This window comes from Lytechinus pictus, chromosome 11 (assembly GCF_037042905.1).
Source record: "Lytechinus pictus isolate F3 Inbred chromosome 11, Lp3.0, whole genome shotgun sequence".
In the NCBI taxonomy this organism is placed as follows: domain Eukaryota; kingdom Metazoa; phylum Echinodermata; class Echinoidea; order Temnopleuroida; family Toxopneustidae; genus Lytechinus; species Lytechinus pictus.
In genome coordinates, this window is record NC_087255.1 from 14,244,564 (window position 1) to 14,469,700 (window position 225,137).

The 225,137-nt window shown below is 36.4% G+C and overlaps 4 protein-coding genes and 3 long non-coding RNA genes across 7 annotated transcripts; 1 reads left to right on the forward strand and 6 right to left on the reverse strand.

The window, feature by feature from the left end:
• Positions 1 to 32,809: 32,809 nt before the first annotated feature.
• Positions 32,810 to 42,179, reverse strand: LOC129271824 (ATP synthase subunit delta, mitochondrial-like). The gene is made up of 4 exons (XM_064106832.1): positions 40,424 to 42,179; positions 36,800 to 36,888; positions 34,922 to 35,078; positions 32,810 to 33,306 (listed from the first exon to the last, which is right to left on the reverse strand). Exons 1-3 carry the CDS (start codon positions 40,575 to 40,577, stop codon positions 34,953 to 34,955), a joined length of 369 nt encoding a protein of 122 aa, XP_063962902.1. The 5' UTR covers positions 40,578 to 42,179; the 3' UTR covers positions 32,810 to 33,306; positions 34,922 to 34,952.
• Positions 42,180 to 62,418: 20,239 nt separating this feature from the next.
• LOC129270853 (uncharacterized) lies at positions 62,419 to 157,637 on the reverse strand. The gene is made up of 40 exons (XM_064107025.1): positions 157,628 to 157,637; positions 155,187 to 155,357; positions 154,463 to 154,561; positions 152,632 to 152,967; positions 152,180 to 152,278; positions 149,826 to 150,167; positions 149,373 to 149,471; positions 147,498 to 147,839; positions 146,382 to 146,480; positions 144,546 to 144,884; positions 144,098 to 144,196; positions 137,509 to 137,850; positions 136,667 to 136,765; positions 132,005 to 132,379; positions 131,405 to 131,503; positions 122,346 to 122,744; positions 120,833 to 120,931; positions 119,571 to 119,915; positions 107,838 to 107,939; positions 104,777 to 105,169; positions 100,778 to 100,879; positions 97,716 to 98,108; positions 96,624 to 96,722; positions 93,265 to 93,621; positions 91,374 to 91,484; positions 90,255 to 90,380; positions 89,560 to 89,832; positions 89,057 to 89,169; positions 87,681 to 87,900; positions 86,848 to 86,964; positions 85,461 to 85,582; positions 84,107 to 84,253; positions 77,389 to 77,565; positions 76,117 to 76,548; positions 73,496 to 73,693; positions 72,954 to 73,066; positions 71,577 to 71,860; positions 68,360 to 68,426; positions 67,110 to 67,368; positions 62,419 to 65,407 (listed from the first exon to the last, which is right to left on the reverse strand). Exons 1-40 carry the CDS (start codon positions 157,635 to 157,637, stop codon positions 64,955 to 64,957), a joined length of 8,451 nt encoding a protein of 2,816 aa, XP_063963095.1. The 3' UTR covers positions 62,419 to 64,954.
• A 3,757-nt stretch (positions 157,638 to 161,394) lies between these two features.
• LOC129267738 (uncharacterized) lies at positions 161,395 to 166,665 on the reverse strand. Its single transcript, XM_064107026.1, has one exon. It carries the CDS (start codon positions 166,663 to 166,665, stop codon positions 161,395 to 161,397), a length of 5,271 nt encoding a protein of 1,756 aa, XP_063963096.1.
• A 5,772-nt stretch (positions 166,666 to 172,437) lies between these two features.
• On the reverse strand, positions 172,438 to 176,112 carry LOC135156029 (IgGFc-binding protein-like). The gene is made up of 3 exons (XM_064107027.1): positions 175,111 to 176,112; positions 173,548 to 173,758; positions 172,438 to 172,454 (listed from the first exon to the last, which is right to left on the reverse strand). Exons 1-3 carry the CDS (start codon positions 176,110 to 176,112, stop codon positions 172,438 to 172,440), a joined length of 1,230 nt encoding a protein of 409 aa, XP_063963097.1.
• A 4,109-nt stretch (positions 176,113 to 180,221) lies between these two features.
• Positions 180,222 to 188,013, forward strand: LOC135155989 (uncharacterized). The gene is made up of 3 exons (XR_010295114.1): positions 180,222 to 180,509; positions 185,673 to 185,882; positions 187,667 to 188,013. It is a non-coding gene; the product is annotated as an uncharacterized LOC135155989 (long non-coding RNA).
• Positions 188,014 to 195,694: 7,681 nt separating this feature from the next.
• LOC135155982 (uncharacterized) lies at positions 195,695 to 207,660 on the reverse strand. Its single transcript, XR_010295106.1, has 3 exons — positions 207,533 to 207,660; positions 197,648 to 197,853; positions 195,695 to 195,881 (listed from the first exon to the last, which is right to left on the reverse strand). It is a non-coding gene; the product is annotated as an uncharacterized LOC135155982 (long non-coding RNA).
• A 1,577-nt stretch (positions 207,661 to 209,237) lies between these two features.
• On the reverse strand, positions 209,238 to 213,122 carry LOC135155940 (uncharacterized). The gene is made up of 3 exons (XR_010295082.1): positions 213,081 to 213,122; positions 209,868 to 209,951; positions 209,238 to 209,319 (listed from the first exon to the last, which is right to left on the reverse strand). It is a non-coding gene; the product is annotated as an uncharacterized LOC135155940 (long non-coding RNA).
• Between the last annotated feature and the right edge of the window lie 12,015 nt (positions 213,123 to 225,137).

The window sequence follows — 225,137 nt, forward strand, 5'->3', positions numbered from 1 at the left end:
ACTTTGGTTTACATCAAGTTAATTATAAATTTTGATGAAATTTCACTTTCCCCATTCGTTTTACACATGGACAAATGTCCCGTACGTCACAACGCGGATGTTTATATTTTGAGCTATTACATAATAACATCAATGAGTTACCGGTATATCATTTCATTCATGGCTAATGAAACTTGATAAGATACAAGATGAAAACATGAAAATGAGAGATTTCCAGCTTATTCCAATTCACAGAGTTTTAATGACACTTTTTTTCAAAAAAAATCAGCTTTGTCTGGTCCCGTACGTCACAGTGCATATTAATTAAAATATTATATCGTTAATGGAATTGTAGATCACTAATTTTTTTAATGAATAAAGAGGGCACAACTGGCCTTCCAAAATCCATAAAACTAGATTCTCTGTTATGCATTCATTTTTTATGTTACACAACAACAACTTTAAAGCCTCTAATTAATGTCCCGTACGTCACAAGTCAAATAGCTTGGACCTGCCCTCTAATGCTAGCTCCAACAAGATTTATTGTGACCTCACGAAGGAACTTTACCATCACAACAAAACAATCGAGGGGCAAAGCACTTTTTGCGCGTCTAGTCGTCTACACTTGCACACGCCCATCTAACTAAGTTAGATCTTGTGCGATCATCACAGTCAGACCGCAGGTCCCTATGCTAATGAGCAAAAAGGCCAGATTCATCCAAATCATCTCGTGGCTGAATCCTTCTCCTTGCAAAATCTCGTGATCCGTGAGATTTTCATTCTGTAAGAATTTTCCTGTTTTAACCTTAAGTTAAATGAAATATTATTGCACCATCAGATAAATTAAAAGTTACTCTTTCATATTGGTCATTTATTTTGTATACAATATTTTGTTAAATAAGTAAATTTCTGGCCTGAAAATGTGCCTCAAAACTGAATTTTCTTTCTCTGTTTTCTTTTGCAAATTGTGCAAAACTTTTTATTTTGAGCCTCAATGATATCTATATCACCATAAAGCTGAACTTCTGTACTTTCTCACAATGCCACTCTTGATATACAGCACCTTTTAATCGGGTCAAGATCACACTTTTCCCACCAAGGTACAAGACGAGATTTCTGAAATTTTGTACTTGCATGAAATCCAGAGTTCTGATTGGCTGGATAAGGTTCACAGAACAACAGGCGCGGGGTATTTGAGGAGATTACCACATGGGAAGTGTGACCTTCCCACGAACCCAGGCACTGGAACCGTTGGAATTTGCCATTGTGTGGTCTTTTTGACCAATCAAAGTGCAGTATTCTTGTTTTCAAGCTGCTTTATGTACTTGGCAAATGAAAAGTGTGATCTTGACCCGATTAAACCAATTCTAATTTTGAAACCTATATTATTTCAAAGCATACATATTCAGCTTTATCATAATATAAAAATCATTTGGGCTCAAACAAAAATAAAGTGTGAAAATAGCAGCTTTTGTCAGGTAAAAATATTTATTTTGTAGCATATTTTAGATCAAAATTTTAACCTATATCACAAAATCTTTGAATAAATCCAAACACATGACCTGAAAGAATAATTCTTCTTCTTTACAATGGTACCAAATTCATGAAATTCGATGCACAATTAGAGCAGCAATGACCGAATGAAAAAAGGTGTTTTGGTCCGCATCAAGCTCATTAAATATGCAAAACATCTCAAGTCATGAATATCACTTGGATGAAAGAAGCCACTTTCTTGGGACCTGCAGTCTGACTGATCACTGCAAGTGATGGAGAATGATGGACCAAAAAATTTGAGTGGTAAAATTCTTGCGTACTCAAACTAATTCATAATGCGTAAGGCGTTATGACCCTATGTACTGAAAAAGATCGGCAAAACAAAAAAGGTTCATCACTGTAAGTGATTGACATGATTGATGGGGTAACTACACTTTAATTTTATCATGTGACCGACTTCTGACCAGGCTAGGGCCAGGCTAGCCTATAGCAAGATTCTTAGTATGCGGAATATAAAGCAAATACTGGGTTTGAGTCAACCGGGAAGAGTTGTGTCTTAAAATGCACCTCTAGCACTTCATGGGATACAGATATTACAGTTGAAGACATCCAATCCTGTGTCACAGGCTGTGAACACATCGAGTGGCCAGGCATAGCCGCCTAGCCCTAGGGCTAGGCTAGGGCAATGTCGTTTAGAGGGGTATGACTATGAGTAGACCAAAAGCTTCAGTCTCTGTATTTTGGTTGTTCCGCTGAACTACGTTGGCTCCACTCACCATACATAGACTGAAGGGGATGGGGCCCCGTACCTACAGCCAACGTATAGTGAACTAGCGTTTTATAGATCGCGATTTAAAACTGTTTTTTAAGCAAAATTGGGAGTACCTTTAGAATCCAATGTCATGAATCGATTACAAAAGAGCAATTACCTACTAATTGCTGCTGCCGGTGTGGTGCGATATCAGTTTTGTCGCCCTCTACGTTCGTGAGTGAATTAAGAGTCCCCGGCGCGACAAGCAGGAATCGGATCGGGAGATGGATAAAGGATGGGGGGAGGGGGCAGATGGGGGAGGGGGGATGGCCCCGTAGAGGGAGTACACGACTTGTCCAATGTGGTGGATGTAGTAGGAGAGAGTGAAGTAATGGCAGGTGATATAATAATCAGAGGACTTAAAAAGGGATGATATATATGAAGGGATCAAAGAGGGGGCGCGTGATCGAGGACACGTGCAATGGTATATAATTATGTTGATGATGTTGTTTAAGGAATGATATACGTTGATATCAACGAACGTAGAGGGCAGCAACACACAAGCGTGTTGCTCTAAGGAAGGTCAACTCCGCTCGAATTTTGTGACCACTTTAAAAAATAAGGTGGGGGTTTTGGGAAATTTGTCGAGTTGATTTTTTTTCATTTGTTAATTTCAAATATTTTTTAATGAACAATTATTAGATCGGTTATTCTGGGTATAAATATTAAAAATATTAATTTTATTTTTAAAGAAAATATTTAGCTTAAATAATCATGATTTTGACATTTTCCCCCATTTTGGAATATTAAGCCTGTGACGAGGATACCTCATATCTCTTATTTTCTTCTGCTGAATTTCGCTGCACCACTAATAAATGCATAGACAACCACCGTAATAATCGAGGTCATTTTTCTGGCCTGGGTGCGCCGAGTCTGGGCCGGTCGCGCAGCTAGCTAGTGACGTTGATGATGCGCTGGGGCTTCAGGCGACTCGTCATAGATCTAGCAACTTAGACAATGACGTCTAATTTGCCTGGCCTGATTTGAAGTGTAATGGCTTCAGGGCTGATGTTTATCAACGATGATTGTTCAAGGTTAGATTTCAAATTTTAAATATCATTTGACTTTTAAGTCTATAAATCTGAAATAAAGGCGCTGTATCCCCGAAATCCGGGTCTAAATTTCAACTCTGAGTCCGAGACCATGGCATGGACGGCTAAAAAACAACCCATGCATCGGATGCATTGCATTGGCTGCGCGCTGCGCTGCAGCTGCACTGTGATGATGGGTTCAGCGAAGAGCTCATAGAAAATAAGGTGGTTATATTCAATCCCGAAATGCTTTGCGAGTGGTCACAAAATCGTCTCGACGCAAATCACCTAATACAGCCGTCTGGTGAAATCGCTGATAACAACAATCACCGATTTGGTAATGATTTTAGTTTCCTGAAACTTATATTTGTAAAGTTTTAAATATCAAAGTATGTTTTTATATGTATGTATATTCCTCAACATATTTTTTAAGTTATCTTTGATATTGTTGTAGTCATATTCTTTCATATTCGTTTTTTGATCGCTACTAATTTGTTGTTGTATTTGATCGGCATTTGATTTCGTTGGCATGAACAATAAAATACGCGCGCAGCTCAGCTGCATGCGCGTATCGAGTTGACCTTCCTTAATAGCAACACGCTTGTGTGTTGCTGCCCTCTACGTTCGTTGGTTGATATCTATATATGGATACAGAATACTTGGATACTATTATATTAAAACATGTATGGATATGAATACATGGATACGTGGATACTTGGATACTATTGGATACTTGGATACTTGGATACGTGGATACGTGGATACGTGGATACTTGGATACTGTTGGATACTTGGATACTTGGATACTTGGATACTTGGATACGTGGATACGCGGATACGTGGATACGCGGATACTATTGGATACTTGGATACTTGGATACGTGGATACGTGGATACGTGGATACTTGGATACTATTGGAGACTTGGATACTTGGATACTTGGATACGTGGATACGTGGATACGTGGATACGCGGATACGTGGATACGTGGATACTTGGATACTGTTGGATACTTGGATACGTGGATACGCGGATACGTGGATACTTGGATACTATTGGATACTTGGATACTTGGATACGTGGATACGTGGATACGCGGATACGTGGATACGTGGATACTTTGATACTATTGGATACTTGGATACTTGGATACGTGGATACGTGGATACGTGGATACGTGGATACTTGGATACTATTGGAGACTTGGATATTTGGATACGTGGATACGCGGATACGTGGATACGGGGATCTTAGATACCTTTGGTTACATGGATACTTGGATACGCGGCTACGGGCACATGCCTACATGAAAACTTAGATACATAGATACTTGGATAAGAACATCAAGGAGTTTTTGATACTCTGGAACATGGAAAACACATGAAGAAGTGCATGATACTAAGTGTACTTTTAGAACAAAGCATCACAGACCCTAATTACCTTATTTTCAGATAATTGACATCGTCACTTTTAATCTGTATTTTTCTTGAGAGAAAAGATAGAAAAGGCTACTTTCATCAGTGAATCGTTAAAAATTGGCTGCTCTCTTTATAATTATAACGAGACATATATCAATTCCCTAAGCCCATATGGTTACAATTTGACCAATTAATCTTAATCCTTTTTAGGATTGATTTTATTTAATTAAGTTGATTTCAGTAAACAAAATATAAATAAACTATTTGGATTATTATAGATTTTTCAGTCAACATAAAAGAAGGCTAATATAATAACATGTACGAATATGCAGCTTAAAGGTCAAGTCTACCCAAAAAGTTATTGATTTGAATCAATAGAGAAATAAGAAACAAGCCAATTTCATCAAAAAACGTATGTAAAATAAGAAAGTTATGACATTTGGAAGTTTTTCGCTTATATTTCGCAAAACAATTACAATCATGTACAACTCAGTGATAAGTAATAAGACACGAGCAACAGAGAACAACAAAATAGTTAAGTAAGGGGATAATAAGAACGATATACGTTTTGGTTATATTAAAATGACCAATCAATTTCAAAACATTGGTTACAATTCGACAATTAATTTCACTCACTCCTGTTGGTAATTGCAACGAGACACATCATAGGGCCAATATCACAATCCTTTTTTTAAACAAATTAATTTCATTCCTATGTCTTGTTATGTGAATGTCTCGTTCTGATTATAAATTATCTCATATGACTCGTTCTATTTATAATTATTGGCATATAATTTACTTTTTTTCAAAAATTATAGAAAGAGTGAACTTGATGAAGAGAAATAGAAGAGGAATTACAGAAGGGGGAAAATAGGATAAAAGGAGAAGACGGAGGAGGAGAATGAAGAAAAATAGGAATATGAAGTAAGGGAGTGCAATACAAAGTTTTGTGAATGATATATTGCATTATTGGCATATAATTTACTTCTTTTCAAAAATTATCTTCCTACTTTATACATCCAGAAGACTATCAAGAGAGCATGGAGAACTGCAATTGTAACAGAACATCGGCATGCAATGACGCCTATGATATAATATCTCGTTTTAAGCATAAATTGGATTAAACTTTAATTGGTGGGTTGTAATGTGAATGTCTCGTTCTGATTATAAATACGGATAAGTATTAGTCCTATATGATTCGTTCTATATCTTAATTTTTATCAAAAATGATTTTTTTTTTAAATAAATATTTTATGAATTTAGACCTAGTTAAAAATTGAATAAGTTGACCGGTTTATGAAAAGACATGACTTTCTTAGCGTTTTTTGAAATGGTGAACAGGAATGTTATATCTGACTAAACAATATTACTGATTCGAGTGCGAAGCGCGATTTAAAATATGTTATAGGGCCTATTGCGATCGGAAACACGGGTCGTGTGGTCCAGTGGTTAGAGCATTGGACTCATAATCGCAAGGTTGTGAGTTCGAATCCCAACTCTGCCATTGCCTCCACTTTGATAAAAAGGCCCAAGAGTGAAATCTGTCGTCTATTACGTCAGCCACTATGACTGATTAACCTAGACGTAAAATGTTTCCAAGGTAATTGGTTATATACCAGCTTGGCGTTTACCAGCAAAAAATGCTGTCCTGCCGAGTTCCTACGGGAGTTACCACAAACAGAAAACAGAAACAGAAACTTCATATTTTAAGTACGTTTTGTACATAAATTTAGACCTAAAAACGGACATTCCTTGCTTTTTTTTGGGGGGGGGTCTTGTTGTATGCATTAAAAATTCTTTAGTAATTTACGTTAAATAATGTGTTTAATTGCCAATATTTATTATCATCTACGATTATGCTGTAACGAAAAATGCATACACGACATACCTACAGTTACAACATCACCTTATTAATAAACTGGTAATTAGATACTGTCTTGCTCGAATGCAGTATACTGAAAATTTATCAAAATCGAATATAAAATAAGAAAGTTATGACATTTAAAGATACGCTTATTTTCAACAATTGGAAATTTTGAAATATGACGTGCTTGCACAACACATGTAATTCGATTTAATTATATTAAAAAATGTCACTTCAGAATTCCTTCAGTTCATTGATAAAGAACCACCTGTGAATGCCTTTGAGACTATAGGGATACCGTGTAAGATTAATACCCCAAATTCTTGAAAGGAGGGATTAAGATTTAATAGTGATTACGTAATCTATTGAAGTTAATGACCGGCATGAACGTGAGACCGGCATGAGACGAGGAAAGAAAGATGAAATAAAAAAAGAGAAAAAAATGTGAAAAAGGAATATAAGAAAAAACAGAAATTCAAGTTTATATTCCTAATGCATTTTAAGCACTTTGTTTGATCGTGAATGATATTTTATTAATAAGAAATAATAATAAATGATAGCATGTTTATAAACATCGCTTTTCTCAGAACGGCTCAAAACGATTTACAGCATATTATTGTCCCATGATTCATTTCAATCCCGCATGAAAAGTGCACAATTTCCACATCTTGGGAAGCATTCCTTGCATTCATCGCAGCCTCGAAATGGCGCTTGCAAATTCAAGCATACAATAACTTTCGCATCCAACCGGGTACCCATTTAGCACCTGGGTCGAGAGTGGCAAGGTGTGCCGGCAATACGTCTTACCAAAGGACGGTATATAGACCGCGGTGAGAATCGAACACACGACTCTCCGTTTACAAGGCGGGAGTCAGAACCACTATACGCCACGACTCTTAAAAAAAAGGCCTTCCTGAAAAAGTCGTGCACAGAACATGTTTCTCATAAACATAAAATATGAGCGCGAACTTCTTTCAAACATCAAGGCCGAAAAGACCTAAGTATTTTTCGTAAAAATGAATAGCGTGCACAATCTTCTTAATTAAAGTATTAAAAGCATGAAGAGCGAAATGAACCAATAATTTCAACAAATTGACCTAGCTGAAACACTGATATCTTCCCGTCTGTAAATTTCTTCACTCTTTTTCTTCTTTTCCACTCTTCTTTGCATTTATTCCATTTTTCCTTTTTACGCAGCCAATAGGGCGTAGAGATCGCATTCGGCCTCCTGGAATTGCCCATTTACATTTTCTTTTTTAGTCTATATTTTAATTGGTACAAGAGGAGGCAAAGGCGATTAGACACTGGATTCACAAGTTCGTCCAAAAATTAAAACTTATATTTCTAATCTTACACATTCACAATCTTGGCCAATTATTTTCTGTTCATCATCGCGATTTTTTTTCCTACTTGATTCTATTTCACCTCATTTCATTCATCTCCTTTGTTTATCCAGGGGCCGCGGAACGGTTTTCAAAGTGGGGGGGGGGCTGAGCCAAAAGTGGGGGGGGGGGGCTGAAGCCCCCCAGCCCCCCCCCCGGTTCCGCGGCCCCTGTAATTCCTATTTGTTTTGTGCTGTTTGTATATCTCTTTAATACTGGGAGGGATAAGCCAGCAGCAGGGAGAGGAGGGCCGTATTAGCACGACATTCCCCCTTTGTTTTTCTTTTCCACCATATCATTTTTTAAGTTTCCCTTTCCATTTTACTTATATTTCTTCTGTTTGTACTTTTTTTAAAGGGGTAAGCAAGACCACCTCGCCCCTTGGTCTGCATGTGCCTGTCGAATGCAATTTGCATCCTAACTTCCCGTTTTCTTCCTCTTTTGTAATATATGTATTAATTTGTGGAAAAAACTATTAGAAAGTAATGTTATAAAGGGAGCCTCGACTTTGCTATTAACATATGCAGTCTTTTTAAAGTTACCTTAGATCTGAGATAATTTATTGTCATGTCTAAAATGCACAAAATCTGCTTTCAAAAAGTGAATACTATTACACCGACAAACACAATTGTTTTTAGCCTACATATTTCAACAATCAAATAATGTGAGCGCAAAGCGCGAGCTGAATATTTCTTACATTCCCAGCTATATACAGGGCATTCTAAGCACCTTTTAAAATCACGAACAGGATAGGGGTATGACTATACACTTGATGTGATCGCGAAGCGCGAGCCGAAACGAAATTCGACATCTCACGTTTTGTAAATCATGAAAAGGATGGATAAGTGGATAAATGAATAACATTCCTACATTAATAATTTGATAATCTGATCTGAAACTGGAACAAGATTCGTATCTAAATAAATATGCGTGCGTGTGTTTAGATTCAAACCTAGAATCTGGACATTCTAATTACATTCTTTATCATAATATCAATAATAAGAGCGCGATCCGCGAGCTAAAGATATTTGATTTTCCGATCCCAAAAAAAAAGTTAATTTAAGTGCAATTACGAATTGGATATGGATCCTGCTTAATAAATGATGCGAGTCAAAGCGCAAGTTGATATTTTTATCAATACATATATTTCCAGTTGCGACCGGGAAATTTTAAGGACATTTTTGTTTTTGTCGAGAGATGAAACTTGTCGATATTCCGTTCTGAAAAAAAAACCGGACAATGATTATTAGGAAATAATGAAAATATTATTATCTTACTTATTAATCTAATAAGCCCAATGAGGTCGCGAAATTAATATCAAGGTAAAAAAACTGGATATTTTGTAATCATGAAAAGGATGCATGGGTTAATATACTTTAAAGAAAATTTTGATAAACTGTCAAGAAAGTGGAATTTAAAATAATTTGTTACAATTGATATAGGTATACATTACTCCCCAATGAAAATGCAAGTGCGCAGCTTTAGCTGATACTATTCAGAATCAGATAAGCCTAAAAAGGGATATTTTTCAAAAAAATATGGAATACACGAAGAGAATAGTTACTTGACGAATTAAATAATGCTAGTGCGCAGGGCGAGCGGAAAATGTCGATATTTAGACCATAAAATATAGTCATTTTACAGAAAACTATAAAATATATTTGTAAATCAAACAAATTGAAAACTCAGTGTCCGAGAAATATTTCATATATTTACTTCAAAACTTGATATTTTAAGCTCAATATAAGCCTATTGAGCAAGTTATGTATATCATAGATTAGGCAATGTGAGCACAAAGCGAGCGAAAATTTAAAATAGTGACATGAAATCCCCCCCCCCCTCATCTTATTTTATTCACTCGTCTTACTCCTCTTATTTTCCCTCTTCATTTTCTATTCTCTTTTCTCTTCTTTTTCCTCTCTTTCCATTTTTTCTTGTTTGCTCGTTCCAAAAAGTGGGGGGGGGGGGGCATTTGATATCAAATTCCAAAAAGTGAGGGGAAGCGTCTCCCTGTCCCCCAGGGATTTCCACCAATGTATGCAATTTGATTTGAAATAAAAGAAAACCCTACATCGTCTTTGTAGTCGATTTTTTTTTTTAATAGCGTACTTTCATGACGAATTACTTCATTCTCGCCTGCTCCTAAATCGGATTTAATAAGAAAATCAATGTTTCTTTAAAAAAAACCGCACCCCAAACCCCAAATAACACCCCTAAATTCATTTTAAAAAAATATATGAACGATAATTTTCTTGGAGTATTCGCAATTTGTCCGAAAATTATTCTTATTGTCCTCGTCCTTAAATTTACCACTCGTGACGTTGTCCTAAATGTCTCCGGTTCTGTCCTAATACGATCTGCATGCTGTCCGCGCCGAACGCCGACAAATTGATTTAGATAATCTTGTCCCAGGACAGTTCCAGGAATGTCCTACGACAATACGCAGACAGTCCTGGTCGTGTCCTAGGACAAGATCATTTGCATAATCTTTTACGGAATTTGGTTGCGGACAGCATGCCGAAATGACAAAAGTAGCTTCCGCAACCCTTCCTGGTCTTGTCCGCGCCCTAGTGGAAAACCGCCTTAAAAAAACAAGCTGTGTGTCTCGAACAATTAAATGTGAGCGCGAAGCACGAGCTTAATTTTTTGTATATTGACATGATAAAGGAGCATTTTGACAAATTTTGGAAAGAATTTCCAAAGAGGATAGGTATCTCACAAATCAAACAATGCGAGTGCGCAGCGCGAGCTGGAAACTTTTATATAACAATTTGTGTAAATCAAACAAAATAATGAAAGCTTGAGGTGCGAGCTAAAACATTGTGCGCAAATTGATTTCAGAACTGGATATATGAAATGTCATCTAATTCTCTTGAATGGGAATCATTACAAAGGCAATGCGAGCGCAAAGCGCGAGCCACTTCCATTCACGAGTGGATACCATGTGCGACCATGGGGTCTCGAAAAGCACCCTAAACACGTAATTTCCATATTCTGAAAATGCGCCCCTTAACAAGTATTGGCGCGTGAAACCCTACCCTTAACAAGAATTGGTAACAAAACGATACTCTTGGCAAATGTTCCCTGAAATGAACCCCTAAACAAGTACAGGAATGTTTTATTGTTACGGGTCCTTCGGTCGTCGGCTTTACCTTATTTGGTTTAGTACGACCCCACCTTCTACACCTCGCGCAAATCGTGACTCTAAATACGAAGTGTTGGGGCAAAAAGGACATCCTTTATAAAACATTTTAATTTTGTTTTATCATCCCCGCGAATTCGACCCTAAACACGTAATTTTCCTAGCGAAATAGATACCCTTTTTTCATTATTTTTGTGTTTTTGACACCCTTATCACGTTACGTACATAACGTGCCCTATCGTGAAAAAGACATCCTTTTTACGTGTTTTTTTTTTGGTCGCGCATGGTATCCACTCGTCAATGTAAGTGCCCCCCCCCCCCCCCGCGGGGTTCAAACAAGGACAGAAAATGAGCTATGCCTATATTATACGAATCGCTTCATATTTATCCTCCTAAACATTCAGAATCCATGTCATATTCATCATAATCTCTAGATTTATAGAGAAAAAACAGCAAAAATATTGCTCTACAATTCTAAAAAGAAGGGTATATACATGTATATATTATTTTAATTATACGAACCAAAAGTCCAGTTTTCTGTCTTATAATTTACTGTGAAAATCACAAGAATTTGATTGAAAAAAAAATAGGTAGGCCTGTACAATTTTATTTTTAATTAAAAAAGAAACAAAAATAGAATGGACAAGAAAGGAAGAATATAAAAGAGAAAAGAAAAATATATTTAAAAAAAAAAGAAGAAAAGAAAGGAGAAAAACAACGTAAAGGAAAACAAGTACAGGAATGTTTTATTGTTACGGGTCCTTCGGTCGTCGGCTTTACCTTATTTGGTTTAGTACGACCCCACCTTCTACACCTCGCGCAAATCGTGACTCTAAATACGAAGTGTTGGGGCAAAAAGGACATCCTTTATAAAACATTTTAATTTTGTTTTATCATCCCCGCGAATTCGACCCTAAACACGTAATTTTCCTAGCGAAATAGATACCCTTTTTTCATTATTTTTGTGTTTTTGACACCCTTATCACGTTACGTACATAACGTGCCCTATCGTGAAAAAGACATCCTTTTTACGTGTTTTTTTTTTGGTCGCGCATGGTATCCACTCGTCAATGTAAGTGCCCCCCCCCCCCCCCCCCCCCCCGCGGGGTTCAAACAAGGACAGAAAATGAGCTATTCCTATATTATACGAATCGCTTCATATTTATCCTCCTAAACATTCAGAATCCATGTCATATTCATCATAATCTCTAGATTTATAGAGAAAAAAACAGCAAAAATATTGCTCTACAATTCTAAAAAGAAGGGTATATACATGTATATATTATTTTAATTATACGAACCAAAAGTCCAGTTTTCTGTCTTATAATTTACTGTGAAAATCACAAGAATTTGATTTTAAAAAAAATAGGTAGGCCTGTACAATTTTTCTTTTAATTAAAAAAGAAACAAAAATAGAATGGACAAGAAAGGAAGAATATAAAAGAGAAAAGAAAAATATATTTAAAAAAAAAGAAGAAAAGAAAGGAGAAAAACAACGTAAAGGAAAAGGAAAAGTGTTTAAACAAGGACAAAAAAATGAGCTATATGCCTGTATTGTCTTGAAAATGATTTTTTTTAAATAAGATGACTGAGACACGTACTGCACTGGGCCATGTTAAACCAAGAAAAGAATATAAACCAACAAAATTCTACTTTTAGTTAACGACAGATCGACCGACTGAAATGTGGATGAAAATATTTTCTGATTCTCCCTTCTTTTCCCCCTTTTCGCGAAAGGTGCATGGATCCTCCCCTGTATAACATACCCCCACGACTCTCCCTCCTTCCACCCCCCCCCCTTTGGCGAAAGCTGGATACTCCCCTGTACCCCCTCCCCCGTATCCACAAACATTATCCCAGCTGCCCGTATCCTCGTATCCACGTATCCGCGTATCTTCGTATCCATGTATCCAGTTATCAGTACGGTAGTAGTATCCACGTATCCGCGTATCCACGTATCCTCGTATCCATGTATCCAGTTATCAGTACGGTAGTAGTATCCACGTATCCGCGTATCCACGTATCTTCGTATCCATGTATCCATTTATCAGTACGGTAGTAGTATCCACGTATCCCAGTATCCATGTATCCTCGTATCCATGTGTATCCACGTATCTTAGTATCCATGTATCCGCTTTTATCTCAAAAACGTAATTTCTAAAAAAGTTAACAAGTACCGGTACGTCGTATCCGTTGTTTTCTCGTTTTAAAATCTAGAGATTTTTGTAATAGATTCATGACATTGGATTCTAAAGGTAAGCCCAAAATTGAAAGTTTCATGGTTTCCATTATCAGGGAAATATATAGGCCTATAACTTAAGTAATTGCATACCTTGGGCCGGAGTTATTGAAAAAAATCCGCTGGATGATTGAGAAATCTGTCATCTAAGACATTTTCACCTGACCTGACGGTTTTTCTTGCAAGTTGCCATCTTGAATGACGTCATTGTCGTTATTAACTTAATGTCTCGAATCGATATATCTCGATTATAACTAGTACTCGTACTAGTAGTATAACTAGTATCGTTTATCTTCGGTTTCGTTCGCATATGGAGCAGATCGTATAATATCGAAACTCGAAAGCAATATCGATATCACATTCGTGATTGTTGACGTTCGTTTGTAAATATTTTATAGTTTGGCTGCCATTTTGACCATTTTGATCGTGTTCAACCCAATTAAACATCGGTAAAGTATATTTTTCATGCCTTTTTCATCTATAGACTAATGACTATATCGTCTAAAGTATTTAAATGTTGTATAAAATTACATCAAACTTTGGACTGTGAATTGACAAAAGGGAGGGAATGAGAACACATGCGAGCCCACACGTACACCCTACCGTCGGTAAATGGGGATTACAGTAAAATGTCAGAAATTGTTGAATAAATCCCCAGAAACGACGGTTATTCCTGTCTAGACTATGAGGAGCGGGTAACTGGAACTTGGAAGCAATTATCACATGTACGATCATAATCAAGATTTGTCCATAAAAGTTTGATTAACAGGCATGCCGATTAACAAATGCACCTACCTTCATGAAACACATGTTAATGTTTGGACCTCATTGGTACTAGGAGTGCATGAAACTAATTTCAGCAAAGTTCCCTGGAAAAGTTCAAACAGACGCCAAGCATTATTCAGTAATATTTTGTCACAGCCGAGCGAGAGTGAGTGCAGTGGGCCTAGGAGCTTGCGTTGTGGTTATGGGTTTTATAAAATAGCTGTATTATTTCAAGCATCGCGATTGGTCAATACGCGTCACATGACATCCAACTTTTTTTGTGCACTGCACGGTAGTGCAAAAGGTGTGCAACGAAAATTGACATTGCACGCTCGAGCAAACCAGTGCGGTAGAAGTCCAACAAAACTGTACTGTAACTTTTTAAAAAATTGTTTCTGTGTTGCTATTTTATAAAACAAATAATGCACTTGCTCTGTCGTGCGTAAAAGTAAATGCAGAGAAAGCTCGGTTTCTTCAGATGGAGCACACTGGGCACTCGCCGCAAGCGGCTCGTGCACAGTGCGACTCCTATCTAAAGAAACCTCGCGTGCTCTGCATTTCCACTAACGCACTCGGCTGCATGCATTATTTGTATAATATACGGTAGTGCAACTTATAAAAATGCTAGCTGGCGGTATTTATTTTATCCCCACGCACCCCGAAGTGCCGTATGAAATTATTTCCACTAAACATTTGCAAGAGATTCAGATTCAGTTGATTTATATTTTTTATTAGAATCTCAACAAAGACTAACAATGTGAGCTTGCAAGCATAAACACAATATAAGTGCATTTAAGAATAAAATAGTGGTAGGAGTAGAAGGGAGAGGTGGCAAGTTGATAACATAAACATGACCTTGACCTCAATTTTCTCCAATGACTTGATTGAAATGAAATTTATTCTTACAACCATATAAGGGTATATAAAAAATAATATTCGGAGACTATTAACCCTTATTTTATTTTACATTATATATATTTTTTTTTTTTTAAGCCTGTGATTGCAATCTCGCGTCGATCAAAAGGCTCAATCTTGAAGAGATATATCATACATGTACATGTATGTGAACACTCTACTATTATCAAGTTAGTTGTTTTTATTCTTCTGATTTCAGATTGTTCAATTAGAGTCAAGACTGTTGAAGACGTGACGTCATGGACCTGGTTGCACATGGCAAGGGAACTATCTGGCTGTACCCTTAAGTATTCTCTTTAAGATTTGAAAATTAACAAAAGTACTAATTTTCATTTTTTCAGAGATAATAATTTTTATATTGACATTGTGGTTATCTTTTTATGATTGTTATCATAAAATTATTATAATGTTAATGATGAAAGGTCATAATACATGTAATACAAATGAACAATAAGTAGAAAAGGAGACAACCAAAAAGGAGGAAAAGAAGAAGATGAAGAAGAAAAAGAGGAGGGGTGGAAGAGGAGAAAAGGAGAAGAATAAATAACATATCACTGTGAGTTCCTCTTCATGATATTACATAAATCTTTGTCTCTTTTAAATGGAGATAATTATGAAGCATAAAAGTAGGATTTAGTTATTCTTGTTTTTGAGATGTATTATTATGTATCATGTTTGTAGTTGTACACTTGATTGAGGTACATGTATTGTATTCATTTAGGATATAAATGTGTTTTATTTGAATCCATTTACCTCTTTAAATCATATTTATACAGTCATGATTAAACGACATGGGACAGCTAACAAGATTACATTGTTGTACAAATTTTAGTGTGTATTTTGAAATTAATAAATTTACATAAAAGTCATTCTTTTTGCTTCATCTCTTTTTTTTATTGAATCGGGAGGGGGTGGGATGTGGTTAAAATATGATTTGCCCCTCAGAACACATTTGTTTTCCTACTAAAAATAGTAATTGATATTTGTAGAAAATTGTATGATTGTTTTTCCCGTAAATTGTCAAATTAGGAAAATAATTGATTGCGATGAAGATTTGAAGTAGCAAGGACGAGAAATTAAAAGGAAATTTCATATAAAAGTGAGAAAGATCCAGAGATGAAAAGATTACACTGTATAGGGAATAATGAGAGAGGGAGAGGGGGGGGGGGCGCGAGGTGAATAAGAATGGGAAAAGGGAAATAAAAAGTACTATAAATATGAAGGAGTCATTAACAGAGATAGGTGTATTGAGAATTGGAGAGATAAGTTCCGAGAATGATAGTGGGCCAAGTTGGAGGGAGGACGATATTGAAAGGGGAAAAGAGGATAAAGCATTTTTTCTTGGGGGGGGGGATTACAATTGATGAGAGAGAGATATAAATAAAATGGCCAGGTGCTCAAAGATGAAAAATATAAATGATGGGTGACAGAAGTATGGGTCTAGGAATAAAGGTGGCATGAACATGCCCAAATTTAGGAACAAAGCTTTGATGAGTAGTGGCCCCTCATGTTAACTCATCTTGGAATTTGGAATGGGCATTTGTAAGTGCCCCCCCCCCCCTCCCCTAACTCGCTCCATCTCCAATTGCCAGTTTTGGGCAAGAAAAAAACCCATCTCTTTCATTTTATCTTGGCAAAAAAACCAAACCATCTGATTAGACCTTTGGTCGGAAATGAGGAACATTTTGATTTAGGCCTATTTATTTTTTTTCAGTCAAATATTTTCTTGACGAAATTGCCCCATTGTGCTTCAAAATTTGTAACCCTCGCCCCAACTGCACTAGCAACAGGGCTCCATGACACGTTTATAAAATAGACAATTGACAAATAATGAATAAATTATTACAGGGATATATGCATGATTGTCAATCGGTGTTCATGGTTTGGGGATGACTGACATATATTGTTCTCTGTGTAGGAGTTTTTCTTTTAGTTTATTTGATGGCTTTAGAAATTTAAATTTCTATGGGGCAGACATGGCGTAAAGGGCAAAATTTCTAAAAACTGCGAGCAAATTTGGGTAACTTAAACTAGATGAATGATCAATGAAGATCAATGAAGGTGATTAATACCCTTGCCCTACGCTGTAACCATGGCAACAGTTTCCAACACATGGGATAAATATGTCTTGTCCATATCTTTACCCAAGTCCTACATGTATGTGTGAGCAAATCATGAGAATTACTGATGAAGTAGTTTGAAACAACATTTTTGCCTAATTTTTGACATATTTTATGTCATATGTCATATTTTATGTCATATTATGACATATTTTATGATATATTATGACATATTTTGACATATAATGTTACCACGGCAACACAATTTTCGACATGCAAAAAATGTCCTGTTTATATCTTTACCTCGAGACCAATGTGTGAGCCAAATTTCATGAGAATCGGTTAAAAACTAATCAAGTAGTTGGAACCAATATATTTTTACCCAATTTGGGGCTTTTAATATGTTGTAACCATGGTAACACAACTTCCGACACACTCAAAATATGTGTCTCTCACCTTACCTCTTACTCAATGTGTGAACCAAATTTCAAGAGAATAGGTTGAAAACCCGGGGGGGGGGCCACTTACATTGACGAGTGGATATATACCATGCGGGACCAAAAAAACACGTAAAAAGGATGTCCTTTTCACGATAGGGCACGTTACGTACGTAACGTGAAGGGTGTCAAAAAACAAAAATAATGAAAAAAGGGTGTCTATTTCGCTAGGAAAATTACGTGTTTAGGGTCGAATTTGCGGGAATGATAAAACAAAATTAAAATGTTTTATAAAGGATGTCCACTTTGCCCCAACACTTCGTGGGTCGTACTAAACCAAATAAGGTAAAGCCGACGACCGAATGACCCGTAACAATAAAACATTCCTGTACTTGTTTAGAGGTTCATTTCAGGGAATATTTGCCAAGAGTATCGTTTTGTTTCCAATACTTGTTAAGGGTAGGGTTTCACACACCAATACTTGTTAAGGGGTGCATTTTCAGAATATGGAAATTACGTGTTTAGGGTGCTTTTTGAGACCCCATGGTCGCGCATGGTATCCACTCGTGAATGGAAGTGCCCCCCCCCCCCCCCCCGGGGTTGAAAATCAAATTGAAACTGAAAGTATTTTACCAATTTTTTTCTCATATAATATGCCGTTAATTACCATGGCAATATGATTTCTAACACACGAAATAGGTTTTGGATCTAGGTGAAGCAATCGCAATTCGAACATCAACGCCAACACCGGACTTGAAGTCATCCAATGTGTGTACCAAATTTCTTGTTTAATCACATCTGAATTAAGCACAAAAGGGGCGATTCTAGACTGAAAGTCAAAGTTATCATTATTTCGGGGGGAGGGGTGGTGCTTGAAAAACATGTGACGTTGATAGGCCTATATCAAATTATAATATTATTGTAAGGAAAATGTCCTATCCTCAAAAATTAAGCATAACTTTTATGCTTAGGCCTAGCTTTGCTTATAAAAATAAAGGAAATATTTACTATTATTATTTTTTTAATATTGCTAGAATACATCTTAGGCTATCCAATGACACAAAAAATTATTTCGAAACTCCAAGTAAAACTCAAAATATCATCAAATTACAAAGGGCAGAAAATAATCGTAAAATTACCATTAAGTCACTTATTGCGGCCCTGGTCACACGTTAAATGATTACATCGTTTGATATCATTTTACTATTTTACTATGTAAATATATTGAACGTTTTTCTAGTTTTTTTTATTTTTATTTCACTGCAATTTTCCTGCTACCATCTCTAAGTGATAGGATATGGTGTGTACATGTCAAGATGTGATGAACGTGATCTGGTCTGTTTTTTTTTTCTCCCCTTGTTCTCCTTCTGGTTTCTCCTCCCTTCCTCCCCTCTCTTTTCCATTCTCTTCATGTATTCCCTTACTAGTATCCCGTAATTAGTAACCAACTGGAATAAAATTATTGGAAATGGTTTTTTGACTGATTTGAGTAGGTATGGGTGTCAACATTTACCCCAAAAAAGTTAGGAGGAATACGGGTTGGGGAAAGTGATTTTTTTCAAGGTCAAAGGTCAATGACCTTTTTAAATATACTGTATCATGGTATCTCCCAGATAAAATATTACAGGTTGGTGATCATGGTGTCAAAATGCACAGATTCTTACAAGAAGATCAAATAAAATAAAATCAAGTACCTACAATGCTCATTCACCCATGAAATTCAAGGTCAAAGCCTTTCAAAGTTCAATGACCTTTTTTACATTATATACCACCCAGGTAACAATACAGCGTTGGACCAACGTTGGATCAACGTTGGGAATTTTTTTCCCAACGTTGCCTCAACGTTGGCAGGCAAACGTTGCATCATCGATAGAAGTGCACGCGCATACATCGTCAGACCAACAACATTTCCAACGTCAGTTCAACGTTGTCCAGCAACAATGTTCCAACGTTGTCTGGCAACGTTGATCCAATGTTGGCTAAATAGTCAAATACAACATTGCTACAACGTTGGTAAGCAACGTTGCATCATCGATAGAAGTGCACGTCCATACATCGTCAGACCAACAACATTTCCAACGTCAGTTCAACGTTGTCCACCATCAATGCTCCAACGTTGGTATAATGTCGGCTGAGTCATCAATAACAGCGTTGCTGCAACGTTGATGGGCAACGTTGAATCAGCGATGGACGTGCACGTGCATACATCGTCAGTCCAACTATGTTTACAACGTTGGTTCAACGCTGTCCAGCAACAATGCTCCAACGTTGTCTGGCAACATTGCTCCAACATTGTTACAACGTTGTCACAACGTTGCTCCAACATTGCTCCAACGTTATTCCAATGTATGGCAGTAATTAACAAAACATTAATTGGTTTCAAGGTGAAGTCCACCATTACAACTCTACACTCTAATCTTTAACATCATGTCTTATCCTATCCTAAAATCCTACATCCTAATCCTATTCCTATCATCCTACACCTATCCACTGAATCCTGTCATTGACTCCTATATATAGAGCAACTTTGCTATACTTGGCAGAATACAGTTAATATCATTTTCCACACTTAACCTTGAAAATTTCACTTAGAATAATATGTTTTGATTATAAATGATATGGTAATGGAGCCACATACTTTTCTAAAACTTTTCATGGTGGAAATATTGAATAAACATAAATACTTTAATTATTATAGCAATATTACCTAAAATTTTTGTCATTTACTGATGTAATGAATATTCATGAGTGCATAATCATTATGTCCAGATGAGGCAGGTATGGAGCGTTGGTCCAATGTTGGTCCAACGTTGGGTGACGTTGATCCAACGTTGGTCTAATGTTGGTCCAATGTTGGCGTAAACGTTGATTCAATGTTTGTCTAATATCGGTTAAATGTTATTGTAACGTTGATTCTTTGTTGGTCTAATTTTAAACAAATCCAACGATGCGCCATCTCCATCAAACAGTTTTCAACACTGTGCCATCATCATCTGTAACCTGTTCATGATTCTGTCAAAAAACATTACAACTATTATTACAGCTATTCATTTCTTTTCATTCTTTCTTTTACAAGTCTCTTCACATAATTAAGAGGAATCAAGAGAATTACGTGTGATATTTATTGAGGCCTTTGTAGCATTCAAACTTTTTTGACATCCTCTTTTTCTCAAACAAGACTAATACCAAAAAAACATATGCATATGTAATAAGAATTAAGATGTATTACATTTTCTTGCGAGTTGCAATCTATGCTTCTGTCTACAACTGTTTAATGACCTGGTATGCAATGCCAATTGCAACGTCAGTAATCATCACAAAAAACTCACATGTGTAATTGCAGTCTCTCAGGAGGTCGCGTAACTTGGCCTCACTCAGAGTAACGTAGCTACTGCCTACTGTAACTAAAGAGCGCCTCTTTTTGATTAAGATAGAAGTCAACTGATATCTCAATATGCATGGCCATGGCCTAGTCTCGCTCATGCCATAACTCTTAAATGATATTTCAGCGTCAAGTGTAAGCATGCCTCACGTAGCAACTACAGGTTTGACTGCAGTTGGAAAACACTCGGTCCAGGCAGGACCGACCAGGTCAATTCAAGGCAGCGTACAATAACTAAGGCAGGAATGCCAGGTAGCAAGTCATTGGGTTATTTCAAGTACGGTGCACGGTGTTGAGAACGCGAAAGGGCTGCTGAACTGAGCTCCAACACCAAGCGTAATATTATTTTTCATTGAAATGTATTAAAACTCTAATGATTTGCTCTCATCTTAAATGTAAAAGATAATTTTATGGAGATGGTTTGTCGTGTTCGCCCCCTGTTCGTGAGCTACAGTTCATCAACACCAACACTGAACTTTAAATCACGATTCTCCCAATCGATCCCTGGGGGTCGGTGTCGCTGAATGGGGAAATTGCACGTAGATCATCAACACCATGCAGCCGCAGTGCAGTGTTGGGTTCAGCAGATGACAATCAACACCAGCCTTCAACACAAACTGCCGGAAATACACAATATTTTCCGAGGTCAATCTCAACACCAGCCTGATTCAAGTACGGTGTTGTCACAACACCAACACCAGATTTCAACACTGTACTTGAAATTATTGAAATCACCCAATGACTGTTGTCTTGCCCTTGGTATCGCATACTCGTTTCCACTCACACGTATTGCGAGGTTAGTATTCGTCACTCACACAAGTACGAGGTAATATGTTATAATATATATACTGAGCAGTGACTGTTAAGTACTTACACGAAAATCCTAGCGTCGGACAGTACGCGCACAGAAGCTGACTCCGGGATCTTTCGGAGGGGATCAACGGTTGCAGTTACCGATTATCTGCAAGTGCAAAGAAAATTCCACTGTAGATTGTAGGTCCTAAATATGCAGCTTATAAGTACTGTTCCAGATCACTAGATATTCAGGAATTTAATTGTCTATATCCAACCAGATTCTGCCAGATTCTTCAAGTTCAAAATTGAAGGAAGCAGACTACATAGAAGGAGTCCGACGTTGCGACTAATTCTGCGCTGCGCATCTTCTTCTTCTTCTTATGTTGGTTTGAGTGGCAATTAGTCAAATAGTATGGTATTTTTAAATAGGCACATTTTGATGCTTGTATTTCCTTCTTCAATTTCTTCTAGTTTCGTGATGGTAGGCCTATATATATCTCGTACTTACTGTGAGAGGCCTAGCCAGCTGCAAAGGACGAGGGCGTTTCTGGAAATTCTGGTCTTGAACTACATTTATTTTCTTGTTTTTCTCCTTTATTTTCTATATTAAAGGACAAGTCCACCCCAACAAAAAATTGATTTGAATAAGCAGAGAAAAATCAAACTAGCATAACACTGGAAATGTCACCAAAATCGGATGTGAAATAAGAAAGTTATGGCATTTTAAAGTTTCGCTTATTTTTCACAAAACAGTGATATGCACAACTCAGTGACATGTAAATGAGTCAGTCGATGATGTCTATCAACACTCACTATTTCTTTTGTATTTTATTGTTTGAATTATAAAATATTTAATTTTTTACAGACTTGCATATAGGGACTGACTTGACTGAACCATAAAGTATTAAACAATGCTAATTCCACATGTTCAGGGAGGAATTAATCACTGTTTCACTTGACAATGAGGAGAAAATTAGAATATTTCATATCTCATATAATACAAAAGAAATAGTGAGTGGATGACATCATCAGTCTCCTCATTTGCATACCGACCAGGATGTGCATATAACTGTTTTGTGAAATTAAGCGAAACTTTAAAATGTCATAACTTCATTATTTTACATCCGATTTTGATGAAATTTTCAATGTTGTGCCTGTTGGATTATTCTCTTTTTATTCAAATCAATTTTTGTTGGGGTGGACTTGTCCTTTAATCGACACATTTGCATCCCCCGGTGCATGCAGCCTCTCTATTCTACCCCATCTTTATTTTTGTTTTCCCCTTAGTTTTAGTTCCTCTTTCCCTTCCCATTATTTTCCTTCTCTCTCGATTTATTTTCCCCTTATTGCTAGGGGATACCAAGGGTGACAAGGATAGACAAGCAAACTTACTTGATCGACCCCCCCCCCCCCTTGGCCCCATTGGAAATTATGCGAGTAGTCGTCTGTATATCAATTCTCCAATGAACCAGTTTCTCATGTTCTCAACACTGTGTATAATATGCCAGGATATCATGTTGACTGTCAAACAAATATCCAACAAACTATAGTTTCAAACATTGTGTCAATGTTAACTGTCAACAATTCTCCAATAAACTATTCCAATTACGCTGTCCACGTTGTGCCATTGTCCGTTGTTCAACAACTCTCCATCAAACTAGTTTCCAACTTTGTCAACGTTGTGCCATTGTCGACTGTCTAACAAATCTCTAAGAAAATAGTTTCCAACGTTGTTCCGTTGTCGGTTGTTCAGCAACTCTCCATCGCACTAGTTTCCGACGTAGTCAACGCTGTGCCTTTGTTGGCTGATGTTCAACAACTATCCAATCAAACACGTTTCCAACGTTGTGACGTTGTTGGCTGTCCAACAAATCTCCATCGAACTAGTTTCTAGCTTTGACAACGTTGTGCCATAGTTGGTTGTTCAACAACTTTCCATCGAACTAGTTTCCAACGTTGCCAACCTTGTGTCATCGTCGACTATCCAACTAATCTCCAACCTACTAGTTTCCAACGTTTTGCCATTGTCGACCGTCCAACAAATCTCCAACAAACTAGTTTCCAACTTTGTCAACGTTGTCTCATTGTCGGTTGATCAACAACTTTCCATCGAACTGGTTTCCAACGTTGCCAACGTTGTGTAATTGTTGGCTGTTCAGCAACTATCAAATTAAACATGTTTCCATCGTTGTGCCATTGTCGACTGTCCAACAACTCTCCAACTAACAAGTTTTCAACGTTGCCAACGTCGTGTCATTGTTGATTGTTCAACAACTTTCCAGCGAACTAGTTTCCAACGTTGCCAACGTTGTGCCTTTGCTGGCTGTTCAACAACTATCCAATCAAACGGGTCTCCAACGTTGTGACATTGTCGACTGTCCAACAACTCTCCAACTTACTAGTTTCCAACGTTGTGCCATTGTCGACCGTCCAACAAATCTCCAACAAACTAGTTTCCAACTTTGTCAGCATTGTGCCATTGTCGGTTGTTCAACAACTTTCCAGCGAACTAGTTTCCAACGTTGCCAACGTTGTGCCTTTGCTGGCTGTTCAACAACTATCCAATCAAACGTGTTTCCAACGTTGTCACATTGTCGACCGTCCAACAACTCTCCAACTAACAAGTTTCCAACGTTGCCAACGTCGTGTCATTGTTGATTGTTCATCATCTTTCCATCAAACTAGTTTCCAACATCGATTCAACGTTAATCCATCAAGTTTTTCCAACGTCCAACGACTTTCAAGTTTCCAACGTGGAGCCAACGTTGGCTTGTTACCTGGGCATATACGGTATAATGGTATCTCTGAGATGAAAAGGTGCAGGTTGGTGATCTTGGTGTCAAAATGCAGAGGTTCTTACAGGAAGATCAAATTAAATAGAATTAAGTACCCAGAATGCACATTAAACAATAAAATTCAAGGTCAAAGCCTTTCAAAGGTCAATGACCTTTTTTTACATTATGTATCGTACTGTATAATAGTATCTCTGAGATGAAACGGCACAGGTTGGTGATCGTTGTATCAAAATGCCCAGATTCTTACAGGAAGGTCAAATAAGATAAAGTTAATCACCTAGAATGCATATTAATCCATAAAGTTCAAGGTCAAAGGTCAATGACCTTTTTACATAGGCTATATATCATATAAAGGTATCTCTGAGATAAAACGCTGCATGTTGGTGATTTTGATGTCAAAAAGCAATTTTTGCAAGAAGATAAAAAAGACTCAAAATAATCATACAGAATAATCCAATATCCAAAGTCAAAGGTCAGAAGTTGATAGATATTTATATATCCATGCATGATTCCCCCCAAAAAAGAAATTAATCCATTATATTCACATTTTATTTGTAAATAATAGAAAGAAAGATAACTTTTTGTAATGAAAACATTGGAAGTCTATTAAATAATTTCATTCTGAAATAAGGATAAAAAATGGCCATGGAAAATATATTTAGGAGTTAAAGGTCAATCAACTATGTCAATAACGTCAGGGAATTTAAGTAAATAGGTCGATATAACGTGATTGTGGCATGTAGGTATAGTGATTCTGATGGAAAAAAGACTGACCCGCGTGGAAAAAGAACACAAATTTAATAGTTGAATCCTTGACCAATTTTGATGTCAAAATACAAGTCCGAGGCAAAATTGGATCAAATAGCACTTTTTCTTATAATATACTGTAATGGATTGACAAAAGTGTAAAAAAATCATGTGTGATATAATTTGAAATGGTGACAATGGTGAAGTTACCTAAAGTAGTAGCATTTAGATATGCATTTTATAAATCTAAATCAAGGTACTAATTTCTCTGTAGCAATAGGTCACTAACCTCAAATGCTACAATCAATACTATAAAACTATAACTTAATCTGTAAATGGAAAGGATAGGCCTAACTCTTAGGGCAAGCATCATCCGATAACATTTTCATATAGCCAGGGACAATGACGAAGAATTAAAATAAGGCAATCATTAGAGCTGCAGCTAATTTGTCATAGATGAAGTTAAGTGTCTCAACTTCAGCAAAGAGTAATTGAACTCTTGAAAACCTTCTGACATTTTCAAGACTTTTATCTGGCCCATTCAATGAAAGCCTTACGTTCTGTCAAGGGATATCAGACCAGGGGAGCGTTTCATGAAAGGACTTGTCGGACGTTTTATCCGACAAGTCCCATTTTATCCGACAGTTACCATAGTAACAGTACCTCTTAGCCAATCAACATCAGAGAAAGATGTCAGATCTGACAACTTGTCGGATGAAAATGTTGATGAAACACTCCCCAGGATCTATATTATGACTGATATGTTGCACAGCTTGATTCTCAAGAACTGGAAGTGGTGCTGTAGGACTTTTGTTAGGTCGATGGATGTGTACTTGTAAGCTATTATCTCCTTTTGAATTTCATTGTTATATGCCTAATTTGTGCATGATACCAATCAGTTGTTCTGGACCAAAAACATGATCCTTGTACAAACTAATATCTAGTAGAAATAGCATCATGGGTGACGTACGGCAGAGAGCAGATATGAAGTTTTCTCCTGCAACATTAGCATCACAAGAGATTCTGGCAGTTCGCAATGAACTGATGAAAGGTAATGAATAATAATACGGGAATTCACCTTTGTTGAAGTTGATATATATGTAATTTACTACATGTATGACAGAAGCTGCAGCTCTAATGATGGCCTTCATTTCATCATCATCATCATCCCTCTGCTGTTTGGAAATGCTCTCAGATGATGCTAGCTGTGACATGAGAGTTAGACCTATCCTATCCATTTTCAAAAGATTAAGCTAATAGTTTATAGTATTTATTATAGAATTGAGGTGAGTGGCCTATCGCTGGAGAGAAAAGACATGACAACCTTGATTTAGATATAATGATGCATTAAATGCTGCTACTTAAAATAAAAATCATTTCAAATTATATACTTGATTTTATTTATTTTTTCAGTGCTTTTGGCAATGCATCGCAGTATATGAAAAAGTGTTATTTGGTTATCAACATTTTTTTAATTTCCACTGATATTTTGGAAAGGGCTCATTGACATCTGACCCCTAAATACATTCTCCATGGCCTTCATTATTTCAGACCGAAATTATGAAACCTCCATGTTTTCATTACAAATTAGCCATGGTTATTTACGTTATTCAGAAATAAAATATGAACACAAACATTTTTTTGTTGTTATTTTTATGTCATATAGATTATATATTTCCTCTGATGTAGGATTTCAAGGGTGAAAGTTTATTCTTTATACTTATTTTAGTGTTGTTTAATTGTCTTGTACAAGTCTTTGCATTTTGGCACCAAGATCACCAACCTGCGGTGTTTTATCTCAGAGATACCATTATTATTATCTAATGTTAAAAAGGACATTGACCCTTGTCCTTGAATTTTATGGGTGAATGTGCATTCTCGATGCTTAATTTTATGTTATCTTCCTGTAAGAATATGTGTGTTTTGACACCAAGAACACCAACCTGCGCCGTTTTATCTTAGAGATACAATTATATAATGTGGTATATATGTAGTATAAAAGGTCATTGACTTTTGGCCTTAGATTTTACGCGTGAATGTGAATTCTAGGTACTTAATTTTATTATATTTGATCTTCTGGTAAGAATCTGTGCATTTTGACACCATGATCACCAACCTGTGCTTTTTCAGCTCAGAGATACCATTATACAGTATGGTATATAATGTAAATAGGTCATTGACCTTTGAAAGCTTTGACCTTGAATTTTATTGGTGAATGTGCATTCTAGGTACTTAAGTTTATTCTATTTGATCTTCTTGTAAGAATCTGTACATTTTGACACCATGATCACCATCACGTACCTTATCATCTCAGAGATACCATTATACGGTATGGTATATAATGTAAAAAGGTAATTGACCTTTTGAAAGGCTTTGACCTTGAATTTTATAGGTAAATGTGCATTCTAGGTAATTAATTTTATTCTATTTGATATTCTGGTAAGAATTTGTGCATTTTGACACCATTATCACCAACCTGTGCCTTTCCATCTCAGAGATACCATAATACAGTATATACAAAAAGGTCATTGACCTTTGACCTTGAAAAAAAGCACTTTCCCCAACCCGTATTCCTCCTAACTTTTTTTTTGTAAATGTTGACACCCATACCTACTCAAATCAGTCAAAAAAGCATTTCCAATAATTTTATTCCAGATTGGCTCTTTTGTGGTCTAATTTAGGGATACTATACACCTTCACAACTTCAATTTACTTTTGTCTAGTTTTCTTCTTTCTTTTCGCTCACCTACCACTGCATTCTTCTTTTTCTCCACTGACATTTTTTTTCCCTAAGATCACATAGTTTACATTATAGGTTGTGTATCATTTAAGAAAATGTTACGATACTTTGTACGAGAACTTTATATGTAACTTGCATGTTTGTAAAATTGATCATAATTCGGCCTATGGCTGCGATGATCTTTTAATAAACCATTTTATTTATCTATCTATCTATCTTAATGATAAAACTAACAGTGAAAGAATGCTTGCGATGTCTGAAACAAACTGTTGTTTAATGTGTCTTCAGATCCAGACGGCATAAAAAGTGTAAAGGTTTTGCTTACCTAGAGTTAAAATGTTAATTTGGGTGACAAAGTTGTTATGAAATATTCAAATGGATCTGTTTTTATTTCAATTAGCTAAAAATGCAAAAGAAATGTATGAAAAATGTACAACACGGTCACTTTGTTTTCGCCATTTTTCCTTGACAAAGCGTGAAAATGAGCATAAAATATGTACGCGCCGACCGATCCCATGTCTATGGGACCTTCAAGAAATTTTCTGTCTCTGATTTCTGGTTCTTTTGACAGTCTGTACATAATGCTTTCAAGTGATCTTGACTTGGTCAGTTTATAAAGTAAAGAAAAGCTTGGGGAAAATGGGGGTCGGATCTATGAGGGGCCGATTGTACCAATATTATATAGAACAATTATTTGTTATATAATCATTATTATTAAATAATAAATATTATTTATATATAATTTACATTTTATTTGTAAATAATTACTATTATATAAAATAACATTTCTAATTATTTATATATAATTCCAAGTAATACTTCATTATTTGTAAATAATAATAGTTCGACATTCCATTATTTATAAATAATGATTATTTGTTTTTCATTTTTTATAAATAATGATTATTTGATTTTCATTATTTATAAATAATGATTATTTGTTTTTCATTATTTATAAATAATGATTATTTGTTTTATAAATAATGAAAAACAAATAATCATTATTTATAAATAATGAAAAATCGACTAGATCCGACTAGAACCTATGGTCGGATGTACAAAAAGGGTGATTATTTTACGGAATTGCCCCAGATTTCAATAGATCCATATTTCGGATTTGCGGGGGAGTGGGGCAAATATCTCCCATTTTTTAGGGTTCCATGCACCAAATGGAAACATATTTACAATTTTGTATGTTTTGTATATTTATTCAATAAAAGATTAGCGCCTCTGCCAGCTAATGTCTAGCTTTAGCGCATTTCGGCATCAATGGGTAAAAATCGTTTCTTCATGTGGCTTCTGCCAGTTTACAGGTACTATGTATGGCTAAAGTACCTGACAATTGAAAACGAAATCCCCCAAAATACTTGTTTCGATGTTGCATACGGCCTATGGTACATTTATCACCGCTTGTAAATAAAGGTGTTAAATCTGTGTGGAAGCTGGAGCGAGAAATTCGTTAAAATCTCATGGCAAGTAATTGTATTCAAATGAAAAGATACAGAATCACTAGCGTACCTACGGGGGGGGGGGCACTCTGCCCCCCTGACGAGCCACAACCCAGACAAAAGACATATACCTGCCCCCCCTGACGAGCTTAAAATACCTTTTTTGCCCCCCCCCCCCTGACGAGCTTGAAGACCTTTATTGCCCCCCCCCCCCCCCTGATGAGCTTGAAGACCTTTTTTTTTTTTTTTTGGCTTGTCAAATTTGTTGGCGGCCGATTTTTTTGCCCCCCCCCCTGTGGAAAATCCTAGGTCCGCCACTGTACAGAATCATATATATCAGTGGGGGAGGAACCTGGCCCCCGAACCCTCCCCCCCCCCCCTTAAGAGCCATTAAATTTTTTTTTGAAAAACCTCGTGCATACGCACATAAACACCCTCTCTTTTATTTTTGCTTGTCAAATTGTTTGTGGAATAAATGACCATATTCTGGACCAAAATGCTTTCTTTCCAACAAGCCCTACACTCTTTTCAGTTTCATTGGTGTCCTTTTTTTTTGGGGGGGGGGGTCATGAAGAATATATATTATAAAAACACTGTACTTCAAATAAAGACCCTTAAAAACCAACCCTTCCTATTTTTTCTTATTTAAATAAATTTATTTGCTTGATAATGAAATGATTTACAATCTTTTTATAAGAAATGAGAGGAAGAGGGGCACCCTCACTTAAAATGTGGGTACTCTCATACAATTTTCTTCGGATTAGTTATTGTCTATAATCCTCTGGATTTCATGTTACCAGATGTGAACCTTTAGTCCACTTAATGGGCAACGATCCCCCACTCTCACTTTTCGAAGCACTGAAAAGTGCCCTTTTTATGCAAGAAAAATGCCCCACTCACGGACGTGTACCAGCATTGCCCTTTCACCTGAGGACCCGTTTTGGCTGTTACCAAGTGCCCTTTCTCGTATAAGTGCCAATTTTTACCAAAAATGCTCCTTCTTGAATGTGTTCTGTGCCCCTTTCACCCGAGGACCTGTTTAATGTGGAAGTGCTCCATTGTACATGCCCTTTCTCGAATCAGTGCCCCTTTTTACCCAAGAAAAGTGCCCCTCATGAATGTTTTCTAAGCCCCTTTAACCCGAGAACCGATTTTATGCGTTAACGAGTGCCCCGTTGCCTTCTTGTTATCGCCCTTTCTACTGCAAATTTCATGCGCATATTGACTATTAATTGATAAATATAAACAATTTTTTTTTTATTCAACTATACAGTTTTGTAGTTTACATCCAGCTCTACACATGGAAGGCAGGGGGGGGGGGAAGTCAATTTGACCCCCCCCCCCCCCCGTATATTGTGGTCTCAAATAGTTTCATGAGTCGGGTGAGTGGGATAGATAAGCCATGTGTTTTTTTAGTTTTAAGATAGTGCCCTTTTCGAATGAAAAGGTGCCCTCTTTTCCGTGTCCCCCCAACTATCGATTTCGCTCAACCACCCCTGGTCCACTTGCATCGCCTCAGTGTATCATTTGTCTCCTTACTCCATCTATATCTTTCTAAATGCCATTTGGCTAACGATATTTTTTCTAACCATTTCCATCTCTTTGTGTTTTCTTATCTCTCTCTTTCTCCTCTTTTCTACATCTTACCTTGATGAATCGACCTCCAGCTTGGAAATTAGTGGGAAATATTGAAGTGACAATGACCTGACTCATGAAACTTAACCCTAATTTAATTGGGCTATTTGTCATTTCTGACCTTCTTACAATTTTTCTCATGCAAAGTGAAATGTCCAAAGATACTTCCTGATTATCAAAATATTTAAGTACAAGTACATGTAACGTTAAAGTATTTTGATACCAAAAATAGAACATACCATTAGTAAATTAATTGCTTTAGTTCAATGAGATGGATGTCATAACTTCCTAATTTACCATGAAAAGTACCAATTTGCATGTACATTATCAGTGAGTTTAAAGGAGAATGAAACTCTTGGAGCAAGTTAGCTTTTGTGAAAGCAGAAAAATCAAAGAATAAGATCAACAAAACTTTGAGAAAAATAGGACTAGCAATAAAAGAGTTATGAGCATTTGAATGTCGAGATCACTAATGCTATGGAGATCCTCCCATTGGCAATGCGACCAAGATCTGTGATGTCACACACGTACAACTCTCCCATTTGGACACTGAAAATATACCCCAAAACATCTCTTTTTGCTCATTCTAATCATATGACAAACGATTCATCAATGATATAATGTTGTGAAACCTCTGTACTTGTCATCTCATAAAGAGAACACCTCACCTTGTGATAGACTCCATAAAAGTGAGAATATAAGTGAAATAAGTACTAATTTAGTAATGAGGGAGTTGTACGTGTGTGATATCACAGATCTTGGTCGCATTGCCGTTGGGAGGATCTACATGGCACTAGTGATCTCAATATTCGAATGCTCACAACTTTCTTATTATTCATTCAATCTTCCTCAAACTTTCAACAATATGTTTCTTTGATTTTTCTCTTTGATATGGATTCAGCTGGTTTCAAGGGTTTCATTCTCCTTTAAACCTTATGACCTTATAACAAAACAAGAATGTTACCATATTATTGTAAATCCTCTATATTTGTCAAACATTTCTTCAGTTTATAATAGCAAGGAAAAAAAATCACCACTGACCTGTTTTTAAAACCTAAATAAATCATCACCCCCATGCAAGTTTGCCATTTTTATAGTTTAGCTTTACTGAAAGAATTGAGCCATTTTCAGGTATGTTATTTCTGACATTTGACCCCATAAATCCAATCAGATAATTTTCAGGTATGTTATTTCTGACATTTGACCCCATAAATCCAATCAGATAATTTTCACTCCAATATATACCAATAAATACCAAGCTTGAGGTTGAATCATCATTTGAGGATTTCTCATGTATTAAGAAATAAGTATGTGACCTTGGTTTCTCCCAAAGTAATCAGATCCTTCTCGTACATGAGTGAAGTTTGGAGATGATTTTTCAAGATTTTCAATTGATATGATAGTGAGGATGAAAACAGGAAGGATGGACAAGCAATCCCCCCTAAAACTTTACACTTCTGACACCAATGTTTAGCGGGCAAAGACACGAAAACCATTTCGTTTTTAAATTTGTAGCCTGGCTAGCAGTAGAGCATTAGCTCTTGCGCAATGAAATGTGTAAAATGTGCGCAAGCGGGTCAACGCCCTCCTGCCGGATCATCTGGTATTGGCACTGATGTATATGTAAGTCCTAACGCGATTGTGCCACCAAGGCAACGAATCAAGGTTGAATGCACTCCCTGCACATTTAGCACCAACACACAATGGATAAAGGGGATACTTTTACTCAATCAATATATCATTTTCATTTATTTCATATACATAACAAATAACACTGTAGTCATTACAGGGATTAATCACATACTCGTTTGGAACAAACAGTTCATAAAGCAAGAAGCAGAGATAAGTTAGGAGGTCATTCTGGCCAATGTAACAATGTTCATCACGGTTGAACAGTTACTCAAGATTTATGCAAATAGATTTACATAACTCGTGAATACTTTGAAAGTGCTTGTAAGCATTTTAACACAGACTGAAGCAGTACCCATGGACGCTCACTCCATACTAAAAAGATTAAGTAAGAAAGAGATATCACAGCAACCAATAATAAGTATTCGATCTTCTATATCCAAGGTTTCAGTGCTTAGAGTTTTATTACTTGGTGTGGTGATTTCGGTAAATAAAGTAATATGAATCTTTGTTCAGATGAGTAATTAGATCACAATCATCATTCCAGATTCCATCTGTGTGTGAAGGGTGGGGTCTTGGGAACTCTGCTTCATGAATTCTGTGTGAAAAATGAGAAAAAAAAGAAAACGGGGCACAATAATGAGATCAAGCTTCAATCAATACAGACATGATGCTAGAGAAAGAGTGAAACACGTGATCAAAGGTAAAGACAAAAGAGAAAAAGGATACATGAATACATTCCATCATTCAATACAATTTAGTCTCTTTCTTCGTGAATTATAGACTCAATTAGGCAAGAGCAGACAATTCCAGAACACCATCAATAGTCTACTAAAATTCACAATTTTTCCAGAGTTCCAGCAAAACGGGTGATCACGCAATTAATGCTGATTTACTCTTTGCTTGCTTTGATCAACTAGAGTCACAAACAGGCGGCTGTCAACTTCGACTCAAGTCACATTCTATTCACAATACACACAGTGTATCAAGTCTGTTGTTCATACACAATAGGGATGTTGCATCGCATTGTACTGTATACACACAAAGCTTTTCTTTACATTAAATTACAATAAACCAATCAAAAGCTATTGTGAGCTGAATTAGCATAGTCCATGCAAAGCCCCTCTTCAGGTTGCACCTTGAATTCATTCTGGCACAGGAGTGATTCTGTACATGGAATTCGATTTTTTTTTTTAAAGCCTTTTTGACACTATCAAGTTTTGAAGTCAAACTTGAAATCAAGAAAATACATGTAAGTCTATAGAAGTGGAATATGTAAGTCATATTTTTTTATATCCTTATGAGGATTGAATGTAATTGTCTTATGTGCCTCTCGTAAAGCTCGCCAATTGATGCATGGTGCCGGGGGGGGGGGGGGGGAGGGGGGGGGGGCAGAAGTTGCACTTCCATTGACGAGTGGATACCATGCGCTACCATTGGGTCTCGAAAAGCACCCTGAACAAGCATTTTCCATATTCTGAAAATGCACCCCTTATTACATTTGTAAGTATTGGCATGTGAAACCCTACCCTTCACAAGTATTGGAAACAAAACGATAATCTTGGCAAGTATTCCCTTAACTGAACCCCTAAACAAGTACAGCGATATTTTAATTGTATGTCACGGACATTTTACCTTGACCTACATCATCAGGTTTAGTACGGCCCCACCTCCCACAACTCGCGCAAATCGTACTCTAAACTCGTAGTGTTGACTGTTGCGGCAAAAAGTACATCCTTTATAAAACATTTTTGACTTAATTTTTTATACCCTTGAAACTTTGACACTAAACACATAGCCATTCAAGCAAAATAGATACCCTTTTTTCATTATTTTAATGTTTTTGACACCCTTATAATGTTACGTAGGTAACATGCCCTATCTTGAAAAGGACATCCTTTTACGTGTTCTTTGGGTCGCGCATGGTATCCACCCGTCAATCTCTTATCATTGTTTGCATAACTTTATTGGCCAAAAAGCAATAAAGGTACAGAATAAACATATGAGACGAAATACAGGTGATGACAAATCACAAAAGAGACCCAAGTACATGGCCATAATACTGTCTCAAGCAGGGCAAAGGAACATAAAATAAAAATAACATAATCCTGCTATTACTCGGTTCAAACTCAAGTTTGCTAACAAATTTCTGCAGTGTACAAGGCTTTCAACTCGGGCAAAGTTATTGTATGGCAGAAACCATTCAAACATACCTCTAAAAACAGGCAGGTGATGTAAAGGTATCTACTTGTTGACGGCAGCGTCCATCGCTTCGTGAACTTCCACAGCAATTTGAGCCTCAGCACGGGCAAGATCTGTGGCTGCTGCAGCCAGCTCCTGTTGGGCCTTGGTCATTCCTTCTTTGATTGCCTGGACATAAAAAAAAAAAAAACACCATAGATTTATGAAATACATGCTCCTGTTCTGCTCTGGGGCAACATAAAGTGCACATCTCAACTGCCTGGATTCTATTTGTTAATCCCTTTTTTATGCTATTTATCTATATAATAATAATAATAATAATATGAACATTTGTAAAGCGCCGGTATCCATCATAAAAAGGTGCTCATCATGGCGCTATAAAGAAAAGAAAAGAAAAGGAGAAAGAAAGGAAGGAAGATAGAAAACCTACTAAAAAGAGGGGGCGAATAACAATTATCTAAAAGCTTGTGTGAATAACCAGGTTATATACAATGTAGCTTTTCATTATACCAGTCATTCATTCATTAATTTCCCATTCATTCATCTATCTACCTCTCCTCTTCTCACACTTTGTGGAGATTCAAATAATGATTTGTATGTGGAAGACTTGCAAATGACACAATACATGTGAACATCAATTAAAAAAGATACATACAGGCGTATGAAAAAAAAAAATTATTACATACATGTACACACTAGTATGTACAGAAATAAAAACTTTTTTGCACCAATAATTACAGGTACTATAAACAGTGATGTTTTAAACCCTGATAAGACTTGGGGGGCTGATTCAGCCCCCCCCCCTCGACATTGTCTGCAGTGCAAATTTCTTTACGCGTCGCTCACTGACTTTTTACTCTCAAGTCTCGCGCAACTTTTGAGACCAAATCGTGACACCCGGTTCCGAAATTACACATTTTGTGAGTGCATACAGACCCAAAATGACAAATCCAATGCAAAAAGTGTTTTTAGCAAAAATCTAAAAAAATGTATCATTATTTTTCCTTTAACTGAATTATATTAATTGATTTCATGGTCAAAATAAAGTCCCTGGCAATTTCCATTGAAAAAACACAAAAAAATTAACAGGTATAAAAGAAATTTAGAGAAAATAAAACATATACATGTCAGAAAATAAATGTGATGTTGAATTTTTTTGTCAAGTACATTTGTCTAGATTCCTATGAAAGGGATTGTTTCACTTTGTGAGAAGCTGATTTAAAAAATTCTCAAACTGATATGAAACACATCTATGAGTGCCTGTATTTGTCCTAAAAAACCCTGAAACAGACCAAAATATATGTACGTAGGATGAAAAACTACAAAAAAGTACAAGTACCTGGAGCAATTTAATTATTAGAACCAACTGCAACTAATAATAATAATAATAATAATAATAATAATAATAATAATAATAATAATAATAATAATAATAATAAAAATAATAATAATAGTGAAGGTATATTTACCCAGGGTAGCCACTTCAGTTCCAAAAACTGTTCTCCCAGCGGGCCCTGCTATTATTAATCAGCTAAGCTACATGTAGGCTACCTATTCTGTGCACACAGCTTTTTGAGGAATTACATCCTGTTGGTATCCATTTACCTCACCTGGGTTGAGCGCAGCACACTGTGGATGAATTCCTTGTTGAAGGAAATTACGCCATGGCTGGGATTTAAACCCACAAACCTATGTTTCAAAGTCAGGAGACTAAGCCACGACGCTCCATTGGTTACAGTGACTGGTTACGTGCATTATGCCATATTTACATATTTTTCGTATAAAACAAATTATAAGTGACACAATGAAGTTCCAGAAAAATATGTGGGGAAAAAGATACCTTTATTAAAACTTCCACCTCCCCCCTTTCCTCGTGGTCAAGGAATTACCTGTGAATCAAGATCCTCCACCGGAGCAGCCATCTCAGCTAGAATCTGGACAGATGAGTCATCATTGACTGTGATCATACCACTGCTCACTAAAGAATAACGGCAATTGGAAAAGGTTTGCAGTTAGATTTGACATGGCTTACAAAGCTCTTATGTTATCATTCTCTCTGCTCCGCTATTCTGCTTGGCATACATGCTATGTCTATAAATAACCTATGATCCCCTCCACACTCTGCCAGCAATCTTTTAGCATAGATTACACTTGGTTAGAGTTTGCACGGGCCTAATCACAACTGGCAGGCCATAGATATTCATTCGAGCCAACCCATTGCTCAATTTTTAAATTTGATATTGCTGATTGACAAAAATGAATGAATATGACTGACAATCTAACACTGATTCTAGGGAGGGTACCTACTGAACTTACTTTTTCCAAATTGGAAAGACATATGGGCTATTCCACGGTTACTCACGTTACATTTGGAGACACCTTGACTCATACTTGGAGCTGTAACTCCATTATTATTGATAGGAACTAAACATTTCCTTATCACAACAAAGTACACAGTCTGACTATCCTTTGTATAAAAACAAAACTTGGGAAATTTTATTATGCTCCTGGCAAATCTTTGGAATGTGTCGGTTACTCACGTTACATGATTTGGACATGCATAAAATGAAAAGTCGACATAAGTGAAAAGTCTCCTCATACAAGGCTTTTATGAAAGTTGATTATATCCATTTCAAAGAAGTATATTAGGGAGACAAACTTTGTACATAATTAAAAAAATAAAGAACACATGGTTTTTACTTGGGGTGCAGATGATATGGTTACTCACGTTACGGTTACTCACATTACATTTTGTCCATGTATGGTTAACAACACAAATGTCATTAAAAATTCAATAATTTGTGTAAAATTCATTGCTAGGAACATCAAAAAGAGATTTTATACAAAAAATTGGAACAATTGGAGCTTTATTAGGGAATAAGAGGGAAAAGTATGATTTTGCTTACTAATTATGCATAAATTAGCATAATTGCTTCATACCAATTTGCATGAAATAAATTACTGTATAGTATTGTAGATTATGTCTAAGACAACCTGCATGCAAATTTTTGGCGTGATCGTGCGGCCAATGGCTGAGATCTCAAGGGGGGCCTGGGAGGCCCCACCCACCCCCCCCCCCCCCCCGGGCCATATTAACTCCCAAAATACCCCAGCCTAGATAGGGTAACTACAGGTAAGGATATTCAATGTGTTGTTCAAACACTCTTTAAAGTTTGGTTAATCGAAACCAAGTCTTACTAATGCACTCTCGCATTGTGAATACTTCTACTTATATTCAATTTTTTGTGTGATTGTATGACCACTGATATTTTGATGAACAAAGAGTCACATCAAAGTTGTGTACCCTCATTTTGCTTTTAATTAATCGAAAATAACTTCACAACTCACCATGAGACTTAAAACTTGACATCCCACAAAAAATGTTACCTATCTGCATAATTTTTACTGGTTACTCACATTACATGATGGTTACTCACGTTACAAAGTTACTCACGTTACAGTTTTTCTTCATCATTTTTATAAAAAATTGTACTTTTTAATGATTTTGATAGTCATCACTGTGTCAAAGATTGTTTGAAGGAAGAGAATTTAAAATCCCACCAATTAACTGTGAAGAATTTTTCTCTCAAAAAACAAAGTCAGTTTTTTTGGTTACTCACGTTACATCACCTGAGCAGGTTGCAATTATCTATTTTTGAATGAGTGCTACAAATTTACTTGAAAAGCTGTTGTGTATTTTAGGTAATTTGACTCTTCTAAACTTCAGAAATATATAAAGTGGTATGTTGTTGCAATAACAAAATGGTAATAAGGCATATTTCATTTTTCACTATTTTTCTTGTAGTTTGGTACAGAATGGAAGACACAACTTTTGACCATTTTTTTCCAAAGTATACATATGAAAATAAACTTTTTATTTCTTGTTCCTGAAACTATCAAGCATGAAGGACTTAAAGTATTAAAAAATTCAAGAAAATATTGAATTTGAATTTTTAAGCTCATGTCCACCAACCTGTGGAATTGCCCATATCACCACTATGGAACTATATTTTTACTGGCGGAAGAAATAGGGTCATTTTACTCTCTTTAGTGATGAATTTGGTCCCGTCAGGTGTAGTCTTCATAAATGCTGATTTATTTTTAAAATGAGCCGTTCGAGGTACCCTTTTCCGGTCAGATATGGAATGTCAGACATTTATCTTATCCACAGTTAGTAAACATTCAACACTCGAATTTCCTCCTTATATTTTATGAATTCTTTTTAAGTGCCACTTTAACACACGAGTCTATGGGAAATGAATTAGGCCTGTGAGCCCTATACACTCGAGCCAGGACAAAGGAAATGGTCCAGTTGTTCTGGCTAGTTCACACTGTTCTTCTGGGCCTGAATGTAGATGGCTGATGGCTCTCACATATTTACACATCATATTGTCCCATTCAAATATATTCCATTTCATTTGAATGCACAGTGATGAAATACATTTTCCAATCATTTGCTTTACATTGACTTTACATACTCTACATAACTTACATTATAAGTTACAATACAAGGCATTATAAGGCTTTATTGTGCCTTCAATACCAATGAATAGAACCTGTCTGAAATTCAACAAACTAATTGCACTTTAGTGTTATGGGGAGCGTTTCATGAAAAGTTTAGCCAATAATTTTCACAGACTAATGTGCTTTCAGCCAATCAGATGCAAGAATTTGCAGCAGCTTATAACAATATCAATGAAAAAAAAATCCCTTTTTGTTTTATGGAATGCTCCCCAATGTTAGATAAGCATAAAGAGCAGGCATGAGTCACCCGATCTTTTTTTCTTTGACCGGTGACCGCCCAGGATTTTTTGGCGGAGAGCGGTGGACCACCAAAATAAATAAATACATCAGAAATTCAGTGCCACCTATAAAGACTACAGTGTATATCAACCACTTTTGGGGCCTTTATTTCCTTACCTTGATCTGTTTTAAAACTTTCATATGATACTCACGGCAATTCTGCAGTGCAGTAACATAAGTGCAAACAATGCAAACGGAACAAAATGGGTGTGCCCATGCAACTGGGATTATAAGGTTTCTGGCAGGTTAATTCAAGCAAAAAAATTTGGTATTATGTCAAAGTTTTGACATATACATCTAGATAAGAAAATAAAGAAATGAAAGTGTTTAAAGTGTTTGATTTTCTCAGTCTTTGGTGACGCTAAATTTCTTAAGTTCTTTCTTTATTTTAGACATCCATTGGTCCTGAAGATATTGCACGAGTGATCCAAGGCCTCAGCCGGTTCAACTCGGCCAAATAAAATGCTCTACAATAATTATAAAAATTGCAACAAAATAATATCACACTGGCATAATCCTGTGGAAGAAATCAGAAGAAACAAATAAATAAATAAATATGAATAAATTACATAAATAAATAAATGAATAAATAAATATAAGTACGCTGCCCCACCTCCCTTCATTCTTGATCGACAACCAATCAAATATCGGTCTATAACTTCTGGATGAGAAGAACATATTTTCTATGGATTTTGAGGCCTTTGACTTACCAAAGAATTTGCTAATAGAACCGTCATCCTCCGTGACTAGGATCGTGCCAGGTTTCAAAACAGCTAATGATGGTACATGTTGAGCAAGAATACCAAAACTTCCGGTGCCTGAAGGAACATCAACTTGCTTCACACTGGCATTTGAGTAGAACATCTATGAAAGAAAGAACAAGGCAGGAATACCCTGTAATTTACGTCCTTCCTATATCTGGATTTTATACAATCTGTTGGTAAAACCAAGTCAAAAACATTTTTATGAATACTGAGATATTCCCAATACCTATTAAATCAAGGCTCCTATTGTGTTCAACAGACTTTGAGAAAAGACACTAATTGATGATTACAAAATATTTAAAGAGGTTTCAACACATACATGTATTTCCAAACTACATGGATTTTCAAATCCCGCAAGAAAAAAATCATGCTAATAGGGTGATCGCAATTGGCTTGCTAAGGGATCGGCCTGCCACCAGAATGATATTGCACAACATGACTATCAGGATCACCTTTGGGGCACCATTGATATTTTTTCACTTATGAAAATGACAGGTTATGGTTTTTTGTAAGAAATTTATATGGGGTTTTTTAAGAATGAGTCAAGAATAATTATAAGCGTAAAAGTTTACCCGTTTTGATAACCGTTTGATGGCATGAAAAAAAAACACTTCCCCCAAAGTTGCTGAAATTTCACAAATCTTTACATCCATGAAATACATGTAGCCATCTATTTTTCAAGTTTCCCTGATATTGTATTATTAAGTTGGAAACTATCATGAAAATTAACAATATTAATTTCTTTCCTGACTCATCTTGGGACTACAAGATATTACACTCGGTCCATACCATGAGAGTCTACATGTGGGACTACAATTAAACATCTCACTTACATTTACAGTACATGTATTCACTGCAACAACCCTGCCTATGGTGAATCTACATGTAGATCTATGCAGTACACAACACACTCTCAAAAAAATCTTTAAACATTAAAATATTCCTTTTGTAACCAAAAATACTTATTTCCGTGCAGTTGTAACTTGGGTATCATTTTTTTTCATTCAACAGAGCACTAAAAAAAAAAAAAAAAATTTGAGCATATTTTTGTATAGACCCTCTATTGGTGGAAAGTAAAATCGCAAAAAAAATTGTCATTCAACAATCCCTAATTTAAATTTCGAAAAAAAAAAAAAAGAATTCAATTTACTTAAGAGCCAAGTTATAAATAGTTGCAATGGAAACTGACAGTGTCAAAAAATTAAGCAGTTGTCCCCAAGAGCACGATAAACTTACATGTATTTTTACCACACATGGAGTCCTAACAGAGAACAAGGTTATATCATAACCTTGTTTATGAGTGCGCTAGCTGTTTGAAATAAAAAATTTGATGGCCGATAAATACCTCGATGCTAAAATATCCCGCGTGTCAGACCACGTGAAGCGGGATTTAGCATTGAAGTGAGATTCATATTTATCGGCCAATGCATGCATTTTTTATCTAGCACTGCTCACAAAGTTTCCGCCCTCTATTAGACCAATAAATAGGGCTATTTCTGTCAGGGATATGCTCCGCTGAGACGTCGTCTGGCTCCACATCATCCCTTCTGTCAATAGACCGATGATGGCCATTGGGTTCGTCATGGTGGAACAGACAACCACCGCGTACAGCGCATACGTCAGCGCAGCTACAGCTGAGCGTACCAATGTGCCAGCCAATCCGCTGGCACGTCCACTTGCTCAGCTGTAGCTGACGGCGATCGAAGAAGAACCTAGCTGATCCTGATCTGTTTGTCATCAAAGTTTTCTAGTATACCCTTGTACATGTATTTTTCAGAAAGGTGGTAAGCTGATTTTATTTGATGTAAATTTATCTTTATTATTTCTTCCTTTTTCCCCCCATCAAAAAGCAAAATTTAGGAGTAATCGAGGAGGCTGCAAAAGCGGGCACTTTCTCCATGTAGAGGCTGTAGTTAAGCAGGGATTGATCCACCATTACGAGCCCAATGGCCGTCATCTGTCTGTGTAGGACAAAAAAAGTTTTGTGAGTAACTGCTCATGAATCGTAAAATACTTGCAACAGCCGATAAATATCAGGAATGGTATTCATAAATGATTCATGACATTTATTGGCCACTGCAAGTATTTTACGATTCATATATATGTTGGCCGATGCAATTAAAAAATAATCTAAATTGGCACTGCTCATGATATTGTCGCCCTCTACACGCATCATGTAGCTACATGTAGGCGCTATGATAACAAAGACGGCAAGATGGCGACAATAACAGACTGTAAGTAAACGCCCCTGCTCCGAATTATTTTTCGTTACTTTTACAATAAATTTGAATAAAGCACCATTAGTGCTTGTGCAGGGTAAATACATGTATACAAGTATTGTAGCCCATTTACATACAAGTTTGGGCTCAAAACCCTAAAGAAAGCAAGTATTTTGGAGCAACATTAATGCTGCAAAAATACTCTGTGTAGAGCAATGGCACCCGTCCCTGGCTCCATGGAGAGTAAGCATATGTTAGTAGAATGAATTTTACTCTCTAGGAGCCCCCCTGGCTAAACTCGCTCCCCCCGCGGGAGTAGCCCCCCTATAGGTGATTTCTAGTACGGTGTTGAAAACTGGTATTGTGACAACACCAACACCAGCCACAACACCGTACTTGAAATCAGGCTGGTGTTGGGATTGACCTCGGAAAATTTAACGTATTTCCGGCAGTTTGTGTTGAAGGCTGGTGTTGAATGTAGTCTGCAGAACCCAGCACTGCAGCTGGTGTTGACGATCTACGCGCGATTTCCCCATTCAGTGACAGCAAACCCCAGGGATTGGGAAAATCGTGATTTCAAGTTCGGTGTTGGTGTTGATGAACTGTAGCTCACAAACAGGTGGTGAACACGATAAAACATCACCTTAAAAATTATCTTTTGCAGCTAAGATAACACCAGGCTCAACATTAGCAGTGGCCAGGTGGCCCAGGGCAACCAAAAATGAGAGTGGGGCCACCAAAATTCTGTAAAAGCCCACATTTAGTGGCCCGATTGGGCTACCAAAGACATTATAAATCGTAATGTTTTCTATTATTTAAGGGCCACCAAATTTGCTTGGCGGGCCACCAAGAATTTGAAATTGATGATTTTGGTGGACCGATCGGGCCACCAAGAAGAAAAGTTAGTGTGGAGCCTCGGATAACATATTATTAGAGTTTTATACATTTTAATGAAAATATATGCTTTCTTATTCTTGCAGTGATTTTAACTTTTGCATTTTGTATGATACGATTATGTTGCTATTTCTCCCCGATTTCACTTTTGTCAAGAATTTCTCGCGTTAAGATGACCAGCAGCGCAGTGCAGCAGAGGCGTGACGTCATAGCACCGAGAATGCAATCGGTATCGTTCCTCTGAACCCAGCTCGGTGTTGGAGCTTGGTTCAGCAGCCTTTTCAGTTTTCACGCTCTCATTCTCAACACCTACATACAGCAACACCATACTTTTGAAATCACCCAGCCATTGCTGAAACATCACCTTAAAAATGATCTTTTGCAGCCAAGATAACATATTAGAGTTTTATACATTTTAATGAAAAATTGTATTTATGCTTTCTTATTCTTGCAGTGATTTTAACTTTTGCATTTTGTATGATACGATTATGTTGGTATTTCTCCCCGATTTCACTTTCGTCAAGAATTTCTCGCGTTAAGAATAAGATGACCAGCAGCGCAGTGCAGCAGAGGCGTGACGTCACTCATAGCATCGAGAATGCAATCGATATCGTTTCTCTGAACCCAGCTCGGTGTTGGAGCTTGGTTCAGCAGCCTTTTCAGTTTTCACACTCTCATTCTAAACACCTACATACAGCAACACCATACTTTTGAAATCACCCAGCCATTGCTATGGCATGCCATGCCATTGCATATTATTGCCTTGGGTTTGGCATTGTCATCTAGCAACTGAGCATATTATAACCTTGTTCATAGAGTGAGTGGCAACTGAGAGAAGCCAATTTATTTATGAATGAAATTGGAAATATAGATTAGTAGGTCTAATCTGATCATGCACCGTGCCACTCACACTAGTACGAGGTTAGTATATATATATACTAACCTCGTACACCGAACCGTGTTTGACCCTTGATTTCGAAGTAGTCGGCAAACATCGCTTCATTGCTGAAGTAATATTTGCCGAAACTCCATTGTCATCTAGCAACTGAGCATATTATAACCTTGTTCATAGAGTGAGTGGCAACTGAGAGAAGCCAATTTATTTATGAATGAAATTGGAAATATAGATTAGTAGGTCTAATCTGATCATGCACCGTGCCACTCACACTAGTACGAGGTTAGTATATATATATACTAACCTCGTACACCAAACCGTGTTTGACCCTTGATTTCGAAGTAGTCGGCAAACATCGCTTCATTGCTAATGTAATATTTGCCGAAACTCCTTCTCGCTACTCACGGGGCTCTTTCCGGTAAGTAGCAATGCATTAAAAAATTAAAAATGTAATTTGAATATAATAATCGGTCAAAAAGAGCAAATTTCGCTTACCTCGGCCTGGAAAGTAACTTTGCTTGTCTCTTCTACGGAAATACAAGGAGGCCCGTTGGTGGCGCTAATAAATTTCACAACCTTGATTCAGCTCCTCGGTAATTTTATAACTGTGTCTAAATTCTTTGAATGCGCAATTCTTATGATTAATTTACTAATTATGGGCACCAATAAATGAAATACCTTCAAACATGTCAAAAACATAATTCAAGATTATTATTGGCGATGATAACACTTTTCTGCAATTAATTCAAAACGATGACTAATAAAGAAAAATTGAAAAAAATATACGTGCCTGGAACGAAACCAGCAGTACAGGCTTTAACGAACATCAATAATACGGTATACCAAAGTCTTTACAATGAAAAGATTGGACACTTCACAGACTTTGCGTAATGACCTGCGTCAATTTGCGTGTAAAATAGTGTAGGTGCCTAGCTAGTCTTTCCCTTGTCGTGTCTTTGATATGAATATAAATCGTGCGCCCTCTTTAGACGAAAATTGATATCGGCGCTGACCAAATTTTATCTCCGTGAAATCTTCACTAAAGATCAAGAAAATATACATTATTTACATATTTTTTAGAAGAAACTTCAAGGAGAAGTCACGGAAGGATCCAAATGATTGGGTAAGTGTCATAGCAGAATGTGAAATCCCTAATTATGTGTGATGTTTTATGTGGGCGAAAGCCCAGTAGTATATGGATGTGTCGTGTGTGTCGCGTTATTATGAATGATATTCCTTCGCACGCGAGATGATATGAGCCCATGGGTGGCACCGTGCAAGCCTCCCAGTGCACAGCATCCCAATCAAACAAAGACAGGTTGCTATTCTCAGACTATGAAACACCTCTCGCGATCTCGCATGGCAGTGAGTCCAAATTTCGCGCATGTCCATACTTCGCGGACGGTCATTATCTAAAAAAATAGCCAATATCCTTAAAATCTGACATCATCAACGTGAAAAGCGACCTAAAATTATCCTTTGGTGTAAGTTTCTTTCGGATGAGTTCAGTATTCATGAAAATATTTACAAAAGATCGGCAAATTTGTCACCGTTAGCGCCCGTTTTGAAGAAATCTGATATTCTCAACAAGCATCACGATATCACCATTTTGCAAGCAGAAATCATCAAAAATGTGAGTTAAATGTGGTACTAACCGATTCTATAGCATTTTGCCGTCAATCTGATATAAATATTTCACTTTTTGAGCTTGAGATTTTGTTTACATCTCCACAAAAACTTTGGTTCGCGAAGTTAGGTCACACTTTTTCAGAACAGTTTTCCAGCACAGCGCGCATTCGCCAATCGGAATAGAATTTTTAGATCGCGATACCGGCGAAACCCCTGGCATTGCCTGGCCCTGGGCCTGGCCTTGACTAGACCAAAAGCTTCGGTCTCTGTTATGTTGGTTGTTCAGCTGAACTCCGTTGGCTTCACTCACCAAATACAGAGACCGAAGATCTAGCGCGATCTGTACAGGGGACTCAATGGCCATATGTTTATGTGTTAAGTTCGGATAAAACAGGGCAGTGAAGTTGCGCGACAGCCGAGGTAAGTCACTGTTTTTGTTCCTTTTAACTTGATTTTCCCCGTTTTTTGGCAATTTATGCCAAGAGGGAATATTAATTTGCATTTCGGTCGCGTTAATTTTCAAAAGTTTGATTCATTAAACTTAAGACAAAAATTGAAGAGCCCCGACGGGGGGATTTTGCATTAATGTAAGTCCCCTAATGGTGGCTGCACGATAGCGAGCCGTCTGTGTATGAGGAGAAATTTATTTTTAAAAATAAAAAAATGTTAAAAAACTCCTCGAAACAGACGGCTGCCAGCTGTCTAGGCCTTGACCTACTTTAGTCTTTACATTTTCGTCCATGATTTTATACTATAGTTTACGTCGATATTGACGTGAACGTGGTAGGCCCTAGGCCCACTCACACAACATGCGAGGTTAGTATACTAACCTCGCACAACACATGTGATTTCATAGTGCATTTTGACGTTTTCATTCATCACACGAATGTGAGGGACTAAACTACGCCAAACCTTTCAATATTTGTCCACTATGTTAATCTTGATCGTATGATCAAGTTTATTTGAAAAAGCAATTATAAATTATTTATTAAAGTGTTTTTATCGCTTACCTCCAAATCTCAACCAGGATACTTCGCTCGGTCCGTCCTTAGTCATCCTTCGTACTGCGGTGGAAATTACGCAAACAACAATCGAAATGCGAAATTTTCCTATCGAACATTCTCGATTCAAGTCGTCGGCGCATAATAGGAAATTGTACCAAAAATCAACATAGTTCTCTATTTATTCAAAAAAAAATTTCTGGGGTGCACTTGACCTTTAAGAGATTTTCCAATGAAAATATTACATGGAACTTGGAAATACAAATCATAATTTGGTTGAACAAAATGTTTTCTGTTAAAGTATAAAACAGAAGAGGAACATATCCTTCACGTATTTTTATATCCAAAATATGTTGCCTTAGTATGGAATAATCACAATGACATAAAATGAAAATGGGTAAAGTACCTTTCTAATGATCATTGAGATTTCGCCTGTGGAATCATTGTTTGATAATTTTCAAAGCTTTAAATAGATGAAAATGTTCATTGAGAAAATATACATATATATGTATGAACAAAATGATAATGTCCCGATTGTTTCGCATTACGTGTGTTAGATTGCGGGCGTTTGTGTGTGTGTGTAGGAAGCAAGATGTTCGTGTTAATGTTTGCACAAAAAAGGAGAGGGAAAGGGAAAGGAAAAGGGAGGGGGAAAGGTAGAGGAGAGAGAGGGAAAAGGAGACCATAAAATAGAAAGAAAACAAAGGAAAGGAAGAGGGGAAGGGAGAGGGAAAGAAAAATGGAAAGAGCGAGAAAAGAGTATATAGGGGAGGGAGAAAGGAAAGAAAAGAAGGGAAAGGAAAAAGCGAGAAAGGGAATGGAGGGGGCGGGAAAGGAAAGGAGAGACAATAAAAGACAGATCAGGGGAGGGGGAAAGGTAGAGGAGAGAGAGGGAAAAGGAGACCATAAAATAGAAAGAAAACAAAAGAAAGGAAGAGGGGAAGGGAGAGGGAAAGAAAAATGGAAAGAGCGAGAAAAGAGTAGGGGAGGGAGAAAGGAAAGAAAAGAAGGGAAAGGAAAAGCGAAAAAGGGAAGGGAAAGGGAGAGAAGAAAAGAAGGGAGACCGAAAATGGGGAAAGGGAGAAGGAGAGGGGATAATGAAGGGGATAGGAAAATGTCAAGTTTGAAGATCTGAATATTAACACTAAAACAAAATTAGACTCCCATGTTTTATTTATAAAAATACCATCTTTTTCATGATTATAAAGGTTCAACGTCCCTGTTCTAGGTCTAAACTTCAACATAAATCTACTGGCGCTTTGCGCTTGAATTCTGGAGGTCATTCCTCTTTTAAAAGTATAGGTAATCTGTCGGACTTTTCAAATCCCAAATTTAAATCTTAAGCGCAAATGCCCTCGCATTATTTTTCATTTAGATACAGTCCTGTCATCAATATCAAAAACTCTAAGCGCGAGCTTCGCGCTGGCATCATTTTTGTAAGTGACATTTATGACGTTGTTCATATTTTAAAAATGTCCATTTGTTGAGGTTTAAATGTCCAAAAGTTCAGCGCTCGCATAATTTGTAAGGTATATAGACCTACCCTTTTAATTGTTATACAAAGGCGCTTATACAACGTCCAGAATGCAGTTCGGAATATTGAAAATAACTATTGGTCCCGCTATTTCTGCCCGTGTGACAAGCATTTATCACTTTGAATCATGAGATTCACCTTTAAAATATGATGAAAAAGTATCGTTAAGACTGAATTAAGAAAAAAAGAAGCTCACGTTTCACGCTCGCATTTTAATTGATCCGTTAGCTTGTGATAATAATGGTGACTTCGTTAATATATCTTAGCGGACATGTCCACCTTTTGGTGCTTCAAGAAAAATAAACACAACACACAAATAATAATAGAAAACGAACAAGAATAGAATAGATAGTTACCTATCCCACTCATGAATTCTTATTTAACAGTCCCCAAAACGTATTTTTTTCGTGTTAGCTTATTTCATATACATATATATATATATAAATATATATATATATATATATATATATAGGCGTAAATAAATCAAGCATTTTATCTATATATATATATATATATATATATATATAGGTCTCCTCATCATGGTTATAAAAAGTGCTCAGAATGTTTTATTTTCAAGTCCTTGTATCAGAATTTTCAGCTCGGGCAGCTCTATCGCATTTTGATTACTATCCTGTTGATTTATTTACTTGAACAAAATATTTAAAATGTCCAGCTTTTAGAACAGATATCAAAAAAAGGTATTCACCTTTGATCATAGATGAGGAAGAAGAAAAAAGTGAACAAAAATAGGAAACAAACTAACGAATTAATGTGACATAATTTTTCTTCATTTCAAGGCGACTCTTTACATTTTATCATCGCTGATGGCGCTACAATAGAAAATACCGCTTGACAGCAAAAAAAAAAACAGAAAGAGGAAAATAATGCTGAGCGTCTAAAATGCAGCTAGCAGTACAAGCTGCAGAACCGTAAACAAACATCTTGTGAATAATATCGCGCGCCCTCTTTAACAAAAAGTTTACAACCACAATGACCCACTCCTAGTACCAATGAGGTCCAACATTACATGTATGGACCTCATAGGCGACATCAGTAGTATTTTTGGTTAGAAATCTCTGAGAACAGGATATTTATATATTATATCACAAGTACAAGCTATATTCCTTTCTCTTATTTAAATTATAATTTTATAGTGTAAATACATCGTTAGCAACAACAAAAAATGAAAGAAATGAAGGGGAACTTACATTTTCACGGCTTTTTCCTGATTTTCTGGGCAGCTGCTCTTCTCTTCTGACTCGCGATCGAAGCTGATATGAAGATCACGTGATTCGCGTTCTCGTCAGCTGATCGGTTGGTTATTCTTTTCGTCAGACGTTAATAATATATATTTTATAATGCTAGCATTCATCGCTAATTTAGGTGAAAGAGATTGAAGTTAAACAGCGCCAGGTCGGAATCATAATTTTGAAAGAGTGTATTTATACACTCGATCTCATACCTGACGTAGACGGCGCTATTCAACAAATGCACAATCTTCAATATAAAAAATAAAACAGAAAGAACGCCTTGAACACAGGCCAAAATGCCTAACGATTTCTCCGCGGCATTAACAACTATCGTAAAGGGCGCTCCATTTATCAATAAAGATGGATGCTAAGCTGTCTATGGCGACAAAATTTGCCGCAAATATTTACAAAGAATTGTGAGAAATGGTCTGAAAATGCAACAAAAGAACCGGTGAGTACCGATTAAACATTATCAATTTATTTAATAGAACATATTTAATGACTACAATGTAACAATTTCTAGATAATATTGCTTAGTTCTAAGCTAGGGCGGCCCAAATGCGCGTGAGTGGAGTCCCAGTTTATTAGCACGGGTAAGTATTGGGGTGTCGCCTAGAGTGCAATGACCCTGCGGTATCTACGTGAAGATCACGAGAAAATGCATTTTTTTTCTTAAAAACACACCAAAGGCAAAGAGAAGACAAGAAACGATCCATATGGTTCGGTAAGTGTCATAGCACAATTAGAAACATTATTTTAAAAGGAATGGCTTAGTTATTTTAGTAAAAAGAGTGTGAAAAATGCGTGTGCACCGTGCATATGAATCCTTCGCACGCGAGATGCATTGATCCCATGAGTGGCCCTAGGGCTAGGCCTAACTATATTTCTTGAATTGGTTTTGTATAGCCTAAATTATGAATATTTTGTGAAAAAATTTAAGCCTGATGAATATTTTTGAAGTCCGCGAAGTTTGGACACCCCATTCATAATCATACACCAGCATGAACATGATGAACATAATCAACACACATTGACACATATTTTTAACACAGATTCAGTAATACATGGGACTAAACAACAAAATGTGATTTTCGAACCTTTCCTGGGTAGCCAAAGGAAAATGACATTTGCGTCGGCGCTGATGCCTTAGTATCATCAGCATAGTTTCTACATGGTTGACATATCCTTACAAGTTGCCTTTGTGATCGCAACGCCCCCGAAAGTCTAGTGACACTTCTCATGAGCGACATTTTTCTGGCAGAATAGGGCCCTCAAAAGTGAAAATGGCGATTTCGTTAAAGTGCACCCAGGATGCATCGCGCGCACTGCGCCACTGATCCATCCAATGAAATCTATATAATTCGTGGAATGGGAACACCACTAAATTTATGTTTCAACGTTAACAGAGGAGTTCCGTCCGCCATGATGATCACCCCAAAGGAAAGATTTGGGAGACCTATGGGGGGGGGGGCTACGGGTGAATTATGGCGCAGTCACACTTTCCCGTATGATCATGGCCGTACGCCGAGTCGAGAACAGCCGTTTAAACATTTTTCTTATAAAGTAAAAAAGGGGCCTAAGCTTTCGATCCTAGCAGAATCTTCGTCGGAGGCAAAACATTTTTCTATATACCATAATATATATACAATATAATAATCTAATTGCTATATATTTATAGTTATACCTGATAAATTTTTTTTTTTTTAATTATTAAAAAAAATAGCAGAAAAAATTATATATATACATACATCGACATAATGCATTTTGAAATGTGGGAGACCTTCATCTGAAGCTTAGAGCTTGAAATTGATAAAGGCCTCCTGAAAAGGAAAGCGTAAGGAAAATAAGACAAACAGCTTCACACATAATATACGAGGTACACCCGACCAATTTGGCTATATAACATCAAATGGTCCAGGCCCGTTGGTCCAAAGTTGAAAGTAGTAAAATATTTGAAGTTCATGAACATGTGATACATTTTATTTAACTAAGAAAATAATAAGAGCACAAGAGGGCGGATTTTTTTGGATATTCACCTGAAATGACGGGACCTTGCGAAAAATGGCAACAAATGATTCCAGCGCAAAGTGGCGGCAAAATGTAATTTTGTATTTCTTGGCCTGAAAATGGGACATTTTGTATAAGCACAATTTGTAATTAACTTTGTAATTAACTTGTATTGAGTAAAGAAATGAAGAGCTCAATTGCAAAATGGTGTTGGGTCCATTTTCATCAAATTTGATTTTTTTTTAAATATAGTATGTATTTTTCATAGCTCTATAATATGATCCAAAAGAAAAGTTCGAATTCTCATTAAACATGTTAAAAGAGAACAAAATAATGACAAAGAAAAAAAAAATCATTTTTTTTTCAAAAGGTGTTAGAGCCATTTCAGTTTGCAAAAGGAAATTTATAAAACAAATATTTTTAAAAAAATATGAAGACAGGCAGATTTCTTTTATAGCAAATTTTGTTATGTTCACATGGTAGGGTATCGTGCCAATTTAGTTTCGCACTAAAAAATATTGCATTGTCATAAATGGGAGAATAAAGCAAGCAAGCAAACAAACAAACAAACAAACAAAAAACCCATGATTTTCATGGAATGGTCTTAAATGGCTCTAACCCCGTTTGCAAAACAATTCTTCTCAAAATCTCAATTGCGAAAGGGATTAGATCCTTCCTCAGCATAAAATTTGATTTTTTTGGTCTCAATCTATAGATTTTTTAGTCTTTCTGATGATAGAAAAGAAAAATTAAAACGTGATGCATGGCAAAGAAAATCATTTTTTTATTCATAAGGAGGTTGGATCCATTTCAGTTTGTTTGCAAAGGGGGCTAAATCCACAAAGGTATTTTTTTAAAGAAAAAATATTCAAAAAATATGAAGAGAGGTAGATTTCTTTTATACCCAATTTTATGTTTACATGGCAGGGTAGTAGATTATGACAATTAATTTTTTTTTGTATTTAAATGATGTTTTATTTTATTGGTCACTTCAAGGTACATTCATTCAATACAGTTGAACAAATACGAATGATACATTATAACAAATTACATAACAGTTACATAACATAATTGGATAACCACTGTACCATGTCTCGCCACCTGCGTTCGTGGACACTCCTTTTGTTATTTCGAATTGCTATATTCTTTTCCATTTTATACGATCTAGTTAACAAATCAACACAATCAGAAACTGTTGGTTTACATTATTTACATTTACTAAGATAAATTGATTTTTTTGCAATAACTAAAACATGATAAAAAAGAAGACATTTTCTTGATAAAATACCGAGTATTACACTTTTTTCCGTTCATAATGAAAAATCAAACATGGTGAATTCTTTTCCTAGCTGATTCCAAAATAACTGTGTAAATGGGCAATTCCAAAATAAATTTTCGATTTTTTCAATTTCTGCATTACAGAAAGAACATAAAGGTGAAGTAATGACTTTCATTTTATACATCTTATAGTTCAAGTTTAAAATATCGTTCAATACTTTGAACTGAAATTCTCTGTAATTTACATCAATAGTGTTCAATAGAATAGATGAACGAGCCAATGCCAATTCTTTATCTAAAACATCATATCTGTTTTGAAGTCTAAACGTACTTACTGGACGCTCATATTTTTCTTTTTCTGCTACTAATAGATCATAAAAATGTTTACTTTTTATTTTGTTTAGCTGTACCAATTACAATTAAGTTTCGCATACGAATATTGCAATATGGGAAAATTTAAAAAAAATCCATGAATTTCTCGGAATGGTCTAAAGTGGATCTAACTCCTTTTGCAAACAAACACTTCGAATAAAGCGGGCGCTAAACAGTGTTATAATATACTGAACTGAAAGGCGCTTTAAAGAGTATTTTGTAGGAACTTTAGAACAGGATGAGTATCTCACTAAATCAATAGAAGGAGCGCGAAGCACAAGCTGAAATCTTTTGATTTACTTTAAAATGTATTTTTGAAGAACTATTTGTAGAAGTCTATGAACACGATGCGTACCTCAATATAATGCAAGCGCGAAGAGCGGAACTAAATATTTGTATGAAACAGATGAAACATATATTTTGCATAATTATGTGTCTTAAACAAATATGATGCGAGCTGAAATATATGATATACCTAAAAACGGTATATCAATTGTAGTGCATTTTATCAGTATTTATCAGTATTTTTTTTAGTATAATTGTCTGCATTACACCATATTTCAATTTTTACACAATTCATTTGGCACTTAATTAGGACCAAATTAACTAAACCTTAAATACGTTAAAAAAATGGTAATGCCAAATGTTCAGGCGGGAAGAATAAAGCGTTGTTCACGGTTCCAAAGGACAGTCGGGGGAAATCAGATTATTTCACATCCCATGATACAAAAAATAGTAAGTGCATGGGAAAATACGAAATAAATAGTGAGTGGGAAAATGCGAAATAAATAGTGAGTGGGGATGCCATCTGCCCCCTAATTTCCGTACCGATCAAGATATGCATGTAACTGTTTTGTGAAATAAAGTGAAAAGTAAACATCTCATTACTCGTTTTCCATCCAATTTTAATAAAAGTTTTAGTGTTATGCTTGTTGGATTATTCTCTTTTTAAATATTGTTTGGGCGGACAAGCGCTTTAAATGGGCCACTTTCAGGACTCTGGACGGTTTTCATGATTCTGTCCGCTTCATACCTTCTTTGGGGGTTTCAGTTCTCATTTCTCTAAACCTGAATATAGAAAACTAATAAAAATGAAGTGACATTCAAAAGGGAGATAAAATAAACTAAGCATTCTCCAGTATGGTTTGTTGCGGCAATGACCTCGTTGATATGGCGTACAGATGTCAAAATCTACAAAATATTTTTTTTTGTATAAATAAAAACGTCCAAAACTTTTTAGAAATTTCGCCCCATATGCCATATATATATCTGGCCCCCTCAAAACTGTCATTATCATGATTATCATCAACTTCTACTCTTGCATAATCATCATACTTGTCAAAATAATGTTTCATTGTATTCATCAAAATTTTCTACCATATTATTGGCGGTGATAATACGAGGCTTACGAGCCATCCCCCACCTGAAATATTGGGGAAAAGATCCACCCCCCCTTCCCATCGACACCTATGGTGCCATGACCATTAAAATTGATGTCTTCAGCACTTTAGGATGACACAAACTGAATTATTGCTGGCACTGAATAGCCTCAGGCAAGATTATGCCTTTTGGCTATAGGCGTTTGAAAAAAGACGCATCTGCCACAATGGCGTCTTCAAGATAGTTGAACATTTTCACCCGATACTTCAACGATTTCATGAAATAGGTCCATATACAGGTAATTTCAAAGATATGATGCAGTGACGCAATAAGCCAAAAGTTTTGAGGGGGCTAGATATGAAGTATCGCGAAAAATCTATAAAAAGTTGCGAGCGAGCAAAAATGTCAACATTCTCATTCCAAAAATCCTATTTTGTGATAGATTTTGAAATAATATTTGGAAAATAAATATTATTCACCCTTCTCTCTTTCCTTTATTTTTTTTTGTCTCGGTATTAGATTTACTTTATTTTATTTTTTTTAAATTTCATTTTCATTTATATTATATATACATCACAACAAGTTACAGTATATTCTTCCATAGAGCGTTTGATGATCTTTAATCTGGAAAACGAAAAATCTATCATGTTAATAACTGGAAACAGATTCCTGTCATTTCAGGGGCCACGGAACGGTTTTCAAGGGGGGGGGGCTGACCATGCAAAAAATGACAGTCATATGGGAATTTTTACGTTTTTGTACACGGTTTCGGAAAAAAAGTTGGGGGGGGGGGACTGAAGCCCCCCCCCCACGTTTCCGCGGCCCCTGCACGTCATAGTCAGTATATGATACAGGCTGAATGTGAATTTTCTCTGCATTAGTTTACTCTTTCCTGATGTCCGTTTAACCATATTTTGACATTGTTACATTCATAACGGATTTCGAACGGTTTACTTGCACTTGTTTTTTAATCGTCTAGCCAGAAATATATTGGAAGTTAATACCCATATTTGAAACTGATGTGAAACACTTTTTTTGGAAGGTCACCATGTTTATAGTTAACTATAGTTTAGTGTTAAGAATGGCGATGTTTCTTATTAATATAGGTTTATTTCGGATTTGTATGTTTATCGACATTGAGTATGAAATAACCTCCAATTAATAATCGACGATTTTGATTCGGCTTTATACACTCTTCATCATGATTGTGAAGCTGACGTCATCCGAGGTCGACTTACGCTCTAAAAAATATTGGGCAAAAGTGTTCCATATGAGGGTAATCGTGCGTCCAACCAACATTGGGCATTTCTTTTGGGCATTTTTATTTATCCAATGCCTGAAAATTTTGCCAATTCCGAAGTAATTGCTGCTTATTCTTTAACCTTACTGGAAAATATGCTTCCCGCGTTGGGTAAAATACTGCCCCAAATTGGTTGGACACATAATTACACTCGTGGTGGTAAAACTTTTACACAATATTTTTTTTACAGTGTACACGTCATCCGAGATCGCGGCTTCAGATACCAACGAACCCCGAAGCGTAACGAGGCACATCGGCTTCGACATTGATTTCGCAAAGATACTTAATTCCCAGCATCTAATTTATTTCAAGTATAGGCCGATAGGCCAAACTTTGAATTTAATGATATTTATTAATGATACTTAATGCGTCTTCATACACTTTGTTCATTGACAAAACTGAAATTTCATGAAAGCTCATACTGCATTTTGTTTTAAATTACCGGTTGATTATTATTTTCATACAATATAATAACCATTTAAAATTTAGAAAGTATTGTTCCATATCTTGTACATACACAAGGATATTCAAACATCTCACAAGCATGACAATGTGTGGCAGGGGTCTAGATTTGTTAATCACTGAACAATAAGAACTTGTTTTCATTTGTACTGATTCATCCTGACATATTCATGTTTCTCTTAGAAAAGTTTGGGATGCTGAGTCGCTGTAATAGTTTTTCATTGTGGATTCATTTGATTGATCGATTCTCTTTAATTATTTCCTTGCTATTACACATATCCATCCTTGATGAATTTAGCAATATCAGATCAGTGCCAACATTTCCATAAAACAAAAGATTATCTTTAAACTAAGTACGTTCCAACCTCTCGGATGTATCAATGCCAGCTTCCGTTTGTTTCCGTCCTCGAATTTGTTTTCTTCCCCTTTCTGTTTTCTCTTTCCTTTCTTTATATTTTTCAATTTTTCTTCAAAATCTTTCTTTCCTCTTTTTCGTCTGATTTCCCCTTTCTTTTCTCCTTTGGCCTTCTTTTTATATTTTTCTCTCTTCTTTCTTTCCTCCTCTCTTTTCGTTTTCTCTGTTCTTTTTGCCCTTTTCTCCTTCTTTCTTTCTTTCTTTCTTTCTTTCTTTCTTTCTCTCTTTCTTTCTTTCTCTCTTTCTTTCTTTCTTTCTTTCTTTATTCCTTTATTTCTTTCTTTCTTTCTTTCTTTCTTTCTTTCTTTCTTTCCCATCCCTTCACTTTCTTTTTCATTTGTGCTTGTCAACAAACCTAGACAAACAGAAACAATGATTCCACCTGCCGCTCATTTTGTAAAAGTAATTTTATTTCTCAATACATTGTTGCATTGTCAGGTACATTCTTCTTTCTCACAACAGCCCTGTCTGCTCAACACACAATTATTTTATTAAGTTAAGTAATTAATTTAGTAATATTTACGCGGCCACTGGCGCAAGTTTATAATACATTGCCTATATCAATAAATGGTTTGCACTTAGAAAAATTCATTGAAACTGAAAATAATTACAGCATGGGGATATATTTTTTTATTCACATACATGTTTGGGGCTTTGGTCTCATCTATTAGATGAAATCATTATTTTGGCCAGAAATAGTATTACGTTTGAGTGATTACTATTCATTTTTCTAAAGCTCGCCCAATTTTATCCACGCTGTGTCATAGAAAAGGGGGTAAAACAAACCCATCGCGCAGTAAATTTTTTCAAAAATGTACGTTTTTGCATTTTTAGTTAAAACAATATAATTCCGTTATTTATCATGTTTGTATTAGTATGGTAGCGTATAGCGACCAAGGAAGACAAGTAGTAAGTTTCAAGAATTATGGCGCACTAAACAGTGTTTCTCATATGAAATACTAGTACCTTAATTATGGTAAATCCATCTCTAGGACTCTTTATTTTGGTAGAATTACTAAAATAAATTCTCGAGATAAAAGAAAGCAATATAAAGGTTTAATTCAAATAGGTGGAACGTCTCTGGCGCTCTCGTCTGCATAAGAATATAGCAGCAGTGATGACTTGGACAACAAAACTTAATAGGATGTGTAATTATTCACAAAATACAACTCATTGACCCCAAATGACATTTGCCCTTAATAATGGGAGCAGAAACTCACGCAATACCATGAATGATACTTAATTTAATACCATTATTGTCCAAATTTCTCAACACAATTCATATACCTCTGCATGGGCGGAAATCGCAGGGAGGACAAATAATAAATGTCCCTTAACTATTTTTTGTCTTTTCTGATGGAAAGAAATACATCATTCAAAATCGAGATAAAAGATGTATTCTTTTGTTTTTGCTTGTCAAATTTATTTTGGTCGAAATGACTTTACATTTGTGGTGATAACCCCTTTTTTTTGCTTGTCAAATTTTCTAGCCCCTGGTCCCCCCTATACATCTGGGGGAGAGATTTCCGCCCTTGTACTCCAGAAGTTATGGAATTAAAAACAAAACTTCACCTTGGTTAAGAGTTAAATGTTGATAAACAAAACATTGTCACATTGTACAGAATAATCAATGAAATCTTATTACCCTGTTAAAATATGTACAAGTTTGATAGGCCCGTTTATATTATCTTTAGGGTCATTCTCAGTAAAATGCTACAATTGATGGGGGGAAAAATCTTAAAAATTAAGTCTACAAAATGGGTTGAAAGATACATATTGTAAAAGTACCATGTATGAGAATGTGGCAACAGAAAAGGGGCATGTCGCTGTTGCGTCAATTTGAAGTAATGACCGGATTAACTCAAACACTGTATATATCAACGTTACGGAGGTTAATCGTATAGCATTGCTCACTTATGTTACTCAATTAAATCACGTTTGTAATGATTGAAATAGAAATACACACCATTTAGTTTCACTGAGGTATCAACAATTTTATTTACTGAAGCCAAAGTGTTTGCAAGATAGAAAAATATTCAATATTCTTTTTCATAAGCAGGATTTTACCAAATAACATTTAACAAAAATTACTATAAAAAAATCATTGCACATCTTTCGTTCAGTTTAATGTTCATAATTTGAATGAGGCAACCTTAAAATAACTTTCATCCATAACCCGAGTTCCTTAGCAATGCATGACCAATGCTGGGAATCCAAAGATAGTTTACCATTAAATCCTCTCAATGGCATTTAACATTGTCAACCATTGTTACGGAAGTTAAAATCAAGTTGCAAATTGCACTACTTATTCTGTTAGCTTAGGAACATCCATATTAAGGTATTGGTATAATTTTTTTTTTTAAGTTATTGAAGATGAATGTGGAACGCATTGCTTAATCCCCCCCCCCCCCAAATAAAAAATGTTAAAAACAGAACAGGAAACGGGCAACTTTAATTTTTGTTGTCGTTCTTGTTCACAGTTGGAATGAGAAAACCGAATAACCGGGCCACAGAATTGTAGTTCATCTTAAAAGTTTCTGGCCCTAACTAATCCTAAGCAAGATCTTAAGCAATGCATGACCAATTCTGGGAATCCCAAGATACTTTACCATCAAATCCTCGAGTGGCATTTACCCTTGTCAGTCTTCGTTACGGAAGTTAAATCAAGTCACAAATTGCAGTATTTATTTGTTAGCTTAGGAAAATCCATATTTAGGTACTCGTGTAACTTTTTTTTAAAATAAATAAAGTTAAATGTGGAACACATAGCTTAGTTTGCCAACCCCCCCCCCCTAAACAATGTGAAAAACCTAACAGGAAACGGAAACTGTCATTTTATTCTCGTTCTTGTTCAAAGTTGGAATGAGAAAACCGAATAACCGGGCCACAGAATTACAGTTCATCTTTAAAGTTTCTGGCAATAAACAAAATATAACAATCCCAGTCCCGTAACCAGGATGAGTTCTCTGGGTTACGAGGAATCATGCCGCTTGCCAATAGCCCAAAAAGATAGAAAAAGAGGGAAAAACATTTAAAAAAGGACATGGGGAAATGAATAATAAAAAAGTAAGGTGAATGAAACAAGAGGCTAAAAATTCACAAATACATAAATTATTAATGGAATCTATATGATCTAATCGCGATTTTTTTTTAATTATTTTGTTTCATCGAGATACGCAATTACGCATCCTGTTCGTGATTTTAAAAATGATGAATAGCCAAAATGTTTGATTATCGAAATACGTATTTCATTTATAAATTCCAACAAACCGTGAGTATTTGAAATACCCCCCTTTCCATGTTTTCATGTCAGTAGGCCTATATCGATTATTTCAGTACTTTTTATGCGAATTGAAGAGGTCATCCAGGCTGAAAAATATGATCTGAACAGATAGTATGCAGACAAACAAAATGCTGCAAATATGATCAAAATCGAACAAGGAATAACGAAGTTATGCCATTTTAAATATTAATTGCATTATTTTAGTGAAACAATTTAGTCTAAGCATATCTTCATGAATATTAAGAGTTGATTGATGGTGTACAAACATGTAATCCCCACTTGTTCTTTTGTATTCTATTGCATGAAATTATTTTTTATTCAATTTATATCCTCTTTATTTGAAAGCGTGCTTAAAATGTCTGGTTTTCATATTGGAATGACACATATTTTCAGCTCGCGCTTCGCACCCGCTGCGCATCATTTCCTTAGCAAGACACCCATCCTTTTTATGATTACAAAAAGTTAGTAGAATGTCCCGTTTGGGGGAATAAATCTCAAAAAGCGCGCGTTTTACCTTTGCAATAATTGGTTACTGGATATATATCTTGTTCTCTAATTACAACGTCCAAAAATTATTGTTTTCAGATCAAAATATAAAAAAATTACAGTCGCATCAATTAAGATACCCATCCTTGTAATTGGTACAAAGAGTGTTTAAAATGTCAAGCTTTCAGTCAGAATACGAAAAAAAATCAGCTAGCACTTTGAACTCGAATTAAAGTTTATTAAAATAACATCCTGGTCATTTTTACAAAAAAAATGCTAGAATTTAAATTTTTCAGGTTAGACTATACACAAGTTTTAGCTCGCGCTTTGCGCTCACCTTTTTGATCGGTGATACATTAACCCTCCTCATGAGTCATTGCAAACAGTTTTTCTGTCTTCCTTGTCCATGAAAGCTTAATTGTTTCTCCTTCTTCCCTTTCTCTACACCATTTCTGCCGACTACAGCATTAGACAAAGCCATGTCACCTGTTCTGGAACTAGAATCGTGCTATCAATCTCAGCAAAGTACAGCAAAGAAGTGTATTAACTTCCGTAACAGTAATTGTCACGGAAGTTAATGCACTTTATATAGCAAAGGAAATTAGAAATTTTAAATTCTAAAGAAGATGCCAATATTTTAAAATTTGTAGAATGAATTATTTAAAATTCTAAAAGCATTAAATGTCATATATAATTCTCGGGAAATTGTTTTCGCTGGCAATTTTCCCTCTTTTCAAATTGATGTTGAAAATAAGGTGTGTAATAATAATTTGACAAGGATTAATAGCTATCATTTTTATGGGTAAGTAGGTGGACGGTACCTTTTATGATTTATATCTGTATGATCCGGAGTGATTCAGTATAGCACAAATTTGTAGCATATTCAAGAAAAAATGTTACGGAAGTTAATGCGTTACGGAAGTTAATGTCTTTATGCTTTATGGTCCAACGTGGTCCTTATTTAGCAGCCATACCTTTGAAAATTGTATTTATTATGAAAGGTGTGTCTTATCCTATATAATACTGAATCCTTAACATAACTGCCAAAGTGCATATTTTCTTAAGGTGCGTTACGGATGTTAAAGCTGTTTAGTCAAACATTTAAATTCTTAAGAATAGTCCTTTATTTCTGTGTAATACAGGAAACACATAGGATAATTCCCTATTAATTATTTATTAATGAATATCACTCTACTTGCAGACACATTATCACATAATATCATTCACTTTGAATGGGAGAAAAAACTTGTGGCAGTATTCGTTACGGAGGTTAAAATGAATTTGGGACAAAGTTAAAAGTGAAATTAATCACAAAGGGATCATCAAATACTAGGAAAAGCGCAGTATGTCAGACGTTTACACCAAGCTGCCCTCACCAGACATTAATGTAGGTAAGAAATACAGACTACTTAGGAAAGAGAATGATAGAAAAATCTAAAATTCACCCGAGACAGCGTCGATTTTAACAAAAAGCAGAAATAAAAGGCTTTTGTAATAACATTAGAGCTTTACTAGTCACTGGTCGCATATGCTTTGTGGAGCTAGTCTATTATTGTCATTTTCTTGATAATATTTTTGTAGAAAATGTTAAGGTTGTGAAGCTAGCGGCCATAAGATAGTCAAGACACGTTTTTTGTGAATTGTAACATTTTTTTGAGAATGACCCTATAGTGGCGTGTCAACAACGTAACCTAGGTCAAGATTCCACTGCCGTCGCCGGCTTGTTTTCCGGACCTTGATGTCTTTATTTTTTTCCCTCCTAATTTCTTACTTTGTTTTCTCCATGCCTCTTCCCCACATTTAGCTTTTCTTTATTCAGAGTGGCTCCAACGGGTATGATTTAAGGAAAGGATACTAACTATTAATTTGACTTTAAATGGGAAATTAAGATACAAGTACTTTCCGCCAAAGGTCTGTTTGTACCATTTATCAAAATTGTTTTATTCACTCATGCATGCAGTATATATTTGCAGTGATATCCACTAAAACTTGTAATTAATTATTAATAAAACATCGATCATACTCGGCATCGCATGGGCAGCCAATCCAACATTAGAAAAACTGAAATCAGGTACAAAAATAAACAAATAAACAAACCTGTTCACCTCTCCCCTTTTTGTTTTGTTTTAGGAAGAATAGCTTTATGGTTAGGTACATTATAAATTGCTATTTGTTTAAAAATATATTGTTTTCAAATAATTTTTATTGTCTGAAACACCTGGAACGAATACTATGATAGAATGATTAATTCTCATGATCTTATTGTCAAATTCTTAACGTATGCGATGAACATATCATGGTCATGTCTTGGGCTGCTTTACTTTATTGATGACTGGCTGACACATAAACTGCAAGCAATGCATGAAAATTCTGAGTATTTTAGCAATCAAATCAGGAGTGATTGGTTAGTAGGCTTAATACAACGAGCTTAACAGTCATATAATCTTGCATACAATTTTTCTGCGTACAATGTATGAAAAACAAAAGTATGGAGTAGAAAACAATATGAATGTAGCAACAATATCTATGGGGCTGATCATAATGATTCACCATGTAATACAATAAAAAGAAGTGTATTCATGTATTACAGCAGCACATTCAAGAACAATAATTTTGCATACTTTAAAACAAATTATTCTTTCGAGAAACAACCTGATTAGCTGAATTCCTGATTCATAAACTTGAATAAATGCGTGGAAATTCTGAGTATTTTAGTGATGGAATAAGGAGTTATTGGCCATACTTAATGCAATTATAACTGAACAATCATATAATGTAATGTACAAATTTATCCGCGTACACTGTATGACAACAAATAAGTCTGGAGTAGAAAACAACATGAATTTAGTCACAATATGTATGCGGACGATTACAATGATTAAAAAGTTTATTTCAGCAGCATTACCAGAAATTTTTTTTTGCATACTTAAAAACAAATAATTATTTCGAGAAACAACCTGATAAGCTGAATTTATGCACCTCTCATAGCTAAGTAATTTACCTCAAATATGAACAACACACTGTATACATGAAATAGAAATCCGTTAAGACATAATTATTAAGAACTGAAGAACGTTGTATTGTGTTTACATCCTGCATCGCAGCAGTCAATATTTGGAAAGCTGTGATACGAATCATAATACTAATTAATGCATTTCCCAAAGAAAAATGAAGAAAAATATATATCTCCTCTCCGAGTAATACACCTCAATATGTCATCTAGCAGGCATGACAATAACTGTATTTCATTTTGAAATCACAAATGATTTTCATCCCTACACCAAACATACAAACATGCATGTACGCCATTTAACACGCAATCACACACACACATACCTCACATAAATTGTACTTATCTACTGGATTATTGGTATCTGTAAAAGGCCACAGAGCAATTTGGAGGGGGGGGGGGCTGCAGCATCATAATCAAATTTGATTTGACCGTAATTTTTACGTTTTTGCGCGCATGGTACTGAACAAAAAAGTGTAAAAGGAGGTTAGGACAGCCCCCCCCCCCCTCCGATCCCATGGCCTCTGTAATATGAGAAACCATTCTTGTTTATGAAAATAACTTATGAAAGTATTAAAGCCAAAGCTGTCTTATAAGTCGGCAGTGTTATATATATATGCAATTCAAGAATCTCTGATTAGTCAATTTGATAGTTGTAGAGGAAGAATGTCGAATGGCGACGGTGCAATTTCAACATTCATTTGTACAAAGAGTTACGATTGATCCGATCAATCGTAACTAACTCTAATCATAATGTCATAATTTTCTCTACAGGAAATTTGCAAAATGTCCTTTGTAATCAAAGGAGAACACTCCAAATTGTCAAGAAATCAATGAATTTATGGATATGGATTCATATCTAGAATTTTTTTTGAACAAACATGCATGTCATATGTTGACTTTGCTGGCTTTCCATAGTTGCGATTGATTGGATCAATCGTAACTCTTTGTACAACGGGGCACGTACTGGTTATTACCAGACTGAACAGTAGAACCAACTCGTTGCTGACATCGTTGAAGCGGTAGCCGATCTAACTAGGTCTTACTTATCATGTCTAAGAACTATTTAGTGCCCTCCTCCCGGGCCTCTTGGGCCGGGTCACCAACGCGGACACTAACCATCCCAGTATCAGTTTCATCGCTTTCTTTGTTCTTCTGCCCCTCTTTAGAATTTTGGACATCATTGTCAAGTGGTGGGGCAACGTCTTCCGCAATCTGCCATACGTCATATGTTGGGTTGTGCAGACATACAGGGTCCGCTTTATTTGTAGGCAATGTGAAATTACCAGATGAACCCGGAGACAACAATCCAATCGCGCCGCTCACGACACCAGCTGATGTGCTGGATGGGTTTAGTGAACTTTGTACACCACCAGAAGTAGTGCTGACCTCTTTCTTCTTGTCAAAGCAAGTTAGCCCCCATTTCTTGCGGATGTGAGGTTTCCTGACGCAGTAGAGTAGGAAGATGAACAGTCCTTGGAAGGAGTTCAGGACGATAAAGATTGGCTGAGCCACCTGTTAAACAAAAGATATAAAATCAATATCATCATAATTGGTCATAGAATCCTTTCATGCTTTTCCATCCATAATTTTACTAATGCTGCCGTAAATATAATGTAAATAGGAGAGAGGAAGGGGAGAAGATAAGTTCCTAACATCGAATACCGTTGTTTACGTACATGTATATTTTTTAGGGTACTTAATTCTGCCTACTTTGTATAAAATCGAATCTCTTTGGACCACAGAAAATCCGTTCGACGTACAAAAGATAAATGACTGTCTTGCATACACTGGCCGCAAAAGTAACTTGGACATAGTCGATTATTCGCCTTATTGAAGGTCGACTTATACAGAGTTGATTGTATGTCATATTAGTGAGAGCAAAGGGGAAATATCATATAAATCTACCGGGTTTGAGAAAGTATAGTGGAAATATTTTATCCGAGGTTGGTTCGGCAATAACCATTTTTCCAATGAGCGAAATCCCGAGGGAAAATATTAAGTAACATTGTCGGACCAATCGAGTATGAATACTTCCACAATACTTTCGAAAGAAACGTCCGGTATATTTGTTTTATATCCCTTCTATACAATAATATCCATAACACATGAAATTTGTATAGCGCACTTCCTTCTTGATTAGATGTTAAGGTGCTTCAGAGCAGAAAAACATAAGCTACTGCATATAATACATTTCTGAACAACAATAAGTCAATGTCCATCAAAACACACTCTTAATCAAGTATGTTTTCAGGTTGCCCTCGAAGGTGGTCGCTGAAGTCTGGATTTTCAAACTCTGTGGAAGAGAATTCTACAAGTTAGGCCCTGCATGGACAAAGCCCCGTTCCCCGCATGATCTCTTAGCAACTGGAATTTGTAAGAGATTAGATGATGATGATCTTGCCATGCCAAGTCATTCATGCCATTCATTTTGGGGATGCATGCATGGGTATGTGGTTATGATATTATGAAACAAGTGCATACATGTATCATACCCGAAATTGTTCAAAAAAGTGACTTTATTTATAAATCCAATGTAAATTTTCGCCTGTACCTGTATCATTATTTGTACTTTTCGATAATATTTGCTAATTATTTCCATTAAAATACATAAAAAACATAGAGTAAGAAAACTACATAAGAAAAAAAAGCATTTTAAAAACATTCAAATCACTTTTATATTGATTTCTTTTCATTATGCATCTGATCAGAATTCCTCAATTAAAACAATAAGCGTTTCGGGGGCTTTATAGATTTAAAACCAGATTTTGATTTCATGCACTAAAATTAGCAAAATTGATTCAGATGAATAACGCATATGTCTATTAAATCAATCTTTAAAACCCATCATGTTTGTCATTTTCTACCATTGTGTGCCATGTTATTCTCTGACATTATGTACCATTGTCGTTTTAAAACAATTTACAACCGTGAAAAGTAAGCAATAACAAACGTTTTATTTTCATTTTTTTTATAATTTTTTTTTATTACAATCCTCAGCGCCACCCCCGCATTACTCGACTTGCCCGGTGGAGACAGTCTGTCGTGCGCTGTGCCCGAGTGATTGAGTGGTTTTCATCTCCGATGAATTTCATGTTTCTGGTGAAACTATGATCAGTCACGTGAAGGTTTCTCGACCAATTAAATAGCAACACATTTTCATTGAGGGACATAAAGACCGATATATAAGTTATAATTTTTGTAGCTCTATATTTACCGGACTAAATGATGGAATCAGCAGAAAATAACCTGTGATCCAAGTCAGACCAAGAAGGAGCAGGATACAAATCGCATTCTGGACTCGTTCGATGGTCTCTCGACGTTCAACCTCAGCTTCCCTCTTCACCCGACCAGCGATTTTTGCGGATTTGAACAACTGACGAATGACCAGGACGAAGATGACGATGTTGATGACGATGATGATTGACATGGGAATCAGGAGACCACCAATTTGAGCCCAGAATTGTAGAAAACACCTGTTTTTGGTAATATGTAACATTTTATCATTTTAAGGACCAAAACACTTTTGTACGTTACTGAAAATCCACTATTTGTCTGTATAATGCCAACAATTATTTATAGTAATTGTTCATGCATCAAATGGGAAATAAAGATAAATGCCATCTTTACACATAATAAAAAATAACACATCGTTTAAACCTGTCACTCTAACAACAATTTGTTTCATCTTTGTTTTATTGTTTAAACTTTTTAAACAACTTGTTAAAAAGTTTTAACAGTTGTTTAAAACATTTAAACAATAGTTGTTAGAGGACGGGCTTTATAAACATCGTGCTTAAATTTTCAAACAACGTTATTACAGTGTAAAGAGCTTATCAATCTTTGTGAACTTGCAAATCGCAGCATCTAAATGTAAACAAATAATGAAAATACCGACATGCTCATGTAGCGCATATCACTGCCAAATGCGTGCCTATACGCTCAATTTGATATCATTACCATGGCTTTAGCCCCGCGGCCCTTTACAGTGAGGTGGCATTTCAAGGAATGAATTCCTGCCAGGTACCCATTTACCTCACCTGGGTTGAGTGCAGCACAATAATGAATTTCTTGCCGAAGAAAGAAATTACGCAATGGCTGGGATTTGAACCCACGACCCTCTGTTTCAAAGTAAGAAGACTAATCCATTGGGTCACAAAATTCCCTTTTTTAATTTTCTAAACATTACTAGTGAAGTACGTTTCACGGTACACCATATAACTTTCTTGGGAAAGTAATGGTCCTGAAAACGACCATCCAATCCCGACGTTTCGACAAATGTGTTCTTGTCGTCTTCAATTCATTCTCATGAAGACGACAAGAACACACTTGTCAAAACGTCGAGATTGGGTGGTCCTTTTCAGGACCAACACTTGCCCAAGGAAGATACATGGTGTACCGTGAAACCTACTACACTATTATTCTTCGCCACTGAAACCTTCAAAAGTTCTAAAAATTACTACTTACAGATCATCATGGGCATATGAGCCTCTGGCAATAACTCCTGTGAGAAGCACAATGAGTGCAGGAACTCCTAGAAGCAAAGATATACCCAATAAGACGTTTTATATAAAAAAAAAAAATGTATTTTTGTATATCGATGAGCAATTACTTGCAACATTTGATTTTTCGTTCCGTGCTACAGTCTAAACTTATGTGCTTTGGTACAATGTAATATGAATATTCGCTGGTTATAAATGTTGGTATAAATGTTGGTATAAAATGTGATGTATATGTTCCCTATTCCAGATTGCAAATCAACATTTTAGACCCTATTTGGAGATTTTAAGTGATTTCCTTTCTCGTTTAAAAATGCATAGTTTTGAAAAACAAAAATGTCCCTTAATTCTTAAGTTGTCTTGTGTGGAGCATGAGGACTTGAAGTTCATGGAATGTTTTAATTTGTCATTGTCCCAGTATTTGTTGGTCCCATTTTTATTTGGATATTTGCAGCATGACTCAGTAAACAATCTGCAGATGACTGCAGGATCTCAGTGGATGATTAAATCAGATGCACTAATTATATGTGTACAAACATACCCTCAAAGTATTTTAACGCACACACACCCACCATCAGCACATTTCAATTATCCCTCAAACACATTATCATCCCTTGCGCAAGAACAAAAAGCAAAGAAAAAACCTTTCACGGTTGTCCTTATTCATGATCAATGTTTATATTTTTACCAACTGTCTGTGAGTGTGTGTGTCGTGTGTGTAGGTGTGTGTAGGTGGGTGGAAGCTTAGTTTTGTTGAGGAGTGTAAATGTGTACTCGTGCGTGCACTGGTGTGGATGTGATAGGGTGTGTGAGTGTGCATGTGTGTGACAGTGTATGTGGGTTTGGGGCTGTGGGTGGTGAGGGTGTGTATATGGTTTGTGTATGTGTAAATGAGGGTTTGTGTGGGTATGGGCCTTTGAGCATGTACAAAGTAATACACTCTCATTTTCTAATTCTTACCGACCCACTTGGCGCGACTGAGATTTTGCTGTCTTCTATAGATTGTCTGTTATTCATCCATGCGTGTAATGATCCAAATAATTCTAGGAGGTTCATTCCGTCAATTATATATCATGAAACACAGGACTACCTTGCTCCTAATCTTCACAAGACAACTTCGAAATTTTTCATTGACATTATATTAAAAATGTATACAAAAACACGCAATTTCCTGGCAAACGTTCTGAGTGTGCTATCACACAGTCATGATTGGGTGGAAATCTGCACACTGACGTGACCACCATCTTATGCTGCATGCACATTGTCGGTCAAAGAAAAAAAATAGAACAATTATAATGGGGAATTTGGCAACAATTGGTAGCTCACGTAGGCTTTGATTTGTGGGTATAACCTTATCATAGTATAGCCTATGGGATGGGCAAGAAAAATGTCTCTAGTTTTTCATTCCTGTTGGGCAGCAAATGCAACCACGGTTCTTGGACATGATAATATGTAAAATATTATATGTGAATTCATGCAACATGTTACCATCGCTGAATTCTACTCCTGAACTCAAAATTAAGATAATATGCAAAATCGTACCATTGATTCAACTGGAAATTCCGCCATTCACCCGTGTGTTAAAGACTTCCGCGAACGCGCGCAAGCGTGTACAATGCATGTGTCCTCGTTCGCGTTTATTTTTTTATTCGCTGTATATGCTATACGTTATATATAAAATCGACGATGGCGGACAAGATGTCGTCGTCCTCGTCGTGTTTTGACAGCGAAAATGACGTTTTACCACCAGCAAATATATGATACATGCACGTCTTACCCAAGGAGAGAGGGCCAGTAAATTTCTTTCAAGTAAAGACCTGAAAGACCTGGAACAAATTTAAACCTTTGCTGCATTCGCAGGTGTACTACCTGAGACATCGGAATAAAAATAGCTATTCGTGCAGCAAAAACTGATCAGCCAGAGAAGTTTGCGATTGACTTGCAGCCATGGGCGGAAATCCGAGGGGGGACATGTCCCCCCTACTCAAATGTCCCCCCTACTATTTGAAGTCTTTTATGATGGTAAGAAATACAAGATCATTCATAATCGAAATAAAACATGTATTTTAGGACGAGATGGGATAACAACCTTTTTATTTTTTTTTGCTTGTCAACTTATTTTCGTCGAAATGACCTTAAATTTGGGATGATATTTTTTTTTGCTTGCTTGTCAAATTTTCCAGCCCTCTGTACCCCCTACCTTTTGGGAGAGATTCTCGTCCCTGTCTGCAGCCCAGCAAGATTCGAATGGATCAAACTAACGTTACATCTTGCCCAGAGCCAGGTCAAACATCGTTCGTATCAACCAGCAATCAAGCGATCGAAGGTGAAAAAGATACAGAGGATGATTTTGAAGATGATGGTCTTTGTGACAGCGATCTTTGTCCATGCCAAAATATTTTCACTTTGTGCTCTTGCATTTCATTCTCTGCAAAAGTGAAGCAGTGCGAACATTGATGATTTTTGTATTGGTCTAGATCTAGATTTTTTAATTGAGTCGATAAATGATGTGACTCATGTCATGACTTAATAGCGCTATGCTTCATCTTATATTCATACGCCTTGTAAATGTGGTGGTTTCTATTTACATAACTAAAAAATGACAGATTAACTGATTTGATAGGACTTTGTTATATAATTTTAGATGTTACTATGAGCTTTAAGATGCTAGTCTTAGGAAACAATATTTACTTTTATGATTTTTGAAATAAAAGATGTTCCTAGATGTTCCTATGAGCTTTAAGATGCTAGTCTTAGGAAACAATATTTACTTTTATGATTTTTGAAATTGAGCATAAAGATAGATTCGTAAATATTGTTTCCTGAGACTAGCATTTTAAAGCTCATAATAGGAACATCTAAAATTATATATATTATCAAATTAGCAGAATTCAGCGATGGCAACATGTTGCATATATTCACACATAATTATTTTACATATTATCATGTCCAGGAACCGTGGTTGCATTTGCTGCCCCACGGAAAGTCACAATTTTAACGACCATCCCATAGTCTAGTATAATTACCAGTAATTACGCTATATGCAACAGACAATGGGAATAATGTAAGTGGTGGCCACCGTACAATACATATCCAACTGTAGTATGGACAGATGGAAGGCTTCTTAAAGGTATAGTAAATCTGCCTCACGCTGGTCTTAGAAAATAAAGAAGTACTAAACCTACCCCATGCAGCCAGACATGCCTTGATCATGAAGTTTGGGATGTAGGTGTTGAATATCTTCACAATGATAAGATATGTATTGTATCCTTCCACTCCCATCCATGCAATAGAGGAGAGCACGAAGTAGTGTACAAGGGCTGAAAGGAACCCACAAGGTCCTGCTTGAACCTCACGGTAATCTCTGATCGAATCCAGAGAGATCATGATGACGAACGTTATGTAGAGACACAGTAAAGTTGCGCATAAACAGATGAAGATCTGGCTGGTCTGTTTCGTCCTCAAATTCCTATCAAGATTGTAGCATTGAAACAATGTTAACAATGACTAGTATTGGACTTTGAATCGACATAAAATAAAAATCGATATAAATAATTTTATATTCAAGGATCTGGTCAAGGAGGATTATTGTTATGATACTCGGGTGCTGAGCATTGTCACAGCACCCAGTATCAAAAGATAATCCTCCGTGACCAGGTCCATGTTCATATCGCATATCACTTGCTACAACCAACTATTATGGCGTAGAATTTTGGAGAAACTATTTGTGAGGTGTAAAATACAGATTATAATTCAGTTATTCAGATAGACATCGATGTTGAAGTTCTATATCTTTGAGATAACATACCATGTATGGTGTGCAGGTATTTCATTTTTGACGGCACAGAATGGCAGTGGCATATATTTCCATTTTGATGAACATTGTGTTTTAAAGTGTCAACAAGCGTTCATTAGATGTTGTTTGAAGGTTTGCATGGTGGTATGTACAATCGCTGATGTGGTTTACGGTACACCATGTGAAGTGTTATAGAAACAGTGGATAGAAGAAGAGAAGAAATGGATAGGCGAGAAAGTGGAGATTTGAGAGTAGAGTATTCTTTCTTGAAAGTAGTCCTGAAAAGGACTGTAAACCAAGAAAGATTGATGAGTTGAGAACGGCTTGAGTAGTAAAGCTAGTGAGGAGATGCTGGCTTGAGTCGGCGAGTAGAGATGATGAGTAGTAGAGAGATGAGTAGTAGAGAGACGGACAGTCAACCTGCCCGAAACGTCGAGTCTCTACTACTCATCATCTCTACTCGCCGACTCAAGCCAGCATCTCCTCACTAGCTCTACTACTCAAGCCGTTCTCAACTCATCAATCTTTCCTGGTTTACAGTCCTTTTCAGGACTACTTTCAAGAAAGAATACTCTACTCTCAAATCTCCACTTTCTCGCCTATCCATTTCTTCTCTTCTTCTATCCACTGTTTCTATAACACTTCACATGGTGTACCGTAAACCACATCAGCAAGCGTTCATTAGAAAGAGTCAAAATGCAAAAGCGGGCGCTAACAATGCAGTGCTCATCGCGCGCACTCTTAAAACAAGAAATCTGAAACTCACTTGGTCCAGAGATAGGTTGCCAATGTGACGAGGAGACTAAGGATCGAGAGACAGCATCCGATGTAGGTTAGAATGTTGTAAACCACCTCTGGGGAGTTCTGTATTCGGATATCCTTTATAATGAAACAAATAACAAAACAATCCAACTACTGCACAAATGTGATTGCCACGTTCTACAACACTTGGTGCGTATATAGCGACCCCCCCCCAAGAAAAAAACAAAAATAAATTAAAATATACTGCAAAAGAATTTGTCATCTCCCAGAGTCTGGGAAATACATCTTGTACTACATTTATGAAACAATAAAAAGGTTATCTTCATTATTAGATCAAACCATGGAAGAAATATTGTATAAGATCGAAGGGAAGGATCGTTGGGCCGAAGCTTATAATGATCGATGGTTCCTTTCTCATTTATGTAATCATCAGAATTGTTGCTATCTCTCCGAAAAATTGCATGTCAGTAAGGTTGCTATACCATATCGAAGGACTCTCCATGGGATAGACCCTGTTATAGATCACGTAGCATTTTTGACACTCACCATTAATACGGCGAAGTTGGTGAGATGGTCACACGCACAGCGCACTCTCTCATCCAAGGATCCATCCTGCGTTGATTCAGAGTTGGCGTAATTATCATCATCGGTTGATCCGACTCTTGAAATGAGGGAACATCCATCTTGGGCCCAATCTGCTTCTTCATCATCCCAGAATGAACACATAGGATTAACATATCCAGACTATAAACAAACAGAAGGAATCGACAACAATTATTTGTGTACAGTCCATGAAGACGATAGGTGCATTCATATGGACAATATATACACAACAAAAAAAGTAAGTCCCCCCTAAATCAAATTGCTGTAACTTTTGATCGGAATTATTTTGAGATATGATATTCCGTAGGTGGTTTTCTACACTCATTGAGCAACTTCTGGGGAAAAATAAGATTGATCGGTTGAGTCATGCATGAGTAATTAAAGATTGAATTAAAAATGACCATTTTTTAAAGTCACAAGAGTCGTTTTTCAGATTGTGCAAATACAAAGTTGGGCAAATGTTGTCTTTAGGTGAATTTTATGGTGTTATGCTGTTTTACTATCCATCATTTAGCCACTCCACACACAATTTTGATATCATACGTTCATGGTTGAGTGAGCACAGTGTATTGCAGGGGCCGCGGAAGTGGGGGTGGGGCTGGGCGGGGAGCTTCAGTCCCCCCCCCCCACTTTTTTCCAAAAGCATGTACAAAAATGTAAAAATTACCATACGATTGTGATTTCTTGCATGGTCAGCCCCCCCCCCCATTTGAAAACCCTTCCCCGGCCCCTGTATTGTGACGTATCATCATATAGGGGTCACTGGTATTATCCTCTACAACTTGTTAGATCATGTTACAATTTGAAAATGTTGGTGGCTCCCCCGATTATAGGCCCCTGCCCCATTTTAAAATTCTGGACCCACCACTGATTTGTCCATAAATTAAACTGATCATGAGAAATTGTTAGGAAAAGAATACATTTATGCAGTATAAAGAGTATTCATTCCTAAGTTTTCAAATGTGCTCGCTCAACCATGAAAATGTTTAAAGTTCGGAAAGTGTGTGGTGATAGAAATGATGGATGATAAAAACAATAGCCATTAAAGTCTTATTTGAAACCGAATTTGCCCCCAATATTCACTTTATTACCCTTTAAAATGAGTCTGTGACATTGAAAATACAAATTTTCCCACTTTGATGCGTGCTCACTCATCCATAAATAAACAAATCGATTTCATTTTTGCACAGAATTCTGCCCATAGGTTGATAAACATTACTGCCAAATGACATTGCTAACGACAGCCGTGAAAAAAAGTTCCACCATATTGAATAAGGGGTTACTTAATCTTAAACATGTGCACCCAAAATGTACACAAGTCTATGAGAGACGAAGTCAAAATTTTAACAAATATGAAATGAGGGTTTGTTTCATGGACGGTTTTTGTTACTTCTGCCAACAGTTATTTCATGAAACTTCGTACATGGCTTCAGAGTAACACTATCCAAAAGGCGCGCACACCAAAATAACCATTCGATACGACACAGAGTGGGGCCAAGGCCTTGAACTTTTTTCTCATTTGCATAATTTTCGAATATTGTGTGCTCACTGATGCATTAAACATCGGGATTTTCATAAAAATCTAATCAAATGAAATATGCAAGGAGGTTTGTGACAGATATCCATAGTAACAAATTGCATTTTTCCCAATAACGTAAAATAGAGCTAATCGCATTCCACATGTTCATTCAAGCGTGGATATTTAATTAAACGCCTTTGAATCATTGAAACATGTTAATTGGTCATGAACATAACGAAAAAGTTGAGAAAATATCATTTTCAGTTCCCAAAATGAACCAATACTTGCCTATGATATTTGAAAATCGTATTTTTTGTTTTCAATAAATGTTCATTGAACCGTGAAACGATGAATATTGTTGAAGAAACTCTTCCAAAAATAACTGTCATCATATTTTATCATATTTATTGATATCAATGTGTAAAAAAGTCCAATTATAGCAAATTTGGACTTGTGTTTATTCAACCGTGAAATTTAGCCAAAAAAGTTGTATCGTCTTTTAGAGAGTACCTTTTACAAGCCTTCTGACTATTTTTTATGATGAGAATGTGGAATTAGTTCCAATAAAAGGGAATCAAAGTCATGATATTTGGCTTGTGACTTTTGAAAAGTGACATTTTTGCCTTCTGACGGTGCTCACTGAAGCATGAAGTAAAATACGTCTATAACGTTTACTCAGAGGGTAGCTTATAAAATTACCTACACGCTCATGTAAAAATATATTAAAAACTCGCATTGGTTCGGAAATTATTGATGTTTGTTTAAGGGGGGACTTACTTTTTTTGTTGTGTATAGTTTGAAATATTATGATGGCACATTTGTCAGTTTGTAGTCATTAGCAGAAGTACCAAAAATCTGATTTCATGGGAGCAATCAACCACATGGTGGAAATAAGAGATTCTGAATTACGCATACTTCTATGATTGCAAAAGTAGTAAAAATTGTGTGGACAAAATGACATCCTCAACCTCAATGGTACTCATGGACAGACGGCGATTATAAATTTGGTAGCTGGAATATTTTGCATTTATTTCAAGTCTCTTACCATTAATGTCGAAAATGTAAAGCTTATGGGTTCAGCCAAGGATTCAACTTTTCTCCCACCGATGCTGACGGATATGACAGGAGTGTTAGCTGACCGATTGACGGCTTCATCATCTGCACTGAATTCACGCAGTGATTTGGAAATGAATAAGGCTGGAGTTGAAAACACGTTGAAGTTTACACGGATGTATTCACCGCTGCCATTCGACGACGATCCCGTAAGAGGATCCCTGGATGATATGGCTGATGAAACTGAAGATGGGATATTGACCTGTGCGATGGTGTCTGGTTTGGAAGCAATGTCATCGTCCTGGTGTTCACCTTGGGTAGGAGTGCTGATGGTAAAATTGGCCTTGGTGAGATCAGAAAGACTAGATCCGGCCAGAGAAAGAACAAGTCCATCCATTCCCTCATCAGCAGATACACTCTGGATCTAGTTTATAGATTACAATTCGACAATGTAATCTTCTATTAACTTTGCTGTTCAAAATTGTAGTTTGCATGCGGGCAATTTCAAACTGCAGTACACAGGTACGCGGCATGCGTCTTTTTAACTTCCCTCCCTCAATGTAAGTTTGATTTATTTATAATGATAACACTACATTAAAGTTGATGTATGCAAAAAAGGGAAACGTAAACAAAATATGATGAAACTTGAATAACAAATAGAAATATGACAAAAACATCAAATTTATGAAATGTATATTGGTAGCCTATACTGTATTTGTAAGCAATCCCCACACCACCACCCCCGAAAAAGTGCAACTTTGATTTGGATGGGAATTAATGTCATGGCATTCTTAAACTAATCTGCAATCAAGAATTGTTGAAGATTGGTCAATATGTTTGTTGCGTGACTTTGGAAAAGCCGAAACCACTTAGCCGTCCCCGTGATCTAGTGGTTAAGGCAATGACGCTCAAAGTCAAAGATTCGAGTTCTGGTAGAGACATTTTTCTTCAACCTCTACAAAATATCTAACATGGTACGACAGCTCTGGGGAAGTTCGATTTAAGGTAACTTGACAATATATTAATCTATTGGTTGATTTTGCATGAAGACCAAGTCGTGAACCTAATATGGGGGGGGGGGGGAATGAGGATTTATTTTAATTTTCCCTCATCCGATATGAAATCCTATACAAGACATTGTATTTTCTCAGTTTCATGATAGTGTTATTCAAAGTTACACAGTCTAGACATCTCGTTTTCTAAACTTTTGCTTTCTACATTTTCCCTTCGTTTTGACAATTTCAGTATAACCCATCATAGTCACCTGCACAGCAACATTTGGCTGCTGAATATTGAGCATCTCACCATCGGCAACCTCAACTTGACTGATTAGCTCCTCAAAAGCTTCTCTTAATATAGAAACTGCTTCCCCCGCAGCTTCGAGTACACCTGTTTGCACCTCTGCTACGTTGCTTAGAGTACCAGTTATATCCTTGGTTACCTGTGGTATACATTAAAACAATAAAAGTAAATTCATTTGTTCAGAACTTAAAAACGAAAAGTTCCCATAAACAGGTAGCTTTATAACGCAGTTCATAATTCTCGGTGTTAACGAGTTTCCTATCTCTGCACTGACAGAACCATCAATGGGACTAATCAATTATAAATGCTCCATTCATATATTTCTTTTATCCAGTGGATGACATTGGTCTATTGATGAATTATAAAACTATCTATCAAGCCAATTATACAACTTAGAAAAACGACCAATCAACGACATAACAACCGCATATACTATCGTACGGAAAGAAATTTATTCCAATATGGTTAATAACATTTTTCTAAAACGCGAAATTTATGGCTCCAATAATGCCATTATATTTCTAAATAAAAAAATACAATATAATATCATTCATGTATGCATTCATGAACCATGTGAAATTGTAATTAACTGTATCTACAGGCTATTGTGATATTTATCGGACCACAACTTCTATGACCTTAATACTTGTATGTCTAATGACGTTAAATTCAGTTCAAATCACTGCAACTTCCATAAGCACACATATGCCATTGAAGTTTAAATTTGATCCATGAGACGGTTTATTAGAAATTGTAATGTTATGCACTGACCTAGGTGAGCTTTGTCCTTAGTACCCAAAAAGCCCCTCTCATATGCTTTTCACACGGCACACACATTCCTTAACCCCGGGAAATTGGTGGGGCTACGGAGGCTGGGTGGTCTGTTACACCCACAAATGTAATAATTGCCCACAAATGTAATAACGCCCACAAATGTGATAACACTTTCCCCACAAATGTAATAACACTTTACCCACAAATGTCATAATTTCACCCACAAATGTAATAATTTTTGATCGCCCACAAATGTGATAATGACTTTACCCACAAATGTTATAAATTTGAAGGGATTTTTGGCGAAATTGTTCTAAACTAAACCCCTATATTAATGCGTTCATATAGCGCAAGGTCACAGTCATATCATATCATAACCTTTACAAAAGAAACAATTAATTAATGCAGACATTCTGGGCTTGCGCTCGTTGCGATTAATCTCATGTGTTATTATTCAATGTTATATGTTTTACATGGTTATTTGGAATGTTCTATCGATTCATAGATGGGTGACCCCTGTGTACATAGACTAAGGGGAACTTCAAAATGTAGAAGCCACATTACAAGTAAATTTCGAGAGAGGAAAACAAAGCAGAACAAAAAAGTTACAAAAATAACGAAAACAAAATAAAACATATATTATATACATATATACACATTATATACATTTATTTACAGCCTGCTATATCTTGTAATAATTATGTTATGAAGAGAGAACTTAAAAATAAGAGAGTCTATGTGTCTTTCTTACGAAAGACACAAGTGCTCTCTGGTGTGAAGCCTCTGGTGAAGATAATAATCCTTCGAGATCTGCTGCCTCTTGGCAGTCTGTATCGACTAACAGCATTGATCTTTCTATTATATATTTAATGCATTCAGTTATAAAATGTCTTGTTTCTGGCACTCCACAAACACCGCATAATCCACATAGGTGTATTTTTAATAGAAATAGGTTTTGGTTTAATCCTATTATCCATTCTTAGACAGTGCAAAATGGATTCACTATTCTTGTGGTTCAAAGAATATTTAAAAGTTCCTGCTACATTTTTTTAAAATTCTTTTTAAGGAGGATACAGTTTCATCCCATCTATTTTGCCATTTTTGCATATAAAGAAATGTGATCATACTATTTGATTCTCTTTTATTTAGTTCATTATGGATGTCGATTGTAGGATGTATTCCGGATGTATTAAAGCACTTTTGGCGGCCTTATCTACCACTTCATTGCCAGTGATGTTACAATGCCCAGGTATCCATTCATAACAAATATGTATTCCTTTATGATGAAGTTGTGTCTGGAGCATCAACAACTCATAAATGAACTGTTCTTCATGGAAATATGGTGTAATCTTTGCTCCAGACCAGGCTTAATTTGGGGTGCTGATTTCAAATATTGCCGGCCCCAAGTGATTTGACCAAAGGGTCGGCCGCCATTTTGAAATCCAAGATGGCCGCCATGAGAAAACATTAATGTCATTTTCTTGAGTTTTACATGACGTGTGACACTAAAATTTGGCATATAGGGGTATTTTTAGGCACTGATTTCAAATATTGCCGGCCCCTAGCAATTTGACCATTTGATCAGCGGCTAAATGGCCGCCATTTTGAAATCCAAGATGGCCGCCATGAAAAATTATTAATATCATTTTCTTGAGTTTTACATGATATGTGACACTGAAATTTGGCATATAGGGGTATTTTGAGGCACTGATTTTAAATATTGCCGGCCCCCAGCAATTTTACCTCCAGGTCAGCGGCAAAACGGCCGCCATCTTAAAATCCAAGATGGCCGCCATGAAATATTGTTGCAATAATTTTCTCTAGTTTTGTATGAGCTATGGTATTGAAATTTAGCATATACAGTGTAGGTGTAGTTTAGGGCACTTATTTCAAATAGTCTTACCACCAGGTCAGCCGCCATCTTGAAATCTAAGATGGCCGCCATGAAAATCACTAAAAATCATTTTCTTGAATTTTACATGTGCTCTGAACTTCGGCAAATAGAGTACGTATTTTTGGGTGCTGATTTCAAATATTGCCAGCCACAAGTGATCTGATTATCAGTTCAGCGGCAAGATGGCTGTCATGAAAAACCATATCAAAATAATTTTCTTGGATTTTACATTATATATGACACAAAAATTTGGCATACAAAAGTACGTGGCACTGATATTTGCCGGCCACCAGTAATGTCACCACCGGGTTTCGGCAAAATGACCGCCAAGAATTAAAAGCAATGATAATTGTATTGAGTTTTATATGAGCTCTGGCCCTTAAAGTTGTCATATAGGCATATATTTAGGCACTGATTATTGTCAGACCCCTGTTTGGTTGCCATTTTGAAATACAAGATGGCCACCATGAAAGATAATTTGCTCAAGTCTTACGTATGGCCTGTAACACTTTGAATTTGGAGAAAAAATTGATCTTTGCATCCTTGATCAATGAAAAAACATAATAAATAGATGCTATTTTGAATTCCAATATGGTTACCAAGTTTGAATGATGTACAACATTATAATGGTGAGTAAAACCCATTGTATTGGCACTGAAAACAAATCCAACACAACCACATCTTTGTCCGTTGCAAGGATTATAATACTTTGGCACCCTTGATTGCTGATATAGATGTTACGTGAGTATGAAGCACCATAAATGCACAAACCAGCTAGCTTCTTCTGCAGTTACACATTTGAAGTGGCTTTGGTTGAATAATAACCATCAGGAATAATCATTTTCTGTTGAGAGGCTGTAAATTATTTCTTTGAGTTTTATATGATCTGCAGTATTGCACTTTGACATATCGACGGAGTGCTGGGTGCTTATTTCAAATATTGCTGGCCCTCAGCGATCTGATCCTCTGAGTCAGAAGCAAAATGTCAGCCATCTTGAAATCCAAGATGGCTGCCATGAAAAAAGATCATTGAAAAAAAATCACTTTATCTAGTATCACGTAATGTATTATTTTAAAATTTGGCATCTAGGGATATTGAAATTGCCCCCAGTAATCTGTCCAATAGATATGCTGCAAAATGGCCAATATCTTGAAATCTAAAGAGGATCGACTGTCATGAAAATTTATTAAAATAATTTTCTTGGTTTTAAATAATTTGAGGCACTGCATTTTAGACATACAGGCAGGTTTTTGGCTTGCTGGTTTCAGAATATTTTTCCAATAATTGTGATATTCTATTACAAATCGACATGAAGAAAACTGCTCCAGACTTGAAGTTCTGATGGTTTTATAGTGGTATGATGATGATGATGATGAAAATAATATTAATGATGGATGATAATAATACATATTTTATTGTTCAAAATAGAATTCAGTAACAGAAATGCTCCGAAGATTCATTTTGCCCATACCCTGTAGATCGTGAGCCCGGCAGCAACTTAGCAGCGCCACATCGGACGTCGCTCTATCCCTTAAAAAGGGAAGTTCACCCCGGAGAAAAGTTTGTTGTAAAAACACAAGAAAATATGATATAAAAAGGATATTGGTAAATCCATCTAAGATATCAGAATTTTAAGTTTTTGATTTGTGACGTCATATACTGTACGAGCAGCTGCTCCATTATGTTGTGTAATATAAAATGCATCACTGGTTCATCATGGGTATTTTTTTTCTTTCTGGAGCGGGTGTGAAATTATTTGTTTGTTGATATACTGAGGGTTCAATAACAAACATTTTCTTTTTTTTTTAGGAGGCTACATTTCATTGATTTTGTACTATAAGAAACATGGGGGAACTGCTTGCATCTGACGTCACAAATACACCAAATGAAATTCCAATAGCTTTTTAAATATTTTATGGAATTTCCTCAAACCTTCAATATTTTTTTTTCATTATTTATTCTGTTATTGTTTCAAATTAACTTTTTGTCAGGGTGAACTTCCCCTTTAATTCGTTGACCGCCAAACAGGGTAGAAGCAACTCCTCTCTTTTAACATCTTTTGGTCTGATGCTGTCGGACCTTGATCTCCCGATTTTGAAGCGAACATGCTCCCATTCCCGACCTTTCGTTGGAAGAACGCGAACGCTTATTTACGACGTTAGTTGATTTTAGAAGAGACTTTTGGGCCCGTCGTTATGGTCTTAAAACTCTGTCCTGCAATGCAAATTGTGTGACATGAGATTTATTTTTCGTTTTGCATCTGGAACGGAAACATTCAATTAGCGTTTCGTGTGCAAAATTCTGGTTGCTACTATGGTAACAGCGATATATCCGATTTAGGACGACTTTCCAAATCCACATTTGGTTCCTCCCAGAGCTCGAGAGGCCGCCCGGAGGGCCCACTTTCATTGAAGAGTGGATACCAGGCGCATCAACGCTTAAAAAGGGAAAGAGTGGGTAAGTACGTTACGTATAGGCCTATGTAACGTTATAAAGGTGTCAAAAACGATGATTAAAATACTGAAAAAAGGGATATATTTCCCATAGACTCGTGTGTTAAAGAGGCGCTCTAAAAAAAATAAGGATGAAATTCGGGAATTGAATGTTTACTACCTGTCCAGTGGATAGGATATATGTCTGACATTCCATATCTGTCCAGAAAGGGGTACCTCGACCAGCTCATTTTAAAAATAAATCGGCATTTATGAAGACTACACCTGACAGGATCAAATTCATCACTTGAGACAGTAAAATGTCAATACTTTTCCCGCCAGTATAAAAGTAGTTCCAAAATGTGATATATCTTCCCAATTTGATAAAAGGAAGTTCAGTAAAGTTACCCTCCCTAGAATCAGTGTTAGATTATCAATCATATTCATTCATTTTTGTCAATCAGCAATAGGCCTATCAAAATAAAAAATTAGAGTTAAATGGGTTGGCTCGAATGAATATCTTTGGCCCGTATAACCCTGACTCAGGGGATGAGATCGCTGAGGGCCAGCAATATTTGAAATAAGCTCCAAACACTACTTCTATATGTCAAAGTGCAATACCGCAGATCATATAAAACTCAACGAAATAATTGCAATATTTCTATGGCAGCCAGCTTCGAATTCAAGATGATGGCCATTTTTCCGCTGACCAATTGTTAGATTGCTTGGAGCCAGCAACTTTTTAAATGAACTTACCCAGATACCAATATACTACAAATTTCAGTAGCACATATTATGTAAAATTCAAGAAAATGAGTTCAATGATTTTTCATGGCGGCCATCTTCGATTTCAAATGGCGGCTGACCCGATGGTCGAATCGCTTGAGGCCGGCAATATTTTCAATCAGCGCCCAAAATTCAGCCTATATGCCAAATTTCAGTGTCACATATCATGTAAAACTCGAGAAAATGATTGCAATAATATATGATGGCGGCCATCTTGGATTTCAAGATGGCGGCCATTTTGCCGCAGACCAAATGGTGAAATAGCTGGGGGCTGGCAATATTTGAAATCAGTGCTTAAAAATACCCCAACTTACCAAATTTCAGTGTCACATGTCATGTAAAACTCAAGAAAATGACATTAATGATTTCTCATGGCGGCCATCTTGGATTTCAAAATGGCGGCCGACCCGATGGTCAAATTGCTTGGGGCCGGCAATTTTTGAAATCAGCGCCTAAAAATACCCCTGTATGCCAAATTTCACACTTTTTGCCTGATCCGAGCATCTTGGCCATTTTTGTCTCATAACCGCTCCACTACTACGTTTTATGAAAGAGGACTAGCACGGTAAATAGTACGGTACTGGTAAGAAATTGCACGTTAATGACGCCCTGTGTGGCAAAATCATTAAGATTCATTAAAGAAGGTGTTAACCCAGGCTAAGCAAATAGTATTTGAATAACAAAGACAGTGTGACCCCCCCAAAAATGGGGTTAAGGATAGTATGGGCTTAAGGAAATGCAGTGTCAAAAACAAATTACATTTATTACCACAGAAGTCAACTTTGAAAAATACCTGTTCATTTGTAACATTTTGTTGAACAATACTCGATGTTATCTCGGCTATCAATGTGATGTCATCCGGTGTGATATCTTCGACATTTGAAGAAACTGCTTCCACTTGTTGGCTCACTTCACCGGCGTTTTCTTCAGTTATGCTTGCCTAATATCATACAAAATAACATTTACCTACATAAATCGGGAGTTCCGTTTTTACAGCTTTAATATTATTTGAACAGCACACATTTCAGTAGTCATAAGTTGCTTTGAAAGGCAAATATAATTATATCCTACTTTATAACTTGAGAATCAAAAACATTTTCCATCAGATTTCTGATTTGCAAACCTCCAACAGTTTATTTTCCAGTCTACTTTTTTTATTATTTGTGAGATCGCCAAGACCTATTAGTCAGTAATGAGCTGGTTAATTGAAAACATACGAAGATAAAGAAATGAATATACTGACAAGAACGATTCTCATTTATCATGTCCGTTTGGTATATAGTGTTGGAATTTTGTTAAGCCAATCACGACTTTAAAAATGTGAATTGTATTGTTCTGCAAGGATAATAACAAAATGATATAAACAGCATTACCATGATTACATAAATAGTTACTGTTAAGTGACATAAAAGAAAATAATAACAAACGGCAGACTGAATGAGATACAAGGTAGAATAATAGAAAACACTATAAAAATTGATACAGATCAAGGAATCCAATTCAAAATGGGAATATTTTCAATGTATCTGTATGGTATTTTATTGTATTGCCCCCACAGCTAAATTATCTAGGAAATGAATATCCGAAATGTAACTGGCAACGTTTTATCCATAACAATATTTCCTTTTCCAATGATGAGTTCTATACTAATACCTACAAATACATTCAATATATTCAACATAGTTCCCTTATGTGATACATGTAAACAAGAAGAAATGTTATGAATTTGTTCCCTTCGGAAATAACGCTAGGACCACCCTATCAGGTGCAAATGTTCACCCTAAGACAATTTTTTACACCTTCAAAAGAGACAGTAAGTAAATTTTGCTCGCGTTAAACATGTTAAAGGTGCAGAGTTGTACCATTTGAGAAAGGCGAAAACACCTTCTGAACATAAAAATCTGAGACACTGCACGGTGCAAAATTGGGCCTCATTATGATGCAAACCGACCTTTTTCAGTGCAAACAGAAACAAGGGTTGCATTATAAAAGTTTATGAATAAGGATGCAATACTGCATCCAAATGGGCGTTACCAATGTTCAACCTAGGGTGTAAACGTTATCCCTTATGTCTTTGTGTTTATTAACTTGCATAAACCTTAGCATGACAAATAACAATTTTGAACAGAAAAAAAAAAACATATCACCTCTGCAATTTGTGTGAGAATATCTGTTACATTTCTAAAAGGTCCACAATTATCCATAGGTTGCCATCGACTCTGTGTAATGCCATCTCCGATACAAAGCGCTCGTCCAATAGGCCCATCAGCTTTTTGATGTAAAAATAAAATAACAACTAGATGGATTTTTAACTCAAAATATAATCCTCCGCCATTGCAAGTCCAATCAAGCCATACATTTTTCGAATAATGACCTCTAAGACATTTGACACAAGACCGCAAAATTTAATCACGTAGTCCAAACTCACATACATATATATATATATATATATATATATACGCGAGCCAAACTTGAAACTAGTATTGTAAAAGATATACCAGTTTAAAAATATGACGTCTGGGGTCTTTGATCAGTGTGACTCCAGAATAAAAACAAGCTAATCATTCCCCAGGCCTATGCAATAACCAACTTTAAAGATCATACCTTAAATAGTCTTCAATTACCGTGAGAACTGTTATATTTCAATGTACCTGAATACAATGGTTTATATTTTCTGTGACATGTGACCTCTTGACCCTAAAATGTAATCGGATCATTTAACAAATAACCTATTTTTGAACTGAACCCTTCATCTGTTATTTTCTGCAAGAACCACAATCTTTCGGATATACTTGTAATAGTGACCTCCATAAATTGTGTTCTTTTGCTAAACATAAAATTCGGTACCAAATATAATTTCTGAGGCTTTTCTTTGCTCTTTGTTCTTTTTTTATTACTATTGTTTCGACAGGTTTCGTCTGTGGCATTATTTTAGCCATATATATAGCACCAAATTAAAAGACGTAAAAGGTAACATCTACATGCTCAACCGATTCCTGTGAACAAAATAATCAACTTCATTAGAATCTATGGAAAATCAAATTTAAAGTAAAAGACTGGAAACACAATTTGCATTGACTTTATAGATGAAATCTCGTTTTCAGGGATGACATGCACGTAGAAAATGTTGGTTAATTTCTAAAGGACGTACCAGGGACTCACAAATATTGTCCAGATATCAGTGAAAGGCACATAAAAAAGTAAGTTCTTCACGGTAGTAAGTTAGCATGGTTAAGGTAAAACGTAAAGTGTCAAAGAAACACCATGAGCAATTGAAATAGTTAAAATAGTTCCATAAAAACAACATTCCTGAATCGTGTTTTATTTGGTCATTGTCGCTCTGCTATCTTTAGCATTATGATCAGAATACATGTACCTGGCGAATGTAAAGAATATAATTTGAGTGGCGACATTTTTATTTCGTTTAGACAAGTATATCAAAATCTTTCTGTGGTTGTTGTTCGAAGATAACTGTCTGATTTTAGAACAAAGTCAAACATATGAAAATAAAAATTATAAATAACACGAATCAACCTTGCGTAGTGTTGAATGGACATCTTCCTGTTGAGTTCTCCCACGTTCCATTTTCACCAATTGGAAATTCGACCCTCTCGAGACGCGGGGATATCCATGATATATTCCGGCAAATTGCTACACGAAATAAATGTAAAAAAAAATAAAAAAGTTAAAAAGCTTTAGAAAAAATGACAAAGCTAAAAAATTATAGTGTTTAGCAACGTGAATATTGTAAAAGATCGAAACATAAACTTACTTTCAAGAAATCAACTGTGGTATTATAGAAAATAAGCTCTTGTGTCGGAAATGTGGCTGAAACAAAATAACCAAATTCACTCTCAAATGCATCATGGTCTCAGAAAAGAAAACAAGGGGGCACAAAAATAGGAGTAAAGTTTCGAAGTCACTATTTCCTCTTGACTGTAAAAGGTACCCTGGAGGAAAACATACTTTATCATTCATCTTCTTTACCTATAAGATGCCCCTTCTTGATATAAAGAGAGAGCCTTGAATGAATTAAGGGCCAGTTTGTATAGTTGGAAATATGGTAACTTTGCCATTATTGCTCGTAAAATGGAAGCCTTGATTTTGATTGGCTGAAGAGCAATGTCATCGTTGTAGTTGTCATAATGGAAATGTTACTATAGTTTAAGTATTTAAAGGCTATGATCCTACGATATTGAAAAATAAGCATTACTCTTTGCAATGAATCCGTACGAAAAATCGAACGACTGTCGTACGCCACCCTCAAGAGAACATACGATTGGCAGGATGTAATATCATCTAACGATGGCCCTAGACCGAATGTAAACGGAGCATACCTACTTGTTTTTTCAAACTACAGCGCTTACCGTTATTTTGAACTGAAATCGCGAATGAATCTAGAAAACCATCGGAGTTTTCTGCCATACTTTGAATAGATTCACTGATTATACGTTCTGTATCCAGTGCCGTCATATTGGTCTCAACAAGGTAGATATTCAAATCAGCCTCGATACTTCCTGGTCTTAGAGCTCTACATACTACCGATACACCTTCGAGACCGGTACTTGTTCTCAGACCTTCTTCCATCTTTGCAATATATAAAACGAAGTAAACATTGACACATTGACACATGAATCATCTACGCTCGAAAAACATTCCTATAAATTTGTCAGGTTTGCATGAGGTAAATGTTAGCTAACTCTTATTTACTGTAAAATATGTGTCTATGTCCCCCATGTTTATTCATGTTATTAGTGATTTATTGTGAATCTGTCTGTTCATTTGATCGTAACTGAAAAGATTTTTTTGTTTAATGTTATGAAGAGTCTTCCCAGGAGGCCGGTTTTTCCTCATATTCAATTGATATAAAATAACCGAAACTTGGTGAAATTATCTGATTCATAGATTCATACATAGATACATTCCTATAAATTTATCGTGTTTGCATGAAGTTACATGTAGCTAACTCTTCATGTATTGTAAAATGTGATTATGCCCCCATGTTTATTCATGTTGGTGATTTACTGTGAATCTGACAGTTTATTTGATCGTCACAGAGAAGATTTATTTTTTATGTTAAGAAGAGGGTCTTCCCAGGAGGCTGGTTTTTCTCAAGTTTGTTTTTCTTTGCTTCTAATTAACTGTTATTGACCGAAGCTTCGTGAAATGGTCTAGGATATATTTCAGTAAACATCGAAGAATTAAGCTTATTCGGAAGTCCTCACATGATGTAAATAAACATCATTATATAAAAAAATGAGAAACCGGCCAAAAAAGCAACAAAATCAACTAAATCCTTGTGAAGGAAAATCACTGAGGATTTTTCAAAAAGTATGCATTGACTTTTTTTTTTACTTTACATGCATAACGTTGAAATTGATATGATTCCTCATATGAAAAACGTAAATTTGTATGGAAAGCATTTTCTCAATTAAATTTGTCGCCAACGTCATCAAAATGTTATAAAATCAAATTACCTGGTTGGTACCAGTGTTCTCGTTAGAAGGTGTATTAAAACAAGTAGAATGCCTCAGGCAGTCTCGCCTGTATTACGTGATTCGATATTGCATTTTTGCATATAACAATTTTGTGATAAATAAGCGAAACTTTAGAATGTCATAACTTTCTTATTTTACATCCGATCTTAACGAATTTTTTCAGCATTACGCTTGTCTGATTATGATCATAATAATAGGAAAATGAAACGTTTTGTAAGGCGACAATTGGCGATAATGAAACTTACAAAGTTGGTGATATTAGAAGCCGTTTCTTTATATATCATGGAAGTTTGGTCACGAAGCTCTTCGCGAAACGGAGTAGCAAATCGAACATTCAAAACTTGTATATTGGTTAGGTCTGGGAAAAAAAGAACACAGGAATTAACGTTGGTGGTATATTCAGGGAAGAACAAATTTATTGCCATGTGAAAAAATCATACCCGATATTTATTAAAGCCGAGATTATACTAACATATCATGTAGGTAGGTACTCATGTCGATCCATGACATGGAAATAAAGAGAGGTGATTTTGGTTATAAAGGTATTCAATTTGAGAAGCCAACTTTCCTCATATTGGTTCCGCTGTGCACCTTTAGTATCTATCACACCATGGTTTTCTATTTGAAACTGCGATTGTTCTAATGCATTCAGAACAAAAGGGTATCTGCCTATTACAGCTGGAAAACCAGAAAATTCAAAAGCAAAACAAAAGTCTCAGAAGGTTGCATATCAAAAGATTGTACTTACCTCTGAGATATACAGATGCTCGCAACGTCTCCAAATGTTTTCCATTTCTACCTTCACCTCTGCAGAAATAATACCCGATGTCATTGTGCGAGGCAGACATGATCATCAGAGGATTCCGATTCTCACTGTTTGTCAAAAGGACACCATCTTCTCCTTCCCTGACAGTTTTGTACCAGTAGTACCGCTTGGCATGGTTGAAACCGCATGTCAGATTTACATTGGAATTGATATTGACTATTTGGCTAGACGGATGGTGGGAAACCTCTATTGGAACTGGAATAGGACATAAGATTGCGAGCAAAATGTAAAGAAAACGATTGTTACTATGGTGATGATAATAGTGATAATTCTACTAGAAAAAGTAGACAAAATAATAAATAATGTCAAAAATATTAATAATGAGATCCTGTTTAAGTACTGTGTTTTGTCGTGTCTGGTCATCCATGTCCGGAATGTTACTGTATGACTGAGTTGTTTGTACATAATTATACAACGAAATTTGTTTGGGTATGAACTAGGCGAGGGCTTCGTTTTCGTAATAAAGAGTTTATAAAAACTCTTCCCGGAATTGAATCTAATGGATCTTATTTAAACTTCCGGTAACTAAGGGCTAAAAGTGAAATAAAAACATCGAGTGGAAATGCGTTGCACGATACAATAATTTATTCAATGGAGAAAGGGATGTTATTACTTACGAATGGGTTCATCACAATGAATCCCGTCATAATTATCTTGGCATTCGCACTCATACTGTCCTTGTCCTACGTTAATGCAGACACCATAGACACACTGATCTTGTTCGATACAGGGATTAGTGTTTGCTTCAAAAAGAAAGAAAGAAAAAAGTTAATATTTAATAAGAATAAAGGAACCATATCAAAAAACGAGGGGGACATACTACCTGGTGTTTTAATCAGGCAAACTGAGTTAAGCCAGATAATAGGACCCGTGTAATCAAAAATAAAATGTTGTGTATAACTCTAGCATTTAGATCAACAAGTATAACTTGTAGAAAATATGGTCGTATAATCACGGTTGTAAAAGACGAAAAACAACGAAAATTTTAAGCTAAAAACTAGGCGAGGGTGTCGTTTTCGTATTTAAGAGTTCATGAAAACTCTTCCCGGAAATAATTAGTCATGAATTTGATTTGAACTCCCGGTAAATACTGGTAAACAGTGAAACAAAAACATTATTTGAGTTAAAATGCTTTGCGCCATACAATACTTTATTAAAACAGATTGGATACGAATGGGTTCATCACAATGAATCCCGTAATAATTATCTCAGCATTCGCACTCATACTGTCCTTGTCCTGCGTTCGACACAAGGATAAGTTTTTGCTTTAAAAGAATAATAAAAGAAGAACATAGTTTATTATAGGATGTAGGAACATGAATTGGTTTAAATTATTTAAAAGGACAAGGGAGACATACAACCTGATTTTTACTCAGTAAGGTATAGTTGAAACTTTATTCACACTTGTCTTTTATATTTGTACCAAACTTCCTTTGTATCTTTCAGAAAAAGGCAAACTGTAAACATTTCGGTGTTTTTGTATTTCCTTCTCCTGGTTGCATAATTACAGATGAGCCCGATAATAGGATCCGTGCAATCAAAACGAGATTTTGGTGTCTACCTCTAACATATATTTTTAAATCAGCCCTGTGGCAAAATATCGTAATACATATCACGTCGAAGTATATTAAAGTAGAGTAAAAAAATATTTAAAATATATATATATACCTTTCAGAAAAGGCACTGTGTGAAACCAAATATGTTTCCTTGGGATGTTTTATCCTGGTTACACATACCTATTTCACAGCTGACCCCGGTAAAGGTATCCATGCAGTCGCATCGGTATCCGCCATCAGGAAGGTAATTACAAGTCCCTCCGTTTAGACAGGGGTTTGAGAGACATTCACCTTTCCAATTAAGAAAACAGTACAAAATCTATCTTAATCTCAAGGGCGAATCCATAATTTTCAAAAAGACATGCAAGAAGGGCATTTTCATTAAAAACAAAATTGACAAGCCAAAAAAGGGGGTCTTCACTTGCGCATTTACAACGTTTTCCGCAAATATTCTTTGTGGCTGGATGTGCACCCTATTGAATAACCTATTGAATAACGTAAGCAAAACTATTGAATAATATTTAATCCCATGTGATTCTAAATCAGAATCATAGGTAGCATCTACATGCACAACTGAGAGATTCATAATGGATCAAACTTAGTACTTCCAATCAAGTATCATGGCATCAAGTATCATCAAGTTGGATTGGCATATCATGGTAGCATCTACATGCACAACCGAGAGATTCATAATGGATCAAACTTAGTACTTCCAATCAAGTATCATGGAAAAAAAAACTTCTACAGACTTTACTTTTGTGTCCTATCAAATTGGCCAAAATTGAGCAAAAAATAGTGATTTCCAATTTTGTTCCCAAACTGCCCCGAAAACCTTAAAACCATATGTCATGGTTCTCGGCAGTTTTGTATCATCAAGTTGGATTGATGCACCAGAAATAAAGAAGATCGGAATTGTTAAGATTTGTTGGTCTTCAGCAGTTTAGTTGGGTCTCACGGTATTAACATAAAGAGACGTTTGAAATAATTCTTTAGCACAAAGTGTATTTGAACAATGCGGGTTTTCCATGATAGTTTTTTCTGAAAAATATTTTTAATTTAGATTCTGGGCACGCTTTTATAGGCATGTTCAACATGTTAATGGCTTCACACATGGGACTGAAGCTGTTTGAGGAAAGGCCTTTATCATACATTCTGATGGTTCTTCCGTTGTTCTTCTTCTACATTGTTCAAAATTACATGGTCAAGGTTGCCCTCATAACATTAGACAAAATACTGAAAAATGCCAGCCAAATTATTCAAGAGGGTAACTACAAAGTTGTGAAATGACATATTATTGCGTAAAAATCATAGAAAATATATTTATTATGTACATTTGTATAGTCATGTTACTACCTCAACCATAGCTGATATAGACGCTAAATCATTCAGGAAATAAATCTACCTCCTCAAGTAGGCTACCTAGAAAAGATAGTTGCCGAGGGTGTTATTTAAAAACATTCCTGAACGATAAGCTGGGGTTTTAACAGTGTGATGATATAGGGAATGACTCGAATAAGCCACCATGTGCTTCGACACGTACTGAAAGACTATTTATGCCGACAATATCCTTTATTTATACAGGAACAACCTTTGGGGGAGGTTGAGAGGTCCTCTCCGATCCCCTCGAATTTGGATACTGAACAGTAAGTGACACCCATGTGTAGAGACAATCATCTCGTCACATCAGCATCCTTTAGACAAAAGACCAAATGACTACATGTAGATCATGGATATTGTCATGTCAATATCATACGAAAGAGTTGATTACGTTAGAAGATCTATAAGATCAAGTCATCTCAACATCCTTTAGACGAGATAAAATGACAACGTATCCTCGTTTTCTTCAGCTTTTGTAGAACAGACGATGGTTGAGATGACAGGATTTGAATATTGCCATTTAAACATCCCGCTGAACATGCTGAAAGGATAATCGAATGACATGATCTTGGATTTCGTAATGCCTACATCCTTTATGATGTCCTCATGATGGGATCTGGTATATCGCATCATCTGAACATCTCTCTTAAAGGATGCCACTATGATAGATATGATAACTAACGCCACAACTCACCGGAGAGAGAAATAGCAGTTACAATTATATCGACATGACCATTAGGATAGCCATAGTAGCCAGAGTCCTTCTGACCAGTCATGACAAGCCACATGTAGGTAGTATTCACATAAACATCATCGACATAATTTGTATATCCCTGGATGGACATTATAACAGACTCTTCGTCAGATAGGTCAGTCCCCGTTCCGATCTGCACACGCCCATCACAACAGCCAAGAGAGATGTGTTGGAACCTGATATGAAATCCAGAGTATTGATTGGTTTGTAGAATGTAGGCATGGTATTCCCGTTCAAACAATTCCAAATCTGAGATGGCATAAGATTCCCCTTCACTGATGATGGTCGGTGAACGTTCTGTCAAAAACAAAATAAACAGCAGACTATTAATCAGCGCACATTCTTAAAGCTAGATTTACAAACGTGTTAATTTTCATTTCAAACCTTCAAGTTCACTATTCATTTAATACATTCAGTAGGCCTACTTCATTTAAGAGATGGTTCAAGCTGGATATATTTATATCTCAATAAATACAGTAAAATTCACAAAGCAATGCTTAACATTTGATCAAAATGCAAAATTTGGTAAGAAATAGCGAACTACTTGAATTTTAAAGATTTTCATTACTCCGGTGAAACAGTTATAGGCATGTTTTTATGAATATTTATAGGCGGGCTGATGATGACATATCCCCACTTTTTCTTTTGTATTTTATTATGGAATTAGGTTTATTCTAGATTTTTCTACAAAGAACTAAACAATTGGGTTGACAACTGATTAAGTGCAATAGTTATTCATTGCTGCAAATTATTTTATCATAATGGAGACATATCATTAACACATGTTCTCAGTTCTCTCGTTCTACGACTCTCGTGTCTTACAGCTCAGTTATCTCTCCAACCTGTTCACACACTCTCTCTCTCCGCCCCCTCTAGTCGCTGAAGAATGAAAGCGAGCTGCAGAACAGGAAATCAGAGGCAGAAGAGACAATTATTTAAGCTCAGCTGGACTGTCCATAAATTCTAATTTAGTATTCAATTCCACTCTTCCAAATTCATTGATCCCCGAAAAATACTAATTCTAAATCCCAGACAGCCCAAACGCCTAACAACAATTCTTTCTTTTCTCTGCCCTATGGTGTCCAGCAAGGCTCCGTTATCGGACCTCTCTTGTATATCCTGTATACTGGTCCTTTAGGAAGGATTATCAACTCTCATACAGGTATCCAGTATACTACCTATGCTGATGATACTCAGATATAATTTATCTCACCATGAAGCCAGCGGATCGAGGAGTTGCTGTTCAAAGACTGTCTGCCTGCATTGCTGATATCAAGCGTTGGTCATCCGACAACAAGGTTCAGCTCAATGAACTAAAAACTGAGATGCTGCATGTTTTCTCTAGGTTTAGGAGTTCAGGTCATTTACCTTGTTTAGATTTTCTCGCTGGAAATATCAGTGGTTCAGATACTGTAAGGGATCTTGGAGTTATTATTGATAACAACTTGACCCTTAACCAGCATATCAGAAATGTTTGTCGTTGTGCATCATGGGGTATTTGTAAGATAGGGAAGTTAAGAAAGTATCTTGATAAATCATCTACTGAACGTATAGTACATGCCTTTGTATCATCCCATTTAGATTATTGTAATGCTTTACTTGCTGGTTTACCTCAATCTAGTATAGCCCCCCTTCAAAGAATTCAAAATACTGCAGCTAGATTGGTAACCCTCACTAAGAAATTTGAACATATCACCCCTATTCTCTACTCCCTCCATTGGCTTCAGGTTCATAATAGAATTATTTTCAAGCTCCTTCTCCTTGTCTATAAAATCATCCATGGTCTTGCCCCATCCTACCTTCAAAATCTTATCTCTCTCTGTCACTCATCCTCTGCAACTCAACGTCTCCGATCTTCTTCTACTGCTCACCTTCGACTATCTCTAGGACCCCGCACTTTTACCCGTTATGGCGATCGTGCTTTTTCTGCTCTTGCCCCTAAACTCTGGAACAATCTCCCCATCTCCATCCGTAATGCATCCACTGTCGAATCTTTCAAAACACTCCTCAAATCTTACCTCATTAAGCAGTCCTCTTAATTCCATATTCTGTTCTCTTTCACTGTATTTTGCTACTTCTTTTTTCTCTTTCCAATGCGCTTAGAAACTGTTGTATTAAGCGCTATATAAATGTTAATTATTATTATTATTATTATTCATTCCCACATCCCAAGCACGGCCGGCCTGAATCAGAAAACCGGCAACTGAAACGTTACACATTATGCACTGTAAAGAATGCAAGGCAGACCAACTTTTTAACAAAACAAACAAATCTCTATTTTCCACCCCGCTATATATTTATGCTTTCGTGTTCAAGTTCCATTATTATATTTTAAATTTGCCCTTGAATAAGTATTTATTCCAAAAGGAGCTAAATCCATTAAAAATACAATTAAAATAAACATTTTTCAAAAATTGATATTGAATGCTTAAAAAACCCAGATGATTTGGCCTCACCACCAACTCAAATGCTTATGTGCCCATGATCCTTCATACGGAATATATACGAATGGTGCCTCTCTTGTTTGTGATTGCCGAGTACATTCACAGGTTTTGACATAGTTTTGTATACCTCAGCCACACTTCCCTTACGGTGGCCGTAGGCGGCGACTCGAGAGGAGGCGTCTTTTTTTTTCATTCAAACCGTCTACATGTAGCTGGCACAAACATTAAAACTGCTGTTTTCGGCTCGACATCCCGGGGGGGCCAGTTCCATTCACGAGTGGATACCATGCGCGACCATGGGGTCTCGAAAAGCACCCTAAACACGTAATTTCCATATTCTGAAAATGCACCCCTTAACATGTATTGGCGTGTGAAACCCTACCCTTAACAAGTATTGGAAACAAAACGATACTCTTGGCAAATATTCCCTGAAATGAACCCCTAAACAAGTACAGGAATGTTTTATTGTTACGGGTCCTTCGGTCGTCGGCTTTACCTAATTTGGTTTAGTACGACCCCATCTTCTACACCTCGCGCAAATTGGACTCTAAACACGAAGTGTTGGGGCAAAAAGGACATCCTTTATAAAACATTTTAATTTTGTTTTATCATCCCCGCAAATTCGACCCTAAACACGTAATTGTCCTAGCGAAATAGATACCCTTTTTTCATTATTTTTGTGTTTTTGACACCCTTATCACGTTACGTACGTAACGTGCCCTATCGTGAAAAAGACATCCTTTTTACGTGTTTTTTTGGTCGCGCATGGTATCCACTCGTCAATGTAAGTGGCCCCCCCCGGGCTCGACATACGACCATCGTAGAGAAAATGTGACTGAGGTGTTAATCACTTACCACATGATGTTTCATCTCCGTAATCGTCGCATTCGTACCGTCCGTTACATGCGTAATCTGGAGGCACACTTGTTCTTGAATCCTTGCATGGTATCCATCCTACATAGAAAAAAGATTATTTCCTACATAAATGACATGGTGATGAATTGTCAAAAGTAAACAATGAATATGTTTGTCTATTCCCGCGGGGGGGGGGGGGGTGGGTGGGAGTCCAAAGTTCTGCTTCAATGAAATAAAAACATAGTCATAATTGCACAATTCTTCCAATAATGATTTCGATCAAATCTGTGTTCTTAAATATTCCGATCCTCACCAAATTTTCATTTTTGAAAAAAAATATAAATGGAGATGTGATTTATTATTGGGGATATTTTCTTTGATTTTAAATAGATCGAAATTCTAGAGTATTTTTTTTATTGTTGGTTGGATGTAGAGGTGGATGTAGAGGTGCTGTGGCTCAGTGGATAAGTCTCCGGACTGTGAACCACAAGGTCCGGGGTTCAAATCCCATCACATCAGTAGCGTCCTTTGGCAAGGCGTTTATCTACATTTGCCACTCTCGACCCAGGTGTAGTAAATGGGTACCCGGTAGGAAGGAATTCCTTGAATGCTTGATGCGCCCGATCAGGGTAGCCGTGCTAAAACCGGGGTAATAGTATGCAGCGCTTAGAAACATTTGTATTAAGCGCTATATAAAAAATTGCATATTAATATTATTATTATTATTGTGATTTGGATTTCGACGTCATGGGGAACCATGAGTACGAGTATGAATTGGTCATAGCTATTTCGATGGCATATTAGCTAAGCATGAGTGGGCGACTTATTCAGCAGAATTTATTCAGATTGATATGATCATTCATGAATTATATTGCTTAGTGTTACGGTCCTCATAATTACATTGACTTTTTTTTTACAAACTACTCATACTTCTCTATAATTATGTCCATTCTGAATGGTCTACGAACGGGAAAAAATGTTAGGGGTAAGTCAAAATAGCCGAGGCCTACCCCTAAAAAAATCATCCGTAACTGATCCGGTACCAAATAAAAAATGATACACTCAGTCTGATTCATGGCATTAAATACTCACCAGATATGTTAACGGCAGTTAGGTGTAATTCAATTTCGCTGTAGTGACCGTATCCATCAAACTGCGGACCAATCAAAACAATCCATATATCTTGGCTCTCCACATACAACTCCTCATATCTGCTATAGTACGACAAATGACTAGCGTTGGTAGTGTATGTTTGAAAAACGGACTCCTGGTCGGTTGAATCTTTCCCTGTCCCAATAATAACGGTGAACTCATGTCCACAGTAATCGTAGTAACAGTAGTCTTGGTATGTATATAATGTAACAAGAAAGCCATTTCCAGTGTTAGTTTCGAAGAGCCAATCTCTGTAAAGTCGTTGATACTCGTCCTCCCAACTGTAGACACCGAAGTAAAACGGCTCGCCGTTTATAAGTAGTGAAGATTGGTCTAATTTCAACAGAATAATAAGTAGAACTTCCATGTTATAATCATTATATTAGTTAATAATATGCTGTTATATTAGGTTCATTTAGCATATTAATCAAGAGCAAAAAAGAATAAAAATGTAAATAAAACAAGTGGAACGCCTCTGGCAGTCTCTCCTGCATTACGCAATTCGATATAGCAGCAGTGCTTCCTTTGAAAACAGCTATGAATAATTATTCACACAAGAAAACACTAATATGATAGTAAAATATTATGTAAATTGACCCAAAGGACATTTGAACATGATCATGTGACCTAGGACATGTGCGAAACAATAATTCATACTTGATTAATATGTCGATGTTTCATGAGCTAGATCCGTACTATGATGCCAATTCAACACATACTCCCAAAACGACCAGAGTTTATTGACATTTAAATGACATTTGATCTTGGCCATGTTTCTGAAACGCACAAAGGGTATTCAGGGATACATTGCTGCTCTTATATCCAAGTTTCATGAACTAGAAACATAATTTATGATGACAATTCCTCAAATATCCCCAGCATGGCCACAGGTTGTTGATACTAAGTGATCTTTTACCTAAATCATGTGACCTGAAACTCAGGCAGGATCTTCAGTGATACACTATTACCCTTGTGTCTAAGCTTTATGAACTAGGTCCACATACTTTGGAAGTTATGACAACATTTCAAAAACTTAACCTTGGTTAAGATTTCGATATTGATTCCCCCAACATTGTCTAAGTTAATTGACCCTAGATGACCTTTGATCTTGGTCATGTTACCTGGAACTAAAAGCAGGATGTTAGGTAATACTTGATTACTCCTATGTTCAAGTTTCATGAACTAGGTCCATATACTTCATGAACTAGGTCCATATACTTTCTAAGTTATGGTGACATTAAAAAAACTTAACCTTTCTTATAATATTTAAATGTTGACGACACCGCCTCCGTCGTCGGGAAAGCGGCGCCTATAGTCTTGCTCTGCTATGCAGGTGAGACAAAAATGAGTAGACTGGCTAGTATTATACCCCAGGGGCGGTATTCTGAAAATCGTGTTAACTTTCGTGTTAAATATCGTGTTATCTCTCTGATTTAACACGCCCCTAACATACCCCCAAATCAGTATTCTGAAAAGCGTGTTATCTGCGTGTTATCTCATTTCGTGTTATCTACGGCTCCTCCCACTCTGCATCTATTTAATCCAATCAAATGCGCTGTTACAGAAACAAATCGCGCAAAATTTTCAGGGAAAAGGGGAGTGCGCGCTTGGTGACACGAAGCTTGCATTGTGACATCATTTTTGAAAGCGCATACAGCTAAATAAAAGTTAGAGCTAGAAAGAGACGTCGGAAGGGGTGATTGTGACAATTAAAAATTGATTTTTTTTTCGGACAGCATGATTACAAAATTATGACAGGAGACAGAGGCCTTGATCGATTGTGGAGCAGGCAGGGGACGATCGCCCCTAAAATATGGGGGCAAGCGTAATTCATACATGCCCCAAATAATTTTAAGAACTTGAAAAAATAAATATGCAATGTAAATTTTGTATTTAAGAAAAATTAAACCTGACATAGAAATATCAAACATACAAAATTGTATATTTTTCTTTATTAAAATTTGATGCGTATAGCGATCAGCCCCCCCCCCCCAAAAAAAAAAAAAACTTTTGCTCCCCTCCCCTATCCGTAGCATATAGATTGACTGGCGGATAGATGAATTAAGGATAACCTAGAAGCATTGAGAGTAAAAAAAAGTGTAATCATTGAACTATATAACAATTGAAAAAGGGAAGAAAATTGTGAATATTATTGAAGAGCTCCCCAATCGCCAATTCTATTCCTTTTAATTTCTGTTTGTGACTTTTTTAAAAGACGTTTTGAATTTTGTTCCTCTCCTTCTGTCTTTTTTATACTATGGCAAAAAGTAACTAAATAAATAACTTATGAGCATTTATGATAGTGATTTTAATTAATACAAATTAAAGATGCATTTGAAGTGTATTTTCACAGGAAATTCCAAAGAAATTGTTGTTTTATCATTGTTAGTAGAGAGAAAGGTAGATGGAAAATAAAGCTGGAAAAATGAAAGAAAATTACAGTAAATTCTGCCAGACGATAGTGTTATGCCCGTTTATGTTCTTTTTGACGTTTGCGTCTGCTAAAAAGTGCAGCCATCGTCATCTCCAACTTAACCTCTCCTTAACGCAGTGTTAAATGTTCGTGCTATCTTTGAACAAAATTTTAGCTAACACCATTTTCAGAATACCGAATTTCGTGTTATCTTCCTCCCTAACACCGCGTATGGGGGTTGCGCGTTGCGCTCTGCGTATTTCATGACCTGCGCGGTGTTACCACTTGGGCCACGTGTTTTTCATGCTAACATGATTTTCAGAATACCAATCGTGTTAGCTAACACCGTTTTTGTGCTAACACGGTTTTCAGAATACCGCGTTTTCCGTCGTGTTTTACTTGTGAAATTATGGATACAACAGCAACAACAACCCCAAAAAACGTCAATTTTATCAAGTAGAACGTAACGGAGTTAAGATAAAATTTACATTCTGTCCCTATCTGTTAATTTCTAGAAATTTATAAGATACAAGAGAAAATTGATCAAAAGATAAATTAAGAAAATGCAACATGAATTCTATGGACTTACTGCATGACGATTCGTCTTCATAATTGCTGCATTGATACCTTCCATCACATAGTTTATTTTGAGGAACTCCGATATAGGGATTTCCCGGGCAGGTATACAAGTCTGATTTGAGAGAGGAAAAATGATTTAGAAATTAAAAGCAATAGCATAATTACTTTGTAAAGGTCTAAATAAATTTTGTAAAGATAAATCAGGTAGGTCAACCATTAATAAACATACAAGCTCCCAATTAGTGTAAAATCTCTCTCATATACTTAAAAATTGTTCACACCTAGTTTTTGATAATTCATATACTATTTAGATCTATTTGAATGCACGATACTAGGATAAATAAGCATTTTTTTAGCTCGGGCGCTGCTCTCTTTTCCATTAAAACATACCTAATATTCACTTTTGGGAGGTCGAAGAAAGAGCCAACGAAAGAGAGAAACGAAAAGAAGAAAAAAATAGGAAAAAAAGTATAGGAAAAAAGTAAAGAAAATGAAGAAAATAAGGAAGGGGGGTATTGGCAAAAAGCAAACATTTTCCACTCGCGTTTCTCGCACGTATTGTTTCTAAATTCGCAACAAATCCTATTTACCAGAATTACATAACGTTTCTATTTAATAGACATACAATGATTTTCTTAAAAACAAATAAATAAATCAGTTCGCGCTGAGCAATTCTAATAGTACTTTTCTTTATTTTTTAAGTGGAGCGTTGTGGCCCAGTGGATTAGTCTTCGGACTTTGAAACAGAGGGTCGTGGGTTTGAATCCCAGCCATGGCGTAATTTCCTTCAGCAAGAAACTGATCCACAGTGTGCTGCACTCAACCCAGGTGAGGTAAATGGGTACCGGTAGGAAGTAATTCCTTAAAAAGCTGTGTGCGCTATGAACGCCTAGCTTAGCCGGGTAATATAGAAGCGCCTTGAGCACCTAACAAGGTGGATATGTGCGCAATATAAATACCCTATATTATTATTATTATTAAGTAGCATATTGGTCAATAATAAAAAAAAATACTTTTCATGTCCTGTTACTTTTAATATGTGTAATAGTGATTGATCAGATTACCGGGGTAATGATAATTACATGTAAAACGCTTAGAAACACAGATTATGAAGCGCCATATAACTGTCACTACTAGTAGCAGTATTATTATTAGTAGTAGTTAGGGGCCGCGGAAGCGGGTGGGGGCTTGAGCCCCCCCCCCCATCTTTTTTTTCCAAAACCGTGTACAAAAACGTAAAAATGACCATATGATTGTGATTTTTTGCATTGTCAGCCCCCCCCCCCCACTTTGAAAACCGTTCCGCGCCCCCTGGTAATAGTAGTAGTAACAGTAGTATTAGTAGTAGTAATAAATAATAGTAGTAGTAGAAGTATGGAGCTATCAACACAGATAACTCCATGGTATATAGCATTATCGTTATTATTATTATTTGTACTATTATTACTACTATTAGGCCTACTACTAAGACTCTCACTATTATACACCGAAATCTGAGACCGAGGTCAGAACAGTAAAAAGAAGACCACGATAGAAACAGGAATTCTGAGGTAATTTTATTGTTAAGATCTTTTATTTGATCTTTTGAAATTAAATTAGTATTCTGAGATGACATTTTTATCTCTCACATAAAATTCAAAATTTTATCTTGTGTATCTGTAGATGATACGCAACAGAGCAGTATCTGAGTATACTTACCAATCGCATATTTTACAATTGCAACGCGGGTGGTGTGCTTGTGCCATGTTACTTATAACAAAAATAAATTGAAAAGAGTATATAGGGGCTATTTTATCTCCGCGACGTTGATGTCATCATTATTTCTAGGTGAATTAACTCCAAAAGTTGACACGAAAATTAAGAACAAGTGGAATGCCTCTGGCCGTCTCACCTGCATCACACGATTCAATACAGCAGCAGTGCTGACTTTGAAAACTACTATAACTCGCACAAGATGTTCAGTGATACTTGGTTACTCTTATGTCCATGTTTTATGAACTAGACCAATAAACTTACAGAGATATGATAGTAATTCAACAAATACATGTACCCCCAACATGACCAAAGTTCATTGACATTACATGACATTTGACCTTAATTATATGACCTGAAACTCGCACAGGATGTTCAGTGACACTTGATTACTCTTGTGTCCAAGTTTCATGAATCAGATCCATCAACTTTCAAAAATATGATGGTAATTCAACAGATACCCCCAATTCGGCCAAAGTTCATTGACCTTTGACCTTGGTCATGTGACCTGCAATGCGCACAGGATGTTCAGTGATACTTGATTACTCTTATGTCCAAGTTTCATGAACTAGGTCCATATATTTTCTAAGTTATGATGGTAATTCAACAAATACCCCCAATTTGGCCAAAGTTCATTGACCCTAAATGACCTTTGATCTTGATCATGTGACCTGAAACTCAAGCAGGATGTTTACTAATACTTGATTAACCTTATGCCGAAGTTTCATGAACTAGGTCCATATACTTTCTAAGTTATGATGTCATTTAAAAAAATTAACCTTCGGTTAAGATTTTGAAAATAATTCTCCCAACATGGTCTAAGTTCATTGACCCTAAATGACCTTTGACCTTAGTCATGTGACCTGAAACTCAAGCAGGATGTTTAGTAATACTTGATTAACCTTATGTTCAAGTTTCATGAACTAGGTCTATATACTTTCTAAGTTATGATGTCATTTCAAAAACTTAACCTTAGGTTAAGATTTGATGTTGACGCCGCCGCCGCCGTCGCCGTCGGAAAAGCGGCGCCTATAGTCTCGCTCTGCTATGCAGGCGAGACAAAAATGAGGGGAAAATGAAGGGGAAAAATAAAATAAAAAGAAAGTTAGAATAAAAGAAGGATGAAAGAAAGAATAAAAGAGAGAAAAAAGGTTCCCGTCATTCTTTGAGAAAAAGAAAGAAAGGGAAGATTTATCAATGTGTGAAAGACAAAATAAAGGAGAGAAAGAAAAAAGTAAGAAAAAGGAGGAGGAAACAAAGAATGAAGGAAAGAAAAATGTTTCTTTCATTCTTTGAAAGAAAGAAGCAAAGAAAGAGGAAAAACAGGAAGGGCGAAGAAAGGACGGGAGGGAGGGAAAGAAGGGGGAAATAATTAGAAGGAAAAATAAAAAAAGAATGAAAGAAAAGAGGAAAGCGAGGGAGGAAAGAATGAAGAAGATTTCGATCAAATCTGTGTTCTTAAATATTCCGATCCTCACCAAATTTTCATTTTTGAAAAAAAATATAAATGGAGATGTGATTTATTATTGGGGATATTTTCTTTGATTTTAAATAGATCGAAATTCTAGAGTATTTTTTTTATTGTTGGTTGGATGTAGAGGTGGATGTAGAGGTGCTGTGGCTCAGTGGATAAGTCTCCGGACTGTGAACCACAAGGTCCGGGGTTCAAATCCCATCACATCAGTAGCGTCCTTTGGCAAGGCGTTTATCTACATTTGCCACTCTCGACCCAGGTGTAGTAAATGGGTACCCGGTAGGAAGGAATTCCTTGAATGCTTGATGCGCCCGATCAGGGTAGCCGTGCTAAAGCCGGGGTAATAGTATGCAGCGCTTAGAAACATTTGTATTAAGCGCTATATAAAAAATTGCATATTAATATTATTATTATTATTGTGATTTGGATTTCGACGTCATGGGGAACCATGAGTACGAGTATGAATTGGTCATAGCTATTTCGATGGCATATTAGCTAAGCATGAGTGGGCGACTTATTCAGCAGAATTTATTCAGATTGATATGATCATTCATGAATTATATTGCTTAGTGTTACGGTCCTCATAATTACATTGACTTTTTTTTTACAAACTACTCATACTTCTCTATAATTATGTCCATTCTGAATGGTCTACGAACGGGAAAAAATGTTAGGGGTAAGTCAAAATAGCCGAGGCCTACCCCTAAAAAAATCATCCGTAACTGATCCGGTACCAAATAAAAAATGATACACTCAGTCTGATTCATGGCATTAAATACTCACCAGATATGTTAACGGCAGTTAGGTGTAATTCAATTTCGCTGTAGTGACCGTATCCATCAAACTGCGGACCAATCAAAACAATCCATATATCTTGGCTCTCCACATACAACTCCTCATATCTGCTATAGTACGACAAATGACTAGCGTTGGTAGTGTATGTTTGAAAAACGGACTCCTGGTCGGTTGAATCTTTCCCTGTCCCAATAATAACGGTGAACTCATGTCCACAGTAATCGTAGTAACAGTAGTCTTGGTATGTATATAATGTAACAAGAAAGCCATTTCCAGTGTTAGTTTCGAAGAGCCAATCTCTGTAAAGTCGTTGATACTCGTCCTCCCAACTGTAGACACCGAAGTAAAACGGCTCGCCGTTTATAAGTAGTGAAGATTGGTCTAATTTCAACAGAATAATAAGTAGAACTTCCATGTTATAATCATTATATTAGTTAATAATATGCTGTTATATTAGGTTCATTTAGCATATTAATCAAGAGCAAAAAAGAATAAAAATGTAAATAAAACAAGTGGAACGCCTCTGGCAGTCTCTCCTGCATTACGCAATTCGATATAGCAGCAGTGCTTCCTTTGAAAACAGCTATGAATAATTATTCACACAAGAAAACACTAATATGATAGTAAAATATTATGTAAATTGACCCAAAGGACATTTGAACATGATCATGTGACCTAGGACATGTGCGAAACAATAATTCATACTTGATTAATATGTCGATGTTTCATGAGCTAGATCCGTACTATGATGCCAATTCAACACATACTCCCAAAACGACCAGAGTTTATTGACATTTAAATGACATTTGATCTTGGCCATGTTTCTGAAACGCACAAAGGGTATTCAGGGATACATTGCTGCTCTTATATCCAAGTTTCATGAACTAGAAACATAATTTATGATGACAATTCCTCAAATATCCCCAGCATGGCCACAGGTTGTTGATACTAAGTGATCTTTTACCTAAATCATGTGACCTGAAACTCAGGCAGGATCTTCAGTGATACACTATTACCCTTGTGTCTAAGCTTTATGAACTAGGTCCACATACTTTGGAAGTTATGACAACATTTCAAAAACTTAACCTTGGTTAAGATTTCGATATTGATTCCCCCAACATTGTCTAAGTTAATTGACCCTAGATGACCTTTGATCTTGGTCATGTTACCTGGAACTAAAAGCAGGATGTTAGGTAATACTTGATTACTCCTATGTTCAAGTTTCATGAACTAGGTCCATATACTTCATGAACTAGGTCCATATACTTTCTAAGTTATGGTGACATTAAAAAAACTTAACCTTTCTTATAATATTTAAATGTTGACGACACCGCCTCCGTCGTCGGGAAAGCGGCGCCTATAGTCTTGCTCTGCTATGCAGGTGAGACAAAAATGAGTAGACTGGCTAGTATTATACCCCTGGGGCGGTATTCTGAAAATCGTGTTAACTTTCGTGTTAAATATCGTGTTATCTCTCTGATTTAACACGCCCCTAACATACCCCCAAATCAGTATTCTGAAAAGCGTGTTATCTGCGTGTTATCTCATTTCGTGTTATCTACGGCTCCTCCCACTCTGCATCTATTTAATCCAATCAAATGCGCTGTTACAGAAACAAATCGCGCAAAATTTTCAGGGAAAAGGGGAGTGCGCGCTTGGTGACACGAAGCTTGCATTGTGACATCATTTTTGAAAGCGCATACAGCTAAATAAAAGTTAGAGCTAGAAAGAGACGTCGGAAGGGGTGATTGTGACAATTAAAAATTGATTTTTTTTTCGGACAGCATGATTACAAAATTATGACAGGAGACAGAGGCCTTGATCGATTGTGGAGCAGGCAGGGGACGATCGCCCCTAAAATATGGGGGCAAGCGTAATTCATACATGCCCCAAATAATTTTAAGAACTTGAAAAAATAAATATGCAATGTAAATTTTGTATTTAAGAAAAATTAAACCTGACATAGAAATATCAAACATACAAAATTGTATATTTTTCTTTATTAAAATTTGATGCGTATAGCGATCAGCCCCCCCCCCCCAAAAAAAAAAAAACTTTTGCTCCCCTCCCCTATCCGTAGCATATAGATTGACTGGCGGATAGATGAATTAAGGATAACCTAGAAGCATTGAGAGTAAAAAAAAGTGTAATCATTGAACTATATAACAATTGAAAAAGGGAAGAAAATTGTGAATATTATTGAAGAGCTCCCCAATCGCCAATTCTATTCCTTTTAATTTCTGTTTGTGACTTTTTTAAAAGACGTTTTGAATTTTGTTCCTCTCCTTCTGTCTTTTTTATACTATGGCAAAAAGTAACTAAATAAATAACTTATGAGCATTTATGATAGTGATTTTAATTAATACAAATTAAAGATGCATTTGAAGTGTATTTTCACAGGAAATTCCAAAGAAATTGTTGTTTTATCATTGTTAGTAGAGAGAAAGGTAGATGGAAAATAAAGCTGGAAAAATGAAAGAAAATTACAGTAAATTCTGCCAGACGATAGTGTTATGCCCGTTTATGTTCTTTTTGACGTTTGCGTCTGCTAAAAAGTGCAGCCATCGTCATCTCCAACTTAACCTCTCCTTAACGCAGTGTTAAATGTTCGTGCTATCTTTGAACAAAATTTTAGCTAACACCATTTTCAGAATACCGAATTTCGTGTTATCTTCCTCCCTAACACCGCGTATGGGGGTTGCGCGTTGCGCTCTGCGTATTTCATGACCTGCGCGGTGTTACCACTTGGGCCACGTGTTTTTCATGCTAACATGATTTTCAGAATACCAATCGTGTTAGCTAACACCGTTTTTGTGCTAACACGGTTTTCAGAATACCGCGTTTTCCGTCGTGTTTTACTTGTGAAATTATGGATACAACAGCAACAACAACCCCAAAAAACGTCAATTTTATCAAGTAGAACGTAACGGAGTTAAGATAAAATTTACATTCTGTCCCTATCTGTTAATTTCTAGAAATTTATAAGATACAAGAGAAAATTGATCAAAAGATAAATTAAGAAAATGCAACATGAATTCTATGGACTTACTGCATGACGATTCGTCTTCATAATTGCTGCATTGATACCTTCCATCACATAGTTTATTTTGAGGAACTCCGATATAGGGATTTCCCGGGCAGGTATACAAGTCTGATTTGAGAGAGGAAAAATGATTTAGAAATTAAAAGCAATAGCATAATTACTTTGTAAAGGTCTAAATAAATTTTGTAAAGATAAATCAGGTAGGTCAACCATTAATAAACATACAAGCTCCCAATTAGTGTAAAATCTCTCTCATATACTTAAAAATTGTTCACACCTAGTTTTTGATAATTCATATACTATTTAGATCTATTTGAATGCACGATACTAGGATAAATAAGCATTTTTTTAGCTCGGGCGCTGCTCTCTTTTCCATTAAAACATACCTAATATTCACTTTTGGGAGGTCGAAGAAAGAGCCAACGAAAGAGAGAAACGAAAAGAAGAAAAAAATAGGAAAAAAAGTATAGGAAAAAAGTAAAGAAAATGAAGAAAATAAGGAAGGGGGGTATTGGCAAAAAGCAAACATTTTCCACTCGCGTTTCTCGCACGTATTGTTTCTAAATTCGCAACAAATCCTATTTACCAGAATTACATAACGTTTCTATTTAATAGACATACAATGATTTTCTTAAAAACAAATAAATAAATCAGTTCGCGCTGAGCAATTCTAATAGTACTTTTCTTTATTTTTTAAGTGGAGCGTTGTGGCCCAGTGGATTAGTCTTCGGACTTTGAAACAGAGGGTCGTGGGTTTGAATCCCAGCCATGGCGTAATTTCCTTCAGCAAGAAACTGATCCACAGTGTGCTGCACTCAACCCAGGTGAGGTAAATGGGTACCGGTAGGAAGTAATTCCTTAAAAAGCTGTGTGCGCTATGAACGCCTAGCTTAGCCGGGTAATATAGAAGCGCCTTGAGCACCTAACAAGGTGGATATGTGCGCAATATAAATACCCTATATTATTATTATTATTAAGTAGCATATTGGTCAATAATAAAAAAAAATACTTTTCATGTCCTGTTACTTTTAATATGTGTAATAGTGATTGATCAGATTACCGGGGTAATGATAATTACATGTAAAACGCTTAGAAACACAGATTATGAAGCGCCATATAACTGTCACTACTAGTAGCAGTATTATTATTAGTAGTAGTTAGGGGCCGCGGAAGCGGGTGGGGGCTTGAGCCCCCCCCCCCCCCCATCTTTTTTTTCCAAAACCGTGTACAAAAACGTAAAAATGACCATATGATTGTGATTTTTTGCATTGTCAGCCCCCCCCCCCCCACTTTGAAAACCGTTCCGCGCCCCCTGGTAATAGTAGTAGTAACAGTAGTATTAGTAGTAGTAATAAATAATAGTAGTAGTAGAAGTATGGAGCTATCAACACAGATAACTCCATGGTATATAGCATTATCGTTATTATTATTATTTGTACTATTATTACTACTATTAGGCCTACTACTAAGACTCTCACTATTATACACCGAAATCTGAGACCGAGGTCAGAACAGTAAAAAGAAGACCACGATAGAAACAGGAATTCTGAGGTAATTTTATTGTTAAGATCTTTTATTTGATCTTTTGAAATTAAATTAGTATTCTGAGATGACATTTTTATCTCTCACATAAAATTCAAAATTTTATCTTGTGTATCTGTAGATGATACGCAACAGAGCAGTATCTGAGTATACTTACCAATCGCATATTTTACAATTGCAACGCGGGTGGTGTGCTTGTGCCATGTTACTTATAACAAAAATAAATTGAAAAGAGTATATAGGGGCTATTTTATCTCCGCGACGTTGATGTCATCATTATTTCTAGGTGAATTAACTCCAAAAGTTGACACGAAAATTAAGAACAAGTGGAATGCCTCTGGCCGTCTCACCTGCATCACACGATTCAATACAGCAGCAGTGCTGACTTTGAAAACTACTATAACTCGCACAAGATGTTCAGTGATACTTGGTTACTCTTATGTCCATGTTTTATGAACTAGACCAATAAACTTACAGAGATATGATAGTAATTCAACAAATACATGTACCCCCAACATGACCAAAGTTCATTGACATTACATGACATTTGACCTTAATTATATGACCTGAAACTCGCACAGGATGTTCAGTGACACTTGATTACTCTTGTGTCCAAGTTTCATGAATCAGATCCATCAACTTTCAAAAATATGATGGTAATTCAACAGATACCCCCAATTCGGCCAAAGTTCATTGACCTTTGACCTTGGTCATGTGACCTGAAATGCGCACAGGATGTTCAGTGATACTTGATTACTCTTATGTCCAAGTTTCATGAACTAGGTCCATATATTTTCTAAGTTATGATGGTAATTCAACAAATACCCCCAATTTGGCCAAAGTTCATTGACCCTAAATGACCTTTGACCTTGATCATGTGACCTGAAACTCAAGCAGGATGTTCACTAATACTTGATTAACCTTATGCCGAAGTTTCATGAACTAGGTCCATATACTTTCTAAGTTATGATGTCATTTTAAAAAATTAACCTTCGGTTAAGATTTTGAAAATAATTCTCCCAACATGGTCTAAGTTCATTGACCCTAAATGACCTTTGACCTTAGTCATGTGACCTGAAACTCAAGCAGGATGTTTAGTAATACTTGATTAACCTTATGTTCAAGTTTCATGAACTAGGTCTATATACTTTCTAAGTTATGATGTCATTTCAAAAACTTAACCTTAGGTTAAGATTTGATGTTGACGCCGCCGCCGCCGTCGCCGTCGGAAAAGCGGCGCCTATAGTCTCGCTCTGCTATGCAGGCGAGACAAAAATGAGGGGAAAATGAAGGGGAAAAATAAAATAAAAAGAAAGTTAGAATAAAAGAAGGATGAAAGAAAGAATAAAAGAGAGAAAAAAGGTTCCCGTCATTCTTTGAGAAAAAGAAAGAAAGGGAAGATTTATCAATGTGTGAAAGACAAAATAAAGGAGAGAAAGAAAAAAGTAAGAAAAAGGAGGAGGAAACAAAGAATGAAGGAAAGAAAAATGTTTCTTTCATTCTTTGAAAGAAAGAAGCAAAGAAAGAGGAAAAACAGGAAGGGCGAAGAAAGGACGGGAGGGAGGGAAAGAAGGGGGAAATAATTAGAAGGAAAAATAAAAAAAAGAATGAAAGAAAAGAGGAAAGCGAGGGAGGAAAGAATGAAGGGAGGAGAGAATTAAAAAAATAATGGAAGGAGAGAAAAAAGAAAAGAAAAAGGAGAGGAAGGGAGAAGGAAGTAAACAAAAGTTTAAGGAAAGAAAGAATGAAGGAAATGAAAAGGGCAAATAAGATAAAGGAAAGAAAAAAAATTACAGAGAAAGGATCAGGAAAGAAAGGTAAAGAATATTAAAAGAAAGGTAGGGAGTATTAAAGATAGGTGGAACAGAAAAAACAAGCAGGAAGGATAGAAGTATGAAGGATACAATGAAAGAAAGAGGACAAAAGTTCAAACTTCAAGCAAACAAAAGCAATTCAATCATCTAACAGAAATGATAATGAAATTTGGTGTTTTTAGATATATTTTTAAAATTTTTAAAAACTAAGTGTTTTGGAAATGAATACAATTTCAAAGTGAAACATTGTCAACTTACAAATTATAGGAAACAGCGCCGGCATCATACCCAACAAGACTAAAACCGAAAGCTAAAACAACTAGATCCATCATCCAGTTTAAATATAAAAACTAAAAACACTTGTTCCTCCAATTAAATCAGTAATCTGAGAATCCATAATGTGATAACAATTTCCCGCCGATTTTGTGATTATTTTGGTGGAAAAACTGTTAATCATGTGAGATTGTTTGCACCATTGAGAATCTGCTCCGATCCTACATGCCTAGAGCCTGCCACACACAGGCAGGAAGCCAGTTTGTTTGCAATGTATTGGGTTAGGAAGAAAATCACTCGAGGAACTTGTACGCCCCGGGAAGGGTTTGTCGGGATCCCGGGGGGGGGGGGGCACTCGACCAAAAAAGTGGTAGGGGTGTGCCGCGGGTGAGACAAAAACGGGGGCCTTGGAGCGGGCTAAATGTAAAAAGGAGGGTCCTCGGAACGGGCTTCGGAACTACAAATGTTGTGAAAACGGGGGTCCTTGGAACGGGTCGCCTGCGTGCGAGTGCGTATGCATTTCTATGGAACGTACATGCAGCTAGCCCGGAGGCACGACTGACGGGCGCGCTAGCGCAGAGGCGATGGTCGGACAGCGAGCTGCGGCCGCTTTTCACCAAAATTGCGACCGGAACGGCGTAACGGAAAATATGCGAAGCCCTGGAGCGGATTTTTTTTTCTTCTTTTTTTCTCGAGAAGAAGAAAATGCTATGCTCTGGAGCGGCTTTCTTTGTTCTTTTGCTCAATAAGACAAAAATGCTATGCCTCGGAACGGAAATTTGAGTGTAAAAATGGGGGTCCCCTCAGCAGCACATACCCACTATGCATTACATACTGAGTGCCCCCCCCCCCCGGGGGTCGGGATGCCAGGACAAAGGAGCAAAATACGGGACGATCCCGGGAAATACGGGACATCTGGTCACCCTGACTAGTATAGTGCTAGTTTTGCTAGTCCAACCGAGGATTAATGATTCCCACTATGCTTTCGAAGGAAACGCCCAATATATTTGTTTATCTCCTACTTTTGATAATTTGGAATCAAAATCTACGCGTAATGCTTGCAGAATCAGGTTAATTGCGCAAATGACTTATTTTTCTTCAAGCCACTGTGCTCAGCGGAACGCGGATTGTGCCAGTGCCGACGCATCACAGGAAACCCCGGGGAGAGAGAGAGAGCTGACCAGTGCGCCGACAATTTAACTAAATATCCAGTTTTCTGAAATAATGATGTCAGAATACTGGTCTAGCGAAAAATACATCGAGGTCTGACGTCACGCAACAATATATTTGGTGATATGATGGTATTTGAACCAATCACTATACAGGATTTAATCTATGTAGGATATAATTTGTATTATGCCCGGTCTCTATGCACCTATTGACTTTGCATACAGAGACGACGCAAATACCTTTGTGTTTACTCTGGTCGCACATCCGGGCAGTTCAGGATGAGTAGAAAGAGATACGCTTCGTTTAATTTAACCATAGTCTAAAATTAAGCCTGGTTTAACTACACCTCTTCTAAACCTCACCTCTGGTCTAAGTGTAGTTTAAATATTTTGGTAATCTGATAGACAGGTTTAACTAAACCCGGGTTTAAAATTGTTTTTGGAAAAAATAATCCTCTTTTAACTAAGACTAACAATTTTGGGGTAAATTACTGCTTGCAGGGGTGTCTGCAACAAAGCTGGAAAAATGTTGCTACAGTTGTTTTTTGTCAAAATTTGGTTTTTATGGAAACTAATTACAACAATTGTAGTAAAAAAAGGGCATTCATCTCTCATAGATGGTAAGAATTTTGAACTTCAGTTTATCTATATTTTATTAAAAATATCTCCCTCCCAATCTGAGTGACTTGCACAGTTTTGTGTATATTAGTCCCATTTATTGCTTTTTATGTATTGTTTTTTCAAAATCTAAATTAAAAAGAGAATAGATTTCCCTTATCCACTTTAGAGTCTAGATCTAAGTAGATCTAAGGGATAACTTTTGTAAATTTTGAGACCAGTCTTGGATCTAACATTAGGCCTAGATCTATCCTAGGCCCAAGATCTACAGCTGAAATCCGTCTGTTTCAAGGAAAATTAGGCTAACGTTAGACTTGTTTTGTCTGTTGACTTTTCTTTCCTGAGTGAAGCAAAACATAGTCCAGTCCAGTGGAGCAGCCGTATTGGTCTAGGCCTAGAACATTGAACCTTCAGCACTTAACCTGGCCTTAGGGATATGTTTAGAACTAGTCTAGATCTGACTATGGCATTGCTTGCCAACTAGGCCTAGTAGTAGTACTACATGCCCATTTATTTGTTTAGAGGTGTTTTTATTTTATTTAGATTCTAGACTAGAGTCTAAACATTGATTTGGACTTTTTTTCCACTTCCAGGACTATAAGAAATGCCTAGACCTAAACCTGGACCAACAGCTCAGTCTAGACTAGAGCCTAGGCTAGATATAGTCTATGTAAGAATTTAGAATAAAGATCTAGATCTAACTTAGATCTAGGCCTAGTCTTTGCCCAGTCAGCAAAGTATCTGGGCCAATATGGGCCCCATATGGGTTTCATGTGGGCCATATATGGCCCACATGAAACCCATATGGGGAACATATTGGCGCAGATACTTTGCTGACTGGGTGCTATCTAGCTTGCATTTCTATTCTAGCCTAGCTGGTAGCCCTATAGGACTGACTGATCTGTTTGATCTAGAATATCTAATATAGATCTAGATCTAACTTTAGATCTATATAACTTAGCAGATCTAAGCTAGGGACTGTAGTTCAAGATCTACGTCTAGCCCCCCCCCCCCTCCCCACTAGGCCTGCAGCTACATGTACATCTAGATTTTAGTTCTACATGTAGCCAAACAAAAGTTAGCATTGTCTTATTTTGGCATAGAATCTTACAGTAAAGGTGAGTGGACTTTGTCTTTACTTGTTTTTAGCATAATAGATCTAAGATCTACAGGCCTGCTTCTAGATTCAGTGGCTTAGCTACCCTTGTTCATAACTAGGCAACATGTAGAGACAGGCTTAGCCCTGTGCCAAGCTAGTATTAAAAGGGTTCAATCTAGATGACCTAGATTTAGGTTTTCTTTTTGTTTGGTCTACGGCTTATACGTTTTTACGTGATTAAGATCTAGATCTTATAATGTTAGATATCTATTTACAATATAGATCTTACAACAATTGGTCGATAAGTCTAGAATTATATTAGTTCTAGTCTAGATCTGATATTAGATGTAGATCTAAGTAAGAGTACTAGTAGTCTACAACGGAGTACCTGGGCCCTTACCAAGCCTATCTAGACAAAAAAATGAATTGGTCTTAGGTCTGTATTAGACAGCTGGTAGCCGTCTGTTTGGAAGAGTTTTTAAACGTTTTTTTTTTGTTCTGTTTTGTTTATTTTTCCTCCACCTGCACTGGAGTTCAGCTGAGTAACCAATGTAACAGATCGAAGCTTTGGTCAAGGTCTTTGTACATAAATGGTCAATAATGGTCAAGATCTAGATCTGAAGGGCAAAGATTACTTGAATTTAATCTCTACCTAACGTCAAATCTACATATCTAGTCTAACAATGTCTAATATAGGCCTTGACCTACATGTAGATAGGGCAAACATGTGCCTATGTTTTGATGTATCTACTTAGGTCATATCTATCAAATATTATATTTTGGAACAAAAATGTATCCTCTGGTCATTGGCTAAAAGAGCTTTACGTAATTATATGTATTTTCAACTATTTTGGAATGTTGGCAGCTAGGCATACTATTTTGGAGAATTACGTCATTTTTGTGACGTCATTTCCCCAAATAGTAAAACTATTTGGGGAAATGACGTCACGGCGCCATACGCCTGATGCGCGTGATATCAAAATCACCAACATTCAGCGGGGTATACGAGAGCTCGAGTGCTTACCATGGGCGACTCTCGCGACGTCGCGGCTACGTTTTTCAATGACCGATCACCTGCGATAATCTATAGCACCAGCTTTCGATATAAAGACATTTGTAAACATTGACTATTAAAACTTGGATTTCATTAAAATTTGATATTATTCAAAAAAAGAGCACAAGACCATCAGAGTGACAAGAGAGGACAAAAGGTAAGCCATTATTCTGTTTTTTTCCTTTTGTTTAAAATTTTTGATCCAAAATATAAAACAAATATACTCTGCCATAATTTCGAGTTTCTGGTTAAAACTATGGGCCTCGGTGCCTCCAATAGTACCATTCACTTCGGGGCTGTAATAGTACTATTCTGGAGTCACCTCTTGCCCATAGTTTTAACCAGAAACTCTCAAAGCAAAGTACATTTGTATACTATAATAGACTGTAATAATTATAGTTTTGAATACTCTCTATTTAATTGGATATACATGTACATCTAACGTTTCATGTAACCAGTTGACTGTTGTTTAGTTTTAAAAGTTCTGCCCATCACTGTTGGAAATGCTCTTTAAAGAAATTAAGCTTAACACTCTTGCTTAAGAGTCGGGATCATTTCGTGTTTTTTTTTTTTTTTTTGGGGGGGGGGGGGGAGGCGATGGCTGACCCAATTGGCTACCAATGGCAATGGCTAAGGAAAATCAAGTGTTGTGGCAGAATTTAGGAAAAGGTTGCAAATACCTATACTTTTTTCATTATTACCACTGCCCTATTAGTTACCATGGTAATGCAGTTTCCAAAAAAAAAAGGATCTTGCATGTCTTTACCCCAAGATGCATATTTGTGACAACTATAATGAGCACTGGCCAAAAACATGGCTAATACTAAGTTTTCCAATGTGTGTGTGTGGTTTTTTTTTTTTTTGGGGGGGGGGGTGGGGAGTTCATAATGTGTAGAAACCATAGCAACACATATTTAGATAAAAGAGAAAATGTGTCTTGCAGATTTTAGCTCAAAAGCTACGTCTGCTAAATTTCAAGATCATATGCTGTTTACACATTTATTAATTTGATATGCTGTTACCATGGCAACACAGTTTCCAACGCACACAAATATATGTCTTGCAGACCTATACCTCAAGACTAATGTCTGTGCCAAATATCATGTTGTTGTTTGATATGTTGTTACCATGGCAACACGATTTCTGATACAGACAAAAAGTATGTTTTGCACATTTTCAAATCAAGTCTAATATTTGTGTAACACTTCCTGAGAATTGGTTAAAAACTGAGGAAGTAGTTAGTACTGCAACATTTTTACATAATTTTTGCCATAATATACCGTTACCATAGCAACACAATGTCCGACACATGAAAAGATGTGTCTTGCAAATTCGTAACCTCAAGACAAATGTCTCCCACTGGGCAATTTGTTACCGATTACCAATTTTACCGGTTATTACCGGTAATATCACCCGGAAATTTGAGTAACACCAAATATTACCGTTATTACCATGTTATTACCGAAATTATAATTCCTGTTGATACCTGTTACTGTTATCACCCTGATGAAACCTACATTTACCTAGTTACAACAGGGTGATGAGGGGTAATAAGGGTAATGTTGAATGACTTTGATTGGTTATAACATTGCAAACTTTAGTAATAAGAGCAATCTTACAGCAATCCCAGCGAAATTTTCAAAGTAAAAAAAATTACTGTTATCACCCTGATGAAACCAACATTTTACCCAGTTACAAACAGGTTGATAAGGGGTAATGGGTAATGTTGAAACGCTTCCATTCCCAGACAGCAAAGTATCTGGATCACATACGGTTCTTATCTGGGTCCCATATGGGCCCACATGGAACCCAGATGAAAACATATACTTGAACCCACATGGTGCCCAGATAGGACTCAGATGGAAACGAGACCTCCAACCCATGCGGAACCCATTAATATTGGGTAAATGGAGTAATATCAGATGGTAATATCAGGAAAATGCTGGGAATATTAGTTACTCATGAATATTCATTACTACAATAAATGGCCAAAATTTTAGCTAATATAGCTGTAATAATTAATGTGTTTATGTTTATGCAATTATTCCACCCAGAAAATTTTCAGAAAAATGTGTAGTTTATATATCATATTAGTCATAATCATGACATTAATTTTAGAAAAATGTTTTAGGGTTGAATAATTGTTAACCATAATTTGTCAAGTGTTGTAAACTCGCTCAATATATAGAAGTAAATGACAGGGTTTGGTGGATAGGTGTAGGATAGGATTAGGATTAGGATGTAGGATTTTAGGATAGGATAAGATGATATGGCTTAGAGTATGGAGTTGTAAAAATGTGCTTCAATGACCCTAATGACACTAATTGTTTTTTTAATGAGCCGACATTAATTGGGTAATATTGGGTAAACAGAGTAATATGAGGTGGTGATATCATTAAAATGCTGGAAATAGTAGTTACATCATACTGAGAAATATTGGGTAAATGGAGTAATATCGGGCAGTAATATCATGAAAATAACTGGAAATATCGGTTACATCATACTGGGTAATATTGGGTAAATGGAGTAATATCGGGTCCGGGTAATAACGGGGAAAGATTGGTCTACTATTTCCCCGTTACTACCCACTGGTGTTACCGTGGTAATAACTACGTTATTACCTGTTACAACCCGGGTAATATCGGGTAAAATGCCCAGTGGGCTGTGTCAAATTTCATAATAACTGGTTGGAAAATGATAAAGTAGTTTAAACCACAAGATTTTCACTTAATTTTCGTTATTTGATATGTTGTTACCATGGCAATATAAAATATGTTTTGGACAAAGACTAATGTCTTTGTCAAATTTCACGAGAATTGGTTAAAAACTGAGGAAGTGGTTGTAACTGCAACATTTTTACAGAATTTTTGCCTTAATATACCGTTACCATGGCAACATAATTTCCGACACATGCAAAAATGTGTTTTGCACATCTTTACCTCAAAACCAATTTGTTATCTAACATTAATGAGAGTCGGTAGTAAACTGATGAACTATTTTCAACTTTAATATTTTGGTCATAATATACCGGTACTATGGATACACAATTTCCGAAAAAACAAAAATGTTTCTTTCACCTCCTTACCTTAAGACCAATGTGTGTTCCAGATTTCAGGATAATCGGTTAAAAAATAAAGAAGAAGCAAGATAGGCATAAATTTTAAAAAAAATCGTTGGCCATGATTTTGTTTAATATAAACCAGACTTGAACTACCCTCTGCGCGAGTCTAAATGTTTGAGGATTTATTACTACACTTAGACCAGGATTAAGTTAAACCTTGCTATCAGAATACGAAACTTAAACCTAGATTTGAAAATGGCGGTTTATTAACACACTTATGGGGTGTTGCAAGAAACTTGCGATCAATTGCAAGTCAATTTTTGGTCCCTAAATCAATCGATGTCTTGCAGTTAATTGCATATTAGTGATTGATTGCTAATTTGCTCCTTGAAACAAGAAGTTTAATCTGATTTGCTACAGCTAACGGTGATCTATCAGTTGTATAATGGCAACAGAATATTTGCAATTGATGGCAAATATTTTCTTGCACCACCCCCTTAGACTAGGGTTAAGTAAAACTAGGCTATCATAATACGGGCCATAGTGTTTCGCGCAGCAACAATATACGTCATGATAAACACAGCACTGGATTCGTACGCTGGATATGCATCCCTAGGGACGCGCTCTTATAATTACAAGTACGTCATATAGTGCAGAGCATGTCCCCTGATATAAACATGACAAAGCAGAAACATACTCTTGAAAGAAATATCTCAATTCTCATGATTTTTGCTCTAGATGTCTGATTTAGATGATAATAAAAACATTCACTGGGTTTTCTTTCGGGAAACATCAAATAGATTTCCCTTAAAAGAACCATAATTGCCCTCGTCTAAAGACTTGGATCTTGAATCTTTGTGGGCAATATATTTAATTTCCCCTGAAGGCCAGTCAATATAATATAATTATACAATTATCCTTTCTTCTTGTCCCACTTAGGTTCTGTATCTTTCTCCCTCTTTTTCTCCCCCCCCCCCCCTTTTTTTTTTTGGGGGGGGGGAGAGGGGGTGATTCTACTGAGTGCGCCTGTATCTTCACCCCCCCCCCTAGATCCCCGCGTGATGTCATTTTAATATATTATTATAATTCTACAATTATAAACTGCATACCTGATACGTCAACCGAAGTGACAATGATTTCTGTAACTCCATAATTCGGATAATCTCCACCAATGATGGCAATCCATATTTCATTTGTTTTCATATACAAGTCAAACTCATGATATGAATAGTAGTAGCTACTGCTGAAGAACCATTGGAAAATTGGACTTGAGTTGTTACGTGTGCCAACTGCAATACGAGCCCCATACCAAACATCGTAGTAGTAGCCAAAATGCACTCGGAATCCCAACGTTGAATTCGTACGAAGTATTGTAGTATTATATGATCTGCGTGCATCATTAGCTACGTTTATACCAAACGATTCTCCTTCATGCAAAACTACATCTGTATAATCTTTAAAATACAAAAATAAAATAATTACTACATGGGAAAAATAGCAATTACTTGATGGGAAAAATAGATGACATTATTATATATTTTTACATTTATTATAAGGCAGAAAATATAATACATGTAGGGAGGAAGGAAAAATATGAAAACAGTCTAGGAGATAAGGGCCATACTCGGACTTTTCGGTGGGGAAGGATTTACAAGCTTATCTAGCAAAAAAATTGCGCTGATTCCAAAAATGTGAGTTTATAGAGCAAATTGTTCGTAAACTTTCAAAACTGCAAACTAGTTTCTTCTTTAGTTAATGGTTATAACGATTCCATATACTCTTGCTTCTTCTTTTCACGAGAAAGTTGGTCTCGTGAAGGACTTATGACAAGTGAAGAGAAAACAAGCCAAACAAAACGCCCGGACAAAACGGCAAATTTTGATGTTCAACACTGTTGTGGTTATGAGGAATAAAATCCGTATTTAAACATTTTAAATATCTCCAAGGTAGAACAATACGTTGTAAAAAAGGCCAATGCAAAGTCATAAAGGAGGAGGGCATAATGTGAAGGCAAAACAATATTGATAAATATGGCTGGAAATCCTTTATGCCCGAATGGAAATTAATTTAAGCCGTGGATTTTTTTAAAAATATTTTTTCACCTTCACAAAATTATGAACTACATGTATATGATCTATGAGTTGAAAAATCAAATTGTATTTCTTGAATACTTACTGCCAGTGGCGTACCTAGGATTTTCCACAGGGGGGGGGGGCAAAATCCTCCGCCAAAAAATTTGACAAGCAAAAAAAAAGGTACAAAGCAGGTGACCACTTTTGGCTCGTCAGGGATCAGTTTCGATCCGTTAGGGGGGGGGGCAGAGATACGTCCTTTGCATGGGTTGTGACTCGTCAGTTACGCTAGTGCTTACCGCAATGCATTTCATCTGAATAATCATCGCAGTGATAAAATCCGTCACAGATATCGTCTTGAGAAATCTCCTGATCCGAGTTGGCACAGGAACTGAGACCTATGTGAAAAAAAATACAGCTCATGTACTGTAAGTCATTTTAAAATATTTTCGTCAACACAGTTGCTGAGCGGCAATTGTTACTCAAATACTTGCTAGCAAAACCTGACATTTTATTTCAATTATTTATTTACTAGCTTATAATGCAGGGCCTGTTAGTTTTGGAGGGGAAAGTGTTTTACAAAATCGTCCTGCTATTAAACAAACACCATTCAATATGAAAATACAGAATCAGGTAATATCATAGACTAATAACGGCGAAAGAGTTGCTAAATGATCATCTAAAACGCAGATTACAACGTTAAAATGTTACATAAGGGTAAAATCCACCTCGTAAAATGTTGATTTTAAAATATGTAAACAATCATACAAGCATAACGCTGAAAGTTTCATCGAAATTGGATGTAAAATAAAAAATTGATGACATTTTAAAGTTTCGTTCCTTTTTCTCACAAAACAGTTATATGAACAACTCAGTGACATGCAGATGAGAGAGTCGATGATGTCTCTCACTCACTTTCGTTTTCCCCTTTTTTTGAGTTGTACATTATATTTTTCTTTTTACAGATTTCACAATAAGGACCAACTTTACTGAATCATTAATTCTTTAAAATGGACATTCCAATTGTTCAGGGATGAATAAAATTTACGCAGAACAATGAGGGTGGAAATTAGAATATTGAATATTTCATGTAATAAAAAGAAATATTGAGTGGTTGACGTCATGTAGTCCCTCGTTAGCACACAAACTAGGATGTGCAATGCATACAACTGTTTCGAAATTAAGCAAGACTTTAAAATGTCATAAATTTCCCATTTTACATCCGATTTTGATGAAATGTCCATTGTCATACTTGGAATTTTTTATTCAAATAAACTTTTTGATGGAACCCACTTGTCCTTTAAATATGGAAGGCTTTGCTTTTTCTTTTATCTAAAAAGGGGCTTGCAGTGAGTCTAGTGAAGAAACTGGCTTTAACATATGAAAATAGTTTTCTATTAAAATCTGTCAATGAGTGGGGGATCGGGACTTTAAAAAAATAGAAAAAAATAAATAAAATGAAAATTAAAAAGAGACGAAAAACTAAATCTTGAAAATTGAAAAGTAACATAAATATATTCATTATGTTCCTCGGTAAATTTTCTTTCCACACATCGATCCCCAACGTCCATCACTGCTTATTCTGCATCTTGTATTTTCCTCATATATGAAGATTTGTTTTAAATCTTAACCCTTGTTTGTATACCCCCTCCCCCTCCAGAATTTAAATATCCTATAAACCATTTCGTTACTGATGTGTAATATGTGACAATTCCAAAATAGTGATGAGAATATCATACAGTTTTTTCAACATTTATTGACTTGACTGTTTATTAGTGTTAAAAAAAAATCAGTTAAACCTCCGATACCTACTATTCAACCTGACAGTGCTCACTTCAATCTCGCCATGGCCGTAAACGTACTTTGAGCCATACCTGCCATATCTCCAAACATCGCTGATTGATATCCACATCTCACTGGATCCCACGTAAATATCGTCTTCGGAATAAGTGAAAGCACGAAGTGTTTTCACAATCGATCGTCTGTCAGCACTACCATATCCGGTGCCTATCTGAATTATAGCATCGTCGCATTGTCCATAATTATCATAATAACTTTGAATATAGCAATCAAGGAAGATATCCAAAAACCTTATTCGAAATCCATTCGAGGCGTTGGTCTTAAAAAGTGATACATTGTAGATCCGTTCTTTGATATCGGAAAATGCAATTGTATAATTTTCGTTTTCCAGCAGAAAAATTGATGGATGACCTGTTGAAAATGAGAAGAATTGTCACGATGATACAAAACAATAATTATAATAATAACAACATTAAGAATAACATTACAAACAAGAATAATTATTGAAAGCTAAAAGGATAACTTAGCAGTTCGAACGTGGGGATAATTTTTGGCAATTAGGATTCTTGAACCGTATCCATTTCATTCTCCTGAGAAGTACAGTGTTTACATGAAAACTCATCGAAATCAACATCAACTGGCCTTGATTGTCATGATTGGTACGCATGGGCGGAAATCCCAGGAGGGACAGGGGGGTCGCGTCCCCCCTACCCAATATAGTAGGGGGGGACACAATATCAATTGTCCCCCCTACTATTTTTGGTCTTTTATGATGGAAAGAAATAAATCAATAAAAATCGAAATAATACATGTATTTTGGAGGAGAAAAAAGGGGGAAAGAAAGAAAAAAGAAGGGGGAAAAGGAGGAAAAATGAAAAGGAAAAATAAGAGGAGGGAGACGAGTGAATAAAATAAGGTCAAGGGAAGACTTGGAAAATGATTTGAAAATATATTTCATGTCACTATATTAAATTTTTGCTCGCGCTTCGCGCTTGCATAGCCTGTTCGACGAAATATATATCGTGTTTAATAGGCTGATATGTAGCTTAAAATATCAAGTTTTGAAATATACAATGCATATATTCAGCTCGAACATCGAGCTTTTATCATTTTGTTTGATTTACAAATTGCTCTGTAAAATGTCCGTTTTATTGTGTGAATATCATTTGCAGCTTTTTGCGCTGTGCGCTCGCTTTAATATTTGGTTTGCCAAGTAGGCCTACATATTGTCTCTGTTTAGTCCATCACATTCTTTATATACCGGTATTAATTCTATAACGAGTTACTTGAAATCCCCCTTTTATGACAGTTTATCAAAAATTTTGTCCGCGATTGCGCTGGCATTATTGTTTAAAATATATAAACTCATAAATCCTATTCATAATTACAAAAATGCTTAAAATATCCAGTTTTCAGGCCTCAATGTCAACAAATTTCACTCACTCATTATGCTTATAACATTAATAAATACAATAAATAAAATTTTCATGAATTCCTAATAACAAAATTTTCGCTTTTTCAGAATAGGAATAGGAGGATAGTCATCATTTTCATATAATGACAAAATATCTTTAGGCCAAGAATGTCCAGGTCTCAGGTCAAAATAGTAATAAAAATATCAGCTCGCGCTTCTCACTCGCATCATTTATTACGTGCTATCCGTATCCACTTCACAATTTCCCTACTTAGTGCTTTAGATAGTGCTTAAATTCACCTTTTCATACCGGAATATCAAGTGTTTTTTTCGCTCGCGCTTCGCGCTTGCATTATTGATTTTCATGATAAAAAATGAAATGTATTCAGAATGCCCAGATTCTGCCTAACTCTAAAACACGCGCACACATTTTTATTAAGAAACGCAGCTTGATCTTTATTCAAAACGTGCTAAAATTATCAAATTTCAGATCAGAATATCAAAAAAAATTCTGCTCGCGCTTTGCACTCGCATTATTAATGTAGAAAAAGACCAAATTTCCCATCTTTTTTCATGATTTACAAAATATGAATAGAGTGTCCCATTGTCAGGTCTGAAATCTAAATTTTTCCACTCGCGCTTCGGGCTCGCATTAATTGTTTGGTTTTATACCTATATCGTTAATGATTACAAATAGCGCTTAGAATTTCAACTTTTTAGGTCGGAATGTCAAAAAAAATTCAACTCGCGCTTCGCGCTCGCATTATTTAATAGTTGAAATATGTATCGTCTTAATGGCTAACTGCAAAACGTCCTTATCAGGTCCCTTACAGATCAAGCCAGAACCGCTCGCAGTAATTATTTAGCTATACATACGCATCTTGTTCGCACACATTGCCCAGAATATTCAATTTTCAGGACAAAATACATGAAATTCGGAGAAAAAAAAATCAGCTCGATCTTCGCGCTCGCACTATTTAAATATGGCTTATGAGATTACTACACTTTTTAATGTTTTTTTTATAGAAATGACTGTTAGGACATCGGCATTTTGCCCCCATCCCCAATTTTTCACGACCAAGAAACAAAAAGAGAAAAGGGATAAGGGTGAAATATAAAGCCTATTATTTTCCAAATGTCATGTCAAAATCTATCACAAACGTTGATTTTTGTAATGAACATCTTTAAAATTTTTGCTCGCTCGCTTCGCTCACAACTTCTTATTAATTTTACGTGATACGCCGTATCAAGCCCCCTCAAAAATTTTGGCTCATTACGCCACTGGGACAACCCTTTCAAAGGAACAAACAAAAATCAACTTTGAGCGGCCGATCGGGGAGAATATGGGTGAAAAAAATGGCGGGAGCTGGATCCGCCCCTGGTCCCCCCTACCTTCGGGGAGAGATTTCCGCCCATGTTGGTACGGATTGATGTCCTCAGTCCAATCATCATTATGAGCTTGGTAAGCGTAACGTTGGTCATAATCTTCCTCCGCTGGCAGTGGGACAGCACCAATTACACGGATAAGCATGACATTGATTCAAATTTTCTTTTAATAAAGTATACACCCGAAGAATCAAAAGTATTTTATAATGACTTCATGTGGTCATCATTGTAAAGGGGAAGTATTACTAATCAGATATATAACTTCACTTTTCAAAATAGTGATCAGAGTTTGCAGAAATCAGCTCTCAAAAATGATTTATTTTCATGCCATATTTCTGCCTTCCACCGGTCCTCTTGCGAGCTCCAGCTGAGTGACGTCACACAATGAGCAGTGAGCAGCTGAGCTGACAGCAGCCCATTGGAGACGATCTTTCCAATCAGCGTTTTTTGCTCTTAGAATTGTTTATTCCTCTTAAGATTGGTCTTGTTATATAGATAAAAGTTTGAATTTACTGAACAGTGAAAAAAAGTGCACATCTAACGTATTTTGGTAACCGATATTTAGCTTAGATTTTTTTTTTTTTCAAGAAATATATGTGAATAAACAAAGCATATTTTCACGTAGAAATCACACTTGCGTCACATTAATATTATAATCAATATAATGCATAGACATTCTTCTTTATGACTGAACAAAAATTATGAAATTTCATTAAGTAGCAAAGTCAGGAACCACAAAAAAAAAAAAGCCAAAATCCATCGTGAAATGACTGAAATTGCAGTTGAATTGCCGAAGCATTATTAGGCAACAGCGGCGAGCGGACTTTATTTTATAGATCTTAAAAATGCCTTTCCGATAGGGCAATGGTCTGTGGCCAAATGCGTTGGCCATTGTTTTGTCATGTGCGAGGACCCTGGTTCGAAACTCGGATTTTTTTTCTGGGTATTTTTTTTAATTCCTTCCCCGTCCCTACCCATCTTTTTTCTCTTTTTATTTTCTTGTGAAATTCTATTCAGACCTGTATTTATCAAATCTTGCTTCTTAATTGCTGCTTTTGATTTTCAAGTTCTTGATTAGATTATTTCTACTCTTATTTGGGATGGGAGGGGTAAAGTTAAAAGTCAAGTCCACATCAACTAAAAATTATTTGAATAGAGTAATTTCCCTTGTTGTTTTTACTCAAAACAGTCATATACACAAAACAATGATATGCAAATTAGAGTTGTCACTCACATCAAATTCGTTTCTATTTTTTGTGGCATTTTGTTTTTTATTCTTTGCAGATTTGACGATAGGAAACTATTCATCTGATCACAATAGGTTATATTTACGGAACTGTTAAAATAGTAATTATATAAATTTGAATCAAAGTTTTTATGAAATTTCCTGCAATATCTTGTTATTTTTCTTTAAATTCAAATGAATTTTTGATTGCGTGGACTTCTCCTTTACTCTTAATGTAGGGAATGCATAGCAAAATCTATCCAGAAACAAAATTGTCTTAGAATATGCAAATCAGTAACTGGACACATGTTCACTTTTCTTTCATCCAGGCCACTTCCTCACATCCACCAGGCTTTCAGTCTTATAACAAAAATGATGAACCATCAAACAACAGCACACAACATTCACAGTGCTTCACAATAAATATTTCACTTCTGTTCATACATGCAATAAATATTGTGGAAAACAAATAAAAGGCGTACCCATATTCAAATACCGTTTAAAAGGACAAATATATTATACCTTTCGAGAAAAATCAGCACGTTAAATATCTGATAACAAAACATAATTATGGGGCACTGCAAGAAACTTATGTTCAATTGCAAATCAAGCGTAAGTCTTAAATTCAAATTCAAGCGTAATAATGTCGAGTTGCAATCGCAATTCAACTACATGTTTAATCAAAGGACTTACCCTTGATTTGGGACGTGTGATTGAGTATAACATTTCTCGCAAAATGCCCTAGTAACATTAAATTGTTCTTTCGTTTTAAATTGTGTGTTATTATTTTTGACAAGCTGTATTCCTGTCCAAGTCAAATTTCTTAGTTCTCTCCAAAACTGTGCTCAAAATTGTTTCCAAGATTGATAAAGAAAAATTTTCTTTTGTATCATTATCAGTCCACACCTTGCAAACCGTAGGTCCTGGAAAGAGTGAAGAAAAAAATGGCTATATCCAAATCATAGTAAAAGGACATGATGGAATCTCCCAGATTGAGGTAGCAAGCAGAGACCAGAAGTCACCAGAGTCAGCAAGTGTGCAGATCTGTGTGTAGAAGAGAGAAAAAAAGAAATAGTTTAAATAATCAAATCAAAGTATGAATTTAATTATCGTGATGATTGATGACGTGCGGTGGCATGTAATTCCCGGTCAACAACAAATGATAGTAGGTTTAGACACCTGAAAAGTTCCACTCAGAACACTGGTGCTCTACCTCAAGTGATGTTTGTGTAGGCCCCACTCCACTTCACTACCGCTACACTACCGTACATGTACGCCACACCTACCCGGGTAGGTGTGTAGCGTAGTGTAGGCTGTAGCAGTAGTGAAGTGGAGACTACACGAACATTACTTGAGGTACGGTGCTCTCTGAGTCTCTGTGTCATTACAAAGATTGCATTTATCTTCATTGTTGAAGGCATTACGCATGCATATATGCAGCAACACTCTAATCAGAAAGAAACACCAGACTCTAATTTTGGTTAGTATACTAATACTAACCTCGCAATACGTGTGAGTGATTTTGGCCAGGAATCAGGGTAATCACTGCTGAAAATTTGTCTGGCTTCATGACATCGGCATCATGGTGATATAATTCAATGTATAATAAAAACTTAAAAATTCCTCTGAAACAGCAGATTTTCAGCCATGGTCCATACCAGTGCTCCTAAATAATTTAATCGCCTGCCTGAGTCCTGACCAGTTTTAGAAATCTGAAGAAAAAATCTGCTGGAATTGTGCAAAAACATTATTTCTAAAATAAAGACTTTTTAATTTTAATAGTAGTTATGCCAAAATGCATGATTCTAAACTTATATCAGATCTGTATCTGTCATCTGACCTGAATGCATCGTCAGAACAAGTACAGTTTCCTAACATGCTTACCTTGACTTTTGACTGGATCAAACAGCGTAACCTGCAACATGCATCGGGAGCAAGTGAATGGGACCGTGCAGCTTGGAGTTTTTCCAATAGTTAGTAGAGCAACACAACGAAGACTGTCGAGTGGACAAAATCGATCTTTCCAGTTCACAATTCAATAAAAAAAACGGGCAAAATAACACAGTTCTGGTTCCCTTATAGTCTGAAGTTGTCGAAAACAGAATTCGGATATCACAATACATGAAGAAAACGGTAAATTCGAAGAAAAATAGAGACCAGGTAGGTGAATCAGCTATCAGTGTACTGCTGGCTTGCACAGAGAGCTGAGTGAGTCGATCATGTGACGTCATTATTCTCGACTGTTTTTGATCGCGTGATTGTCTGTCTGGGGTCGGCTGGGGGGCTGAGAAGGGTCTCTAATAATTTCATTTCTTGCATTTCCACGACATCAACAAGACTTTTTAGTGACATATTTGTGTATAAAAAGACAAGACCTTTCCATTCATATATAATTTGTCTATAATCATCACTTTCGTGAATTTTCTTTGGATGTATACTTTAACGACTGTCAACACCAGCTATATTTTCATTTTCCTCCCGTGGCTGGAATGACTGCTTCTTTTTTTTTTTTATTAACTTTGAGTTGCAGCTGAAGATCCGCTATTGCATTCTGAAGCATTGTTTTGTTTCCTTTCTACATTTTCGTGACAGATCGTTTACGCGGTCTTCTTTCCGCTCATGGAACAGTTAGGCTCATGACTTGGGATCCTTTTTGAGGTGGATGAGCTCGCGGGGTAACTAGACCCATAGTGCAGCATCGCCGCCGGAGTTTTGGGGCCCGAAGATGTTCCTGGTACGGTCGGAGACCCGCTAAAATCAGCCGACTCCTGATCACGAGACTTGCTCGGACTCATATAAAACGCAAAAATACGATTCCAAAATGCAAGTAATTATCACCTTGCCTTAGGTAATACTGAATATAGATATGAATAGTCCGTTCAGTAAAGATGTGTCATATTTCGGAAGACTAATTTTTTTTCTGAAGAGTGCAACATGTGTTTGAACTTGCTATTTTTTATTTGGCAACCAGTCAAATTTGACTATTTTCGCCATCATAAATATTATATTATTAACGTTTGTTTTCTTTGGAAAAAAAATTAATGAATAAAGTAAAATTTAAATATTTATTTCTTTTTCCTTTCTTTTTTCTTTTTCTTTTCTATGTATTTTTTTAAATAGGATATATCTACTAAGATTCAAAGTCGGGTAGGTGTTTCTCTCAATTTAAAATCAGGGCTTTTATTGAAAATATGTTATATAGACCTACTAGTATGCAAGTAAAACCTAGGATGGAGATGACAGAGAAAGAAATGAGGAAAATCACAGCTCCAATCCTACACCCGTACCGGAGTATGGGGATACGGGAGGCGGGATCTCAATCAGTCTCCTCTCGAGACGAACGAAATGAAATAAAGATAACAGTAATGATGATAATGATACTATAACTAATAATTGGTAGTGTATATTGACAATAATAGCAATGACAGCGAAACTATTCTACTACTACCAATGATGATCATAATATTATTGTAATACAATAATAATGATAATAATAATGATAATAATTATCATCATCGTAATCATATAAAATGAGATTTAAGTAATAATCATGAAGCAAAAATACTTATAACAATAATGTTGATTAAATATTAAGAATGTTTAGCCCCTCTGTGGAAAGAGACGAAATCATTATTAACATCTTCTTAGCGGCAAGTATCTTTTGGCCATTTTTTCTTTAAATCTAACAAATGAAATTACATAAGACATCTAAAAGTATGGGAATGTTGATCTTCGAGGGAGAGAGAACACGCAGATAGCAAAAACATTTTACGGTATAAATGAGGGAAAAGAAGAATCCGTAGGAGACATTTCACAGAATTGTAGTAAAATCACTACCGGGAATAATGAATATACGTCGCTAGTGAAATTTGTAGATTGAATATTAGTAAAACTAATGAATATATTGTTTTTATATCATATCTATTGAACTAATAATATGGGACATACAGAGCTGTACAAGTTCAACAAAAAAATTGTATAAGTGGTAAAGATGAATAAAGGTATAAATAGCAGCAGAAGAAAATACCAGCAAAAAAATGTACATGGCAAAGGTTGTGGGGGTACATGTATATAGGGGTTAATATACACTGTGTTGTTTAGGGGTCAAGTTAGAAAAAATACAGATAGGTAAGATGTTTAGAGAGTTTTTTTTAAATAACCTTTCTTCCTCAGACTGTCATTTTGAACATATCACGTTCAACATTCCTTATACTTATATAAACAGTTTTCATCCGGATACCTCAGACGTTCTACCAGATAAGCTTTACCTCTTTACAATATTACTTCGAACATTTTATCTCTGAAATTTCCACGAATACATTTTGGCATTTTTTTTTATTTCAATCTGACATAACGGAACCAGCATTTAGAATGGTCACAAAAGAATGGCCCAACAAATTGACCCGTCTTTGTGGACAGTAAAGCCCCCATTCCACAGAACGGAGACTATTGAAGGACCATTGGTGAGGTCTTACAGCGGTCTTCAAAATCACTGAAATTTTGTCATCTCTGTGGAATGGCTTAGAAAGCCCCTCAAAGTACTTTGAAAGACTGATGGATATTTCTTGTCTTACTGGTCTTAGACTAGTCCTATAGAGATATTTCAATGGTCTTTCGGAGATCTTTAATGCAACAAGAGATCTTTCAGAATTCTTTCGGTGGACTTTGCCTGGTCTTTCAATGATCTTTGAATGATCTTTCATTGATATCTCATGAGTCTTACAGTGATCTCCGCAAAAATCTTGAAAGACTGTCGAAAGATCAATGAAAGACTATTAAGACCTTTGAAAGTTCATCGAAAGACCGCTGAACTACTGTTTTGAACCGTTTCAAAATGTTTTGGAGCCCATGAAGACCAACAAGACCACTGAAAGATTGGTTAGGACTCGCGTAAGACGTCAAAGACCATTGTAGGTTCTTTGAGAGACCTCTGAAAGGTCAACCAGAATGTATAGTCTTTCAAAGATCTTTCAGCGGTCTTGTTCTCTGTGGAATGGGGGTTAAGGTATCTCCTAAAACTAAAAAAAAAATTAAAAGAAATCTTACTGCACTCTTTTTCATCGGCAAAGTCTGGGCACGTGAGGACTTCATCGCATCGGTCATTGTTTGAGAAAAACAGGCCAGTCATTCCGCATTCCTGTAAATCTATTGTGAATGTAATTAGAGGAAAATTTGACATCACATCTGGGATTAGTTTATGAATATCTATATATGAGATGTATTACTATTTGGAACATTTGCTGATAATTATTTTGAGATTCGTACTGTAATTTTTTGAGAAATCGAAGCCAGCCACTCCGCATTCCTGTAATGTTGTGAACGAAATTAGACGAAAATGGACATCACTATACTAGACATCACTAAAATCAATTTACGAATATGAATATTAGTGCTGAATTATTATTGAAAATATGAACTTAATTTATGTGACCAAAAATTCATCCATGACAATAACGGTCTTCGGTAGTTTAGGGAACTTGAACTAGGAATAGAATGAAGATCATATTCTTACACAGCAGACCACAATTACTTTAAAATAAGATTTTTCCGAAAATAGCAAAGCATAATTTATTATGATTAGCTATTAGCTATTATGATTAACTATTTTGATAGTAAATATCAATAAACATAAACAGACATACTTACTAGACCTGTCAATTGCAGTGACCTTAATGTTGATCTCGCTGTTGCCGTAATTATAGTCATAGTAGTCATAATAACTGTTATAGTAGTTGTAGTCCTTATGACCAATAACAGCAATCCAAATAACATTTGACCCTACGTATATATCATGATGGTAAGGAGAATGTCTATAGAATGTTCTAATGGCTGATTTGACGTCATTTCCGGTTCCTATTTGAATTGTGTCATAATTGCTTTGACGATGATCCTCCTGGAACTCGAGTCGAAATATAGCTGACGCGTTTGTGCGTAGAACTGATATACCAAAATGCCCTCTGTCCACGATATAAGGGGTGATGAAAGTAAATTGGCCAGTGGCTAAAAACTTTGCAGAGTGATCTACAGTTAAGAAATAAATAATTTTCTATCAACGATCCGTTATACATGTATATTTTCATATGAGATCGAGGCTCGCATTCATGGGACACTCGAATCATAATGCAAATTGAAAAGTCTTAACGGACCAATCAAGCCAAATGTGGAGCCAGTTGTTCAAGCTCGGCAAGACAGCAATAATATGGGTCAATCTGCCTTTAAAGTTATCGACACTGTACATGCTCTCCACTCGAAAATTTTGGACATGCTCACAGTACACGATAGGTTAGGCCGTGTCTGATATACCCAGGTACATATCGTCAGTTTAGCCTAGCTCATCAGAACTGCCCCATGTCGGTATAAGCAAACCCGATCGAGTAGACAATTGATCTGATCAGTGAGAAATAAATACTCGAAGATGCATACTCAATACCTGAAATGATATTGGGTGATTTCAAGTCCGGTGTTGGCATTGGTGTTGGTGTTGGTGTTGGTGTTGGAGTTTGGATTGTTTCCCCTAACTCCAAAATCTATTCTGAGTTTGTAAAACGGATCCAGATCACATCACTGACGTCTCAAAAACTAGATAGTGACTTTGCAGGACCATCTTTATTTGGTGTTATAGTCGTGCAAGAATTGACCTAACACCATCACCAATAGGTCAACACTGAACTTGAAATCACCCAATGATTTGATATACGATAGACTAATCTTGTTCCCTTCCTTAAATACATGCCTTGAAATTATATTAGCAGAACGTTAAACATACCAAAAACTCAACGAACCTATGTAAACGTAATGTTGACAGATCTTCCACCCCTTGCGTTCACTATCATATATATTGTCATATAATTCATAAAAATCAAACAGGATACGTACTACTAAAAGGTTGGCTGGCGACAAATAATGTAACGTTTGTTCACCACATTTTATATAGATAAGAAGTGGAGCTATAATATAAGTCGACTTTACCATACCATTTGGTTGTCTCAACTTATATTTACTCTTTTTATGCTTAGAGAAACATAATTTCGGTTCGTTTTATTTTCGACGTTGGGTAAAAGTTTTCTTTACAAATATACAAAGCAGTGTTGCAATTAATGGGTGGAATTTTTGAATCATTCCATGCCAAACGGGGTATTAGACATGGGTGCCCTCTTCCCGTCCTTCTTGTTTAGTCGAAATAATAAATAATAAAATCAGAAAAAAAAAGTAAAGTCATTTAAAACAGAAGAACTCAATATAAAAATCAAATTACTACAATATGTAGACGATACTATTTCTTGTCCTTGATCCTTTTTTTCTCTTGTTGAAGAATTAATTATTTTTGGAAAAGTGGTCGACCCAAAGTTAAATAAAATAAATAATATGATCTGGATTGGTGAGTCATCATCTAGGTGGGATAGTTCTAAACATAATTTGACATCGGCTGACAAACACGTGAAGTATTTGGGTCATTATATTAGTATGCAAAACGAATCTCACCTAAAAAACTGATTGGGTAAATAAATTATCAAAATTATAATATTCTTCGGAAGTGGAAAAGAGGAAATTTGACTAATTTGGAAAGGCTACTCTACTTAAGTCATTAGCACTGAGTCAAGTTATTTATTTGATTATTGAAGTCTATATCAGATAATTTTTTTAATGAATTGATAAAAAATTTCAATTTCATTTGGAGAATTATTAAGAAAGAAAGTGGTGTTATCAGATACTTATGTATATGGAGTCATATCAATATTACTGCCATTTTTTAAAGATTAAAATGGTCACGTATTTTTTTTTTATGCCGTCAATGACACTATCTCCCCTTTTAGAGAAATAGGACATTTTTGGTTAAACCAATTAGCTAGTTAAATCTTTTCTTGAATTGTGATGATAACAAAATGACAAAAACGATGAAAACAAAAATGATACCAAAATGTTATGGGGAATTCCATATACATGGATGTTATAAGGTCACGTGTCGAACGACATGATAGAAATAATGATAATAAAGCAGGACAATTTATATCGTTTGATAAAAAAACCCATTTTTGATAGAAGTGTGCTATTGGATCAAAATCTGCATTTTGTTCTTAAGTGATATTTTTGACAATGGATCATTCAAGAGTGTAAAAGGTTATATCAATTTTTTCACACTAGAAAAAAAAAGTTATTTTTTATTATAGTAAATTACAAGAAGTACTAAATGCATGGCTACAGAATGTTATAAATATTTATATAGCAGAATTCTTACGTTATTTACCGCTGTTTTTAACAAAGAACGTATATGATTTAAGCAGTAAGCAATGTTACAGAATGATTTTGTTGTGCAATAGATTACCATATGTAAATGTGCAATGTAAACTTTGAGTTTACAACTTAGGTGTTGATATTGTTTGGTCACATGTTTTCGGACATTTGATTAAAGAGATTGATGATGTTCAATGGTACTTGATTACTCTTATGTCCAAGTTTCTTTAATCAGATCAATAAACTTTCAAAGTTATCATGGTAATTCAATAAATACCCCCAACTTGGCCAAAGTTCATTGAACCTTTGACCATGGTCATGTCACGTAAATCTCAGACAACAACATTTGATCACCCTTATGGCTAAGTTCATGAACTAGGTCTATATACTTTTTAAGTTATGATGATTTTTCAAAAACTTAACGCTAGGTTAAAATTTCGACATTGACACCCCCAACCCGGTCTAGGTTTATTGACCCTAAATGACATTTGACCTTAGTCATGTGACCTGAAACTCATGCAGGATTTTTAATAATACTTGATTAAGCTTATTTCCAAGTTTCATGAACTAGATCCATATACTATTTAAGTTATGCTGTCATCTCAAAAACTTAACCTTCGGGTAAGATTTGATGTTGACGACGTCGTAATAGCGGTGCCTAGAGTCTTACTCTGCAATGTAGGTGAGACAAAAACTGAACTCAGCCCCGACTCAGCCTCGATCCTCTATATGAATATAATAATATATAAGAACTAATATTCATTCATATTCATACACACATACACTCCCACGCACACACACACACTTTTTCCTTTGAATTAAGTGTTACGTCATGGATGAAGTCATATTTGGGAAGCCCCACCCGCTTTCTACGTTGTGACCGAATTTGGGGGAAAACGGAAAATCTCAATTTTTGACGAAATTTGTAAAGGGTACCATCACGATTTTGGTTAAACAATTGAAGGTTCTCCGTTCAGAGCCAGGGACCAGGGTTCGATTCCAAGCGGATGCACTTTTTCAACCTTTGATTCAGAATGGATGACAGCTCTGAGATACCTTGATTGAAGCTTCGCATCTATTATTCTCTCATTTTAATTTCTTTCACTGTTTATTATTTACAAGAGAATTGCCTTAAGTTGTTTGAATTTATCTAATTTCTGTCAACACACACACACACCCTCACACACACATACACATATATATACGGATGCTGCCACTGATTTCTACCATCGTGATGTACGGTGGTTCGTGATCAACGACTCAGGCCTGATTTCCGATTAATAAAACATGCAATGCGATCTTTGATGCAGAAATAAAGAAATGAGAGCAAGTTGAACAAACATTTTAAAGGTTAAATTCACTACAGAAAATGCTGCACAATGATAAACATGTATTAAAAAATGTGGATTAAAAATCACTCATCATTGTTAAATCAATTAAATGTCGATTATTATTATTTTAGTCTTGCGTGGGGTAAAAGGTTTGCTGAGTAACATCATTTTTTTCAATCTTGCTGATTACTCTGCGACAAACATAGATTAAACATAGTATTATCGGCTTTTCCAATCAAATCAATCGAGATAACTGATAATTTGTAGGTGAGAGTTTAATCACAGCTGATCAAATGTTGTACTGCCACCAAAACGTTTTTTTTTTTTTTTGCGGGAGATGTTTGCGCTGGTGAAAGTTTGATCAAAGTGGATTAAGATGTGAGCGCATGCGCATATTGAATTTCATGCAATTTGGGCATTTTGCTCGAACTCGCTCAAAATATTTGTGACAAAAATGGAAGGAGTCCTCAAGTATCTACGTGATTGGGAGCTAGAAGGGCTAATAATAATTGAAGGTGAGAAACTCTATTTATATATGTGAAGAAAAGGAAGTGTCTTTGGAATGGTACATGTATGAAGTGCACATCAGCCATCCAGAAAGTTTAAACTTTATCTACCATAAGATTCAAAACATTAAAGGAGGAAGGGAAGTGGGGGTTTCTTTTACAGCATTGTCCATAAATGGCAGTGCCAAGGTCTTATCATTTGCAGTACAGAACTGAATAATTACTCTTGATATACTTACTGCATGCTAATTCATCCTCGAAATTATCGCAGTGGTAAAATCCATCGCAAAGGGTGGATGTTGGAAAAAGTTTGTCAGAAATCGAACATCTATAGAGAGCTATAAAAATATGACAAAAACAATAAATGAACATTCATACTTTTTTATAATCTTTAATTCAGCCTGATTTACTAGGAACCTCTGCTTGTGCTTTTATTGTTACAATAAATTTCAAAGCTTTAAGAATATATAAAGCATCGTCCACGTTTTTAGCAATTAATTGTAAAATCAAACAAGAGTGTCGCTGAGGCGAGCACATAATACGCCCGTCTATAGCGCGGAAAATGGAGCTTTTGCTCGAGAAGGAAAAGCGGAAGATGGCGACTTCACCTTTGACCTTCTGACCTCAAAATCGATAGAATAGCTAGGATCTATGCAAATATCATACATACCATATTATATGAGCCTAGGTTAAGTTCAACTTAAGTTATCGCGTTAACAAGGACTTTAGAAGGGTAAGATGAAAACATGTCATTGTGATCTTGACCTTTGACCTCTTGACCTTAAAATCAATAGGCTTCCTGGGATTAATGCTAGTATAATACACACCCAATTATATTAGCCTAAGTTAAGTTAGACTGAAGTTATTGCGTTTACAAGGAAAAGTTAACAGGCGTACGGACGGACAGACAGGCGGACGGACACCGAGGGTGATACCATAATACGTCCCGTCGAGATGGGCGTATAAAACGCTGTTAATCATATTTGAATAAATGAAATAGGTGGTACATATTCAAGCCGTTCATGAAATAAGTACATCAGTGAAAATCAACATAAAATTTTATAGTTTTAAAATCGCTCACTTGTAAGATCAGTAGATATTATCTCAGCATTCAGTTCAAGCAGGGGGTATTCGATGCCTCCTATGATCGCGATCCACATATCACTGCTCTCTACGTAAACATCACTAGGACAGCAATGTCTATATCCATTGATGGTTGTGATGACAGACTGTAGATCAGACGGATCAGTACCATTCCCTATCTGGATGTGTTCGTCATAATAGAGATATAAATCCCTGAATATGATTTGAAATCCATTCGTAACATTTGTTTGAAACAAGTGGGCATTGTATGATCCTTTGCGTGTCATGTTGTTGAGGTAGTTAAAATATTCGCTTGTCTGAAGATAGCTTGTGGGATATTCTGTGGAGAAAAAATATTTAAAATAGTGTAGCAAATGAAAAAATACAATACACTACACTACTTTTCTGGCGTAGATTGTTCTGTTTATGATCACAATTGAAAAGACATTATCTTTTAAATCATATTGTGTAGTGACGTCTTGTACGTTACTGAAGAGTTATCTGTAAAGAAAATCTAAACCTTGTTTATTTTGCATTTGGTATTATTGATTTTGTTTTGCGTTATGTTAGTTAAGTTACCCAAATCAAATTTCGAAGAGGTTATTGAGCATTAAAGTTGTGCGAGACCTAACAAATAAGAAATTCTCTCTTAATTTATCTGAATTGAAAAAAAAGAATCAAGTGTTATTATGGAATAACTCGTTGATCAAAGTAGACGGGAAAGTTATATATAAACAACTTTGGCTTTAAAATGGGATCATCAGTATTAAAAATTTAATGGATGAACAAAACAATTTTCTCTCACATACAACTTTTTTACAAAAATTTAATTTTCTTGAATATTATTGATTTCTGCAATACCCAATGAATGGAAACATTTTAGTCAACATCTTGTTGACAGTAGAACAACTCAAGAAGATTTGTCGTAAAATTTAAATAATGTTTTTAAGGTATGCAAGTTTATCCATAGAATTTATGTTGATAAAATCTTAAAGTCCCCTACTTCGCAATAAAAATGGGCATCCATTTTAAATGAATCGGTTAATAACTGGAACAGATTGTATATGATTCCCGTTAAATGCTGTCTTTCAACAAAACTCCGCTAATTTCAATATAAATTTTTCAATCGGATAAAAGGGGTGAACAAACATCTTTACGATATTGGCTTGTGTGAATCTAATTTATGTACATTTTGTTCTTCCTCTGTTGAAAGTATTTCACATCTGTTTTGGGACTGCCCTGTAACTCAACAATTTATTCAAAACTTCCAAACCTCTTATTTGAACAATGACGTGTATTTGAATAAGAATTTATTTTTGTTTGGTTGCCCTGACGCTCAATACTCTACTGTGAACCGTTATATTCTTTACGCTAAATATTATATTTTTTCGACACGTTGTACGGGTGATCGGTTGTGTTTTAGCCCTTTTAAGAACGTATTGAAACGTTATTGTGAAATTGAAAGGGTTCTCAGTCAAAAACATCATAATTTTGTTTTATCATTAGATAATAGTAAGCATGTACAGTTGTTGTAAACATGTTCGCTTCATGATTTTTCTGTAAATTTAATTGCTTTCGTGTTTGATTTTGAATAAAATCTTTCTATGAAAGAAAAAAAAAATTAAACTTCTTGGCGTGATCTCTATCTGTTTTAGAATGATAGTTTTTAAGCGTATGAGGTTCACCATGTTGTACTTTCGTTCTTGGGTCAAAATGGTTCTCAGTCAAAAACATCATAATTTTGTTTTATCATTAGATAATAGTACGCATGTACAGTTGTTGTAAACATGTTCGCTTCATGATTTTTCTGTAAATTTAATTGCTTTCGTGTTTGATTTTGAATAAAATCTTTCTATGAAAGAAAAAAAAAATTAAACTTCTTGGCGTGATCTCTATCTGTTTTAGAATGATAGTTTTTAAGCGTATGAGGTTCACCATGTTGTACTTTCGTTCTTGGGGTTGAAGGGTTTATAGAGAATGTGCATATGGGTGCAGTTCATTTACACAAGGGTCATAAATAAAGTGTGTCCCAGAATAAACGAAACCGAGAATTCCGGATGTACTTTCATATTTCAAATGAAATCATAATTTAAAATCAAATATGATACAGAAATGACCAATCACTATAATGTTTAGAGTCTCCTCCTTCTAGTATAGATGATCATTCATTTTGGCATGAGTCTGGAAAATAATCTAAAGGTATCAAAAAGTCCATTGACGGAAACTATCTGAATTTCAAGTGCAATATTTGATCTTTAATATAATAACAAATAACAATAGTAATAACAGTCATAATAATAAAACTATATTGACTGGCCTCGGGGCGATACGACATATATCGCCCAAACTAGATTTATATCGCCCGAGTCGTAGACGAGGGTGATATCAATTTAGTGATAAAGGTCCTGGTTATTGGAAAATGAACACTAGTATTTTGAAAGATGAAAACTATCAAGACAACGTTCGTAATATTATATGTAAGGTTCAAACTAAAGATTTTACTTCTTCCGAAAAATGGGAACTATTGAAAATAATGGTTCGTGAATTTACACAAAAATTTTGCAGTAAAAATAAGGAAAGGAAAAAGGAGAGAAAAGATTTTTTACAGGAAAGAATGGATTTTCTTGGAAAACAGATTGAAAAAAAAAAGAATGATATTGAAACAGAAATGAATTATAAATCAGTAAAAGAAGAACTCGAAACTATTTATAAATTTGAATCAAAAGGTGCAGGTATTCGAGCAAGAGTAAAATGGATGGAAGAAGGCGAAAGAAGCTCAAAGTATTTCTTAAGTTTGGAAAAAAGAAACGTTTCTCGGAAAGGTATAAACCAAATAAGATCAGTAGATGGGAAAAGAATACTCAATAAAGAAAATGATATTTTAAAAGAAACAATGAAATTTTATAGTATTTTATATACTGATGAAAATATAAATGATGATAGTTTTGAAGAATATGTACAATCACAAAATGTACCGTATCTGAATGATAATGATAAAAATTCTTGTGAAGGTTTGTTGACAGTTTCGGAATGTAAGCGTGCGATTTTCTCCATGCAAAATAATAAAGCTCCCGGCTGTGATGGATTTCCCGTCGAATTTTATCAGGTGTTTTGGTCCGACGTTAGTCATATGCTTGTTGAAGCACTGAATGAATGTTATAGTAATGGAACCATGTCAAACACTCAGAGGAAAGGTCTCATCACACTTTTACATAAAAAAAGGAGACAGACTTAATTTAAAGAATTGGAGACCCATTACACTTTTAAATAGTGATTATAAAGTCATAGCAGCTGTGTTAGCCCACAGATTACAAAAAGTTATATCTCGGATTGTTGACCCAAATCAAACTGGTTATGTTAAAGGTCGACTGGCGGCCCATAATGTACGACTCGTAAAAGATGTGATTCACTATACAATAAAGAATAAGAAAACTGGAGCGATCATGTTGGTAGACTTCAGTAAAGCGTTTGATGTTATTAATATGCAGTTTGTAAACAGTTGTCTAGAAAAAATGAATTTTGGACCTTACTTTCAGAAGTGGGTAAGGGTTCTTTATGCTAATATCACAAGTTCGGTTATTGTAAATGGTTGGATTTCGGAAACATTCTCTGTGAAAAGAGGGATACGTCAAGGCTGCCCCCTCTCGGCACTATTGTTTATATTAGCAGCTGAATTTATGGCAAATAGAATAAGGCAAAATGATGGAATTAAAAGTATTGAATTTAAAGGATGCACTTCAGTCTTAAAACTTTTACAGTACGCCGATGACACTCTGTTCTTCGTTAAAGATGAACCGTCTTTACTTAATATATTAAGTGAATTAGATTTATTTGGAAATATTGCAGGTCCAAAATTAAATAAAGACAAGACTGTGTTTTTTTTTATTGGGGACACCAGTAAAAGATGGAATCTTTCTGACTTGAATCTAAGTTGGACAACAGAGCCTGTTAAATATTTAGGGTATTTTATATCCACGGACCTCTACTACTCAATCAAAATAAGTTGGGAAAACAAATTGTCGAAATTACAGAAACTCCTAGATAACTGGAGGAGCAGATGTTTAACTTTTTTCGGAAGAATTACCGTTGTAAAATCGCTTGCTTTGAGTCAGGTAATTCATCTTATGACAGTAGATGTGACTCCGCAAATATATATCAAGAAACTAAATAGATCAATTTTTAATTTCATTTGGAATTCTAAGGTTGAAAAAGTAAAAAGATGTACACTCTCACAAGACTATAGCCAAGGTGGATTACGAATGATTGATATCACCAAACAAATACTCAGTTTTCGTTTAAGATGGCTTGGAAGACTGTTAGATGATAGTGAAGGTCCATGGAAAGACATTTCTCATTACTTTTATAATCGTATCGGTGGCTTAAATCTTTTGTTGCACTGTAATTATGATTATAATTTATTAGACTTTCGAAGTGTTCATATACCTGATTTTTATCTGGAAATCTTAAAAGCATGGAGTTATGTAAACAATAATACTACATGTGAAACTGGTTCTGTTAAAAACATGTATATTCACAAACAAGTGATATGGCATAATAAGAACATTGTTTGGAATAATAAGTCTTTGTTTTATGAAGATTGGTTCAATAGTGGGATTATTTATGTACAGGATCTTTTTGAGGAAGGACAGTTTGTTTCTATGGAAAAAATTCTAGCTCGCCTTACAACAAAGAAAGGCAAGCAGAATATGTTATTTGATTATGCAAAGTTAAAGAAAGCTATTCCAAAAGTGTGGTTTAAAGAGTTTTATATAAATATACAGACAGCGAATGATTTAAATTACTTTCTTGAAACTCCTACTTTTTTCATTGGAGAAAGGCTCGTTGCAGTGAGTGACATAAGTAGTAAACGTTTTTATAATCTGATTTGTTTAACACCGAATTATACGAATAGATGTTGTATCTTTTGGGAAAGTATACTGCAGACTGATATTCACTGGTTTTCTGTGTTTAAAAGAAATTTGACATGTATAGGTGAGCTTCGTTTACGAGAATTTAATTTTAAACTTTTATACAATTTATTACCCGTTAGAAGTAATCTTTTTAAATGGGGTCTTGCTGACGATAAATATTGTCCGCACTGTCACGTAAAAGAAGACTTAATACACGCTTTTATTGAATGTGATTTGAACAAACAGTTCTTTTCTTTTGTTAAGAGTGTTGTTATGTATACTTTTAAAGTCAAAATTCATGTGAATACTTTTTGTTTACTAAAAATCAATACCGATGTAAATACAGATATAACAATGACAGTCGCCTTTTGGTGTATACATAAAAGGTTGCATAATAGAAATAGATATGGTATAGATAGAAGAGATTCAAGTTTGAAATACCTTTTTGTAAGAGAAATGGAAAATAGAATAATTACAAACAAAGAATTGAAGAAGCCAGATAAGAGATTGCCGGAGAAAATGTTAAATGTATTGTGATGTTAAGTTTATTATGACATGTGTGATGAATTATGAATAAATCCCTCGTTTAGAGGTACAAAAAAAAAAAAAAAAAAATATTGACTGGCCTCGGGGCGATACGACATATATCGCCCGAGTCGTAGACGAGGGTGATATTAATTTAGTGAGGGCGATATATGTCCTTTCGCCCCCAGGCCAGTCAATATTGCTATTATTAGCCAAATCAGACATCTAGAGCAAAATCGTTAAAATTTAGATATTTTACATTTTTAGAATGAGAATCTAGTTTATCATGTTGAGCAGACTGGGCCTCTGAACTTTACCATTGTGACGTAATTGAAATGACGCGTCCCTGGCCTAGGGACGCAGTATCCAGCGTTGTCATAACTTGATTACCATTATGACGTATAGCACTGCGCGGTTCAAGGACGCGTGCAAAAACGCGTAGAATACCCGGATATTAGTGCTGCCTTTTATTGCCCGCTACATTTCCACGCATTTTCTCATTGACTTTCCTGAGCGGGTAATAAATTGGGCCTGTGGATAAACAATTGGAATTTTATTGACTGGCCACTTGATCCCAGTCTTAAGCAGACAACAATGTTTCAAAGTTGCCCTGCTCAGATGTCTGATACGGTTAATGATAATGATGATCATAATATAAAAACGGTAATGACGTACTTGGAAGCGCACGGATCCAGCGTTGGCTTTATTATGACGTAATTGTTGGTGCGCGGATCATTTCAGGTTTTTGCCACGCGAGCCGATTCTGCACCGCGAGCTGTGACAGCGTGTAAATGCAGTGCAAGATAAACCAAACATGTCGGTCGGTGTGGGTCTGCGGTGGGTGTTAGGGGAATGTGTGAATGTGTGAATGTGTTTTGTAAGTGGGGTGTATGCGTTTACTATCACACTCTAAAAAAGGTTTACCCAATATTGGGTAAAATGGGAACATGCGTGTTGGTTAGGTAAAAATATATACCCAATATTTTGTAAATTTTTAAGCAATGTTGCGTTGAAATTAGCAAATATGGGGCAAAAAATACCCTGGGCAATCGTGCATGTTCTTTTTCCACCCAATTATTGGGTGAAATTTTACTCAGTGTTTTTAGAGTGTAGATCAATCATAATGTAAAGATATATTATTGTATTTCTTACTGCATGATGATTCGTCTTCATAATTATCGCAGTCGTAATATCCATCACAAGTCAACGTCACTGACACGTTCATGGAAGACGATGTACAAGGAAAGAAATCTGAAATTAAAGAAAAGTACATCTTAAACTGATGCTAACCACAACGTACATATATGTATTACTCAATGAGTTTGCAAACCATGATAATAATAATAATGATTACAAATTATTACCAATGTGTTAGTTTATACATTATCGTAATACCATGCAACATGATAATATTTCTCATTCTTGCAGTATGGTAACATTTTAATTTTGTTTACGTTTGGTCTGACATTCATGGCGTAAAAATGTAACGAAATTCTTATTACATGTCGGCTCTAATGCAAATGTTATAATTAAAAATTGTAATAAAAAACTGAAACAACAAAACATTTATATTAGAATTAAATGAAGTTCAAATACTCACTAAGAAAATCAATGGCAGTAACGCTTATTTTCAGATTAATATGACTGTTCTGTTTCGATCCTATAACAACAACCCACATTTTATGGGTATCTATGTATACATCTTTCGCGTAGGATGCATATCCATGGACAGTAGTAACAATAGACTCGAGATCAGATGGATCGTTCCCTGTCCCTATTCGGATTTCATCATCATAATTAAGATTCAAACGATGGAACACAATTCGAATCCCATTTGTAGTATTTGCTTTCAACAGGGTTGTATTGTAGAATCCTCTTGTGTTAGATAGCGAGGTTATAGTAAGTGATTGGCCTTCCTCAAGGTGTGTAACTGGATGAGCTAAATCGTAGGGGTAGATTCAGAAAAGAAGAGAGTAAAAAAAGTCAGTCCTTTATGGTGATGGCTCCTATCCTAGTGAACTAAAATATAACTATTCATCCCGAGAGAACGTTGAATGAATTTTGATTGGTTTCTCTTCCCGGAAAGCTAGTGACTATTGCATAGGTGATTGAATCCCAAAGCACCGTCTTTTCTCGATTTCAGAAAAGGTTATGTAAATTCGACTTAAAAATTGTCATTGTTTATACTAGTATTTCGAACAAGTGATGAAATGAAATTCACCATTATATGATTACTTTTGCCTTATGAAAATTATACAAGTTCATGAATGTGTCTCTTGTTAAAAAAAGATTAACAACAATAATGACAATGTTTGTCCTTATACCAGTCGGTTTAATTGGACTTATAGTCCAGTCAATCTAGCAAGAATAGGGGGGTAACCCACTACTAATTGCAACATGGGATATTCCACTGAAATGCTTTCTAGGAAGGTCCCCTAAACAACATACTAAAAGTCCCAAAATATCCGAGCAGTGGAAATTAATGAAAGTTGCATATTATGCAAATTAGCCGCAAAAGGGTTAAAAAAGAAGGGAAATGATCCAAAGATTGCAAATTAAGTGTTTAAACAATTTAATTTGAATGAAAGTTCATGATAAATAACTGAATTCAATGATTCAATCATTGCATATTATGCAAATATTGATGAAAATAAGCATCCATATATGGAAAAAATGTCAAAATATTGTGATTTTTCTCATATAGACTGCTTGAAAACATTTCAATAAATTTGAAATGTTGACATTTATATGCTACTATCACTAAGCATGATAATTCTTCCAATTGCCTTAAAATTAATTTGCATATTATGCAAATTAGCCATTAAAAATAGAAAATAAGGATAATAATCCAAAGATTAAAAAATAAATGTCCAAAGCAAGTGATTTGAACAAAAATTCATGATGAATAAATAAGTTCAATGTCTTTATTTTAAAAAAGCTAGCAAATCTGGCTCATTTGCATATTGAAGGTATTTCATAATCTAAAAATGAAATATTAAAGGAGTAAAAAGATGCATTGAAGAAATTCAGTTTCAAATGGATACGATTGTGCATAGATCTTTTCAACAATATTTGATGACTATTAACAGTATTACGTGTGAATTGTGCAAAACAGTAGTAGGTCTATGTATGAAATTGCAAATTTGGGAAAAGAAAGAATAATCACGAAGTTACAAACCGAACTGACATTCAAAGTAAATAAACTGCATAGAATTTTGTATTTGTTGGGTGTCAAATAACAACAAATTGTATAAAGAAAATTATAAATATTTTTGAAATGGAGATCTGTCAATGTAAGTAGAAATATGACATCAGTGGCCGTGGAACCGAAAAGATTGAAAGGCTCCAGCCCCCCTCCCCGCCTCCTTTCTAAGCCCCCCCCCCCTTTAAACGTTTTACGGCCCTTATGTGTGGAATTAAAGAAGCTTGTACTCACTGCAATTTGATTCATCCTCGTAATGATCACAGTCGTAATATCCATCACAAACCATCGCCATCGGTACGTCCATGTTTGATAGTGAACAAGGAAAAATCTCTGTTTAAGTAAGAAAAAATAAAGAATTATATTCGGGAATAATTCAATTTAACTAAGGTTGACATGTTATTTACATTAAAAAAACAATCTATGGCACAGTTTTCTGTAGAGAGAGAGAGAAGAAAAAGATGCCCGGGTACCAATGAAGCAAGCCCTAACTATTGAAAATCCATTCTATTTCAGTTCGAAACTAATAAGGGATGATAGTGAAACAATGTTTTGTCTTAAAATTGCATTAGCTTTCTGATTCATAATGGCCTCGAGAGTTAATTAATAAAAAACTTTGACCATGTTGGGGGTATGTGTTGAATTACCATAACTCTGAAAGTGTATGGTTCTAGTTCACAAAAAGTGGACATACATGTAAGAGTAATCAACTATCAATAAAAATTATGTGTGAGTTTCAGGTCACGTGACCGAAGTAAAATATCATTTAAGTTCAATGAACTTTGGCCATGTGAGGGTATTTGTTGAATAACCATCAAAACTCTGAAAGTGTATGGATCTAGTTCATTGTTTTTTTACTAGTTTGATCTGAATCTCACTTATCATATTTTAGTAGCTAAAAAAATTATATAGCTGCAAACTTTGTGTCTGGTTGTTTAGTGCCATACACTCTGAAGGATAGGGTGCCAGTTTGGCGCTTTGGGTGCTTGTGGAGTGGCTGCCCTTTGGAGAGCTTTTTTGTTCAATGAAATTTTAACTTGATTCGGTTTTTCGAGGTGCCGTCGCTGTGTAAGTTCCTTCAGTGTTGAATTGTCTCTTTTGCATCAGTGTGGATATTTTTTTTAAATATTATATTTATATGCATTTTTCATCATGATATTGCAAATGTATGTGTTTTTAATATTTTTAAATCAGGACATTGATATAAAACAGCAATTCAGTTGATCTTGTTATCCTGTATGAATGTTTTCTAATAAATAAATGAATGAATAGATAAATAAATCATTATACCTATCCGTACGTGCATCATTGCGAGACAAACATGAAATTTATCATTTTAAAATCACTTACCAAATATTTCAGTTGATCTAATCTCAGCATTCAGTTCAAGCAGGGGGTATTCGATGCTTCCTATGATAGCAATCCACATATCACTGCTCTCTACGTAAACGTCACTGGGACAGCAATGTCTATACCCATTGATGGTTGTGATGACAGAATGTAGATCAGACGGATCAGTACCTGTCCCTATCTGGATTTTTTCGTCAAAATAGAGATATAAATCCCTGAATATAATTTGGAATCCATTCGTAACATTTGTTTGAAACAAGTGGGCATTGTATGATCCTTTGCGTGTCACGTTGTTGACGTAGATAAAATATTCGCCTGTCTGAAGATAGCTTGAGGGATATTCTGTGGGATAAAAATATTAAAAATAGTGTAGCAAATAAAAAAATACAATACACTACTTCTCTGGCGTAGATAGTTCTCTGTTAGATCCTATGCTTTGTTGACGGCTTACGCTATTGGAGAGCTATCCGATAAAGAAGATCTAAACTTTTTGGCCCGTATTCTGAAGTCGGGTTTAACTTAAACTCAGGTTTAAAGTTGTGGTTTAAGTATGGCGAGCCAATTGTTACATAAATCACTAATAGTAGAGATATCATACTTCAGCTCATTTGGCTCTCAAATCATTCATAATTGTCTAGGAAGTATAAAAAGATTATTGGCTTCACCATCGATGAATCTGGAAATAGCACAGTAAACATAAGAAACATACAACTTTATAACAGATTTGATACTTTTGGCTTCCCATACTTAAACCACAACTTTAAACCTGAGTTAAACTTAAACCCGACTTCAGAATATGGGCCTTTGTATTTTGCATTTGGTGTTCGTGATTTTTTCTTTTTTAAATGACCCGAGGTGATATTTATATACTTAGAAAACAGATGCATGCATGTTCCATATGCTATATGCATGCCTAAAATATTTATTTTGTATTTTGCATGGCTAAAATGGAAAAACAAAGTTCTTTCAATTTCAAAGTCACAAATTATGTGTAAATACACTAAAAGGTATGAATACAGGAGTCTTTGGCATAATGGATTTAAAGCAACTTGACCAGGGTTATCGATATTGTCAGTTAATTAGGAGTCGCCATTGGAAAAGAAGAGATGACCTAAAGCTAGGATATACATTCTAGAAACATTCCATTTATTTATTTATTTATTTTTTGGGCGGGGAGGGGGGGGGGGTAGAGGAGCGTGCGCTGAATATCCTTTTAAAAAAGGAACCGATTGATAAATGTTATGTGAGCAGAAGAGTCTCTATAATGTAATGGAAAAACTTGATTCAAGTTGACCTGGAGCTGTTATTATTATCAAATAATTGACCTTGATTTTTCAATAATCAATAATAATATTAAGAACAATGATAATAATCATAATAATAATAGTAATAGTAATAATCGACGCTAATATCCGTACTTTGAAATAACGTTCACTCATTTTCCTTATTTTTCAATTTGCTGGAGGATATGGATCTAATGTCATGTGACAAGAGTAATAGATATAATGGAAAGTCTGTACAAGTTGACTTGAAGTTGTTGTCATTATCAAATACTTAAGTTGGGTGGTATTCTGAAAATTCTCCTAACTTTTCTTGTAAATATTCTTGTAACTCAGCAAGGTAACAGCTCGCTAAAATTCTTTTAAATCGATATTCTGAAAATGATCTTATCTCTGTAAGGACGTCAACTATTTAATCTCTGACACGCCCAATATTTTATCATCAACCAATCATTAGACTTACCAGCGCCATCTTTTACTTTTATTTCTTATTTGCGAAATGTGTGAATGTGTTTTGTAAGTATGGTTTATGCGTTGGTGACTGATACAGTTTCAGCTCAATCATAGTGTAAAAAAAAGTTATTGTATTTCTTACCGCATAGTGATTCGTCTTCATAATTATCGCAATCGTAATATCCATCACAAACCAACGTCACTGACACGTTCATGTAAGACGACGTACAAGGAAAGGAATCTGAAATTGAAGAAAAGTAAATCGTAAACTGATGCTAACCACAATGTACATGTATGCATTATTCAATGAGTTTGCTGACCATTATACATGTTATGATAATAATGATATGAATAGAACAATTGTGTGCTAGTTTGGACATTATCGTAATACCATGCTCCATGGTAATATTTCTTATTCTTGCAGTATGGTAGCATTTCAATTTTGTTTGAGTCTGGTCTGACACCCATGGCGTAATGTAATGAAATTCTTATTACATTTAGGCTCTAATGCAAATGTTATAATAAAAAATCATAATAAAAAAACTGAAACAACAAAACATTTAATATTGGAAATAAATGAAGTTCAAATACTCACTAAGCAAATCGATGGCAGTAACGATTATGTTCAGATTAATATAACCGTTCTGTTGCGATCCTATAACAACAACCCACATTTTATGGGTATGTATGTATACATGATCCGCGTAGTAATCATATCCATAGATAGTTGTAACAATAGACTCGAGATCAGATGGATCGTTCCCTGTCCCTATTCGAATTTCATCATCATAAGAATTACTATACCAACGATGGAACACAATTCGAAACCCATTTGTAGTATTCGATTTCAACAAGGTTGTATTGTAGAATCCTCCTGTGTAAGATAGCGTGCTTATAGTAAGTGATTGGCCTTCCTCTAGGTGTGTAACTGGGTTATCTAAATCGTAGAAGTAGATTCAGAAAAGAAGAAAGTAAATATAAGGTCAGTCCTATAAATATGGCGATGGCTCTAGATCCTATTTTAGTGAACTAAATTACAACTATTTATCTCGAGAGAACGTTGAATGAATTTTGATTGGATTCTTATCCCGGAAAGCTGGTGACTACTGCACAGGTAATTGAATCCCAAAGCACCGTCTTTTCTCGATTTCAGCACAAGTTAAGTAAATTCGACTTAAAATTGTGATTGTTTATATTTCGAACAAGTGATACAAATAAAATTCACTATTATATGTTTACTTTTACCTTATGTAAATTATATAAGTTCATGAATGTGTATGTTGTTCTAAAAAAAAATTATTAACAACAACAATGACATATTTTGTCCATATACCAGTAGGTCTAATTGGGCTTAAAGTCCAGTCAATCTAGCCAGAATAGGGGGTAACCCACCACTAATTGCAACATGGGATATTCCACTGAAATGCTTTCCAGGAAGGTCCCCTAAACAACATATTAAAAGTCCCAAAAAATCCGAGCAGTGGAAATTTATGAAATTTGCATATTATGCAAATTAGCCGTAAAAATGTTGAAAAAGAAGGGAAATAATCAAAAGATTGCAAATAAAGTGTTGAGAACAATTTGATTTGAATGAAAGTCAATACCCAAAGCCGGTATTATCCTTAGTGACATTACTGATCACTTTCCAATTTTTGCTAAATTATCTACAAATAAAATTATCATGAAAGAAGCATTCAATACTCCATTTCGAAAGATAACTGATGACAACATAAACAATCTGATTAATAATTTAAATACAACAGACTGGTCAACTGTTTTTTAATCAACAGACGTTGATGACGCATATAACTTTTTCATCTTCAAATTAAACTCTTCTCTAGATACTCACGTTCCTTTTACCACTAACAGAAAATCAAATTATAAAAAGGTTCCACTCCACCCTTGGATTACTAAATCACTTTTGAGATCAATCAACCGAAAGAACAACCTTTACTATAAATACATAACCATATGCTATATGCATGCCTAAAATATTTATTTTGTATTTTGCATGGCTAAAATGGAAAAACAAAGTTCTTTCAATTTCAAAGTCACAAATTATGTGTAAATACACTAAAAGGTATGAATACAGGAGTCTTTGGCATAATGGATTTAAAGCAACTTGACCAGGGTTATCGATATTGTCAGTTAATTAGGAGTCGCCATTGGAAAAGAAGAGATGACCTAAAGCTAGGATATACATTCTAGAAACATTCTATTTATTTATTTATTTATTTTTTGGGCGGGGAGGGGGGGGGGTAGAGGAGCGTGCGCTGAATATCCTTTTAAAAAAGGAACCGATTGATAAATGTTATGTGAGCAGAAGAGTCTCTATAATGTAATGGAAAAACTTGATTCAAGTTGACCTGGAGCTGTTATTATTATTATCAAATAATTGACCTTGATTTTTCAATAATCAATAATAATATTAAGAACAATGATAATAATCATAATAATAATAGTAATAGTAATAATCGACGCTAATATCCGTACTTTGAAATAACGTTCACTCATTTTCCTTATTTTTCAATTTGCTGGAGGGTGTGGATCTAATGTCATGTGACAAGAGTAATAGATATAATGGAAAGTCTGTACAAGTTGACTTGAAGTTGTTGTCATTATCAAATAATTAAGTTGGGTGGTATTCTGAAAATTCTCCTAACTTTTCTTGTAAATATTCTTGTAACTCAGCAAGGTAACAGCTCGCTAAAATTCTTTTAAATCGATATTCTGAAAATGATCTTATCTATGTAAGGACGTCAACTATTTAATCTCTGACACGCCCAATATTTTATCATCAACCAATCATTAAACTTACCAGCGCCATCTTTTACTTTTATTTCTTATTTGCGAAATGTGTGAATGTGTTTTGTAAGTATGGTTTATGCGTTGGTGACTGATACAGTTTCAGCTCAATCATAGTGTAAAAAAAGTTATTGTATTTCTTACCGCATAGTGATTCATCTTCATAATTATCGCAGTCGTAATATCCATCACAAACCAACGTCACTGACACGTTCATGTAAGACGACGTACAAGGAAAGGAATCTGAAATTGAAGAAAAGTAAATCGTAAACTGATGCTAACCACAATGTACATGTATGCATTATTCAATGAGTTTGCTGACCATTATACATGTTATGATAATAATGATATAAATAGAACAATTGTGTGTTAGTTTGGACATTATCGTAATGCCATGCTCCATGGTAATATTTCTTATTCTTGCAGTATGGTAACATTTCAATTTTGTTTGAGTCTGGTCTGACACCCATGGCGTAATGTAATGAAATTCTTATTACATTTAGGCTCTAATGCAAATGTTATAATAAAAAATCATAATAAAAAACTGAAACAACAAAACATTTAATATTGGAAATAAATGAAGTTCAAATACTCACTAAGCAAATCGATGGCAGTAACGATTATGTTCAGATTAATATAACTGTTCTGTTGCGATCCTATAACAACAACCCACATTTTATGGGTATCTATGTATACATGATCCGAGTAGTATATACCACTGAAAGTTGTAACGATAGACTGGATATCGGATGGATCGTTCCCTGTCCCTATTCGGATTTCATCACGATAACTAATATACAAATAATGGAACACAATTCGAAATCCATTTGTAGTATTCGATTTCAACAAGGTTGTATTGTAGAATCCTCTTGTGTAAGATGGCGTGCTTATAGTAAGCGATTGGCCTTTCTCTAGGTGTGTAACAGGATTATCTAAATCGTAGGAGTTGATTCAGAAAAGAAGAAAGTAAAAAAAAGTCAGACCTATAAATATGGCGATGGCTCTAGATCCTATTTGAGTGAACTAAATTATAACTATTAATCTCGAGAGAACGTTGAACGAATTTTGATTGGATTCTCTTCCAGGAAAACTCTTTACTGCATAGGTGATTGAATCCCAGAGGTTATGTAAATTCGACTTAAATTTTGATTGTTTATATTTCGGACAAGCGATAAAAATGAAATTCACCCTTATACAGTATGATTACTTTTACCTTATGTAAATTATATGAGTTCATGAATGTGTATCTTGTTCTTAAAAAATATTAACAACAATAATGACATTTTTTGTCTATATGCCAGTCGGTCTAATTGTGCGTAATAGTCCAGTCAGTCTAGCCAGAATAGGGGGGGGGGGGGGGGTAACCGACCACTAATTGCAACATGGGATATTCCACTGAAATGCTTTCCAGGAAGGTCCCCTAAACAACATACTCAAAGTCCCAAAAAATCCGAGCAGTGGAAATTTATGAAATTTGCATATTATGCAAATTAGCCGTAAAAAAGTTTGAAAAAGAAGGGAATTAATCAAAAGATTGCAAATCAAGTGTTCAAAACAATCTAATTTGAATTAAAGTTAATGATGAATTACTGAATTCAATGATTTTAATCAAAAATGCAAAAAATCTACCTCATTGCATATTATGCACATATTGATGAAAATAAAAGAATGTCAAGATATTGTGATTTTTCTCATATAGACTGCTTGACAACATTTCAATAATGTTCAAATGTTAACATTTATATGCTACGATCAGTAAGCATGAGAATTCATCCCAATGCCTTAAAATCAATTTGCATATTATGCAAATTAGCCATTAAAAATAGAAAATAAGGATAATAATCCAAAGATTACAAATTTAATGTCCAAAGCAAGTAATTTGAACAAAAATTCATGATAAAATAAATAAGTTCAACGTCTTTATTAAAAAAAAGCTAGCAACCTGCCTCATTTGCATATTGAAGGTATTCCATAATCTAAAAATGAAATATGAAATTAAAAAGATGTATTGAAGAAATTCAGTTTCAAATGGATACGATTGTGCATTGATCTTTTCAACAATATTTGAGGACTATTAACGGTTGTACGTGTGAATTGTGAAAAACAGTAGTAGGTCTATGTATGAAATTGCCAGTTTGGGAAAAAAAGAATAATCACGAAGTTACAAACCGAACTGACACATTCAAAGTAAATAAACTGCATATAATTTTGTATTCGTTCAAATAATAACAAATTGTTTAAAGAAATTTATAAATATTTTTGAAATGGAGATCTGTCAATGTTAGTAGAAATATGACATCAGTGACCGTGGAACCGAGACGATTGTAGAGCTCCAGACCCCCCCCCCCCCCGCCTCCTTACTAAGCCCCCTCCCCCTCTTAAATGTTTTACGGCCGTGAGTATGGAATTAAAGAAGCTGATACTCACTGCAATTCGATTCATCCTCGTAATGATCACAGTCGTAATATCCATCACAAACCACCGCCATCGGTACGTCCGTGTTTGATAGTGAACAAGGAAAAATCTCTGTTTAAGTAAGAAAGAAAATAAAGAATGATATTCAGAAATAATTCGATTAAAAGGATTATACTAAGGTTGACATGTTATTCACATTTGAAATATTTATCATACTAACAGGTATTTGTAAATATTGTTTTGAGTAATGAGGGAAACATATCACACAAGGAAACATCAACCTATACATAAAGATCTAGAATAGATAACGCCCATTCATACGTAGGTTGCTCCTTTTCGATGATATTTAAGTTTTATTGTCTCACCTGCATAGCAGAGTGAAACTATAGACGGCGCTTTTCCGACGGCGGCGCCGACGGTGTCAACATCGAATCTTAACAGAAGGTTAAGTTTTGGAAATGACAGCATAACTTCGAAAGCATATGGACCTAGTTCGTAAAACTTGGCCATAAAGGGTAATCAATTATTACTCAACATCCTATCTGAGTTACAAGTTACATGACCAAGGGCAAAGGTCATTTAGTGTCAATGAACTTTGATATGACTTTGAAATAATATTTTATAGATTGGTACAAAACTTTGATAATCAATTGTTATAACTTTGTAACATGTCTCCATCTTCCATTACGATATTTAAACTGACACAAATAAAGATTTAAAAGGTTTCCAATCTTACCATAACAGACAGGAGGTTCAGTAAGTGTTCCATTATCACACATGAGCTCTGTTAGATTGCCCATACCGGTGGAGTAGCCCGTGTTACAAGCAACAACGATACTTGCACCATGGTCCACTAAATCAACCCTTGTTTGGTTTGAGAAAGGAATTGCATCTATGACACAGTTTTCTGTATAGAGAGAGAGACGAAAAAGATGCCCGGGTAACAATGATTCTAACAAAGCCCTAACTATTGAATATCCGTTTTATTCCAATTCTAAACTAATAAAGGGTGTCACGAATTCGTAAGTTCTGACACGTTGTTGCAATGAACTACAAGGAAGGCGTCTGTGAACTATATGCTCCCATTTATTAGATTATGTCTAATAACATTGTAGTGTTCAGTTATTCAACAACTGTGTGAGATTCCTGTAAATAAACAATAAAGGATAAACATATCTTAGTAAAGAAAGCATTTCTGTACATGTATCATCATTCTTTCCCAAAATATTCATTAAAGACATAAGGAATAATCAATCATGCCCTTTAACCATTTTGCTGTCAAAGGTAGAATTTAACTGAAAGTAATAAGAGAGAATTAATGAAACTTTCCTAATTCAGTCTTAATATCATTGTTTCCCAATTCCAACAAATCTACCCTATATGAAAATATATCATAATTATCTAGCAACAAACATCTGTGAAAAATATATTTGTCTTCAAAATAACAAAAGGTATAGATTTAATCAGTTAAATCTCTAAAACTGTAACAGAAAATTCCTATTGTTTTGTTTCCCTTCTGAATCAATAAAATTCACTTGAAAAACAATTATCAATATTAGTGGTGATTGAATTATTATTTCACGAATTTTGTGTAAGCAATGTAATTTTAAAGACATCAGTTCTAAGTAACAAGAGTTAACTGTAAGACAACATTAACTATCAATACTACTGAAAGATAAACAATAACGTCATGAAACCCTGCTATAACACGTGTAAACTCCGGGCGGCGGATCACACCGAAATTCCTGGAAATATCAATCCGCGAGCCAACTCGCACGTAAGTTTGTGACCATACCACATCAAATGAGTAGGAAAAATAGTGCATAACTAAACTGGCTTGTAAATATGTTAAACAACAATAAATCCTATAAATTTGGATTTAAGAAAATACTCTAAATTCGTAGAGTCATAATCATGAGTACATCTTAAGAATTGCGTGTCACAAGACAATATTTTGAAGATATCGACCGCAGAGAACTTCCGCGTGAATTCAAGATACGCAAGGTCCTTCGTTGGAAAGTGTGATGGATTTTCAAAGTATAATCTAAACCTAAATCTCTTCAACAAGGTATTTAAAAGAGGAATACAAAGATATTAATAAACTACACATTCTCATTAAATCTACAAAAGTTTTTGAGCAAATCTCAACATACTGCTGTGTGCTGTGTGCTGTGTGTGCAGGGCAGTGGTTGTGTGTCCTAAACTTTCCTAAAATTTCACTTTTTGGAGTTTTTATCTTCACAGTTTTTACTTGTGGCCAGTATTCATTCTCATTTAAGGACCTGGAAGTACTTTTTTAGGGATATTCTGATGTTGATGAGGAGTTATATCCAGCAATTTTTTGGACATACTGAGATCCTTAGGTCAGCCATCTTGGTGTAGTCCCAGTAACTGTGTTTTGTGACATGTTATGACAGCAAAATATCTAGGTGAGCAGAGGTGAGAACTTGCTTTTTATCATCATTGAGAACTGAAAAGTACACCCTTACTTCAGTTAAGCTATGCTTACTCTTTGTGGCCAGTGGAGAGATACAGGATTTGTGAGCTTTTTATGAATTTTTATACTGTTCTTCATTTATTTTATGGACTTGAAAAAATTTGCCATTAGTTAGTATTAGTATTACTATTAGTATGCACCAGTGAGAAGGATCAACAATTCCATGTACCTATTGGCTATTGGAGCTTTTGGAGTCATTTGGTATTTTCTTTTTCCAATTCTTTGGAATAATTACTGAGAGAATCATTGTGGAATTTGTACGTTCTGCCCTTACACCGTGTTTTCTCCATGATGGAGCCACTGTTACTGAGGCTATCATTTCTGATACTCTTAACTCTTCATATCTATGATTCATTGTGCTCGAACTCAGCAGAGCAGAATATCAACAGCATCCTTTCATCAACTCCATTTGAATTGAGGAGAAACTACCAAAGAAAGAATTACAACAGATTACATGTACCAGAAGTAGGTCATCTCCTAGAGTCTGATGGCAAATGCTTGAGGAGTAGAAAAATGATAATCCTCTCTCTACTCCTGAGTGGTAGACTTGAGCTTAATCCCGGACCCAACACGGTTCTATTCCCATGTGGCCAATGTGGGCATGAAGTTAAAGATGATGATGCTGGTGTAGCCTGTGACCACTGTAATGTCTGGTTTCATTGCCAATGTATGGGAATTACTGACAGCCATTATGAAGCACTGTGTAATGACTCTAACATTTCCTGGATCTGCAGTTGTGGACTTCCAAATTTTTCGCATGGGTTATTCAAAACCTTCATCTCTGTTGACACATCGAATTCCTTTACCCCTCTCATGACTGACGAGTCCTCTAGTCCGTCAAGTCCTGATAATTCAAGCGTAGATAGGTCTTCCTTTTCTCCTCGGCTGACCTCAACGCCATTGAGAAACGCCCCAAGAGTGAAGAAGTCCAAATCTCGTCGAACAAAGCTTCGTGGGATGCAAGTTAACTGCAATGGACTGAAGTCTGAGAAGAGCAAAATGGATTTCCAGGCTGCTCTTGCCCAACATGATCCAGACATAATACTTGGATGCGAATCAAAACTGAATGCTGACGTGCCGACATATTCTATCTTTCCAGAAAACTATGAAGTATACAGAAAGGATCGGAATGCATTTGGAGGTGGTGTGTTTGTTGCAGTGAAGAGGGACTTGGCTTCAATCAGGCGTCCTGAGTTTGATTGCTCTGCAGAAGTATGCTGGGCTTCCATAGACTTTGTCAAAGGAGGGCTGCTCTATCTCGGTAGCTTCTACAGACCACCCGGTTCTAAGGATGAGGTGATTGACGAATTACAAGGTAGCATCAGTACTATCTTTCGAAAGCACAGGAAACTGCCTGCTTTAGTCCTAGCGGGAGATTTTAATCTACCGGATATTGACTGGTGTAAAGTTGTAACATCGAATCCTAGAACTCATGCAATTCATTCTCACTTCCTCAATTTTGTGAATGGATGTAGTTTAACCCAGATGGGTAGGGAGCCTACAAGACCGGCCTCTGGAAATATCTTAGATCTTATACTCACAACTACACCTGATGCTGTGAATAATACCCAAACAAAACCTGGGATCAGTGACCATGACATCACCCTGTTTGACATCAATATGCGACCCAAACTCCAAAGAAAACCAGTGCGGAGAATTTACCAGTATGACAAAGCTGACAAACAAGACATTAAGGAGCGCTGCTCTCAGATGTCATATGACTACTTTGAAAGATCTCCTGAAGACATCTCTGTAGAAGATAATTGGATATTCTTCAAGACTTCTCTTTTGTCAATCATGTCTCACATTCCCCACAGGAACTCGAGGCCCAAGACAAGCCACCCGTACATCACCTCGAAGATCATACGGGAAATGAATAAGAGGGACAGGCTATACAAGAAGGCAAGACGTTCAAGGTCACATTCAGATTGGGAAACATACAAAACAAAGAGAAATTCTGTTCAAAGAGCAAAAGAATCAGCTCACAGTGAATACCTTCAAAATGTTGTTGGAGGAAGTCTTATGACTGACGCAAAGAAATTCTGGAGGTACGTCAAAGCTCAGCGGAGAGAGTCGGTAGGAATCCCAACTTTAAAAGTGGGAAATGTTTCCTATGTATCCAATGAGGAGAAAGCTAATGCTCTAAATGCTCAGTTCTCTTCAGTTTTTACACATGATAATACTTCATCGGTACTACCAGACAAGGGTCCCTCACCGTACACACCAATTGAAGATCTCTTCATCAGCTTACGAGGAGTGAATAAACAACTGAAAGAACTTAACACCAACAAAGCCAGTGGTCCAGATGAAATACCTGCTAGAATGTTAAGAGACTATGCAGATGAGATTAGCCCAGTCCTTACTCATCTCTTCCAACAATCCTATGATGAGGGAATTCTTCCAAGTGATTGGCTAAGAGCTCAAGTGGCCAGCATCTACAAGTCTGGCGACAAGAGTAACCCAGCCAATTATAGACCGGTGTCACTCACATGCATCTGCTGCAAGATCCTAGAGCACATTGTATTGAGCCACATGTCAAAATACTTGGAAAAGAATAACATCATCAACCCAAACCAACATGGATTTAGGAAGGGACTGTCATGCGAAACGCAACTTGTTGAGGCCATCAATGACTGGGCATACAACATCGACCAGCAATGTCAGACAGACGCCTTCTTTCTCGACTTTAGTAAGGCCTTTGATAAGGTATCACACAGGAAGCTGCTCTACAAATTGGAGTATTATGGCATTACTGGTCAAATGCATGGATGGATCCAAGCTTTTCTATCAGGCAGATCTCAGTCAGTTCATGTTGATGGAACATCCTCACCACGAGCCAGTGTACTCTCAGGCGTGCCGCAAGGCTCAGTACTCGGGCCTGTGTTATTCCTGCTGTACATCAATGACATCTGTGAATGCATCTCATCACCAATCAGACTCTTTGCTGATGACTGTGTGCTGTATCGCAAGGTCAAGACAAGAGCTGACCACGCAATTCTCCAGCGAGATCTTTCAACATTATCAGATTGGGCAAAACTGTGGGATATGTCCTTCAATGTCAAGAAGTGTGCCCACATGTGTATCTCATTGAAACGACAACCCTTGGTATGCAACTTTACCATCAGTGACCAACCTGTTCCAACGGCAACCTCCTGTAAATACCTCGGTGTGACCATCACAGACAACCTGAGTTGGAACTCCCATGCACAGAAGATATCCTCCAAAGCTGCTCGTACTCTTGGAATCATACGTCGAGCATTGGGTAAATGTGACCTGAAAGTGAGAGACATTGCGTACAAGCAACTTGTCAGACCTCAACTTGAGTATGCTTCATGTGCATGGAATCCTCACATACAGAAAGATGTAAACATTATTGAGAACATTCAGCGTCAGGGTGCTCGGTTTGTCCTTCATGACTATAGCAGAGAATCCAGTGTAACATCGATGTTGTCAACTCTTCACTGGGATACTCTCCAACACAGACGCCTTCTTAGCCAATGTGAGATGTTCTACAAAATTCATCACAATTATGTTTACATCAACATGCCACATCAGATTAAGTTAAGCAGCAGTTCTCGTCCACAACGTTCACAACACACTGGACATCAGCTCAAGTACACCCAGCCTTTTTGTAGAGTGAACTGCTACATGTACAGTATGTTCCCAAGAACCATCCGTATTTGGAATACTCTCCCAAACGCTGCTGTAACTTCGACCTCTATAGCTGGCTTCCGGGGAGCAACATTGCCTATCATTCAGCAAATGTTGCCTCCCCCTCCCCTTAAGATGCTGTAAGAGGGACACACACGCACCACCCGCACACTGCACCTAGCACACTGTATATAGTGCACCAAGAATACCACCACAGGATCACCACATCACCTGAAGCACTGGCAGCACCTGACACAGCACAACCCTCTCCAGGACAGCGTGTACGCTTTTGGGAGAGTACTTCTTCAAGATCAAGATACCTTGCATAGCATAAAGCGTGAAAACTAAGGAAATCTTGTGATCAATCGAATGAAGCAAACTGCTGTGATTTTACGAACTCGTGTTGTTCTAACTAGTCTACGTACAAGGACACGCGCAAGCGCACAATTTAAAAATACACAAATACTTCAACATGTCATGACATCCCATCCCCCCAAAGGTGACGGAATGTCACTGAATACACATACTTAAATTGTAAACATAACAATACTGAAAATATCACTGGTGGTTGTTCATATAAAAATGAACAAAACAGTTAATAGAACTCCAGAGTTCAAGGTTCGAAATTCAACACTTAGATTTCGATGAAAAACGTCCAAAGTTTGATGTTGATGCACTCAAGTTCGAAGTTAGATATACTAAGAGTCTGGTGAAAATATCCCAAGGTGAAAATATCTCAAGGTGAAAATTTGGCAGAGTTCGGTGTCACCCAACTACTAAAGCCTAAAATGTTAATCTATGAACGTTCAGATTCCTTCATAAGCAGAACAAGCTTTGTCACAGGTCTTTTCAGTTTTGTACCGTCCGCGAATCTCACGTCCACTACTCTGACGAGGTCATCTTTTCCTGGGTAGACACACGTGACTTCCGCCATCTTCCAGGAGCCGCGCTTCAGGTTCTCACCGATGACGAGTACGATGTCCCTCTCTCCTACGTTCTCAGCAGATTTCTGCCACTTCTGGCGTGGTGAGAGTTTGTGGATGCACTCCATCCAACGTCGCCAAAACCCATCTACCATGAAATTGCAGATCTCCCTACGTTTCCGGTGGTTTCCTTTGTATTCTTCACACGGGACTTCGGGGCATGGCAAGTCACCTCTACCTATCAGGAAGTGGTTTGGCGTTAGTGGAGGATGATCCAGGGGTGACGATGATTTTGCAGTTAGGGGTCGACCATTGATCAGGCTGGATATCTGGCAGAAAACAGTCTCCCACTCGACGAAAGTCAAACGATCAGCTTTCACCAGGTGTCTCAGACCTTTCTTAACTTCTTGGACCAATCGTTCAACGGCCCCCTGGTGGTGAGGTCCTCCTGGAGGTCCGAATTTCCACTGAACATTGTACCGTTGGCAATGGTCATTCAGTACTGTCTGATTCAGTTTCAAGTTCAGTTCATTGATGGTGTTATCAGCTCCTCTGAAGGCAGTGCCATTATCGCTGACCAGCAAGGATGGCGCCCCTCTGATGCTTATGAACCGTTCTAGTGCCTGTAGGAACGCTTGTGTAGACAGGTCTTGAACACAGGTGAGGTGCACGGCTCTGGTCACTGCACACGTGAACACAGCACAGTAGCCCTTTGTCGTGGTATTCCGGTTCAGCTTTACATTCACTGGTCCAAGGTAATCAACCAATGTAGTCTTGAATGGGGGTGAGCAAGGAGTGACTCGGAATTCTGGCAAGTCAGCCATCTTCTGTTGCATTGGCTTGCCTCTGTGTCTCCTGCATACGACACAGTCGTACACCACGCGTTTGGATATGTTCACGTCTCCGACAATCCAGTAATGCTTCCTAACTTCTGTTGCCGTTCTCAAGTGACCCCCGTGAAGGGCATGTGCGTGTCTATCTCTCACGATCAGCAGACTGATGTGGCTCTTCTTAGGGAGAAGATAAGGATGTCGCACATCATATGACAATGGAGCCCTGTCAATTCGTCCGCCAACACGGAAGACTTGGTCTTCTTCATCGAAGAATGGGTCCAGTTTCATGATGTTAGGATCCTGGAAGTCAACATCTCGCTGTGCTTGTCTTATCCAGTATAATTCAGCCTCCTTGACAAGTTTTGGAGAAGGGTACATAGAGATCTGTTTTGCGAGCTGCTTCAGCCATTGGTTCTTGGGCAGTTTTTTCACGGAGAGAACTCTAGCGGTCACCATCTTTAACCTGCACCAGCTGGAGAACTTGGTTGAGTCAACTATCGGAGAAGGCTTAGAGACGACGTTGATTCTGAGAGCCAGTGTCTTGGCATTCCGGACATGGAATTTTTTCTGTTCTTCGTCTCCAAGGCTCACAGGAACATTTTCTGGTGTCTTTGGCCAAAACGTAGGTGATTGCTTCAAGTACACTGGTCCCTCAATGACTCGTCTCATTTCATTGGCAGTTCCTCCTCTGGAAACCAGATCGATAACATTCTGATCTGATGGTACATATGCAATGTCCTTGATGGGGTCGAACTCTGTTGTGATCTCGCCAACACGATATGCGACGTAGGACCGGAAGGACTTGGATTGACCTCTTACCCAGCTAATGGCAGTCATGCTGTCTGTCCAGATCTTGGAGTAGGCGATGTTGAGCCGCAAGGCTTTCTTCACAGTAAGCATGAGCCTCGACAACAGAAGGATCGCCTGAAGTTCCTTTCGAGGAATGCTAGACTGCTTCAGTGGAGTGAGTTTGGCTTTTGCACATACAAATGATAGATGTGCTTCAGTGTCCTCAGGGTGAGACCATCGTAGCCAAACACCAATACCCATGGCATCTTCTGAAGCATCGCTTGCTCCGTGCAGGGACACTTCTGGTAAAGGCCTTATCCCCTTGAAAGGCTCTGGGATCAAGCACCTTGGAATCTCAATGCTAGCTACCTCCTCCAAGTCTCTATTGATGTCTCGTAGAATGGCACAAAGTTCACCCTTGTCGTTGAGAGGGGTATCCCAGTCTAGGTTTAGCTGCCATAGCTTTTGCAGGAGAATCTTCGGTCTAACGAGGAGCCCAGATAACATGCCAAACACATCGTAATACGAAGCAGTTTGGGCCAGGATATTGCGCTTGGTAGGAACAAGTAGAGTCGACTTCACCTCCTTTACCCTCAACGTGTCTTTTGAGAGGTTCCATTTAGTGCCCAGGGCAGTGGCATCTGTGCTGTCTTCTGTTTCGTCGCAGGCTTCTGTCGCATTCGATTGCCATTTTCTGATGGTGAAGTTGCCTTTCTGAAGAGTCTTGCTAAGCTTAGATTTGAGCTCTAGAGCCTCTGGGACATTAGTGACAGATTCATTGAGGTCATCAACGTAGAACTGCCTGGCAACCACTTCCTTGAGTTTGTCGTCTTCCGGTGCATGTTCATCTACCACATGTCTAAGGGTGACTATAGCGGCAGTTGGTGAGGGCTTGTCCCCAAAGGTGACAGTTGTCAGTTCGTAGACTTGAATTGGGTGGCTAGAATTCTCTCGAAACACAAACCTGTGGAATCGAGCATCATCAGATTTGATTTTTATGGCTTGATACATCTTGCTGACGTCTGCAATGATGCCCACCTCGTTCTCCCTGAACCTCAGGGCAACTTCAAAGAGATCAGAGTTGATATTCTCACCTTTCATGAGGTAGTCATTCAATGAGTGGCCCTGGAACCTGGCCTTCGCGTCATATACCACTCTGACAGGAGTTGTCTTCGAGTCCTTGGTGACAGCGAAATGTGGCAGGAACCACATCTTTTTTCCAGTGCTTCTGTCTCGCTGTAGCTCCTCTTCTGAGACATGGCGCGAAACACCCCTCTTTAACTGGTCTCTCATCTGTCTACAGTAGATGTCCCAATCTTCATGCCTGTTTTTGAACTGATTCTCAAGGCTTCTCAACCTTTTGACAGCATAGTTGTAGTTGTCTGGCAGGTCATCGGGTGACTTCCTCCATGGCAGTCTGACTTCGTACGATCCATCAGAAAGCTGAGTTACGATCCGTTGCATTGCCTCAGTTGCTTCTTTGTCCAATACATCTGAGGAGCACTTACACTTCTTGGGCTCCAGACCCACAGTCTCCAGACCTATGAACTCTTCCAATGGTCCAATGGCTGACACATTGATGTAGTTCAGCAGTGAAGTTGAATTTGTAGACCGTCCTCCTTGAACAAACCAGCCAAAGGGGCATCTTACAGCGACAGGATCATCAAACTTTTCGCCAAGGATGTATTCTTCCCAGATCATCAAGTGTGTGTTGTCCACACCAAGGAGTACGTCGATGGTTTCGGATGGGGCAGCATGGATATCAATGGCGCTCAGATGCTCATACTGCCGAAGCTGTTCTGGTAGTACAATAGGAGTATCACCGCAGGGTTGATTTATCTCTGTCATGGTTAAAGGACATGACCAATTCCCTGCAATATCTTCAATGTAGCAGTCCAACAGTCTCAATTTCCTTGTTATCTTGCTGCCACCAACAAGACTCAGATCATGGTCCTGGAAAAGGCCTCTCTCTGTCCTTGGAAGAATCCCTTCCCTTAACAGTGTAGCTTGGCTACCACCATCCAACAGGATGCGCACCAGGTGCCGGACATCACCACATCGTAGATAACCAACAACAGTAGGTAAAGTGCTTTGAAGCTTCCCTGTCTCGTTGGTGTGGGCTGTTGTCACGTTGATTGAGGTTGAACGTGGAGATTCCATAGTGTTGCGTGTTTGGTTTGCAGGACCTTGACCACTCTCTCCGTATATGACAGGGCAGACAGCTGCGAAGTGTGAGTCACTGCCACACGTTTGGACTCTGCATGGAGCAACAAACTGACAAGAGTTTTGGTCATGTGGAGGCTTGCCAGCAACACAGTTGTTATGCCCACATCGGTAACAGATATCATTCTTTCTCATTACTTTATATTTCTCATTCTGTGGCAGGCTCTTGAACTTGTTGCAGGTCTTCAAGTAGTGCGAGTCTGCATTGGGGTGGATGGCACACTTGGCGACCCCGGAGTGTCTGGCCTTGCTTGGTTGGCTCTGGTTATCAGAAGTATATGAAGCAGCGCTTGTAGACTTATACACCTTATGTTGTCTTTGTGGAGGGCTAGGCGAATTGTCCCCACTGTTAGGCTTCGCCTTCTCGAGCAGCAAAAGTTGGCTGTATAACCACTTGACCAGACCGGTGAGGGAATCATCAATCCTGTCATCTCTAACACCTTTATAATATGCGATGCGGTGTTCCTCTGGGAGCTTCTGCTTAATCTGACTCAACATGATCTTACTGTTAAGCTCTCCAGATAGGCCAATGGTCTCAGCTTGGGTTTCGAAGTTTTGAAGAGTCTGGACAAAATGACCCATGGCGGGGAGGTTTGTTTTGCCTTTGATCTCGTATGTCCTCAGGTTCTCTAGATCTTTTAGTAGGCTGTCTACTACTTTGTCCTGATCGCCGTAACACTCATCAAGTACCTGCCAGGCTCGTTCAACACTAATGCACCCTTTGATTTTGTCGCGTTCTTTGACATTAATCATTGATTCGGTCAGTTGATGGAAGCATTCCATCTCTGTTAACTCTGTTGCACAGTGGGTGAACAATTCTTTGAAACGCTTGTAGTCTCGAAGGTTCCCATTGAAAGTTGGGAATCTCATTCTTGCCATTCTTGGAGCAGCCGACGTAGCGGTGTGGGGCATAGGAGATGGCGCATATGAAGCTGGACTGGATCTTGGATGTGGAATTGTAGGTGAAGAGGGGAGAAACTGTTGATTGTCCAGGGGAGATTGAGACTGACGGTCGACGACCCTCCTTCCCCGTATTAACACCTGGACGTACTCATTTTCACATTCTCCCATCCATTTCTCCTCCACCTCATACTCTCTCTGATCTTCGATGATATCCATCAGCGCCGAATGTTTCTCTTCCACTTTCTCAAATTGTTGCTCAGCTTTAGTGATGTATTTCTTTAACATGTCTAGATCACCAACGGCATCTGTTGTAAGGCTGTCAATTGTCGATAATGTTCGCGTCAACTGACCCTTGATGTTTCGTCTTGATAGCTTCAACTTGTTGACGTCAGCCATGATGTAAGTTGAAGCAGGTTGATATACACTATAGTTGTTGAAGATGTCACGAATTCGTAAGTTCTGACACGTTGTTGCAATGAACTACAAGGAAGGCGTCTGTGAACTATATGCTCCCATTTATTAGATTATGTCTAATAACATTGTAGTGTTCAGTTATTCAACAACTGTGTGAGATTCCTGTAAATAAACAATAAAGGATAAACATATCTTAGTAAAGAAAGCATTTCTGTACATGTATCATCATTCTTTCCCAAAATATTCATTAAAGACATAAGGAATAATCAATCATGCCCTTTAACCATTTTGCTGTCAAAGGTAGAATTTAACTGAAAGTAATAAGAGAGAATTAATGAAACTTTCCTAATTCAGTCTTAATATCATTGTTTCCCAATTCCAACAAATCTACCCTATATGAAAATATATCATAATTATCTAGCAACAAACATCTGTGAAAAATATATTTGTCTTCAAAATAACAAAAGGTATAGATTTAATCAGTTAAATCTCTAAAACTGTAACAGAAAATTCCTATTGTTTTGTTTCCCTTCTGAATCAATAAAATTCACTTGAAAAACAATTATCAATATTAGTGGTGATTGAATTATTATTTCACGAATTTTGTGTAAGCAATGTAATTTTAAAGACATCAGTTCTAAGTAACAAGAGTTAACTGTAAGACAACATTAACTATCAATACTACTGAAAGATAAACAATAACGTCATGAAACCCTGCTATAACACGTGTAAACTCCGGGCGGCGGATCACACCGAAATTCCTGGAAATATCAATCCGCGAGCCAACTCGCACGTAAGTTTGTGACCATACCACATCAAATGAGTAGGAAAAATAGTGCATAACTAAACTGGCTTGTAAATATGTTAAACAACAATAAATCCTATAAATTTGGATTTAAGAAAATACTCTAAATTCGTAGAGTCATAATCATGAGTACATCTTAAGAATTGCGTGTCACAAGACAATATTTTGAAGATATCGACCGCAGAGAACTTCCGCGTGAATTCAAGATACGCAAGGTCCTTCGTTGGAAAGTGTGATGGATTTTCAAAGTATAATCTAAACCTAAATCTCTTCAACAAGGTATTTAAAAGAGGAATACAAAGATATTAATAAACTACACATTCTCATTAAATCTACAAAAGTTTTTGAGCAAATCTCAACATACCTTGCATAGCATAAAGCGTGAAAACTAAGGAAATCTTGTGATCAATCGAATGAAGCAAACTGCTGTGATTTTACGAACTCGTGTTGTTCTAACTAGTCTACGTACAAGGACACGCGCAAGCGCACAATTTAAAAATACACAAATACTTCAACATGTCATGACAAAGGGTGATATTTAAACAGTGTTTTTGTCTTAAAGGGGAATCCAGCCTTGGCCATAAAATGTTGTGTTGGGAAGGAGAAAAATAAATTAAACAGAATGGTGAAAGTTTAAAAGAAATCGGACATGCAATAAGAAAGTTATAGCTGCTTTAAAATTGAGATCACTAATACTATGTAGATTTCAAATTGGCAACTGGGTAAGTGAATTATGACAAGGGGCAAGGACAACTTTCCCATAGGCCATGTACTTTATTATCAGGATTTGTGGTTTTCTCCTTAGTACCCATCCCCCTGGGGCAGTAATCTAAATATAACCCAGGTAGTATATTGTTTTATGTCCTCATGAAAGAAACATATAATTTGAATAACATTTTTGGGGAAAATGACATTTTAGCCATAATATGTATTGGAGTACATGAAAGAGTAGTCCTTGCCTTACATCACTGTGACATCCCATATGCGGCCAATTTGAAGTCTCCATGGGTATAGTGATTACCAATATTTACAACCTTTAAAAATTCATAACTTTCTTGTTGTTTGTCCAATATTGTTCAAACTTTTACCTATCAACTTGTCTGATTTTTCTTTTCCTTATAAAAACAAGTTTTTATTTGGGTTGGATTCCCCTTTAAAAGTGCATTAGCTTTCTGATTCATAATGGCTTCGAGGGTTAATTAATATTAAAACATTATCAAAGCAGCAATGGCGTCAGTCCATTTTTCAGATTGGGGTCAAAATCATGAGTCCTAAATCAACGTTACAAAAGCGCTCGATCGCACAAAACAGCTCACATACACACACACATACACCCTTACCCACACATATATATACAGTGCGTCCCAGAAAAAACGAAACCGATATTAAGCGATGATTTATCATAACTTAATCACAAATACCATAGACAAATGACCTACCAATGTAAAGCTTAGAATCTCCTCTTTCATCTGATATTACTTAGATTATTCCTCATTCACGCATGAGTGAGCAAAAACAATTTGAAGAAAGGATACCAAAAACTCATTTGGCGGGGGGTATCTGAATTTCAAAAAGAAAATCACATGCCTAAAAAGTTCAATATTTGCTCTTTTATTTGACACCTTAATCACAAAATAATTGTCAAGAAGTAAAAAAGTTATGTTTCCTCGAAATAATGCTTGTATTTCCATAATTTCATTAAATAAACGTGTTTTCACCGGTTTCCCAAAGAAGCTATCGCATAGTTAACAAAATACTTAATGCATGGCTGATCGTCAACAAAACGGAGTGTCGAGTGAGTTTGAACGCTAGCCTGTAAAACCTCTTCATTTTATGAAATCATTTAAATTCAAGCCTTATTTTAAATAACCAGAACTTTGTTATTTCTTGACCATTTTCTGTAATTGAGGTATCAAATTAAAGTGCAGATATTGAACTTTAAAAAAATGTGGTTTTCTGTTTGAAACCCAGATACAGCCCGCCAAATGACTTTTTGGTATCCTCTCTTCAAATTGTTTTTGCTCACTCATGCGTGAATGAATATGTATATATATATATGTATATATATGTATTATTATACATTTTGAGATATAATGTATTATTATACATTTTGAGATATATGTATTATATGTCTACATACTTTCAAAAAATGTTTGTAATAAAAATCTGCGTAAACTTAATTGATTTTTATAGCTATTGGATAATCCTAATTAAACATTACCGATGTAAAACATTTTCTTTTAAGATATACCTATATTTAGTAAATTGATCCAAATATATGCATGGTACTTGTAAAGCCATTATGTCTTTTACATCTTCAGATACCTGAAGAAGGCCGAACTAAATGGCCGAAAGCTTGTACTAATACAAGTTGAAGAAATCCAGGCTATACGTCTCTAGCTTCAATGCTTTTTGAGCTTCTTATATATACATATATATATATAGTATATATGTACAGTGCATCCCACAAAAACGAAATTAACGCATGAGTGAACAAAAAGAATTTGAAGAAAGGATACCAAAAACTCATTTGGCGGGGGGGTCTCTGAATTTCAAAAGGAAAATCACATGCCTAAAAATGTCAATATCTGCTCTTTTAATACATGGCTGATCGTCTACAAAACGTAGTGTCGATTGAGTTTGAACTCTGGCCTGTAAAAGCTCTTCATTTATGAAATTATTCATATTAAAGCCTTCAATTAACCAGAAGTTTCTTTTCCTGACCATTTTCTGTAATTGAGAATGCAACATTTTCCCAAACGGAGCAGTTTTATATCACTAGTGGATGAATGCACACAACACAAACAATGCCTATTTGATTTGAAAAAAACATTTTTTTGAAAAGTGGATTTGTACAAGCCACCACCCCTCCCCTCCGAAAAGAATTCACACCCAGGCATCAGTTACACACAAAACACACACAAACTCACCCCTCCCCAACCTCCCTCACGCATGCACATGCACCCACAGACACTTTGTTCAACATCTACCATCACAACCCTCACACACGCACACATTCATACACCTACATCCTACGTCTCTCTCTCTCTCTCTCTCTCTCTTTCTTTCGTTTAGCTTTAACGCCAAATATCTAGAACTGGAAGGGCAGATTGTTTGATTTCTCCAATAAATCATATTCATTAGTGCAAAAAATGTTTTTTAGAGATGGACTTTGTTTAGAAAGGGGTAATTCTGGAAGAAAATTCTGTTTGATAAATTAATGAAATTTGCTATCGGAAACAAATAATGACAGAGGCAACCCCCCTCCCCCTAAAAAAAACCCAGGACGGCATATTGACAGCTTTCCCTATCATATTTGATATGACTTTGAAATAATATTTTATAAATTTGTACAAAACTTTGATATTCAATTGTTATAACTTTGTAACATGTCTCCATCGATCTTCCATTACGATATTTAAACTGACACCAATAAAAATTGAGAAGGTTTCTAATCTTACCGTAACAGACAGGCGGTTCATTGAGTGTTCCATTATCACACATGAGCTCTGTTAGATTGCTCATACCGGTAGAGTAGCCAGTGTTACAAGCTACAACGATACTTGCACCATGGTCCACTAAATCAACCCTTGTTTGATTTGAGAAAGGAATTGCATCTATGACACAATTTTCTGTTTAGAAAGAGAGAGAGAGAATAAAAAGATGCCCGGGTAACAATGATTCTAAGAAAGCCCTAACTATTGAGTATCCGGGTTTTTTTTCAATTCTGAACTAATAAAGGATGATATTGAAACAATGTTTTTGTCTTAAAATTGCATTAGCTTTCTGATTCGTAATGGCTTCGAGAGTTAATTAATTAAAACTCTGACCATGTTGGGGGTATTTGTTGAATTACCATAACTCTAGAAGTGTATGGTTCTATTCATAAAACGTGGACATACATGTAAGAATAGTCAAGTATCACTCTCAATTCTGTGTGAGTTTCAGGTCACATGACCGAGGTCAAATGTCATTTAAGGTCAATGAACTTTGGCCATGTGAGCAGTAGCGTACCTAGGATTTTTCACAGGGGGGGGGGGCAAAATCGTCCACAAAAAAAAATATACAAAAAAAGGGCCTTCAACCACAAATAAAGGATTTCGTGCCCAAAAAAAAATTAACAAGCAAAAAAAAAAAGGCAAAAGGTCCTCAACAGGATATAAAGGACATTTCACAGCTGAAACAAATTGGTCTTCAACTTCTCGTCAGGGGGGGGGGGGGGCAGGGATAGGTCCCTTGCATGGGTGTGACTCGTCATGTGCATGTGAGGGTATTTGTTGAATAACAATCTTACCATAACAGACAGGAAGTTCAATAAGTGTTCCATTATCACACATGAGCTCTGTTAGAGTGCCCATACCGGTGGAGAAGCCCGTGTTACAAGCTATAACAATACTTGCACCATGGTCCACTAAATCAACCCTTGTTTGATTTGAGAAAGGAATTGCATATATGACACAGTTTTCTGTATATAGAGAGAGAGAGAAAAAAAGATGCCCGGGTAACAATAATTCTAAACAAAGCCTTAACTATTGAGTACCCATTTTATTTCAATTTTAAACTAATAAGGTCTGATATTGAAACAATATTTATGTCTTAAAATTGCATTAGCTTTCTGATTCATAATGGCTTCGAGAGTTATTTATTATGAAAGCAGCAGGGGCGTCGATTTTTTTCAGATCAACACAAAGGCGCTCGATCGCACAAAAAAAAACCCCACACACACACATAAACCATCACCCACACATATTATATATACAGTGCGTCGCATAAAAAAAAACGATTTCGAGATTTAGCGATGATTTATCATAACTTAATATCAAATACAATAGACAAATGACCTACCAATGTAAAACTTAGAACTCCTCTTTCATCTGAAAAATACTTAGATTATTCCTCATTCTCGCTTGAGTGAACAAAACAATTTGAAAAAAAAGGATACCAAAAACTCAATTGGCGGGGGTCTCTGAATTTCAAAAGGAAAATCACATACCTAAAAAGTCCAATATCTGCTCTTTTATTTTATAAATCACAGAAAATGGTCAAGAAGTAACAAATTTATGTTCCCTCGAAACAATGCTAGTATTTCATTTAACAAACGTTTTTCACCGGTTTCCCATTATATCGCACGGTAACAAAAGACTTAATGCATGGCTGATAGTCAACAAAACGGTGTGTCGAGTGAGTCTGGACGCTTGCTTGTAAAACCTCTTCATTTTATGAAATTATTGAAATCCAAGCCTTACTTCAAATAACCAGAACTTTGTTTTTTCCGAAAGTTTTCTGTTATTGAGGTATCAACTTAAAGAGCAGATATTGATTTTTTTTTTAATGTGGTTTTATTTTTGAAACCCAGATACAGCCCGCCAAGTGACTTTTTGGTACCCTTTCTTCATACTGTTTTTGCTCACACATGCGTAAATGAGGAATAATCTAAGTAATTTCGGATGAAAGAGGAGATTCTAAGCTTAGCTTATCAATGTTAAGTCATTTGTCTATTGTATTTGTGATTGAGTTATGATAAATCATCGATAAGTATCGGTTTCGTTTTTTTTTGTGGGACGCACTGTATATATAAATATATAATATAATAATATAATTAAATCACTGTGTAGGGAAATTGTGAAGTGGATATGGGGGAAAACACGCCATGACTTGATATCGAACCCATCTCACTCAGATCGAAGGACTAGAGTCATCGACCCCCCCCCCCTCAATGATTAATTGTAATGCCCAAACATGCACAATGTTATAACTTCCACTTCGTCAATGTATTCATTTGAACTTTGTGCAATAAGAATCCGGTTCATAAACAGTTCATCAAATAATCGATTGAGTGGCAGTGGATTAAGTGTCTACGTTATTATACAAACATTTAAAAACCCTACCGGAATTCAGAAAAGAGGGTAAATTGTATAAATTGCAAAAATACTATTAAAGGAATTTATATGAAATTATTGTAGGACTCAAGACGATGTGTAGACCAAGCGACAATGTGCCATAAAAATGACACCCTATCAAAGAGTGCATGAATTGGCAATGACTCATATTTTTCTCACCTTGCGATGTAGTCAAGTCTTTGTCACTTGAGCCAGCCCGGTACAAGTACGTTCTGCCAAAGGACGTACCGTACACCACAGCATGAAACCCTGGGTAGGTTCCCTGCCCGTCGCCCTCTACTGAATATCTTCCGTGGGTAGCAACCATCCATTTTGAGCACATTTCGATCCCATCCAGTATTTGTAGAGAGTATTCCTCATCCCACGGTACCTAGATAAAAATTGCCAGAATTTACAATGGGGAGTTTCAATGTAATGTCATTAATTTTACGCACGGCTGATAGTTGATAAAGAAAAACCTCAGCTAAATTTCTCTATACAACTTTCTTGTCAACTCAAATGAATATTTCAGTCACTTATTGTTTGTTTGCAATATTCTTGTTGAGAAAAAGTTATAATCATAAAACGTCTTGAATCATCCTCGTAGGTAGTTCATTTAGAGTATTTTTCCATGCAATGTACTCCGTGAATGATGGAAATAGTAACATGGCAAAGTCTTCTCTGTTTTCTTTGACACCGACAGTTCTGCTTTGAATAAAACATCAAACAAGGCTGTCAAAGAAAAAAGAATAATACATTAATGACAGGGTTAGTACAAATCTGCGTTCATGTCAAATCAAAGACTTTAAAACTCGACAAGTTGCCACCTTTTGCTGGGACTTAAAATTGTCATGGAATTATTCAGTCTACCAAATTAGGAATTGCCACTTTCGTAGCTTTTACGCCTTCTATTTTCTGTACCTAACTGACCAGCCTAAAAAGAGGAAACGTACCGTTTTTGATAGGTTTGATGTTATATAAGACATTCCAACTTTTAGCATAAAGAAAGACAATAAAAGTAAGGGATATGGAGGTCCCTATCCTGTATAGACCTGTATTGACCGCACAGAAACGTCGTTAGCGATAACAGAGGCCCTGTTACAACAGGTAATGTGGCAGCTATGCCTAATGTTACAACCCGGGTTACAACCATGCATTATTTACACATTGAAATAAATGCTTTGACTTCACAATCCGAAAGACGTGACTGGGCGCTCTGTTACGCTAACAACGTAACACAATGTTCTGACACTTGACAACCTGACAGCTCCCTCAAGCATACTGAGCATTATCAGTTTCCAACCAACAACTAAAGGTTAATCACAAAAGTCTAATCAAAGTCTTTGACAAGTCCATGATTCCGTTGCGATCGTCATATTTTTTTCATTTATATATTTATCTTTTTTTTTTACTTGTTTTTATTTATTTTATTTTATTCATTTTTTTTGTGGGGGGGGGGGGCCTTTTTTGACAGGGTCTATCACATACAAAATGGAGAATTGTGGAAGGGACAGGATGCTAAGACGGTAGCCCGCTGGTAGTTGTGATTACTAGATGGGGTACTACCTCATCTAAACTAAGGGAGGAAAGTAATTTGCATGTTTGGATCATATTTTTGCTTCAGATGTGAACAGCGAGTAGTGACATCGTGGTGATTAAAACATGAATGGGTAGAGATCATTATACGTTTAAGTTTTTATACCAACATGCAATGAGGTACCTACCACGGCTACTTACACTTACCGATAGAAGTTGATCGTTTTGGTAAATTGAAATTCCCATGAATTGCTTGCACTCTGCAGTCATTCCAATATATGTGGTATCATTTGATGACGTCTTGTTGAACTCGAAGACTGGAATCGTTGTTCTTGTGACATACTGGTTGATAGGGTTAACTCGAATCATTGACGGATCACTGTAGGAATTATTGTCTAAACTCCTCCCTTTGCTATACTGCATTACTGAGATGGGTTTGTCTGCATGCACGAAAGTCATGTTTTGAGAAGGGTTATCAACTGTGATATAATCACCCATGTTCATAGTCACAGTATTGTTATTGTACATCGCCGTTGTACCATTCCGACTTGCTACTATCTGAAATACGTAGCCGGAAAGTCGTCTTGGGAACGGGCTCAACACATGGAGGATTCCCCATGCTTTCACTGGAGCTAACTGTTCAGCAAGATGGTCACAGAACTTGATGTCTTCAGGCACATTAGCACATTCGGTACCCACTGTTACTGCAATCGAAGAGTTTGCGGTGATCCGAGATCCTGTTATGTTTGTAGATTTTGAGATCAATTGGAAAGAATCAAAAGGTAGAAGAACTAGTCTCAGGGTGTCGCCATCGTTATAGGTATCGTTCTGGAGCTGAATGGACGAAGTTATAAAGATTTCAACCATCACTGTCTTGTTGAAAGCAGATATCATTATAGTGTCATTAAACAAACCAGATATCAGGGTGATAAAGTATTCCTTACCAAGGAACTCCGCGGGTATCAGGGAAAATGTGTCCGATGTTTTGAATGCGAGGTTATATGAAACAATTGCTACGTCTTGATCTGATGTTACAAAGACCGTCGAATTGATAATTCCCGCTTCTGCCTCCTGACTTATCAGAGACGCCGGTAAGGTATAATTGTATGGAGGAGACCCAGGTGGCAGGATGATATGGTCTACATATGATCTCCCCGGGAACGACACTCGAATGACGGTTTCTTCTTGTCCCAACGTTTGGAAAACCATACCAATAACAAAATGAGTAGAAACGCGGTAATTCGACGTCGGTGCGAATATGTACTGTCTCCCACAGTTTACAGAAGGAATGCAGAATGCAAAAAACCCTGAGAATTAACATGAAAAGAACATATAACAGTGTTAGTATGTTGATATCGACTACTAACATAATCTGATAGTCATTAATTGCTTGTGTTGATTAGAATTATTCTGAACGCCTTACTTGAGTAACTACTAAATTAAAATGTGTAATTATAAAGCTTTTGTTTTAATATTTTGCTAATTTACCCAGGTAATAAATCTTGTAAGCAGATGATTTGCATAAATCCACTTTTAAAGTCATGTATAATAATGCCGAAATACCTGATAGAATTAACTTGCTCTATGAGTCCATTATCAATATAAATATTAAGACATTTTGTCGACCTAGTAGAAATTAGAAATGTCTTCGTTTTTTTTCTAACATTTATCTTAAAGACGTTTTCTCTTATACCAGTTACCTAGCGAGATTACCGGATTTTGTACATTTAAAGAAACATTCTGTATATTATCACCAGTAACATAGACAACTACATCAGTTTAAACAGATCATACAGCATTATCAGGACGTTCTGATATTTCGTTGATAAAAAATAAAAAGGAACAGGAGCAAGTACACTGCCCTGTGGTACCCCTACTGATAATTCCTTTATAGAAGAGTTTATACCTTTTGAACGAGCAAGTTGTTTTCTTTTAACTCTTTAAGAGCCATTGGCAGCTATAGTTGCCCATAGCCCTCTAGTGCCACTGGCAGCTATAGTTGCCCAACTAACTTTTTTTTGTTTAACCAATTTTACAGCCAGAAAATCAACACTATATTCTGTGTTTTTTATGTTGTTATATTGGCAAGGAATTCACAATTGATTTTGTTATATAATGAATAGTGGTTTACATAGACATTTTTTGAGTAAATGGCATTTTTGCATCATTATTTTGAAGAGTTGATTTCGGATATTGCCGCGATCTGATTCAAAATTTCCCCTATAGACACGTGTGATATAAAGATTGTGTGTAGCAATACACGTACTTCTACGGGCAGAGCAAAGGCGAGTGTGCGAAGGCATTCAGCTCAGAATTGACCAATGACAGAGCGGTACGATGTCTCTCACCCAACGCTACTCGCCCATTCGCTATTGTTTTATGAATATTCATGAGCTATCGATCGGCTCTTCTGCATGTTGTTGTTGTTGTTATCTTGGGTTTTGAGGCGCGCGTGTCATTCAGATATTAATATTTACGCAGGCCGGTATGGTAGTATTCTTGTGTCAAGGCTTTTTTCTGCCTGCAAATGTGCACGGTTTGGGGGAGATTTTTTGGGGGTAGGGGGGGGGGGGGAAGGTCTTATACTTTGTTTTTTTAGCATTCTCACAAAATTGTTCTCGTTATAAATATATGAGTAAAGAAGGCTGTCATTTCCAACTCTCATCGCACTGCAATCATCACACTCATTATTTATTTATTCATTTATTATTATTATTATTATCATTATTAGTATTACTATTATCGTAATCATTATTATCATTATTGTTATTGCTATTATTATCATTATTATTCTCCTTTACCTTCTTATTATTAATGTTATTGCCATCAGAATCATCATCATCATCATTATGATTATTATTAAAAAATAATTGTTGTAATCATATCAATTGCATTCCTTCTGCAGCCAAACTCTCTCTTCATAAACTTAAGATCAGGTAAATAACGGTTCATATTCGTTTGTGTTTTTATAGCCCAAACCATAAATAAAGAATGATTGACATTGTTATGCTTATCAATATCATATTCAAACTTCTCACAAAAATATGAATCGTTCAATATTCTCCTCGAATCAAATAGGAAGAAGCAAAACAAATACATGTGATAATTAAAACGGCCGATAATACCGCTTTATTCGTCTCAAGATGTTTTGAGGAAAAGAAAAAAAGGGATACATTAACAAAACCGATCAGACCGACCTGTTAGTTGCTGCATCATTGAAGTCACTATCAAGGGGATTTTAAAACGACTTTAGAGAGTAGAAATGAAAATGATAACGATGATAACGGGTTGAATATTACATTTCTTTATACCACGCATATTATTGTACACTATGTTATCTGAACAAATAAATTTCTTTTACCACGGATAGTGCTACGAGCTGGGGAGGCCCTGGGCGGATGCAGGATTTTTCTGTAGGGGGGCAAATTGTTTTCTCTTTACCTGGGTCACCCATAAGAAATCAATACCGGAACCTTTGAAAGTATTCAAATGTCAAATCAAAAGACGCGCGTGAGCCCCGATTTCTATGAACATCCTGTGCTAAATTACTCTCCTAGATAATAGGTCAGAAGGGAGCGCGGATTAAAGATTCCTCATGAAAGAGAGTCTGGGCATCTATTGTTCATGACTTGGTGGCATGACCAAAAGAATGTAGTCACGTAGAATGTTAACAGGTGGCTACTTTGGTCAGACCAGTAATACAGAACAAATAGGCCTATTTTCTTTTTGAAAATTTGTATTGATTTTTTTGTTTGTAACTGATTTGCATTCCCTCTTCTTTGATTCACGAAAAATAAACTTTTTTTTTCTTACTTCTGTGCACTTTGCCAAGAACGCCCATATTATTTTGTGGGATTTTATACCCCAAACTTGTAAGTATTGAAACTGTCCGACCCCTCTTTATCTTTATTTCAATATATCATCTTAAGTTCTTTTATATTTTGTCTCCTTCTGACTGGCAATAACTTTGTTTGTTACACTACGAATAAAAAAAATTACAGAGTCTTATTTTGAAGACTACACGAATGAAAGGGTACGGTTGGCCGCACTTTGAAGATACATGGCTCTAATATATTATTGTGTGTGTTTGCGTGGGGATCGCAGCTGTGCTGTGATTGGTCACTTGATCGGCGACAATGCCCTTTTTTGGAACAGGTCGCTTTATCGTACTTCAGAGGAAATAGCTTGAATAGCAAAATAGTATTTTATTCAAAAGAGCATTATTTTTCGTTATTTCTTTTTGTTCAATTTCATTAATAGATACGTCATTTGAAAGGGTAAACATTGAACTTTCATTTTATCTTCTTAATTTCTTGGTATCTCTACAATTCCTCAGGTTATTTACTTTTTGAAATGTTCATGAAATCATAATTTTCTAGGTTTTACTTATTGAAAAAAACGATGTAAAATATTACATCTTTTCTATAATAACACGACCATAAAGCCCATGAACCATGCATCATTTCATGTGTAGAAGGTTTTATTATACAACGTACGGGTAAAGAATTATGACCGTTTTAAAATCAGTCGCTGCTCACATTTTGGTCAATTAAGGGTTCCCTCGAATATCCCTGGCAGTAGAGGGGTATTGGGCCTGGCAGAGTAAGAGTTAAAGATATAGTTAGAAAACCATCTTAATTATTTGTCATAAATACCATGTTTCTCTAGCTTAAACAAGAATAATTAACACAGTCGAAACATTCATTAAGAGCCTCGTTAAAATCATCAATTACCCTGTAAAGTTTGTGTGGTAAAGAATTATGGGGCGCCAAGTGTCCGCCAGTGAATTCCGTCCAAATCACGGCATTCCGTACACAAAATGTGTTTTTATTCAGACGAAAATCATTTCGTCATGACGCTTTTTTATTTCGTACACAAAATTTATTTTTTGTCACACAAAATCAATTTCGTCTCGACGAAATGCACGAAATCAATTTCGTCTAGACGAAATGTAATTGCGTCCACAAAGTTTATTTGGCGTGCCATACGAAATGAATTTTTATCAAACGAAATGGAGCACCAAATGTCCGATGGTAAATTCCGTCCAATTCACGCAATTCCGTACACAAAATGTGTTTTTGTTCATATGAAAATCATTTCGTCATGACGCAGTTTTATTTCGTATACGAAATTATTTTTTGTCACACAAAATCAATTTTCGTCGAGACTAAATGTAATTGCGTCCACAAAATTTATTTCGTTGCGATGAGAAAATCTATTCCGTCGACGAAATCATTTGTGTCAAAACCACAAAAAAATTTCGTCGACGAAATGATTTTGTGTCAAAAGACAAAAAAATTTCGTCGACGAAATGATTTTGTGTCAAAAGACAAAAAAATTTCGTCGACGAAATGATTTTGTGTTTTGAGTCTTTTTGACATAAAATCATTTCGTCTCCTCTGTCTCGAAGGGGACATAAGAAGGTCGCTGATTGGCTGCACCTTGCTCAAGCTGTTTTCGCTCCGGGATCGGACGGACGATCACACTTTTTCACAGCTCAGATTGGCATGTTGATGAACTTATTAGCTTAGATTTCACGTTATTCATGCCTACATGAGCTGCATACAACTGCTCTAATCGGTAGGATGTGGACGGACATTGCATTCGTAAGTTCAGCTATGTTTTCGACTTCAAAATTACGTTGAAAAAAAAATGGGAATTCGTTAGTCGTTACCAAACTTGCATTTGCAAAAAGCTGTGTAACAATACTAGTCCCGTGTATTTAAGTTTATGTACTGTAGTCAGCAGACCATTGGGGGGGGGGGTCTTTTCTGCACACCAAAAAAGTAAAATGGTTATGAATTATACAGGTTGAAGATATTTAGGCCTTGATCTTAATAAATAATGTAAAATTCATTCCGAGCAAAATGCTGAAAATTTCATTGAAATTGGATGACAACAATGAACAAAAGTTATTGACAGATTGATGCCTGGCCGTACATGCCGTATGAAACTCTAACTAACGTTAGGCTACTCCACTCAGTGACTCACGCGTATTGCGAGGTTATAGTATTAGTATACTAACCTCGCACCATTAACCACGTTTGGCAATGGATTTCTAACTAGTGGGTCATGCGTGCTGTACGTGATCCCACTTCTGGTGTCCACAACACACAACTTCTATTGCTTGATTTTTCTGTGCGCGGCGGCATGTAATGAACCCTTGAGTGACTAGGCCCTAAAAAACTCAGGCAATGGTTCGTATAGCCAGCCATTAAACACTCCACTATAGCCTATAGGTGAAGCGGAGGTTAGCAGTAGTGAAGTGTAGTGGAGCTTACACGAACCATCGCCTGCTGTACTAGTATAGTTGTGGTAGCCTTGGCCCTGGCCCCACCATGCCCACTCATTACTAGTTCGAGGTTAGTTGCTACAGTACATATAGTTGCTACAGTACATGTATAGATCTATAGTATAACCTCGTACACCGAACTGCATTTGGCCCTGGATTTCTGTGAAGTTGGCAAACATCGCTTCATTACAATACAGAATTAATATTTGCCGAAACTCCTCGCTACTCACCGGGGCGCTTTGCGGTGATTAGCCATAATACAAAAAGTCAATAGTATATTTTTAATTAAATCAAAATCATATTTAAAAAAAAGCAAATTTGATTACTTTAGAGTTTGGACTAGAAAGTGACTTCGCGTGTCTCTTCTTTTTACGCAAATAAAAGGAAGCCTGATGGTGGCGCTAATAAATTTCACAGCCTTGATTCAGGCTCGCTTCAAATGCAGCTCCTTGGTAATTATGCCCCTGCAGACAAAGTCCAGAGGGGGCATTAAGCGTTGCCCCTGTCCGTTGATTCGCCCGCCCCCCCCCCCCCCCCCACTTGGTTTCCGCGCAATAAATCGAAATATATTTCGGTGTGTAGGTACATGACACCATAGTAATAATAATAATAATAATAATAGTTGGATTTATAAAGCGCTTTTTGCCAGAGGATACAAAGCGCTGCTATTATTACCCCGGCTTTAGCTCGAGCTACCATCACCGGCGCTCAGTGCATGCAAGGAATTACTCCTGCCGGGTACCCATTCACCTCACCTGGGTCGAGTGCAGCACAGTGTGGATAAATTTCTTGCTGAAGGAAAATACGCCATGGCTACGATTCGAACACACGACCCTCTGTCTCAAAGGCGAGAGTCAGAACCACTAGACCACGACAGTACAGGCTAACTTTGAATTCGGAGTCTGCAGGTCCAAGGTCACAGCTCATGAAATATCCGAGTTGGTTTCCGCATGATGACTTATTAAATATTCAACAGATTTATAAAAATTAGGGTGTGTAGGTAGATGACACCATATACAGGCTAAGTTCGGAGTCGGCAGGTCAAAGGTCACGGCTCATTAAATATGCAATTTAGTTTCCGCATGATTACTTATGAAATATTCTACATATTTAAACGAATTTGAGTGTGTAGGTAGACGACACCAAACTACAGGTCAAGTTCGAATTCGTAGTCGGCAGGTCAAAGGTCACGGGTCATTAAATATGCAATTTAGTTTCCGCATGATTACTTATAAAATATTCTACATATTTAAACAAATTTGAGTGTGTAGGTAGATGATACCAATACAGGCTAAGTTCGAATTCGGAGTATGCAGGTCAAAGATCACAGCTCCTTAAAGATATCTTATGAAATATTCAACAGATTTTTAAAAAATGTGGGTGTGTAGGTAGATGATGATGATGATGATGCACAGCATTTTTACAGCGGCGTAACAGGGTTCGGTGGCCAGGGGGGGGGGCAAGAGCCAAAAATTTACCGGTCATATCATGGTATGAATAGGCGTAACGGTGTAATAAGGCGACTATTTTGAGAAGGCCAGAATTTATCTTTAAAAAAAAGTTGCGAGCGAGCGAAGCGAGCGAGCAATTTTTTTTTTACCTTTTTAATACAAAAATCCAATTTTGTGATAGATTTTGACATGATATCCAGATAATAAATTTATTTAATTCTTCTCTCTTTAGATTCCTTTTTTGTCACGGTGGTCTGTACGCCACTGTGAAGAGGATTCTTTGCGGCAGTAGCGTGAAGAGTAAAAAACAAAACAAAAAAACAACGAGGAGCGCAGTATAGAACATGTGCCAAAAGGCTGCTTTATATATATAAGTCCTGAGCGAGCGAAGCGAGCGAGAAAAAAAAATCATCTTTTCATGAGAATCTAACTTTGAGCTATTTTTTAACATATTCAGTCATTAAAATCATATCCTACAATACTTTTCCAACAAAAAAGGAGGTAATTCCTCCTTTTTTTGTTCTTGGCTGTAGAACTTTTTGGGGCCATGGCCCAACCCTTCCATACGCAGTGCTGTGCGTTTGGTGTCCAGGGCAGAGCCCCAGGAACTTCTTGATATCAAAGCCATTTAAACCTTGCAGATTTCCCCAATTTTAATCAAATCGCGGGCATAATATAGCTTTTACACAACACATTTATTCAACCCAGTTGCATAATGAACCAAATATTTTGAGGGGGCAAAACATAGAAATGTGGGAAAATTTGTAAAAAGTCGCCAGTGTGCAAAGCGAGCTGGAAAAAATTGCCTATTGAAATTAAAATCTAATTATGTGATAGATTTTTCCATTATATTCAGCAAATAACACATTTCATTGTTTCCATTCATTTCATTATACGTCATGTACGTTGTCTCCTATAAAATTTCTTTTATATCCTCTTGGGTGTGGAACCACGCGACCCCCCCCCCCCGCCTGTATGGCAGTGATTGAACGTGATTGAACGGGGGCGTTATAGAGCCATTTGAAGATTATAAATGAAGAGCCCCTACTTTGTGGGGTCTGGGGCAAAGCCCCGGTAGCTTATTTGCATAAAATTTAGAAAACTTATAGCACAATGCAGTCCATCTTTCTTCTCGCTCTTTAATTTCAATCATCAGCAGCCCGGTCGTGTTATTTTTTTTCTTGTTCCTTTTCTTTGTTTTCTAATTTAGCTCTTGACTAATTACATTCTACCTTTGTTTCCCGCTATTGTTTGCCATTTTGTCATCTTTTAATTTATTTCCCACCGTGCTATTGCATTACATAGGCCCTTTTCTCAATGATTTGTTCTTTTTCAAATGTTAATTCTATCGTACATTTTCCCGCTTTCCTCCCTTTTCTACTAAAAACAGTTTTTTCTTCGTTGTCTTTTTCCTTTTCTCTTTCCATTTCCCTTTCCTCCTTTCCTTTTCCCCTTTCCTTCCCCTTTCCCTTTCTTTCTCCCTCCTTTTTTTCTTTTTCCCGTTTTTTTTTTATTTTCCCGGTGAAATCCGCCAGGGGGGGGGCAACTTGCCCCCCCTGCCCCCCCGCCTGTTACGCCACTGCATTTTTATAGCACCATATATCTGTCAAAGACATTCAAAGGCATATTGGAGGAGCCAGCCAATCTGGGTCGCCTACACAGAACTGTGACCCGCAGGTCTCTCCTCCCGATAACTGGTTGGGGGAATGCAGGTGGACCACTACACAGGGTCATTAAATATGCGAGTTGGTATCCTCATAATAACTTATAAAATTTCAACAGATTTTTTAAAAATTGGGTGTTTAGATAGATGACACCATAATACATGCAAATGAGCCTCGAAATTCGAAAATTATAATATTACATAATAATTTATAGAAAATGAATTATATTGCACACAAGTGGGATAAATCATTCAATAGTAATTGTAATGCACAGAATTATAACAAGTGTTGGTAAAACATCACAAAACCATTCATTTTAAAATAGTAAAATAATTGAATTGACAAAGATTCTACCACTTCAGGCCATCCATAATTGGACTCGTACTCGTCGCTTTCAGACCCTTATCAAGATTTTGATAAATTCTCTCTCTAATATATGCATAGAATTTATAAAATCGTGTGTTTCGGTATCTAAAGAGTTTATTCATGATGATAATATTTTGATGGTGTTTGGAATCCTAAAAACCTGTATAATTATCATCATTTTAGGAAGAAAGCCTGTATGGTTTACTTAAACTATTCAAATTTTATATCTGGGGATACCCATCTCAATGTCCACATACATGTGATTTTTTTTGTCATGAAATGAATTACTGATAATTTCATTTCCTCAGCAATTTAATGTCCATGTCTGCATGTTTGAGTATGTTTTATGCATATTTCGCCTCTGCTATTATTTTGATAGGATGTATTTCCAAATTCATCACAATAATTGTAAGTTTTATCATAATTTTACTTTTTGAAAATTATGCTATTTTTGTTCCACCAATAGTATCAATATGACGATATCAATGGATTCTAGTTAATCCTTTTGGGTAAGATTGGAACTAACTCTGTGTTTAATAGATAAAGATATACGACTAACTTGTCCAGGTAATGAGAAATGGGCCCCTGCTGAGTAGGCCTAGAGTTTTTATGCCCCCGCAGACGAAGCCCGGAAGGGGCATTAAGCGTTGCCCCTGTCCGTCCCCCCACTTGGTTTCTGCGCAATAACTCGAAAAATATTTAATGGATTTAAAAAAATTTTGGTGTGTAGGTAGATGACCACAAAATACAGGCTAAGTTCGAATTCGGTGTACGCAGGTCAAAGGTCACATCTCATTATATATGCAAGTCGGTTCAAAGGTCTAAATTTGTTAATTAATTATATATATGCATATTGGTTTCTGCATGATATTAAGTTCAATCATATTGAATGGATTTCTGATCGCGTTAAGCGGGGGCATCTGTGTCCTTTGGACACGTCAAATTTTCTTAATTATGTGTAATTGATTTTATGACATGTGTTTACATTTGCTGCAGATTCCCATTCAGCCGTTGGACTGAACCGGTACTGTCTGTAACACAGTATGGATGGTCAATATGAAGCGAGCTTCATTGAATTCCTCCAAGAGCTCTGTACTCCGTTCTGATAATTTTGAAGATGGTTGCTTTGACAGGACTGGGCAAGTGACTCGTCTTAGACAAGATGCTGTCCCAACCATGTTTGATTTCCTGCCTCGTCTTCAGAAGGTACAGTAGATCTATATCATACATGTGTTCTAAAGAAATATTTTCTCTGTATTATCTACCTTTGGTTTGATAGAACATTGCTTTAAATATTCCATTTTCAGTAGCCAAATAGAGATGAAAATTATCCTATTTGGGAGGGTAACCATGGACCTGGGCCTATACTGTGTATTTACAGTAAACTCTTACTAAATGAACAAATATATTAAAAATTTGGTTTACCCTACATAATAATCCTGGGCTACTTTGAGATTGCATAGCCCGGGGGGGGGGGGCCTTCTTGGTCCTCCTCTTCAGATCTCCATGCACTGTCGATCGCAACGAAAACCGATGCACACGTCACCATCAATGTAATCTGCAAGCATGGAGCTCGACATTTTTCGCCATAAATCCGTCGCGCGAATTTTTTTGACCGCGTCACTCGTTGACTTTTTACTTTCAAGTCTTGCGCAACTTTTGAGACCAAAATTGTGACCCCCAGGTACAGGGTTCCGAAATTACGCAACATTTCGTAACTGCATGCAGAACCAAAATTGCTCAAAAACGTTTATTTGTGTACAAATCCAATGCAAGTAGTGTTTTTAGCCAAAATTTATAAAATGTATCATATTTTTCCTTTTACTTCTCAAAATCAATTAATTTTATCTTGTTTATGGTAAAAAAAACGTCTCCGACAATTTCCATTGAAAAAACAATAAAAAACAAAAAGTCGAAAAACACAGAAATACATAAGAAATTTAGAAAACAATAAAATACATAAAAAATGAATGTGATGTTGACAACTTTTTTAAAAATTAATTTAATCAGATGCCTATAAAGAGTAAGTGAAACAAAAATGAGCATTTTAGGGGCATTATTTTGTTAATTAGAGCAAACTTGTGATTTTACGCATTAATTAACATAATGAGCAATGAGATTTTTCGCAGATTTTGATATTATGGTATTGTAGATAATGCCATGGGTAACGCGCGTGCCAATTTTCGTCGCGATTGGGAGATCAACGGCCGAGATCATAAGGGGGGCTGAATCAGCCCCCCCCCCCCGTCTTCTTAGGCGTCGAAATAGCCCAGTCTATTTAGGGTTAAAGATAAATCCCTAAATAATTCCCCAAATTCTATGATTTCTAAACAAATGTGCTCCTGAAGAAATGGTAAATCAAATTTCTACTTTTATGTATTTTATTGGTTCTATATAATTCCATACGTATTTCTTTGTTTTGGGGCCTTATGTATTTTATAGTTTTTTTTCAATTGGATCACTTCGTGGCACTATTCCAATTATAAAAAGCAAAGATTTGATTATTTTCAACCAATTAGTGCAAGAATAATGATGCATTTGTCAATTATGACTGAAAATAGAATTTCCATTGGATTAAATATGTATACAAAATAATATTTTTGAGCAATTTTCGGTCCAACATGAACTCATAAAATGTTGCATAACTGCGTATCTGGGCGTCTCAAATTTTGTCTAAAAGCTCTGCGAGAATTGAACGAAAAAAAAAATTGTGGTACCTCGTTTCTCATTGTGTACTTATCGTGAAAAATGTGGATGGGGGGGCTTATTCAGCCCCCCCCCCCAGGGGCTAGATAGGGTTAATATATCATCATGAATATTTTAAAAAACATTTATTTTGTTGCAAGTCACTGGAAAAGGTTTGATTTCTAAATAAATATTATTCTTCATGCATTATCGAATATTTAATTGAAAAATTTAAAGTTATCTTTTCATTCTTGTTTCGTTTTTGTTCAATATTTCTTTTTTTTAAATTCATTCGTCTCGTACAGAATTCACCAAACCAAGGAATTCCCCGAAAGAAAGATGTTTTGATTCAGCAAACAACCTCCCAGATACTGCAAAGACACCTGTACCAAAGTCTTCAGCACCTTTATTTCTCAAGGACCACTACTACTCAATATCAGAAAGTCCAAGAGGGGTAAAGTGGAAGTTAACAGCAATAATGGACTGTATTAAGAACTTGGAGAAGAGGCTGAAAACCACACACGAGAAGTCCCGCCGTGTACATTACTTGCTCTTAAGTTTGGACAAACATAACTTGCAAAACTTTACAACAAATAATTACCCCAATGTGCATTCTGATTATTTAAAATAGCTTATCAGTGGGCATGTAACAAAAGTGAATTCATTAAATTTGAACGTGTTGCAAAAATGATGTCTTACAGTATATTCATCCTGACTTAGAATGTCAGAAGAGAAAAAAGTTTGTGAAAAGTAGGAATAACGGCAAGATGACAGAAGAATAGAACAGGATAGAGCAAGGGGGACAGATAAAGGACAAGTCCACCCCAAAAATTGTTGATATGAATAAAAAGAGAAAAATCCAACAAGCATAACACTGAAAATTTGATAAAAAATCGGATGTAAAATAAGAAAGTTATGACATTTAAAAATTTTGCTAAATTTTTACAAAAGAGTTATATGCACATTCTGTACACAGTCGGTATGCAAATGAGGAGACTGATGACGTCATCCACTCACTATTTCATTTGATATATAGAATAAGGTATATTCTAATTTTCTCCTTGTCATGTTAAACGAAATTTTATTCCTCCCTGATCATGTGGAATTAGCATTATTCAATACTTTTTTGGTTCAGTCCTTATGGTAAAATCTGTAAAAAATGAAATATTGTATAATTCAAACAATAAAAAACAAACTAAACAGTGAGTGAGGGACATTATCGACTGTCTCATTTGCATGTCACTGACTTGTGAATATTTTTGTTTTGTGAAAAATAAGTGAAAATTTAAAATGCCATAACTTTCTTAGTTTACATCCGATTTTGATGAAATTTTCAGCGTTATGCTAGTTTGATTTTTCTCAATTTAACTGAACCAACAATTTTCTTGGGTAGACTTGACCTTTACTAATGAGCTGTTGGATAGAGACAAAAAGATGAATTGAGATTGAGGGTGATAGAGAAAGAGAGACAGGTGTGGGGGAGCCTTTGATGAATGCCTGAGAAAGCGAACATTACCATAATTTTTTTTTGAGGATTTGGACAGTAATGAATAGTACATGTTTTTTCTGTTGGTATTTCTCAAAATATGTGTATGTTGTATGTAATGAAATGGGTATAATCCTTTTGTAAGATACACTCATTCAGAAAATATTAACTAAACAAAAAAAAGCCAAATTATATTTTACTTATTTTCAATTGTTCAGACACTCTCATATCAAAAGTACCCCCCCCCCCCCTCATTTCAAGGTATTGGAGAGAGAGAGAGGTTGGATGAGAAATGGATTGGCTGTCTGCAGAAAAAAATGCAGGGGGAGCAAAACATTTTTAGGATATGTTCAAGGAAGCGAAGCGACCGAGCAGAAAAATTATTCTGGGGATATATGTGAGAGAGCAAAGTGACGAGAAGAACAAATGCAGGGGCCAAAATATTTCGAGAATACGGTGAGAGGGAGCAAAGTGACCAAGCAGAAGTAAAAGGAAAGAGGGACAAAAATTGTGGTATGTGTGAGGGAGCAAAGCATCCGATAAAAAAAACCAGAAAGCAGGTCAATCAAAATATTTTTCGAATTTGTGCTGGTGCGCGACACGTTCACTCCCGAGCGATAGGGACTTGTTTAAAATGGCATAGGAAATATGCGTTTTTTATAATCATGGTAAACTGATAATATGGTAGAATTTAGGTGTTGTAAGAGTTAAATTCTGAATGAACTGTATTGGCTGGTTAGACATGCGCAGAGGATTATTTGTCTTTATCCATTTTTATTTTCACATTTTTCTTTTGTTTGATTTTATTTTCCAGGGGGTAAGCCCCCCCTCCCCCGTTCCTGTGGATACCAATGGGGCGGGGGCTTGGAATAGTGCAAGTTAGAGAGGGTGAATCTGAACTTTATAGATATCAAAAGAGAAAGAAAGAATTGTAAAATGAAAATGAATAAAAACAAAGATAGAGAGGGGGAGAGTGAGAAAGCAGGTGAACTTTCGAGGGGCATTAAATAGTCTCAGATTAAAAACAACATTTTTGTTTTTGTAATTGTTTATTTTATTTACCCAGGGTCAGTCAAAATATTTTGGAATATGTGCGAGGGAGCGACACATTCACTCCCGAGCGGTAGGGACTTGTTTTAGGAAACATGCGTTTTCTAAGAATGGTAAACGCATATTTTAAGGTAAATTGCCAATTCGTCTACTGCCATACAGTCCACTCACCACATGGTCTACCTTCATTTTATCTATAAATGCCATTTCGTCCAATAGCAATTTCGTTTACCACCCATTTAGTCTAATTCTATTAAGGCTAATGCCATCTCCATTAATCAGTTCGTCCAATGTTCATTTAGTCCAAGCCATGTTGGCTAATATCAGTTGGTCCAATATCCAAATTATCTACCGGATAATTGTCATTTCGTCTATCATTTCGTCCACCACCCATTAGGTCCAATAATCAGTTTGTCTAACAACCAAATCGCCCAGTTCGTCCAATTCTCAAATCGTCCAATAGTCATTTAGTCTAATAGCCAATTGGTCCAATAGCCATGTTGTCCAATACAAATATAATGCATCATCGGGGGGGGGGGACGAAATGACTTCTTAAATATACCTTGAAATTCCTGAAGATAAAAAAATATATAACTAGGCCTGCTATCAGGAATGGAATGATGCGGTACAGCATGCAGCCTCCTACCCCCCCCCCCCCCCGCTCTCTCTCTACCACATCACGCACACAAAAGGGGGAATTGGAGTGGTTAAAAATGATAAAATTGAAATAGGGTCCTTTGATTTGGAATTTACCCTCATTTCTTTTTTTTAACAAATTCACACCTAAAAATGATAATCATCACTCATCATATAACAATGATAATAATTGTAATAATAGTAATTAATGATAGTACTAATAAACAAGAAATGTACTATAATAATAACGATAACAGCCTTGGACGGTACAAAAAAAATAAAAAAGAGAGAAAAGTGGGAAAGGATGGGGAGAACATTACATAAAAACATAAAATGTATTACAATGGAGCTTAAAAAAACACTAATAAAAGATTAATCAAACGACAGGTGTACATTAATAACAAATCACAAGAGCAACAGGAGTTGAGGTAGCAATACACAGGCACCAAACTAGAAGGACTGCTAGTAGTAGACTATTCCTATTTGATTGTAGACGAAACGAATATTGACCGGGATGGCAATTGGACCCATTGATGATTAGACCAAATGATTGTTAGATGAAATGGGTTTAGACTAAGTGACAGTGGATCAACTGCAGTTGGACAAAATGGAACATAGACAAAATGTAAGTAGACTAAGTGGTCAGTGGCCATTTGCCCTTAGACCAATTGGCTATTGGACTAAATGGTAATAGACATAATGAAAATGGACAAAGTGGCTATTGGACAAATTGGCCAAAAATGCAATTAGACCAAATGAAAGTAGACAAATTGGTTATTAGACGAACTAGCTATTGGACAAAATGGTAATTGGAAGATGTGGAAAAGGAACAACTGATGGTAGATGAAATGACATACCATTTGGTGAGTGGACAAAATGGCAGTAGACGAAATGGCAATAAACCTATTATAGGCCTACGGTAGAATTTAGGTGTTTTACGAGTCAAATTCTGAATGAACTGTATTGGCTGGTAAGACATGCGGCAAGGATCTGTGTCTCTTATCCATTTTTATTTTTCACATTTCTTTTGTTTGATTTCAGTTTTCAGGGGAAGCCCCCCCCCCCCCCTCCTGTGGAAGCCAGTGGGGCTGGGGCTTAGAATAGTGCGCGATAGAAAGGGAAAAACCGGAACTTTAGATATCAAAAGAGAAACAAAGAATTGTAATAATGAAAACAAAGATAAAGAGAGAGCGGGTGAGCTTTCGAGGGGCATAAGAAAGTCTGAGATTAGAAACATCATTTTTATTTATTTCTTTATTCATTTATTGTTTTATTTACCCAGGGTAGCCTCTTCAGTACAAAACTGCTTTACAAGAGAGCACTGCACATCTAAATGTATTTATCAGCATTAATAGTTTATACATAATTTTTAAAATGAGCGCGAAGCTCAGGATAATGTTTGATATTCCAACCAGAAAAATTGGCATTTTAAGCATATAATCCCCTGCCCCATTGGCATCCACAGGAGGGTGGGCCTTTCTGCCTGGAAACTGAAATCAAAAGAAAAGTGTGGAAAATGGATGAAAGACAAAGCTCCTCTGCGCATGTCTTACCAGCAAATGCAGCTCATTCAGAATCTAACTCTTAGAGCACCTAAATTCTACCGTAGGCCTACAATATGTGTTTACCATGCTTAGAAAACGCATATTTCTTAAGCTATTTTTAAACAAGTCCCTACTGCTCAAGAGTGAACGAGACGCTTCCTCACACATATTCGAAAATATTTTAACCTGCTTTTTTTTATCGGTTGCTTTGCTCCCTCACATACCCCAACAATTTTATGTCCTCTACATTTCTTCTGCTTGGTCACTTCGCTCCCTCTCACATATTCCCCAAATCTCTTGTCCCTTGCATTTTTCTTCTGTCATTTCGCTCTCTCGCATATATTGCAAAATAATTTTCTGCTGTCGCTTTTCTCCCTTGCACATATCCCAAAAAATGTTTTGCCCCCCCCCCCCCGTATTTTCTTTTCTGCAGACAGCCATGTCCCGTTCATACTCTCTCTCCAATACATTGAAATGATGGGGGGGGGGAGGCACTTTGGATATGAGAGTTACTGAACAATTGAAAATCAGTGAATTATTTGGCTTTTTTTTCTTTTGTTTAGTTAATATTTTCTGTGTGAGTGAAACTTCCGAAGGATTATACCCGTTTCGTTACATAAAACATACAAGTATTTTGAGAAATACCAACAGAAAAAAAAACCCAGATTCTTCCTGACTGTTCAAATCCTTTAAAAAATTATGGTAATCTTCGCTTTCTCAGGCATTGATCACAGGCTCCCCCAACACCCGTCTCTCTTTCTCTATCACCCCCATTCTTAATTCATCTTTTTGTCTCTATCCAACAGCTCATTCATAACTATCGCCTTGTTCTATCCTGTTCTATTCTTCTGTCAGCTTGCTGTCATTCCTACTTTTCACAACCTTTTTTCTCTTCTGACATTCTAAGTCAGAATGAATATACTATAAGACATCATTTTTGCAACACGTTCAAATTTAATGAATGCACTTTTGTTACATGCCCAGTGGTAAACTTTTTCATTGAGCTATTTTAAATAATCAGAATGCACATAGCGTAAATTATTTGTTGTAAAGTTTTGCGAGTCATGTTTGTCCAAACTTAAGAGCAAGTAATGTACACGGCGGGACTTCTGCTGTGTGGTTTCAGCCTCTTCTCCAAGTTTTTAATAGTCCATTATTGCTGTTATCTTCCACTTTACCCCTCTTGGACTTTCTGATATTGAGTAGGAGTGGTCCTCGAGAAATGAAGGTGCTGAAGACTTTGCAGTATCTGGGAGGTTGTTTGCTGAATCAAAACGTCTTTCTTTTGGGGAATTCCTTGGCTTGGGTAAATTCTGTACGAGATGAATGAATTAAAAAAAAGAAACATATAAGAAATATTGAACAAAAACAGATAGAAGAATGAAAAGATAGCTTTAAATTTTTCAATTAAATATTCGATAATACATGAAGAATAATATTTATTTAGGAATCAAACCTTTTCCAGTGACTTGCAACAAAAAAAATGTTTTTTTTTTAAATATTCATGATGATATATTAACCCTATCTAGCCCCCCCTTCCACATATTTCACGATAAGTCCACAATGAGAAACGAGGTACCATTTTTTTTCCCGTTCAATTCTCGCAGAGCTTTTGAGACCAAATTTGAGACGCCTAGATACGCAGTTACGCAACATTTTATGAGTTTATGTTGGACCAAAAATTGCTGAAAAATATTATTTTGTATACATATGTAATCCAATGGAAATTCTATTTTCAGTCATAATTGACAAAGGCATCATTATTCTTGCACTGATTGGTTGAAAATAATCAAATCTTTGCTTTTTATAATTGGAATAGTACCACGAAGTGATCTCATTGAAAAACAAGTGGAACGCCTCTGGCAGTCTCGCCTGCATTACGCAATTTAATATAGCAGCAGTGCTAACTTTGAAAACTACTATAAAATAATCATTCACAAAAACATTCATATAATGACATAATACCACGTTCATTGACCATAAATGACATTTGAACGGAGACTTAAGACTGTCAGCTACACCCATGTCCACATTTCATTCACTCTATCCATAAACTTTCAAAGTTATGATGGCACTTCAACAATTACCCCAACATGGCCTAAGTTTATTGACCTTAACTGACCTTTGACTTGGTTTTGTGACCTGAAACTCACAGGGGATGTTCAGTGATGCTTGATTACTCTTATATCCCAAGTTTTATGAACTAGATCCATAAACTTTCATAGTTAGGATGGTAATTCAACAAATACCCCCAACACAGCCAAAGTTCATTGACCTTTAATGACCTTGGACCATGGTCATGTGACCTGAAACTCGTACAGGATGTTCAGTGATACTTGATTACTCTTATGTCCAAGTTTTATGAACTAGATCCATAAACTTTCAGAGCTAGGATGGTAATTTAACATATACCCCCAACACGGCCAAAGTTCATTGACCTTAAATGACCATTCACCATGGTCATGTGACCTGAAACTCGCACAGGATATTCAGTGGTACTTGATTAACCTAATGTCCAAGTTTCATGAACTAAATCCATAAATTGTCAAAGTTATGATGGTAATTCAACAAATACCTCCAACTTGGCCAAAGTTCATTGACCCTAAATGACCTTTGACCTTGGTCATGTGACCTGAAACTCAGGCAGGATGTTCACTAATACTTGATTAACCTTATGTCCAAGTTTCATGGACTATATCCATAAATTTTCAAAGTTATGATAGTAATTCAACAAATACCCCCAACTTGACCAAAGTTCATTGACCCTAAATGACCTTTGATCTTGGTCACGTGACCTGAAACTTGAGCAGGATGTTCACTAATACTTGATTAACCTTATTCCTAAGTTTCATGAACTAGGTCCATATACTTTCCATGTTATGATGTCATTTCAAAAACTTAACCTTGGGTTAAGATTTGATGTTGACGCCGCCGCCACCGTCGGAAAAGCGGCGCCTATAGTCTCGCTCTGCTATGCAGGCGAGACAAAAACCAATAAAATACATAAGGCCCCAAAACTAAGAAATACATATGGAATTATAGAACCAATAAAATACATAAGATTAGAAATTTGATTTACCATTTTTTTCAGGAGCACATTTGTTTAGAAATCATAGAATTTGGGGAATTATTTAGAGATTTACCTTTAAAGCAGAGAATTCTATATTTAGGCATAAATTAGCATTATTAATTTATTAAAAATAAATTTAAATTCTGTAAAATCAGCGATACACCCTTAGCTCCATGCTTGCAGATTACATTGATGGTGACGTGTGTATTGGTTTTCGTTGCGATCGACGGAGATCTGAAGAGGGGGACCAAAAAGCCCCCCCCCCCTCGGGCTATGCAATCTAAAAGTAGCCCAGGATTATTATGTAGGGTATACCAAATTTTTAATATATTTGTTCATTTAGTAAGAGTTTACTGTAAATACACAGTAAAGGCCCAGGTCCATGGTTAGCCCCCCAAATAGGATAATTTTCATCTCTATTTGGCTACTGAAAATGGAATATTTAAAGCAATGTTCTATCAAACCAAAGGTAGATAATACAGAGAAAATATTTCTTTAGAACACATGTATGATATAGATCTACTCTACCTTCTAAAGACGAGGCAGGAAATCAAATATGGTTGGGACAGCATCCTGTCTAAGACGAGTCACTTGCCCAGTCCTGTCAAAGCAACCATCTTCAAAATGAGCAAAACGGAGTACAGAGCTCTTGGAGGAATTCAATGAAGCTCGCTTCATATTGACCATCCATACTGTGTTACAGTACCGGTTCAGTCCAACGGCTGAATGGGAATCTGCAGCAAATGTAAACACATGTCATAAAATCAATTACACATAATTAAGAAAATTTGACGTGTCCAAAGGACACAGATGCCCCCGCTTAACGCGATCAGAAATCCATTCAATATGATTGAACTTAATATCATGCAGAAACCAATATGCATATATATATAATTAACAAATTCAGACCTTTGAACCGACTTGCATATATAATGAGATGTGACCTTTGACCTGCGGACTCCGAATTCGAACTTAGCCTGTATTTTGTGGTCATCTACCTACACACCAAAAATTTTTTTTAATCCATTAAATATTTTTTGAGTTATTGCGCGGAAACCCAAGGGGGGGGGGACGGACAGGGGCAACGCTTAATGCCCTTTCTGGGCTTCGTCTGTGGGGGCATAAAAACTCTAGGCCTACATGTACTCAGCAGGGGCCCGTTTCTCAACACTTGGACAAGTTAGTCATATAACTTTATCTACCAAACACAGAGTTAGTTCCAATCTTACCCAAAAGGATGAACTAGAATCCATTGATATCGTATACTATTGGTGGAAAGTACATGAGACGTAGCCTTAGTCACAAAATAGCATAATTTTCAAAAAGTAAAATTATGATAAAACCTAATAATAATAATAATCCGCTTTTATATAGCGCTTAATACATCGAATAAAAAGATAGCTTTAAATTTTTCAATTAAATATTCGATAATACATGAAGAATAATATTTATTTAGGAATCAAACCTTTTCCAGTGACTTGCAACAAAATGATTTTTTTTTTAAAATATTAATGATGATATATTAACCCTATCTAGCCCCGGGGGGGGGGGCTTAATAAGCCCCCCCCCCCCCCCATCCACATATTTTACGATAAGTCCACAATGAGAAACGAGGTACCATTATTTTTTTTTCGTTCAATTCTCACAGAGCTTTTGAGACCAAATTTGAGACGCCCGGATACGCAGTTACCCAACATTTTATGAGTTTATGTTGGACCAAAAATTGCTAAAAAATATTATTTTGTATACATATTTAATCCAATGGAAATTCTGTTTTCAGTCATAATTGACAAATGCATCATTATTCTTGCACTGATTGGTTGAAAATAATCAAATCTTTGCTTTTTATAATTGGAATAGTACCACGAAGTGATCCCATTGAAAAAAAACAATAAAATACATAAGGCCCCAAAACTAAGAAATACGTATGGAATTATAAAACCAATAAAATACATTAGATTAGAAATTTGATTTACCATTTTTTTCAGGAGCACATTTGTTTAGAAATCATAGAATTTGGGGAATTATTTAGAGATTTACCTTTAAAACAGATAATTCTATATTTAGGCATAAATTAGCATTATTAATTTATTAAAAATAAATTTAAATTCTGTAAAATCAGCGATACACCCTTAGCTCCATGCTTGCAGATTACATTGATGGTGACGTGTGCATTGGTTTTCGTTGCGATCGACGGAGATCTGAAGAGGGGGACCAAAAAGCAGCCCCCCCCCCCCCCCGGGCTATGCAATCTAAAAGTAGCCCAGGATTATTATGTAGGGTATACCAAATTTTTAATATATTTGTTCATTTAGTAAGAGTTTACTGTAAATACACAGTAAAGGCCCAGGTCCATGGTTACCCTCCCAAATAGGATAATTTTCATCTCTATTTGGCTACTGAAAATGGAATATTTAAAGCAATGTTCTATCAAACCAAAGGTAGATAATACAGAGAAAATATTTCTTTAGAACACATGTATGATATAGATCTACTCTACCTTCTGAAGACGAGGCAGGAAATCAAATATGATTGGGAAAGCATCCTGTCTAAGACGAGTCACTTGCCCAGTCCTGTCAAAGCAACCATCTTCAAAATGAGCAAAACGGAGTACAGAGCTCTTGGAGGAATTCAATGAAGCTCGCTTCATATTGACCATCCATACTGTGTTACAGTACCGGTTCAGTCCAACGGCTGAATGGGAATCTGCAGCAAATGTAAACACATGTCATAAAATCAATTACACATAATTAAGAAAATTTGACGTGTCCAAAGGACACAGATGCCCCCGCTTAACGCGATCAGAAATCCATTCAATATGATTGAACTTAATATCATGCAGAAACCAATATGCATATATATATATAATTAACAAATTTAGACCTTTGAACCGACTTACATATATAATGAGATGTGACCTTTGACCTGCGGACTCCGAATTCGAACTTAACCTGTATTTCGTGGTCATCTACCTACACACGAATTTTTTATTTAATCCATTAAATATTTTTTGAGTTATTGCGCGGAAACCAAGTGGGGGGGGGGGACGGACAGGGGCAACGCTTAATGCCCCCTCTGGGCTTCGTCTGTGGGGGCATAAAAACTCTAGGCCTACATGTACTCAGCAGGGGCCCGTTTCTCAACACTTGGACAAGTTAGTCATATAACTTTATCTACCAAACACAGAGTTAGTTCCAATCTTACCCAAAAGGATTAACTAGAATCCATTGATATCGTATACTATTGGTGGAAAGTACATGAGACGTAGCCTTAGTCACAAAATAGCATAATTTTCAAAAAGTAAAATTATGATAAAACCTAATAATAATAATAATAATCCGCTTTTATATAGCACTTAATACATCGGAATGACGTGTCTAAGCGCTTTACAGATATATTATTACCCCGGTGATCGGACTCAATCAGTCATTCCCGCACACAACGTGTGCACATCCTCCACTCCTTCGGGAGTATTCCAGTCCGTCGCCGGTGAGGCGCACACTGTACTGGACAAGCTACAATGACTTTCACATCCTACCGGGTACCAATTTAGCACCTGGGTCGAGAGTGGCAAAGTGTGGATTTACGCCTTGCCAAAGGACGCCAGACCGCGGTGGGATTCGAACACACGTCCCTCTGATTACAAGGCGAGAGTGAGAACCACTACATCACAGCTCCTCCAAACTTACAATTATTGTGATGAATTTGGAAATACATCCTATCAAAATAATAGCAGAGGCAAAATATGCATAAAAAATACTCAAACATGCAGACATGGGCATTAAATTGCCGAGGAAATGAAATTATCACTAATTCATTTCATGACCAAATAAAAATCACATGTGGACGTTGAGATGGGTACCCCCAGATATAAAATTTGAATAGTTTACGTAAGTAAACCATGCAGGCTTTCTTCCTAAAATGATGATAATTATACAGGCTTTTAGGATTCCAAACACCATCAAAATATTATCATCATGAATTGTTCAACTCTTTAGATACCAAAACACACAATTTTATAAATTCTATGCATATATTAGAGAGAGAATTTATCAAAATCTTGATAAGGGTCTGAAAGCAACGAGTACAAGTCCAATTATGGATGGCCTGAAGTGGTAGAATCTTTGTCAATTCAATTATTTTACTACTTTAAAATGAATGGTTTTGTGATTTTTTACCAACACTTGTTATAATTTCTGTGCATTACAATTACTATTGAATGATTTATCCCACTTGTTTGCAATAAAATTCATTTTCTATGAATTATTACGTAATATTATAATTTTCGAATTTCGAGGCTCATTTGAATGTCATAGTCTACCCACATGATATCACTACGTCATTAAGAAAGAAGTTATGACAGGTTCGGAGATGTCATAACTATTTCGTCAAGTTGTCCCCGATCTTGGCAAAGGGGGATTCGTGAAACAGTTAGTAGACAAGTAGCTCACTATCTCCAATTTAGTTAAGAAGTTAGAAGACTTAGGACGGTGTTGAGAAACGGGCCCCAGTCTACACAAGCAGAACCAAACAGAATCAGTTTGCCACACTCAAATTCCCAATTTGCGCTTGCATCAATTGTTTAGTTACATACCTTTCCCATTTATAATTACAAAAAGTGCTTAGAATGACAATTTTTTTAGGTCAGAATTTTTAGCTCGCGCTTCGTGTCCCCATTATTGAAATATGTACCGTCTTCATGGGTAAACAGTCCTTAATAGGTCCCTTTTCGATCATGCTAGAACACTTGTTAAATATTCTGTTCATGCTTGGCATTCTCAGTAATTATCTCGTTACATACGCATCTTGTTCAGGATCACAAACAGTGCCCAGAATGTTAAATTTTCAGGACAAAATAAATACATGAAAGTTCAAAAAAAAAAAAAAAAAAATATTCGCCTGCGCTTCGCGCTCGCACTTTTTATATAAGGCCTATGAGATTATTTCATATTGATGTTGTTTTATAAGAATAAGGCTAAGAAATGACTGATCGGGGAAAATATAGGTGAAGATAATTTTGGGCCCCATCCCCTATTGGCGAAAGTCTGATACACCCTTGTGACACATACACACACAGAGAAAAAAATAGTGCCCCCCCCTGAAAAAGCAAGGACCCCCCGGTGCCCCCCTCCCCAGAGAAATAATCCTAGCTACGCCACTGGATTGATTCCTTTATCCCCAAACCACTTATACAAGACAAGCTTATTTCTATCCAGGATGTAAATCAATTCTAGAAAGAGCAATCTGGAAGTCTTGCCTCTGGCAGGGCCTAGTAGGACACTATAGGTGTTGGATTTGATTTGATTTTATTTCAGCATTTTTTATAAATATATAAAGCAGCCTTTTGGCACATGTTCTATACTGCGCCCCTCGTTGTTTTTTTGTTTTGTTTTTTACTCTTCACGCTACTGCCGCAAAGAATCCTCTTCACAGTGGCGCGTACAGACCACCGTGACAAAAAAGGAATCTAAAGAGAGAAGAATTAAATAAATTTATTATCTGGATATCATGTCAAAATCTATCACAAAATTGGATTTTTGTATTAAAAAGGTTAAAAAAAAATTGCTCGCTCACTTCGCTCGCTCGCAACTTTTTTTAAAGATGAGTTCTGGCTTTCTCAAAATAGTCGCCTTACTACACCATTACGCCTATTCATACCATGATATGACCGGGAAATTTTTGGCTCTTGCCCCCCCCTAGTCGATTTGACAGTCCCATAGGCTCAATGCACCAACATAGAAATGTTCTTTCCGATGAAGTTTTTTTCTTGATTCGTGTTCCTATGGGGTCCTAGAACAAATTCAGCTTGGTTGCCCAAAGTTGCCATTTGGGCAATTTAGCTAATTTGCATAAATCCAAAATGGCCGCCAGATGCCATCTTGAAAACCTAACTTTTGAACCCCTTTCCACAAAATGATGAGTAATGACTCGTTTTAGGGGTTTAGATGTGTGTAGAACCGATTTCTGGAATCATTTTTGCAATATAAGGTCATCTTCAGGTCAAATCCAAGATGGCGCCAGATGCCATCTTGAAAAATGGACTTTTGATCCCCTTGCCCCAGAATGACGAGTAATACCTCTGTTTAGGGGTTTGGGGGTGTGTAGAATTCATTTCTGCTTTCTATTTTGCAATATAATGTTATCTTCGGGTCAAATCCAAGATGGCCGCCATATGACGCCACCTCGAAATATCAACTTTTGAACCCTTTGCCCCAGAATCATGAATAATAACTCTATTCGTGAGACATTTGGTATGTAGATTCAATTTATGCTGTAATTTTGCATAAAGGATAATCTTCAGATCAAATCCAATATGGCCGCCAACCGCCATCTTGAAAAATTACTTTCCGTGGCTTATACCTGTCAGAGCTAATGTAAAGGGATTTCAGTATAAGAATACTCATTTCTTTTATTAATTCTCACGTTTTTGTCCCAGAATCATGAATAATCCCTCTTTTCGTGAGTTATTTGGTATGTTGATTCCATTTCTGTAAATAATTTTACAATATATGATCATCTCCAAGTCAAAATAATCGAACATGGCCGCTAAACGCCATATTAAGAAAAAATATATATTTCCCGAGACTATCGAACCTTGAAGAAGTACTCTCCCTAATAAGGTTACTATTATGTATGGGAGCTCATGTAAGGGGATTTCAGTGAGAATGATTCATTTCTTTTAATCACTCCCATTTTTAGTTCGAGGTCAAGTCACGTCTAAGATGGTCAGATGGTTGATAGATTTCGTCATTAACCGCTTACTTTAGAATTAAACCATTCAAGGTTTGGGCTATGATTTCGGGAGTTAATTCTAATCCTTTTTTTTTTCTGTCCAACCATACTTTTCCAGTGAAAGGACTTTAAAGTATTATTCAAATTAAAAAGTGATTTCTCCGTATTTTTTCAAAAAATTAGTTAACTTATTAACTTTTTTTTATAATTATCATTTGGACTTTTCCTCCTGACAAGAGCCATTGACTTGGTCAGCAGGAGTGCACTATTTAGCCTCCTGCAGAAGATAGGCTCCCTCAAGACTGTTCAGTGGTCAGGATGGATCTCATTCGTGAAATGTTGTACGGAAACGATGTCGACCCTGCCTTTCAAGAGGTGAGAGTACAAGACCTAGTCATACATAACAGCTGCCTGTCCTGTGCATGTAAGGAGTTTGGATCACCCATCAGCCTGTGAGACAGAAATCCTGATCGACTCAAGACACTGACTGTCCTCCAGATATCTCTATCAACAGCACGCACTCGTCTGTTTGTGGTGGACTCCTCACCTACCTTGGATCGACTACATACATGTAGCTCCCTTTCACTGGACAAGTAAAGCACCGGGATAGTAAAATCTGTCAGTCATGGCGAAGCTCCTGTACGGAAGTAAGTCCTTGAAAACGTACGCCGACCAAGAAAAGCGGCTAAACACCTTCCATGTCAGCTGCCTCGGACGTATCATGCACATTAAATGGCAGGACAAAGTGAAAAATACAGACGCCCTTCAGCGTAAGTGCTGGCATCCCCAGCTTATTCTCGCTCCTTAGTCAAAGGCACCTCAAGTGGTTGGGGCATGTTCGCCGCATGAAACTTTGGCGAATCCCTTCTTGGATTCGCCAAGGTAAGGTCGCCAAGGTAAGGTGAGCTGTGTGATTGGTCTCACCCCCATCGGTAGATCACACCTCCGTTATAGAGACACCTGCAAATGTGACATAAAACTTGCCGGCATAGACAAGAACACTTGTGAAGATGTAGATGATAGTCGCCATTCTATGGAGAGCTTCTAAGTACAGGGGTCAAGACGTCAGAAAATAATCGGAATGCTAAATTGTCAGACCAAAGACCTAGGAGGAAGGCTAGGGCAGCATCTCTATCTAAAGCGCCATCCTCCTTCATCTGTACAAATTTGCTATAGATACTGCCACTCTAGAGTGGAGCTCTACAGTCACTCTCGAAATTGTAAGACCTAGCGCTACACCATCGTATTTTAAGGGGAACTGATGCCTACCAATCATTGGACACATTGATTTAGAAAAAAATATTGAGAAAACACTTTCAAATTCAAATAAGACTCTAAAGCCTCTTCAGTATAAAAGTATGGACGGACATTAAAAAAAAAATATGCACGCGAAATGGATCATAGCCCAAACCTAAAGAGGATTCATTCTAAGGTGAGCAGTTAATGTCGAAAACTGACATCTCAGATGTGACTTTCCCTTATATTAAAAATTGAGAATTAATACAAGAAATGGGTATTCTTACTGAAATCCCTTTACATTAGCTCTTACACGCATAAGCCTCGGAAAGTAATTTTTTCAAGATCGCGGTTGGCGGCCATCTTGGATTTGATCTAAAGATTATCCTTTTATAGGCAAAATTACAGCATAAATATTATTGAATCAACATACCAAATGACTCATGAATAGAGTTATTATTCAGGAGTCTGGGGCAAAGGGTTAAAAACTTGATTTTTCAAAATGGCGTCATATGGCGGCCATCTTGGATTTGACCTGAAGTTGACATTATATAGCAAAATAGACAGCATAAATGGATTCTACACACCCCAAAACCCCTAAACAAAGGTATTACTCATCATTCTGGGGCAAGGGGTTCAACTTTAATTTTTCAAGATGGCATCTAGCGGCCATCTTGGATTTGACCTGAAGATTACCTTATATTGCAAAAATGATTCCAGAAATCGGTTCTACACATCTCTAAACCCCCAAAACGAGTCATTACTCATCATTTTGTGGAAAGGGGTTCAAAAGTTAGGTTTTCAAGATGGCATCTGGCGGCCATTTTGGATTTATGCAAATTAGCTAAATTGCCCAAACGGCAACTTTGGGCAACCAAGCTGAATTTGTACTAGGACCCCATAGGAACACGAATCAAGAAAAAAACTTCATCGGAAAGAACATTTCTAGGGTCGGAAAATGTCAAATCGACTACCCCCCCCTGGCCACCGAACCCTGTTACGCCGCTGTAAAAATGCTGTGCATCATCATCATCTACCTACACACCCACATTTTTAAAAATCTGTTGAATATTTCATAAGATATCTTTAAGGAGCTGTGATCTTTGACCTGCATACTCCGAATTCGAACTTAGCCTGTATTGGTATCATCTACCTACACACTCAAAGTTGTTTAAATATGTAGAATATTTTATAAGTAATCATGCGGAAACTAAATTGCATATTTAATGAGCCGTGACCTTTGACCTGCCGACTACGAATTCGAACTTAACCTGTATTTTGGTGTCATCTACCTACACACTCAAATTCGTTTAAATATTTAGAATATTTCATAAGTAATCATGCGGAAACTAAATTGCATATTTAATGAGCCGTGACCTCTGACCTGCCGACTCCGAACTTAGCCTGTATTTGGTGTCATCTACCTACACACCATAATTTTTATAAATCTGTTGAATATTTCATAAGTCATCATGCGAAAACCAACTCGGATATTTCATGAGCTGTGACCTTGGACCTGCAGACTCCGAATTCAAAGTTAGCCTGTACTATGGTGTCATGTACCTACACACCAAAAAAAATTGTAATCAATATATATAAATCGAAATATATTTCGATTTATTGCGCGGAAACCAAGTGGGGGGGGGGGGGGGCGGGCGAATCAACGGACAGGGGCAACGCTTAATGCCCCCTCCGGACTTTGTCTGCGGGGGCATAATTACCGAGGAGCTGCATTTCTCAAAATAGTCGCCTTATTACACCATTACGCCTATTCATACCATGATATGACCGGTAAATTTTTGGCTCTTGCCCCCCCCCCCCTGGCCACCGAACCCTGTTACGCCGCTGTAAAAATGCTGTGCATCATCATCATCATCTACCTACACACCCAAATTTTTTTTTAATCTGTTGAATATTTCATAAGATATCTTTAAGGAGCTGTGATCTTTGACCTGCATACTCCGAATTCGAACTTAGCCAATATTGGTATCATCTACCTACACACTCAAATTTGTTTAAATATGTAGAATATTTTATAAGTAATCATGCGGAAACTAAATTGCATATTTAATGAGCCGTGACCTTTGACCTGCCGACTACGAATTCGAACTTAACCTGTATTTTGGTGTCATCTACCTACACACTCAAATTCGTTTAAATATTTAGAATATTTCATAAGTAATCATGCGGAAACTAAATTGCATATTTAATGAGCCGTGACCTTTGACCTGCCGACTCCGAACTTAGCCTGTATTTGGTGTCATTTACCTACACACCATAATTTTTATAAATCTGTTGAATATTTCATAAGTCATCATGCGGAAACCAACTCGGATATTTCATGAGCTGTGACCTTGGACCTGCAGACTCCGAATTCAAAGTTAGCCTGTACTATATGGTGTCATGTACCTACACACCAACAATTTTTTTAATCAATATATATAAATCGAAATATATTTCGATTTATTGCGCGGAAACCAAGAGGGGGGGGGCGGGCGAATCAACGGACAGGGGCAACGCTTAATGCCCCCTCCGGACTTTGTCTGCGGGGGCATAATTACCAAGGAGCTGCATTTCTCAAAATAGTCGCCTTATTACACCATTACGCCTATTCATACCATGATATGACCGGGAAATTTTTGGCTCTTGCCCCCCCCCCCCCCTGGCCACTGAACCCTGTTACGCCGCTGTAAAAATGCTGTGCATCATCATCATCATCTACCTACACACCCACATTTTTAAAAAATCTGTTGAATATTTCATAAGATATCTTTAAGGAGCTGTGATCTTTGACCTGCATACTCCGAATTCGAACTTAGCCTGTATTGGTATCATCTACCTACACACTCTAATTTGTTTAAATATGTAGAATATTTTTTTGAAGTAATCATGCGGAAACTAAATTGCATATTTAATGAGCCGTGACCTTTGACCTGCCGACTACGAATTCGAACTTAACCTGTATTTTGGTGTCATCTACCTACACACTCAAATTCGTTTAAATATGTAGAATATTTCATAAGTCATCATGTGGAAACCAACTCGGATATTTCATGAGCTGTGACCTTGGACCTGCAGACTCCGAATTCAAAGTTAGCCTGTACTATGGTGTCATGTACCTACACACCAAAAAAAAATTTAATCAATATATATAAATCGAAATATATTTCGATTTATTGCACGGAAAGTGGGGGGGGGGCGGGCGAATCAACGGACAGGGGCAACGCTTAATGCCCCCTCCGGACTTTGTCTGCGGGGGCATAATTACCAAGGAGCTGCATTTGAAGCGAGCCTGAATCAAGGCTGTGAAATTTATTAGCGCCACCATCTGGCTTCCTTTTATTTGCGTAAAAACAAGAGACACGCGAAGTCACTTTCTAGTCCAAACTCCAAAGTAATCAAATTTGCTTTTTTTTTAATATGATTTTGATTTAATTAAAAATATACTATTGACTTTTTGTATTATGGCTACTCACCGCAAAGCGCCCCGGTGAGTAGCGAGGAGTTTCGGCAAATATTAATTCTGTATTGTAATGAAGCGATGTTTGCCAACTTCACAGAAATCCAGGGCCAAATGCAGTTCGGTGTACGAGGTTAGTACTATAGATCTATACATGTACTGTAGCAACTATATGTAGCAACTAACCTCGAACTAGTAATGAGTGGGGCCAGGGCCAGGCAGTACCACAACTATACTAGTACAGCAGGCGATGGTTCGTGTAAGCTCCACTACACTTCACTACTGCATTGCTAACCTCCGCTTCACCTATAGGCTATAGTGGAGTGTTTAATGGCTGGCTATACGAACCATCGCCTGAGTTTTTTAGGCCTAGTCACTCAAGGGTTCATTACATGCCGCCGTGCACAGAAAAATCAAGCAATAGAAGTTGTGAGTTGTGGACACCAGAAGTGGGATCACAGCACGCGTGACCCACTAGTTAGAAATCCATTGCCAAACGTGGTTAATGGTGCGAGGTTAGTATACTATTACTAATACTAACCTCGCAATACGCGTGAGTCACTGAGTGGAGTAGCCTAACGTTAAGTTAGAACTTAGAGTTTCATACGGCATGTACGGCCAGGCATCAATAACTTTTGTTGTCATCCAATTTCAATGAAATTTTCAGCATTTTGCTCGAAATGAATTTTACATTATTTATTAAGATCAAGGCCTAAATATCTTCAATCTGTATAATTCATAACCATTTTACTTTTTAGGTGTGCAGAAAAGACCACCCCCCCCCAATGGTCTGCTGACTACAGTACATAAACTTCAATACACGGGACTAAAGTTAGTACCGGGTATTGTTACACAGCTTTTTGCAAATGCAATTCAATTGCAAGTTTGGTAACGACTAACGAATTCCCATTTTTTTTTTCAACGTAATTTTGAAGTCGAAAACATAGCTGAACTTACGAATGCAATGTCCGTCCACATCCTACCGATTAGAGCAGTTGTATGCAGCTCATGTAGGCATGAATAACGTGAAATCTAAGCTAATAAGTTCACCAACATGCCAATCTGAGCTGTGAAAAAGTGTGATCGTCCCATAGAGATGTATACATCTCTATGGGACGATCACGAGCGAAAACAGCTTGAGCAATTATATTAAGGTGCAGCCAATCAGCGACCTTCTTATGTCCCCTTCGAGACAGAGGAGACGAAATGATTTTATGTCAAAAAGACTCAAAACACAAAATCATTTCGTCGACGAAATTTGTTTGTCTTTTGACACAAAATCATTTCGTCGACGAAATTTTTTTGTGTTATGACACAAAATCATTTCGTCGACGAAATTTTTTTGTGTTTTGACACAAAATCATTTCGTTGACGGAATTTTTTTGTGGTTTTGACACAAAATGATTTCGTCGACGGAATAGATTTTCGCATCGCAACGAAATAAATTTTGTGGACGCAATTACACTTAGTCTCGACGAAAATTGATTATGTGTGACAAAAAATAATTTCGTATACGAAATAAAACTGCGTCATGACGAAATGATTTTTATATGAACAAAAACACATTTTGTGTACGGAATGGCGTGAATTGGACGGAATTTACCATCGGACATTTGGTGCGCCATTTCGTTTGATAAAAATTCATTTCGTATGGCACGCCAAATAAACTTTGTGGACGCAATTACATTTCGTCTAGACGAAATTGATTTCGTGCATTTCGTCGAGACGAAATTGATTTTGTGTGACAAAAAATAAATTTTGTGTACGAAATAAAAAAGCGTCATGACGAAATGATTTTCGTCTGAATAAAAACACATTTTGTGTACGGAATGCCGTGATTTGGACGGAAAACACTGGCGGACACTTGGCGCCCCATAAAGAATGTGCGTGCCAAATTTCGGCGCGATCGCGCAAACGGCGGCCGAGATCAGAAGGGAGGGGGGGGGGGCATCATTCCCCCCCCCCAGTCCTCAATACACCTCAAATAGCCCAGTCCTTTTAGGCTCGATACTGCATCGATTTAATTCAAAGGACAAGTCCACCCCAACAAAAAGATGATTTGAATATAAAGAGAAAAAATCAAACAAGAATAACACTGACATTTTCATCAAAATCGGATCTGAAATAAGAAAGTTATGACATTTTAAAGTTTTGCTAAATTTCACCAAACAGTTATATGCACATCCTGGTCAGTATGCAAATGAGGGACCGATGACATCACCCACTCACTATTTCTTTTGTATTTTAATATATGAAATGTGAAATATTTGAATTTTCTCCTCAATGTCTTGTGAGCAAAGTTTCATTCCTCCCTTAACATGTAGGATTTGACTGTTTTAACATTTTGTGGTTCAAACAAGATGGTCCTAATTTTCATATCCATAAAAAAATGAAATATTGTATAATTCAAACAATTAAAAACAAAAGAAATAGTGAGTGAGTGACATCATCAACTCTCTCATTTGCATATCACTGAGGTGAGCATAGAACTGTTTTGGGAAAAATAAGCGACACTTTAAAATGCCATAACTTTCTTGTTTTACATCCAATTTTTATGAGGTATTCAGCATTATGCTAGTTTGATTTTCCTCTGTTTATTCTTATCAACATTTTTCTGGGGTAGACTTGACCTTTAACAATAAAAATATATGTAATCTTACCAGTCAATGTAGTAGGAGCCGCAGTGGTACTTGCGTCAGTAGGCGTTCCTTCCGAGGGATGCTCCAGGCTGAAAGTATCTATATCTAAATAAATAGAGTAAAATTCTCGGAGCAAAAGGCTGTTTTGCTAAATTTCACCAAACAGTTATATGCACATCCTGGTCAGTATGCAAATGAGGGGACCGATTACATCACCCACTCACTATTTCTTTTGTATTTTATTATATGAAATATGAAATATTTGAATTTTCTCCTCAATGTCATGTGAGCAAAATCTCATTCCTCCCTCAACATGTAGGATTTGATTGTTTTAACATTTTGTGGTTCAAACAAGATGGTCCTAATGGTCATATCCATAAAAAATGAAATATTGTATCATTCAAACAATAAAAAACAAAAGAAATTGTGAGTGAGTGACATCATCAACTCTCTCATTTGCATATCAATGAGGTGAGCATAGAACTGTTTGGGAAAAATAAGCGACACTTTAAAATGCCATAACTTTCTTATTTTACATCCAATTTCTATTAGGTTTTCAGCATTATGCTAGTTTGATTTTTCTCTGTTTATTCTTATCAACATTTTTCTGGGGTAGACTTGACCTTTAACAATAAAAATATATGTAATCTTACCAGTCAATGTAGTAGGAGCCGCAGTGGTACTTGCATCAGTAGGCGCTCCTTCAGAGGGATGCTCCAGGCTGAAAGTATCTATAACTAAATAAATAGAGTAAAATTGTCAAAGCAAAAGGCTGACAAATTTCATCAAAATAGAATAACAAATAACGAAGTTATTGAATTTCAAAGCTTAGCAATATTTTGTGAAAATAGTTATACGCACGCCATCATGAATATTCGTTAGGTGGGCTTTCCTTTTTCTTATGTTTCTACATAAAACAATATTTTATTCATTCTTCATACGTGTTGAATAATGTGTCTGCATTATAATAAAATAAGTTGCAGCAATGAAGGGGGATGAACTGTGTGTGGTCTCTCATTGACTGTGAGTTATGAATACATAGTCTTAAATTATACGTTTTAAGATATCTACTAATACTACAGAGAATGAATTGACCTATAATTGTATTTGTATAGAGAAACTAAAACATTTTGAGAGGAAAAGTAATTGTAACACAATTATTGCGGTATAAATGTATTGAGTAGTTAATTAGCATGTTATCATTCAAATGGGTCTATATTACTAGACTACACTAGCATTATGGGTCAGGAAACTGGTCAGGTATGAGAAGTTGAGGACTCGGGATGGCGCTATTGGTTTGTATCTGCTTTAAATAAGTTGTCGATTAATCCAATTTTTTCAGTTCTTCGTAGAAAAACGGTGAATAAACCTAATTTTATGTAATAAATGTCAAAAGTGAGGATGTGATAGCTCATATCATAAAGTTTCCAAAAATGCATAGTTTCCAATTTCTCCAAAAATATCCGGTGAAAGTTAAAATTTGAACATAATGAACCGGATAACAAAGCTACGTCCTTGCAGTTCTCGCAACGTCAACGATTATTGGCCAATGGCTACGTTGCTGAAAGTATAAAAACGCCTCTAAGAAATTACCTACTTTATCCTCAAGTCGAATAAATATCTTTGGACAATTGGACATAGTAAATATTTCTCTTTCTTTTTAATCATTTATATTTTATAAAATATTTTGATAAATAAGTGAATTTCAGGCCTGAAATGTGCATCAAATATGAATTTTCTTCCTCTGTTTTCTTTTTCAAATTGTGCAAAACTTTTTAATTTTGTGCCTCAAAGATATCTACATCACCACAAAGCCAAATTTTTGTACTTCCTCCCTATGTCACTCTTAATATGCGGCACCGTCGGGTCAAGATCACACTTTTCCCACCAAGGTACAATACAAGATTTATAAAAGTTTTGGAGTAGTATGAAATCTAGAGTTCTGATTGGCTGGATAAGGCTTCAAAACAACAAGAGCGGGTAATTTGATGAGATTACCACATGGGGAGTGTGACCTTGCCGTGAAACCAGCACTCGAACCGTTGAGTATGTGGTCTCTCTGACCAATCAGAGTGCAGTATTCTTGTTTGCAAGCTATGTACTTGGTTAGTGAAAAGTGTGATCTTGACCTGTTTAAACCACTGTTTGTTTTGAAACCTATACCATTTTAAAGCATAGTAGATATTTAAATGATCATGATATAAAAATCATTTTGGCTCAAACAAAAATAAAATGTTAGAACCGCAACTTTCATCGGGTGAAAATAATTAATTTGTAGTATATTTTAGATGAAAAAAATCACTTTTATTACAAAATCTTTAAATTAATTCAAACACATGACCTAAAAGAATGATTATTCTTCTTTACAATGATACCAAAATCATGAAATTTGATGTATATTTAGAGCAGCAATGGCCAAATTCAAAGCGGTGCTTTGGTCCGCATCAAGCTCATCAAATATGCAAAACCTCTCTAGTCATGAATATTGGATGAAAGAAGCCACTTCTGGGGGACCTGCCTACTGACTGATGTCAATAACAGTTCTCGCTACGCTCTCAGTACGCTGTAGCAGTTCCCACTACGTCAATGCCTTTTTTCTTTGAGGCAGCGATAAGTGCATGGACGTGGCGTTGGTGTACACCAACGCTACGTCCATGCAGTTCTCGCTACGTCAAAGAAAAATGGCCATGACGCATTGGGAACTGCTGCAGCGTACTGAGAGCGTAGCGAGAACTGTTATTGACGTGGCATAGTCTGCATGATCTCCGGAGACAAATTTTCCGCTACGTGGACTTTGAACATGTCCAAAGTCCGCGTAGCGGAAGCGCCGTCTGAACCGAGCGTAGTAATGACGCAGTAAAGACATACCAACAGCTTTGGTGTACACCAACGCCACGTCCATGCACTTATCGCTGCCTCAAAGAAAAAAGGCCATGACGCAGTGGGAACTGCTGCAGCGTACTGAGAGCGTAGCGAGAACTGTTATTGACGTGGCATAGTCTGCATGATCTCCGGAGACAAATTTTCCGCTACGTGGACTTTGAACATGTCCAAAGTCCGCGTAGCGGAAGCGCCGTCTGACCCGAGCGTAGTAATGACGCAGTAAAGACATACCAACAGCTTCATATAGACGAAGCGGACACCGGAAGAACGTGGCAATAACTCTGTCCATGTCTACTGTACTGACACTACGCGGCCACCACGTAAACTCGGTTGGCTCTACGTCCAAATAGACGAAGGTACAGAAAGTCGCGCAATCTGCTGGATGTAGTCGGAACGTAGCGGGAACCGTTTCGACGCAGCATGGGCCGGCTCTGCGCGCAGAATGAACTTAGTGTGCACACCACACACGCAGCATAAATGTCACAATAACGTGATGCGGACGTAGCACCCACGTGACAATTTCACATCTTTCGAGAAATTAAAACAAAGTTGGCGCCACGTCCTAGGGTTTTTTCTGAACTTCAAGAATGTAGCGGGAACTTCGTCTGGTGTAAAGGGGGTATTCAGTTGGCGCTACGTCCAAACAGACGACGGTACAACAAGTTGCGTAGGCCTAATCTGCGGGATGTAGTCAGAACGTAAAGGGAACCGTTTCGACGCCAAATGGACGTAGCACGCACGTGAAAATTTCATTATCTATCGAGAAAATTAAACGAGGTTGGCGCCACGTCTTTGCTTTTCTTTTGATTTTCAACAACGTAGCGGGAACTTCATCTGGTGTAAATGGGGCTTCATGAACAAGCCCGGATCTCTCATAACCACAAAATAAACTTGCGAATTAATGACATTCCATGCAGAGATTGTATACCACATTTATCGTACATACATTCTCGTTAGGTAAAAAAAAAAGGAAAGAAAAATACCAATGTTAGTATACACCTGAACCGTCGTTGTATCCGTTGTCTCTGAAATGAAAAAAAGAAAAGAAAACAGGAATGTGTAATTGAGAAATGCCATTTTTACATAGCATAATTATGTGATAGTAACGAACGTTTATGATCTATTTATTTATTAATTTATTTGTTCATTTATTCATTCACAAATATTTAAACAAGTTCACAAGATCAGATATAAAATTATTGTTTTTCATCTTGGTCATGGGCCGTATTCTGAAAATGTACACAATACAGCTTTAGGGAGGTAGATTCATAGGCGATATAATCATTATTCCAATATTTTTTTTTGGCTACTTTGTTTTCAGTTTCATTTATGAGATGTATCCATGTTCAATTACTTTCCATGATAACGCCAAGAAAATAAGTATTTTTAACTCTGGAAAAAATTGGTTTTCAAGCGTATTCTCTACATTATTAATAGACTAGAGCTACATGTATTTTGGAAAAAGAGGCCTAGATAAAATTCGAAAGGCATTTTGGGGTAAAAGATGGGAACCGGAATATTCAACATGATTCAAATGTGCTGAATCTGTAGAGACCGGTACCAAAGCTGATTTCTAATGTTTTGACCACCTAATTTGCATAAACAAAATGGCTGCCAAATTGTCCATTCAGAATCTTATTTCTGATAATGATGATAATAATAATAACGACAATGATTACTCATGGCAAAACAAGTTAGTACATCAAATAAGTCACTACAATCATCTTCAGTCATTAGAAAAAAGCAGGACCTGTCAAGGTTTGTAGGGAGCATAGTTTTTACGGGGGCAGTAGGAAGTGAGCACCTTCCGCAGTGACAGACTGTTTATGCTTTCAAACACCTTGCTGACATCCATAAAGTCCATTGTAATGGGAATCTGACTTCCCCAGAAATTTTCGCGCATAGGACGCAGTGTGGGCATTTGCTCTGCATTGACTGGGCCGGAAACCTTCTTATTCTTGCCCATGTTTTTATCACGTCCAAAGCAAATAATATCCCGTAATTAGTAACCATCTGGAATAAAATTATTGGAAATGGTTTTTCAACTGATTTGAGTAGGTATGGGTGTCCAGGCCTGTGGGTGTCAACATTTAGGAGGAATACGGGTTGGGGAAAGTGGATTTCAAGGTCAAAGGTCAATGACCTTTTAAAATATGTATGTAACAGTATCTCCTAGATAAAATATTACAGGTTGGTGATCATGGGGTCAAAATGCACTGATTCTAACAAGAAGATCAAATAAAATAAAACTAAGTACCTAGAATGCTCATTCACCCATAACATTCAAGCATAAATCCTTTCAAAGGTCAATCCATACGGTATAATGGAATCACTGAGATGAAAAGGCGCAGGTTGGTGATCTTGGTGTAAAAATGCAGAGATTTTTATACAGTAAGATGAATTGAAATTAAGCACCAAGAATGCACATTCACCGTCCACAAATTCACGGTCAAAGCCTTTCAAAGGTCAATGACCATTTTTTTTTTTACATTAGGCCTATATACATAGTGTGTAATAGTATCTCTGAAATGAAACGGCACAGGTCGGTGGTCGTTGTGTCAAAATGCACAGATTCTTACAGGCAGATAAAATAAGAAACAATTAATCACCTAGAATGCATATTAATCCATAACGTTTAAGGTCAAAGGTCAATTACCTTTATCTGGATATGTCGTATAATTGTATCTCTGATATATAAAACGCTGCATGTTGGTGATCTTGGTGTCAAAAAGCAATTTTTGCAAGAAGATAAAAAGGCACAGAATAATCATAAAGAATAATCATTCACCTTTGAAATCCAAAGCCAAAGGTCAAAAGTTAATAACTATCTATATACATCCATGCATGGTTCCCCCCCCCCCAAAAAAAAAAAAAAAAAAAAAAATGGTTATTTGTAATGAAAACCTGGATGTTTAATAATTTCACTCTGAAATAAGGATGGATAAAGGATAAAGGCCACGTAAAATGTATTTAGGGGTTATTAACTATTTCAATAACGTAAAGGGCATTTAGGTTAATAGGTCGATAGATTGTGGCATGTACTAGTGATTCTGATGTTAAAACGACTGGCCTGCGTAAATCCTTGATCAATGATGCCATCAAAATGCAAATTCAAGGTGAAATTGAGATCAAATAACACTTCTTGATATATATTGTAATGCATTGCCAAAAGTGAAAAAAAAACATGTATATAATTCTAAATGGTGAAGTTGTCTAAAGTAGTAGCATTTTGATGATGAATTTTATAAATCTATATCAATGTACTCATTTATTTTTCTTTGTAGCAATAGGTCACTAACCTCAAATGCTACAATATATACTGTAAACTACAACTTAATCTGTAAATGGATAGGCCCTAACTCTCATGTCACAGCAAGCATCATCCGAGAACATTTTCAAACAGCCAGGGACAATGATGAATAATTAAAATGAGGCAATCATGAAAGCTGCAGCTTTTGTCATAGTTAATAAAGTTAAGTGTCTCAACTTCAGCAAAGACTGATTGAACTCTTGAAAGCCTTCTGACATTTTCAGGTAAGGTTACTTGATCTGGCCCATTCCATGGAAGCAAGGATCTATTTCATCAATAATATCTTGCTCAGCTTGATTCTCAAAGAACTGGAAGTGGTGCTGTAGGAGTTTTGTTAGTTAGGTCAATGGATGTTTACTTTTAAGCTATTATCCCCTTTTGAATTTCATTATTATGTGCCTATTAAATTTGTGCATGATAACAGTCAGTTGTTCGGAACCAAATATATGATCATTGTACAAACTGATAGCTAGTAGAAAAAGCATAATGGTTGATCTAAGGCAAAGAACAGATATGAAGTTTTGTCCTGCTGCATTAGCCATGTTAGCATCTCAAGACATTCCGGCAGCTTGTAATGAGAGTTAATGAAAAAGAATAATAATAAGGGAATTCATCTTTACTGAAGTTGAGTTGAGATACGTAATGCCGGACACCTAATGCCATTTACTATGACAGAAACGGCAGCTCTAATGATGGCCTTATTTCATCTTCATCATCATCCCTCTGCTGTTTGGAAATGCTTTTAGATGATGCTAGCTGTGACATGAAAGTTGGACCTATCCTATCCATTTTCAGAAGATTAAGCTAATTATAGTGTATAGCATTTATCATAACACTGAGTAAAGTGTCCTAACGCTGGAGAAAAAAAGACACGACTACCAAAGGTATTATGATGCATTAAATGTTGCTACTTAAAGGGATAGTCCGGGCTGAAAATATTTATAACTAAATAAATACAGTAAAGTTCAAAAAGCAAAATGCTGAAAAATTCATCAAAATCGGATAACATATAACGAAGTTATTGAATTCTAAAATGTATCAATATTTTGTTAAAACAGTTATATGCACATCGTCATAAATATTCATTAGGTGGGCTGATGATGTCACATCTCCACTTTCCCTTTTCTTATGTTATTACATGAAATCATAATTGATTCATATTTTCATACATGTGCAAATGATGTGTCTCCATTAATGGTGAAATAAGTTGCGGCAATAAATAACTAATGGACTTAATCAGTTGTCAATCCAATTGTTTTAGTTTTTGGTAGAAAAAAATTGAATAAACCTAATTTCATATAATAATATACAAAAAAACAAGTGGGGATATGACATCATCAGCCCACGTAATGAATATTCATGAAGACATGCCTAGAACTGTTTCACCCGAATAATTCAAATCTTTAAAAATCAATAACTTCGTTATTTTTTTCTGATTTTGATCAAATTTTCAGCGTTTTGCTTTGTGAAGTTTATTCTATTTATTGAGATACAAATATCTCCAGCCTGGACCATCCCTTTAAGATAAAATCGTTTCAAATGTTATACCGGATTTTATTCATTTCTTATTGCAGCGCAATATACAGTGCGTCCAAGAAAACACGAAACCGAGATTTATCGATGATTTTTCATAATTTAATCACAAATACAAAAGACAAGTGACCTACCATTGTAAAGCTTGGATTCCCTTTTTATCTGAAATTACTTAACTTATTTTTCATTCACGCATGAGTGAGCAAACACAATGTGAAGAGGGGATACCAAAAAGTCACTTTGCGGGCTGTATCAGGTTTAAAAAAGAAAAAACACATTTTTAAAATGTTCGATATCTGCTCTTTAATTTGATACCTAAACTACAGAAAATGGCCAAGAAATAACAAAGTTCTGGTTATTTGAAATAAAGCTTGAATTTCAATAATTTCATGAAATGAAGAGGTTTTACAGGCTAGCGTTCCGAGTCACTCGACACTCCGTTTTGTTGACGATCAGCCACGCGTTAAGTCTTTTGTTAACCGTGCGATAGGTTCTATGGGAAACCGGTGAAAACACATGTATTTTAATAATGAAATTATGGAAATACAAGAATTGTTTCGAGGGAACAGAACTTTTTTACCTCTCGACCATTTTCTGCGATTAAGGTATCAAATAAAAGAGCAGATATTGAACTTTTTAGGCATGTGATTTTCTTTTTGAAATTCAGATACCCCCGTCAAATGAGTTTTTTATATCCTTTCTTCAAATTGTTTTTGCTCACTCATGCGTGAATGAGGAATAATCTAAGTAATTTTAGATGAAAGAGGAGGTTCTAAGCTTTATTATCTATTGTATTTGTACTTAAGTTATGATAAATCATCGATAAATCTCGGTTTCGTTTTTTGTGGGACGCACTGTATAAAGAAATGTTATTTGATCTAAATGTCACCATGATCTTGTATTTTGACGGCATATGATTGATCAATGATTCAACTTTTAATTTTTTGCTTAATTTCCCTGCAGTTCAGTTGTTTTTCCAACAGAATCATGATACTTCCATGCCACAATCAAGTTATCAACCTTTTTTTTTACTTGATTTCCACTGATGTTTTGGAAAGAATTATTTGACCTCTGACCCCTACATACATTTTTCATGACCATCAATATTTCAGAGTGAAATTACGAAACCTCCATGCTTTCATTACAAATTAGCCATCTTTCTTTACATCATTCACAGATAAAATATGAACATAAAGGATAAATTTCAGGCTATATTTATGTCATACATGTATATACAGTGCGTATCAAAAAAAAGTTTACACTTACAAAAAATCCTGTAACATTACATTAGTAATATCCTGGTGATTTTTCCACATTTTAACATTGCTGCAGATCCATTTAAGCAAATGACGATATAACTGTCGAAAAATATTTCCGCTTGAGTGAGCACCACTTACTTTTGAAAAGTTAGTGAAAAATGATTTGCGCAGAACTTTGAAATAGTTATGCGAATAAAAGTAGACCTTAATCATGAAGAACACTTGGAATTTAGCTAGTAAAATTGATTTGAAGACATCTTTTACCGTTTTTAACTTGTTTCCTTGCCCAAAACACTTCGGAGAGTGCATTGCGCCATCCCGCTTCTCCACACACCAAGGCCATCGTGACGATATTTGCTTTACACTGAGCTATGATTTACATAAAATGGCTTAGACTTGATTTTCATTTTGTTAATCATTGTCAAGCTTGGGAAAAGTGTTGAGAAACAAGTATTAAATGAAAAATGAAATGTAAAACCACTTTAAATGATAAAATCTTAGTGAAAAATGCTGGAGATGTCTGATATAAACTTTTGTTCAGATTCAGTTATGTCCTCAGATCCTGCAGGCACAAAAAAGGGTAAAGGTTGTGCTTACTAAGTGTTGACATTTTCAGTTTGGGAGGCAAAATTGTTACAAAATGCTTGAATGTATTCGTTTTATTTCAACTGACTAAAAGTGCAAGGGAAATGTATGAGAAATGTTTCGCAGGGTAAGTTTGATTTCGCCCGTTCCCCTTGACACTGCGTGAAACGATAATTTCTGCGCAAATAGATTTCTGCGAGCTTTACAAAAATGGACAGTGCTCACTCAAGTGTAACATTCTGTCAAAACTTTTACATTCATTGGATAGATGAGACCCTAACCCAAGAATATAGTTAAAAGAATTACCCACATGTTGTATATTTTTTAATTCCAGGGCTTTTTCAAAGTGTAAACTTTTTTTGATACGCACTGTATAATTACACATACACATAAATATATATACATTTATTTTTGCCTGTGACCTTGGATTTAAAGTGCAAAAAGTTTATCCTTTATGCTTATTTTTGTGTTGTATAATCTTCTTGTACAAATCTGTGCGTTTTGGCACCACGATAACCGACTTGCGGTGTTTTATCTCAGAGATACCATTATAGGGTATTTAATGTAAAAAATGGTCATTGACCTTTGATCTTGAATTTTATGGGTGAATGTGCATTCTATGTACTTGATTTTGTAAGATTTGATCATCTTGTAAGAATCTGTGCGTTTAGACCCCAAGATCACCAACCTGCGCCTTTTCATTTAAGAGATAACATGATACAGTATGGTATATTAATGTAGAAAAAGGTCATTGAACTTTGAAAGGCTTTGACCTTGAATTTTATGTTTGAATGTGCATTCTAGGTAATTAATTCTATTTCATTTTATCTTCTTGTAAAAATCTCTGCATTTTGACACCATGATCACCAACTTGCACCTTTTTATCTCATACATGTAGATACCATATGAAAAGGTCTTTGACCTTTGACTTTAAAAAAAATAATCCCACCCCGTATTCCACCTAACTTTTTGGGGGTTAAATGTTGACACCCATAACTTCTTAAATCAGTTGACAAGTCATTTCCAATAATTTTATTCCAGATTGGCTATTTTAGGATCTAATTTAGGGATACTATAATCTGTTTTTAGCTCCATGTTTTTATCATTTCCTAACCTATATTCATTATCGTTTGACAAAAGATTTTCCAAGGAATGGATAGAAGCCATAGTCTTCTGCTATCGCTTTGATGATTTATTTGGAGGAATACATCGTCACCAAATAAATAAATAAAATGAACAAACAAATAGATAAATAAATCGGTAATGACCAACAAAATAAGCTATTGATCCGGTAAAACAGGACCCTCGCATTTATTACAAATTGTTGTTTGGTTAACTGCGATGATTGCAGTTGTGATGGAGCTAAATCAAATATATAATTTTGTTACAAGGATTTTAACAACGTATTGATAATAATATCTGATTGATAAATTACACAGCAAAAATCACGCGTTTGATTGATACTTAGTACTATCTGTTATCTAATTATAAAGGATATACATATATAACACTACCGAATCTATCTAATTTAAGAAATTTTATTTCCGCATAATTACAAGCTTATCAATTCCTAAACTCCTCTTTTATTACGGGTTCATTTAGTTTGATCATTGTAATGATTATAGGATCATCATCCGGATGCTTTTATTTATTGGACATGCGTATTGCACCTTGCAAGCATATAACTTTATATATTATGAGGGTGTGGGTTTGGGTGCATGTGTGTGTGTTAGTTCCAGAGTACAATTTACATTTGTAAGTTTGTGGTAACCCAAACAAAGTTTATCAAATAATTTGATCATCGAAGCTTAAGATTTGTCTGCCATTAGTCTTTAAAAATCTCGTAACAAAATGTACAAAACAAATGATAGAAAATACCAAGAAGTACATAGAAAAATTCAAAGAACAATAAAATACATCAAAATTGACTTTGATATTACATTTAAGAGCCGTACAGTTATTCATAATGATACAAGTGTTATTCGTACCAACAATAATAAACGTTGAGCTGAAATTATGAAATTAAAGCATAATATTCCAATATGCATCAATTTGCATAATTAATTAACCACACACAGAAATAACCATCATTATTTTCCCGAATGATATACGTTATGTATGCAAAATTTTACAGTATCCATGTCTCTCAAAGCGAATATTATAAAAGGATATTGTAGAAATAGGATTCTAAATAGTCAATTTGGCAGCCATTTGTTTACAAATTAGGTGGTCAAAACATAAGTAATTGGCTTGATCTAATCAGATTCAGCTAATTAAAATTGTGTGAAATAAAACAACTTTTACCCAAAAATGCTTCTAGAACTCATTATTTTTCCATATGGATCTTGTCTATATACTGACCTGAGAAGGAACCATTCAAGCGCTGTTCAACACGTAAAAAAAATTAAGATTACATAGATCTCACTAAATGAATGATGCGAGCGCGAAGCGTAAGCTGTTTTTTTTTCTTCTTTTTTTGCGATTCAGATCTCCGATCGGGCCATTCTAATCACTGTCGAAGCGCGGGTTGACTTTTTAGGGCCAGTTTGAACTAAAACTAGGATATCTAATCACTGTCGCTATATATGATGCAGTTGGATCATTCCTGCGTGGCCCGATATTTTATCATTTTCCGACAGGCGTCAGTCCAACAGCCACTGCTTTTCCTTTTCTTTGTCTCTTTCCTTAATTCTTTATATTATTTATGTTTTTCTTTCTTTCTTTCTTTTCACCCCTTTCCCCTTTTCTTCATCGTTTTCCCGACGGGAGCGCAGATTTATCGAAGATATCCCGGGTATTTGGGATGTCGCATCCCCCCCCCCCTTAGCGACGGCCCTGTTTACTACCTCCTCTCCTCTTACCACCTCTCTCTCTCTCTCTTACGTTATATATTCCTCGCTACCCCTCTCCTCTTAGCATCCAAAACAACTTCATTAATAAGTGATATGAATGTTTACTTATTCATAAAGCATTGCCACCTGCGTGATTTTCTTTTATCCACAGCTGATTACAGACTCAAATAATAATCAAGTTAAACATGTGAATATAATTATGTTTGTAGATTTTATAATTGTATTTGCCCTTTCTTCAAAATGACATTTTTCAACAAATTTTGAATAATGAAATGTAACCCACAGCCCTGTTACAACCGATAATGTCGCACCAACGCATAATGTCACAGTCAACGCATAATGTCGTAGCTTTTCTACTTACGCATAACGTCGCAAGTCTTAACGCACAATGTCGCAGCGGTATTCGCTTCCGGATTCGAGTTAAATATAAGACATAAAATATGTTTTCACCGATTAATTTGTGCAAGCTCTGTCATCTGAACGTTCTTAAGAGCGTGTTTTTTTTTTTTTGGGGGGGGGGCAGGTGCAGACGCAGGGGAGGGGGTCAGTATCGAATTCATTGTCAGAAGAAGGGAGTGGACTGAAACGCAAGTATACGCATATCACCATTGATCTGTGCATATCGCTATACATGCAATTCAACTTATTTTGCAGGAGAGCAAAGTTATCTAGCGGAAAATTAAAGTTGCATTTCATTGTTGCTCATGGCATTTTAATAAAGAATCATATTTCGTATCGTTACTCGGATGTGCCATCAATATATTAAAAATTTAGCGCGCGATTCGCGCTCGCAAATCTTATACTGCCAAAAACTGCTCAGAATGTCCATTGCTTTGGTCTAAATGTATCAAATATCCAAAAAGTTGAGCTTGCGCTTCGCGCTGTCATTATCTATATATACAATGTGAGATAGCCTATCTTGTTTGTAAGAATAAAACAAATAAAATGCATTTGAAACTTCAGTCTTTAGTTGGGACTGCTCCTTCAGCAAAAATTGGCTGAATGTACTGTATTAGAAACAAGTATACATGCGTGCTCTGACCCTGGACTCCAGCATGGACCCAAAATTTAGATCCAGCGCCCTAGTCGCGCTTCACACTTCATTTTGTGAAACATGCAAAATAAATTTTAGTCCCCCCCTCTACCCCTTTTCCTTTGCCTACCACCAGTTTTAAAATCCTGATGCCGCGGAAGCTCTCGTTATTTAAAAGAGAAACGAAAGCAGGTTGTCAATGCATGTAAAATATTGTAATGCCCGGTTATTTATTTTATATTTTAATTAACTACAGTACATACACATACTTTTTTCTCTGTGAGGGGAGGGGGTGTGATCATGTGAAAAACGAATCTTATATGATATTTAATGATTTCGTGCACATTTTAGTGAAGTTTGTGAAACTTTTCAGTGAGAAAGGAAGTTTTCACTTTTTCCGGGGGGGGGGGGGCATTAGTTCTACCCCCTCCCGCTACGTACCAACATATTATTAATTTATCACGTTCTCCCCTCTCCCCCACGGGAGATTTGTATAGGACATATCGCTTTAAGATTATTTCCATACGGTCCATTCCGAGTTACAATACGATAAATAATTTCTTTCTTAAAATGTCATGAACGATAAACGATAAAAAATTAGATTCTTAAAAAGTGACCACTCTTAATCAGAATGAATTCAATACTGCCCCCCCTGCATTTGCGCATGTCCCACCAAACACACTTTCAAAAACTTTCAGATGACAGAGCTTGAATGAATTACTGAGTAAAAACATATCTTATCTGCAACTCGATTCCTGAATGAAATACCGCTGCGACATTATGCATTAAGCCTTGCGACGTTATGCGTTAGTAATTTAAGCTACGACATTACGCGTTGACTGTGACATTTTGCCAAAATCATCCAACGCATAATGTCGCAGTCAACGCATAATGCCGCAATTGCGACATTATGCGTCGCTGCGACATTTGGGACCTTTCGCAATCCTCACGGACGCTAATATTAGGGTCCCCTAACACAAAAGTTAACGCTTAATCATACACTTGATTTTTAAGATTGAATGTGCATTATAGTCAATAGAATCAAACGTAGAAAACTGCTCTACAATCAATGCTGAACTTTGTGTTACAGGGGGGTTACAGGCCCTACAGATCTGCTTTTCGTGTGCAAAATCCTTTTCTGCGACACTCGCACCATACATAGCATGTATATTACGACTGATGGTTTGAGATATTCGAAATGAAGACCTAATATAGATTATGACATGGATAAGAAAGTGGTTTTTCAAACAAATCGAGTACATATTGAGTGAGGAAAAACTTACTGAATGAAGGCTTAGATATAGATCATTACAGTCCATCGAATCGATATTACATTTAATGTGGATTATTGGTGTATCACTGGCAATTGATTTCATGGGTCAGATCAACCTCTCCAGCCGAACATTTCGCGTGAGTTGATATGTGCACACCATTATGTAATACATTTGAACTCGTTTCTTTTTGTTTCTTTTGTTTCTTTTGTTTATTCCTTCTACACAAACGATATGCCTCTCGCACACGATGTAATGGGCATTATGTTTTACTTCCCCCAGAAATGGGGATAAGATTCAAATTCCGGGGGGACCACTTCCATTAATGAGTGGATACCAGGCACGACCATGGGGTTTCGAAAAATACCCTAAACAAGCTGGGAAGTAATTCTTTTCCAGATTATGAAAATGCATCTCTTAACAAGAATTTGGCTTGTGAAACCCTACAAGTATTGGATATCCCTTTTTTGTCAGCATTTTAAACATCGTTTTGACACCCTTATAACGTTACATAGGCCAATACGTAACGTACCTGCCCATGCACTCTGTCCCCTTTTACGCGTGGTCGCTCCTGGGATCCACTAATCAATGGAAGTGGGCCCCCCGGGCGGCCTCTCGAGCTCGAGGAGGAGTCAAATGTGGCTTTGGAAAGTCGTCCTCAATGAGATATATCGCTGTTACCATAGTAGCAACCAAAATTTTGCACACGAAACGCATATTGAATGTTTCCGTCGCAGATGCGAAACGAAAAAAAAATCTCATGTCACACAATTTGCATTGCAGGACGACCATGATGACGGGCCCAAAAAGTCTCTTCCAAAATCAACTAACGTCGTAAATAAGCGTGCGCGTCCTCATACGAAAGGTCCGGATTATCGGTTGTAAAAAGCCCTAACTATGATGTGTCTTCATGACTAAAATCTTAATTGCTTTCCTCGGTTGCATACATTTACCTGGTATGTATTCCATATCCGGATAAAATATTTTTACTGAGGCGACACGAAACTATGTATCTTACCCAGTTACATTCCCCGCTTGGGTAAAGAAAAGGGGACACTTCTTGAAAATAGATATATTGCTACCTGAAAGGGACAACAGACAATGCACTTGACTGCTATATAAATTAATTTGAATGGCAGAGACTTCCTGAAAACTGAACAATACTAATGTAAACAGCGACTGAGCGTTATTAACCAT

Coding starts and splice junctions, on each gene's coding strand:
- LOC129271824 (XM_064106832.1), bottom strand. CDS start 40,577: ATGTTCTACTCAAATGCCAGTGTGAAGCAAGTTGATGTTCCTTCAGGC. Junction 36,889..40,423: donor TTCTATTAGCAAATTCTTTG/GTAAGTCAAAGG, acceptor GTTATTCTTTAG/TGAGCAGTGGTATGATCACA. Junction 35,079..36,799: donor TGGAGGATCTTGATTCACAG/GTAATTCCTTGA, acceptor TTTTATGTCCAG/GCAATCAAAGAAGGAATGAC.
- LOC129270853 (XM_064107025.1), bottom strand. Junction 122,745..131,404: donor TGCCGATGAAAAAGAGTGCA/GTAAGATTTCTT, acceptor CATTTTCAACAG/GTCATCCATCAATTTTTCTG. Junction 86,965..87,680: donor GATTTCAGTTCAAAATAACG/GTAAGCGCTGTA, acceptor TATTTCGTGTAG/CAATTTGCCGGAATATATCA.
- LOC129267738 (XM_064107026.1), bottom strand. CDS start 166,665: ATGGCTGACGTCAACAAGTTGAAGCTATCAAGACGAAACATCAAGGGT.
- LOC135156029 (XM_064107027.1), bottom strand. CDS start 176,112: ATGGTTTTCCAAACGTTGGGACAAGAAGAAACCGTCATTCGAGTGTCG. Junction 173,759..175,110: donor AAAACGATCAACTTCTATCG/GTAAGTGTAAGT, acceptor ATTTTTATCTAG/GTACCGTGGGATGAGGAATA.